General features: G+C 36.1%; 1 protein-coding gene across 2 annotated transcripts; it reads left to right on the top strand.

Moving 5' to 3' along the window:
- The first annotated feature begins 166,615 nt into the window (after positions 1-166,615).
- PGR (progesterone receptor) lies at positions 166,616-266,625 on the top strand. Of its 2 annotated transcripts, XM_004283346.1 has the most exons (8): positions 166,616-169,278; positions 170,525-170,676; positions 203,682-203,798; positions 237,706-238,011; positions 247,584-247,728; positions 249,216-249,346; positions 262,992-263,149; positions 265,799-266,625. In XM_004283346.1, the coding sequence occupies exons 1-8, from the start codon at positions 167,627-167,629 to the stop codon at positions 265,952-265,954; spliced, it is 2,817 nt and encodes a 938-aa protein (XP_004283394.1). In that variant the 5' UTR covers positions 166,616-167,626; the 3' UTR covers positions 265,955-266,625. The 2 variants fall into 2 exon arrangements, with proteins under 2 accessions (XP_004283394.1, XP_004283395.1); XM_004283347.2 differs by lacking the exon at positions 237,706-238,011 and having other exon boundaries at positions 167,627-169,278; positions 265,799-266,240.
- The last annotated feature ends 21,733 nt before the right edge of the window (positions 266,626-288,358 follow it).

Here is a 288,358-nt window from a genome sequence, read left to right as displayed (position 1 = left end):
AAATTAAGACTACAATAAGAAATCAGAACACACTCACAGAATGGCTAAAATTAAAAAGGCTAATAGCACCAAATGTTGATGAGCATGTAGAGAACTGGACTTTTCATACACATTGGTGGGAATGTAAAATAGTACTTTGTAAAAGGGTGTTGAATTCTTTGAAAAAATAAAACTATACTTACCTTGTAACCTAAGTATTTACCCAAGAGAAATAATAAAAACGTGTACAAAAAGAAAAAAAGACATGTACAAGATTGTCCATAGAAAACATTAATAATAGCTAAAATTTGTAAATAAGTTAGATGCCCATCAGTAGGAGAATGAATAACAAACTATTGTGTATTTATACTAAGGAATACTACTCAGCAATTTTAAAAAGCAATGAACTATTGATATATGTAACAGTATAGATGAATTTCATAAACATTGGCTGAGCTAAAGAAGCCTTACACAAAAATGTACATATTGTATGATTCCACTTATATAAAGTTCTTCCACTTATATAAAGAGAAGGTAGATGTATATAGTGGTTGCCTCAAGGAGTTGAAGACTGAGAAAAGAGCATGAGGGATCTTTCTGAGATAATGGTAATGTTCCATATCTAAATAGCTATTTGTATTTTAAAGGTGTATGCAATTGTCAAAATTCAGTTTATCTTCACTTAAGACTTGTGCTTTTAATTGGATATAAATATTACTTCAAAAGAAAAAACTGTAGAGAAATGTCGTACTAGGTGTTAGGGGTAAGTCTCCTGATGGCAGTTTTCTTTGAAATGCATCCAAAAATAAGATGCATGAATGGTTAGAGGAATGGAGAGATGAGTAAATAAGTTATAGGGCAAATATAATAGTATTGATGGTAGAATTGGTGTGGTGGGTATACGGGTGTTCACTATGATTTTTTTTCAAATTTTCTGTTTATTAGCACATTTCCATAGTAAAATGTCAAGAAAGAAATTATATATCCATACACCTATAAGGTATGCATTTCACTGTATATTGACCTCAAAAAAAGAGAACTGTAAAAAAGTGAGACTCCACGCCACTTATTCCTTGCACATTTGACTCTGTATCTTTGTACTCTTTTCTATGCCTTCTTCGTCCTCTTCCTTTCCTCCTTTCTTCTCTTCTCCTTCCCATGCTTTCTTCTCTCCCTCTCCCTTCCCTTTCTCACCACTCTTTCTCCTTTATGCCACACCACCACACCACCCTCTCTCTCTTCAACACCCCACCCACTTATATTCTCAAGTCAGAAATGGAAGTGGTGGTGGTGGGGTGGGGGGTGATACACAAATACATTTTTTTTTTCACAAATACATTTTTAAAGTATCTTCATTGTACTGAAAACCATTGCAAATTAATGGCCATTCTTTTTAATAAATATACAATCTTATTGCTAAACCATAAAGATGTATCATTAATTTTAAATGAATAAAGCCATCAGCTAGTTCACAGACCACATTTCGAGTTCCACTGGTCTAGAGGGCAGAAACTGTTGAGATTTTTTTCTTCATTTCTTAACTGATATGTCCTAGGTGGCTACAACAGGGCCCAACACATTATAAAGAAGTATTAAGTAAGTATTTATTGAACTGCATGTGTCACGATACACCTAAGTGTGTGTGTGTGTGTGTGTGTGTGTGTATACACATGCATACTGTTAAATTACTTAAACAAGATGACCATTAGACTGAGGGGGCTCTAATGCTGTGGCAGCCCATGTAAGCAAACTAAAATCCACGCCTATAAATGCCTCAAGGTTACAAAATCATTAAGGACAACCAGTCACAAACAGCCAAAACATCCAACTAGGCTTTAACCAGTAGCCAGGTAAATAATTTCTTTCTTTGCTTCTACACTTTCTCTAGATTTCTTTCCCCTGTCTTCCAAGTGCTCTAACCACTTCCAGTTTGGTGCTCTCTGATTGAAATTGATTTTTGCTCAAACTCTTAAAATTTTTAATATGTCTCAGTTTATCTTTTAACAGGGGGAGGATGAAGAGAGGGATGGAGGGAGGGAGAGAGAGGGACTGGAGGCCCCTCAGATAATTTTCTTCATGGTTTTGCCACAAGTCAGCTCTATCATTAACAACAAAACCATGTTGGAAAAGATAAAAATCATTCTACATATAGTGATGAGCATAAGGCCAAGCCTGCAATTATTGGGGGCTCTGCTCAGCCCAATGGTTCTATATCCTCTCCTGCTACTTTAAAAGATTCACTCCCTGTAAATGGGGTTGTGTTATGACTTTTGTGGGCCAAGGGCATCTTTGCCTTTGTGGACCCTTCCTCCATGAAACATGTTAAAATTATATTTTATGACAATGTTGTTATGAAAACAAATATATTCCTGACTAGATTTATTATTATATACTTATTATTTTCATTTTTCTTCAAATTTAAATGATATGAAAACCTTTTTATTTTCATGGACCATTATAAGTATCCTAGGGCCCAGGCACTGTTCCTTCTGTGCTCAGTGGACAAGTTGGCCCTGATTGTTAGGGTTCCTTAATGAATAATTATTTTTTGATAGTTTTCTAAAAAATTTTCCTTTCTTCAGCAGGCAACCATTTAATTTCTCTTTCTGAGAGTAGAGAAGTCAGCCTGTTATACATTTATCTTCTTCTCAAGCAGAGTCTGGCTTGATCAGAGAGCTTCTATTGAATTGAGACAGTACAGTTTAATATGCCCTGGGCTTTTGAATGAGAGCAGGGCTCCTTGTCCTGCTACCTAATACACATGAAAAGCCTACTCTTTCTCCTGCAGTCCTGAAATGAATTTAAAAATAAATATGAGTAGTAATCTTTTCTTACATTAAAAAAGACACATCAGGGAGTCCAGTAATTTTTGAAAATATTAACTTGTATTACCTTTTTCTAGTAAGACCAAAGAACATGGAAGCTGATCATTATTCCAGGATAAGCATAGATGAAAACCATTCAGTCCAACATACCTATTTTGAGAACCTATATATTCTGCCTTGCATCCTAGGCACTGACGTTATATGAAACATGAGTAAAGCAATATTTATGCCCTTAAGGAATGTGAAATCTACACAAGGAAATAAATAGAGCAAAAAATACTATCAATAAAATGTGTTATATTCTATGATAGGAAATACATAGGGAACAAGTGTCATGGAAGCAAAGAAAGCTTCAGAGACCATCCCCAACTATCCTTCCACTTCATATGAGCATTATCTATATCCACATCCACATCAATGTCACTTGGGGTACATATCTGTAGGTAGAGTATATTTTTCCATTCCATTATCAGGCTTGGCCTGGGTCAATGGAGTATTAACAGAAGTGATATTGTGCCAATCACAAGCAGAATCTTTAAAATGAACTGCTCATTTTGGCTTGGTCTATCGAAGTTCTTCCCTTTGCCTCAAAAATAGCATGTCTTGTGACTTCCCTGGTGGCGCAGTGGTTGAGAGTCTGCCTGCCGATGCAGGGGACACGGGTTCGTGTCCCGGTCCGGGAGGATCCCACATACCGCGGAGCAGCTGGGCCTGTGAGCCATGGCCGCTGGGCCTGCGTGTCCAGAGCCTGTGCTCCGCAACGGGAGAGGCCACAACAGTGAGAGGCCCGCGTACCGCAAAAAAAAAAAAAAAAAAAAAAAGGCATGTCCTAGATAGGAACTATTCCTTCTTCCTGGATCTTAGAAGGAGAATATATGTGCACCCAAATAGAGCATAATCAGGCTGAGCTGCACAAAAACCACTCCACATATCATGAGCAAAAAACAAATGCTTGTGTTTGTAAGCTACTGAGAACTTTTTAAAATTATTACAGCAAAGGCTGAAAATGCATATATGTTTAGTCATCATAGTTTATCACAGATTTTCTATGACCATCCGTATATCTGAATCTTAGAAGCAGAAAATATACTACTTAACTGGCATCGATACAATTACTTGGAAAATGAACCCCCAAACCATCATGGCTTACCATAGTTCTTTAAAAAGATCCAGAAGATCATACCACAAAAAATATATGGATAAAAATCTGATTTTATGAACTTCTTGTGAAATTTGTATACTCATTCTTTCCTGATGGCACTGTAATTGGTCCCACGTCTTGGGGAAAGTAATTACGTGAACTGTACAAACGTTTCTATTTTGTTCCAATTATACCATTCTTGGAAATACGTTTTAAGGACTTTTTTTTAATGGGAAGAAAACATTTCATTGAAGGATGTTTCTCCCAAAATTATCCATGATGGTAGAAAATTATAAAATTATTACTAACTATACAGATTTATATGGACATATTAGGGAAATTATGGCAAACCAGTTTTATAGAATGTTATGAAATGTTCAAGTGGTACTTATGAACCCCATATAGCAGTAGAGCAAAGGTTTATGAAGTAATGTTAATTGAAAAGAACAGAATAAGTTGGAATACACACTATAACTATGTAAAATATGTAAGCATAAGGACTAGAATAAAAATTAGAAGTATTTAATATCCTATCACCCTAATTCAACTAACTTTAATACTTTATTTGATGTGTCTGATATGGAACTGGAAAAAACAAAATCAAACGATTATGGCAAAGAGGCAACACTCTCAAACCAGCATCCCTCTTATACTCAAGTTCAGTCACTCACTACTAAAAATTCTCTAAAGTTTTGGTTGCAAATCTGTGTCTAGTCTACAAAATTGTCTTTGCTTATTCTAATCAGAATCTTAGTTCAGAGTATTTTTAAACAACTGGAATATATATTTTAAAAGATGAAAAACCAGAATAGAAAATATGATGTATTAGACACAATTAAAACAATTAAGAATATTTAGATTGGAGAAGAGGAGATTTAAGGAGGTGGAAGATTTTTCTACCAGTACATGAAGATTTTAATTATTCTATGGGGAAGAATAGGCAAAAGTGTGAACAATGGGTCAAAATTAGAAAAAAAAAAAACTATCAAAGTCATGAAAGGAAAAGGCCAAGGAATAGTTCCACATTGAAGTAAAATAAAGGGAAATGCAATGTGTTATCCTGGATGGGATCCTGGACCATAGGAAAAAGCCTATTGATACAGGTAGAACATTTTCAGTGGGGTCTGTGGATTAGATGGCATTGTTGCATTAATGCTTATATTTCTTTTTTGGACAGTTGTATGATGGTAATGTTGGGAAGGGTCCTTGGGAAATATTCATTGGAGGATGTATGAGTGATGGCACAATATGTCTGAAGCTTGTTCAAATGGTTCTGAAAAAGATTAATAATTAGATAGATAGATAGCTAAAGAGAGGATAAATGTGGCAAAATATTCAGAATTCAGAAATCTTGGTAAAAGACAGAGAGGTGTGGCAAGTTGTATAGGATCTTGAAATTATTTTAACATAAGTTATATCAAAAATTAAACTGCAGAAAGAATCAAGAAAAATTCAATATGAGAAGTTAAATTTAAGTTGTCCCAGTTTGATAATTTCCCCTTGCCACTGGCAGAAATAAATCAAACCCTCTCTAGATAAAATAATCTTCATCCAGATTTCTCAAGATTCCCAAAGATCAGGTTCAACTAATTATGATCTCACAATTAAAATTTACCAAATACATGAATATATAATTCACCAAGAGTCAGAAGAAATAACATAAAACAAATTTAGAACTCTCAAGAATTTAGATATTGAGATTTTCAAATGAAGAATATAAAATGACTATACTTAATACATTTAAAGAAATAAAAATCTAGACTCAAAAAAGAATGAGCAAGAAATAATGCATTATCAAAATGGCATAAATGACAATGTACCAAAAGATCCTCCAGAAACAAAAATATAATTATTGAATTTGTTTGTAGGATAACTAATGGAAAAATTATTTAACTGGAAAATAGATCTAAAAGTTTGTTACTCAGAATGCAGCCCAAAGATACGAAAAGATAAAAGAACATGGGGCTTCCCTGGTGGCACAGTGGTTAAGAATCCACCTTCCAATGCAGGGGACGTGGGTTCGAGCCCTGGTCTGGGAAGATCCCACATGAAGTGAGTCAACTAAGCCCGTGTGCCACAACTACTGAGCCTTCGCTCTAGAGCCCACGAGGCACAACTACTGAGCCCATGTGCCACAACTACTGAAGCCCGCACACCTAGAGCCTGTGATCCGCAACAAGAGAAGCCACCTTAATGAGAGGCCTGCATACCGCAATGAAGAGTAGCCTCTGCTCACTGCAACTGAAAAGAAAGCCTGAGCACAGCAACTAAGACCTAATGAAGCCAAAAATAAATAAATTTAAAAAAAAAGATAAAAGAACATGAAAAAGCAGTAAGCAACCTAAAAAAATAAAGTCTAACATATATCCAATTGCAATTCCAGGAAAGACAACAACAAAGAATGAGAGAAAGGCAATATTGGAAAAGATAATGGCTGAGAATAAATCCACTGGCACAAAATTTATCAAGAAAGATAAATATAAATAAAACCATACTTAGACACACCAAAATTAAATTTCAGGGCAATTAAGACAAAGAAAATATCATGGTTATAAACTGACCAATTTTTTTTCTGAGCACATCTTTCTTATAATAATTTACCAAAGACATACATAGAAGCCAACACACCACAAAAAAAATTTATTTTCTGATCCCCTCCTCTGTAACAAGAAGTTTATTAAGTATAAAATTTTTGGCCCCTAAAACTAAAGGGGCTAATTTCACTGAATGTTTTGCCACTGCACAAAATGGATTGTCATCTTTCCAGCCTCTAATAGCAACTTTCTCACCATACATACTCTGATTATTAAGCCAATGCCAATTGCTTTTATATATTTTAGGTTGCTGTTAGGCATCCTAGTTTGAATAACAATTTCTGTACAGGTCAAGATGGTTTAGGTAATAAATGATTCCCGAAATTTGAGGGTCTTAAAACAATAAAGATTTATTTTTCACTCTGCCAGTTGGTTAGAGGCTCTGTTTCATGTCCTACTAACTTAGTGATTCAGGAAGAGAAAGAATCCACCATTGGGAATGTCACTTTTGGTGCGTAGAAACAAAAATGCACTACCTAGAAGCTTCTTGGAAGAAGTACTTTCTGCCCAGCTGCAGAGAATAGAGTCATCAGACAGCTGCCCAGCTGTCAGGGCCAGATTTAGATTGAGTTAAAACAGGTAAATGAGGCACTTGACTCAGGTGCTAAATTTAAGGGACACCAAAATAACTCAGCAATCAAGATGTCATGTTTTAATAAAACATTTTGAAAATCAAAAGTAATGAAAAAATCCACAATAAAAATGTCAAAATTTAAATAAAGACTGGCTATCATCTCCTTTAGGGTCAGTCTCAGCTACCAAAATCCCCTTTGCCCAAGGTCACAATCTTCCTGGGGCAGCCAGTGACTGGTGACTGAGTGAGGTTGGAGTACAAAGGAATAGGCACTGAATCCTAAACTATAATGTTGAGTGAAAAAAGCAAGTTGCAGAAAGACACAAACAGAATGATACCAACTATATTTAAATTTTTAAATAAATAAATAACAATAGGTATACAAACATATATACTAATATTATAACAAAATTTAAAATAGTGATTAGCTTTCAGGGTTAGAAAAAGGACACAGGAAATTTCTCTGGGTCTCTGTCCCCACAGGCGTGAAGATTTGGAAGCAACTCCAGGGCAAGGGCTTTCAAACCACCACCCACCTCCTGATCCCTCTGGAAGGAAAAGCTGGCCCAGCTGAGGCTGGGGAGTCAAGGAAAAGCCTCTGGACTTGCATGCATCACATTCTTGGCTTTAGATTTTAAGAACATGGGAGAGAATGAACTGTGTCTCAAGATAATCCATTGCACAATGTTTCAGGATGTAGAACACTTACATGTGAACTATCCCAAATGAAGTTGGAGCATCCACATTGAAATTCTTTTGTGTTGTGGCAACGAGGACCTTCAATATGGCAGAGGAGTAAGATGTGGATATCACCTTCCTCCACACAAATACATGAATAACACACCTACATATTGAACAACTCTTACATAACACCTACTGAATGCTGGAAGAAGACCTCAAACTTCCCAAAAGCTGTGCAGCTGACAGGGTCTTGGTGCACTGGTCAGGTGTCAGGCCTGACCCTCCAAGGTGGGAGAGCTGAGTTCAGAACATAGGACCCCCAGAAACACCCCAGGCCCACATAATATCAAGCAGTGAGAGCTCTCCCAGATATCCATCTCAATGCTAAGACCCAATTCCACTCAACGACCAGCAAGCTCCGGTGCTGGACACTCATGCCAAACACTAGGACGAAAGGAGCACAACCCCACGCATTAGAAGAGAGGCTGCCTAAAATCATAATAAGTTCACAGACACCCCCAAACACACCACTGGACATGGTTCTACCCACGAGAAAGACAAGGTCCAACCATATCCACCAGAACACAGGCACCAGTCTGCTCCACCAGGAAACCTACACAACCCACTGAACCAACCTTACCCACTGGGGGCAGACACCAAAAACAATGGGAACTATGAACCTGCAGCCTGTGAAAAGGAGACTCCAAACACAGTAAGGAAAGCAAAATGAGAAGACAGAGAAATATGCAACAGATGAAGGAGAAAGGTAAAAAGCTAACAGACCAAACAAATGAAGAAGACATAGGCAATCTACCTGAAAAATAATTCAGAGTAATGATGCTAAACATGATTCAAAATCTTGGAAAGAGAATGGAGAAAATACAAGAAACGTTAAGCAAGGACCCAGAAGAACTAAAGAGCAACAAAACAATGATGAACAACACAATAAATGAAATTAAAAATTTTCAAGAAGGAATCAATTGCAGAATAACTGAGACAGAAGAACGGATAAGTGACCTGGAAGATAAAATAATGGAAATAACTACTGCAGAGCAGAATAAAGAAAGAAGAATGAAAAGAATTGAGGACAGTCTCATAGACCTCTGGGACAACATTAAAGGCACCAACATTCGAATTATAGGGGTCCCAGAAGGAGAAGAGAATAAAAAATGGACTGAGAAAATATTTGAGATTATACTTGAAAACTTCCCTAGTAGGGGAAAGGAAATAGTCAATTAAGTCCAAGAAGCATAGAGAGTCCCATGCAGGACAAATCCAAGGAGAAACATGCCAAAATACGTATTAATCAAACTATCAGAAATTAAATAAAAAAGAAAAATGTTAAAAGCAGCAAGGGAAAAGTAACAAATAACATACAAGGGAATCCCCAAGAGGTTAACTGCTGATCTTTCTGAAGAAACTCTGCAAGCAAGAAGTGAGTGGCAGGACATATTTAAGGTGATGAAAGGGAAAAACCTACAACCAAGATTACTCTACCCAACAAGGATCTCATTCAGATCGATGGAGAAATTAAAATGCTTACAGACAAGAAAAAGCTATAAGAATTCAGCACCACCAAACCAGCTTTACAAAAAATGCTAATGAAACTTCTCTAGTCAGGAAACACAAGAGAAGGAAAAGATCTACAATAACAAATCCAAAACAGTTAAGAAAATGGGAATAGGAACATACATATCACTAATTACCTTAAATGTGAAAGGATTAAATGCTCCAACCAAAAGACATAGACTGGCTGAATGGATACAAAAAAAAAAAAAAGATCCAAATATATGCTGTATGAGAGACCCACTTCAAAACTAGGGACACATACAGACTGAAAGTGAGGGGATGGAAAAAGATATTCCATACAAATGGAAATCTAAAGAAAGCTGCAGTAGCAATTCTCATAACAGACAAAATAGACTTTAAAATAAAGACTATTACAAGAGAAAAAGAAGAACACTACATAATGATCAAGGGATCAATCCAAGAAGAAGGTATAACAATTGTAAGTATTTATGCACCCTATATAGGAGCACATCAATACATAAGGCAAATGCTAACAGCCATAAAAGGGGAAATCAACAGTTACACAATCATAGTAGGAGAATTTAACACCCCACTTTCACCAAGGGACAGATCAATGAAAATGAAAATAAGTAAGGAAACACAAGCTTTAAATGACACATTAAACAAAATGGACTTAATTGATATTTATAGGACATTCCATCCAAAAACAACAGAATACACTTTCTTCCCAAGTGCCCATGGAACATTCTCTAGGATAGATCACATCTTGGGTCACAAATCAAGTCTCTGTAAATTTAAGAAAATTGAAATCGTATCAAGTATCTTTTCTGACTACAATGCTATGAGACTAGATATCAATTACAGGAAAAAAATTGTAAAGAAAACAAACACATGGAGACTAAAATATACACTACTAAACAACGAAGAGATCACTGAAGAAATCAAAGAGGAAATAAAAAAATACCTAGAAACAAATGACAATGAATATATGACCCAAAACCTACAGGATGCAGCAAAAGCAGTTCTAAGAGGGAAGTTTATAGCAATACAATCCTACCTCAAGAAACAAGACAAATCTCGAATAAACAACCTAACCTTACACCTAAAGCAATTAGAGAAAGAAGAACAAAAAAAAACCCAAAGTTAGCAGAAGGAAAGGAATCATAAAGATCAGATCAGAAAGAAATGAAAAAAAAAAATGAAGGAAATGATAGCAAAGATCAATAAAACTAAAAGCTGGTTCTTTGAGAAGATAAACAAAATTGATAAACCATTTGCCAGACTCATCAGGAGAAAAAGGGAGAAGACTCAAATCAACAGAATTAGAAATGAAAAAGGAGAAGTAACAACTGACACGGCAGAAAAACAAAGGATCAAACAGACTACTACAAGCAACTCTATGCCAATAAAATGGACAACCTGGAAGAAATGGACAAATTCTTAGAAAAGTACAACCTTCCAAGACTGAACCAGTAAGAAATAGATAATATGAAAAGACCAATCAGAGGCACTGAAATTGAAACTGATAAAAAATCTTCCAACAAACAAAAGCACAGGAACAGATGGCTTCATAGGCAGATTCTATCAAACATTTAGAGAAGAGCTAACACCTATCCTGTGCAAACTCTTCCAAAGTAAAGCAGAGGGAGGAACACTCCCAAACTCATTCTACAAGGCAAGCATCATCCTGATACCAAAACCAGACAAAGATGTCACAAGAAAAGAAAACTACAGACCAATATCACTGATGAACATAGATGAAAAAATCCCCAAGAAAATACTAGCAAACAGAATCCAGCACATTAAAAGGATCAGAAACCATGATTAAGTGCATCCAAGAACGCAAGGATTCTTCAATATGTGCAAATCAATCACTGTGATATACCATATTAACAAATTGAAGGATAAAAACCATATGGCACTCTCAGTAGATGCAGACAAAGCTTTTGAAAAGTTTCAATGCCCATTTATGATAAAAACTCTACAGAAAGTAGGCATAGAGGTAACTTTCCTCAACAAAATAAAGGCAGATATGACAAACTCACAGCCAACATCATCCTCAATGGTGAAAACCTGAAACCATTTCCACTAAGATCAGGACCAAGACAAGGTTGCTCACTCTGACCACTATTATTCAACATAGTTTTAGAAGTTTTAGCCACAGCAATCAGAAAAGAAAAAGAAATAAAAGGAATCCAAATTGGAAAAGAAGAAGCAAAACTGTCACTGTTCAAAGATAACATGATACTATACATAGAGAATCCTAAAGATGCTCCCAGAAAACTCTAGAGCTAGTCAATGAATTTGTTAAAGTAGCAGAAAAACAAAATTAATTCACAGAAGTCACTTGCATTTCTATACACTAATGATGAAAAATCTGAAAGACAAATTAAGGAAACCCTTCCATTTACCATTGCAACAAAAAGAATAAAATACCTAGTAATAAACCTACCTAAGGAAACAAAAGACCTGTATGTTGAAAACTATAAGACACTGAGGAAAGAAATTAAGGATGATACCAACAGATGGAGAGATATACCATGTTCTTGGATAGGAAGAATCAACACAGTGAAAATGACTATACTACCCAAAGCAATCTACAGATTCAATGCAATCCCTATCAAACTACCAATGGCATTTTTCACAGAGCTAGAACAAAAAATTTCACAATTTGCATGGAACACAAAGACCCCGAATAGCGAAAGCAATCTTGAGAAAGAAAAAATCGGAGCTGGAGGAATCAGCCTCCCTGACTTTATACTACAAAGCTATAGTAATCAAGACAGTGTGGTACTGGGACAAAAACAGAAATATAGGTCAATGCAACAGGAGAGAAAGCCCAGAGATAAACCCATGCACATATGGTCAACTTATCTTTGGTAAAGTTGGCAAGAATATACAATGGAGAAAAGACAGCCTCATCAATAAGTGGTGCTGGGAAAACTGGACAGCTACATGTAAAAGAATGAAATTGGAACACTCCCTAACACCATACACAAAAAGAAACTTAAAATGGATTCAACACCTTAATGTAAGGCCAGAAACTATAAACCTCTTAGAGGAAAACATAGGCAGAACAGTTTATGACATAAATCACAGCAAGATGCTTTTTGACCCACTTCCTAGAGAAATGGAAATAAAGACAAAACTAAACAAATGGTACCTAATGAAACGTAAAAGTTTTTGCACAGCAAAGGAAACCATAAACAAGACAAAATGTCAGCCCTCAGAATGGGAGAAAATATTTGCAAACAAAGCAACTGACAAAGGATTAATCTCCAAAATATACAAGCAGCTCATGCAGCTCAATATCAGAAAAACAAACAACCCAATCCAAAATTGGAAGAAGACCTAAATAGACATTTCTCCAAAGAAGATATACAAATTGCCAACAAACACATGAAAGGATTCTCAACTTCACTACTCATTAGAGAAATGCAAATCAAAAGTACAGTGAGGTATCACCTCACACTGGTCAGAATGGCCATCATCAAAAAATCTACAAACAATAAATCCTGGAGAAGTGTGGAGAAAAGGGAACCCTCTTTCACTGTTGGTGGGAATGTAAATTGGTACAGACACTATGGAGAACAGTATGGAGGTTCCTTAAAAAACTAAAAATAAAACTACCATACGACCCAGCAATCCCACTACTGGGCATATACCCTGAGAAAACCATAATTCAAAAAGAGTCATGTACCGCAGTATTCACTGCAACACTATTTACAATAGCCAGGACATGGAAGCAACCTAAGTGTCCATTGACAGATGAATGGATAAAGAAGGTGTGGCACATATATACAATGGAATATTACTCAGCCATAAAAAGAAACAAAATTGAACTCTTTGTAGTGAGTTGGATAGACCTAGAGTCTCTCATACACAGTGAAGTAAAGCCAGAAAGAGAAAAACAAATACCATATGCTAACACATATATGTGGAATCTAAAAAAAAAAAAAGTTCTGAAGAACCTAGGGGCAGGACAGCAATAAATACACAGATGTAGATAGTGGACTTGAGGACACAGGGAGGGGGAAGGATAAGCTGGGTTGAAGTGAGGCAATAGCATTGACATATACACTACCAAATGTAAAATAGATAGCTAGTGGGAAGCAGCCACATAGCACAGGGAGATCAGCTTGATGCTTTGTGACCACCTAAAGAGATGGGATATGGAGTGTGGGAGTGAGACGCAAGACGGAGGGGATATGGGGATATATGTATACATATAGCTGATTCACTTTGTTATACAGCAGAAACTAACAGAAAAATGTAAACAAATATACTCTAATAAAGATGTTAAAAAAAAAAGGAAAAGGACACAATATGGGGTGGTAAACCCTTAGGAGGCTTAAAAGTTATTGATGATTCTTGACCTCTTGATTTAGGTAGTTTGTTTGTCTTAGGGCTTTTTTTTAACATATATATTAAACTAACATAGATGATAGATAGATAAGCATTATGAATGACTTCATAACTAAACATCTAGAAATATATGCATGATTTAATCCTATTTAGATTGAAATATTTTAAATATATAATACAAAAAAATGCATGCATATACAAATATACATAGAAAACATTTTTCCTTGTTCTTTGAGTCTTTTAAGGCATCTGGCTCCCCACTTTTTAAATTAATGTCCCAAAATTTTAATGATTATTGTTTTTAATAATCACTAATATAATGGTATATTTTTACAATTCTATTATCTAAAGGTATACTTCCACTGGTTAGACATAACTTGAGAAATATTAAACCAAAACCTTAAGTCCATACAGAAACTGCAGAAAAACACATTCCCTTTGTTTCCCCGGGCTTGAAGATAAAGGACAAAAACTTAACATTGTCAAATTGTTTATGTGCTTCAAATAGATGAGTAAAAAACTCAAACATCACTCCTTTCTCTCCAACCAGTTAGATGTGCTCTTGGCATAATAAGCTTTTGATATCTATGGCATACAAGACAGTTGATTAGATATTTCTCAGGTTATTCCGGCTTTTTTATTCACTCCCATTTATACATTTTGACCTGATGTGAGGTAACAAAAGTGGGTCTTGACAATCTATTCTCCAAATCAAACATGAGTGAGTGAATTTAAAAAGAAAACATTCTTTAGGAATTTCTATTACATCAGATTGCCGTACTCCTCTCATTGTACTTAAACTGTATTCAGGGTTACAGAGGCAAGACAACGTTCCAGACCAACCTGATGTACAGGCTTCTTTGAAATTCTCTGGGAAGAAGAGGTGCGTTGGAGTGGGCCAGGTGTCATTTTTGTAGTCAAATACCATAATTCCTAAGTAGGTATTATGAGGGCTGCTCATGTGACATTGAAGCAACAGGTCAGGCTAGTCAATTCTGAGAAAAGTCTGTTCACAGGGTAATGTCATTATGACCCAGTCAGTACCTGAATCAGGTAAATGCAACAATACTGTAGGAAAGGCCAACACAGTGAAAGCTCTGCAACAGCCACAACTTTGTTTAATGGTCCTCTAACATCTTCCTGCATCTGTTTTCCACCTGGTGTTGTCTCTCTGTCACAGCTATATCTTAGTGTCATTATGCTCTCCCTCTCCTCTTCCCACTATCCAAACCTTTTTTCAGACAGTTGTCCTTTTGGAAAGAATCAGAAAAGTAAAATCACACTGATATATATAACTGAAATAATGTATTAACTATTTCTAATAAAAGAATCTAACACAACCTCTATCACATGGCATAAGAACTTATCTAGAGTTTTTTGTTTATTTTCTGTTTCACTCCAGTGAGTATAAGCTTCATGAGATCAGAGACTTTATTTTTCTAATTAATTGTGGAATCTCCAGGGAGCCTAAGACATAACACTATGTAACTCCCTCAACAAAAATGCTCAACAATCACATCTGATGTTGATGGAGGTGAAGCTATCGGTGCACTTTAGTAAAGCCAGCCTAAAGAGGTACCTGTCATCCAGGCAAATGAAAAGCCACCTTCCATTGTCTGCACACCCACCATCCTGTGATTTCTTCTCTCCTAAATGTCCATATCTCTTCTCTCCAGGATTTGATTAGCTAAAGAGCATCATCTCTTCTTGTCTGAACTAATAAAACAGAGCTGAAATTTTCCAGCTTGTGATCTCACATATTTTGTTATATTTGTAACTCTGATTTAATTAATTTCTCATAGGTGTGGGTAGAGTTCCTTTATCTAGGGAATATATCAGTGTAGTACATAAGGATATATTGAGATTTAAAAATTGCCGAGGCAGAGCAGACTCAGAAGATAGGTTAAGGAATCTACTAATAATTGCTAGTAGTTTTCAAAATTCTTCAGAAAGTTAACACTATTGTACTAAGTTAGATTCTTTGGAACACTGGATCTACAAATTAATCTTAAGGAATGCATGTGATCTCTTGCCAAACTCTTGAAATAATAGATTAGTTGAAATTTTAAGCATCATTTTGAGAATGTTTCTATTGATTAAAAATATATGCAGTTTCTCTTTTTTCTTTCATTTTGAATGCAAACTCTATTCTAAGGTCTTTCATCAACTGTGTTATCTTTTGAAAAACTCTTCTTTATTATTTTCTTCCAGTTTTATTGAGATATAATTGACATACAGCACTGTATAAGCTTAAGGTGTAGAGCATAATGATTTGACTTACATAGATCATGAAATGATTATCACAACAAGTTTAGTAAATATCCATCATCTCATATAGATACAAAATTAAAGCAAGAGAAAAAATTTCCTTGATTTGAAAATACTTAGGATTTGCTTGTTTAAAAACTTTCATGTATAACGTAAAGCAGTATTAATTATATTTATCATGTTGTGCATTACATCGCTAGTACTTATTTATCCTATAACTGGAAGTTTGTAAATTTTGACTACCTTCTTCTAATTTCCGCCTCCCGACCCCACCCTTGTCTCTGGTACTAACAATCTGATCTATTCTTCTATGAGTTGGATTGTTTTTGAAGTATAATTGATCTACAACTATGTTAGTTCTTCATAACATAGCATCGTGAGTTGCTATTTCCATACATTTTAAAATGGTAATCATAATACATCTAGTTACTATCTGTTACCAAATAAAGATATTACATAATTATTGAGTATATTTCCCACACTGTACCTTTCATACCTGTGACTCATTTATTTTGTAATTGAAAGTTTTGCCTCTTATTCTCCTTCACCTACTTACCTCCTTCCTCCAAATCCCTCCCCTTTGGCAACTATCTGTTTAGTCTCTGTAGCAATGACTCTGCTTATTTTTAGTTATATACATTCATTAGTTCTGTTTTTTTAGATTCCACGTATGAGTGAAATCATACAGTATGTGTCTCTCTCTGTCTGACTTATGTCAGCTATCATAATACTGGTCCATCCAGTATTGTGTCAGCTAGCATAATACTGGTCCATCCAGTTCTAGGTCCATCCATGTTGCCACAAATGGCAAGATAACATATTTTATGGCTGAGAAATATTTAATTTTATATATATATATATATATGCATATATATACCAAATCTTCATTATCTATTTATCTATCCATAGACACTTAGGTTGCTTCCACATCTTGACTATTGTAAAACAAAAAATGCTGCAGTGAACATAGGAGCGCATATATCTTTTTTTTGTTTGTTTTGTTTTTCGCATATATCTTTTTGAACTAGTGTTTTCACTTTCTTCAGATAAATACCCAGGAGTGGAATTGCCGGATCCTATGGTAGTTCTATTTTTAATTTTTTTGAGGAATCTCCATAATGTTTTCCATAGTGGCTGCACCAATTTACATTCCCACCAACAGGGCACAAGTGTTCCCTTTTCTCCATATCCTCGCCAGCACTTGTTATTAGTTGTTGTTTTAATAATAGACATTCTTACAGGTGTAAGGTGATATCTCACTATGGTTTTGATTTGCATTTCCCTAATGATTAGTGATTTTGAGTATTTTTCCATGTGTCTGATGGTCATTTGTATGTCTTCTTAAGAAAAAAGTCTCTTGAGGTCTTCTGCCCATTTAGTAATCAGGTTATTTGTTTATTTGATGTTGAGTTGTATGAGCTCTTTTTTTTAAGATATTAATCCCTTCTCTGATACATCATTTGTAAATATATTCTCCCATTAAGTAAGTGGCCTTTTCATTTTGTTGATAGTTTCTTCTGCTGTGCAAAAGCTTTTTAGTTTGATGCAGTCCTATTTGTTTATTTTTGCTTTTGTTTCCTTTGCCTGAGGAGACATACCCAAAAAAATATTGCTAAGACCACGGTCAAAGAGCCCACTACCTAAGTTTTCTTCTAGCAGTTTTATAATTTTAGGTCTTATCAGTCTTCAATCAATTAAAGACCTAATTAAAAAATTAAGTCTTTAATCAATTTGGACTTTATTTTTGTATATGGTGTGGGCAATACTCCAGTTTGATTCTTTTGCATGTAGCTGTCCACTTTTCCCAACATCATTTATTGCAGAGGCTGTTTGTTCTCCATTTTATATCCTTTCCTCCACTGTAGATTAACTGCCCATATGAGTGTGGGTTCATTTATGTAGATTGCAAAAGTTGTATTCTGCAACTTTACCAAATTCATTGATGAGTTCTAGTAGTTTTTGGTGGCATATTTATGATTTCTATGTACAGTGTCATGTCATCTGTAAATGGTGACAATTTTACTTCTTTCTTTCTAATTTGGATTCTTTTTCTTTCTTTTTTTGTCCAACTGCTGTGGTTAGCACTTCCAATACTATGTTGAATAAAAGTGATGAAAGTAGGCACACTTATTCCTGTTCTTAGAGGAAATGATTTCAGCTATTTATCATTGAGTAAGACATTAGCTGTGGGCTTGTCATATATTGTCTTTATTATGTAGAGGTAAGTTTTCTCTACACCCACTTTGTGGAGAGTTTTTATCATACATGGATATTAAATTTTATCAAAAGCTTTTGTGCATCTATTGAGATGATCATATGATTTTTATTCTTCAATTTGTTCATGTAGTGTATCACACTGATTTGTGGATAATGAACCATTCTTGCACCCTGTCATAAATCCCTCTTAATCATGGTGCATAATCTTCCTAAAGTATTGTTGAATTCAGCTTGCTAAGATTTCATTGAGGATTTTAGCATCTATTTTTATTAAAGATATTGGCCGGTACTTTTGTTTGTTTGTTTGTTTGTTTGTTTGTTTTGTTTTGTTTTGTTTTGCGATATGCGGGCCTCTCACTCTCCCGTTGTGGAGCACAGGCTCCGGATGCGCAGGCTCCAGATGCGCAGGCTCCATGGCCATGCCTCATGGGCCCAGCCACTCCATGGCATGTGGGATCTTCCAGGACCAGGGCACGAACCCATGTCCCCTCATTGGCAGGCAGACTCTCAACCACTGCATCACCAGGGAAGACCTTGGTCGGTACTTTTAATTTTTGGTGGTATCTTTGTCTTTTCTTGGTATCAGGGTGACATTGTCCTTGTAAAATGAGTTTGGAAGTATTCCTTTCTCTTCAACTTTTTGGAATAGTTTGAGAAGACTAGGAGTTAACTTCTCAAATGTTTTGTAGAATTCAACTGTGAAGTTATCTGGGTGGACTTTTGTTAGTTGGAGCTTTTTTTATTACTCTTTCTATTTCATTACTGGTAATTGGTCTGTTCATAGTGTTTATTTCTTCCTGATTCAGTCTTGGGAGATTGAACATTTCTAGGAATTTGTCCATATCTTCTATGTTGTCCATTTTATTGGAGTATAGTTGTTTGTAGTAAACTCTTATGATCCGTTGTACTTCTGTGGTATTGGTTTTAAATTCTCCTTTTTCATTTCTGATGTTATTGATGTGGACACTTTTTCTTCTTGTTTGAAAGTTAAAGTTTTATGAACTTTGTCTATCTTTTCAAAGAATCAGCTCTTAATTTCATTGATTTGTTTCTATTTTTTTAGTGTCTATCTCATTTATTTCTGCTCTGATTTTTATGATTTCTTTCCTTCTACTAACTTTGGGTTTTGCTTGTTCTTCTTTCTCTAGTTGCTTTATGTGTAAAGTTAGGTTGTTTATTGAAATTTTCCTTGTTTCCTGAGGTAGGCTTGTATTGGTTAAACTTCCCTTTGATAATTACTTTTTCCATGTCCTATAGATTTTAGATTGTTGTATTTTCATTTTTATTTATCTCCAGATATTATTGGATTTCCTCTTTGATTTCTTCAGTACCCATTGGTGTTAGTAGCATATTTTTTAGCTTAATGTGTTTGTGTTTTTTCCCAGTTTTTTTCTTGTAGTTGATTTCTAGTCTCATAGTGTTGTAGTTGGAAAAGATGCTTGACATAATCTATACTAGTAAATTTATTGAGACTTGTTTTGTGGCCTAGCATGTGATGTATTCTGGAGACTATTCCATGAGCACTTTAGAAGAATGTGTATTCTGCCGCTTTGGTATGGAATGTTCTATATATACATATTAAGTCCATCTGTTCTAACATGTCTTTTAAGTCCAGTGTTTCCTTACTGATTTTCTGTCTGGATGATCTGTTCATTAATGTAAATGGGGTGTTAAATTTCCCACTATTATTGTGTCATTGTCAATTTCTCCCTTTATGTCTGTTAATATTTGCTCTATGCATTTAGTTTTTCCTTTACTGGGTATGTATATATTTACAATTGTTATATCTATTTCTTGGGTTGATCCCTTTATCATTATGTAAAATCCTTCTTTGTTTCTTGTTACGTCTTTGTTTTAAGGTCTATTTTTTTCTAAGTATTGCTACCTTGGCTTTCTTTCCATTTGCACTGAATACCTTTTTCCTTCTCCTCATGTTCAGTCAGTATTTGTCTTTAGATCTGAAGTGAGTTTATTTTAGGCTATATATATATATATATATACACACACACACACACACACACACACATATATATATATGACATTATTTTGTAAATATTCAGCCACTCTATGTCTTTTGTTTGGAGCATTTAATCCACTCACATTTAAGTAATTATTGACAGGTAGGTACTTATTGCCATTTTGTTAATTGTCTTTGGGTTCTTTTTGTAATTCTTTTTGTTCTTTTCTTCTACTTTTGCTCTCTTCCCTTGTGATTTGATGACTATCTTTAGGTATGTTTGAATTTCTTTCTCTTTTGTGTGTGTATTTATTATAGATTTTTGGTTTGTAGTTACCATGAGGTTTATATGTAGCAATATAAATTTTATATATAATATAATTATTTAAAGTTGATGATCTCTTATGTTAGAAAACATTTTAACATACTGAATTTTTACTCCACGCCTCTTTATGTTTACTGTATTTAACATCATATTTTACATTTTTTTGTTTTGTGTATCCTTTAACTGCTTATTTTGGATATAGTTGATTTTACATCTTTAACCTTTCTACTAGCATTATAAGTGGTTTATCCACTACATTTACTATATATTTATCTTAACCACTGAGATTTTTCCTTTCATAATTTTCATATTTCTAGTTGTTGCCTTTATTTATCTGCTTAAAGAAGTTCCTTTAGCATTTGTTGTAAAGCTTGCTTAATGGTGCTGAACTCTTTAGTTTTTGCTGGTCTGTAAAATTTTTTGATCTCTCTTTCAAGTTTGAATGGTAGCCTTGCCAGGTAGAGTATTCTTGGTTATAAGTTTTAACTTTTATCACTTAAAATATATTGTGCCACTCCTCTGTCCTACAGAGGTTCTACTGAAAACTTAGATGATAGCTTTATAAAGTTACCTTATGCATAACTTATTGCTTTATCATTGCTACTTTTAATATTCCCTCTTTATCTTTAATTTTTACCATTTTAATTACAATGTGTCTTGGTGTGGTCCTCTTTGGGTTGATCCTTTTTGGGACTCTGTGATTCCTGGACCTGGATGTCTATTTTCTTTTCAACATTAGAAAAGTTTTCAGCTATATGTCTTCAAATCTGTTCTCTGCTCCTTCTCCTCCTCTGCTCCTCTGGGACCCTAATAATGCAAATGTTAGTATGCTTGATTTTGTCCCAGAGTTCTCTTAATCTGTCCTCATTTCTTTTATTCTTTTTTCTATTCTACTTCAGAAATTCCACTACTCTGTCTTCCAGCTCACTGATCTATTCCCTTGTACCATCTAATCTACTGTTGATTCCTTCTAGTGTATTTTTAATTTCATCTATTGTATTCTTCAGCTTTGTTGGTTCTTTACATTTTCTAATTATTTGTTAAGAACTACTAACTTCTTACTCTGTTTGTCTTTTCTTCTCCTGAGTTCTTTGTGCATCTTTATGATTATTACTTTAAAATCTTTATCACTTAGTTTTTCTGGTGTTTTATTTTGCTCCTTCACTCTGTCACCTCATTTTGCCTGATTTGCTATTTCTATATATTTGGTAGGTTGATTACATTTCCCGATCTTAGAGAAGTGGTCTTTTGTGGGAGAAGTCCTATGCATCCCAACATTGCACTCTACTTTGCTCACTAGAGCTATATGTTTTAGGGTTTCCCTCTATGTAGACTGTGTTGGTCAATCTGTTGTGGCATGCTGACTATGGTGGCCACCTTGGTAGGCATGCTGGCCCCCAGTCCAGATGGTTGACAGGCTCACCTTGTGCTGAAGCTGCTGGCCCATTGGTGGGTGGAGCCAGATGATAAGGCTGCTGACTATAGATTCCCAGGGAATCCTGGATCTAATGCTGTTCCTCTGCTTGACAGAGTGGGTCTTAGGGTAGCTGGCTGTAGTTCCAAGAGTCCCAGAGCTTTTGTCAGCCACCTGGTGGACGAGGCTGTGGCCCAAGTGGGGTCCTGGGGTTGATGTTAGCCTGCTGGTGCATAGGGCCAGCTTTTGACATGGCTGGCTGAGGGGCCCAAGACATCCCAGGTCTGGTGTTGGCCTGCTGGTGGGCTGGGCAAGGCCTTGGGGGACGTGGAGCTGTTGTCAGCATGCTGGTGGATGCGGCTGGGTCTCAGAATAATCTAGGGCTTGTGCCCATCCACTAGAGGATGGACTGAGTCCTGGGGCTAGTACCAGCACACTAATGGATGGATCCATGTTCCAGACTGCAGGGCCCTGGGGGTTCCAGGGCTGGTGTTGGCTTGTAGGTGCACTGGGCCAGAGCTCAGGTGGTCCTAGGGCTGGTGCACACCCGCTGGATGTAGCTGTTTCCAGGTCTAGTGCCAGCTCACTGGTGGGTGAAGCCAGGTCCTCGGGGGTCTACGGTTATACATATCAGGGGTCCTGCACCTGGTGTTGGCCCACTGATGGGCTGGGCTGGATACTAAGCCCTTTGGTGGGCTTAGAGTGCAGGGTGGCTTGGGGTTCATGGGTACCTAGGGTAGCTGGTCTCTTGTGGGCTGGGTCCTGGCCCAGCCAGTCACTTGGCCTGTGGCATACCAGGACTGGTGCTTTCACGATGGTAGGTGAACTCAGGTCCAGGTGCTAATAAGCTAGAGGGAGGATTCTAAAATGGTGCTTGCCAGCACCATTATCCTCACAATAGAACATTCTCCCCCAAATCGCTGCCAACAATGTCTACGTTCCCAGAGTGAGTTCTGGTTGCTTTCTGCCTCTCCAGGAGACTCTCTTACCCAGGCCGCTTTCAGATTACTATCTGCTCTCAGTCTCAGAATGTGTGAGATTGTGTGTGTACCCTTAAAGAGTAGTCTCTATTTCCCACAGCCCTCTGACTCTCCCCCAAATAAGCCCCACTGGTTTTCAAAGTCAAACATTCTGGAGGTTCATCTGGTACAGGAGCCCTGGACTGGGGAACCTGATGCAGGGCTCACACCCCTTCTTTTTGAGGGGACCTCTGCGTTTGTAATTATCCTCCCATTTGAGGGTCACCTATGCAGGGGTATAGTGCTTGACTATTCCAGGGTATCAAGATAAAGTATTATATTATAATTTTTCCTGCATAAGCTATTATAGTTTTGAAATTTAAATTATCCCCTGTGTAATGCTGTCTCTCAAATTTTAAGACCTGACCTTCCTACAATCTCAAGGTCTCCATCTGCATTTGGAACACTATATCACTGAATATTTCCACTTGGTTTTCTACCTCCTCTTCAAAGCAAAAATGCTAACTAAAAATGTAATAGTAATCTCTACAGAGGACAGAGAGCCCTGGAGCAAGATTTGGAAATGGGAAGTAGATGTTTTCCTGGGGTTCCTTTCTTAATTTACATTCTCAGGAGATGTTTTACAGAGACTGCTGGAAAAATTGGCACTGCATGGTACCTTGAGCTTGATCCATATCTGAAACTTGGTCCTAATTTCATAGTGAGATTAGAAGTCACAAAGCAAGCAAGCAAGCAACCAAACAACAATAACAACAAAAACTTTAGAGGAGATCAAGATGGCAGAGTACGACAATGCTGAGCTCACCTCCACACAGGAACACAGCAAAAATACATCTACATGTGGAATAATTCTCACAGAAATCAAACTGGAGACTGGCAAAAAGATTCTTCCACAACCAAGGCTGTAAAGAAGACCACACAGATCTGAGCAGAAAGGAAGGAGACGTGATCAGGTTGGGACCCATGGCCCAGGGAAAGGACATGGAAGAGGAGGTGGATATCATGGGCTCAGAGTATCTCCCTGGGGAGTGAGGGGTTCTAGCCACATACTGGGCATGCAGCCTCAGGGTCTGACACTGGGAAGATGAGTTCCCTTATCTGGTATAAAATCTGATGGAACTTACAGGAGGGCTGTAAGAAACTGAGACTCGCCTTCTGAAGAAAATGTGCACACACTTGCTTACTATAAGAAAGAGTCAAAGGAAGCAGGTTGAAACTTGGACTCTAGTTGGTTTCCCACAACCACCCCAGCATGCACCCCAGCCCATAGCAAATGCCTGCTCTGGTTCCTCTAGCTCCAGGCACTAGGGTAAAGGCTGCCATTTACAAGAAGAGTATGCACTTTGGGAGGAAGGAGCCAGCATGGACCTGGCACTACTTCTGTAAGATGAGGACAGCCATTGCCAGTACTTGTGGAGGTGGCAGATTGGGAGCTGCTGGAGCTCTGACTGTCATGCTAAGAACATCCCAACAGATGCCTCAGCTTGTGCTGAGCACCCGCTCTATCCACTCTAGCTCCAGCACAGCTCACCAATAAGGTTAAGGCTGCCATTGCCAAGGAGAGTGCACACTTGAAGGGGACAGAGCCAGGTCAGACCTGTTATTGCATCTAAATATGGCAAAGGCCACATTGCTGGCACTCATGGAGGTGGTGGATCAGGAGCTGTCTGGAGCTCTAAATTGCATGCAGGGACTGTCCCACTGCATGTTCCAGCCTACACTTGCTCCAGTCCTGCTTCCCTCTGGGGCAAAGTTGCCATTGCCAGGAGTGGGAGAGAGATACTTAGAGGGGAAAAAAAACTAGCTCAGACCCAAATCTCAGGTCTTCGCTCCAGCACCATGGGACTTAATCCTACTACTGAGAAGGTGATGATAGCCACTGAGCATAGGAGAAGCTCCAGCTCACACCTGGCTCTGGATCTAAATCTCCATCTCCAGCTCTACTTCACACCAAGGTGATAGCTTCCAGCACACCTTAGTGGAACACATGACCCATGCTCATTTCAAATCTAGCTCCCCTACAAAAGCCACTGGGCACAAGCATACTGCATAGAAACACTCCCACACAAGGACACTCTTCAAGACCAGGATAGGTAGCTGTTTCACCTAATTTTATAGAGACAGAGAAAGTTAAGCAAGATGAGAAGGCAGAGGGATTTGTTTCAAATGAAGAACAAGGAAAAAACAGCTAATGAAATAGAGATAAATAATTTATCAGATACAGAGTTCAAAGCATTAGTAATAAAAATGCTAATTGGACTTGGGAAAAGAATAGATGCACACAGTGAGATTTTAACAATGAACTAGAAAATACTTTTTTAAAAAAAGTCAGAGCAGAAGACTACAATAACTGAAATTAAAAATACACTAGAAGGAATTAACAGCTGATTAGTCAATATAGAAGAATTCATATGTGATCTGGAAGATAGAATAATGGAAATCACCCAATCAGAACAGCAAAAGGAAAAACAAATTTTAAAAATGAAGACATTTAAACCTGCTGTATAAAAAATAAAATTCAAAAAAAAAATGAAGACATTTAAGGGACCTCTGGGACAACATTTAGCATATTAATATTCACATTATAGGGGATCTCAGAAGGAGAAGAGAGTGAAGGAAAAAGGTTGAAATGTATTTGATGAATTATGGATGAAAAGTTCCTATACCTGAAAAAGAAAACAGATACCCATGTACAGGAAGCACAGAGAGTTACAAACAAGATGAACACAGTCTCACATCAAAATATATAATTAAAATGACAAAATTTGAAGAAAAAGAGATAATTCTAAAGGCAGCAAGAGAAAAACAAAGAGTCACATACCAGGGAACCCCCAAAAGGCTATCAGCTGATTTTTCAGGGGAAACTTTGCATACCAGAAGGGAGTAACATGATATATTTAAAGTCCTCAAAGGCAAAAACCTAAAACCTAGGATCCTCTACCCAGAAAGGTTATCATTAGAACTGAAAGAGAGATAAAGAACTTCTCAGATAAGCAAAAACTAAAATGGTCCATCAATACTAAACCAACCCTAAGGGTCTTTTCTAGGTGGAAAAAAAATGGCTACAACAAGAATTAAAAAATTATAGGGGAAGACAAATCTCACTAGTAAAAGCAAATACATAGTAAAAGCCATGGATCAAACACTTAAATAAGCAAGTATGAATATTAAGAGACAAAAAATTGTAAAAGCAACTGTAACTACAATAAACATTTAAGGGATGAACATGAAGGTGCAAAATATAACATCAAAAACACAAAACATGGGGGAGGGGAGTAAAACATGTAGGTCTTTTAGAATGTGTTTGAACTTAAATGACTATCAGTTTAAAAGAAGTAGATATAGTTATAGGTCAATGTATTTGAAACCCATGGTAACCACAAATCAAAAACTTTGAGAGAAATACTAGAGAGAAATAAAAATATATACTAGAGAGAAATAAAAATATAAGCATACCAGTAAAGAAAATCATCTAACCACAAAGGAAGAAATGAAAAGAAGAACAGAACAGAGAACTACAAAAACAACAAGAAAACAAGTAACAAAAGGGCAATAAATCATACTTATCAATACTTACTTTAAATGACAGTGGACTAAATGTTCTAATTAAAAGACATATGTGGTTGATTAGAACAAAAAACAAGACCCATCTACATGCTGCTTACAAGAGAATCACTTCAGAGCTAAAGACACACACAGACTGAAAGCAAGGGGGGTGAAAAAAGATGTTTTATGCAAATGTAAATGACAAAAAAGTTGGGGTAGCAATACTCATATCAGATAAAGCAGATTTTGAAACAAACTGTATAAAAAAAGACAAAGAAGGGCATTATATAATGATAAAGGGATCAATAAAAGAATATATGTTAGGAATCATATATGCATCTAATATAGGAGCACCTAAATATATAAACAAATATTAACAGACATAAAGGGAGAAATTGATGATAATACAATAATAGTAGGAAACTTTAACATCCCATTATATCATTATATCATTGGACAGATCATCCAGACAGAAAATCAGTAAGGAAACAGTGGCACAGTGGCCTTAAATGACATATTAGACCACTTGGACTTAATAAGTATCCATAGGACATTCCATCCAAAAGCAGCAGAAAAAAAATTCTCAACAAGTACACATGAAACATTCCCCAGGATAGATCACATGGTAGGCCACAAAAAAAGTCTCAACAAAATTGAGTATAGAAATTATATCAAGCGTTTTTTTTTTTTTTTTTTTTTTCTGAGCACAAGGGTATAAAACTAGAAATCAATTACAGGAAGAAAAACAGGAAAAACATGAACAAACAAGTGGATAATAAACAACATGCTACTAAAAAAAACAATGGGTCAATGAAGAAATTAAAGAGGAAATCAGAAAATACCTTGAAACAAATGAAAATAAAAACAAACTTTCCAAAATCAAAAGGAGGCCTAGGAGGGAAGTTCATAGTGATACAGACCTACCTCAAGAAACAAGAAAAATCTCAAACTAGAACTAGAAAAGGAGAACAAGCAAAGCCCAAAGTCAGCAGTAGGAAGGAAATAATAAAGATCAGAGAGGAAATAAATAAAATAGAGACCAAAAAGCAATAGAAAAGATCACTGAAACCAAGAGCTGTTTTTTTTAAAGATAAATAAAACTGATAAACCTTTAGCCAGAATCATTAAGAAAAAAAGAGAGAGGACACAGAAAAACAGAATAAGAAATGAAAAAGGAGAAATAACAACTGATATTTCAGAGATACAAAGTAATCATAAGAGAATACTATGAACAGTTATATGCCAACATATTGAACAGCATAGAAGTAATGGATAAATTTTTAGAAACATGTAATCATAAAGACTGAATCAGGAAGAAATAGATAATCTGAACAGACTGATCACTGGTAGTGAAATTGAATTAGTAATCAAAAAATTAGCAGCAAACAGAAGTCCAGGAGTGGACAGCTTCACAGGGAAATTCTACAAACAAATAAAGAGCTTATACCTATCCTCCTCAAATTATCCAAAAAATTGAGGAGGGGGGAAAAATTTCATTCTATGAGGCCACTGTTAACCTGATTCTTAAACTAAAGACACTACAAAAAAATTGTAGACCAATATCTCTGATGAATATAGATGTAAAAATCCTCAACAAAATTTTAGCAAACTGAATTCAAGAATATATGAAAAGGATCATACACCATGATCAGTGAGATTTATTCTAGGGATGTGAGTGATTCAATACCCACAAATCAATCAATGTGATATACCACATTAACAAAAGGAATGGGAATATCATATGATCATCTGAATAGGTGCAGAAAAAGCATTTAAAAAAATTTAATATTCATTTATGATAAAAACTCTCACCAAAGTTGGTATGGAGAGAACATATCTCAACAGAATAAAGGACACTTATGGATAATCTATAGCTAACATTTTACTGAATGGTGAAAATCTGAAAACTTGTCTTCTAAAATCAGGAACAAGACAAAGACACTTACTCTTGCCACTTCTCTTTAACGTGGTATTGGAAGTCTTAGACACAAAAATCAGAAAAGATATAGAAATAAAAGTCATCAAAATTGGCAGGGAAGAGGTAAAACTGTTTTTATATTGCAGATGACATGATACTCTACATAGCAAACCCTAAATTCGCAACTGAAAAACTATTAGAACCAATAAATCAATTCAGCAAGGAATCTGTTATGTTTCTATACACTAACAGTGAAATATCAGAATGAGAAAGTTTAAAAAAATCCTGTTCAAAATTGCATCAAAATAAATAAAACGCCTAGGAATAAACTCAGCCAAAGAGGTGAAACCTATACTCTGAAAACTATAATACATTGATGAAGGAAATTGAAGATGATACACAGAAATGGAAAGATATACCATGAGTTATATCTTGGGTTGGAAGAATTAATATTGTTAAAATATTCACATTACCAAAGCAATATACAGATTTAATATTATCCCTATCAAAATATCATTACATTTTTTACAGAACTAGAACAAATAATCCTAAAATTTATATGGAACCACAAAAGACCCCAAATAGCCAAAGCAATCTTGAGAAAAAAAAAAAAAGCTAGCAATATCATACTCCCTAATTTCAGACTATACAACAATGGTACAGTAATAAAAACAGCATGATACTGACACGAAAACAGACACATAGATCAATGGAACAGTCTAGAGAGCCTATAAATAAACCCATGGACTTATGGTCAATTAATTTACAACAAAGGAGGTAAGAATATACAATGGGAAACATAATGTCTCTTCAATAAGAAGTAATGGGAAAACTGGACAGATACACATAAAAGAATGAAATTAGACCAGTTTTTCCACACCATACACAAAAATAAACTAAAAAGGGATTTAAGATCTAATTTTAAGACTGGAAACCATAAAATTCCTGGAGGAAAACATAGGCAGAACACTTGTTGACATAAATTGTAACAATATTTTTTTGGATCTGCCTCCTAAAACAAAGGAAACAAACACAAAAATGAACAAATAGGATCTAATTAAACTTAAAAGTTTTTGCACAGTAGAGGAAACCATCAATGAAACCAAACCTAGAGGAAACCATCAACGAAACAAAACTTATGGAGTGGGAGAAAATGTTTGCAAATGATATGACTGACAAGGGTTTATATCCAAAATATATAAAGAGCTCATACAACTCAATATCAAAAAAGCAAGCAACCAAATCTAAACATGGGCAGAAGACCTGAATAGACATTTTTTAAAGAGGTCATACATATGGCTAACAGGCACACAAAGAATGCTCATCATCATTAATTATCAGAGAAATTCAAATCAAAACAATGAGATATCACCTCATATCTGTCATAATGACTATCATCAAAAAGTCTAAAATAGGAGATGTTGGTGAGGATGTGGAAAAAAGGGAACCCTAGAACACTGTTAGTGGGAATGTAAATTGGTACAGCTGCTGTGGAAAACAGTATGGAGATTCCTTAAAAAATGAAAAACAGAACTACAGTATGATGCAGCAACTCCACTCCTGGGTATATATCTGAGAAAAGTGAAAAGACTAATTCAAAAGATACATGCAACCCAATGTTCATAGTAGTGCTATATACAATAGCTAAGATATGGAAGCAACCCAAGTGCTCATCAAGAAATGAATGCATATATATATATATATATATATATATATATATATACACTACCAAGCGTAAAGTGGATAGCTAGCGGGAAGCAGCCGCGTAGCACAGGGAGATAAGCTAGGTGGTTTGTGACCGCCTAGAGGGGTGCGATAGGGAGGGTGGGAGGGAGGGAGACACAGGAGGGAAGAGATATGGGAACACGTGTATATGTATAACTGATTCACTTTGTTATAAAGCAGAAACTAACACACCATTGTTAAGCAATTATACTCCAATAAAGATGTTAAAAAAAAGTAATGAATGCATAAAGATGCTAGAGTATATATATATATATATATATATATATATACACACACACACACACAATGGAATATTACTTAGCCATAAAATGGATGAAAATTTGCCTTTTGCAACAGTATGGATGGACCTGGAGTGTATTACGCATAGTGACATGTCTGACAGAAGAAGACAAATATATTGTGTATCACTTATATGTGGAATATAAAAAATAAAACAAAAAAATGAATGAATATAACAAAATAGAAACAGACTCACTTATATGGAGAACAAATTAGTGGTTACCAGTGTGGAAAGGAAAAGGAGGAGGGGCAAGATAAGGATAGGGGTTTAAGATGTACAAACTACTATGTATAAGATAAATAAGCTACAGGATACATTGTACAGCAGAGAGAAAATAGCCAATATTTTATAATAACTTTAAATGGAGTATAATCTATAAAATATTTGAATCACTCTTTTCTATACCTGAAACTAAATCATAATATATATCAACTATTCTTCAATTTAAAAAAATATAGAAAACTGCCTTTCAAATATGCTTATGAAGAATATTTTTATAACTGAAGACTTGGCTCACCCATGGAGCCGATTAACTTTTTGTTCTTACAAAGCTATCTGAATGGTCTAATTAGTTATGAAAATATAAAGCAGAGACTTGTGGATCCATGAAACTAGCTACTTTCTATGAAAATGTAAAAGTTTGGAGAAAGTTATATGCAAGTAGGACACTCACAGCAACATAAAAAGGAAAACAAATGAATTGATAATTAATTAGTGTGACTGAGCAAACTAATGCATGCATAGGAATAATTCCATGCCAGCATTGAAAATAATTACCTACAGAAGCAAGAAGAACTACAATCCTGCAGCCTGTGGAACAAAAACTACATTCACAGGAAGATAGATGAGATGAAAAGGCAGAGGCCTATGTATCAGATGAAGGAACAGATAAAACCCTAGAAAAACAACTAAATGAAATGGAGATAGGCAACCTTCCAGAAAAAGAATTTAGAATAATTATAGTGAAAATGATCCAGGACCTCGGAAAAAGAATGGAGGCCAAGATCGAGAAGATGCAAGAAATGTTTAACAAAGATCTAGAAGAATTAAAGAACAAACAAACAGAGATGAACAACACAATAACTGAAAGGAAAAATACACTAGAAGGAATCAATAGCAGAATAACTGAGGCAGAAGAACAGATAAATGACCTGGAAGAGAGAATGTTGGAATTCACTTGTGGGGAACAGAATAAAGAATGAAAAGAAATGAAGACTAAGAGACTTCTGGGACAACATTAAACACAACAACAACCACATTATACTGGTCGAAGAAGGAGAAGAGAGAGAGAGAAAGGACCTGAGAAAATATTTGAAGAGATTATAGTCAAAAACTTCCCTAACATGGGAAAGAAAATAGCCACTCAAATCCAGGTAGCGCAGAGTCCAATACAGGACAAACCCAAGGAGAAACACGCCAAGACAGATGGTAATCAAATTGGCAAAAGTTAAAGCAAAGAAAAATTATTGAAAGCAGCAAGGGAAAAATGACAAGTAACATACAAGGGAACTCCCATAAAGTTAACAGCTGATTTCTCAGCAGAAACTCTACAAGCCAGAAGGGAGTGACATGAAACACTTAAAGTGATGAAAAGGAAGAACCTACAACCAACATTACTCTACCCGGCAAGGATCTCATTCAGATTCAATGGAGATATCAAAAGCTTTACAGACAAGCAAAAGCTAAGAGAATTCAGCACCACCAAACCAGCTCTACAACAAATGCTAAAGGAACTTCTCTAAGTGGGAAACACAAGTGAAGAAAAGGACCTACAAAAAAAACCCCAAAACAATTAAGAAAATGGTAATAGGAACAAACATATCGATAATTACCTTAAACGTGAATGGATTAAATGTTCCAACCAAAGACACAGGCTTGCTGAATGGATACAAAAACAAGACCCGTATATATGCTGTCTACAACAGACCCACTTCAGACCTAGGGACACATACAGCCTAAAAATGAGGGGAGGGGAAAAAATATTCCATGAAAATGGAAATCAAAAGAAACCTGGAGTAGCAATTCTCATATCAGATAAAGTAGACTTTAAAATAAAGAATGTTACAAGAGACAAGGAAGGACACTACATAATGATCAAGGAATCAATCCAAGAAGATATAACAATTATAAACATATATGCACTGAACATAGGAGCACCTCAATACATAAGACAACTGCTAACAGCTATAAAAGTGGAAATCGACAGTAACACAGTAATAGTGGGGGATATTAACACCTCACTTACACCAATGGACAAATCATCCAAACAGAAAATTAATAAGGAAACACAAGCTTTAAATGACACAATATACCAGATAGACTTAATTGATATTTATAGGACATTCCATCCCAAAACAGCCGAATACACTTCTCACATGCACATGGAATATTCTCCAGGATTCATCACATCTTGAGTCACAAATCAAGCCTCAGTAAAATTAAGAAAATTGAAATCATATCAAGCATCTTTTCTGACCACAACACTATGAGAATAGAAATTAATTACCGGGAAAAGAAAACGTAAAAAGCACAAACACATGGAGACTAAACAATACGTTACTAAGTAACCAAGAGATCACTGAAGAAATCAAAGAGGAAATAAAAAATACCTAGAGACAAATGACAATGACAACACGGTGATCCAAAACCTATGGGACACAGCAAAAGCAGTTGTAAGAGGTAAGTTTATAGCTATACGAGCCTACCTCAACAAAGAGGAAAAATCTCAAATAAACAATCTAACGTTACACCTAAAGGAACTAGAGAAAGAAAAACAAATAAAACCCAAAGTTAGCATAAGGAAAAAAATCATAAAGATCAGAGCAGAAATAAATAAAATAGAAACAAAAAAAATAATAGCAAAGATCAATAACACTAAAAGCTGTTTTTTTGAGAAGATAAACAAAATTGATAAACCATTAGCCAAACTCATCAAGAAAAAGAGGAAAAAGACTCAATTCAATAAAATTAGACGTGAAAAAGAGGAAATCACAAATGACACTGCAGAAACTCAGAGGGTTAAAAGAGATTACTACAAACAGCTATATGCCAATAAAATCGACAACCTGGAAGAAATGGACAAATTCTTACACAGGTATAACCTTCCAAGACTGAACCAGGAAAAAATAGAAATTATGAACAGACCAATCACAAGTAATGAAATTGAAACTGTGATTAAAAATCTTCCAACAAACAAAAGTCCAGGACCAGATGGCATCACAGGTGAATTCTATCAAACATTTAGAGAAGGGCTAACACCCATCCTTCTCAAACTCTTCCAAAAAAAAACTGCAGGGGAAGGAAAACTCCCACACTCATTCCATGAGGCCACCATCACCCTGATACAAAAACCAGACAAAGATACTACAAAAAAAGAAAATTACAGACAAATACCACTGATAAATATAGATGCAAACATCCTCAACAAAATACTAGCAAACAGAATACAACAACATATTAAAAGGATAATACACCATGATCAAATGAGCTTTATCCCAGGTATGCAAGGATTCTTCAATATACACAAATCAATCAATGTGATACACCATATTAACAAATTGAGGAAGAAAAACCATATGATCACCTCAATAGATCCAGAAAAACTTTTGACAAAATTCAACACGCACTTATGATAAAAACTCTCCAGAAAGTGGGCATACAGGAAACCTACCTCAACATAATAAAGGCCATATATGACAAACTCACAGCAAACATCATTCTCAGTGGTGAAAAACTGAATGCATTTCCTCTAGGATCAGGAACAAGACAAGGATGTCCATTCTCACCACTATTATTCAACATAATTTTGGAAGTCCTAGCCACTGCTGTGGCTAGAAAAGATAAGAAAAAGAAATGAAAGGAATACAAATTGGAAAAGAAGAAGTAAAATTGTAACTGTTTGTAGATGACATGATCACATACATACAGAATCCTAAAGATGCCACCAGAAAACTACTAGAGCTAATCAAAGAATTTGGTAAAGTTGCAGGATACAAAATTAATGGATACAAATCTCTCTCTTGCATTGCTTTAAACTAATGATGAAAAATCTGAAAGAGAAATTAAGGAAACACTCTCATTTACCATTGCAAAAAAAGAATAAATTACCTAGGGGTAAAACTACCTAGGGAGACAAAAGACCTGTATGCAGAAAATGATAAACCAATGATGAAAGAAATTAAAGATGATACCAACAGATGGAGAGATATAATATGTTCTTAGACTGGAAGAATCAATCTTGTGAAAATGACTATACTACGCAAAGCAATCTACAGATTCAATGAAATCCCTATCAAACTAACAATGGCATTTTTTATAGAACTAGAACAAAAAATCTTAAAATTTGTATGGATACACAAAAGACCCCGAATAGCCAAAGCAGACTTTTTTTTTTTTTTCCTGGTGATACGTTATTTTGGTTTTATTTTTTTAACATCTTTATTGGAGTATAATTGCTTTACAATGGTGTGTTAGTTTCTGCTTTATAAGAAAGTGAATCAGTTATACATATACATATGTTCCCATATCTCTTCCCTCTTGCATCTCCCTTCCTCCCCCCCTCCCTATCCCACCCCTCTAGGTGGTCACAAAGCACCGAGCTGATCTCCCTCTGCTATTTGGCTGTTTCCCACTAGCTAGCTATTTTACTTTTGGTAGTGTATGTATGTCCATGCCACTCTCTCACTTTGTCCCAGCTTACTCTTCCTCCTCACCGTATCCTCAAGTCCATCTCTAGGAGGTCTGTGTCTTTGTTCCCATCTTGCCCCTAGGTTCTTCATGACCATTTTATTTATTTTAGATTCCCTGTATATGTGTTAGCAGATGGTATTTGTTTTCTCTTTCTGACTTACTTCACTCTGTATGACAGACTCTAGGTCCAACCACCTCACTACAAATAACTCAATTTCCTTTCTTTTTATGGTTGAGTAATATTCTATTGCATATATGGGCCACATCTTCTTTATCCATTCATCTGCTGATGGACACTTAGGTTTCTTCCATATCCTGGCTATTGTAAAGAGAGGTGCAAGGAACATTTTGGTACATAACTTTTTTTGAATTATGGTTTTCTCAGGGTATATGTCCAGTAGTGGGATTGCTGGGTCATATGATAGTTCTATTTTTAGTTTTTTAAGGAACTTCTATACTGCTCTCCATAGTGGCTGTATCAATTTACATTCCCACCAACAGTGCAAGAGGGTTCCCTTTTCTCCACACCCTCTCCAGCAATTACTGTTTGTAGATTTTTTGATGTTGGCCATTCTGACCGGTGTGAGATGATATCTCATTGTAGTTCTGATTTTCATTTCTCTAATTATTAATGATGTTGAACATTCTTTCATTTGTTTGTTGGCAATCTGTATATCTTCTTTGGAGAAATGTCTATTTAGGTCTTCTGCCCATTTTTGGATTGGGTTTGATTTTTTGATATTGAGCTGCATGAGCTGCTTGTAAATTTTGGAGATTAATCCTTTGTCAGTTGCTTCATTTGCAAATATTTTCTCCCATTCTCAGGGTTGTCTTTTCATCTTGTTTATGGTTTCCTTGGCTGTGTAAAAGCTTTTAAGTTCTATTAGGTCCAATTTGTTTATTTTTTGTTTTTATTTCCATTTCTCTAGGAGGCAGGTCAAAAAGGATCTTGCTGTGATTTATGCCATAGAGTGTTCTGTCTATGTTTTCCTCTAAGAGTTTGATAGTGTCTGGCCTTACATTTTGGTCTTTAATCCATTTCGAGTTTATTTTTCTGTATGGTGTTAGGGAGTGTTCTAATTTCATTCTTTTACATGTAGCTGTCCAGTTTTCCCAGCACCAATTATTGAAGAGGCTGTCTTTTCACCACTGTACATTCTTGTTTCCTTTATCAAAGATTAGGTGACCATATGTGCTTTGGTTTATCTCTGGGCTTTCTATCCTGTTCGATTGACCTCTATTTCTGTTTTTGTGCCGCTAACATACCGTCTTTACTAATGTCATTTTGTACTATACTCTGAAGTCAGGGAGACTGATTCCTCCAGCTCTGTTTTTCTTTCTCAAGATTGCTTTGGCTGTTCGGGGTCTCTTGTGTTTCCATACAAATTGTGAATTTTTTTGTTCTAATTCTGTGAAAAATGCCAGTGGTAGTTTGATAGGGATTGCATTGAATCTGTAGATTGCTTTGGGTAGTAGAGTCATTTTCACAATGTTGATTCTTCCAATCCAAGAACATGGTATATCTCTCCATCTATTTGTATCATCTTTAATTTCTTTCATCAGTGTCTTATAATTTTCTGCATACAGGTCTTTTGTCTCCTTACGTAGGTTTATTCCTAGCTATTTTATTCTTTTTGTTGCAATGGTAAATGGGAGTGTTTTCTTAATTTCACTTTCAGATTTTTTCCTCATTAATGTATAGGAATGCAAGAGATTTCTGTGCATTAATTTTGTATCCTGCTTCTTTACCAAATTCATTGATTAGCTCTAGTAGTTTTCTGGTAGCATCTTTAGGATTCTCTATGTGTAGTATCATGTCATCTCCAAACAGTGACAGCTTTATTAATGCTTTTCCTGTTTGGATTTCTCTTATTTCTTTTTCTTCTCTGATTGCTGTGGCTAAAACTTCCAAAACGATGTTGAATAATAGTTGTGACAATGGGCAACCTTGTCTTGTTCCTGATCTTAGTGGAAAGGGTTTCAGTTTTTCACCATTGAGGAGATGTTGGCCCTGGGCTTGTCATATATGGCCTTTATTATTTTGAGGAAAGTTCCTTCTATGCCTACTTTCTGGAGGGTTTTTATCATAAATGGATGTTGAATTTTGTTGAAAGCTTTCTCTGCATCTATTGAGATGATCCTATGGTTTTTCTCCTTCAGTTTGTTAATATGGTGTATCACATTGATTGATTTGCGTATATTGAAGAATCCTTGCATTCCTGGAATAAACCCCACTTGATCATGTTGTATGATCCTTTTAATGTGCTGTTGGCTTCTGTTTGCTAGTATTTTGTTGAGGTTTTTTGTATCTATGTTCATCAGTGATACTGGCCTGCAGTTTTCTTTCTTTGTGACATCCTTGCCTGATTTTGGTATCAGGGTGATGGTGGCCCCGTAGAATGAGTTTGGGAGTGTTCTTCCCTCTGCTATATTTTGGAAGAGTTTGAGAAGGACAGATGTTAGCTCTTCTCTAATTGTTTGATAGAATACACCTGTGAAGCCATCTGGTACTGGGCTTTTGTTTGCTGGAAGATTTTTTTTTTTTTAACATCTTTATTGGGGTATAATTGCTTTACAATGGTGTGTTAGTTTCTGCTTTATAACAAAGTGAATCAGTCATACATAAACATATGTTCCCATATGTCTTCCCTGTTCACTTTCAATTTCAGTGCTTGTGATTGGTCTATTCATATTTTCTACTTCTTTGTGGTTCTGTCTCAGAAGGTTGTGCATTTCTAAGAATTTGTACATTTCTTCCAGGTTGTCCATTTTATTGGCATATATATCCTTGTAGTAATCTCTCATGATTCTTTGTATTTCTGCAGTGTCAGTTGTTACTCCTCCTTTTTGATTTCTAATTCTATTGATTTGAGTCTTCTCCCTTTTTTTCTTGATGAGTCTGGCCAATGGTTTATCAATTTTGTTTATCTTCTCAAAGAATGAGCTTTTAGTTTTATTGATCTTTGCTATCATTTCCTTAATTTCTTTTTCATTTATTTCTGATCTGATCTTTATGATTTCTTTCCTTCTGATAACTTTGGGGATTTTTGTTCTTCTTTCTCTAATTCCTTTAGGTGTAAGATTAAGTTGTTTATTTGAGATGTTTCTTGTTTCTTAAGGGAGGATTGTATTGCTATAAACTTCTTTCTTAGAACTGCTTCGGTGCATCCCATAGGTTTTAGGTCATCGCGTTTTCATTATCATTTGTTTCCTCTTTGATTTCTTCAGTGATCTCTTGGTTATTAAGTAGTGTATTGTTTAGCCTCCATGTGTTTGTATTTTTTACAGATTATTTCCTGTAATTGATATCTAGTCTCATAGCGTTGTGGTTGGAAAAGATACTTGATACAATTTCAATTTTCTTAAATTTACCGAGGCTTGATTTGTGACCCAAGATATGATCTATCCTGGAGAACTTCCATGAGCACTTGAGAAAAATATGTATTTTGTTGTTTTTGGATGGAGTGTCCTATAAATATCAATTAAGCCCATCTTGTTTAAGGTATCATTTAAAGCTTGTGTTTCCTTATTTATTTTCATTTTGGATGATCTGTCCATTGGTGAAAGTGGGGTGTTAAAGTCCCCTACTATGATTGTGTTACTGTCGACTTCCCCTTTTATGGCTGTTAGTATTCACCTTATTTATTGAGGTGCTCCTATGTTTGGTGCATAAATATTTACAATTGTTATATCTTCTTCTTGGATTGATCCCTTGATCATTATGTAGCATCCTTCTTTGTCTCTTGTAATAGTCTTTGTTTTAAGGTCTATTTTTTCTGATATGAGAATTGCTACTCCAGCTTTCTTTTGATTTCCATTTGCATGGAATATCTTTTGCCATCCCCTCACTTTCAGTCTGTATGAGTCCCTAGGTCTGAGGTTCGTCTCTTGTAGACAGCATATATACAGGTTTTGTTTTTTTATCCATTCAACCAGTCTATGTCTTTTGGTTGGAACATTTATTCCATTTACATTTAAGGTAATTATTGATATGTATGTTCCTATTACCATTTTCTTAATTGTTTTGGGTTTGTTATTGTAGATTTTTTCCTTCTCTTGTGTTTCCTGCCTAGAGAAGTTCTTTTAGCATTTGTTGTACAGCTGGTTTGGTGGTGCTGAATTCTCGTAGCTTTTGTTTGTCTGTAAAGTTTTTAATTTCTCTGTCAAATCTGAATGACATCCTTGCTGGGTAGAGTAATCTTGGTTGCAGGTTTTTCTCCTTCGTCACTTTAAATATGTCCTGCCACTCCCTTCTGGCTTGCAGAGTTTATGCTGAGAGATCAGCTGTTAACCTTACGGGGATTCCCTTGTGTGTTATTTGTTGTTTTTCCCTTTCTGCTTTTAATATTTTTTCTTTTTATTTAATTTTTGATAGTTTGATTAATATTTGTCTTGGTGTGTTTCTCCTTGGATTTATCCTGTATGGGACTCTGTGCTTCCTGGACTTGATTAACTATTTCCTTTCCCATGTTAGGGAAGTTTTCAATTATAATCTCTTCAAATATTTTCCCAGTCCCTTTCTTTTTCTCTTCTTCTTCTGGGAACCCTATAATTCAAATGTTTGTGCATTTAATGTTGTCCCAGAGGTCTCTGAGACTGTCCTCAGTTATTTTCATTCTTTTTTCTTTCTTCTGCTCTGCAGTTATTATTTCCACTATTTTATCTTCCAAGTCACTGATCCGTTTTTCTGCCTCAGTTATTCTGTTATTGATCCCTTCTAGAGAATTTCTAATTTTTTTTTTTTGTGGTTCGCGGGCCTCTCACTGTTGTGGCCTCTCCTGTTGTGAAGCACAGGCTCTGGACACGCAGGCTTAGCAGCCATGGCTCGCGGGCCTAGCCACTCCACGGCATGTGGGATCTTCCCGGACCAGTCCATGAACCCGTGTTCCCTGCATCAGCAGGCAGACTCTCAACCACTGTGCCACCAGGGAAGCCCCAGAGAATTTCTAATTTTATTTATTGTGTTGTTCATCACTGTTTGTTTGCTTTTTAGTTCCTCTAGGTCCTTGTTAAATGTTTCTTGTATTTTCTCCATTCTATTTCCAAGATTTTGGATAATCTTTACTATCATTATTCTGAATTCTTTTTCAGGTAGACCGCCTGTTTCCTCTTCATTTGTTAGGTCTGGTGGGGTTTTGCCTTGCTCCTTCATCTTCTGTGTGTTTCTCTGTCTTCTCATTGTGCTTACCTTACTGTGTTTGGGGTTTCCTTCTCGCAGGCTGCAGGTTCGTAGTTCCCGTTGTTTTTGGTGTCTGTACCCAGTGGCTAAGGTTGGTTCAGTGGGCTGTGTAGGCTTCCTGCTGGAGGGGACTAGTGCCTGTGTTCTGGTGGATGAGGCTGTATCTTTTCTTTCTGGTGGGCAGGTCCACGTCTGGCGATGTGTTTTGGGGTGTCTGTGGCCTTATTATTGGTTTAGGCAGCCTCTGTGCTAATTGTGTTCCTGTCTTGCTAGTTGTTTGGCATATGGTGTCCAGCACTGTATCTTGCTGGTTGTTGAGTGGAGCTGGGTCCTGGCATTGAGATGGAGATCTCTGGGAGATTTTCGTCATTTGACATTACGTGGAGCTGAGAGGTTTCTTGTGGACCAGTGTCCTGAACTTGGCTCTCCCACCTCAGAAGCACAGCCCTGATGCCTTGCTGGAGCACCAAGAGCCTGTCATCCACATGGCTCAGAGTAAAAGGTAGAAAAGAAAGAAAGAAAGAAAGAAAGAAAGAAAGAAAGAAAGAAAGAAAGAAAGAAAGAAAGAAAGAAAGAAAGAAAGAAAGAAAAAAGAAAGAAAGAAAGAAAGAAAGGAAGGAAGGAAGGAAGGAAGGAAGGAAGATAAAATAAAGTAAAATAAAGATATTAAAATAAAAATAATTATTAAAATTTTTTAAAGTTAAAAAAAGGACAAACAGAACCCTCAGACAAATGGTCAAAGCAAATCTATACAGACAAAATCACACACAGAAGCATACACATACACACTCACAAAAAGAGAAAAAGGGAAAAAAATATATATATCGTTGCTCCCAAAGTCTACCTCCTCAATTTGGGATGATTTGTTTTCTCTTTAGGTATTCTACAGATGCAAGGTACATCAAGTTGATTGCAGAGATTTAATCCACTGCTCCTGAAGCTTCTGGGAGAAATTTCCTTTTCTATTCTTTGTTCACACAACTCCTGGGGTTTAGCTTTGGATTTGGACCCGCCTCTGTGTGTAGGTCTCCTGAGGGCGTCTGTCCTTCACTCAGACAGGACGGGGTTAAAGGAGCAGCTGATTCGGAGGCTCTGGCTCACTCAGGCCGGGGAGACAGAGGGGTATGGAGTGCGGGGCGAGCCTGCGGCCGCAGAGGCCAACATGACGTTGCACCAGCCTGAAGTGCGCTGTGTTTTCTCCCGGGGAAGTTGTCCTTGGATCATGGGACTCTGGCAGTGGCAGGCTGCACAGGCTCCAGGATGGGAGGTGTGGATAGTGACCTCTGCTTGCACACAGACTTCTTGGTGGCTGCAGCAGCAACCTTAGTGTCTCATGCCCATCTCTGGGGTCCGCCCTGATAGCCACGGCTTGCACCCGTCTCTGGAGCTCCTTTAAACAGCGCTCTTAATCCCTTCTCACACACCAGGAAACAAAGAGTCAAGAAAAAGTCTCTTGCCTCTTCGGCAGCTCCAGACCTTTTCCCGGACTCCCTCCCAGCTAGCCATGGTGCACTAGCCCCCTTCAGGCTGTGTTCATGCAGCCAACCCCAGTCCTTTCCCTGCGATCTGACCTCCGAAGCCCGAGCCTCAGCTCCCAGCCCCGACCCGTCTCAGCGGGTGAGAAGTCAAGCCTCTCGGGCTGGTGAGTGCTGGCAGGCAACGATCCTCTGTGTGGGAATCTCTCCGCTTTGCCCTCCGCACCCCTGTTGCTGCGCTCTCTTCCGTGGATCCGAAGCTTCCCCCCTCCGCCACCCGCAATCTCCGCCCATGAAGGGCCTTCCTAGTGTGTGGAAACTTCTCCTCCTTCACAGCTCCCTCCCACTGGTGCAGGTCCTATCCCTATTCTTTTGTCTCTGTTTTTTTTTTTTTTTGTCCTACCGAGGTACATAGGGAGTTTCTTGCCTTTTGGGAGGTCTGAGGTCTTCTACCAGCGTTCAGTAGGTATTCTGTAGGAGTTGTTCCACATGTAGATGTATTTTTGATGTATTTGTGGGGAGGAAGGTGATCTTCACGTCTTACTCTTCCATCATCTTGAAGCCCCCCTTACCAAAGCAGTCTTGAGGGAAAAAAACGGAGCTGGAGGAATCAGACTCCCTGACTTCAGACTATACTACAAAGCTACAGTAATCAAGACAATATGGTACTGGTACAAAAACAGAAATATAGATCAATGGAACAGGATAGAAAGCCCAGAGGTAAACCCATGCACCTATGGTCAATTAATCTATGACAAAGGAGGCAAGGATATACAATCTAGAAAAGACATCTCTTCAATAAGTGGTGCTTGGAAAACTGGACAGCTACATGTAAAGGAATGAAATGAGAACACTCCCTAACACCATACACAAAAATAAACTCAAAATGGATTAGAGACCTAAATGTAAGACCAGACACTATAAAACTCTTAGAGGAAATCATGAAGAACACTCTTTGACATAAATCACAGCAAGATCTTTTTTCATCCACCTCTTAGAGTAATTTAAATAAAAACAAAAATAAACAAATGGGACCTAATGAAATTTAAAAGCTTTTGCAAAACAAAGGAAACTACAAACAAGACGAAAAGATAACCGTCAGAATGGGAAAAAATATTTACAAACAAATCAACGGACAAAGGATTAATATCCAAAATATTTAAACAGCTCATGCAGTTCAATATTAAAAAAAACAAACAACCCAGTCAAAAAATGAGCAGAAGACCTAAATAGATATTTCTCCAAAGAGGACATACAGATGGCCAGGAAGCACATGAAAAGCTGCTCAACATCACTAATTATTAGAGAAATGCAAATCAAAACTACAATGAGGTATCACCTCACACCAGTTAGAATGGGCATCATCAGAAAAATCTACAAACAACAAATGGTGGAGAGGGTGTGGAGAAAACGGAACCCTCTTGCACTATTGGTGGGTATGTAAATGGGTACAGCCACTATGGAGAACAGTATGGAGGTTCCTTAAAAAACTAAAAATAGAATTACCATATGACCCATCAATCCCACTACTGGGCATATACCCAGAGAAAACCATAGTTCAAAAAGACACATGCACCCCAATGTTCATTGCTGTGGTATTTACAATAGCCAGGTCATGGAAGCAACCTAAATGCCCATCAACTGATGAATGGATAAAGAGGATGTGGTGCATATATACAACGGAGTATTAGCCATAAAAATCAACTAAGTTGGGTCATTTGTAGAGACGTGGATGAATCTAGAGACTGTCATACAGAGTGATGTAAGTCAGAAAGAAAAAACAAATATTGTATACTAATGCATATATGTGGAACCTAGAAAAATGGTACAGATTAACCAGTTTGCAGGTCAGAAATAGAGACACAGATGTAGAGAATAAACGTATGACACCAAGGGTGAAAGCAGCGGGGGGTGGTGGTGGTGGTGTGAGAATTGGGAGATTGGGATTGACATGTATACACTGATGTGTATAAAATGGATGACTAATAAGAAAGTGCTGTATAAAAAAAATAAATAAAATGAAATTCAATAAAAGAAAAGAAAAGAATGACTTAGATGTAAAATTACTAATCTGGAAAGATATTCCTAAAATATAAAATTACCAAATGCAAATATTAGATTTAAATAATATTTCAACTCCATCAAAGGAAAAAAAATCTGTGTATAAATAAAGAGAAAAGTAAGAAATGATATGCAGCCAGTAGTTAATACAAGTTATCACTGAGGAGGGAGACTGGCAGGAACAGAGGAGGTGAGTGACTTTCTCTTTAGGTGGTTCAAGGGGTAGAATTATGGGTGATTTTTATTTCTTGTATGTTTGTGTTTATCTATATTGAAAAAATAAGATAAATAAAAACAAGCAACATCACTTCATTTTTATTCACTGATTTGTGAGTTTGGCAACATTGTATTTACAAAAAATTAATCATTTAAAACAAAACGAAAAGATACAGGTTAACATGGTGAGTAAGTAGACAGTGTTTCGCTTAAGATTCTCTTTAAAATAGTCAAAGAGATACAAAAGTACCAAATCTAGTAGAATTCTCTTGCTTGATAAATATCTACTAACTGTCAGGTTTATGAGGATGGATTGAGAAGTACATTTTGGAGGTAAGTTTTATGTGTCCTACAGCTCTTGGTCACCATTTCAGAAATTAGAGGGAGATGCATGGTAGTTCACTGCATCCTGAAGTGATTGGTTGACAATGGAAAAGAAAATTGTAAACAGGACCTGAAACAAGGTGGCCTTCATCAGTTATTTATTTAGCATCTACCATATGCCAAAACCCTATCCTCCACAGAGGTGATAAATCAGTGAACAATACAATGGCCAAGGACCTGGTCAGGTTTCTTTACTATTATGTTCCTAGCACCTAAATTAGCAGCTGCCATATGGTAAACACTGTATTTCTGGCAGGCAGGGAGGGAGGGAGGAGGGAGGAATGGACAGAGGGAGTAAGAGAGAAAAGGAACCTAGAACCTAATCAGATATACAAGCATTAAAAATAAACAGAAGCAAATCACCTTTCATCATGGCAGAATGAGGACCTCAGCGAACTACCCTACTCTAAAACAAGGAAAATACAACAAAACAACTTAAATGAACCACTTTAGAACTCTGGAAATTAACTCAACCTACAGAATGAACTGAAAATTGTCTATCCAAGAATCTACTAAACCTTGGTAAGACAGTAGCCTTTGTGACATTTTAACTTGGAGCTATTCCTATCTATCTTTCCTCCCCAGTTCAGTGGCATAGTAGCCAAAAGCTGACAGCACTGAAGAATATGGAAACAGCTCTGACTGTTTATGGAGGTCCATGAAAATTACTATTCTCAGAGCACAGTCAGTATTTTGTCCAAATTTTCACCTCTCTGAAAAATCTCTATTCAGAGAGTAGTGGCTATTTGATTTGACTCAGATCTCAGCTCATGGTTGGAGGGATGGGGTGTCCCTCAGGCAATTACAGAAACAATAGGAAACTGCTGGCAACATCCAAGGACCCAAGGTTGTAAATTCAGATGGGGCAAACCAGTAGCTGGACAGGAATCCTGGAGAACTAGATTACTACAGGGAACTTTGAAAAGTCCAGTATATTCATGGAGATCTAGAAGCCTGTGTACATAAGCAACTGCCCCCAAAAGCTACAAAAATAAATATAAGTGTAATGAATATTAATAAAAGACAAGAACCGATGCCAAAGGAGAACATTAAAAATGGCCCTAATCTAGAATGGTGGAAGTGAGTGCAGTGAGAAGGGCTTGTCAGAAAAAACATTCCCAAGCACATAAACTATATAAGAAGATTTGTAGGATAAGAGGTAGTTAGTCATCTAGGTGAAATGGAGAAGGCAGGGCAAGAGGTGAAGATTGTGTAATTTCAGTGGGTAAGTATATTTTAAGATCTGAGGACAAAATACAGAACATGGTACATTCTATATAGAGCAGCAAGACTGAAGGGGAGACTGGTTTGAAAGGAGGCAAGAGGCAAATAGGGGTAGGACACACAGTCTCATAAGCCAATTTAAAAACCTTAAACATGATCCCAGGGGAAATTGAGAAGTCACTGAAGCATTTTAAGCAGGAAAGTTACATGATCAAGTTCGCACTTTAGGAAGATCATTCTGGCTTCCGAGTGGAACACAGATGCAGATAGGCATGAATGACCAAAAGGGGATCACCTATGAGGTCATTGCAGTAGTCAAGATAAAGAGAAGAAAATGATGAAGACAGGTTGTGTGGATATAAATGCATAGATTTAAAAGATATTTTAAAGGTAAAGTTTGTCAGAATTTGGTGGTGCTTACCAAGATTCTGGCTTGAGCTTTCAGGTACATGGTGGTTTTATTTACTGAAATAGGAAACACTGAAGAGAAGGAGGGTAGGTGAATCAAGAGTTCAATTTGGGGCAGGTTGAGCTGGCCTTCCTTTGTAATTCAGGAGTAAAGTGTGAGAAGATAGAAGGGCCTAGGGAAGACTGCTGGGGGGAATCTATGTGCTTAAGGGATGACCAGAGAAAGTGGAGAGAAAAAGTAGAACTGAGAAGGAATACTCAGGAAGTAGGGAGGAATACTAGGAGCATGGGTGTCATAGAAATTTGGAGGAAATTTTCAAAAAGGAGCAAATGATCGATAGTGTCAAATGCAGTTGAGGTCAAGTGAGATAAAAACAAAAATAGTATTATTTCAATTAGCACAAGGAAGTTGTTACAAACCTGGGAGAGAAATTCCCGCAAAGACGTGGGATGTGGTAAAATTGGAGTAGATTAATGAGAAGGGAGTGGGAAAGAAAGCAAGTAGGCAAATAGAAACAGCATAGTTCATGTTCAAAACCCTTTCAAGATTTCAACGCATCGAGGGGAAAAGGGGAGTTCAGAGCAGAAGTTTCTTTGTTTATTGAAGTAAGAGTGACTGATGCATGTTTAAACATTGATGCAAAAGATCAGTATAGAGAGAAGCTGACTTGACAAAGAAAATACTCCGTAGTGAAATTTCCTTGAGAGGGCAAGAAGACAGATATTAAAGAGCAAAGGTAAAGTAATAGGTCTTACATAAGAGACATTGATATTCCTCCTTCCTGTTAGGTTGGAAATGAAGAGGATATGGATGGCGTCTGTATAGACTTGATGGTGTAAAACTGAGGGACTTTCTGAATGAAAGTTTCTCTTTTATCTGAAAGATGAAAGGTGGCGTCTTTTATGGAAAATGAAAAGTATTGGTGAGGAGTGTCATAGGTCTGACAAAAATGAAAAATGTTTGAGATAGTCATTCTTAAATGAAAGAATGAGGTACTTGAATAAACTACTGGCAGCCTTGAGGGCTCAGTTGGGACTAGACAGCTATGTCTGATAATGTGGCATTGGTTGCCCTGTTGCCGTGATTTTTCACAGTAGTGTCCAGCTAGCTGCCCAAGTGCTCGCACAGAGAAAGACAGTTGGCTGATTAGAGATTGTGAGTTTGTGACATGGATATAATAGAAGCACTGTATGGCAAATAAGTGATTACATTAATGTGTGAAGAATTCAAAGCTTGATAGGGAGGAAAGTAGAAACAGGAAAAGGCTGATGGATAACAGAAAATTGAATGATCAAAAGACTGTAGGTCCTGTAAATTCAAAGAGCAGACATACTGTGAATAAGTGAGAGTGGGATATTTTAATTAATAATCTCAGTGGTAGAGAGGGCAAGAAGAGTTGAATTTTGGCTTGTGTAAAAAGAAGACAAAAGTTATTGTTTCATTCATTTTTTTGACATCAAGATCATAAGATTAAATAAAACTACACTCAGATGCCATTTTTCACCTCAGACTGGCAGAGATGAAAATATTTGATAATACACTGTCAGCAACAGAGTACAGACTACAACAGAGAAACAGGCATTCTAATATACATTGCTAGTAACTGTAGATTGATATGATCTCTATGAAGGGCAATTCCACAAATTCAACCAAAATTTCAAGTATGTATGTCCCATGATGCAGCAGTTCCATTTGTAAGGATTTTACCTAAAATTAGTTTGCTTATGTGAGAAATGTCAGATGTACAAAGTTGCTTATTGAAACATAGTTTGTACTGTATAAGGACAAGGTTGGAATCAACCTGAATGTCCTTAAATTGGCAAATAGTTAAATAAACTATGATCTATCTGTACAATAGAATTCAGAGAATTCACAGAAAATGATTCAAGGATAATCTTTTACGTTAATACGTAACAAATTCTAACATATTGTTAAATAAAGCAGTATGTGATTATTTGTATAAAAGGAGGGAAAAAAGAAAAAGCAATATATATAATTGAAATATATAATGTAAAAACTATAAAATATATATAATTAAAAATACATAAAATAATATATTGAATGATACATAAGAAAACTGAAAAATTAGTTGCCTTTATAAAGAGGAATTAAGTGGCCAGGAAAAAAGGATAGAAATTTTATCACTCTATCTCTTTCTATGCATTTTAAATTTAGACCCACATTATTAAATTTCTAATTCAGTTAATTAATTAAATACATTCATTTTATTGTGTGTTTTAGTACATTATAAATTATGTATGTTTTACATGTAAACATGTAAAACATGTAGGCTTAACTCAGAATTTGTTCCTATAAATCACTATATGTGTGTATATTAAACAAAAGACAGAAAAACAGATATCAAAAAATATTTTTAAAGGTATAAAATATACGACAAAAATAAAGGAAAATATATCAATTAAGAGTAAGGGGGTTAATATTTCTTATAATTAATAAAAACAACAACCATAACAAGAGATTAAATGCGTTGATCTCACAAATATTTAAATATACTATTTTGTTTAATTCTCTAATCCTATGAAGAAAGTACTTTTATTATGCTTACTAAAAGAGATGAAGAAAATGAGAGTGAATAGGATTAATTAATTTGCAAAAGAACAAATAGCTAGAAATGAAGAATTATGTCTCCCTCCAAAATCAGCAGAGTATTATGATATTAAATATAAAATTATAAACCTCTTAAAGAAAAATACGGCCATACCGGCTTAAAGAATAACAATCCATATGCTACTTACAACTGCAAAAACAAAATCACAAATATGTTAAAAATAAAATAAATTATATACATGTCAGATAAATATAAACAATAACAGAAGAAGTGACTGAGAATAGTAGGTGCTAAATCAAAATTTTTCAAAAATAGGAAAAAAGTAAAAAGGAAGGGTTGGAGGAAAACAGAAATGGAGGGAGGGAGGGAGGGAGAAAAAGAAGGATTTGTAATAGAGCAGTAGGATTTTAACTTATGCTAAAGGTGGTCTCGGCAATTTGAGCCAACCATCTCACTGAGGGCAACTAAACAAAGAAAAAGAAAAAGATATCTTAAAGTATCAATGCCCTAATGATAAAGTAAGGAATAATTTTGCCCAAATCTTGAAGCTCAAAAGAGGAAGCCTAGTTTACTAAGCTACTTTTTCCTTGAGGGCATTTGCAAAATGAGTTTTGATGGATTTGCAGGGAAGGAGTACAGAAGCCAAAGTTAGCCCAAGATAATTAATCCCCTTCAAACTAGCCAAGGTCTGATATAACTTCCAAAGTGTTCCATCTTCAGAGTGAATTGAAAGTAAAGTACCTCTCATGTAGATTTGTGGCCTGCATACATATCACCAGAATGGCCCAGAGGGCAGCACATAAGGACCAAGAACCAGCAGATAATAAAAGATCTCTAAAACCAACTCACAAAAACTTGAGATAGTGGAGTTATCAAAATTTATAGTTATAAAATAACTAGGCTTACTATCTTTAAGAGGAGAGAAAACATGCTTGGAAATATCTTCAAGGAGGGAAAAAAAACAAAAAAAAAGAGCAAATTAAGCAAGAGGCCATAAAACTAGAAATAAGAACTCACATTAAAACAAATACCCATAAACAAGGTTTAAAATACTCTGTTTAGGGCTTCCCTGGTGGTGCAGTGGTTGAGAGTCCGTCTGCCGATGCAGGGGATGAGGGTTCGTGGCCCGGTCCGGGAGGACCCCACATGCCGCGGAGCGGCTGGGCCCGTGGGCCAGGGCCACTGGACCTGCGCGTCCGGAGCCTGTGCTCCGCGGCGGGAGAGACCGCAGCAGTGAGAGGCCTGCGTATAACACAAAAAATAAATAAATAATAAAATAAAATAAAATATTCTGTTTAGATCAAAAAATGAAATTAAAACCTAAGAAATTATGAAATATTGGTTTAAAACAGCATCTGACTGGCATCTCTTAATGCAGCTTGTTCAAATTTTCCCATAATATAGCTTTTGAAGTGTCAGAAAAAGACAGGATAAAAGAGAAAAGTTAGACTGATAATGGTAATGCCAGAATCTGTAGGGAATATCCACAAAACTATTCGGCTGATAGAACTAGAAAAAAATCCACTTAGGCTTTTCCTCACTTACATCTAAGAGTTGCCACATAAAACAGACACAACTTTAAAAGAGATATTAAGAAAATATTTCATATCTTCATCATTGCCTTCTGATCCGAGCATCCAATGAGAAGACACTTATAATCTGTATATATAGCCTTTCTCTTCTTCCTTGCAAACAACCTTCAATTTTGCTTTTGGAAGCAACTAGTCCAGCTAAAAATGTCACTTTCCAGCTGAACTTGCAATTAGGACTGGCCTTGTAACTTCATTCTAGCGAATTAATGTAAGAAGGGATTAAATGGGTAGAATTTTCAGGAAAAAGCATTTTAAGTGGCAGATTCTCATTGCACATGTTTATACCCATTTTATTTGCTCTTTTTCCTGCTTGTATGGCAATATGGCTGCTATCTTGTCACCCCAAGGACAAAAGCCTCATGGTAAGGATGGTGGAACAGTGAGACACAGCCAAGTCCTGGTGGCATCATTGTATCTTCATACCAGCCCTGGCTGCCTGTGCCTCCTTGTGGCCTTTTTGTTACATGAAAAACAAGCAAGCAAAAACACATGCCTATATGTATAAAACCACTGTCAGTTGTTTTTCTGATACTTAATGGTGAACTCTTTTTGTAATTTATATATTTGGGGTTTAGAACTCACAGATAACTGAAGAGTTACCTTCTACCATTGAAGGCTGCTTTCTGAGTGGTTAGAGGGCCTCTGTTCCTCCACGCTCCTGCCACTCAGAATACATTTCAACTCCTCAGGCTACATTCAAAGCTCTGTAGTCAGACATACTCCACCTATTCAATCATTTGGCTGGATGTTCCTCATCATTAGTCCAACATGTTTCTGTCAAGAAAACTGCAAAGCCAAAGACAGTTCTGACCTCCAGTCTTTGTAAGTCACTCCTGTAAGATTTCCCAGACTGTCTTGTTCTCATCGATTTCTCCCTTCTATGAACTCTCTTTGTACTTACTAGCTATATCACTTTGTCACTTAATAATACACCCTTCTATGATGTTATTTATGTCACATGTATATATCCTGTATTTTCAACCAGATTGTTTTTAGATACATCTCCCTCAACACTTAGTACAGTGCAATAGGTAGGACATATCTAACATCTTTGAATAAATCATGAAAAAATGATGAATAAATAAATCTTTTCACATTCTTGATTATAGTGATGATGATGCAAGTTTCTTTTCTAAAGGCTTATCTTTCCCATTTCTACTTACTCCAAAAGAATATGAGGCATAACATGATAATACATCCTAGTGAATCACCTAGGCAACTCCATAATGGCATCCTTCAGAATACTGGACACCTGTTGTTTCTTATCCTCTCATATGAAACATCCTGTAATAATAAAGAAAAATGCATTACTGTGTGGCATCATTCTTTGTTTTCATCCATGTGAATTTTGTAATATTAAAATGGTTCTAGAAATTCGGATATTATAAAATATTTTTAAATTGGTGTTTGTTACATACTGAAGTGCAATAAAATAATTTGCTTCATTTTTCAAATAGAATAGAAAGTACTGTAATTCTTATTTCAATTTTAGATTTTTTTAAAGTAATGTATAATTATACTCTTTTACTAATGGGAACTAACATTTGCGAGGCATTTGTATTTATAAGGTGCTTTCACATCTATATCCTCATTTATACCTCTCAGCAAGATGGCAATTATTTCCATTCATATATGAAGAAACTCAAATATGTAAAGTGACCTACAGTAAGTGTCCAAACTGGAAAGTGTTCACAGGTCTTTTCATTCCAAATCCAAAGTGCATTTCAATATTCCCTTTGGGCTTCAAAGGAAGAGCTTCCATTGAATGTTAAATTTAAGATCGGGAATAATAAGGTCTTTCTATGGGTTTAAAGTTTACCCCCTTTCTACTTTTTTTTTGTGAAAGAAGGAATCATTACTATCTGACATGGTATTTAATAGCATAATACCTAGAGGCAGAATACCTGGGTTTGCAGTCTTATTAGCTATAGGATGTCGGGAAAATTATTTAACTTCTCTTGTGCTTCCAATTCCTAATCTGTGAAATCAATGCAATAATAGCACTTAGCTCATGGAATTTATGTGAATTATAAAGTGCTCACCACAGTATCTATCATCATACAGTCAATTTTCAAAATGTTATTATCACTATTATTTCTTAAAGATGACTAGCACTTAATTCTGAATAATATTTATTATCTATATACTATGCCCTGCACGTGGCACATTATCTTTGTGTCTTATTTAATTTTCCAAGTATTCAATCCTGCAAGGCAAATGTGGTTATTCTCATTTTACAAATAAAGATACTGAAGTTGACAGTGCATGGCTAGGTAGCAAGTCCAAGGCTTCACCCACAGGTATTCTGCCTACGTTCATCTAATCTCAACCCTTGTTCTTTTCATCTCTGTCTGCTGCCTCTTTGATTGGGCAAATGGACTGAATTTCATGTGTGCCTTAGTTTGGTAAACTCTTAGAGATGGTGTGTACAGTGTTCCCAGAGGACAGAATGCTGTTCTCCCCCAGCATGGGATCAGAGAGTCTTTGTGCTCAGCCAACGCACTGACTGAATCAGGACTGCCTGTGCTGCCCAAGTATAGTCCCAGGAGGAAGGTTGCTGTTTTCCCCAGGTTCTCTGATCATTTTATGCAACTCCAATAGCCACTGCTTTCAACAATGATTCTCTTACTCTAGCTGAAACGAAGATCAGACTGGGAGATAGATTTATGCTGAGAATACTGAGCTTAATCTTTCCCTCTCACCACCACCTCCATCCAATATAGACAACTCTAAGAAATCTAATGGATTTGAAATAATAATATACTTAAATTAATTTAGGTACCTTATCTTTTGTTTACTAATAAAAATCTTCACCATACAATTTACTTGTGAAGAGTTGTGAAGTAGTTAAGAGAAATGTAATTTACAGAACTGTAGAAATAATGTAAAAAATTTTCAGGATATGGGAACAGACTGGAAGCAGCAGGAGGTCTCTAAAGTGGGACCTTGGTTTAGGAGGTAGCTGGATTGGTTTAGGAATTAAGATTATAGTGGGTATAAATCCTGGTCTCTAAATGCAAGTTTGCAAGATAGGGTCCATTATTTTCTTTCAGTCAAATTAAATCTGATTTTCTCACATCACTCATTTGTCAAGAAACTCCATTCCAGTCTTAACTGTATCTCCCAAGACAGTACAAGTCAAAGAAGTGCCTGGTCCATGGTGCTTGGATGGAAGAGGAAGGACCTCTAGCCTCTTGTCCATTATGGCCACCATGGTCACCCTCATTTTCAAAACCTACAGTGTCTAAAAGACCAGAGGGTCTTTGCTCTGGACTATATGTTTGAAACAGGAATATTTCCCAAGGTCAAGAATGGTAAAGCATACGGTTCAGCATCCCTAAGTAAATTATATGGCTGTCCCTTTTCATGTCTTTCCTCCTCAAGGCACCATCGCTAACTGGCAGGACATTGTTTCCTCTATTCCAATCCTTACCTATTTTCCAGTTTCTTTTATCATCTTAAAATATCTTTCCCTCTCCCTTCTAATAACTCGTATTCCTTTCAAAGTTACTTCCTTCTCCTCAAAAGCAATAATCACAACTTCTTCAATAAATTTTTTAAAAATTTGAAAACAAAGAATATTTAACAGCTAATTTTTCACCATCTGAGGTTAAGTGAAAACCTGCATGGCACAAAACTGTAGATGTCAGGTGAAAATATTCATTTAGTATTTGTGTACAAATTCATATATAGAAAACAAAAAACTAGAAAAAATACATCAAAATGCAGACTGAGAAAACATATCAAAATGCTAACAATAGTTATTTTTATCTTTATACAGATTTTTTTTTTCCATATTTGCTGGAGTCTCACTGGGGGTATAGTAAGAGGAAGCTGGAAGGTACAACAGGAGACCAGAAGAAGAAGCATATAACTCTACCTGAGGAGGTTATGAAATGACCTAGTTGTGGTCTCCCCAGCATCCTCAGTCAATGGCTAGAAGTACCCCTGGGGAGAATGTGACTCAGTTTTAACACTGCAGAATACTCAAAGTTGTGTCGGATGGAGACTGCCACCCAACAACCGTCTTTGCTGTAGACTCTCCTAGAGATCTAAGCAATGAACCTTCACTGGCTTGCATAGTCTACCCACTTGCACTGCAATGATCCACGAATCTATACTTGTTCAGGAGAAGCTCCTTTATGGTTCTTGTGGACATCTCCACCTGAGGGGAAATTTAGAAGTGGAAGTTAGTAGAATGAACTTCAGAACTATAGCACCCATTTGTTCAGCTGGTGTCAGGGCCACACAGGTACTCAACTTCCCCCTCCTCCACTATCCATTCTAAATTCCTCTTTCAATTATCACTGTTGCAGGACTTCGGGATATACCAGGTGATGTGACTCAAACCTTCATTCTTAAGTGGTCTGGGCTCTTGGTAATATTATCCTTCTTAAGCCAGGGTTGCTGCATGTGTTACAATTACAAATAGCATGGCACTTATAATTGACATGGGTAGTTGCAATTGGTGTGGGAGAACCAAGAGATGTCCAGTTGGATTATCTAGGCCCCACGTGTATTATTCCTTACCTCCATTAAGTATAAGCAACCCTACTTCCTCCTGTTTATCAGAAGCAATCATTTCTTATACACAAAGAATCCAAAGTGCAATCATATCTTGTATTTCAATGAGATATTTGTTGTGTTCCCTGGCAAGAGTATGCTCCCTTCACAGATCGGGATCACTAAACCTGCATAGCCTAGAGCTGTCAGAACAGGAAACATAAATTCCTCCTGTGAGGTTGGGGTCGGGGGCTGGGGGGATGGGCACAATTTCATTTTATTCTTATGATGGACTAATGCTGTGCCAAACTGAATCATATGACTTAATTTCAGCAAAACTCTACTAATAGCAGTTCTGGACAGAGAGTCACATAGTACTCTAAGGCTAAGTATTCTGTTTCAGTAGGGCCCAGTGACATCCCAGAAGCTATTATTAGAAAGGTATATAACTCTTTGCAGCAGGTAGCATGGTTCTGCTCTAGAAGCAGAGCCTGCATTGTGGTTCTCCCACTGGGGCTTACCATTAATTCTACCCTGAGTCTTATTCTACCCCTGAAAACTTAACAACAATAGGTCTGCTGGATTGCATTTGCAGTTAAGCCTGCTACAGAGCCTTTACCTGTTTTGGCCCCATTCAACAGTGCCAGTAGGTATATGGATCATACAAGTATTCCCAGGTTTGGAATGTATTGCCTTCACCACTCAAAGAGGCCTAGTGAGTGCTATGCTTACTTATTTATAACATGAAATGCAAGATGCAGTGATAGGTCTTTTATTTCAGAGGTGATATGCTAGCATGCCCCTGATAATGCCCCTAAATCTTTACTGAAGTAGCTAGCTCCTGAATTTCCACAGGGTTATTTATCACCCTTAGGGGTACATGTCTCTTACAAAGGTCTCCACCATGCTAACCAGCTCTTGCTCATTTTGCCTAGTCAGTCTGTGGTCATGGATTTAATAAATCAATATCATATACTGCAGAATGTCCAACTGGCCCAGATTCTTCAGACTATATTATGGCCAAGCATGAGGGAGTTAACATAGCCCCAGGGCAAAACTGAATGAAAATATGAAGTGTTTTCAGAAAAAGAAAACTGCATTTGCTAAATCAAAAGCCACGTACCAAACATCTGAGACCTTCTTAATCTGTTATAGTAATGATTCTGTATTCATCAAGTAAGCTGCAATTTGGGCTACTACTTTTTTGAGCTTGAAGTAGTCTACAGTCTTCTTCAACACATCTGGTCTGTATAGGGGTTTGACCAGTGAATTAAATGGAGATATGATAGATATCACCGCCCTGCAGCCTTTAGGTCTTTACTGGTGACACTAATCTCAGCCAACTCCTGTGATAAATTGTTGTTTTTGATTTTCTACATTGGCCAGGAAGGCAGGAGGAGCCAGTTTCAGTGACTTCCACTTGCCTTCCCCACTATGACAATTATTACCCCATAGGCCAAGGACCTAATATGGTGGTTACTTAAGTTGCCAAGAATTTTAATCCTTGTTATCAATTTTGGGACTAGGAAATGCCCACCAACCCAATGTAAACCAGACTTTATCCAAGATTTCATTTATCACCTGTCTCCTGTAAGCATGTTTCCAGTTCATAGTCATCTAAGTAAATGGCTATAGACAGTGATGTACTGATAAATACTTTAACAATTAGCCCTCTGGGGATGGGTAGTGGGGAGAGGGAGAACAACCTCTTCCATAATGTTTTCTGATTTCCAGGGTGTAAATACTCCCACCATGGCCAGTTTCAGGCTTCCATCAAAGATCTACAAAGAGATGCACATTTCAACTCTTTGGACCTGGTAAGAGTCAGCTCCAGCACACTACTGGCTGTAGGTCCTTTTAGGGTAGAATTGCCACAGTATTATAGAATCTTACCCCTGACAACCCAGCCATGTGTTTATTCAGTGGATTCCAGATCTGAAAATTGACTCAGGTTCAGGAAGTGAGCCTAGCCCTCAACTTCCTGTTTCTCCATTCCTGCCTTCTTCTGATTGTAGATATTACGTAGCATCCTTGTTGATTGTCCATCTGTTTTGCCCCTTGGGATACCATGTTCTTTTAAGCACCTCCACAACTCTGTGGTCAAACCCCCTTGACATTACCAGTTGTGATGGTAATTGTAGCTGACTGGCTTCTGGTGAATAAGCACTGCCAATTGTCCTCTATTATTTTGGGGCTCTATCATCCTTATAGCCATAAAGGAATCCAGCTCTGTGACTGCTTTTCCTATCATTATACCTAGTCTTTAGGGAAAAGTAACCATTTAACTTATTAGTGAAGCTTGTGCCTTTACACCAGCACATCCCTGACAGCCTTGGTGAATGTCGTATCCTCTGGACATATGCATAATTCTTTGATGAGTCCTCTGGCCTCACAAAATATATCCATATCAGAATGTTCACTCCCTGAGCCTTTCCATTTCTTCCTCTACCACTTGCCAAGACAATTCAGGCATTTCTATTTCACTCCTTGTGGACCATCGCTTTCTCTAAGTTCTAAGAGCCACCCTAGGAGTAAATTTTCCCTATCTCCTAGCATAACTTGTCAAGAAGTTAAATTCTGTGTCCTGAGAAAGTGCTTCCAAGTTAGTGAATTCTTGCTTATTCAATATTATTTATGGACCCCTTAATCAAGCACACTTAAAATCCAATCCCAGACATAATTCTTTATCTCCTGCTATAAGCGTGCTAGCTTATTCTTGCGGGTTCTTTGGGGGTATAATCTTCCCTTCCTTATTAGGCTCAGCCCATCTCCACCTGGGTTATGCTGAGATTCAATCTTAAGAATTGGCCTGAAAGCCAGGAAAAGAGATGGGGGTAATGCTGTTGACTTGCAGGGGAGAGAAATCTATATTGTGTTCCCATATTGGAGAAGTTCTAGCTCTTATTAGGAAGAGGTTGGCTACTTCATCAAGCTCTGGGTTCTAAGTCAAATTTCTTAGGGTGGCAGCCCCCAGATAACCCTATCATGTATTTCAGTAGTCCTAGGTTTTCCCAAACAGGGCCCTGACCTTAACATAACAGATCTCTCCGGACTGAGCATTTAAAATTCTGTGGAGCTCTTATATTAAGGTTTGATCTTACTCCTCAGTTGTGCCCACTCTTCTACTACATGAAATAAGGGCCAAGAGCCCTGTGGCTCTCATACATAATCTTTTTAATTATTCTCATTTTTTCAATATACCTCTGTTAAGCATCAATACAACTTACTAATAACCAGCCAACTGCCCTGTTCCTCTAGATATTGTTCCAGTCACACTTTTGAAATTCCTGAATCATCTCACTGTCGAGGTCTTTACACCAGACTTTTTACTAGGACTTTTTTACCAGATCAGTATTGGTAAAAGGTTCAGCCATTGGCCTATCACCTTGTGACAGGCTTTTCCATGCCTGACATCTACATGAGATGTAGTTCCTCTTGACATCTAGGCAGTGAGTGAGCCAGTCCTCAAACTCCATCTTACATACAACCTGGTTTCTTAGGCCATTGCTGGTATCATTGATACAGTTCTCCAGGAAAAAAGATGCCAATGTGGATTCAGACATGCAAGACATTTACTGGGGGTAAAATTTCTGTGAAAAATAAAGGAGAGAAGAAGGTAGCAGAAGGAGTAGGCATTGAAAGAAATGATAAACTCATACTGGAGTAGGCATTGTGAGGACCCCTGCCCTGACGGTAGAGGAAGTTCTTCAATTAAACCTCAGTTCTGCTTTCTTGGAAAAACTTCCTCACCCATTTATTTTTCATGGACATTGACTTGATTCTCTGACAGGAATAGGGTTTTTGACTATTACCTCCTATGTCATATCCATAATGACTACTAGGGACTATGCCTTCCCTGAGGGATAGTCGGGCAAGTTTGGAAGCCCAAAGTTTATGACTTGAATAGTCACAAAGTTTATTAGACTAGGCTCATGGTTTCTTTTGCAAAATAATCTCCTCAAAAATTTAGAAATCTCCAGATATATTTGTTTCCTATCAACTTCATGTGCCAACAGCTCTACCCATAAGTTCTTCTCTAAGCATAGCACATAAGCTAACATTGTTTCCTTGCTCTCTTTCTCCCATGCCTCCATTTTACCTTAATTTGCATCCATTGAGACCATTTGAGTATAGGCTTGACTGAGAAGTCCATACCTCAATCTTCTCTTTTGCAGGAGGGCTAGGTCCCTTTGCTTGAAAATCTTCATGAGAGACGTTTGAGCAACAAAAGTCCTCTCTCTTGACATATGAGGTACAAAAGTTTTTCTAAACCTGCAAGGTCCCAAAAGAAATTTCACTTCCTTTTAATCTCTGCTGGCAAATGTACCGATTCTTGACTAAGTTCATTTTCTTCCCTGCTATACCTTGTTAAAAGTGTCATGGAGCAGACAACACAGAAAATTTTGCCTCTTTACAAACACTTCCCTTAAAGTTTTAGGCCTAGTAAGCATTCATCCTGCCTTCAAATTTATTACAGGCAATTGACTTACCAAACACTTTACCACAACATCCAAGGATGGCAGATGTCAAGCTTAACTGCTAAAACAATGCCACATAGTTTGGATTTTTCTTATGGTCAGAATATGGCTTGAAGTTACAAATTCTAGATAATAGAAAAGGTGATCTAACAGAAGAATCAAAAAATTCAGTGGCTTAAGAACTATACAAGTTTATATCTTTCTCATGAGATATTCTAGAGAGGGTGTTTCATAGGATTAGCAATTGATAGTAGCCCTACCATCTTCAACATTGTGGCTCTGATCATCATCTTTTCAAGCCTACAGAGCATGGAGGCACACATATAGAAGTCTAAAAGGGCATAAATTACTTCTGCTCACATAATATTTGGGGGAATTTATTCACGTGAGATCATTCCAAGGGGCTTGAGGAATGTATTGTTACAATTCTAGCTATAATTCTATCAGTATGAAAGAAGATAATAATGTATTCTCATTGACAGCTTACACTAAGCTTTCTGAACAGTGTCAGGTATTTCAAATTATTTTCTCAAATTCAACATGTCCAGAACATAACTCATTATTTTCCCACATATTCAACTCTTCATCCTGCTTTTTCTACATCTGTTAATGGCATCACCATTCATCTAGTTATCCCTTCTCAACATATTGGAGTGATGGTTGGCTCTTTCCTCTCTTTCATTACCCATATCCAACTGGATGCCAATAAATTACTTGTTCTTCTTGGTTGGTGCCCTCCACATCATTCTCTTTTTTCTGTTTCCAGCTCGCCAATTTAGGCTAGTCCTCATTACTACTTACCTCAATTGTTGTGATGACTTTCTGAGTTTTCTGCACAGCTCCAAATGTTTCCCAGTTTTCCATATAACCTGATGAAGTAGTCTTTCCAAAGCATATCTCTGAAATATTACCTTTATGTTCAGTAGTTCCTCAGGGCCTATACAAAATTATATACAAATTAACCTGCTATCCAATCTGAATAGTCTTGTATTCTATGTCTTTGGTTTGTAATCCAAAAAGGATTAGCTGCCAATGCCCAAATAAATGCATGTGTTTTTCTACTTCCAAGCTTTTGCTAATCTTATTCTGCATTTGAAATTCACTTTTCCCCTATTTTTAGAGAAAGCATAGGCTCTGGCAACCTGATTTCTAATCTTAGCCCCATCACTAGCTTGTTGACCTTGACAGGTCATGTAATATCTCTGAGCCTCTCTTTCATCACTTCTAAAATGAGAATAAAAAACCCACTTCACAGGGTTGTTTTTAGGAATAAATACAATTAACTTCAATAAAGTGCCTATAGATAAGTATTCAATTAAAGTCAATTTGCTTTCTCTCTATTGAAATTGTGCCTATTTCTATTATTACTTGCTCCATTAAGTCTATTGTATTAGTTACACTATTGCTAGTCTTGACACAGATAAATTCCCAAATATCATTGCGCTTGCGTAGTTGGGTTTGCTTTCTTAAACCTCTGCTATTGTCACAAGATAAGCTTGTCCTGTGTAGTCCACTGGTCTAAGGTGAATAAGAGATATACAGAATAGATCTCAACACAATGTGTAGCTTAAAAGAAGTACAGCTAAGACCTTAGTCTAGCCAAATCCTAGTCAACTCATAAATGTGGGTAAGAGAATAAATGATTCATTGTCTTAGGCCACTGAGTTTGGAGTGGCTTGCTATGAAGCATTACTGTAACAAAACTGATAGATACATGTTGTAATACTAAACATAGTACACTCAACAGACACTCAGTAAATTGTACAAAGTTGATTTAAGTAAAAAACAACTGTAATCACAATACTGATAATTGTGCTCCCTTAAAGGAAAAAAATATTAGCAAAAAATAATGTTATAAGACCCTCAGCTTTTTCATTGTCAGAAACAGGTGATTCAAAAACCAGCACCTTGGAGGAGGGTGGGACAAGATGGTGGAGTAGGGAGATCCTGGGCTTGCCTCTTCCCATGAACATAAACCATAATTACTACTTCATATAGAGAAACTACCTCTGAGAATAACATGAATACTAACAGAAAAGTTTTTCCAGAACTAAAGGAAAAGCCACACTGAGATGGCAAGGAGGGGCAGAGACATGGTCTGGCCAAGACTCATACTTGCAGTGCTGCAGTCCATCAGTGGGAGGGACATCACAGCCTTGGAGGTTCTCCCTGAAGACCAAAGGTTCTGAATCCCATATTGGGCTCCCCAGCTCAGGGGACTTGCAAAGATGAGTCCCATAGTATCTGGCTTTGAAAACCAGAGGGTCTTACCTCCAGTGAGTCAGAGGAATATAGGAAACCAAGACTCTGCTCTTAAAGCATGCATGCAAAACCTGACTTGCTCCTAGTCCCAGCACAGAGGCAGCAGTCTGAAAAATGACATGATGGAGACTCACTGACTAAGTCTAAGTGCATGTGCCCAAGGGGCATGGGTCTGTTGAAACTTTCTTTGGGGATGGAGCACCTGGTGGGCACCAGTTTGTGTGTGTGTGGCTCATCCTCTATGTAGATGGCCTGGTACTGAAAGGAACCATTTCTGAATCTCCCCAACTAACCTGTGAGCATTCACCTCACCCCAGGCTCACCTGTGGACCCAACAGGATCGGCACCCCTCTAAAGTGTCTCCCATTCTGCCAGACCCAGCTGCTATCCTCAGTTGGCAGTGGAGCCCCTCCAAAGCGGCCCCCTTGCCCTGACAGACCTGATGTGCACCCTCGGCTGGCAGCAAAGCTCCTCCAAAGTGGACCCACACCCTGCCAGTCCTTGCAGGTGCTCTTAGATGGCAATAGAGCCTCTCCAAAGTGGCCGTACACCACACCAATTCTGGCTGGCACTAAAGCCTCTTCAAAGTGGCCCAGTGCCTTGCTAGTCCCACAGGAGCTCCTCCAAAGTGAATACTGCCCCTAGGGCTGGCACTGCACACTAGAGTAAATACAATAGTTGCACCCAAGCCTTACAGCCACGCAGACCAGGAGCCAGCTCTGCACACTAGTGCAACCACAAGAAGCGTGGCCCAGACAACAGGAGAACACATGCAGTAGAACACAGGGGACACATCTGGAGCACCTAGCTCTGGTGACCAGAGGGGAATGTGCTACTGAGCCACACAGGACACCTTCTACACAAAGCCACCCCTTAAAGACAGGGAGATGTAGCTAATTTACCTAATACATAGAAACAAACACAGAGTTAGGAAAAATTGGGAGACAAAGGGATGTGTTTCAAACAAAAGAATAAGACAAAAACTCAGAAAAATAACTAAACAAAACAGAAATAAGCAATCTTCCATATAAGGAGTTCAAAGTAATGATCATTAAGATACTCATGGAACTCAGAAAAATGGAGGAAAACAATGAGAACTTCAACAAAGAAAAAATATTAAAAAAGTAATCAGAGCTGAAGAATACAATAACAGAAATAAAAAATAAACTAGAGGGAACCAGCAGCAGATTATATGATGCAGGAGAAAAAATAAGCAATCTGGAAAACAGGCTAGTAGAATTCACCCAATCAAAACAGCAAAAAGAAAAAAATTATCAAAAAACTGAGGATGGGGCTTCCCTGGTGGTGCAGTGGTTGAGAATCTGCCTGCTAATGCAGGGGACACAGGTTCGAGCCCTGGTCTGGGAGGATCCCACATGCCGTGGAGCAAATAGGCCTGTGAGCCACAACTACTGAGCCTACGTATCTGGAGCCTGTGCTCCACAACAAGAGAGGCCGCGATAGTGAGAGGCCCGCGCACTGTGATGAAGAGTGGCCCCCGCTTTCCACAACTAGAGAAAGCCCTCACACAGAAACAAAGACCCAACACAGCAAAAATAAATAAATTAATTAATTAAAAAAAAAACTGAGGATGGTCTAAGGAACATTATAATAACATCAAGCATACTAAAATTCACATTATAGGTCTCCCAGGAGGAGAAGAGAGAAAGAAAGGGACAGAAAACCTATTTGGACAAATAATGGCTAAAAATTTTAGGGAACTTCACTTTTCCTAACCTGGGGAAGGAAATAGACCCCCATGTCCAGGAAGCACAGAGTCCTATGTAAGATGAAATCAAAGAGATCCAGTCGAAGACACATTATAATTAAAATGTCAAAATTTAAAAGGAGAGTCTTCAAAGCAGCAAGAGAAAAACAATTTGTTACAAACAAGGGAGCCCCACAAGACTATCAGCTGACTTTCCTGCAAAAACTTTACATGCCAGAGAGAATGCCATGACATATGCAAAGTACTTAATGAAAAAAAAAAAACAAAAAACTTACAGCCAAAATACTCTATCTGGCAAGGTTATTAGGAATTGAAGGAGAAACAAAGAGTTCCCCAGACAAGCAAATATTGAAGGATTTCACAGCCACTAAAACAAACTCACAAAATAATGTCAAAGGGAACTTTTTTAAACAGAAAAAAAAAGACTGTACTAGAAATATAAAAATTATGAAAGCAAAAATATCCTTGGTAATGGCAAAAATAGAGTAAAGGTAGTGACTCAACCACCTATATATAGTATGAAGGTTAAAAGACAAAGCTAGTAAAATCTTATATATCAACAATGATTAGTTAAGGAATACACAAAATAATTGCTTTACAATGTTGTGTTAGTTTCTCATATAAAAAGGTGTTAAAGATGACATCAAAAACATAAAATGTTGGGGGTAAGGAGTAAAAATGTAGTGCTTTTAGAACATGCTCAAACTTAAGCAACCATCAACTTAAAATTGACTGCTATATACATAGGTTGTTATATAGGAACCTCATGGTAACCAAAAACCAAAACCAAATAATAATTATACAAAAAATAAGGATAAAAGAATGTAAACATAATGCTAAAGAAAGTCATCAAATCACAAGGGAAGAGAGCAAGAGAAAAAGAAAGTAACAAATAAGAACAACAAAAATAACAAGAAAACAATTAACATAATGGTAATAAGTACAAACTTATCAATAATTACTTTAAATGTAAGTGGACTAAATGCTCAATCAAAAGACATATGGTGGGGCTTCCCTGGTGGCACAGTGGTTGAGAGTCCTCCTGCCGATGCAGGGGACACGGGTTCGTGCCCCGGTCCGGGAAGATCCCACATGCCGCGGAGCGGCTGGGCCCGTGAGCCATGGCTGCTGAGCCTGCGCGTCCTGAGCCTGTTGCTCCGCAACAGGAGAGGCCACAACAGTGAGAGGCCCACGTACCGCAAAAAAAAAAAAAAAAAAAAAGACATATGGTGACAATGTATATATTAAAAAGACACATATATATATATGCTGTTTACAAGAGAATTACTTCAGAGCCAAAGACACACACAGACTGAAATTGAGGGGATGAAAAAATGGTATTCTATGCAAATGGAAACAAAAAGAAATCCAGGGTAGCAACACTTATATCAGAAAAAATGGACTTTAAAACAAAGACTGAAGCAAGAGACAAAGAAGGACGTAACATAACGATATAGGAATCAATCCAAGAACATATAACATATGTAAGTATGTATACACCCAACACCTAAATACATAAGCAAATATTAACAAACATAAAGGGAGATATTGCCAGTAATACAATAGTAGAGGACTTCAAAAACCCACTTACATCAATGATTAGATCATTTAGACAGAAAATCAATAAGGGAACATTGGCATTAAATGACACCTTAGACCAGATGGCCTTAATAGATATATACAGGACATTCACTCAGAAACAGCAGAATACACATTCTTGTCAAATGAACAGGGAACATTCTCCAGGATAGATCACACATTAGGCAACAAAAGCGTCTCAATAAATTTAAGAAGATCGAAATCATATCAAGCACCTTTTCTGACCATAACTGTATGAGTCTAGAAATCAACTCCAAGAAAAAACCTGTAAAAAAAAATATGTAGAGTCTAAACAACATGTTACTAAACAACCAATGGCTCATTGAAGAAATCAAAGAGGACTGAAAATGTCTGGAGACAAAAATGGAAACACAACATTCCAAAAATCAATGGGTCAGAGCAAAGGCAATTCTAAGAGGGAAGTTTATAGCAAAACAAGCCTACCTCAGGAAATAAGAAAAATCTCAATTATGCAATCTAATCTTATACTTAAAAAAAAAACTAGAGAAAGAAAAAACAAGGCCCAAAGTTAGTAGAAGGAAGAAAATAATAAATCAGATTGCACATAAATGAAATAGAGTTTAAAAAATTAGAAAAGATGAATGAATCAAAGAGTTGGTTCTTTGAAAAGATAAACAAAATTGATAAACCTTTAGCAAGACTCATTTAAGAAATAAAGAGAGAAGGCCCAACTACATAAAATCAGAAATGAATGAGAAGTTACAACCAACATTATGAAATACAAAATATTGTAAGAGGTGACTATAAAAAATTATATGCCAACAAATTGGACAACCTAGAAGAAATGGATAGATCCCTAGAAACATATAATCTTCCAAGACTGAATCAGGAAGAAATAGAAAATATGAACAAACCGTTGCTACTACTGAAATTAAATCAGTAATCAAAAAACTCCCAACAAACAAAATTTCAGGACCAGATGATTTCACAAGTGAATCCTACAAAACATTTAAATAAGACTTACTACTTATCTTTCTCAAAGTTGCCCAAAGGTATTAAAGAGAAAGGAATGCTTCAGAACTCATTCTACAAGGCCAGCATCACCCTGATGCCAAAACTAGACAAAAACACCACACGCACACACACACAAAAATTACAGGCTAATATCACTGATGGGTATAGATGCAAAAATTCTCTACAAAATGCATTCAACAATACATTTAAAAGGTCATACACCATGATCAAGTAGGATTTATTGCAGGGATACAAGAATGGTTTAATATCCAAAATCAATTAACATGACACCCCATATTAACAAACTGAAGTATGAAAACCATATGATCATCTCAAAAGATACATAAAAAGATTTTTACAAAATTCAACATGTATTTACAATAAAACCTCTCTACCAAGTTCGTAGAGTGGGAACATATCTCAACATAATAAAGGCCACAACCCATAGCCAACATCACACTCAATGGTGTTAAGCTTAAAGAGCCCTAAGATCAGGAACCAGACAAGGATGTCCACTTTCACTACTTTTATTCAACATAGCATTGGAATTCCTATTAACAGCAATGAGACAAGGAAAAGCAATAAAATGTATCCAAATTGGAATGGAAAAAGAAAAACTGTCACTGTCTGCACATAATGTGATACTATACATAGAAAATCCTAAAGGTGCCACCAAAAAACTCTTAGGAATCATCAATGAATTCAGTAAAGTTGCAGGATACAATATTAATATATAAATTTGTTGAATTTCTATACATTAACAACAAACTATCAGAGATAGAAATTAAGAAAATAATCCCATTTATAATTGCATCAAAAAGAATAAAATACCTAGGAATAAATCTTAGGTAAAAGAGGGTAAAAGACCTGTACTTGGAAAACTATATGACAATGATGAAAGAAATTGAAGAAGACACAAACAGTTGGAAAAATATACCTTATTCATTATTGGAAGAATCAATATTGTTAAAATGACCATACTACCCAAGGAGACCTACAGATTCAATGCAATCTATATCAAAATACCAATGACATTTTTCACAGAGCTAAAACAAATAATTCTAAAATTTGTATGGAGCAACAAAAGACTCTGATAGCCAAAGCAATCTTGAGAATAAAGAACAAAGTTGGAGGCGTCATGTTCTTTGTACTCAAACTATCTACAAAGCTATAGTTATCAAAACAGTATAGTACTGGCATAAAAACAGATACATTGATCAATGGAACAGGATAGAGAACCCAGAAATGAACCCACACTTATATGGGTAATTAATCTATGGCAGACGAGGCAAGAATATACAGTAGGGAAAAGACAGCCTCTTCAATAAATGATGTTGGGAAAACTAGACAGCTACATGTATAAGAATCAAACTGGACCATTTTCTTACAACATATATAAAAATATATTCAAAATGGATTAAAGATTAAATGTAAGACTGGAAACCACAAAACTGGTAGAAGAAAACAGGCAGTATGCTCTTTAACATAAGTCTTAGCAATTTTGGGAGGGTCTATCACCTTTTGCAAGGGACACAAAAGCAAAAAATAAGCAAATGGGACTACATGAAACTAAAAACTTTGCTTTTATTGAGAGCAAGGGAACTGCCAACACAATGAAAGGCAACCTACTGAATGGGAGAAAATATTTGCAAATCATATATTCTACGACTTCCCTGGCGGTCCAGTGGTTAAGACTCTGCAGTTCCAGTGCAGGGGGCGCAGGTTCAATCCCTGATCGGGGAACTAAGATCCCACATGCCACGTGGCATGGCTAAAAACTTTTTTAAAAAGTCATATATTCTATAAGGGGTTAATATTAAAATTATATAAAGAAATGACACAATTCAATATCAAAACAACAAACAATTCCAATTAAGAAATGGGCAGTTTTCCAAAGGAGACATACAGGTAGCCAACAGAGACATGAAAAGATGCTGAACATCACTAATCCTCAAAAAATGCAAATCAAACCCACAATGATATACCACCTCACTCCTGTCAGAATGGCTTTCACTTAAAAGACAACAAATAAGTGTTGGGGAGGATGTGGAAAAAAAGGAACCACTGTGCACTGTTGGTGGGAATGTAAATTGGTGTGGTCACTATGGGAAATATTGCTCAGCCATTAAAAAATGAAATCATGCCATTTATGACAACAGGGATGAACCTAGAGGGTATTATACTAAGTCAAATAAGTCAGACAGAGAATTACAGATACCCTAATGAGTGGAATTTAAAAAACAAAAGAACCAGCAAACAACACAAAATAGAAACAGACTTACACATACAGAGAGCAAGCTGGTGGTTGCCATAGGGAAGAGGAGTGGACAGTTAGGGAAAATAGGTGAAGAGGATTAAGAGATACAAAGTTCTAGTTATAAAATAAGCCACAAGGATGTAATATACAGCATTATACACAGGAATATAGTCAATAATACTGTAATAATTTCATTTGGTGACAGATAGTTACTGCTCTTGTCCTGGTGATCAATTTGTAATGTATCTGATGGATCACTATGTTGTGCACCTGAAACTAACATAACATTATACGCCGACTACACTTTAATTAAAAACAAAAACAAAAACATCACCTCAGTGCAGTTGTTCAATGTCAATGTCAGTCATCCTGAAAATGGCAATAATTAGTGAATGGTATTGCAGAGCACAGGGGTATATGTAGTATACTTCTCCTTTAAAATGACTCATGTGGAATAAAGTGAGGATTCAATTTTAACTGCACTTTGAAGTTTTATGAAATCCTCATAACAATATAAGTTATTGTTTATTTACCACCTTGTATACTATATACCAAATGCAACGATAGGTACTTGTAACACACTATCATATTTAAATTCAAATTATAAATTAGCCCCACGAAATATGTATTATTTTCTCCACAGAGTTTAAATTACCCTCCCTAGGTCACACACTTGCTATGCAGGTCAGAGCTGGGATGCAAACACAGATAAGCCTGACTTCAAAAACATCCTTTTCCACTGTGCCACACACTGAGAAAAAATTGAATTTACTTAGACTTAGGCAAAAGGGTGCCAAAACTAACTTCACTTATAACTTTTTAAAAGTAAATTGTATTAATTATTCATATTTAACTTTGGTTAACTTCAATTGAATACATACAGCACATTTGCTTAACTAGAGGTCACTTTTTCAGCAATCTCTGGATTCTTACAAATTCATTCATCTATTCATTTATTAAATAGAAGGTCATTGATCTTAAGCATGTTCCACATGTTGTTTTGGAAACTTGGGAGATAACAAAGAGCCCACAGTCCCTACCTGCAGGGTACTTACAGTCTAACTGGGAGACAGATACGCAAACAAATAACTCAAACTCGATAGTAATTAGAAAAATGTTAGTTAAACAATATTTACACCCATCGGACGGGCAAAAATTAAAATTCTGTATAATGCTGAGTGTTGGTAGGGATATGAAAACTCTGAATGTGGGAATCATGATACAGTACTACTCAGCATTGTCTAATGATGTTTTTTGTTTTAGATATGTCAAATTCGAAATGTCTGTGTGAAACCCAAGTGAGGGTATCAGATTAGAAGTTGATTATTAACAAGTTTAGAGTTAGAAGAGTGCTCTCCAAAAAAAGTATAACTCTATGAGTTTTCCATGGCTAAAGCCATGGAAGCCAGAACAAAAACAAACAACTAAATTAAAAGGCCCCTGAGCAGAGGAGATTCAACATCACTAAATGTCATGCCTGTAGTGAAGACTGGGTGAGACTTGTTTATCATGAGTTTTTACTATGCCAACCCAAAGAAGGGAATGTGGTTGAATGAGGCAACATGTTGGATGGGAATCTGCTAATGAGAGACGGAACTTTGAGTCAGCTGACCCAGGTCCATAGGCAGTCCTTAGACTGTGCAGGTTTTCTTTTCTTTGTATTATGAACTCCTCTGAAAATTTCATGAAAGTATAAATCCTTCCCCAGAGCAAAGCAGAAACACATTTCAGCGTGTCATTTCAGAGAGTTATGTATCCTCTGATTGATCCCAGGTTAAAAATACCTGGAAAGATTAATTATTATTATGACTGTTTTCCCTTTCCATTTTTTTTTTCCTTTTCACCTAATCAGGTTTTCCCATAATCTATCAACTAGTGTCAATGGCATTCACTGAAGATGGTAGGAAAGGTGATCTTGGCATTAAGGCTAATTCCACTGTGGCATAAGCTCACCACTATGCTAGACTGTCTCATTAGGTTTGGAGTAAAAAGGATCCAACTGATACTGTTCTTGTTCCTGGAAATTGATATAAAAGAAACCTAAACTCCCTTTTTTCATGTTCTTGTCTTTGTGTCTATATGATATGTTAAGCTGCTATTTATAAAGCTAAGATATCTTCTGGACTCCATTGCAGAGGCCAAGTGGCATATTAATAGTGACAAAGAAACTGAACTTTTGTCTCCTGGATAAGGAAATTAAATGCCTAGTGATTTAATCTCATGACTGGGTGTCTGCCCTTCCAAGTAATGAGACAAGAACAACAACAAACAATAACAAAAACTAAAGCCTTGGTAATGAATGGTGAAAATCTAGATAGAAATCCTTTCCTCCTTCATAAAATTACATAAATTAATAATAGGAAAGAATGTTTAATCAAACAAACTTGTCGGCCTTTTACTATTATTTATACTATGTTATTTTCCAGTTCGGTTTTAAGTCTAGAATAATGGATTTTCCACTTTTTTTCCCTTGGAGTTCAGGGCATTTACTTCAGACAGTATCTTTTTTAATATCTAGCACATATTTTACTTTCATCCATCTATGAAAAAAGTGGCAAAATAGAGAGGAAATAGCACTAGATGGAAATCAAAATATCTGGAATCAAATCCTACACCAGATAACAGCTTTGTATCTTGGAGCAAGTCCCTATATCTCTCTGATTTTCTGATTTGTAAACTAAGGCAATACTCCTCCTGCATATGTGATAAGGTTGTTGCAAGGATCAAATGGGGTATTCAAAGCATTTTTTTCAAGTTTGGTTCAAATTTTAAATGAAGAAACTACTGCTCAGACAAGTTGTTTTGAGTAAATACATAGCTTTGTTACAGAGCTAAGACCCACAACTTTGACTCAAAATTTGCTATGGAGGATTATCTGAGCCTCTTTGGTGATGAGCACTTGGATAAACTGCTTAAAGGGTGTGTGTGCAAGGGTGGAATGTGAGATACTGCCTACATCCCCAAGAGACCAGTTGGATTAAGTTTAGATGGTTGTTGAACCACTTTATAAAAAGGGAGGACCCTAATAATTACAGGGCTTTTTGTTTTGCAAAGCATTGTTTACAAATTTGAGGCCAGAGCTTGGTTGTTTGACAACAGCAGAGATATAAAAGGCAGGAATCTAAAAAAACAAAACAAAAAATGGTCATGAAGAACTTAGGGGCAAGATGGGAATAAAGACGCAGACCTACTAGAGAATGGACTTGAGGACGCGGGAAGGGGGAAGGGTAAGCTGGGACAAAGTGAGAGAGTGGTAGTGTATATATGACATATAAACAGTACCAAATGTAAAATAGATAGCTAGTGGGAAGCAGTCGCATAGCACCAGGAGATCAGCTCAGTGCTTTGTGACCAGCTAGAAGGGTGGGATAGGGAGGGTGGGAGGGAGAGAGATGCAAGAGGGAAGAGATATGGGGATATATGTATATGTATAACTGATTCACTTTGTTATAAAGCAGAAACTAACACACCATTGTAAAGCAATTATACTCCAATATAAACGTTAAAAAATATAAAAAATAAATTCTTTTTCACAAAAACAAAACAAAACAAACAAAAAAAGGCAGGGAGAAGGAGAGAGAGAAACCTTAATGTTTGGTCATTAAATAAGGTACTTGGATGAAAACAAAAATTTTAAATGGGGAATTGTATTAAATTGTTTGCTCTGCTCTGTGGTGTGAGATGTAAACTTTTTTATCAGTCCCACGTGAAATCTTTATTACAATCTCTCTAGCTCAGTGTTTCATGGAGGAGGTTTGCACTGCGGAGAGATGCTACAAAGCCCTGAGTTCTACATCAAGGCTGAGGCAGAACCAAACCAGAGGCTGCCCCCTGAAGGGCAGCCAGATAAGAGTTACATGGGGATTAACAGAGATAAAAAAATGAACACAGAGGTCCATAAATATGACTAATTATTTTATTGTTATGACCAGCCAGCTCCCGAGTCTGACAGAGAACTAACAATTTAGTATCCCAGAGAAGGGAGGAGTGGCTGTGTTATAATCTGTGGTCTTTCAACTCCTCACCATAGTTACAATGACTGTTTAGCTCTTTAAAGCTACATGGGGCAAAAAAAAAAAAGATGCATTCAATGTGTTCCATTTCCATCATTAAACTTAATTTTCCTCCATATCCTCTTTCTACCAAAATATATCTCAGCCATACCTTAGAATTAACCTCATAGAAACCTTTCCCTCTCCTCACCATAATTAGTTATTCATTCCAACACACCACAGCAGTAAGCATCTTTCTTTGATAAGAAAAAGCAGCATGAATCTATGGAGTCAGTTTAAGATAAACAACTACATAGGCATGTGAAAGACTCATATATCAAAGTTTTTGAAATATTGTGAATTTTATTTGAAAGTAAATTTGAATTGATTTTTGATTATTCACTGCTTTATTCACAGAATATCCAGCTTTATCACCATAAATTCAGAGTTGATGCTTGTCTTTACCTCTGTATGCCTAATAAAAATCTTTAGCTAGATGTATCAACTGGTTCATGAAGCATCTTGCACGTATGCTAAAGAGCATAGTTATTGAAATAATGTAACATTTCCTTTTTATTATGCCTACAAGCCAGAAATGCAAGTTGGTGAACTTTTGGATTTTTATAGAGACTGAGGCACTACTGGATTTAGAGGATAAGAGCTGGGAGAGACTAAACATACTGCAATGTGAGGGACAGTATGCACAATGAGGAATTGTCACCTCCTAATGCCAAGATACCCTCATTGAGAAACACTCCTATATTTTACTGAGATGGCAGAGGCTCACAGATACATTAAAAGAGAATTCCCGACTTCTTGATCTTTGACACACCTATATGAAGAATTCCAAAGATTAAACTACTATGGTTGTTATGCAACATTGCTTCACTCTACAGGTGATAAGTAGGGAGTGAGGTAGGACAGTATACAATCTATCACAGTCAGTCATACCATCATGAGCTTATGATGCTGGTTCACTTATCAGGGCAACCAAATATGCCAAGACCTATACCTACTATTACTACCAAATGAATCAGAAACTGGGGCTTATTAACCGGTTGTTTTTAAAAAGTTGATTGAGTTTCTACTTTCTATTATTAAACCATTCAATAACAGGTAAAATAAAACAATCATTTTATGTTTAAAGATTAAAGACACTTAAAGACAACACTGTAGATCTCTTGACTGCTAATGAAAGAATACTAAATGCAAGTAGATTTTGACAAAGATCTCTGGTGCTATCCAGGGTCAGCAGGAGAGAGTTCTTTGATAATTATCAATGACCAGTATATAGGATATAGGAGGGGCACTCACACTGCATATTTGCCATTGGAGATATTTAAAAAGTTCTTAAATTTCTTACAATATGCATTATAATTGTAACTATAGTGAATCAATAAATATGAGAGCTATATTACTATCAGATATTATTGTATACTATGTGGATAATAGGTGATGAATCCATTATTAAAGCAATTTTAATTGCTTATTTAAATATATGCCTTGATAGTGAAAATATAACTATATAGGATTAACTAATATTCAAAGAGAGAGAGAGATTTATATTCTGGATCAATTGAATTATTGTGGTTCAGGGAGCACAACGCCCCAGAAACAAAGAGCATTATTCTTAATCTATGATGCATGACTTCTCTTTAGGAAAAAAATTCTTTGTCCACAATATATATTTTCATTGATTCTTATCGTCCCACTATTGTTGCTGAGGCTTTAAAAGTAATCACTTTAATGTCTTTAAATCCTGGTCAAAAAATCCAGGATGAGTTGAAGATTTTTCGTTCACTAAATTATTTCTAAATTTGTAAGGGATCTGGAAATCTGATATTTCTGATTTTACCAGAAATATTTATCAGACTCTTCAAAGCCTTAAGTTACGCTAACTTGTCTTAAAGTTTAAGTAAATGCCTAATTAGATCCAAGATCTTGATATTAAATACCACAAAGTTTTTCAATGGACTTCTCTGATACCCAGTGAATTTATTAGTTCTACCGATGCTATAATAGATAGTGAGGCTATACATCCAAACGCTAACAAACAATGCATATGGGCAGTTATACTATGAAAATATGGAATCGGTTAGCAGTTCTACTGTGAGATCTAGAAATAGATTAGATAGCTGGAGTTAAAAGATGAATATTCTAAAATTAAATTAAATATTTTTGCCATTGCAAAACTCAGCATTGTGGTTAGGCTTACTATGCCTTATTTAGGAGTAGTTGCTATTCATTGTGAGACTGTTGAATCAAGAACATCAATTACCCAGCTACTGAGATGAAAACGTCATTACTCTTATTTATTATCATTTGAATGTTGGCCACATACTTACCATACCTCTGAACCACTTCTGATTTATTTTCTCCCCTTTATAAGCTGTTTTAGCCAATCCAATTCCATTTATCTAAGATAAGAACACTGGATCTTCAAGAGACAAAAGGAGATTTTATTAAATGATTAGCACATCATGAATAAGAAGTCAGAGTCTTACTAAAAATATCTAGGAATGATAAATTTTTTGAAAAGTTTTTGAAAAAAATATGTAATATATCTTAAGAATTATTTTAGAGTATGAAAAGAAAATTTAACAAGGTTTCCAGAGATTTCTTTTATAATTTTAAAAATTATAAAAATTCAAGGATCACATTAGGAGTGGATTTTTAACTGGAAGGATATAGAATATGCAATTTGAAAAATTCTAATCATGAACAAAAATTCAGAACATACTACACTAATTTGCCAACCCCAAGTTCAACCCTTGCTTATATGGATCTGTAAAATTAATTAGAGAATATTAGGGAAAAGAAAAGTATAGCAATTAAAATGTTAGTGAGATGAACCAAATTCAAATTATGGGTGTTTATCAGAATATTCTTTAAATCAAATGACTATCACATTTAATCCTGGCCCCTTCAAGATATTGTTTAGAATGTAGTTGGACACACTCGATTGGGCTGGTTATAATACATATTTTCCAGTATTCAATCACTTATGCCTTTGCTAAGTAGAAATACTATTACTAAGATTTTTATAATGTCTTCCAATTTACAAAATACTTACTCTTACCCTCCCTTACTTATTCCTAAAAATATCCCTGTGAGATTGTACAGCTGATATCTCATTTTTATGCACTTGGAAATCAAGAATCCAAGTTGTTAAGTGATTGGACCAAAACTGCAAAGGTACTATGGGGCAGTAGATGGAGATCAATGATAGGTAACCTGCCCCTGGTTCCCATATTCTCCCCACCTCATCTCTCTCATCTTTGCTGCCTCCCATTAGCTGAGGAAGCCCTGATGAAAATATTGCAGTTTTTCAGCATAATGAAATGAAGCACTGAATGGGAAGCATTCTAATGCTTAGATTCCTATATATGTGTGTATTCATCCATTCAGCACCTATTTAATGAGTGCCTACTATTTGCCTGGTACTGTTCTCGACATTGAGGGCACAGTATCAGCAGTGAACAAAATAGATGCAAATCTCAGCCCTCATTTTAGTATGGAAAAATATATACACAATAAAAAAAGTACAAAGATGTATTAAGTTAAAAAGTAGTAAATTACATAGAGGAAAAAAATTAAAAGCAAAGAAGGGAAGTAGGGAGTACCAGGAAGGTGGGAAGTTGGCAGAAGTGTGAACAACAGAGGTAAAAGCTTTGATGACAACTTGAGAATGGAATTCAAAGCAAAGAAAACAGAAAGTGCAAAGACTCCAAGGCAAGAATGTTCAGGGAGGGGTTGAGCTAGGACCAGAAAAAAACCCAGCATGATAAGAAATAAAAGTCATAGCAACAATGGGGGACCAGATGGAATGGGGCACTGTGGATTATTTTAAGAACTTTGACATTTATTCTAAATGGAGAGCATCAGATGGAAAAAAGTCCATTTCCAATCAGTGGTTAGATAGACATATATTTAGTATTGGTTCAAAACGTTAAGATAATATTTTATTCTTCTACATTTCCTAAACTTTAAATAGGAAGGATGGACAAGACATTACAAACATAACCACGGAGAAATGCTGAGTTATAATTTAGTAGTGGTTCTAAATATGGTAATTTAGCAACTGTAAGTTGTAAAATAAAACAGCTGCTTTTACAGCTAAGTTTTTATCCTTTAAAAATGATCAGATGCCCAGTAACCAAGATGAATTACACACTGTGGGAAGCAATACGTAGAATGGATTCACTGAGATCTAGGTTAAATGTTCATATGTTATCAAAGAGTACTAAAAATGAAATCAAATAATATGGTTTGAGTCAAATTCAGGCGTATATGTGACTCTGAGACAATCACAAAACTTTTCTGAATCTCAGTTTCTTCTATCGGTCTTGTCTACCTCCAAAAAGCATCATGAAAATCAAATGAGGCTCTGAGGATGTGTGTCTGTGTGTGTGCCTGTGTGTGTATAAGCACTATAAATCATTACTATAAAATAAATTATTATAAATAGCAGTAATTATATAATTTAGAAATCCTCAAATCACTAGAAATGGGATTTAAATTAATTGGAACTATTAATTCTGGAGGGCTCCTTCTGCCCTTTTGGTAAATGAGGATGTTACCCAGAATCCCATCTGGAACTTCATGCAGTCTTGCTCTCCTCTGCTTTTACTCAGGCTACATATTTCCCCTGAACTCCAGTCCCATATTTCCAGGAGATTATTGAGTATATCCACAAGTATGTAACCTTTAAATTAACATTTACTAAACTAACTTCACTATCTTTCTCCTTCGCCACCTCTCTCCACATAGTCTCTCTCTCAGTGAATGGAACTGCCATCTACCCAATTCCCCAAGTTACAAACCTGACAGTCTTTATGTACCGCTCCCTATCCCTCACATCTTCCATCATTTGAGAACACTGGTTCTAGAATCAGTGATTAATAGCTTGATTTAGACTTGGTACTGCCAAGCATTGAGACCTCAGCAAAAAAACGTTTAACCCCTGTGTACTTCAGTTTTTTAAATTTATAAAATGAATGGTTTTTTTCACATCTTTATTGGAGTATAATTGCTTTACAATGTTGTGTTAGTTTCTTCTGTACAACAAAGTGAATCAGCTATATGTATACATATATGCCCATATCCCCTCCCTCTTGAGCCTCCCTTCCACCCTCCCTATCCTACTGCTTTAGGTCATCACAAAGCATCGAGTTGATCTCCCTGTGTTATGCAGTAGCTTCACACTAGCCATCCATTTTACATTTGGTAGTGTATATAGGTCAATGCTACTCACTTTGTCCCAGCTTCCCCTCCCCCACCATGTTCTCAAGTCCGTTCTCTACATCTGCATCTTTATTCCTGCCCTGTCTCTAGGTTCATCAGTACCATCTTTTTATATTCCATATATATGAGTTTGTGTACGATATTTGTTTTTCTCTTTCTGATTTACTTCACTCTGTATGACAGACTCTAGGTCCATCCAGCTCACTACAAATAACTCAATTTCTTTCCTTTTTATGGCTGAGTAATATACCATTGTATATATATATGCCACATCTTTTTTATCCATTCATCTGTCGATGGATATTTAGGTTGCTTCTGTGTCCTGGCTATTGTAAATAGTGCTGCAATGAATATTGTGGTACATGTCTCTTTTTGAATTATGGTTTTCTCAGGGTATATGCCCAGTAGTGGGATTGCTGGGTCATATGGTAGTTCTATTTTTAGTTTTTAAGGAACCCCCGTACTGTTCTCCATAGTGACTGTATCAATTTACATTCCCACCAACAGTGCAGGAGGGTTCCCTTTTCTCTACATCCTCTCCAACATTTATTGTTTCTAGATTTTTTAATGATGGCCATTCTGACTGGTGTGAGGTGATACCTCATTGTGGTTTTGATGTGCATTTCTCTAATAATTAGTGATGTTGAGCATCTTTTCTTATGTTTGTTGGCAATCTATATGTCTTCTTTGGAGAAATTTTATTTAGGTCTTCTGCCCATTTTTGGATTGGGTTTTTGTTTCTTTTTATTGAGCTGCATAAGCTGCTTGTATATTTTGGAGATTAATCCTTTGTCAGTTGTTTTATTTGCAAATATTTTCCCCCATTCTGAGGGTTGTCTTTTCATCTTGTTTATGGTTTCCTTTGCTGTGCAAAAGATTATAAGTTTCATTAGGTCCCATTTCTTCCCATCACTCTAGGGGGTGCATCAAAAAGGATCTTGCTGTGATTTATGTCATAGAGTGTTCTGCCTATTTTTTCTTCTAAGAGTTTTATAGTGTCTGGCCTTACATTTAGGTCTTTAATCCATTTTGAGTTTATTTTTCTGTATAGTGTTAGGAAGTGTTCTAATTTCATTATTGTACATATAGCTGTCCAGTTTTCACAGCACCACTTATTGAAGAGGCTGTCTTTTCTCCACTGTATATTCTTGCCTCCTTTGTCAAAGATAAGGTTACCATATGTGTGTGGGTTTATCTCTGGGCTTTCTATCCTGTTCCATTGATCTATATGTCTATCTTTGTGCCAGTACCATACTGACTTGATTACTGTAGGTTTGCAGTCTAGTCTGAAGTCAGGGAACCTGATTCCTCTAGCTCCGTTTTGCTTTCTCAAGATTGCTTTGGCTATTCGGGGTCTTTTGTGTTTCCATACAAATGGTAAAATTTCTTGTTCTAGTTCTGTAAAAAATGCCATTGGTAATTTGATAGGGATTGCATTGAATCTGTTGATTGCTTTGGGTAGTATAGTCATTTTCACAATGTTGATTCTTCCAATCCAAGAACATGGTATGTCTTTCCATCAGTTTGTATCGTCTTTGATTTCTTTCATCAGTGTCTTAGAGTTTTCTGCATACTGGTCTTTTGTCTCCTTAAGTAAGTTTATTCCTAGGTATTTTATTCTTTTTGTTGCACTGGTAAGTGGGAATGTTTCCTTAATTTCTCTTTCTGATTTTTCATTGTTAGTGTATAGGAATGCCAGAGATTTCTATGCATTAATTTTGTATCCTGCTACTTTACCAAATTCATTGATTAGCTCTAATAGTTTTCTGGTGGCATCTTTAGGATTTTCTCTGTATAGTATCACGTCACCTGCAAACAGTGACAGTTTTACTTCTTCTTTTCCAATTTGGATTCCTTTTATTTCTTTTTCTTCTCTGATTGCCATGGCTAAAACTTCCAAAACTATGTTAAATAATAGTGGTGAGAGTGGGCACCCTTGTCTTGTTCCTGATCTTAGAGGAAATGCTTTCAAATTTTCACCATTGAAAATGATGTTGGCTATGTGTTTCTCATATATGGATTTTATTATGTTGAGGTAGGTTCCCTCTATGCCCACTTTCTGGAGAGTTTTTATCATAAATGGGTGTTGAATTTTGTCAAAATCTTTTTCTACATCTATTGAGATGATCATATGGTTTTTATCCTTCAATTTGTTAATATGGTGTAAATGTGCTACTCCCCAGGGTGCATATGAGGATTAAACATACACACATACACATACACACATCCCACACATATCATAGGATAGTTGTATACTAGGTGCAACGTAACTGTTTTCTATTATGGGTGTTAATTTTATTAAACCATACAGGTTCTACCTTAGGATGATCCACTGGCTCTAATTTTATCCTCTTCTCCCATTAACAGAACCTTACTGCAAGTTTTCCTCATCTCCTACTTAAATGCACATGTCTTATCTTTTTCATGCTTTACCACAGCATAATGATGGATCAACTTATCTGCTTCCCCTTCTAGACAATGAGCACTGGGAATAAGAAGCTATCTTTCACTCATTTTCATATCCTCAAAGCCTAGTATTGGGTTTAGCACATGGTGTCTACTCAATAAATATTTACTGAAAGGAAGGAAGAAGCGAGGAAAGAAGGGTGGAAAGGGAAAAAAAGAGAAAGAAGGGAAGGAAAAAGAAAGGAAAGGGAAGGAATGGAGGGAGGGAGAGAATTAAAAAGTAGATGGAAGGAAGAGGAAAGAAAGGAAAGTGAAAAAGTGAGAGATGAAGAAGAAGCATGAGCTGGGTTTCTTTTCAACAGCTTTTCTCTCTTGATTCCCCCTTTCACACCACTAGGAGAGTTACCATCTTAAAGCAAAATGTTCAAGTTAAAACATATGCTAAGAAACTTGATTGACTCCCTATTAGGATAAAGGACAAATTCATAGCATGGAATTTCTGTTTTCTAATTATCTTTCCAAATTCAAGTTCTACTACCACATCCTTACCCATTTATCCCATTCTCTAGCCACCCTATTATTCTTGCCATTCCCTAAACCAATCAGAAACTTCCACCACTCATTTCTATTGCCTTTCCCTGGATGGTTCATCCTCTTCTTTGCCTGGCAAACTTGTACTTATCATCCTCTACATCCTAGATCAAATATTTTCTCTGCTGTGAGGCTTTTTTAGATTCCCTAAATTTACATTTCTTTCCACAGAATTTTGTCCATCCCTCTACTGTAACACTTATCTGGTCAAATAGTTTGTTTTTTAATATATTGACACATATAGTCTGCTGCTTCTTGAGATCAAGGATTGTGTCTTGCTCATTTCCCCAACTTCTGACACATAGTGAGCTCTACATGGCTGATTTCTTGAATGAACAAATGAATGATGAATGAAGGCATTGACTTTTTCCATTTTGTTTCTATGTAGAGAAGTGGTTCCCAAATCTGTTTATGGACAAATGTGATGCTGAATCCAAAGGAATCACTGGATAAGTGAATTAAAGGTTTTAATCATCAGAGATTCTGAATCAATAGGTCTCGTGTATAGCCCAGTAATCTCTATTTTAACAAGCTCCACCGGTAAGACTGCTTGTGCACCTTTTTCCCTGCACAGATATGTCCAGCTAAAGGGGTGGCAGCTGAAATCTAGCTCAGGCTCCTTTCTGGAAGCCAATTTTGTGTGCACTAGGAAAAAGGAGCACAGCTTTGAAGATACAATAAAGCATTGTGAACACTAGTTTGTCCTTCTCAGAGGATACTAAGAGGATACTGAACTTAATTAGAAATAATTAAGAGGATACTGAACTTAATTAGAAGTAAAGAGGAATTTATTGATAACCTAAGATACTAACCTCTAAGAGTATACAAAGGCGAGTTGTGGAGATTTAAAAAAGATAACTAAGCAGTCATCATTTGAGGATGTTTTAAAACAACTGCTTGAAGATAGGGTTTAAAAAAGATATCCTTATACATTCTAGCTTCTAATATACAGCTGAATATTAATTACAAGAAATAATTATATACGATCTTTTACTTAACAAATTCAGATAAAATACAGTTGTATTAGAACCCTAGAACTCGAATTATTATAATGATTTTGAGTTTCAAAATGAAGGTAATATGAGAATCTGTTTAAACATTAACAAAGATAAATTAATCTTCTAGGCTTCGAGTCAATTTCTCAAATGGTGTTTTCCTCTATACTTAGTTTAAATGGTTAATCAAATTACTACTCAGGATTTATAACATAGAATCCAAGAAATGCTTTTAAAAGCTTCATGTATTTGGATACTTTTTGAATATGTGAATACATTAGGTACTTTCATACGCCAATGTTTTATATGTGTTACTCCCTTCACCTGGCCAGCCCATCCGTTCTCTCTTCACCTTATAACACTTCAGACATCCTTCAAACCCAGCTTAAATATGCAGTTATATTTTAAAATATGTGTGTGATCGGCTCATTGCTATTATTTAATGAGATAAAAGCAAATCTGTGAGAGGAAGGAAGCAGGGAGAGAGAGAGAGAGAGAGAGATTCTAAAGTTTAAGATCCTAAATGCCCAGATCAATGACTTTTACCACGCTGACATACATTTTGCTAAAAAGGAAATAAAGAGTCATAGAAATGAACACATAGCTGGACTGAACAGTGCAGTTGCAAGTTCAAATACGCTATGGTGGGAAGCCAGGCTTTGTAGCCAGACCTTCTATAGTAATAGAATCTAGGGTCTGACTTTTATTGTGAGAACTCAAGCAACTCACATAATATCTCTCTGTTTTAGTTTCTTTAAAATGAAAATAGTATTAATATGAACCTCATTTTATGTTGTCAGAGCATTACATTAGACAATAAATATGAAGGAATAGCCTATATCATACTGGATACAAATGGTTAAGAAATAGTCACTGGGAGATATAGAATGATGTTGATCAGGAAGTGTCATGGTATCCAGCCTTTTCCTAAATTAGGGGCAATCTATTTTCAGCTCAGACTTCAATAATGAAGTTAATATTCCCACCAAAAAAGCAATATCCCAAGGCAAGGTATAATGCAGACTGCTTATCAAGTAGAATACACAGAGCACTCATGTCAGACGGTTCTATGTGGAACAAGCAGAAAAAGGCCATTTCTGAATAATTAATGCCAGATACACAGAGAAGGATAAGGAAAGCAAATTTTTCTCTACGATAAAATGAATAAAGTTTCTAAAATGAACTTTGAGGAAAGACAGAAGCTAAGACTTAGAGCTTTTTGGTAAACAAGTTTTATAACAAAACATGACTATCCCAGTATATGTGGCCAACAATTATTCAACCTCCATTTGCTGAACTCCAATTGGTGCAAGATTCTGCTATAGTAATGAGAAAGATACCCAAGAAGCTTGTGGTTGAGACCAGCCCAGGATACATAGCAAAGGATTGGCATAACTTGAATAACAAGAGCAAAATAAAAATATGAACAAGACTGAATAAAGTCTATCTTCTTAATATAAACAAATACAACCACTTCAGTGAGGCATAGCTTGTCTTGTGATGTAAGGGAACCCGAAATTAACATTGGGACAGTTCCTTATGTATAGTTTGCTTTTTGATTGTCTGGTTATGATCTCACTAGTGTTGGTACAGTCCTTCTCAATTCTTTTTTTCTTTCCTTTTTCAAAAAAATCAAAGCATAAAAGTCTCTCTAATTATTGCTATATATTGCTTTCTGGACTAAATGTTTACTACTTATCCATTGCAGTAACATTTCTGATGTCCGGAATAGGCATACCAGCTAAGGAATGTACAATTAGAGAATATAGTTTGGGAAAGGAATTTCACAGTAGCACATCTGTAAAGGTCTTTAAGGCAATTTGAGGAATAATTTAAATTACCAAGGAATATTAATTAGGCTCATTCATTCACATCCTTCTATTCTTCTATTGTTGTAGATCATATATATTGCCCAAATTCTCAAGTTCCTTAGGATGAGATAAAAAAATGCTTTGACACTTAGTTTTTATAATAGGGCTGTATAAAATTGACTAAAGATTGAAAATGCTCCTGCTAGAATCTAGGTACAAAAAAAGTGGGAAAGAAAACAATTTGGAAGTTGCCTGTAGCATGCCTAAACTCATTCTAGAACACCATGACCCAGGGCATTGAAATACAGAAATTTTTTAGGCAATTTCTGCTTTAAAAAAATCACCAGCCTGTTTGGTTTGAAGTAGTTGCTACTCCAACTTTACTTCATACAAATAAATAGCACAGAAAAACTGAAGATTGCAAAGTAGATTAGAAGAAGACTCAAATGACTTTTAATGGAATATTATGTGCCCAAAACACAAGGGTTTAAATTAGTAGCTTAAAATGTTCCATTTACCACATACCACAGGAAGTAAGAGTCTTTTTTTGGTTCCTCTTCAACTACATTCCTCCAAATCCTTGACCAGCTGAACTATTTGTTCCAGGTCATCAAACCCCTTAATAACTTAAATTCCCAAATTTAGATTTAGAAAGGATATGGTTGGCTACATTTTTGCTGTCAGTTCATTTAGCAGAAAAAATAATGCTGCACATACACATTTGCATGTACACACAAACATACACACCAATCATGCACATGCACAATTCCTTCAGAAGCTTAGAGTGAATCTGTAGTGTCACAAGGGTAAGTATAAAGTGAATTTTAATTGTAAACCAACATCTGGCAACTATGCCAAAGTCTGATTTAACTTTCAAAGTTTAAATTCTTTACAGTCTCTCCCATGTGATGCCAACTTGTCTCAGTTCCCCTCATATCTCTGGCTGACATGTGGCCCTACACCTCTACTGGCTTTAGGTAAAATTACATAGGCCAGCCTTACTCAATGCAATCTCTAAAGAAAAATCAGTTATATAAGATGTGAATTGTCACATGGGGAAAAAGAGCCTCATGGTCAGACTGGGCAATGTTCACTTAAATAAAGCTAAATGGGTTTTCTTTTTTTACTTGCTAATTGGTGGGGTTTCTCACAAATGTTAAATGTTCATAAAATGTTAATGTGCATTGTGAATTTGGAAATGGGTGAAGAGTCAACGCTAAATGTAGTATATAGCATTTTCCAAAGTTATTTGAACAACTTCAATTAAAGGAGTGGTGTTATAAGGCAGATGTGGTTGGAAATGCTAAATTCTTTGCATTCAGGACCCCCCATCTTTCCTTTTCAGCGTTCTTTAACCCACCCCTTCATACCCAATCATCATTCCTCCCACAGCTCCAACAGGTCCCCTGCACCCTCACGTTACTTTTAACCCTCCTGTTAGTAAAGGCTAATTTTCCTACAAGTGTTGGCAATTATTTAATTTATTCCTCTGGAGATTTTTCTTTATTTATAACAGCAAAACCTATAATTTTTTGTTGTTTTGCCGTGTTAGGTAAGGGATATGCCCCATATATTTTTAAATTAAAATTTTTCATAGTATAATATCTGATTACAAGGGAATATATCGTATATATGTTAAACATATTGATAAAAGAATGTCCATTAATCTACCACACAAACTAAGAAAAATAGCATAATAAACATATTAACACTTACCTAAGTGTTCCACTCCTCTCTAATCCTCATGCCACCAGAGGTAACCACTACACAAATTTTTGGATGCATTTTCTCTTGATTTTAAAATTGCTAATAGTTTTTCAAATATGTATCTAACCCTTAATAATGTACTTATTAAATAAGTACATTAAATAATGAACATTTTTAAAATGTAATAATCCTTTACTTTTGCTTGTTATTGACATATATAAAAATAGATTTATACCACATGAAATCTTCAATGACTTGAATTTTTCACTAAAGATACAGCCATGCTGTGTGTGGTAGGAATTCATTCTTTTTCACTGCTACTTAATATTCCATTGGATGAATATATCACAATTTATCTATTTTCCTGTCAATGAATATTTTGGATGTTTCTAGTATTTTGTTAGTACAAACAATAACAATACTATGAATATTCTTGCACATTTACAAGGTTTTCTTTAGGGTATATAATTAACCTTATTAATTCACATGAATATAATAAGTCATATTATATGAGACTGTTAAACTTTAAGTATAAAGCCATGTTGCTCACCAAAGTGGATTGTACAAATTTATATCCCCACTAACAATATACATTAGAGTTCTTATTATTCATACTCATCTATAATGATTGAAGCTATTTTATTAAGTGGATATAAGTTTAGAATTATTATAAATTCTAGTAAATTAAACCTATTATCATTACATATTGACCTTCTCTATGCCAAAGAATAATTTTTGTCAGAGATGCATTTTTCTGATATTAATATAGATATCCTTACTTTTTTTTTTAAGATATCATTCTTTTTTGGTTAACATGCCTGGCATATATTTTTCCAGTCTTTTTTTTTCCCCCCCCTTTTGTCCTTGCACATTTTGGGGGTTGACTTCTGTTTGGGTTCTATGAGGCTGAGAATAGTTTTTGTTTGTTTGTTTGTTTTTTAGAAAATGTTGGGGGTAGAAGTTTATTTATTTATTTATTTTGCTGCGTTGGGTCTTCGTTTCTGTGTGAGGCTTTCTCTAGTTGTGGCAAGCGGGGGCCACTCTTCATCGTGGTGCACAGGCCTCTCACTATCGCGGCCTCTCTTGTTGCAGTGCACAGGCTCCAGACGCGCAGGCTCAGTAGTTGTGGCTCACGGACCCAGTTGCTCCACGGCATGTGGGATCCTCCCAGACCAGGGCTCGAACCCGTGTCCCCTGCACTAGCAGACAGACTCTCAACCACTGTGCCACCAGGGAAGCCCTCCAGTCTTACTTTTGGTACATACATTTCTAGGTCTTCAAAAATAACATAAAATATTTCTATTGTTTATTTGTCAAGCTTATTCCATTTACATTTACCGTGATCATTGATATATTTGGTGTTATATTTGGATGTCTTATTATATTCATATGCTTCTATTACTCCTCTATTTTATTTTTATTGAATGATTTTTGCTGTTACACACTTTTTCTTCTATGGTTACCCTAAAAATTATATGATGTATACTTACATTTAAAAATGCTAAAGTTACTCAGTATCTTAATCTCTCAAATAATAGAGGGCTAGAACTCTAGAATCTTGCTACCTAAAGTGTTGTCTATGGACCATCACCACTGGCCTTATTTGGGAGCTTGTTTGAAATGCCCATTCTCATATCCCACCCTAGAACTACTACTGTAGCTATTCTGCAGAAAAAGGATGGACCACCTAAAATTTGGTTCAGATGTCAAGTATGATAACATCATACATACACACACACACAAAGAAGTGTGTTTATAAATGTTTATTTTTTTCTTAAGTTTTAAAAAGTTTAAAAAAACTTAAAAATGCTTATTACTCATATAATGAGGCTTGCTGGGGACAGTAGGGTGTGTCTCAAGCAGGGCTGAAATGGTGAAAAAGAGACAAGAAAGGAGACTTTTGCAGAGTGAGATGGTTATCTAGACTACAACTACAACCACTGGGATTGTTTCTTCTCTTGTTTTGGCTTATTAAATGGATCTGCTTCCTGCAGGTGAGCTTTTACTTTGACCTGTGCCATTTTGTCCTATGTTTACTGAGTCCAGCAGGTCTCTGTTACAGACTTAATCAATCTAATTCCAAAGTCATAATTAACACATAGGGGGTGTGGCCAAAGTGACAGAGTAGGAAGACCTTGAGCTCACCTCCTCCCACAGGCACACCAAAATTACAACTACTTGAAGAGCAACTATTTATGAGAAAGACCAGAAGACCAGCAGAAAAGATCTCCTACAACTAAAGATATAAAGAAGGAACTACAACGAGACAGGTAGGTGGGGTAGAAATGCGGTATAGTCAAGACCATTCACTCAGGTAGGTGACCCAGAAATGGGAGAAATATTACTTTTTCAGAGGTTCTCCCAAGGAGCAAGGGGTCTAAGCCCCACATCGGGCTCCTCAGTCTGGAGGGCAGTGTCCTGCACCAGGAGGATGAACCCACAAAACATTTGGCTTTGAAGGCCAATGGAGTTTACTTTTGGAAGAGGCAGAGGGCTGTGAGAAATAGAGATTCCACTCTTAAAGGGTGCACACAAAAATCTCAAATGCTCTGGGACCCAGGGCAGAAGCAGTAATTTGAAAGGAGCCTGGGTCAGACCTACCTGCTGATCTTGGAGAGCCTTTAAGAGAGGCAGAAGGCAACTGGTGTTCTTCCTTCAGACATAGACACTGGTGGCAGCCATTTTTGGGAGCTTATTCTACCACAAGGACACTGGTACTGACAAGCACCATTTTAGAATCCTCCCAGTAGCTCATTAGCCCTGGGACCTGGCCCCACCCACCAGCCTGTCAGCATCAGTACTGGGATGCCTCAGTCCAAGTAACTAGCCAGCAGGGACAGAGCCCCACCCACCAGTAGGTCAACTGTCTTAAGACCTCCTTAGGCCACAGCCACCCCATGAAGTGGTCTTGTCTACCAGAACCCGGCCACACATACCAGTGTATCAGCACTAGCTGTGGGACCACCAGAGTCCTGCAGCCAGAGATCCTGGGACCTAGCTCCACCCACAAGCAGGATGATGCCACCCCCAGGGACACCCCTGCCCCCCTCCATGAGCAGGCCAACATCAGCCTCAGGACAACTTGAACCCCACAGCCAGCCACCCCAATATCCAGCCCCACCCACCACTGCAATAGTACCAGCATTGGAAAAACCTGGACCCAGCAGCCAGCAATGTCAAGAATTGGCCCCACCCAGCAGTAGGCAAACACTAAATCTGGGACCTCCAGCCCCACAACCACTCACGTCAGAACCAAGCTCTGCCTACCAGTGAGCCAGCACCAGCTCCAGGACTGCACGGCACACCCCAGAACTCTGCATCCAGCTGTCTCATGATCCAGTCCTGCTAACAAGCAGCCAACATCCTCTGCACATGGCAGGGCCTGGCAACCAATTGGACCAGGGGCCAGCCGCGGCTATCAGACCACCCACAGTAGTCAGCCTGCCATAAAAAAAGGACCCATGCAGCTCCCATAGGGGGTACCCTGAGAGTATATTGCTCTGGTGGCCAAAGGGGAGCACACTGCTGGGATGCACAGGATGTCTTTTACAAAAGACCACTTCTCCAAGGTCAGGAAAGGTAACCAATGTACAAAATACATAGAATAAAAACAGCAAATCAGGCAAAATGAGGCAACAGAGCACTATGTTCCAAACAAAGGAACAAGATAAAACCACTAAAGAAGAAATAAGTGAAGTGGACATAAGCAACCTACCTAATAAGGACTTCAAGGTAATGATGGTAAAGATGTTCAAAGAACTTGGGAGAAGATCGGATAAACAGAGTAAGAAGTTAGAAGTTTTGAACAAAGAATTAGAAAATATAAAGAATAACCAAATAGAAGTGAATAATACAGTAACTGAAATTTTAAAAATACACTAGAAGGAATCAACAGCAGACTAGATGATACAGAGGAACAGATCAGCAAGCTGGAGGACAGAGTAGTAGACATCACTAAAGCTGAACAGAAAAAAGGATAGAAAGAAATTGAGGACAGTTTTGTTTTGTTTTGGTTTTGGGTTTTTTTGGCCATAAATGCATGAGTTTATTTCTGGAAACTCAATTCCATTCCATTGATCTATATTTCTCTCATTATGCCAGTACCATACTGGGTTTTTTTGTTTGTTTTTTTAATAGATCTTTATTGGAGTATAATTGCTTCACAATACTGTGTTAGTTTCTGTTGTACAACAAAGCAAATCAGTCTTATGCATACATATGTCCCCATATCCCTTCCCTCTTGAGCCTCCCTCCCATCCTCCCTATCCCACCCCTCTAGGTCATCACAAAGCACCAAGCTGATCTCCCTGTGCTATGCTGCAACTTCCCACTAGCCATCCATTTTACATTTGGTAGTGTATATATGTCAATTCACAGGTGAATTCTACCAAATGTTAGAGAAGAGTTATCACCTAACTATTCCAAAAATTGTGGAAGAAGGAACTCATTCTATGAGGTCAGCATCACCCTCATACCAAAAGATAAAGACACCACATTAAAAGAAAACTACAGGCAAATATCTATGATAAACACAGATGCAAAAATCCTCAACAAAATATTAGTAAACAAAATTCAATACATTAAAAGGATCATACCCTATGATCAAGTGGGATTTACTCCAGGGATGCAAGGATGGTACAATATCTGCAAATCATATATTGTGACACATCACATTAACAAATTGGAGAATAAAAACCATATGATCATCTCAATAGATGCACAGAAAGCTTTTGACAAAATGCAACATTCATTTATGATAAAAACTGTCAACAAAGTGGGTATAGAGGGAACATACCTCAACATAATAAAGGCCATATATGACAAGCCCACAGCTAACATCATACTTATGGTGAAAACCTGAAAGCATTTCCTCTAAGATCAGGAATAAGACAATGATGTCTGCTCTCCCCAATTTTGTTCAACATAGTATTGGAAATACTTGCCACAGCAATCAGACAAGAAAAATAAATCAAAAGAATTCAAATTGGAGATAAAGAAGTAAAACTGTCATTGTTTGCAGATGACATGACACCATATAGGACATACTAAAGATGCCATTAACAACTGCTAGAACTCAACAATGAATTTGGTAAGGTTGCAGGATGCAAAATTAATATAGAGAAATCTGTTGCATTTCTATATGCTAACAACAAGCTATCTGAAAGAGAAATTAAGAAAGAATCCCACCAAAAAGAATAAAATACCCAGGAATAAATCTAACTAATAAAGTAAAAAAAAACTACACTTGGAAAACTATAAGAAACTGATTAAATAAGTTGGATGTGACACAAACAGGTGGAAAGATATATTGTGTTCATAAATTGGAGGAATTAGTATTGTTAAAATGAGCATACTACACAAGGCAATCTACAGTTTAATGTAATTCCTATCAAAATACCAATGGCATTTTTCATAGTATGAGAAAAAGCAATTCTAATGTTTGTATGGAAACAAAAAACACCCCAGACAGTTAAAACAATCTTATGAAAAAAAGAACAAAGCTGGAGGTATCACACTCCCTGATTCAAAACTATACTACAAGACTACAGTAATCAAAACAGTATGTTACTGGCATAAAAACAGACACATAGATCAATGAAACAGAACAGAGAGTCCAGAAATGAATGCACACTTATATGGGCAATCAATCTATGACAAAGGATATACAAAGAATACACAATAGGGAAAAAGGCAGCCTCTTCAATAAATGGTATTGGGAAAACTGGACAGCTACTTACAAAAGAATCAAACTGGACTACTCTCTCACACCATGCACAGAGATAAATTCAAAATGTATTAAAGACTTAAATGAAAGACCTGAAACCATAAACTTCTGGAAGAAATCAGAGGTAATAAGCTCTTTGACATCAGTCCTAGTAATATTTATTTGGATATGTCTCTTCATGCAAGGGAAACAGAAGCAACAATAAACAAATTAAAAAGCATTTGCACAGTGAAGAAAACTATCAACAAAGCAAAAATCCAGCTAATGAATGGGAGAAGATATTTGCAAACAATATATTTAATAAGGGATTATATCCAATATATACACAGAATTCATACAACTCAACATCAAAAAAAACCCCATACAATTAAAAAATGAGCAGAGGATCTGAAGAGACATTTTTTCCAAAGAAGACATACAGATAGCCAACAGGCATATGCAAAGTTGCTCAACATCATTAATTATCAGGGAAATGCAAATCACAACCACAATAAGATATCACCTGCCACCTGTCAGGATGGCTGTTATCAAAAAGAGAACAAATAACAGATGTTGGAGAGGATGAGAAGAAAGGGACCCTTGTGCATTGTTAGTAGAAATGTAAATGGGTGTAGCCACTATGGAAAACAATATGGAGGTTCCTGAAAAAATTAAAAGCACAACCACCATATGATCCACCAATCCCACTTCTGGGTATTTATCTGAAGAAAATGAAAACACTAATTCAAGAAGATATATGCACTCCTATGTTCACTGCATTTCACTTGGCTATTGGCTTTTCACAATAGCCAAGCTATGGAAACAACCTAAGTGCCCACTGATAGATGAATGAATAAAGAAGATTTTATACATATATACATATATATATATATATATATGCCATAAAAAGGAATGAAATCTTGCCATTTGCAACAACAAGGATGGACCAAGATTTTATATGGAGTCCAAAAAAGGAAACAAATAACAAACATAACTAAACAAAAATAGAGTCAGAGATACAGAGAACAAACAGGAGGTTACTGGGGGTCGGGGGGAGAAAGAAATAGATGAGGGAGATTAAGACGTGCAAACTTCCAGTTGCAAAATAAATTTGTCAGGGATATGAAATGTACAGATGTACAGTGGGGGGAATATAGTGAGTAACTATGTAGTATTTTTGTATGGTGACATATCGTAACTTATTGGGGCGATCAGTTTGAAATGTATAGAAACATTCAATCACTCTGTTGTACAGCAGGAACTAACATAGTGTTGCAGGTCAATTATACTTTAAAAACATATAAACTCATAGAAAAAGTAATCAGATTTGTAGTTACCAGAGATGGAGGCTGGGGGGAATGGGAATTGAATGAAGGCAGTCAGAAGGTACAAACTTCCAGTGATGAGATTAATAAGTACTAGGGATGTAATGTACAACATGATAAATGTAACACTGATGTATGTTATATATGAAGGCTGTTAAAGAAGTAATCCTAAGAGTTCTCATCACAAGGAAGAATTTTTTTCTATTTCTTTTATTTTGTATCTATATGAGTTGGTGGATATTCACTAAACTTATCATGATAATCATTTCATGATGTATATAAGCCAAATCATTATGCTGTATGCCTTTTAAATTTATACAGCATTATATGTCAATTATATCTCAATAAAACTGGAAGAAAAAAATTAAAATTATAATTGGCATTTAGAGCCAGGCATATGGTATTGAGGCCCTCATTAAAGTGGTTCTGGCTCCTGTTTTGTGACTCAGACCTACCTGTGTTTCTCAAATTGAATCATTTGTCTTGATGCCAGCATAAGCCAAGGACTCTTACCCTCGGACCATTGGCTGTATGCCTCAACCAGGTGGTACCTCCATTCTATAGAGCACTCAGGGGAATCACTGATACCTTGGGCAATATACTGGTCCATTGTGTGGTTTCATGAGTAGAAGAGCAATTACTATGTGGCATGCTGATGCCACTATGACCCTACAAAAATGCGTTTGCCTATGCCTCTGTTTCCTAAAATGATCCAGACCATGGCACTCCTGGTGCACAGTAAAGGGCTAATTCAATCATTGCCATGAGAAAGCCCTTTAACTCTGATGGCATAAACTTGTTAATATAAGCAGGGTAGGGAGAACCTCAACCTCTAAAATAATCCAATAACTACTCAGAAGGAAGTAAAGAAGAAAGCATGAAAGAAAGAGAAATAAATGGAGGGAGGGAGGGAGGGAGGGAGGGAGGGAGAGAGAGAAAGAGAGAAGAAAGAAAGAAAGAAAGAAAGAAAGAAAGAAAGAAAGAAAGAAAGAAAGAAAGAAAGAAAGAAAGAAGGAAGGAAGGAAGGAAGGAAGGAAGGAAAGAAAGAAAGAGAAAGAGAGAGAGAGAGGAAGGAAGGAAGGAAGGAAAGAGAGGGAGAGAGGGAGGGAGGAAAGGAGAAAAAGAAAGAAGGAAACCTGGATATAGGAGGAAAACAACAAAAAGTGAAACACATCCACAATTTGACCCAATTGGAAACCCAAAATTTACTAAAAGAATTTATGCAACAAAAAGATAAAAGAGCACTGATTGGCTCTTGCACTTCTACAACATAGGTTCTGAATTAAATTTATTATCTGCTGATGTGCACCAATTGGCAAACTTTCATGGCCTTAATCGATACTGTGGTCTGAATTAAACTTATATCTGGGGTTCACACTAAATTTAAACACGAAATCCCCTATAACAGAGGTCCCCAACCCCAGGGGACCCCTGTTAGGAAACCCTGTTAGGAAACAGGCTGCACAACAGGAAGTGAGCGGTGCTGCATCTGCTGCTACCCATCGCTCCCCATCGCTTGCATTACCACCTGAACCATCCCTCCCCACCATACCGTCTGTCCGTGGAAAGACTGTCTTCCACGAAACTAGTCCCTGGTTCCAAAAAGGTTGGGGACCATTGACCTATAATCTTAAGAGAACACAAAATAGAGGACAACCATCTTGATCTTTGAACCTATTGCCGTGTCTAAACTTCCAATGGTCATATCAGCCATTGACTTAAAATATCCCATGGAAGGCTTGAATTCTTTAACCCAGTGAGCAATAAAAATTAAATATTTCGCCCTTACAATTGGATTGACAAAATGGGACCCCATGAACCACCCCTCCCTAGTTAAAATTGTTAATAGTGCCTAATTAAATTAAAACAGGACCGTCAAGAATTAAAATCAATTTTTTAAGATCTATTTGGAAAGGGATGATTACATCCATTGCTTCTCCATTTAACAGCCTTATTTAACTTTTCTTAAACTTGGAAACAATTAATCATGCTTCAGCATTTTACCACAACCATAATGTTGTGGTCCCACCCATTTAGGTCCTCATAACCAATATTATTGAAATTACTGACTCCATCTAATCAGCAACTGGTAAATATTTTACTACTATAGATTTGAATACTATGTTCTGTTCAGTGTCTGTTTCAACAGTCTCTCACCGCAGTTTGCCTTCACCTTCAAAGAAACAATACACTTACAGGCTGAATTGTGTCCCCCCCCCCCAAATTCATATGGTGAAGTCTTAACGCCCAATACTTAGAATTTGACTGTATTTAGAAGTTGAGCCTTCAAAGAGGTAATTAAGGTAAAATGAAGTCATAATTGTAGCCCTAATCCAATATAACTGGTGTCCTTATAAGAAGAGGAGGTTAGGACACAGAAAACACACAGATGGAGGGGCAACCAGGTGAGAACACAGTGAAGAGGCAGTCACCTGTAAGCCAAGGAGAGAGGCCTCAGAAGAAAACAAACCTGCTGACACCTTGACCTTGGATTTCTAACGTCCAGACCTGTAAGAAAACACATTGTGTTGTCTAAGCCACCCAGTCTGTGGTATTTTGTTATGACAGTCCTAGCAGATTCACACAACACTTTTCACTCAATGATTCAACAGTCTTGCCATAGCACACGACCTGTGCAGGTGAGATCTTAGCGACATCCAACTTTCTCTTGGGGCACAAATATGAAATCATACTGATGACATCCTCCTCTAAAGATATTTACTTGACACAAACATTAAGGACATATAAATACTTACAAAGAAACTCGCAAAAAGGGGGGATGGGCCATTGTCCCACACATAGTGCAACGTTCTGCCATCATGCTTAAATCCCTGAAAATTACTTGGTAAACTGAGAGCAGCTCCATCCCTGACACTGTTAAGAAATAACTACTCTCTTAGCAACCACATTAAACAAGCCCAGCCTCTTTTAGGCCTTTTAGGGTTTTGAAGGCAACATATTCTTTATTTATAAAATTTTACTTAAGTTGCAAACTGACCCACCTTGAATGGGACACCCTCTAGCAAAAGGCTCTAGAATTTGTTCAGATTGCAATACAACTTCCAGAAGTACTCTCAAGAAACTCTTTCATTGTAGAGGCTTAACCTCCTCTCATGCCTCCTGGAGTCTCTGGCCATTCACGATGGCTTTAAGTTGCCTATGGGCTTCTGATACAAGAAACTACTCTCCTCGGTTCCATCCCATATGTTATTAGAGTGGTGACTACTGGCCACATACTGGGCTTTCTTGGAAATAGAGGCTCTCACAGGCCCTGGGCTCATGACCCTCCTCATACCCAGTTTCCTGGGTTAAGAAAGCAATATGCTGCAATCTCTGCTTGGCCACTGAGGCTGCCTTGCTACAGGACGGAACCAAACGTGGGTCCCCTGGCATATCTACCTGCAGGAAGGGGTGGCCTCCCCTATCTTTAGTCTCTTGCCACAGGCCATGGTGCTAGAGGAAGTCAATCCTCTCACAGATCTCTTGGCTACCTAGTCAGCCCCTTGATAGCAAGTGAAGAGCAAACAGAGTCTATCTACCATATACATAACACATATGAAGTTCAATGGAGAGTTACTGCTTCTTATCCCTTAACCAGATGTCAGCAAAATTGGCCAAACTTCAGACACTCATCTTGTTTATGGATGACCCAGTGAAAAGTCAGGTCCAGCTGCATATTTTACAGACTCTTGTGCCATTGCCAATGGTCTGACTGTGTGGACCAACCAATGGCAAAAACAACAATTCCTCGTACAAGGTTGCACCCTTCTGGGTAAGAATCCTTGGAATCTCTTGCTTCATAAATGCCAAAAATATAAATCAACATTACATCTACCTCTGCACATACTAAAGCAAGACACCCCTGATCCTCTGCAGAGTTCTAGATTTCATTGATAGTGACCAAGGCACTCATTTCACTTCTCAGAAGGAACAACGTTGGGCTCTTGAATAAGGCTTTCAATGGAACTTTCACTTCCCTTACTGGCCTCACAGAGCACCATAATGGCTTACTTAAGTTCAAAATCAATTAAATGAAACAGAGCATATTTCAGTCATCAGTCACATGATGACTGGGGTGAACTGTAATAGGGTCCGCCTCCATTTTTTCTTGTATGTTGAACTGCTGACAACTTTTAAGCCTCACGCCTCACTCTTCCCCTTCTGCCACACATCTGAACAAGCTGAATAAGAAAGCCCAGGTGCTCCTTCCTTTGCCACCTGTGAGAAGTTCAAAGCCACTCATAAGAACCCTCATCCAGCCCACCACTAACTAACATAAAAACTCTAAGCTAGTTTCCTCTTCTGGTTCACTCAAGTCAATTTTGGAATGCTTGGCAGCTATGCTGTTCTTTCCAGCAAGCCTCATTATATGAGTAATAAACCTTTACAACTCCTCTTGGGATATGTGTGTGTGTGTGTGTGATCATTAATCTCGACATCTGAACCAAATTTTTCCTATTTCGTCAGAGTGGATACAACATCTGCTAAATGAGAATTCACTTTTTAAAAAAACTATTCCCAAGTGAATAAAATATTAAGCACTGCTCTAGACCACTTTAACATCACTCTCTCCTCCCAACAAACATCTTGTTTTTCTTTAGCTGTGTTCCTTTTTTAACCTATAAATAAGATAGTACTATTTTTATTATTTCACACAATGTTTATCTACATGTTTACCAACATATTTGAGAACCATTTCTTCTTCAATGTCCTACCTCCTGTCTGTGGTCATTTTATTTCCTTCTTTCTTTTAGAAGTTCCTTTATCTTATACCTTCCATTGTTGTCATTCTTTGTAGATGATCCACCTTGCCTCCTTGGCTGCTTTTAAAAGCTCCTCTTTGGTTTTGTGTTGTTTCATCACAAAGTGTGAAAGTGTAAACCTTTTTCTAATTTATCCTGCTTTGTATTTACTTTGCTTCCCTTACGTACAGATTCATGCTTTTCATGAAATTATTTTCAGCCATTATCTCTGCAAATATTGCCTCTTTTCTATTTTCTTTATTCTCATTTTCTGGCAATTCCTTCAACTTACATTATACCTTATTCTTTCCTTCATATTTCTAAAAAATTATTTTATATTTCCATTTTGTCTTCTTCTGTACTATATTCTGAATGATTTATTTCAGTTCACTAATTCCTCCTTCAGCTATGTCTGATCTGCTGTTTAACTTATACATTGTTTTTTTTTTTAATTTTAACAATTATATTTATACCTAAAATTTATATTTCATTTCCTTTTAAAATCTTCCCAGTCATTTTTTGAAGTCTCTCTTTGCTTTTGCATTTTTATTCTTTTAAAAACTATATCTTGGGCTTCGCTGGTGGCTCAGTGGTTGAGAGTCCGCCTGCCGTTGCAGGGGACATGGGTTCGTGCCCCGATCCGGGAAGATCCCACATGCCATGGAGCGGCTAGGCCCGTGAGCCATGGCCGCTAAGCCTGTGTGTCCAGAGCCTGTGCTCCGCAGCGGGAGAGGCCACAACAGTGAGAGGCCCGCATATCGCAAAAAAAAAAAAAAAAATATATATATATATATATTTATATATCTTTAACTATTTCATTCATAGTTATATTGTATTCCCTGATAATTTCAATATCTGAAGAAGTCCTTGAGGAAATCTGTTAGTTTTGCTAAATATCAGTCATGAAGGCTTCTTTTTTAATAATTTTGTTGATCTTGATTTTGAGATAAATTTGCTCGAGGTTAATCTGTGAAAATCCTGCAGCCTAAATAGAATTTTCCATCTTCCAAAGAGGACTTACATTGGCTTCTGCTAAAAGCCAGAGGTTGTTGTCAACCTGGAATCACTTGGGCTTACATTAAAGATTCTAATGAGTAAATATTAGATTTCCCATCTTGCAACGAACAGAGAATTTAGTCTCTTAATGCTCCACTAATATTACCATTTTCTTTTGGGGCAACTTCACTTTTCCAGTTTGTTTTCCAATTACTGCTCACTGCTCCTACTCCATCCTAAACTCATAAATTTATCTGAATATTTGTTATTTTATTTAGTAAATTATTCTTGTAGATTTTCCTTAACTTCCTTGGCTCTAGCAATGCCTGTGAAAACAATGTTTTATTTAGGATCTAGTTGATTTGTAGCAGAAGAACCTTCAGAATTTACTTTACTTTTAGAAGCAGAAGTTTAATGATTAGAATATGAGCCCTTTGCACTGGAGAGATATTTAGGCACAAAGGTAAGGTGTGCCTCTTAACTCACAGCCCAGAGCTTCCTTAACCTACCATCATAGGGGCAGTCCTTCTATGACATTTAAGCAGAAATAAGAGACTCATTATTATGTAAGTCTTCCAGATTTCATTTTTTGCATTGTCTGGAATTATATTTTAATTAAAAATATTTTTATGTGATTGGTTATCTCTTTGGTTGTTATATTTTATTTTGTTTTTTGTTTCATTTTTAGGGCATTTAGTATTACTTTTCAAAATGCCCCATATGCTGGTAATAATTACTAAAGAGATACTCTTCCTAAATTGTTTGTGTTCTCATTCTGCTAAACTAAAAAAACATTTTAAACTCTTTGGTCTTATCGATTTGATTTATACCTTGAATAAAAAGGTTAGTTTTTACTCAGATTTTAGTAATTACTAAATTTTCATTTGACAGCCCATCTTTCCTGAGCTTCAGTTTCCAACTGGTATAATTGTTGTACAGAATTTGGAATAGCTGTTTGCCAACTTGGTTGTTTAGCATATAACTAATAGGTTACAATTATAACAGCAAAAACAGTTTAGAAAAGCAAATTAGTTTAGTAGCAATTAAATTCAGAGAGTCATTCCAAAGAAAGATAATAACTTTAATTGAGTTGTATGTAAAATGGAAAAATTTCAAAACATTATGTTTCTAAACATCTTGTAGAAAAGTGACATTCTACCTATGATTGTCTTGTTTCATCATTTTTTAGCTACAGAGATAAAAATTATATATTAAAATTTTACATGAAAATATTTTGAAATGCTAAACAGCTCACAAAAATGCCAAGGTGACCTTTATATGTTAGTAAACTTTCAAAATATAGTTTTTCATATCTCTTAAGGGGGAAAAATTAGTTTCCCCATTTTATTTATTGCTACTTTTCAGGAGTGAAACAAGATTTTAAAAGTTTTTATGTGATTAAAATTACCAAGAAGTCATTCTTGCAATCTCCTATAATAATTAAAAGGACTCCAAGGTATAATCATTTTCCTGCCCAGCAGGGGATTTCTATCTTTGAATTTTACTGTCATCAAAGTAAAAAAAATGTTTTATATTTGTCCTCTTGTCATAATGGACCTACTGATAGTGAACTAACCTTCCTGCCATACAAAACTACAAAAACGTTCAGGATTGTGATTTGTGAGAAAAGGAGCACCACATTTGCCCAGGCATTCTCCATGTAGGCACATTAAGATTATAGCACTTAGAGGTTAAATCAAGAAGAACAGAGTGATCTTTCTGAGCTGAGAAGTAAGAAATTGGAGTTCACAGTAATGAAGCAGATGGAATTTACAGGGTATATCACTTTGCTCAAGAATCTGTAATCTTGGCAGGACTTATTAGGGACATCTAATTTCTGCCTACTCAATCATATGGGATAGCTTGAAAGCTGTAGGCTGGAATCATCTGAAGGTTTTTGTTCACTCACATGTCTGGTGGTTGACATTGGAAAGACCCAAACTGTTGTAGGCTGGAAAAGCTGGAGCTCCTTGGGTATCTCCATCTCTTTGAGGTCTCTATGTGTTCTACTAGCCAGGAATTTTATGGCAGAGCCCCCAGAACATGTATCTCAAGAGAGGGAAACAGGCAGAAGCTGAATTGCCTTTTATAACCTAGCCTTAGAAGTCATTCTTATTTTACTGATATGGGCTCTCTCCCTTTTTTTCTTGATGTGTCTAGTTAAAGGTTTATCAATTTTGTTTACCCAAGGGCAAGCTTTTTGTTTCATTGATCTTTTCTATTATTTTTTTAGAATATTCATCACATCATTGTTTATAATAGCAAAAAAAAAAAAATGGAAGGCACTCAAATACCCAGTAATAGAGAAATAGTTAATTACAATACTTCCACACAATAGACTATTTTGCAGCCAATAAAATCAGGATTTCTTTTTTTTTTTTTGACATAGTTATAAGTCGGATAGCAGCAAAAAAAAATTTTATTTATTTCTTCCCTGAACTTCATGATTTCTTTCCTTCTACTAACTTTGGGTTTTGTTTGTTCTTTCTCTAGTTTCTTTAGGTGTAAGTTTAGGATGCTTATTTGATATTTTTCTTGTTTCCTGGGATAAGCTTGTATCACTATAAACTTCCCTCTTAGAACTGTTTTTGCTTCATCCCATAGGTTTTGGATTGTTGTGTTTTCATTTTCATTTATCTCTAGGTATTATTTATTTCCTCTTTGATTTCTTCAGGGATTCATTGGTTGTTTAGTGGCATATTGTTTAGCCTCCAAGTGTTTGTGTTTCTTACAGCTTTTTTTTTCTTGTAATTTATTTCTAGTCACATAGCATTGTGGTTGGAAAGTGTTCTTGATATGATTTCAATATTCTTAAAGAATATTCTTAAAAAAAAGACAGCCTCTTCAATAAGAGGTGCTGGGAAAACTAGACAGCTACATGTAAAAGAATGAAATTAGAACATTCTCTAACACCATACACAAAAATAAACTTGAAATGGATTAAGGACCTAAATGTAAGACTGGATACTATAAAACTCCTAGAGGAAAACATAGGCAGAACACTCTATGACATAAATTGCAGCAACATCATTTTCTGGGGATCCCACTCCTATAGTAAAGGAAATAAAAGCAAAAATAAACAAATGGAACCTAACTAAACTTAAAAGCTTTTGCACAGCAAAGGAAGCCATTAGCAAAATGAAAAGACAACTTACTGAATGGGAGAAAATATTTGCAAATGATTTGACTGATAAGGAATTAATATGCAGCATATATAAACAGCTCATACAACTCAACATCAGGAAAACAAACAACCTGATTAAAAATTGAGCAGAAGAAATTTTTCCAAAGAGGAAATGCAGGTGGCCAACAGGCACAAGAAAAGTTGCTCAACATTGCTAAGCATCATGGAAATGCAAATCAAAATCACAATGAGATATTACTTCACACCTGTCAGAATGGCTATCATCAAAAGGAACACAAATAAAAAATGTTGGCAAGCATGTGGAGAAACGGGAACACTTGTACACTGTTCGTGGCAATGTAAATTTGTGCAGCCACTGTGGAAAACTATATGGAGGCTTCTCAAAAAACTAAAAATAGAACTACCATATGACCCAGCAATTCCACTCCTGGGTATATATCCCCAAAACACAAAACTCTAATTCAAAAAGATACCTGCACCCAAATGTTCATAGCAGCATTATTTACAATTTCCAAGGTATGGAAGCAACCTAAGTGTCCATCAACAGATGAATGGATAAAAATGATGTGGTATATATATATATATATATATATATATATATATATATATATATATACACACACACACACACACACACACACACACACACAATGGAATACTACTCAGTCATAAAAAAGAATGAAATTTTGCCATTTGCAGCAACATGGATGGACTTGGAGGCTATGATGCTAAGTGAAATAAGTCAGAGAGAGAAAGCCAAATACTGCAAGATATTGCATATGTGGAATCTAGAAAGTACAACAAACTAGTGCATAAAACAAAAACATAGCAGACCCACTGATATAGAGAACAAACTAGTGGTTACCAGTGGGGAGGGGGAGGGGCAATATAAGGGTGGAGGAGTGGGATGTACAAACTACTGGGTGTAGTATAGGCTACAGGCATGTATTTTATAACATGGGGAATATAACCAATATTTTGTAATAACTGTAAATGGAGTGTAACTTTTAAATATTGTATACAAAATAAATAAAATAAAAAATAATAATTAAAAAAACAAAAAAAAGTAGCAATTTAAAAAAAGAGACTGGGAACAAAAATAAAAGAAGTCATTCTGTGACTCGACATACCAGTAGGCTACCCAAATTCAAGGGGAGGAGAAATTAGACTCCATCTTTTATGGGAGGGATGTCAAAATATTTGCAGATGTGTGTTAAAACCACCTCAAGATCTAGAAGTACAAGTAGATTAGCTTTAGATGGAGACAGAAATTGTCATGCAGAAGAAGTAAATTGATAGATTGAGGTGGGGAGAGGAAGCAGGAAGACATGGTGGTTCTCAGAAATACATAATCACTGGATTATAAAAGTATACAGAATGCAAAATGTAGACCAAATTTCATACTGCCACCTTTGAAGAAGGGCCGATTTACCCAAAACTTCTTGAAAAGCATTATCTTTGGGCTGTGTGGAAAAAGAGGGAGAATATTAAGGAAGAATTAGAAAGATGAATAAGAACATCAAATTGGGCCTAGTTTAGTTGGAGTGGTTGGTGTGGAGAGGGCAGAGCAGTAGCCAGGCTGTAGTGAGAATTTAAAGCTCATAGGTAAAGTATAGAAACAGTGAGGTAAAGGCAAATTTTGAGAATAGAAACATCTGATCTTGGGTGATATTGTTCTAGAAGAACAGTCTGAATAATGACAGTAAATTTGTGTGATATATTTTTTAATTTAAAGGAAATCTTGGGCTTCCCTGGTGGCTCAGTGGTTGAAAGTCCGCCTGCCAATGCAGGGAACACAGGTTCGAGCCCTGGTCCAGGAAGATCCCACATGCCGCGGAGCAACTAGGCCCGTGCACCACAACTACTGAGCCTCCGCTCTAGAGCCCATGAGCCACAACTACTGAGCCTGTGTGCCACAACTACTGAAGCCCACGTGCCTATAGCCTGTGCTCCACAACAAGAGAAGCCACCGCAATGAGAAGCCTGCGCACCACAGCGAAGAGTGGCCCCCGCTCACCGCAACTAGAGAAAACCTGCGCGCAGCGATGAAGACCCAATGCAGCCAAAAATAAATAAATAAATATTTTAAAAAAAGGAAATCTTTAAGGAAAATAATGCAGTGTCAAACAGAGAAAGTAGATAAATACAAAAGTTCTTATAAAAAGTCTGTTTTGGTATGGAAACAAAAAAGAACAAGATGAAAAATTAAGCATGAAGGTCCCCAAGAAAGCGATATAGGAGGCAACAATGACAAAGACAGGAAAAAGAAAACAATTATGAATGAAGTATGAGCCTCAACACCAGTAAAAATAGTGAATCCTCAGGGAAAACGAAGGAGAGATTTTATTACCAAAATATTCTATCTAAAGAAGTATAAAAGGAATTAGAGTTAGCCAATGTTTTTTTAATAAGCAAGGTTTTAAAGTTATCTAAAAAATCCATTAAATATATAAAAAGTATATATATATATACATATAAAACATAAATATATAAAAAAGGAATTCTATCAGAAATTCCTTGTTACTTGTGGGAAGTACAAGGTCTTTTTCTAGTATACAATAACAATATTCCATTACATGATAATATGCCAGGATTTCACCATAGCTATTGGCCAAGAAGATTTGTCAACATTTTTTTTTAATTACACTATAATCACATAAGCAATGGATTTTAAACCTAGGTTCAAGAGACCATAAGCAGGCATACAAGAGATTATGGGGTGAATAGATATCTGAAAGCACATTTTGAAGTAAGCCTTAAACATTTTTACTATATGTTTATTATATATCTAATAATCTCAAGAGAATTGATTAATGAATTCAGTGAAAAGATGTTTGCTATTGTATGTAGAATATGATTTTTTTCAATTACTTGTTCTGACATTCAGGCACTGTACAAAGCAATTTACATCCACTACTTCTAGCCCATACAATAACCTTTCAAGTAGGTTTAAAACTATCCCTACTTTCTTGTGACAATACAGTCTCATGGAGATTGACTACCAAGATTGCACAGTTTGTAAGTGTAAGAGCCAAGATTCGAACTCTGGCTTCTAAGGATGTACTTCATCCTACTAAGGATCCAAGCAAAATACGAAGTTCAGGATAAATTTAAAACCACACCTAATTAATTGCTCTAATCATACACACATGTACTCACACACACGTGTGCACACATACATGCATGCACACGCATATACACAAAAGCATCCTAGCACCCAAGAGGCTCAATGTTTAATGTTGGGGTCAGGAAGACACTCATTTAGGGAAATAAATTGACAATGATAGAGTACATATATAAAACAAGGTTTTGTAAATGCAAGATGAACTGATTTTTTGTTTGTACTTTATTTTTTGTTCATTCTCAAAAATTCTTCCAAATGGTAATGTTGGCCAATATAAAACCTAAGTTTACAATCTAGGCTATTACAATATATTTCTATTTCTTTCTCATAATGCTGTATCTATGTACAAGTGTTTATATCATATGTACATATATATATATATATATATATATATCTCCTTATGTGTCTATCTATCATCTATCTACCTATCTAGATAGCCAGCTATAGATCATCTCTCTAGATAGATAATTGATAAACAAATAGGTACATAAATATGTAATAGAGAGATAGAGTGTCAGAGGGCTACAAGTCATAAATATTTAACATTAGGCATGAGAAAATATTCATCAGCCTCATATTACCTTTAGAGACATCTATTAAAAAAATTGGTTTGTTCCATAACAGTCATTTATTATTTCAAAATTGTTATACTGATTGAAGGGAACTGGTATATTTATAGTCCCACAACTGTGTTTGTCTTAGGTTTACATTAAACTCAATTACTATAATTAATTTAATTTTACACTTTATAATACATTTTCAAAATGAGGTAGTAAATATGCAACTGATATCTGAGCTCATGGTGAGCTACAACATTGGCATGCAATTTGTTATATTTCACACACCAGGAAAGGGCTATTCTCTGATGTCCCAAGAACCCATATAGTCCAGGAAGCCAGAAGTTGTAATTGTTTGTGAATATGCACACTGGGTGAGTTTATGACTGGGACAAATGAGATCCTATTTTAGGACTATGACTTTCTAATTCTTCTTCTTCCAACCCCTGCCATCATGATACAGCTGTGAAAAAAGCAAAGCAGTGGTTTCCCCTTTTACTCCCATTCTTTCAAAGGAGAGTAAACTATGGAAATTGTAATGTGATTTTTCACATTAAGTGAGAGCTAGCAATGCTCACTGAATGGCCCTTATCTTAAAGATTAAGTAAATTATGTTTTTCAGAAGTAGAAGCTTATATTTTAAGTTGACAGTGGTGTTTTGGAGATGAGAAAGCTGTCTTGTAGACAGCTACACAGATTCTTGCTCATTAGACATACATATTTCTGATAATTATGAAACCAAATTCATAATGCTGCCCTCTGGTGTAACAATAGAGTATAGAAATCAATATGAAGTTTGGAGTCTGATCAGAAAAATGGATCACCAGAAGAATCATATTGGTATGGTTATCAATGGTGCTACTAAATCTCTCCAAAGCTCAACTCAGGAAAGTTTGTGACATGTCTGTGATAGTGTTAGGTCAGTCCTTATAATTCCATGTCACAGTAAAACTCTGAAGTTCTTTGAATTTGTAATCGTTAATTCTTCTATGTACCATAAAATTACATATGTTGAACCTAAGCAGGATTACAACTTTATAATGTCAAAAAATTTGAAAAGGAAAAAATATAAAATTGTTTTGTTACTCTAATATACATACTATAAGGGAAATAAGGGTTGAAGTGGAAACAAAACAGCCTTTGTAGTGAAGCAGATGGACTTCAAGTCCCATGCTTGTCAATTAATAGCTATGAGACCTTGGTTATTGTCTCTGAGGTTTTAATCTGTAAAATGGAATAATATATAGTTCATAGGACTATTGGGAGGATCAGTAATAACTCAGGTGAAGTTTCTAAGATATAATAGGTCTGCTTATTTAAGAGAAGTGTAGTTATTTAAATTAGAAATTGGGCTTTTAGTTGAATTTACATTTTAAAACAGAACTTAATATATACACACATATATAATCTCCAAATGATTACAGAATTTTAGGATTACATGTGATTTATATATCATTCCCCTACCTAATGTAAAATCTGATATACAACCTTCCTGAAATGAATTCATTCAACTTTGTTTGAACCTTTCCAATGACCGAACCTCAAAAGGCTGCACTTGTTTTCAAAGCAGAGACAACTGTGAGTTAAGCACATCTGCTTCCTGGTGGCTTTTCTACTGGTCCTATCACTTTTCTCCTTCCTTGGTTAATATTTGAAGTCATTTTTGATGCATTACTTTGCTATCTGCCTTCCAATAGAGCTGTTCAAGCTCATCAGTCCTGCTCTAAAACTAGCTCCCAAGACTAAACACAACAATAGTCATGTGGGTTGGGCCACATCACAGTTCAAGAAAATTATTAGTCCTCTACTTTTTTGCAAATCTATTACTTTTTAATTTTTTTTATGAAACCTTAGGGGGCATTAGCATTTTGAGAGACTGTTGGTTCATGTTAAGTTCCATCCACTACAATTCTTAATTCTTACTTAATGGGTTCTTGACTTGAATATCTGATCATCGCTAGGTAGCAGAGAAGAGAATCATAACAGTAATTTGAGATTCCTCAACCTCATAATGCTTGGTATTCCTGATGCAATTCCTATTAATTTCACCTCCTTGAAAACAAAACTATAAAACTCTCCAGGCACAATTTGTAACAGAATGTAGTTAAGTCTGCACCATAAATTTACTCTTTATGTCAGTGTTATTTACTCACATTGCCTCTATTAATTCAATCTTAAGGCCATTAAAATCTCAAAGATGATTCAAATGTTTTTTTTGGTATAATTCATTATTCATTTTTGTTTTTAAAGATGAAGACAGTTATGCTATCTTCAAATGAAATTAGTGCATTCAATAAGCAATACAATATTAAACATCTAAAGTTTTGCCATTATGGCAAGGTCAAATGTGGTATGTTTTACTCTACTGATTCACATTCATGACCCAAATGAGGTTACTACTTATGCACAGAGTACAATTAAATCAAGGTTAGACAAGAAGACTTCTCTAGTACAAGATAGAGCACTAAGAAATCATATAGTACTGTTAAATTTTGGATTAGTGTCATTCTTAATGACATATTATCTAGTTTTCCCAAATATTAACAAAGTGGATCTTTATCCCTACTACTGAGTTTAACTTTCTAAATGATACATACCGATAATGTGATATCTTTTCAGTTATACTTAACTGTAGCTATGTAATGATTCACTTATTAAAATGGAAAAAATGTTCTTCTATAGTACATTACAATCAAATATATAAAAAATAGGCCTCATGAGAAAATTTCCAAATTTTCCTCTTAAAGGTAGCCAAGCCATAATTCTGTTTAAGAATATACTCTCACATTAAAGTTCTCATATCTCAAATTATTTAAATAAGTACATACTAAGTAATACCACTAAAATTTGCTTTAAAAATTAAACTATTTAAAGTATATTCATAGAATATAATCAGAATATATCTTAATATTTATGTTAAGTTATAATAAAGTACAAAAAATATATCAAGCAAGGTAATTTGGAAACTGTGTCACAGTAAATCAAGGTTTTTTTTAATAGTCTGACATTTGTGTGTATATTAAGAAATAATTTTGCCTGTTGTTTCCCCCATTATTTTGAAGCATAAGTACAAAAAGTACACAGCTAGATTTGATGTTTAATGAGTAAGAGTAGTTGACATTCCTGAATCTATATTTTGTGTTACAGTGAGATAAGTATATTGAAGTGAGTTAATCTAATTACACTTACATTGACCTCATTTATAAAAAAACAGCCACGGAAGCATATCACACACATGCAACAATTTCATTATTGTTTCCAAATCCTGGTTTTTCTGGACAGATATGTGTCAGTAGAACTGCTATGATGCATGGTGCATGCAACTGCTTATCTTAATGTCAGCTTTCACATGAAAAACTATTACATAAATTCTACCGTAATCAGAAGGACTCTGTGTGTCAATTCAAACACCAGGGAAATGATTCTGCTACAGATTTTGAAATGGTAAGGAGAATTTTCTTCAAGATATATCTTCTTTTAATTCTCTTTACCCTCAGAAAATTTGCCAGCCTCTATAGAAATGATTCTCTAGTCTACATGACCACCATTAATCCCCACCGAGGGACTTTTGCTTAGATATTGCCACTCTGATGTCCAGTGCCAAACCAAATTCAATTTATTAGAAATATAAAATAATACTTCTATGAAATTTCATCTTCTTTCAATCCCTCCTCTTTCTTTACAAAGTTAAAACCATTCTCCTAAATCTTCAGGTTCAAAAGTAACCATTGCTTTCCCATATTTCTAAAATCCACTTACTCCACAAGCATTGTCAAAGCTACCTCTCCAGTGTATCACTTCCTCTCCATTTTCATTGCCACTTCCCTTGTCAAGGTGTTCATTGATTCATGTGTAGTGGTAAACATTAAGTTCCATGGAAAAAATCCAAATCTTATTCTAAAAATTAGATCCTATTCCTGTTCAAGTTCTCACTCACAGTCCAAAAATCTTAATCAACTTTTAAGCTCAAGTATATAATGAATGGTCCTTCAAAATCATAGCTCAAATAAAAGGATATAGTGAAAATTGTCAAACAGATGAACACAAATTAACATTTTTCCAAAGATAATATTAGTTGATCTTTCCACCTGGCTTATTTGTGTTAAAATGTCAAACAAGCCAAACAACTGGGGAGAAAAGAATAATATGGAAACTAGATGGCAAAATATAAGCATTTTCAATTCGTTCTGGAAGAAGATACAGTAAAATTGGAAGAATGGAGAAGGAAATTAGGTATAACTAATTTTTTGACATATTTATATACACTACATATAGTATTATAGTACATGTGTGTAATATATATGTATATGTATTTTTTCCAATTAATCTTGCACATGAATGCATGATGAATTTTCCAAAACAATGCCCTGCACATATCATTCTAGTGCTCAGCATCCTTCATTGGTTCCTCATTGCCTACAAAATAAAATACACAAACCTTGATTTGAAATTTAAGGCTCTCATAAACATATCCTTAAGCCAACTTGCTTCTTAAATTGGTCCTGAACTGAATTAATCTTCTGGCTCCACTAACCCTTCTCTCTGTAATCATTCTTCCAATCACAAAGCTTAATACTTTTGTGTTTTTTGACTCCTCCATCTCCATGGGTTAGGTATCCAATAGTCACACAGTTCACTTGAATCTATTTTCTTATCTCTATTTACATGGAAACAACATGCATTATTTCCTCTCCCTGACCCATATCATCTTAATGTTCACTTTCCTATAGTGTTATAAGATTGATTTTCCGCTCTTGCTTAGACTTTTGTCTGAGCCTGCGAACATCTTCCTCTATTTATCTACCTTAAGTTTTAAGACTCCGTGCTAGCTCAAATTTTCAGAACTAAGAGTCTCTTATCTGTGTATAAGAAACTCAAGTTGCCTTGGCTATTTTTTTAGATTTAATCTTTTGCTTTTCTAAGCCTATGTCATTGCCTTGCTTCTCTTCATTTATAGAAACCTCACTGGATGGTATACTTGGTTCACTTAACCCACAGTACACAACAGATTCTCTCCAGAACCACTCTCCTGGTTTTATTTCTTCAAGTCTTCCCATGTTATTCCTTCTAGAGCCCCAGCATGAACATATGAAACAGATCCATGCTCTAAGACATTAAAAGCATCTATAAACATAATAGCTCATTGATATCAATGAAAACCTTATAACCATTAGTGGATTTCATTGGACTGGATAGCTCTCAGCTAAATCCAACTACAAATATCATAAGCTTTTCCAACAAACTGAATTTGTTGGCAACTCTTCTTTCAATTTCAGTGTAAGAATGTTGAAACTTTTCTGGGTCAAGTAGATTTTACTTCATCCTAACTAATTATAAAAGAATGAAAAAATACTACTTTGAAGGATTTGGAATTCAAAGAAAATACTAACAAAGTTTTGTTAGTTTATAATGGCAGGTACCTGGGCCTGATGAGTGCTTTTGACATGTAAAGCAAGTAAACTGAACACCTTTATTAAAATCTAAGCATTACAATGTGTATATTCCAATAAACGTACATCCCCAAAAGGGTTAAAGTAAGGGTGATGGTAGCGGTAGTTGTTCTAATGACAGAATGTTGTTTTTCCTGTAATTTTAGTTTTCCCTCATTTTCCAAGCCATAATCTTATTATTTTCTAACCAAGTACAATTTTTTTACTGATTTTTTTATACTATATACTCCTAGTTGTGACTGAATTTTTCATATCTTTCTTTCTCTTGGTTAAGGTAACATTTGGTAAACTTAGTAACCAGGCTCTGGATTTGATTCTCCAGTTTCTGGACCTCATTTTTTTCTCTGACATCCAGTAAACAATTACTTTGTCTTTTTATCTACGTTTGGCTTCTGATCCTTACCTGAGAACATGTATAGGGTCTGTTACATCTTTCTTTCCCATGTTTACATCTCCCTCTTACTGCTGGTTTCTCCCTAACAAAATATAGATCACCCATACTTGTAATTTTATTTATGAAGTGTTGTGGTTATATATGCTTAATTTCACCATGAAGAAAATGGACACAAAGTGTTAAAAGATTTGGCATATTTCCCAGATGAATAAATTTTTAAAATAAAAATATTGAAATAAAATTATAATTCAGCAAGTACTGAATAGGAATTGAAATACAGAAAGATTTTAATAAAGACTTCTTTTTAGATATTGCAAATATGGAATTGAAACAATATGATAAAGTGATCATATCAGATCTGAAAGAAAATACTTCCAGAAGAGCAGCAAATATACTATTTGGATATGTTCTTGGTATTCATAAAACAGCTAGTCAATTTAAAATCTATAGTGAATGAGTTTAGCCACATAGGAGAGCTTTAAACTTTATCTGTATTGTTTACATAGATGACATCTCAGTTTATCCAAAAGCTCCTTGATTAATCAAAATCAGGAATTTTCAGGGCTGTTTTTTGTTTCTCGATCTACTTTGAAACTTTCAGCACTGAACCACAATATCTTGAACACATGTATCCAGCAGAACTTCTAAGGCAGTAAAAGAGGTTGTTAAGGATGTTTTAAGCCTCTTACAGTGCTATATTATTGCTTTAAGGGCATAGTAAACGTCAATCCTATCTAAAGAAGAACTCCTGTGATGATACTGACATGATACATGACATGAATTTAAAACACTTTTAAGATTTTTATTTTTTTAATAAGATTTTATTATTACAATAACTCCTAAACTGATCTCTTGTGACTCATCTATATGATGGTATCATTGGTAAAGAGTTAAAAGTATCCGTTATTCTTACCATATCTACCAAGGAAGTGAATTGTTATCCGTTCTTTATTGAATTAGCACAACATTCACATAGATAAGAGGTTAAAGATTCATGTCTGGAATTTCTGGTTTTATCTCTTAAGTCCAATTAAGCTTTTAGTTCTTAGACTTTGAAGGGTAACACAGTCATTACTGTGTCTATATTCCATGAGATCAGGGCGCATGCCTCATTTACTCACCTCTATACGTTTAGTGCGTAACACAGTGCTTGACATGTAAAAGGAACTTAATGAATAATTATTGGATAAGTAAATGACTGAAAGCTCATACAGCCAGCCACAATGACCTAACGAAACAGAGACTTCATGAAGCATCTGGCTTATACTTCTATAAAGTATAGGCAATAAATTTGCTAGATTTGAAAAATTGTAACTAAGAATATAAAAGGGACACTTTTTCTCTAAGGCTTTGCCTTCTTTCCCACTAAATCTTACTAATCTTTCAAGACCTATCAATCAATGTGTCTTCCTTTCCAGGGATCTCCTGACTCTTCAGGCTAGGCTAAGAGCTCATCTGCTATATAAATATAACTCATGATGTATATGGGGAATTAAAATCAGATCAGTATTATTTGAAAATGAGTGAGAGAGTGACATGAGCTGAAGCTGAAGAGTTAGGAGGAGGCCAGGCACAGAAGGCCTTGTCCCAGTGCTAATGGGCTTAAAGATCACCCTGTGGGTGCTATAAAGCCATTGAAGGGATTTAGAGAGTAGTGGCACTGACATATTTTAATTCAAGATGAATCATTTTGAAAAAATGGTGTAGGTCAGGGTGGGGAACAAGTTTGATACAGAGATTATTTCAAGAGTCTAGGTAAAAGATGACAAGAGCCTGAACAGAACAGGGGTGAGGAGAGAAAGCAGATTAAATAACTACCTAGAGGGTAAAATCAAAAGGACTTGATAATGGTTTAAATATAGGGAGGAGAGATGGGTCATCTTATTCATTAATTGAAGTATTTATTGACTATCTCCTGTTTCTAGGTACTGTATTTAGGTAAGGGAGATAGGATGGTAAACAGGCACTTCTCCTGCTCTCAAGGGGGTTATAGTCTAGTGAAAGGGATCCTAGTGTTGAGCTGAGCAAGAGAGTGGCTCTTGATGACTTCTAAGTTCCTGGCTTGGACTACTGAATGGATGGATTATAGTACGATTAACTGTAAAAGAAAATACAGGAGAAGCAAGGAGGAAAACAAGATATGAAATAGTAAGAAATCAATTACAAGGCAACACATAAGTAACATAATATAAACTACTAATGAGATGATAGAATCTCATTTCCTTAAAACTAGTATTTAAGACTAAATGATCTCCTAAAATTAAACTTTTATTATTCTATACCCTTTATTTGTAGGAAAACTCACAACTAAAACTTTAAATTAACAGAAAAAAGTAATTTTTTTTTAATCTTTAAAAGGACCCTTTTAATTTCTTGAATAGAATAATTTCTAGGAAAGTTATTTTAAACACTGAGCTCCCTCTAGCGAATTCAAATTGTGATTTGTCTTGCCAATTTTAGAGCTTCACAAATATTTTCAGAAATTCAATTCTCCCTTAGCTACTGCTAAATATTGAGGGAGCACAAAGCAAGGAAGTGATTAAGATGGAATGCATTGAACATGACTGAGAATATGGAAAAGTGGGAACAAGTTCAGAAATTTAAATCAAGAGCACATGGGCAACAACAAACAATAAAATAGAATGGTCTTGAGGAGGCCTATTGTTGGAGGGCTCTGAAGTGCAGACTGAGAAATTCAGATTTGGTTTAATATGAAAGAAGGCATTTCCATAGTGGAGTTATCAGGAGAATGACCTAAACATAATGTTTGAAAAAATTATCAAGGCAGTTGTATAGAGCATGGAGTAGAATTAGGAAGAGTAGAGGCAGGGACACCAAGGCTGTGATATGGGCAATTAGATGACAGGATCATGAGGTGACTAGCAGAGACAGGTTCAGTGACCCATCCCATACAGAAATATCAGCTAGATAAAAATGGGTAACTTGTTCCAGAAGAGTGTTTGCATTTTATGTAAGGGCTCCTGTGAGGTTATTCGAGAAATGTCACACTTTAGAGATGCATAGGAGGAACTTGGGATGTTGCAATTAACATGAACAGCTTCAGCGATTTCAGCCCTAGGAAGCAGCATACTTGTAGAAGGAAGAACAAGTGATAAACCTTAGATCTGAAAGTACTGAGAGTATAAAAGACTTAGTAAGAGCATCTGTAATGATGTCACATTAGCTGCACAAGTGTTGAGGATTCATCAGAAAACTATGATTACATTATTGACTCAGTCATTTATTGCATCAAGAAATGCTAGGTTTTCCAGATTACTAACAAAGGAAACGGGAACAAAGCACAAAACATGCCCTATAAATGATAATATACTTCAATGGCAAAATGTCAAGACACTGAAGTTTATGAGGTTAAGTCAAGGCAAGTTTCTCATTTAATTCTACTTTGCTTGTTGAAAAAGAAATGGTGTTCTGGAACAAAGCATTTAAAAAAATGTGTAAAGTCAACTTAAATATGATTTGGGTGCTCAATGTTAAAAATACTGTAGTCTGAAAAACTTCCTTTTAAAAATGTCAACACTTTCTTAATGGCACAGAAGAAAGTGTAGATGATTTACAAGGTATCTCCATGGATTCTGGTTAGCGTTTTTAGAATAAGAGCAAATAAAGCCATGTTGACATTAGCTGTGTTGTTAATAATACAAACAGGGCAGAAGTAAAACAGTTCTGTTGGCCTCAGCCCAGACATTCTCTGTTAGCCAAATTTATAAAGTGTGCAACAGATGGCAAGATAAAAATGCTTTTTGTATTTTCTAAAATAGTAATATGATCAAATAAAAAAATATGTTGTACAAACAAGTAGAAAAATACCTGCTCCATGTATATGTTTGTATAGATTTCATTTAGTATTCAAAGTATGATGTGCAGAGATTTTAAAATGAAAGGATTCCAAGTAAATTCAAGATGTAAAATAGAAAAATACTCTCTTGTAACTATGAAGAAAAATGTAATAATCACCCTTCTTGGTGTCTGGCATTATATCAAAAAGTTCTGATACAGATAATTATCTTAAGATTATTTAATGAAGATATAACAAATATATTACATCAATACAATATAAAATATAATAACTATAAGCACATATTGGTGGAAGTGTTGTATCAAACAGTGCTGGTAGACTAGAGCAGTGTCTCCTAAATGTCAAGGCTGGGCTGACTGCATAGGTATGTGGGAAACATTTTAGAAGTTCAGATTCCTTGGCCTTATCCTGGATTCAGTAGGTCTGAAAAGGCGCATGGAAATATGTGATTTTTAAAACCTCTCTTTATTTTATGTTCAGTCATGCCTGCAAGTCACAGGACTAGGGAACCGACTGAGTAAATCAATAAAGGCTTATTAGAAGAGGTGGGCCTTCACTCACACAATAGTTTACCAAACATCATTTACTGAATAGTAACTATTTGCCAGGTACTAGGAATACAAAACTAAAAGTAAACCAACTATTAGGGAAGTTGTGATAATTCATGTAAAAGAGCTATATACAAGATGCCAGGGAGCTCATGAAGGAAACATTTATATCAAGAAGGATGCTCAGAATCAATTCCTGAAGGAAGTAAGGCTGCAGTTAAAACTTGCAAGACAGAGAAGAGAAAAGGATTTAGAGAAAAGAGGTAAGGGCAATAGAACAGCAAGTGTGAGGAGAGGAATAGCAAAAAGAAAACTTAGTGGTAAAGACATTTATTAAAATTAATAGTTTCTAAATGTTCAAAAGTTTAAATATACAAATAATTTAACAGTTATTCAGGTACATTTCCCAAATGAATACACATCCATTTTCATAATGGAGTAGTCCCCAGAATATGTTAATGCCATTTTTGTCTTTCCTATTTTTTTGAAAATATGGGGAATGAAAAATACAGTATCAAGATCTGAATCTTAGCTTCACCATTTAGTAAATATACATCCTTGAGAAAAATATTTACCCTTTCCAAGACTCAATTTCTGCTTTTTAAAAAAATATTATTTCATAAGTTTTTTATTAGGATTTAGGTGAAAACTGCATTGATTATTTTCCTCTCCACTGCCACCTCTGTTCCCAGCCTCAGCCAACGGTAGTACCAATAATCCAACTGTCCAAACCAGAAAATTTGGCATTATTGTTGACTGTTCCCCAGGGCCACCAACCCCACATGGCACATTTGTGAAATTTAGGAACGTTTCCTCCTTCCTCCTGGCGGACACAGGCCATGCCAGAGCACACACTCAGGGGAGCTGTGCTCAAATTAGCTTTCAGCATCCACTCATTTCCTGGGCAGTCACCCCGTGCAAGGCAACACCTGCAGAACTGAGCACAGCATTCCTGTTTTCCTTTGCCTCAATGTCACATCCCACCACTCCCCCAAGTACTATTATTATTGTTTTTCAAACATGCTTTGAGCCTGTACACTTCCTGCTACCCCAAAAGCTCCTCTTCTTTGAACTACTAACCCCTATAACATGGATGATTTTTAACAGCTTCCTCACTACCTTTGGTCTAACTTCCTCTATAACCTACCATGCAGCCAGAATGAAACTTTCAAAAGACAAATATCAATCACCTATGTCTCTACTAAAAACCTGGCAATGGCTTCCCATTGCCCTAGAAAAAAGTAGAGGGTACTTCCTGGGTGCCACTTCACAGAAATACAAGGTCCTTCATGAGTGATTAGTTCTCTGCTTAGTTCTCTGGGTTCCTTTATCAGCACTCCCCACTGATTGCACTGCTTTTCAGCTTCATGAAAATTGTTCTGATTCCTCTGCTTCTCTGTGCACGCTGTTCCTTTTCTGAAACCTTCAATCTCTTCCTTTTAAAAAAAAGTTTATCAAAATATAGTTGACATACAATATTATTTTAGTTTCAGGTATACTACATAGTGATCTGACATTTACATACATAATGAAATGATCAGCACAATAAGTCTAGTAATCATCCATCCTCATATAAAGTTATTATAATGTTATTGACTATATTCCTTATGCTGTATATTACATCCCATGGCTTATTTATTTTATAACTGGAGGTTTGTAACCCTTACTCTACTTTATGTATTTTGCTCACCCCCACCACTCTCCCTCTGGCAACCACTACTCTTTATCTATGAGTCTGTTTTCATTTTGTTTTGTTTGTTTGCTTTGTTTTTTTTATATTCCACATATAAGTGAGATCATGCAGTATTTGTTTGTCACAGTCTGACTTATTTCACTTAGCATAATACCCACTAGATTCATCCATGTTATTGCAAATGGCAAGATTTCATTTATTTTTAATGTCTGAGTACTAGTCAATATACATGTTTATATATGTATAGAGAATACATATATATATACATATATATATGTAACGAAAATATATATATTCTTTTTATTCATTCATCTGTTGATAGACATTTAGCTTGCTTCCATATCTTGATAATTGTAAATAATGCTGTAATGAACATTGATGGGCGTATACATTTTTGAATTAGTGTTTTTGTTTTCTTCAGGTAAATACCCAGAAGTAAATTTGCTGGATCCTATAGGATCCAGCAATTTACAGTCCCAATTTTACAATCCCATCAATAGTGCACAAGGGTTACCTTTTCATCTTCATCAACAAGTGTTTGTTTTTTTGATGATAGCCATTCTGACAGGTGTGAAATTGTTTCTCATTGTGGTCTAGATTTGCATTTCCTTGATGATTGGTAATTTTTAGCATCTTTTCATGTGTTGAGTGGCCATCTGTATGTCTCCTTTGGAGAAATGTCTATTCAGGTTCTCTTCCCATTTTCTAATCAGATTTTTTTTGATGTTCAGTTGTATGGGTTCTTTGTATATATTACATATTAACCCCTTATCAGATATATCTTTTGCAAATATCTTCTCCCACTCATTAGGTGGCCTTTTCATTTTGCTGACAGTTTCCTTTGCTGTGCGAAAGCTTTTTAGTTTGATGTTATCCCATTTGTTTATTTTTGCTTTAGTTTCCTATGCCTGAGGAAACTGATTAAAAAAAATAGATTGCTAAGACCAATGTCAAAAGTGTAATGCCTATGTTTTCTTCTGGGAGTTTCAGATCTCATATTTAGTCTTTAACCATTTTGAGTTTGTTTTTGGATATAGTGTAAGAAAGTATTCTGGTTTGATTCTTTTGCATTTAGCTGTCCAGTTTTTCCAACATCATTTATTGAAAAAGCTGTCTTCTCTCCATGGTATATTCTTGCCTCTTCTGTTGTAAATTAATCGACCATATAAGTGTGGGTTTATTTCTCAGTTTTCTATTCTGTTCCACTGATCTATGTGTCTGTTTTTGTGTCAGTACCATACTGTTTTGATTTCTGTAGTTTGTGTACTATAGTTTGAAAGCAGGGAGCATGATTCCTCCAGCTTTGTTCTTTCTCAAGATTGCTGTGGCTAACTGGGGTCTTTTGTGGTTCCATACAAATTTTAGGATTGTTTATTCTAGTCTGAAAAATACCTTTGGTATTTTGATAGGAATTACATTGAGTCTATATATTGCTTTGAGTAGTATGGTCATTCTAACAATATTAATTCTTCCAAAGCATGAGCAGAGTGCATCTTTCCATTTGTTTGTATAATCTTCAATTTTTTTTCATCAGTGTCTTATAGTTTTCATAATATCACTCTTTTACCTGCTTGGTTAGATTTATTCCTAGGTATTTTATTCTTTTTAATGCAATTGTAAATGGGATTGTTCTCTTAATTTCTCTTTCTGATAGATTGTTATTAGTATACAGAATTGCAACAGATTTCTGTACATGAGTCTTGTATTATGTAATTTTACTGAATTGATGTATTAATTTTAAGTTTTTTGGTAGCATCTTTAGGATTTTTTATTTATAGTATCATGTCCTTTGCAAATAGTGACAATTTTATTTCTTCCTTTCCAAATTGGATTTCTTTTATTGGGTTTTCATGTTTGATGCTGTGGCTAGAACTTCCAATACTACGCTGAATAAAGTAATGAGAACAAAAAGCAGGCTATGGACTGGGAGAAAATATTTGCAAATAAGACCAACAAGGTTTTAATTTCCAAACTATACAAACAGCTCATAAAACTCAACAACAAAAGAAGAAACAACCCAACTGGTCATAGTAATCTCCTATGATCTTTTGAATTTCTGTGGTGTTGCTTGTAACTTCTCTTTCCTTTCTGATTTTATTTATTTAGGTCTTTCTGGTTTTTTCCTGGATGAGTCTGGCTTAAGGTTTCTCAATTTTTTTTTTTGTCTTTCAAAGAAACTGCTCTTAGTTCCATTTATTTTTTTTCCTATCTTTTTAAATTCAATTTAACTTATTTCCAATCTGATTTATTATTTTCTGCTTTCTACTAACTTTGGCCTTTGTTTGTTCTTCCTTTTCTAGTTTTTTTATGTGTAAGGTTAAATAGCTTATTTCAGATTTTTCTTGTTTCCTTAGGAAGACTTGTATTTCTATGAATGTCCCTCTTAGAACTGCCTTTTCTGCATCCCATAGATTTTACAAAGTAATGTTTCCTTTTTCATTTATCTCAAGGTATGTTTTTTATTTCCTCTGATTGCTTTAGTGACCCATTGGTTGTTTACTAGCATGTTGTTTAGACTCCATGTGTTTGTGCATTTTAGTTTTTTTCTTGGAACTGATTTTAAGATTCACACATTTGTGGTCAGAAATGATTCTTGATATGATTTCAATCTTCTAAAATTTATTGAGACATGTTTTGTGACCTAGCATGTAACTATCCTGGAAAATGTTCTATGTGCCCTTGAAAGGAATGTGTATTCTGGTGTTTTTGGATGGAATGTCCGTAGATATCTCTTAAGTCCAACTGGTCTAATGTGTCATTTAAGGTCACTGTTTCCTTATTGATTTTCTGTCTGTATGATCTGTGCATTGATGTAAGTGATGTGTTAAGGTCCCCTACTATTATTGTATTATTATCAATTTCTCCTTTTATGTTTGTTAATATTTACCTTATATATTTAGGGGCTTTTTTATTAGATGTATATATGTCAACTAATGTTATATTCTTCTTGTATTCATTCTTTTAACATTATATAATGCCTTTCTTTTTCTTTTTTATAGACTTTGCTTTAAAGTCTACTTTCTCAGATTTGAGTATTGTTACCCCAGTTTTTTTGCTTCCATTTGCATGAAATAACTTTTTCCAACCCCTCACTTTTGGTCTGTGTGTGTCTTTAGCTCTGAACTAAGTTTCTTGTAAGCATCATATAGATCGATCTTGTTTTTTTGTTCTGTTTTGTTTAATCCAATCAGCCATCCTATGTCTTTTGTTTTGAGCACATAGTCCATAGACATTTAAAGTGATTATTTATACTATGTACTTATTGCTATTTTCTTACTTATTTCCTGTTTGTTTTTATAGTTATTCTCTGTTCTTTTCTTTTTATCTTAGTTTCTTCCCTTGTGGTTTGATGATTTTATTTAGTGGTATGATTCTCTTCCTTTCTCATATTTTTTGTGTATCTATTGTATGTTTTTGATTTGTGGTTACAATGGGATTACCACATGTATGCCATATATGTTGACCTATAACTATATCTACTTGTTTTAAACTGATAGACATTTAATTTCAAACACATTCTAAAAGGCATACATTTTTTCACTCCCCTTACCCCATTTTATGTTTTTGATGTCATATTTTATATCTTCATGTTTATCCCTTAACTGTTTATTGTAGTTATAGTTGATTTTTACAATTTCTCTCTTTTAATCTTTGTACTAGCTTATTTAAGTGGTTGATCCATAGCCTTTACATATATATTTCCCTTTACTAGTTGGAGTTTTGTTTTTCTATAAATTCTTCTTGTTGTACTTTTTCTTTTCCACTTAGAGAAGACCCTTTAACACTTCTCTTAGGGTTGCTTTAGTTTTGATGAACTCTCTTAGTTTTTGTTTGTCTTAGAAGTTCTTTATTGCTTCTTCAATTATGAATGATAACCTTGCTGGGTAGTGTCCTAGGTTGCAAATTTTTCGCTTTCAGCACTTTACTTTTTTAAAATTCTTGTGCAACTCACTTTTTAAAAAAATTATTTTATTGAAGTATAGTTAATTACAATGTGTTAATTTCAGCTGTACAGCAAAGTGATTAAGTTTTATATATATATATATATATATATATATATATATATATATATATATACATATTATATCTTTTTCTTATTCTTTTCCATTGTGGTTTATCACAGGATACTGAATGTAGTTCCCTGTGCTATACAGCAGGACCTTGTTGTTTATCCATCCTATATATAAGAGTTTGTGTCTGCTAATCTCAAACTCCCAACCCTTCCCTCCCTCCCTCCTCTCCCTTGGAAACCACAAGTCTGTTTTCTATGACTGTTGGTCTGTTTCTGTCTTATAGATATGTTCATTTGTGTAGTACTTTAGATTCCACATATAAATGATATCAGATGGTATGTGTCTTTCTCTTTCTGACTTACTTCATTTGATATGATAATCTCTAGGCCCATCCATGTTGCTGCAAATGGCATTATTTCATTCTTTTTTTGGCTGAGTAATATTCCATTGTGTTTGTTTGTGTGTGTGTGTGTGTGTGTATATATATATATATATATATATATATATATATATTCCCACATCTTCTTTATCCATTTATCTGTTGATGGACATTTAGGCTGTTTCCATTTCTTGGCTATTGTGAATTATACTGCTATGAACATAGGGGTGCATGTATGTTTTTGTATTAATTTTGTCTGAATATATGCCCAGGAATGGGACTTCTGAATCATATGGCAACTCTATTTTTAGTTTTTTGAGGAACCTCCATATTGTTTTCCATAGTGGTTGCACCAATTTACATTCCTACCAACAATATAGGAGGGTTCCCTTTTCTCCACACCCTCTCCAGCATTTGTTATTTGCAGATTTTTTAATGGTGGCCATTTAGACCAGTGTGAAGTGGTACATCATTATAGTTTTGATTTGCATTTCTCTAAGCAATGATGAGCATCTTTTCATGTGCCTATTGGACATCTGTATATCTTCTTTGGATAAATGTCTATTTAGGTCTTCTGCCCATTTTTCAATTGGGCTGTTTGTTTATTTGTTACTGAATTGTATGAGCTGTTTGTACATTTTGGAAATTAAGCCCTTGTTGGTCACATCATTCGCAAATATTTTCTCCCAGTCCCTGTTCATTTTGTTTATGATTTCCTTTGCTGTGCAAAAGCTTACAAGTTTGACTAGGTCAATTTGTTTATTTTTGCTTTTATTTCTTCTCCTTGGGAGAATCACCTAAGAAAACATTGCTACAATTTATGTTAGAGAATATTTTGCATATGTTCTCTTCTAGGAGTTTTATGTTGTCTTGTCTTATATTTAAGTCTTTAAGCCATTTTGAGTTTATTTTTTGTATATGGTGTGAGGGTGTGTTCTAACTTCATTGATTTGCATACGATTGTCCAACTTTCCTAACACCACTTGCTAAAGAGACTGTCTTTTCTCCATTGTATATTCTTGTCAAAGATTAACTGACCATAAGTGTGTGGGTTTATTTCTGGGTTCTCTATTCTGTTCCATTGATCCATATATCTGTTTTTGTGCCAATACCATGCTGTTTTGATTACTGTAGCTTTGAAGTATTGTCAGAAGTCTGGGAGGGTTATGCCTCCTGCTTTGTTCTTTTTTCTCAGGATTGCTTTGGCATGTTTGGATTTTTTATGGTTCCATATAAATTTTAGGATTATTTGTTCTAGCTCTGTGAAAAAAGTCATGGGTAATTGGATAGGGATCACAATAAATCTGTAGATTGCTTTGGTTAGTATGGTCATTTTAGCAATATTAATACTTCTGATCTAAGATCATGGGATATCTTTCCATTTTTTGAATCATCTTTAATTTCCTTTATTAATATTTTGTATTTCTCAGCATATGTCTTTCACCTCCTTGGTGAGGTTTATTCCTAAGTATTTTTTGATGCAATTTTGAAGGGGATTGTTTGTTTACATTCCCTTTCTGATATTTCATTGTTAGTGTAAAGAAGTGCAACAGATTTCTGTATGTTAATCTTGTATCCTGCTACCTTGCTGAATTTGTTTATCAGTTCTAGTAATTCTTTCATGGAGTCTTTAGGGTTTTCTATATATAGTATATGTCATTTGCATATAATGACAATTTTACCTCTATCTTACCAATTTGAAGAAATTTTATTTCTTTTTCTTGTCTGATTGCTGTGGCTAGGACTTCCAATACTGTGTTGAATAGAAATGGTGAGAGTCTTGTTCCAGATTTTAGCAGGAAGGCTTTCAGCTTTTCACCTTCGAGTATGATATTGGCTGTGGGTTTGTCATAAATAGTTTTTATTATGTTGAGATATGTTCCCTATATACCCACATTCATAGGGTCTTTTTTTAACATGAATGGATGTTGAATTTTATCAAATGTTTTTTCTGCATCTATTGAGATGATCATATGGTTTTTGTTTTTTCTTTTGTTGATATGGTGTTTCACATTGATTGATTTGCATATGTTGAACCATCCCTGTGACCCTGGGATGAATCCAACTTGGTTGTGGTGTATGATCTTTTTTACATGTTGTTGGATTCAGTTTGCTAGTATTTTATTGAGAATTTTTGCATCTATATTCATCAAAGATATTGGCCCATAATTTTCTTTTTTTGTAGTGTCTTTAGTGTTAGTGTCAGGGTGATGGTGGCTTCATAAAATGTCTTTGGGAGTATTGCCTCCTATGCAATCTTTTGGAAGAGTTTGAGAAGTAGTATAAGTTCTTCTTTGTATGTTTGGTATTCACCTGTGAAGCTGCCTGGTCCTGGACTTTCATTTGAAGGGAGTTTCTTTTTTTTATTACAGATTCTATTTCACTTCTAGTGCTCAGCCTGTTCAAATTATCTATTTCTTCTTGATTCAATTTTAGTGGGCTATATGTTTCTAGAAACTTGTCCATTTCTTCTAGGTTGTCAAATTTGTTGGCATATAGTTGTTCATAGTATTCTCTTATGGTTTGTTTTATTCTGCAATATCTGTTGTTATTTCTCCTTTTTTCATTTTTTTTTGGGGGGGGTACCGTCTCTTTTCTTCTTGGTGAGCCTGGTCAGAGGTTTGTAAATTTTGTTCATCCTTTCAAAGCACCAGCCCCCAGTTTTGTTGGGGTTTTTTTCTATTGCTTTTTTAATCTCTATTTTATTTATTTCATCTCATCTTCATTTTTCCTTCCTTTTGCTGAATTTAGATTTTATTTGTTTTTCTTTTTCTAATTCTTTTAGGTTGTAGGTTAAGTTGTTTATTTGAAGTTTTTCTTGTTTTTTGAGGAAAGCCTGTATTGCTATTAACTTCCCTCTAAGAACTGTTTTTGCTGCATCCCATAGATTTTGTATTATTTTCTTTCCATTGTCATTTGTCTCAAGCTATTTTCTAATTTCCTCTTTGACTTCATCATTGACTCATTGTTTTTTGACTCATGTTGTTTTTTTGCGGTATGTGGGCCTCTCACTGTTGTGGCATCTCCCGTTGCGGAGCACAGGCTCCGGACGCGCAGGCTCAGCGGCCATGGCTCACGGGCCCAGCTGCTCCATGGCATGTGGGATCTTCCCGGACCGGGGCACAAACCCATGTCCCCTGCATCGGCAGGCAGACTCTCAACCACTGCGCCACCAGGGAAGCCCAACTCACTGGTTTTTTAGTAGCATGTGGTGTAGTCTCCATGTAATTATTTTCTTCTCATTTCTTTTTCTGTGGTTGATTTTCAGTTTCATGCATTTGTGGTCAGAAAAGATGCTTGAAATAATTTCTATACTCTGAAATTTGCTGAGGCTTGCTTTATGCCCTAGTATGTGGTCAATCCTAGAAAATGTCCCATGTGCACTTGAAAAGAATGTATATTCTGGTTTGTTTGTTTGTTTGGTGTAATGTCTTAAAAATATCAATTAAGTGTAACTGTTCTATTGTATCCTTTAGGGTCTCTGTTGCCTTACTGATTTCTGTCTAGAAGAACTGTCCATTGATGTGAGTGGGATGTTAAAATCTCCTACTATTACTGTATTCCTGTCAATTTCTTTCTTTATGTCTGTTAGTATTTGTTTTATGTATTTGGGTGCTCCTGTATTGGGTGCATATATACTGAGGAGTGCAGTATCCTCTTTCAGCACTTTAAATATATCATGCCACTCCCTTCTGGCCTGCAGTTTCTGCAGAAAAATCAACTAACAGCCTTATGGGTTTCCCTTGTATGTGACTCTTTGTTTTTCTCTTGCTGCCTTTAGAATTCTTTTTTAACTTTTGCCTTTTTAATTATGATATATCTTGGTGTTGATCTCTTTGGGTTTACCTTGTTTGGGACTCTGTGATTCCTGTACCTGGATATCTGTTTCCTTCCTTAGGTTCAGGAAGTTTTCAACATAAATTCATCAAAAATATTTTCAACCTATTTCTCTCTTCTCCTTCTGGGACCTGTATACTGTGAATGTTAGTATGTTTGATGCTGTACCAGAGGTCCCATAAACTGTCTTCATGTTTAAAATTTGTTTTTCTTTTTGCAGTTCTGGTTGGGTAATTTCCATTATTCTGTCTTCCAGATCATTTATGTGTTCTTCTGTATCATCTAGTGGGCTGGTAATTCCTTCTAGTGTGTTTTTAATTTCACATATTGTATTCTTCAGCTTTGACTGGTTCTTCTTTACATTTTCTAGTTCCTTGTTAAAATTCTCATTGGGTTTATATATTCTTTTCCTAAGTTCAGTTAACATTCTTATTACTATTGCTTTGAACACTTTATCGGATAAATTATTTAGCTCCTGTTTCGTTGGTTATTTTTTCAGGTTTTTTTTTTTTTCTTGTTCTTGTTTTGAAGCAAATTCCATTTTGTTTAACTCTCTGTCTCTATGAAATTAGGTGAAACAGTTACTTATCCCAGTCTTGAAGGGATATCCTTATGTGGGAGCATCCCTATGCAGTCTGCATGTGCCTTTGGTGGCAGAGGTGGATCTGAAGTGAGCATGGGTCACATCTTCCCCTAAGCTATCATCTTGGTGGGAGGTGGGGCTGGAGATGGAGGGGCTTCAGCCTGAGCCATGTGTGATTTGGGGTTTCTCCTGTGCTCAATGGCCATCCCTGCCCTATTAGGGGCACAGTGGAGTCCCAAGGTGCTGGAGCAGAAGCCCTGAGAGTTAAGTGTGTGCTCTCTCCACTCCCATCAAGGCACCTTCACCCTAGTGGTGAGCAGTGCTGAAGGAACTGTGGCCAGAGCAGGCACCCAGTGTGGGCCAAGGCATACAATGGGACAGTTCCAGCATGGCAGTCAGAGCTCAAGAAAGCTCACAATCCACCACCTCGATAAGTGCCTGCAATGGCTGCCCTCACCCCACTCATTACATTGCTGGGTCTGAGCCAGCTCCAACCCCCCAGGTGTGCACTCTCCTTGGAATGGCAGTCTTTTCCCTAGAGAGGAGTGGTGCTGGAACTAGAGGGGCTGGAGGGGATGCTTGGCCCCTGCTGAGACTCACACTGGGGTGGTCATGGTTAACCAGCCAGAGTCCTGGCAATTTCAATCTCTTTCCTCCATCCTGTTCCCAGGAGGAACCAAGCATATGCATTCATTTCACAAGCAGAATCTAGATTTCTTACAGCCCTCCTGTAAGTCCCATTGGTTTTCAAACCAGCCAAGAGGACTTGTCTTCCCATTGTCAAACCCCAGGTTTAGGTGCCCAATATGTTATTTAAACCCCTCACTCCTCAGGGAGGTACTCTAGGCCATGATATTCCCCTCCTCTTCTGTGTCCTCTCCTATAGGTGCATGTCCTAACTGGATCACTTCCCTTCCTACCCATTTACATGTGAATCTTTCTTTACAGCCTTGGTTGTAGAAGAGTCTTTCTGCCAACCTCCAGTTTGCTTTCAGTGAGAACTGCTCCACAGGTAGATGTATTTTTGATGTGTCCATGGAGGGAGGTGAGCTCAGCATCCCCCTACTCCTCCATCTTGATCTCTTCTGTGTTCTTTTATTTTCTGCATAGAGAAGTCCCTTTAGTATTACTTGTAAAGCCAATTTAGTGGTGCTGAACTTTTAAAGGTTTTGCTTTTCTGTGAAACTCTTTATCTCTCCTTCAATTCTAAATAATAAACTTGCCAGGTAGAATATTCTTGGTTGTAGGTTTTCCCCTTTCATCACTTTAAATATATCGTGCCATTCCCTTCTGGCCTCCAAAGTTTCTGCTTAAAAGTCAGGTTAGCACCTTATAGAAGTTCCCTTATATGTAGCTAGTTGCTTTTTCTTGCTGCTTTTAAGGTTCTCTCTTTGTCTTTAATCTTTGCTATTTTAATTGTCATGTGTCTTGGCATGGATTCATCTTGCTTGGGACTCTCTGTGATTCCTGGACCTGGATGTCTGCTTCTTTCTCAAGTTTGGAACGTTTCAGCTATTATTTCTTAAAATAAATTATCTGCCCCTTTCTTTCTCTCTTCTTCTGGGACCCCTATAATGCAAATGTTAGTATGCTTGATGTGGAGGTCTCTTAAACTATCAACATTTTTTAAAAATTCTTTTTTCTTTATTCTGTTCAGCATGGGTGATTTTCACTACTGGGTCTTCCAGATTGTTGATCTGTTTGTATCATATAATCTACTGTTTACTCCTTCTTGTGTATTGTTTATTTCAAATATTTTATTTTTCAGTTATGTTTGGTGCTTTATATTTTCTACTCTTTGTTGAAATTTTCAGTGTGCATTCATCCTTCACCTGAATTCACTGAGCATCTTTATGATCATTATCATTTTTATCATCATTACAAGCATCTTTATTGAATATACTGCTTATCTCCATTTTAGTTCTTTTCTGAGGTTCTGTCCTGTTCCTTCATTTGGAACATATTCCTCTGTCTCCTCATTTTGTCTAATTCTATATGTTTATTTTGATGTGTTAGGTAGGTTGGTTATATTTCTCAATATTAGAGAAGAGGTCTTATGTAGGAGATGTTCTGTGGGGCTCAGCAGCACACTCCCTTCTGGTCACCAAAGCTATATGTTCTAGGGCTGTTACCTATGTGAGCTGTATGCGCTCTTCTGTTGCAGTGGGACCAACTACTATGAGCACGCTGGTAGGCAGGCTGGCCCAGGCTCAGTTGGCTACAAGGCTGTGCCTCATGTGGTGCCTGCAGGTCCACTGGAGAGCAGGGTAGGATCCTTCATGGTTTATGTGGGGTTGCTGCAGGCCCATAGCTGAGCTGGTCCAGGTCCCTGCACAGCTGTCTGTGCAGATGTGGGGATGAGGGCTGGGCATGGGACTGGTGCTATCCTGTTGGAGGGTGAAGTTAAATCTCTTAACTTAGCCAACTCCTGCTTATATTTCATATCTCAGCTTAGATATCACTTTTTCTCGTAAACTTTCCCTGATTAAATAGTTTGGGTCTCTCATCTATGTTCTTCTTTACCCAACACTATCATTTTCTTTCTATAATATAGCATATTTAACTGCCTATCTTCCCAAATAGGCAATAGTTCTGTGTTATACACACATACTAAGCTGATCCATCTGTGAACTCAACTCAGGCATTTTTCTCTTCCATCAACTCATAGGTGTGAGTTGATAAAGAGGGGCTGATGCAAGTGGTGGATTACATAGGGGATCTGGACTATTTGTTCATATAGCTTACTTGTGTTCTCTGATCCTGTTCATTTTCAGTCTTGGATGAACCATTTCCATCCTATGATGGGGCTGTTCCTGGCCCAACCTTATGACTTGCTGGGTCTGACAAAACCAAGATCATGATGAGTAGTTCTGAGTGCCTCAGTGCCCCACAATCAGATATCCCCTCTACCGGAGACTGGTAGCATGCTAGAAGTTGTTCTCCAAAAGGCAATCATTCTCCAGTGCAGATGATATGGCCTTGTTCATGAATACCAAGGGTCTGTGTTGTTTTCCCACTGCAACTTGCCATAAATACAGCAGGGAACTTATACCTCAAACATTATAAGGTTTTCAAGGTGTTTCAAGTCCTCAGAAACAGGGCTGCTTACACTGTAGCCTATACCTGCTACAAAGCCCTTTCCTATTTGGGGCCTGTTAAAGTGTAGCCTTTCTCATTCTCTAGTATATGGACCAGAAAAATATTCTCATATGTGAAATATGCTACATCTAGAACCTGAAAAGGCTACCAAGACTGTCATTTTCTTTGTATTGGGAGATAAAATATGAAATGATTTGTCCTTTACTTTCTTTTTTTTCCTTTCTTTTTTATTTAAATTTTATTGGAGTATTGTTGATTTACAATGTTGTGTTAGTTTCAGGTGTACAGCAAAGTGAATCAGTTATATATATACATATATCCACTCTTTTTTAGATTCTTTTCCCATATAGGCCATTACAGAGTATTGAGTGGCCTTTACTTTGGATGGATGTCCCGGTATGCCTCTGACAACTCGATCCAAAGAATTTCTCTGATGTAGTGAGATCCTGAATCTTCATAGAGTTTGTCTCCTGCCCTCTCAAGCACATGAATCTCACATAGACTTCCAATGTGGGATGCACTTCTTGCTTACCTGGCCTAATTAACTTGACATTATCAAGATAACAGTTCACGTCTTCAGACTATATTTTGACAGAAAGTGAGGCAAAACTGTTAAATGCAGATTCTTGTACTTTCCGTAAATAAAAACTGTTTCTGATTCTCTTTTCTGATACAGAGAGAAGATAGTAAATTTGCCAAATCAATGGCTGCGTACTATGTGCCTGAGGGCATGAAATCTGCTGAGCAAAGATCACATGTGGAACGGCGGCTACAGGTTGGACTGCTACTTGGTTACATGTATGATGGTGAACTGTCATCCTCCAGATTCCATCTAATTTCTTCAGGGTCCACACAGGGAATTAGATGGATATATAACTGGGAGCATTACTCCAGCATCATTTAGATTTTTAAGGATGGCATTAGTTTCTGCTATCGCCCTTACTTTGGAATATTATATATATATAAAATTATATAATTCATATATATATGAATTTATATATATATATATTTTTTTAATTCACTAATTTGGCCAGGAATGAAAGGCGGACCATTGCGAAATGTTGCATCTGGCCTTCTCCCACTATGATAGCTCTACCTATCATAGAGGTCAAAGATTCAATGCAGTGCTTGCACCAACTATCAAATATGCCTATTCAAATTATAACTTCAGTGACCAGGGAAATGACAACCAAGTGAGTTCGAGGATCTCAAGGACTTGCTTTGAGGTGGAACTTGGTCAGGACTCCTTTTATTCCCTGGATCTCATAAGCATCCATGTGGGTCAGGGATGGAATTTGACACTTTGAGTCTCTGGATATTGATATCAACTCAGACCTTACGTCTAACAAGCCTCAAAATATTTTTGTATTACTCATTCCCTGTATGCGTTTAACCTAGAACACGACTGTTTCTCTCTTTGGAGAACGATCTTCTCCTTGGAGAAGCTTACTATTGCTGTGAAATCACCAGGTCCTTCATCCTTAGAATCCATGCTCTTCTTCAATCATTGGGCTCCAGGTCCAAACACTGGCTCCAGTCCAAAAACTTGGCCAGTGATTATGTACTGACTTTTTGTTGGGGAAACTGCACTCAGTCTCCCTTACCATCCATCCTTGATTTCTTCTGAGAATATAAGTTGAGCAGTACCCTTGTTGGCTGTCCACTTGTTTTTCCCCTAGCATACTGATTCTATTTAGAATCTCCATAATGGTCTGTGAATCATACCCCCTTGGCTGCAACTCTAGCCTTTCTGGTCTGTTTTTTTTAAATATGTATTTATTCATTTATTTATTTGGCTGTGCCGGGTCTTAGTTGTGGCATGCAGGATCTAGTTCCCTGACCAGGGACTGAACCCAGGCCCCCTGCATTGGGAGCGTGGAACTGGACCACCAGGGAAGTCCCTGACCTTGCTGGTCTTTATGACAATTATACTCAATTGGCTTCTTAAAGTTAAGTGCTGCCATTTGGCCTCAATTGTTTTGGTTCCTATCATCCCCATTGCTGTCGATGAGCCTCGTTCTACAATGGTCTCTCCTACCATCAGCCCTGGTCTACAAGGAGAATCACCTCTCAAATTTTTAGTGATGTTGGTGCCCCTCCCGTAAGTACATTCCTTATAGCCTTACTAAATGGTATATCCTCTGTCCCTTCCTCCTTGGAGGAATCCATCTTCTTTTAAGCTTCAAATAATTTTCATAAATAGTTTTCCAAGCAAAATGAATGATTACAGGAGTTTATAACACCATAAGAAATAAGGCATCATGAGCAAGAACCTGCAGAAATAGAAAAAAATTCAGCAAGACTTTAGATATTGGAAATTACCAGATGTGAAGTATAAAACAAGCATCCTATTACGTTTAAGAAAATGAATGATGAATTTGAAAATACAGAATGAGAAACTGTAAAGAATGAGTTATATATTTGAAAAAGAAACAACTAAAACTTATGGGAATGAAAAAATTCAAGAATTAGAAAAAAACCAATAAAACCTAATTATAAGGATAAAATACTAGGTTTAAATAATACGACCTAATCTAATGAGTTTTCCAGGCTTACATAGTCTATCCACTCTACATGCCCACTTCCTTGATCTTTAAATCCCTTATTCCACCACAGGAAACCTGGCATTTCAACCTCACTTAGCATGAACCACTGCTTTCCCCATGCTTCTAGAAGTCACTCTAATAGCAATTCCTCATCATCTCCTAGGGTCCTGGCTAGGGTATAAACTTTGCATATTGGAGTGTCCTCCCAAATCATTAAACTCTCCTTTCTTCATTCTTATGTGCCTGTCCTTTTGCTCAAACACCCTCAGAATCCAGTCTCACATGTACTCCTCTGGCTCCTGCCTTTCCAGGCTAGTGAGGCTATGCAGCTCTTTTGGGTATAGTCCCTTTCCTCCCTTTTCAGGCTCAGTACTTCCCAGCTGGATTATGCTATTATGTCATTCTAATTAATTATATTTGTAGTGGTGAGGGGGGCATGTCTTCAATCAAAGGTGTGTGGGTACAGAGAAAGGTGGCCAGTTCTGCAGGCTCAGCGGTTTCAGGGAAATCTAGGAATTTAAGATTTCTGGGGCAACAAGCCAGATGTTCTCACTACATATATCAGGTTCCTATTCCTCCACAGCAGACTTGCATTGCTGGGAGTTTAACCTTCACTGAAGTTCAGCTACTCTGATGTTTATGTTTATGTACGTTACAAAGGAGGCCTACTGGCTTGCACACTGGCTTTCAATTGGCTATTAATTGGTCTTAGTCATTTGTAGTCTTTTTTTTTTAGTGTGTCAAGTGAAATTAGTAATAGCCATCTGATTTCGCTGTCCTTATAATTACTTTTCTCTCATACTTTTTGAATGCTTGATATATAGATCCAGCTAGTTCATTTTCTTCCACCAATTTACCAACCCAACTTAATGCCAGCATAAGTTTTAACTACTTGGACCATCACCATATGCCCAGGACTGTCTGTGCTCTACCTATTTCCAGTGATGGAGTTGACATTGCCAGCCAGGCATCAACTGATTTCACTCCAAAACCTAATCACCTGCTTTCTCAGAGCATTCTAGGGACCAATTGTCACAGAGTGAGTTCTCTGGGAATCAGAATCTGATATGAGGTTTCTTATGCAGAATGTTTATTAGGGAATATCCTAATATCAGTATCTGTGGGAGAGAGGGGGAGGATATCAGAAGTGAGCAGAGGGAGAAGTTCATCTGTAATGCAGGTTCAACAACAGACTTCACGAGAAAATGCTGGAGCAGAAATGCCTCATGAGAGCTGTCCTGCACTGAGCAAAAATGGTCAGGCCTTTATGCCACTGTCATAATCAGTAAGTCGATGTGGGCCAACATGGGAAGAGTGTGAACTTGGGCAGGGGGCCTCTCTGCAACTTTGCCAATCCAGAAGGGTTGGTAGCTTAATGCTGTTTGCTAACAGCACTCCCAGCAGTTAAAGCAACAGGTCCTTTATTGAATGGAGATCTGGAAGCATGCCAAGGAGTCCATCACAAAGGAGAGCCAGTTTTCAAATCAAGACAGTCTGATTCAAGGGTTTTTACTCTTAATCTCTATACCATACTCTCTGTCTACAAGGTGCTAGGCATTTCTAACACTTAGGCATACAAGAAAATTAAAGCACAGCAGAGTCATGCTACTCACCTAATATAATCTGAAATTGAACCTTAATTTTCTTAAAACCAAAAGTTTATGGATCATTTAATTTCTCCTATATCATCCAAATATCATTTATCCTACTGTGAAATTTTAAAACAGTGCTCATGGAGTAATTTCCATAATTTTAAGTGAAAATCTCTGGATTTTTATGTAATCAATCACTTCGCTCTAATGCCAAATGTTAGATAACATCAATAAAAATAAAACGGCTAATTGATAGTTTCATGCTACAACATTCTTTTCAAACTAAAAATAAGCACAGCTCAGCATAATTTTCATGTAAGTCATGAACAATGTGATTCTGAAACACTCCATAAAAAATAGAAATTTGGTTTCTGAACATGGCTTATCTGGCATAGTAGCAACATAAGCAAGCATTCATTAAGTATACTTACAAAGATGAAGAATGGCAAATCAAACAGTATTTGCAATTTGAATTTTAACTCCTCTTTCTGTCATTTATAGTCCACAGGAAGATGGCTTAAATCAACCTTTCTAAACCCTAATCTTCTATTATATTGTTTCTTTTATCATACCCATGCTTGGCCCAATGTGAACTACATTCACCAATTCCCTGAAGATGCCCCACAATTTCCTGCTTTTCCTGTGTTTTTTGATCATCTTATTCCCTTTGCTCTACTTTGTACCTCTACCCATTTTGCCAGTTAAACATATTTTGTCCTATATCAACTTGAAATGTCATTTATCTTTCAACACCTATCTCAAACTCCACATTTTCCATGAAGTCTTTCCTTGACCCCATCAATCAAATCACAGATACCATACATTCACTGCCTCCAATGTGACAAGTATTTTATGTATAATCCTTAGATCAACCTCACACGATTGGTTTTATTTTCAATTTATTTATGGGGATATAGTTCTCACCTACTTTGCCCAAAGTCACACAGCTTAGAATGACCAACCGTCTTGGTTGGGATTCCAGGAATTGAGGTGTGGACCTTTAGTGGTAAAACTGGACTGAGAAACTTCTTCAGATATTGAACTTTCAGTGCTAAAACTAACAAGACTGAGTGGTTTCTCGGAATGTAAAACCTTCAGTGTTAAAGTTAGTATTGCCTCCTCTAAGAATTTCTGTTTTTAATTCCTATGATATCTTTTGAAAATTCTTTCGTGACAGTTGTTATATCTAGCACTGTGTCATAATTATCTGTTTACTTGTTAAATTTCCCCCAACAAGCTCCTTAAAGAATGGGGCTATGGATCTCAGATCACAATTATTATAGGATTGTATACTTGGTCCCAATACTTTTCTGGTCTCATCACCTATTTCTTTACCTTCTCAGAGGCCTATCCTGACCACCTTATTTAAATCTGCAACCTACCTTCTCACCCCACTCTCCCAACCCCCTTAGGCTGCTCCACTTTTCCCTTCTGACATAGCACTATGACTTCCTAACATTCATGTCATGCACTTATTATTAGCATTTATTGTCTGGTTCTTCTTGCTATGACATAAACTCCACAAGGGCAAAATCTTTTGTTCACTGTGGTATTCCAAGAACCTAAATCAGTGCCAGTAATATAGAATATTTTCTGTAAATATTGGTAAATGAATGAATGAATTAGGTTATTTTATTATATGCATAAATGCACAAGAACTGAATTGGCCAGGAATGTATCAGAGTCATGAATAATGCAAGAAATTCATAGAGAATATGTCAGGATGGGGATTTCCTCTTAACTAGAATTTAGCGCATTTATAGATGATGCTTTCTGCCTCCTCAGCCTGTAAAGACAGGTGCTCCCATCCATCTCTAGAACTGCACTGTTCAATACTGCAGCCACTACCTATGGAACACTTGAAATGTGGCTAGCCTGAATTGAGATGTGATGTATGCGTAAAATACACACCAGATCTCAAACTCTGAGTATGAATAAAAGTAAAATATCTTATTAATATTTTCATATTGATTACATATTGAAATGGTGATTTTTGATATGTTAGGTTGTCTTAGTCTATTTGGACTTCTATAACAAATTACATAGACATGGTGAATTTTAAACAACAGAAATTTATTACTCACAGTTCTGGAGGCCAGAAAGTCCAAGATACATATATCAACAGATTTGATGTCTCGTGAAAGCCTGCATCCTGGCACATAGACAGCCATATTCTCCCTGTGTCCTCACATGGAGGAAAGGGACAAGAGTTTGCTGAGATCTTGTAAATAGAGCTGCAATGAACATTGTGGTACATGACTTTTTTTTTTTGCAGTATGTGGGCCTCTTACTGTTGTGGCCTCTCCCGTTGCGGAGCACTGGCTCCGGCCGCGCAGGCTCAGCGGCCATGGCTCACGGGCCCAGCTGCTCCGCAGTATGTGGGATCTTCCTGGACCGGGGAACGAACCCATGTCCCCTGCATCGGCAGGCGGATTCTCAACCACTGCGCCACCAGGGAAGCCTTCCATGACTCTTTTTGAATTATGGTTTTCTCAGGGTATATGCCCAGTAGTGGGATTGCTGGGTCATATGGTAGGTCTATTTTTAGTTTTTTAAGGAACGTCCATACTATTCTCCATAGTGGCTGTATCAATTTACATTCCCACCAACAGTACAAGAGGGTTCCCTTTTCTCCACACCCTCTCCAGCATTTATTGTTTGTAGATTTTTTGATGATGGCCATTCTGACTGGTGTGAGGTGATACCTCATTGTAGTTTTGATTTGCATTTCTCTAATGATTAGCATCTTTTCTTGTGTTTGTTGGCAATCTGTATATCTTCTTTGGAGAAATGTCTATTTAGGTCTTCTGCCCATTTTTGGGTTGGGCTGTTTGTTTTTTTGATATTGAGCTGCATGAGCTGTTTATATATTTTGGAGATTAATCCTTTGTCAATTTCTTCATTTGCAAATATTTTCTCCCGTTCTGAGGGTTGTCTTTTCATCTTGTTTATGGTTTCCTTTGCTGTGCAAAAGCTTTTGAGTTTCATTAGGTCCCATTTGTTTATTTTTGGTTTTATTTCCATTACTCCAGGAGGTGCATCAAAAAGGATCTTGCTGTGATTTATGTCACAGAGTGTTCTGCCTAAGTTTTCCTCTAAGAGTTTTATAGTGTCTGGCTTTACATTTAGGTCTTTAATCCGTTTTGAGTTTATTTTTGTGTATGGTGTTAGGGAGTGTTCTAATTTCATTATTGTACATATAGCTGTCCAGTTTTCCCAGCACCACTTATTGAAGAGGCTGTCTTTTCTCCATTTTATATTCTTGCCTCCTTTATCAAAAATAAGGTGACCATATGTGCATGGGTTTATTTCTGGGCTTTCTATCCTGTTCCATTGATCTATATTTCTGTTTTTGTGCCAGTAGCATACTGTCTTGATTACGGTAGCTTTGTAGTATAGTCTGAAGTCAGAGAGCCTGATTCCTCCAGCTCGGTTTTTCTTTCTCAAGATTTGGCTATTCGGGGTCTTTTGTGTTTCCATATAAATTGTGAATTTTTTTGTTCTAGTTCTGTGAAAAATGCCACTGGTAGTTTGATAGGGATTGCATTGAATCTGTAGATTTTTTTGGGTAGTAGAGTCATTTTCACAATGTTGATTCTTCCAATCCAAGCACATGGTATATCTCTCCATCTGTTTGTATCTTTTCTTTTGACGTGGCCCTTACAAACTTTAAAATTATATGTGTCCAAGGGCAGTACTGTTTGAAACAGCTCCATGACTAATGATGCAAAAATCCTATGAGGGAGATACCATTAATATTACCATTTGATCTCTGAAAAAACTAGAGTTCACCATAGTTATATAATGTTCATGGCCAATGAGCCAGCAAATTGTGAAGTCAAACTCAGTTCACTCTGATTCCTGAGTCTAAGCTCTTACCCAACATGCTATAAAGCAGAGTTAAAGGCATGTGCTAGAACACAATAAGCAATGAGGCAAATACATTAGCCACTGGAAGGTTGGAGTAAGGCCTGACTATGAAGGATGCAAAGTGAGGAGTCCAACTATAAACTCCCACCAGAGGAAGATCAACAGCTAAAATGACTTTAATCAATAACAAAACTATATTGTCTCCATTTCTTTATCTCCTTCTACCCCCGCCAATACAAGGCCTGCTTTCATTAAGGTCACCAGCGACCTCCAGGTTTCTGAATGCAATGAACCCCTTTCAGTTTCCATCTTACTTGACCTCACAGCACCATTAAATCGTATCATGTGTACCTCATATAAGTGGGATTATGCAGTATTTGTCTTTTTGTTACTGGTTTATTTCACTTAGCATAATGTCCTCAAGGTTCATCCTTATTGTCACATAAAGCAAAATTTCCTTCTTTTTTAAGGTTGAATAGTATCTCATTGTATGCATATACTGCATTTTCTTTAGGCATTTATCTGTCAATGAACATTTTAGTTTGTTTCCACATGTTGGCCATTGTGAATAGTACTGCAATAAACGTAGGAGTGCTAATATGTGTTGTACATATTTAATGTATTAAAAATTTGTTAAGAGGGTAGATCTCATGTTAAGTGTTCTTATCAAAATAAAAATTAAAAAAAAATACAAGGCATATTATACCATTCTCCTTGAAACATTTGCTTCCTGTGGCTCAAAAGACTCAATTCTCACTTTCCATTGCCCTTAAGATAAAGTCTAAAACCATAACATAAACTTCAAGGGCCTGCATGATCTTAGCTCTGCATACCATGCAGTCTTATCGCAAACCACCCTCCTTATATGAACAAGATGTCTTGCCCACTGCGACATTCCCATCACCTAGTGCAGGGCCTGGCACATTCAATACCCATTGAATGAAATGAAAGAATCCATGCATCACACCCTATCAGGCCTCAGTGACTGCTCTCAGGCCCTCTGCCTAGAACACTCTTTCACTCTTCCTTCCCAGGTCACATGCTGATCATTCTTCAGCTTTCAACTTTAAATCTTATTCAGGAAGGTTACATCCCTTCGTAATAAGAGTTAAGAGAAATCTTTACTTTGCTAACTTAGCACTTAAAATGATTTCACTTATGTCAATTTCAAATCTACCCCCAACACTACAAACTCTATACGCAGAGTTTGGATTTTGCTGTTGCTGTTTTAAGTGCTTTAATCACAAGATCTGGCATCTAGTAAAGACTTAATATCTATCTGATGAATAAATAAATAAATAAATAATGAGTAAATAAATACATAAATAATAAGATGGGTCATTACAAGTCTTTTTACCTATAGTTAAAAAGTAAAACATGATTAACATCATAAAGTAAATATTTTTCATCAATTAGAATAAAATCCATTATAATCCAACTGGAATAAAACCCAAAGTCACAGGTGATCATATCACAGAATTAAAAAATCTTTGATCCAGAAGGTGCATTAAAGCCTTCTGGTCTATCTTCTCTATTTTCTTCATTCATTCATTCTTTCTTTCTTTTTTCATTCATCTGTGTGGCAATTACTTATAGAGTTATTGTGGTGTAGAAATTAGGAGCATGGGCTCTGAAATCAGACTGCCTGAGTTTGGGTACTGAGTTTGCCACTTGTTAGGTGTGTGACATTGGATACATTACTTAATCTCTGTGCCTCAGTTTCCCCACCTTAAAATGGGGATTAAAAATAATATCAATTTTATAAAGTTGTACATGTAAAATGTTTAAATATTACCTGGTACATAGTAATACATAAAAATATTAGCTATAACTTTTATTACTGTTCTTCAAGCACTGTAATAAATACCAGGAATACATAAGTAAGACTGGAGCCCTAACTTCAAGTGCTCATAGCCTAATAGAAGAAGTTTAAAATCTAAGAATCTCATGTCTAGAGAGATTTTACATACTACTGTCTTCTAATGAGAGCATCTCTTTCCTAACATATGGGGAAAATAAGTTTTATTTATATAAATGAAGTCATGTTATTATTAGCAGTAACTGTTAAGATTATCAATGCACCTGTGTTGTGCAAAATTTACTTATAAATAAAATATATTCACATATTCTTTTCTAGATGGGCATGTCAAATAGAATCTACTAGACATATTTAAATTAACCACATAATACTAGACAATACATTCCCCACAAGTGTGATGTAACCTTATTATTCATATTCCCTTAACTACTCCCAAGCTTTGTGTCCTTTTTATAACGTAAAAGGAATAATATATTTAATTTAAAATGCATAAAAGAACCAGGAGTAGTAATCTGGCTAAGAATACATAATATGAATCTAATTATGAAAAAAAATATCAAACTCCAAATAAGAAATGTTCTATTAAAAACAAACCAAAAAAGGACTGTATTTTTCAAAATGTCAGTGCAATTATAGACTAAGTCTGTGGATATATTCCAATTTAAAGAAGGCTAGAGAGACATGACAAATAAATGCAATACCTGATAGTAGACTCTCTGGTACTGAGCGGGAGAGAGAAATGCTCTAAAGGACACTTTTGGTCAACTGGAAAAATTGAATATGCATGGTATATTAGCTGAAACTATTACATATATTTTAAATTTATTGAAGTTAGTAACCATACTGTGGTCATGTAAGAGAATATCCTTGTTTTTAAGAAATATTCATTTAGGTATTTAAGAATAAAGTCATAATATATGCAAGTTACTCTCCAATGGTTGAGGAAAAAAACACATAGAGTATAAGTGATAAAGCAAGTGGGGTAAAATACTAACAACCATATAATATAAGTTTATTAATAAGCATAGGCAACTAGGTACAAACATTTAGGACAATGGCACTAGAAATTTTTCCAGGAATGTAGTATTCACCCTCATCATAAAAAGGTTTGAAAATATGTATTTTCAGAGATACTTAAACACCCCCAACAACAACAACAACAAAAACTTCTCTAAATAGGTATAGCTTTTTCATGTTGCTAAGGTCAACAAGTACCTATTTATAATAATCATTATTAATAATCAAATAACAATCTACAAAGACTAAGCTATTCAGATTACTTTAAGAAAGAGACATAGATGTAGAGAACAAACTTATGGATACCAAAGGGGGATGGTGGGGGTGGGATGAATTGGGAGATTGGGATTGACATATATACAGTACTATGTATAAAACAGATAACTAATGAGAACCTACTGTATAGCACAGTGAACTCTACTCAGTGCTCTGTGGTGACCTAAATGGGAGGGAAATCTAAAAAAGAGGGGATATATGTATATGTATAACTGGTTCACTTTGCTGTACAGCAGAAACTAACACAACATTGTAAAGCAACTATACACCAATAAATTTTTTTAAAAAAGAAAGAGTATAAAAAGGCCTCTAAGAAGCTAATATGATCTTACAAAGCTTATAAATTTTACTCATAGAAGCACTTTTCAAATTCCTTTTTACAAAGTGTTTTAAATACAATTCTAGCAAGCCTGATTATCTTGTTCTGAAATTCATTGTATCCTAGAAGTGTAAAATTAAAATGTATAAGGGTAGATACACAGACAATCACTAGAAGTGATATAATAAAAGGCAAAAAGACATTTAAAATAACCACAAAAGGGGGCTTCCCTGGTGGCGCAGTGGCTGAGAGTCCGCCTGCCGATGCAGGAGACACGGGTTCGTGCCCCGGTCCGGGAAGATCCCACATGCCACGGAGCGGCTGGGCACGTGAGCCATGGCCGCTGAGCCTGCACGTCCGGAGCCAGTGCTCCGCAACGGGAGAGGCCACAACAGTGAGAGGCCCGCGTACCGCAATAAATAATAATAATAACAAAAAAAATAACCACAAGAATTCATAGTGTACAGGAACTAGCATATTTATGACCTGTTTATATAGGTCATTTATTAGCTGCCAAATACATTGGAATCCAACTATACTTCATGGGTGAATGCATAAGCAAACTGTAGGATATCCAGAAAATGAAATACTACTCAGAAGTTAAACAAAAAGAATTATTGATACATGCAACAACTTGAGTGACTCTTAAAGGCATTATGGTGAGTGAAAGAAGCCTCTCTCAGAAAGTTATATACTGTATTATTCCATTTATATGATATTCTAGAAAAAAAATGATATGACAGAGAACAGATCAGTGGTTGCCAAGGGTAGGGTTAGGGGGGTGGGAGTGAAAACAAAGGGGTAGTACAAGGAGATTTGGGTGTTACAATTTTACCCTGATTGTGGACTGATTACATGATCCATTTATGTGCTAAAATTCATATAATTCTATGGCAAAAAGTCAACTTTATTGTATGCTAATTTAAAAAAATACATAGGAGAGAAATTGCCAGATCATAGGGTAGGTGTATGTTTAGTTTTATTTTAAAAGAATTCCAGACTTTTCTCTAAAGTGGTTAAATGTTGCATTTTATATTTTTACCAACAATAAATGAGAGTTTACATTGTTCCACATTCTAATCAAAATTTAGTATTACTAGTCTCTTTAATGTTAGTCATTCTAATGGGCATGGAATGATATCTTATTGTGGTCTCTATATGAATTTTTAATAGCTGCATATTCCATAATTTGTCAGTCTCATAATTAATTCAAACCACTTTCAAGGGGGTTCTTGACTCTCCCTTCCTATATATGCTCTCTTTTCCCTAGATTTCATTGCCTATAGACATCTAGATTTTTCCAGTCAACATATGTGGACTTATTTTAATATTGTCATTCCAGAAAGCAGTTGACAGAGAAAGTAGGGCTGAAAACATGTGCTTACACAACCTTCTCCCATTTATTCAATTCTTAAGCATCATAAAGTTATACAGTTTTGGAGATGTAAGGATCTCAGGAGATCACATTAACTAAACCTTTCATTTTACAAATGAATAAATGAAGGCCATAGAGATTGCATTGCTTTGCCTGGATCACATATCTAGCTAGTGTTATAATGTTTTAGATTTGAGAATCATACCTTCAATGACGTTTACTGAGAAGAAATTTTAATGAATCAAAATTACTTTTAGGGGAACGTTCCAGCAATGTATTCATTCATATGACAAATATTTATTGAGTGCCTCTCAATGCCAGGCATTATGCCAGGTTCTGAGAATGTGAAAAGATACAGCAAGCATTCCCCAGAAACATAGAATCGAGTTGAAATACAAGTGTTTCTCATTCTGTTCTAAATGCCATGTGCTGTGCACAAAACACAGCACAGTGTGGAAAGTGCTCCAGTAGGAAAATAAACTTCTCTAATTGCACTGGGAAAGTCAAGGAAGGCTTCACAGAGGAAGTGATATTTGATTAAGTCTTTGAGTAAAAGGAATGGTGCTTCTATTTAAGATGAGATACCAATGGAATTATAGAGAATTTCTAATGTTTAAATTAAAATTACATATAAAAACAGAAAATATATGCAACCATTTCAAACACAGACACACTTCGAAATCTCTTGAGAAGTAGTTAGCATAAAAGGGAAGAATAGGACTTCCCTGGTGGCACAGTGGTTAAGAATCTGTCTGCCAATGCAGGGGACATGGGTTCGATCCCTAGTCCGGGAAGATCCCACATGCTGCAGAGCAACTAAGACCATGCACTACAACTACTGAGCCTGTGTGCCACAACTACTGAAGCCAGTACATCCTAGAGCCTGCAAGCCACAACTACTGAGCCCGCATGATGCAATCATTGAAGCCCACCCCTTAGAGCCCATGCTCTGCAACAAGAGAAGCCACAGCAATGAGAATCCCATCCACCTCATTGAAGAGTAGCCCCTGCTTACAGCAACTAGAGAAAGCCTGCATGCAGCGAAGATCCAACACAGCCAAAAATATAAATAAATAAATAAATAAAAATAAAAAGGGGAAGAATAACTGAAAACAAGCGAGTGACTTTGAAATGAGTTTGGTGAATGTTCTGGCAAAAAAAAAAAAAGATTGGAAGGCATCCCAGTGGGGAAGAAAATAATTTTCTTGGCTCAGGTATCCAAATCATCATGAATTGTGGATTGTTTTTAAAATTCATAATAAAGGTAGGCACAGACATCTCATTTTGTTCTTAATTCTAAAAAGGCATATATCATAACTGGAGTTGAGCCAAGCAAGGTGACATAAACTGGTTAAATTTAGTACTATAATCAAATAAATAATGAAATTCATTGGACATTCCTAATTATTGCTTAATTTTTATATTTCTACATGGTAATTAGCCACAATTATTAAATAGTCATATTTGCAGTATTATTGTTACCCAATCAAACCAAGTGTTTGTAGATCCAGTTAACAAAAGGAAAAGGGGGACTGGCAGAGTGGAAAGTTTATAATATGCCTCCTAAAAATGTCATACTAACTCAAACCAGGTCTTCTACTCCTCTATCAGTAAGTATCCATAGACTTGGACTTCCAGGATTATCATCATTGTCATTATCTTCATCTATTATTGTTATTAAGCAGTTACAATCTAGTAAACCACATACCAGATATTATACCAATTTTAGTATCTCAATGTATACCTACATGAACCTTAATAGATATTATCTAACCTACTTTAAAGGTGAGACAACAGCAGTACAAAGAATTTAAATAACTGGTCTAAAGTCATATGACAAGTAAAACAGAGGAAATATTATAAAATAGGTTTCAACTTCCAGTAAAAACTTGATGGCAGCTTAGTTATGAATAATTCTACTTCTCCAAAAGGCCATAAGGAAACAAGGACAATAAGAAAAATGAAAATTTCATTTTCAACAAAGGCAGAAGGCAAAAAACACCTCCAAACTACAAATTTTGTGTATATATGCTGCCCACCTCAGAACTGGTAACAGAGCATTGCAGAAAACTATGATGGGGTATTATAAAAGTCAAGGGGAGGAGTAGGAAAAACATTGGGAAAACAGACTAGCAGACCTGAGGAAGGACCCATTCTGAATGGGAACTACTATGAGCAGGGTTGAGAACAATGGGAGGCGGATGAAGGGCTTAGAGGCTACAGAGGAATAGGAGATCATAAAATAATCAAAAACAAATCTTCCAAATTTAGGGAATCCCCAAAAGGCAGGTGCTGTCCCTTCATGGCAACAGCAGAGTAGAACCTGTAGAAGTTTAGGTATGGTAATAGAAACCTCCTTGAATTAAGTCAGGTTCAAGAAGTAGAGGAGGACTTCCGGGAAGATGGCGGAAGAGTAAGACGCGGAGATCACCTTCCTCCCCACAGATACACCAGAAATACATCTACGCGTGGAACAACTCCTACGGAGCACCTACTGAACGCTGGCAGAAGACCTCAGACCTCCCAAAAGGCAAGGAACCCCCCACGTACCTGGTTAGGGCAAAAGAAAAAACTAAACAGAGACAAAAGGATAGGGACGGGTCCTGCACCAGCGGGAGAGAGCTGTGAAGGAGGAAAAGTGTCCACACACTAGGAAGCCCCTTCGCGGGTGGAGACTTCGGGAGGCGGAGTGGGGGAGCTTGGGAGCCGCGGAGGAGAGCACAGCAACAGGGGTGCGGAGGGCAAAGCGGACAGATTCCAGCGCAGAGGATCGGGCCGACCGGAACTCACCAGCCGAGAGGCTTTTCTGCTCGCCCGCCGGGGCGGGCGGGACTGGGAGCTGAGGCTCCGGCTTTTGTCGGAGCGCCGGGAGCGCCGGGAGAGGACTGAGGTTGGCGGCGTGAACACAGCCTGCAGGGCGTTAGTGCACCGCGGCTAGCCGGGAGAGAGTCCGGGGAAAAGTCTGGACCTGCCGAAGAGGCAAGAGACTTTTACGTCCCTCTTTGTTTCCTGGTGCACGAGGAGAGGGGATTAAGAACGCTGCTTGAGAGAGCTCCAGGGACGGGCGCGAGCCGCGGCTAAAAGTGCGGAGCCCAGAGACAGACATGAGACGCTAAGGCCGCTGCTGCCACACCAGGAGGCCTGTGTGCGAACACAGGTCACTAGCCACACGCCCTTCCGGGGAGTCTGTGCAGCCCGCCACTGCCAGGGTCCCGGGATCCAGGGACAACTCGCCCGGGAGATCGCACGGCGCGCCTCAGGCTGCAACATCACGCCGGCCTCTGCCGCTGCAGGCCCGCCCCACACTCCGTGACCCTCCCTACCCCCCGGCCTGAGTGAGCCAGAGCCTCCGAATCAGCGGCTCCTTTAACCCCGTCCTGTCTGAGCAAAGAACAGACGCCCTCCGGCGACCTACACGCACAGGCGGGGCCAAATCCAAAGCTGAGCCCCTGGGAGCTGTGAGAACAAAGAAGAGAAAGGGAAATCTCTCCCAGCAGCCTCAGAAGCAGCGGATTAAAGCTCCACAATCAACTTGATATACCCTGCATCTGTGGAATACCTGAATAGTCAACGAATCATCCCAAATTAAGGAGCCCTGTGGATGAAAGGCTCTTGGTGCTGCAGCCAGGAGTCAGTGCTGTGCCTCTGAGGTGGGAGAGCCAACTTCAGGACACTGGTCCACAAGAGGCCTCCCAGCTGCACATAATATCAAACAGCAAAAATCTCCGAGAGATCTCCATCTCAACGCCAGCACCCAGCTTCACTCAACGACCAGCAAGCTACAGTGCTGGACATCCTATGCCAAACAACTAGCAAGACAGGAACACAACCCCACCCATTAGCAGAGAGGCTGCCCAAAATCATAATAAGTCTACAGACACCCCAAAACACACCACCAGACGTGGACCTGCCCACCAGAAAGACAAGATCCAGCCTCATCCACCAGAACACAGGCACTAGTACCCTCCACCAGGAAGCCGACACAACCCACTGAACCAACCTTAGCCACTGGGGACAGACACAAAAAACAACAGGAACTACGAACCTTCAGCCTGCAAAAAAGGAGACCACAAACACAGTAAGATAAGCAAAATGAAAAGACAGAAAAACACACAGCAGATGAAGGAGCAAGATAAAAACCCACCAGACCTAACAAATGAAGAGGAAATAGGCAGTCTACCGGAAAAAGAATTCAGAATAATGATAGTAAGGTTGATCCGAAATCTTGGAGATAGAATGGACAATAGAATGGACAAAATGCAAGAATCAGTTAACAAGGACCTAGAAGAACTAAAGATGAAACAAGCAACGATGAACAACACAATAAATGAAATTAAAAGTACTCTAGATGGGATCAATAGCAGAATAACTGAGGCAGAAGAACGGATAAGTGACCTGGAAGATAAAATAGTGGAAATAACTACTGCAGAGCAGAATAAAGAAAAAAGAATGAAAAGAACTGAGGACAGTCTCAGAGACCTCTGGGACAACATTAAACGCACCAACATTCGAATTATAGGGGTTCCAGAAGAAGAAGAGAAAAAGAAAGGGACTGAGAAAATATTTGAAGAGATTATAGTTGAAAACTTCCCTAATATGGGAAAGGAAATAGTTAATCAAGTCCAGGAAGCACAGAGAGTCCCATACAGGATAAATCCAAGGAGAAATACGCCAAGACACATATTAATCAAACTGTCAAAAATTAAATACAAAGAAAACATATTAAAAGCAGCAAGGGAAAAACAACAAATAACACACAAGGGAATCCCCATAAGGTTAACAGCTGATCTTTCAGCAGAAACTCTGCAAGCCAGAAGGGAGTGGCAGGACATATTGAAAGTGTTGAAGGAGAAAAACCTGCAACCAAGATTACTCTACCCAGCAAGGATCTCATTCAGATTTGATGGAGAAATTAAAACCTTTACAGACAAGCAAAAGCTGAGAGAGTTCAGCACCACCAAACCAGCTCTACAACAACTGCTAAAGGAACTTCTCTAGGCAAGAAACACAAAAGAAGGAAAAGACCTACAATAACAAACCCCAAACAATTAAGAAAATGGGAATGGGAACACACATATCGATAATTACCTTAAATGTAAATGGACTAAATGCTCCCACCAAAAGACACAGATTGGCTGAATGGATACAAAAACAAGACCCATATATTTGCTGTCTACAAGAGACCCACTTCAGACCTAGAGACACATACAGACTGAAAGTAAGGGGATGGAAAAAGGTATTTCATGCAAATGGAAACCAAAAGAAAGCTGGAGTAGCAATTCTCATATAAGTTTTATATATATATATATATATATATATATATATATATATATATGTAGTTTGCTTGAGTGCAGTGTTTTTTGTTTTCTGTACTGAATTCATTAGCATGGGTCGGTATAAAATTTAGCATAGGTCAATATGTAATTTGTAAACTAATAAGGTCTTAAAAGTGAGGAATTAAGTCTTTTAAATTTAATTATTTATTGTAAAGAGCAGAATAGCATACATAAACAGGTGCCTAAGGAAAACTTGTATTCTAATATGGAACTCTCATGAACACCTTTTTTTTTTTTTTCTTCTAACGGTATGATAGTAGGCCATTTGATTATTTTTATGGCTTTAACTTTACAACAATGAAATATTCGTGAATTTTAAAAAGTATTTTTCTTTATTTGATGCGGGTGGGATACTGGAGAAATGAAAGGTCAAACATTTATTGAGGAATCCATACTTGTCTATATATTGTGTACTTTTATTTCAAGAACTGATTTAAAATTCCTAAAAGGATGCTATAATAAGTTATTATGCCATTTTACAGACTGAATTAAGTAAATTTCAGGGAGGTATGAAACTTGCCTAAGGCTATCCAGCTACCAAGCGGTAGAAGTGAGAATTAAATCCAGGTATACCTATTAAAAAAAAAAAAAAAAAAAAAAAAGAAAGCGAGGGCAGCACCAGGGTATGGGGTTGTTAGTTTTATAGGGGTGAGTAATTTCATACGCTGATGAGTGGGAGGAGTATTCCAGCTATTTTGGGGAAGGGGTGGGGATTTCTAGGAATTGAGCCACCGCCCACTTTTTGACCTTTATGGTCATCCTTGGAACTGTCGTGGCACCTGTGGGTGTGTCGCTTAGCTTGCTGATGTGTTACAATGAGTGTATACTGAGGCTCAAGGTCTAGTGGAAGTAGACTCGTCCGCCATCTTGGACCTATTTTGTTCTAATCAGTTTATGTTGTGTCCTCGGGCTATGTAATTCTTTTAAAGGTTGTGCCCTGCCCCCTTTCCTCCTGTTTCATATTGAATATATAATATTTACCAGAGTATGTTTTAATAATTAATACATGATATATTGTATAATTAATTTATATATCATATATATAATGATATCTATAGGTATTTGTTCCAATAAGTCATTAAAAATAAATGAATATTCAAAAAAAAAATTATGATAGAGGAGTCAATTCAACAAGAAGATACAACATTTATAAATATTTATACACCCAACATAGGAGCACCTAAATATATAAAGCAAATATTAACAGACCTAAAGGAAGAAATAGACAGCAATACAATAATACTGCGGAATTTTAATGCCCCACTTTCATCAATGGATAGATCATCAAGACAGACAATCAATAAGGAAACAGCAACCTTAACACTTTAGACCAGATAAATTTAACAGATATATACAGAACACTTCATTCAAAAATTTATAAAATATATTCTTCTCAAATACACATGGAACATCCTCCAGGACAGATCATATGTTAGGCCACAAAACAAGTCTCAGTAAACTTAAGAAGACTGAAATCGTATCAAGAATCTTTTCTGACCACAAAGGTATGAAACTAGAAATAACTTACAAGAAGAAAACTGGAAAATTCACAAATATGTGGAGATTAAACAACATGCTACTGAACAACCAATGGATCAAAGAAGAAATCAAAAGAGAAATCAAAAATACCTTGAGACAGGGACTTCCCTGGTGGCGCAGTGGTTAAGAATCCACCTGCCAATGCAGGGGACATGGGTTCAAGCCCTGGTTCAGGAAGATCCCACATGCTGCGGAGCAACTAAGCCCTAGTGCTACAACTACTGAGCCCGTATGCCAAACTACTGAAGCCCGCATGCCTAGAGCCCATGCTCCACACACCCACAATGAAGATTAGCCCCTGCTCACCACAACTAGAGAAAGACCTCACGCAGCAATGAAGACCTCGTGCAGCCAAAAATGAATACATTTATTTTAAAAAAATACCTTGAGACAAATGAAAATAGAAATACAACATATCCAAACTTATGAGATGCAGCAAAAGCAATTCTAAGAGGGCAGTTCATAAATGATAAATACCTACATCAAGAAACAAGAAAAATCTCAAACAACCCAACTTTACGCCTCATGGAAATAAAAGAGAACAAATGAAACCCAAAGGTGGTAGAGGAAGGAAATAAAGATCAGAGTGGAAATAGCGACTAAAAAGACATTAGAAATAACAATGAAATGAACAGTGGGTTCTTTGAAAAGAAACAAAATTGACAAACCTTTAGCTGGACACACCAAGAAAAAGAGAGGTCTCAAATAAAACCAAAATAACAGAGGAGACATTACAATTGATATCACAGAAACACAAAGAATCATAAGAGACTACTATGAACAATTATATGGCAACAAATTTAACGACCTAGAAGAAATGGATAAAATCCTAGAAACATACAACCTACAAGATTGAATCATGAAGAAATAGAAAATCTGAGCAGACTGACTACTAGCAGTGAGTTTGAATCAGTAATCAAAAATCTCCCAACAGTTGGGAGTGTTGGTTGTTTCGCTAGGAAGCGTAGTAGTAAGTGCTAATATCATTCTTCCTAATGAACATACAACCTGGTACATATTTCATCATGAAATGGATTGTGAAGTGGCACTACTATCACTTACACTACTACTTTCTGGGTGCAGCATCAGAATGCGTCCAGTTTGGGATCAAGTCAGACATAGACCCACTTAGACAAATATCTTGACCTACTAGTTCAGAAGAGTTGATTTACAAGGGTGGATTCTAGCATGTAAAGAACATACAGCAACTTGCTTTGGACCAGTCTTACATAAAGGGATTTGTGGTTGAATGAAAAGAGCTACTAAACCACTCCTCCAAAAAGTGAACCTCACAGATGTTTCTGCTGGTTTCAGCTGAGAGAAACTACGTGGTTTATGAACAAACTCATAGACGTGTTGTTTCACAAGCTTTTGATTTTTTCTGGTAAAAGCACCTCTTCAGGGTACCATGTTACCTTTTATCTTCCAGTTCCAAATGGCTTGTCGAGTTTATATCCCTTGTATTGTAGCCGACCCCATGTGTATACAGAGCATACACCTCATCCCATGTGTATCACAAGCAGTGAAGGCACTTGACCCTGAAGCTGGATTCCCACGCAGGACCCAACATTGTCCCGTTGGTTCCCAATTCCTGCACTTGCGGCTTTATTCAATGTTTTTTTGTTTGTTTTTTCATTTGTCTTGTTTTTTGGCTGCACTGAGCAGCTTATGGGATCTTATTTCCCAACCGGGGATTGAGTCTGGTCCCCAGCAGTGAAAGCGCCAGGTCCTAACGCTGGACCACCAGGGAATTCCCTATTCGATGTCTGTTAAATGGCCTGGTCTTTAATTATAAACAACCACTCAAAAATACAAATGCTTCTGGAGGGGCTGAGAGGCTAGTCGGTTGTATGTAACTGAATGTCTTTAATCCTTTCTTTCTCTGTTCATGGTGAAACAGCTCCATTAAAGGGTCAGGAGGGTGGGGTATGGGAGTAATGAAGTAATAAATAATTGAACTACTAAAAAAAAAAATCTCCCAACAAAAGAAAGTCCAGAAGCTTCACTGGTGAATTCTACCAAACATTCAAAGATGAATTAATACCAATCCTTCTCAAACTCTTCCAAAAAATAGAAGAGGAGGGGGCTTCCCTGGTGGCGCAGTGATTGAGAGTCTGCCTGACCATGCAGGGGACACGGGTTCATGTCCCGGTCCGGGAAGATCCCGCATGATGCGGAGCAACTGGGCCCATGAGCCACAACTACTGAGCCTGTGCGTCTGAAGCCTGTGCTCCACAACAAGAGAGGCCGCGACAGTGAGAGGCCCGCGCACCACGATGAAGAGTGGCCCCCGCAAAAAAAAAAAAAAAAAAAGAAGTAGAGGAGACAGTCTTTCTTTTTCCCCAACATGTGCTTCTTGTAAAAAGATGGCCCCAGAAAATAAAATTTAATCAAGTGTGAGAAACAGAAAAGAAATAGACACCACATGCACACCACAATACCATGTTTTAAAAATGTGAAAAAAGCAATAAAACTTTCTTATAGAAAAAAATCCTTCAGAAAATATTATCAATAATCAGATGAAAATTGGAAACCAAAACTTCTTGGAGAAATAATGAAGCAATCACTATTCTGAAGGAAGATCACAAATCAGAAATACAAAAACTCAGGGAAGAAATGGCCAGAAAACAGTAGGTAATGATGTGACAACAGGAGGAGATGAATCAAGAACTTGAAAAACTGGGGTGAAAAAATAGAAGAAAAAAGGCCAAAAAATTTCTGAAATAAGACTAAATTTGAAGGAAAATAGAGACTGAAAAAGCCTCTGACAAAATTCAAACTCATTCTCATTAAACACTTTCGAGAAAATAAGAATAATGATAGAACATTGTTTGAATAAATTACAGTTTACGTGCACACAATGGATTACTAGGCAGTTGTAACTACTAATTACAAAGATCTGTATGAACTTATATAGAGTGATTTCCAGGAAATATTATTAAGTGAAGAGAGATACCTTTCATATAGTAAATAAAGAGAAATAAAAACTCTAAATTATCTCTTTATGTTTACAGAAAGAAACACAGGAAGATAAACCTGGAGACAATAAAGTTGGTTACCTACAGGGGAGTATGATGAAGGTGAAAGGGACAAAAGAGGGCATGACATTTCTCTGAGGAAGTATAACTTTTTTGTAATTATGACTTCTGGAAGCATGTTAATATTCTACATATTCTAGAAATAAAAATAAATCACCAAGGGGCTTCCCTGGTGGCGCAGCAGTTGGGAGTCCGCCTGCCAATGCAGGGGACACGGGTTTGTGTCGCGGTCCGGGAGGATCCCACATGCCGCGGAGCGGCTGGGCTCGTGAGCCATGGCCGCTGAGCCTGCGCATCCGGAGCCTGTGCTCCGCAACGGGAGAGGCCACAGCAGTGAGAGGCCTGCGTACCGCAAAAAAAAAAAAAAAAAAAAAAAAAAAATCACCAAGGGATGGAGGAACAAAAAATTAAAACTAAAAGCAAACTGAAACCAAGGTATACAACTATATTTCAAATGAATTACAATAATGCTAAAAAGAAAATAAAGGAACAAATCCAAACACATTTTAAACATGGTATTTAACTATATCTCTTCAGTTGGAGGAAGGAGGGGCGAGATGGGAAGGAACACCAAAAAACCCTGAATTTTTTGTAGGTAGTTTTATAGTGGTATCACTGCAGAGGAAGGGAGATACAAATGTAGAATGGAGGGCAGGCAAGGAAAACTCAACGGAGATGGATTGGATTTGGAGGTTTCAGTAAGAACAAATGATTTCTGATATCTTCATAGATAGATGATTAGATTATATAGTACATTATACATATATATTATATAGATCATGTATGTATAATAGATTACATATGCATATATGCACACACACATTTCTTAACTCTTGTCTGTTGAAAAGGCCTAGAAGCAAAGATGATACTCCAGTAGCAATCGGCACATTGAAGACCTAGGTATTGGTTTCTAATTGCATTTTCCACTAAAATGAACCAAGTTTCCGCTGAGAAATGGATGATTCAATGGCTGGAACAGGGTATGCAAAGTGATCCTAGAACATATTAAGCCATAAAGTAAGAAAATGTTAAAAGTAAATTATTGGGGCATGTTAAAAGGACAAAGGAGCTGGTGTACAGGAACTCCCACTGGCCAAATCTGGTACAATATGAGTACTCATATAAATACAGTATTGAAAAATAACAGTTTTAAATTTAAAAACTAGGAATTTTTGAATTCATTTTGATAATGAATAGGTTGGGCAGGTAGATGAATGAATGAATGAGGGAGAACTTTTCTGACTGATAAAGGTGGAGGGAAAATTGGAGTAGTAAAATAAAAATATTTCAACTGTAATAATAAGGATTGCAAGAGGAAAAGAGAAAATACATGGTGGATAAACTAAACAATACCTTGACCAAATGATCAAAATCAGTACGGCAAATGAGGGGCAGATAAGCCATGAGTACCACCCAAAAGTGATGTTCTCAAGACACGATATCATTTCTGTAGTCCTCCAATTAGGGATGCTTTACTTGAATATAATCATAAGGAATCATCAGAATAACCAAAATGAGGAATATTCTCTTTTTTAAAAAGTACCTGCATATTCAAAAGTCATGAAAGAGTAAGAAAAGCTGAGGAGCTAGTCAAGGTTAAAGGAAACTAAAGATATTTGACAACTAAAGGTAACATATAAGCCTGAACTAGAGAAAAAAATGTTATACAGAATATTATTTGATCAGTTGACAAAATTAGGAGTATGATGGTAGATTAAAGTGTTGTGTCAATGGTGAATTTCCTGAAGATGATAATCATATCACGTAAGAGAACGTCCTTGTTCTTAGGAAATACGCACAGTAGTATTTAGGAGTAAAGATATATGATTTGTGCAACTTAGTCTCAAATGGTTCCGAAAAAAATGTGTATCTATATCAATAGATATACAAATAGATATAATGCCGCAGATTAGATAGATGGGTTAGATTAGATTAGGCTAAGTGAACAATGAAGCAAACAGCACAAAATGTTGGGGAATCTGGGTGAAGGGTATATGGGAATTTTCTGTACCCTTATTGAAAGTTTTCTCTACATTTAAAATTATTTCCAAGTAAAAAGATCTTTTTTTTTTTTAACTGAAGGAAAACAAAGAACATAGACACTATGTGCAGTGGGTCGAATTGTCTTCTGCCCAAAAGACATGTTCAGATTCTAACCTCTGGTATCCGTGAATGTGACCTTATTTAGAAATAATATCTTTGAAAAATAATGAGTTAAAGATCTTGAAATGAAATCACACTGGATTAGGGTGGGCCCTAAATCTCATGCCTCGTATACTTATAAGAAAAGGAGAGGACATAGAGAGACAAAGAGAACGGCCATGTGAAAAGAGAAACAGGGATGAGAGTGATACAGATAAAAGCCAAAAACTGCCAAGAATTTCTGGGTGACACCAGAAGCTAGGAAGAGGCAAGGAAGGATTCTTTCCTAGAAACGTCAGATGAAGCATGACCCTGCTATCACCTTGATTTCAGGCTTCTGGCCTCCAGAACTGTAAGTGAATAAATTTCTGTTGTTTTGAGATGCCAAAGTTGTGGTAATTTGTTATAGCAACCCTAGGAAATTAATACACCATGAAAAATACAATAAGGGCTATAGATGGTAAATATCAAAAAGAAAGACAAGAAAAGAATAGAAAATAAATATATAAATCAGGCAAAAGAGACCCAATATTTGCATAAGTGGAATCTCCAAAGAAGAAGATAACAATGAAACAGAATATTTTAAATTATAATTAAAAACAGAAAATAATTGAATCTACATATTGAAACAGCACACCATACAGCACAAAATCTGATACAGAATCGTCAACATGATATTTATCTTGGGAAGTTTATTAGATTTCAGTGATAAAGGTAGGTTCTTTCCGCAACCAGACAAAAACTTACAATGGAAAGAAAAAGACACAGGGGCATCAGACTTCTCTACTGTTAGGGAGCAGCACCTACAAGATACACAAGAAAAATAAGTTCCCAGGATTTTGTATTCAGCCAAGCACTCCTTCAGGCATAAAAAAAGAAGACCAACAATTTTGAACATGTAAGAATTTAGTGGAGATGTTCACCTATTGGAAACTACTTAAAGAAACCAGGATATGGCTGTAGAATCTTCAGCAATGAGCATTAGATATTTTTAACCAATGAAAATCTAAAATGAAAACAAACACTGAGATAAGGGTTATGGGATAGAATGTTATATTTATGAATGATATAAATTAAAAGAGAATGGGGATGAAAGGTAAAAAATAGAAAATGCTCTTTGACTGATCTATTTATATAAGGAAGAGCCCAAGAATAAAGCTGAAAATCAAATATAAGTAAAAACATATTAAATAATACAATAAGAAACACTAGGAAAGGTAACACTATTGATTGAAGCTGAGTTGTAGAAGACAGAAAAGGAAGAAGGAAGAAGATACAACCATCTCTAACTGATATGTTATTTGAATTCTAATATTAAAATTAGGGGGTTTCTTGGTTTGTTTTGTTTGTTTGTTTTGCCGAGCTGCATGCCTTGTGGGATCTTGGTTCTCCAACCAGGGATCGAACTGGTGCCCCCTGCAGTGGAAGCCTGGAGCCCTACACTGGACTGCAAGGGAATTCCCAAAATTAGTGTCCTTTATAAGTATTCACCATCATTTTCTCATAAATCCTAAAAATATGACTTAAAGAGAAAATCTGTGGCTATTTCCATGGTTTACATTAAGCATTTTTAATTCTTTAAAGTTTTTTATTATAAAAAATTTACTTCAAAGCCTATCTCACATCAAACATTTTTTATAAGTACAGTATTTACTAATAAACTTTCTCTCATTTCTTCATGAATAAGGATGAAGACTTTGGGAAGAGAGATGAGAAGAATATGTGATAGAATGAAAACTGGCAGAGGAACAAAATCCATTGAAAATAACTATCTAGGAGAGTAGAGTTCTTGCCTTAAATGCAGGAACCAGACTGAGAAGCAGCACAGAGAAAAAGAAAGTATCAATAATAAAAAAGCGAGGGAGGTAGGATTCCTTATAGCAATAAAACATAAATGACCATCCTAGTTTGAGATCCTGTCTTCTCTTTTATTTCTGCTATAAATAAATAAAATTATTTATTTATGATGAGGAATACTATTGTGTTTTCTATTTTCTAAATTTAGCTACGCTGCTTATATTGTGCTTTCACAATAATTGGTGTTCTAAAAAGATAACGGTTTTTTAAGCCTAGATTTCCTCATTTTCAATGAATTGGTTAGTTTTTTTAAAAGTCAAAATAATGGATAAATGAAGTTTTTCTTTGGGAGGAATGAGTTTGGCTCACAACTGAAAAAATGCCTACAGTTCTGGAACTGGTCAGGCATCAAGTAGGAATTTTTTACTGTTGCACCTGACCTTGCACTTTATATTTCATTTACTGTATATTTTGCAAGTTATATGGATTATATGGAAATACACTTTTTGGGGGTAGAGTGGAGGGATCCACTCCAACGTCCTTCTCAATGTTAATAATACTTATATGTAGTAGAGCTGCAAAACTAATAGAGAAAACCTTTTAATGTTTCACATATTATAGCTTTAAACTTAAAATTACCATAGTTCTTTATTTTTTTATTATTATTTATTTTTATTTTATTTTTGGCTGTGTTGTGTCTTTGTTGCTGCGCGTGGGCTTTCTCTAGTTGCAGCAAGCAGGGGCTACTCTCCGCTGTGGTGCACGGGCTTCTCATTGCGCTGGCTTCTCTTGTTGCGAAGCATGGGCTCTAGGCGCGCGGGCTTCAGTAGTTGTGGCACGCGGGCTCTAGAGCGCAGGCTCAGTAGTTGTGGCTCACGGGCTTAGTTGCTCTGCGGCATGTGGGATCTTCCCGGACCAGGGCTCGAACCCACTTCCCCTGCATTGGCAGGCAGATTCTTAACCACTACGCCACTAGTGAAGCCCCTGGAAGCCCCATAGCTCCTTATTTTAACATCAACTATACAATTACTATTAATCTTCTGATCAACCTCACAAGGAAAGTATTATTTCTGGTGTTTAATGTAGGAAAGACAGCTATTTTATACAGCATTTGTTGTTGTTTATTTTAGCAAAGTTACCCAGAGCAGTACTATATTCCTTTCCCCCTTTTTAGATAAATTTGAAGTTTATAAAATTAATAAAAATTTTAACAAATGACATATTAAACAGTATCAACTATAGGTTAACTATGATAGAACTTTAGTACCTGTATCTGCCAACCATTTCTCATCCTATATCATTCCATATAAATATAGATTTTTAGTGGTAATTTGGATTCCTAAAAATCATTACATTAAAGAGAGAAAACTAGACTGTAAAATTAAAAATTAAATATTTCAGAACTGTAATATAAGTGATGTATGTAAGTGCATATAGTTCCAAGGACAGAAAAATGTAACAAATGTACCTATGTGTGAACTCTGGACAACTATAGGCTAAACTGTAGAACAAAAAAAATGAGTGCCAAAGGCAGTAATTAGTGCATAAAGTTCAAGAATAGGGGCTTCCCTGGTGGTGCAGTGGTTGAGAATCTGCCTGCTAATGCAGGGGAGCAGGGGACACAGGTTCGAGCCCTGGTCTGGGAGGATCCCGCATGCCGCGGAGCAACTAGGCCCGTGGGCCACAACTACTGAGCCTGCGTGTCTGGAGCATGTGCTCCGCAATGGGAGAGGCTGCGATAGTGAGAGGCCTGCGCACCGCGATGAAGAGTGGCCCCGGCTTGCCACAACTAGAGAAAGCCCTCGCACAGAAACGAAGACCCAACACGGCAAAAATAAATAAATAAATTAAAAAAAAAAAAAAAGTTGAAGAATAATTCAAGGTACACAAAAGGATATATGGAGTTGATCATCATTTAAAAATATTATATTAGAATTACAAGTGTGTATAAATGTATGCATGAAAAATAATTATTGTTAAGATAAATTGTGAAGTTGTATTTACTATAAGTAGTTATATTTATTGTATATAGGTATATATTTATACTTATATACAATAAGAAGTTATATTTACAATAATTACAATAAGTAATTATTTTACAATATTAAAATAAGTAGGCTATTAAATTCATTCATAACTGAGTGTGAATTTCTTTCTCAGTTTAGATTAAGTATCATTTAGGATTCTGAGCAAAATGAGACTTTGAATAATGTCAGATGTTATTTGTTGAATTCACATCCCAACTTTTGCTCCTTTCTAACATAACCCCAATTTTGGTAGCAAAGTACTCAGAACAGTGGACTCAGTTGCAGGAGATGAATCACAATTAATCTAATCAAATTTTCCTTTGAGTAATTGGTCAGTGTTGCACAGATAACCCAGTTCTAGCCAATAAGTCTTGATAGGATGTCTATGGGGTCAGCTTCTGGATAAGGTTTTCTTCCTTGATTTAAAGAAAAAACATGCCAGGAGAAACTTTCCTTATTCCTAATTTTGGATGCAGTTATGTGAGACTCTGATGCCATTTTGGGGCACTAGGGGACAAGAAAGAGATAAAACCCAAGCCTCTGATGCCAGGTGACTGGAAAGATGGAGAATTTGGAACCCTGAGGACATTACTGAGCCACGATTAACCAACCCTAGAACTACTATCCTCCAGACTTCCTGGCATGTAAGATAATAAATAACTGTTATATAAGTCACTTTTTATTGAGTATCCTGTTACTTGGAGCCAAAATATATCCTACCTGACATGGGTATAAAAAGCAGGTATTATCTAGTGGATGGTCAGTACATCTGTGGAGGGACCTGAATAACCCAAGAGTTGTATGGAGCACTGGGTTCAGAACTGAGGGGAATGTGTCAAGCAGGTTACAGAAGTGACCTTTATGTACTCACTTCAAGGACCAACATTCACCTACAATCATCCCTTTGTAAATACAGATGAATTCTAGCTCTCAAAGTTGTATAAACAATAAAAATTTCCAAACTAACCAAATCATAGGTCTAAGTGGCCTGATATGCATTTCTGAATGTGTTCATATTTCTGAGGCCTCAGATCAAGCAAACATTTCTACACTATTCCATGAACCCTGTCAACTACCAACACTATAAACTGTAAATAAATAGAGGAACACAATATGTAAAGTGAAAAGAGCACTAGATTTGAAATTAAAAGCCATAGTAGTGAGTTCTGACTCTATTAATTACTAGGTCTAAGACGCCAGGCTTCAATTTTCTCATCTGAGAAATTGAGATAATAATACTTATATCATGAAGTTTTCTGAGCATTGTATGTGATAGTGTAGAAAATGTGTGTGTGTGTATATATATACACACATATGTATATATATATGTAAATATATAGTAAAATAACATACAAAGCAAACTGTTTAATGATATTCTGAAGGCAGACATCTGTAAAATGAATGAATGATTCCTTTGTTCACTATAAAAACTGGATTAAGCTTGTAAAAAGTTAATCATCTTTTCAAGTTTAAAAAAGCTTCATGGCTCTCTTTGCATGTTATATCCACTGCCATAGTGGAGAGACAACACAAAAGAACAGCTGATACCAAAATACATGTATTTGTGGAGACAATAAATTTTATTGTACTTTTAATTTTATTTTATAAATATGAAAATATGCCATTTATTTCTTGGAATTCATGATACAAAAACCAAAGTCATTATAAGAGAAGACAGCAGACCAATATTGCTCATAAATGAAGACTTAACAATTCTACCAAGCTTTTAACAAATCAAATGTGATATATAAAAATTACATCATGACTAAGTAAGATTTATCCTAGGAATACAAGGTTGGCTTAACATTACAAACTCAATTAATGTAATTCACCATATTAACAAATTAATAAAGAAAAGACATAAGATCATCTCAACAGAAAGATCATTTGACAAAAAAGCACATCTAGGGCTTCCCTAGTGGCGCAGTGTTTGAGAGTCCGCCTGCCGATGCAGGACACATGGGTTCGTGCCCCAGTCCGGGAAGATCTCACATGCCACAGAGTGGCTGGGCCCGTGAGCCATGGTCACTGAGCCTGCGCATCCAGAGCCTGTGCTCCACAATGGGAGAGACCACAACAGTGAGAGGCCCACATACCACCAAAAAAAAAAAAAAGCACATCTACTCCTAATAAACCTCTCAGCAAAGAGAGGTACTTAGGAATAGGGTACTTCCTATTCTGGGTACTTCCTCAATCTGATAAGGGGAAATCTATGAAAAAATCTGCAGCTAACATCATATTTAATGATGAAAGACTGAATGCTTCCCCCCATAAAATCAGAAAACCACCAAGGACATCCACCGTCCATCATTCCAATTAAAAAATCAATTGTATTTCTAAATACTAGACATGTACAATATAAAACAAAAATTAGGCATAATTATAAAATGGTCTCCAAAATTCTCTCCCCACAGTGTACATGATTTGTATAATTTCCTCCCCTTGAATGTGAATGAGGTGGTCAAAATGATGGATTTCACTCCCATGATTATGTTACATTTCTGGCAAAAGGATATTTGCTGATGTATTATAATTAAGATCCCACGTTGGTTTATTTTGAGTTAATCAAAATGGAGGTTATCTGGTGAGTCTGACTTAATCAGGCAGAAGCCCTTAAAAATCATGAATAACTATCTTCTGCCAACCTTGAAGAAGATGGAAGCCAGCATGAGTTTGAAAGCTGCAAGGAACTGAACTCTGCCGCTACCTGAATGAACCTGGAAGAACAGGCTGAGCCCCAGATGATAATGCAATCTTGGCTGATGCACTGACACAGCCATGTGAGCCCTGAGCAGTGGATCCAACTAACCCATGCCCAGATTGCTGACCCATGGAAACTGTGAGATAATGACTGGGTGATGTTTAAACCATTAAGTTTGTGGTAATTTATTTCTCAGCATTAGAAAACGTATATAGATACCATTTACAATAACATAAAAAATACGAAATAATTGGAAATAAATCTGACCAAAAATCTGAAAGATCTCTACGGTAAAAGCTTCAAAACATTGCTGAGAGAAATTAGGCCTAAAGAAATGGAGATATATACCATCTTCATGGGAAGATGGAAGATTTAATGTTGATGAGACAGCAATTCCTCTCTAAAACGATCTATTTCAATTCAATCCCAATCAATATTGCAGCAGACTTGTTTGTAGAAATTAATTCTAAAATTTATATGAAAATGCAAAGGGCCTAGAATAAGCAAAATAATTTTGAAAATGTAGAATAAAGTTAGTACTTGAAGTACTAACACTTCAAGTATCCAAGACCTATCACACAGTGACAGCAATCAAGACAGTGTGTTATTGACATAAAGACTCTCAGACAGAACAACAAAACAAAATTGAGAATCTGGAGAGACCCCCAAATATATGAATAACTGATTTACTACAAGGGTGTAAAGGCAATTAAGTGGGGAAAGAATACTGTTTTAAGCAAATGATGCTGGAACAACTGAATATCCATATGCAAAAAAAAAGAATAGAACTTTGATCTATACCTCACACCACATTAAAAAAGTAACTTAAAATGATTCACAGATGTAAATGTAAAACTAAAAACTATAAAAACAGGAGAAAACACAGGAGTAAATTTTTGTGACCTTGAGTTTGGCAAAGAATTTTAATTACGACACTGACACCAAAAGCAAAATTCACAAAAGTATAAATGGACAAATTAGACTTTATCAATAATAAAAACATCTGCTCTTTAAAGGATACTCTTAAGAGAAAGATAAGGCACAGGTTAGGAGAAAATATTTTCAAATCACATATATAACAGGGGACTTGCATCAGAATTCATAAAGAACTCTCAAAATTCAATAATAAAATAACTCAACTTTTAAAAAGCAAACAAAATACTTTAAAAGACATACCAAATGGCAAATAAGCACATTAAAAGATGATAAACATCATTAGTCATTAGAGAAACGCAATTAAAATCACACCGAGATACCACTACGTTATCTACTAGAATTGTTAAAATTAAAACTACTGACCATACCAATTGTTGTCTGGGATATGGAAGAATTAGAACTGTAATATACTGCTGGTGGGAATGTAAAATGGTACAACTACTTTGGAAATTGTCTGGTAGTTAAATGTACACCTACTAATTTATCCAGCCATTTCATTTCTGGGTATTTATTCATGAGAAAGAAAAACATATGTCCATACAAAGACTTATACACACATTTTTGTAGTAGCTTTACTTGTGATATTAAAAAACTGGGAGAAATTCAAATGTTTATCAACACATAAACGAACTATGGTATATCCATACAATAGATTACTACTCAGCAATAAAAAAAGAGCTAATGAGACATACTACAATATAGATCTTAAAATAATTATGCTGAGTGAAAGAAGCTAGATGAAAAAAGCATACACTACACTGTACAAAATTCTAAGAAATAAAAGTAAATGTAGAACACATTTAGCACTCAGATATTCATTTCTAATATCATTTTCCAATACATGGCTGATTCTAGGACTGGGGCAGTAAATAGACAAGATGAGTCTAGGGCATCTTGTAATGCCAGAAATTAAGAAAATGCTCAAACACACACATGAACACACACACACACACACACACAAGTTCCCAATGCTCAAGGCTGGAACAATTTGAGCAAAAAAATAAAATAGATTATAACTCAAAGTATAAAATAAATATCCATGAGTCCATACTGATATAAATAAAAGACTGAATAAGTTAGTAAATGGGGGAGAAGAAGTAAATCTCCCATGCAGAAGAATTCCAAATTAATTATGTAGATACTCTACCCTAAAGGAGGGAACCAGTAACTCCTTACACGCCCACACTCTCTTAAGTGTGGGCTGTTCATAGTAACTTCCTTCCAAAGAGCACAATACGGTAAGAGGGGAAAAAGAGTTAACTATGCAGAGGAGAAAACTGACAAATACTACTTCATCCAGGTGATCAAGGTCAACGTCAACAGTGATGATAAGTCATGTTGACAGTGTATACCTTTGATATGTTGTGATGAATATGGCACTTTACCACAGTAATTTGCCTCCCCCAAATCCATAACCCCAGTCTAATCATGAGGTAAACATGAAATTCCAATAGAGGGGCATCCCACAATATGCCTCAGGACTGCAAAGTCATCAAAAACAAGGAAAGTCTGAGAAACTGTCATAGCCAAGAGGAGCCTAAGGAGACATAACAATGATGTAATATGGTATCCTGGATGAGATTGTGGAAAGAAAAAGAACATTAGGTAAAAGCTAAGGAGATCTGAATAAATTATGTATATTAGTTATTAATAATGTATCAATATTGGTTCATTAATTGTAACAAATATACCATATTAACATAAGATGGTAATAAGAAAAACTATGCAGAGGATATAGGGGAACTCTGTACTATCTGCTTAGTTTCTCTGTAAATCTAAAACTATTCTAAAAAGTAAAGTCTATTAATTAAAAAATTAAAGCACAGTCCTAAAAATCTATCTGTATATAATTTAATACATTTAATAAATCAGATATAAAGTTAAAAAAAAAACTAATGTATAGTGACAAAAAGTAGATTAGTGGTTGCCCAGCAATCCATAAGGAATGACAGGGATAGGAGAGGATAGAAAAAGGAAGGGATTAAAAAGTGACATGAGGAAACTTCTAGAGGAAAAGGGTATACTTATCTTTTTTTGTGGTGATGGCTTCACAGGTATATACTTATGTCAAAACTTAACAAAGTGTACATTTTAAATATAAGCAGCTTACTGTATGACAATTATAATTTAATAAGCCTTTTTCTAGTATAAACAAACAAAAAAAACCTTCCAAATTTGAACTATCTTCTTAAAAAATAGTCTGTAGAAACATTTGGAGTTAGCCCTATCACACCTGAATTTAACCAGTGAGTTTTTTTTCTTCGAGTTTTATTGAGATATAATTGATATACAGCACTGTATTAAGTTTAAGGTGTACAGCATAATGCTTTGATTTACATATTTCATGAAATGATTAGCACAATAAGTTTAATGAACATCCACATCTTATATAGATAAAACATTAAAGAAATAGAAAAAAATATTTTTCCTTGTAATGAGAACTCAGGATTTATTCGCTTAACAACTTTCATACATAAGCAGTGTTAATTATATTTATCATGTTGTACATTATTTAGCACTTATTTATCTTATAACTGGGAGTTTGTACCTTTTGACTGCTTTCATCCAATTCCACATCCCCTGCCTCTGGTACCCACAAATCTGATCTCTTTTTTTTTCGTTTTTTTTTTTTTTTTTGCGGTACGCGGGCCTCTCACTGTTGTGGCCTCTCCCGTTGCGGAGCACAGGCTCCGGACACGCAGGCTCAGCGGCCATGGCTCACGGGGCCCAGCCGCTCTGCGGCATGTGGGATCTTCCCGGACCGGGGCACGAACCCGTGTCCCCTGCATCGGCAGGCGGACTCTCAACCACTGCGCCACCAGGGAAGCCCCTGATCTCTTTTTATATGAGTTTGTTTGTTTGTTGGTTTATTTTTGAAGTGTAATTGACCTACAACACTATGTTAGTTCTTATTACACAACATAGTGATTCAATGTTTCTATACATTTCGAAATGATCACCATGATAAGTCTAGTTACAATACGTCACCATACAAAAATATTACATAGTTACTACATTCCCCACACTGTGCATATCATATCCCTGACTCATTTATTTTGCAACTGGAAGTGTGTACCACTTAATCTCCCTCACCTATTTCTTTCATACCCCGTCACCATCATCCCCTTCCCTCTGGCAACCACCTGTTTTTTCTCTGTGTCTATAACTGTTTGTTTTATTATGTTTGTTCATTTGTTTTCTTCTTTTAGATTCTACATATAAGTGAAATCATACAGTATTTGTCTCTCTCTGTCTGACTTATTTCACTTAACATAATGCCCTCACGGTTCATTCATGTTGTTGCAAATGGAAAGATTCTGTTCTATGGCTGAGTAATATTCTATTATTTATATATACATATATATATATATATATATATATCATACCTTCATCTTTATCCATTCAGCTATTAATGGTCACTTAGGTTGCTTCCATATCTTAGCTATTGTAAGTAATGTTGAAATGAACATAGGGGTACATATATCTTTTCTAATTAGTGTCTGTGTTTTCTTCGGATAAATATCCAAGAGTGAAATTACTGGATCATATGGTAATTCTATTTTTAACCAGTATATTTAACTAGTGACTTTGTTTCACTCAAAGATTCATATTTTTAGGAATTCTTGTGCCAACAATGCTAATCACCCAGCATCAAATTTCATGGCATAATGGTGATTTAGGATATGCTGAGCGTCTTTACTATTGTTTCCTTACTTCAAGACTTTCAGTCTTATGGAAATATCCTAGTCAGACTTGTCTGGTTTGAGGGAATTTTTATAGTCAATCAAAATTAAGCCAAATAGGACTTCCCTGGTGGCGCAGTGGTTGAGAGTCCGCCTGCCGATGCAGGGGACGCGGGTTCGTGCCCCGGTCCGGGAAGATCCCACATGCCGCAGAGCGGCTAGGCCCGTGAGCCATGGCCGCTGAGCCTGCGCGTCCGGAGCCTGTGCTCCGCGACGGGAGAGGCCACAACAGTGAGAGGCCCGCGTACCGCAAAAAAAAAAAAAAAAAAATTAAGCCCAATATAGTGTGTCATTTAAAATGAGACTTAGTGCCAATTTTATGCCTGCAGCAACCTGGAACCCACATTCTGAGCCATTTGCTATTTAAAAATCATACTCCTAAGAAGTCTGGTATTTGAGGCATTTGATTGCCTGGGATCAAATATGGCTATGCTACTTATTAACTTAATAATAATGGGAAACTCTGAGCTTCAGTATTCTCAACTATGAAATGCAGATAACAGTACTTACTTCATGGGACTGTTGAAGGATTAAATAAGTTAACACATGTAAAAGTCGTAGAAGACTACCTGGCAGTGCTATCCAGATTCTACAAAATCTACAGATTCTATGGCACTAATCATCAGGGAAGTGTAAATCAAAACCAAAGTGAAATACTACTTCACTCACACACACTATGAGGGCTATAATAAAAAGACAGTAACAGGTATTTCTGAGGATGTGGAGAAATTGGAACCTTCCTACACTGCAGGTGTAAACATAATATGTCCAGTCACTTTGGAAAACAGTCTGCAGTTCCTCAAAAGGTTAAACCTAGAGTTACCATATGACCCAGCAGTTCTAATCCTAGGTATATATGCCAGAGAAATGAAAGTATATGTTCACACGAAAACTTGTACATGAATGTTAATAGCAACATTATTCATAATAGCCTACAAGTAGAAACAGCCCTAATGTCCAACAACTGCTAAATGGACAATCAAACATAGTATATCCATACAATAAAATATTATTTAGCAATAAAAAGGAGTGAAGTACTGATACATGCTACCATGTGGCTGCACCTTGAAAACATTATGCTAAGGGAAAGAAGCCAGCAAAAAAGAACACATATGGTATGATTCTATTTATATGAAATGTCCAGAATAGGCAAATGCAGAGAGAAGGAAAGTAGACTCAGAGGCTGTTGAAAGGTTTTAAGGGAAAATGAGGAGTGACTATTAATGGGTGTGGGGTTTCTTTTGGGGGTAATGTAAATGTTCTAAAATTAATAGTGGTGATAGTAATACAACTGTGCATATGTTAAAAACCATTGAATTGTAACTTTAAAACAGGTGAACTCTATGGTACATGAGTTATATCCAGTAAAGCATGTTAAGTGGTTTAAAATAGATTGGAAAAGGGAAAGCCCCAAAGCAACAATAACAGTATTAATAATAATAAATTAGTTCATCTCTCTAGCCTTATCCTCTTCCATTCCCACATTTACTCTATGCTCTATCCATAATGGCCTCCTTGCAGTCCCCATGTTATGTCTTCCTATTTGATGTCCTGTGAACATACTATATCTGCTTCCTGGAGTTCTCTTCACCCCTCCTCTACCCGCCTAACTCCTTTATATTTAAAATTAGTCGGTCAGAGTAAGCTAATGGTTGGAAAAATGGATTCCAAAATCCAATGGTCTAACATGATAAAATTTATTTCTCACTCACGTAGACCCTCCCCAGGTGATTCAGGGATCCAGGATCCTTACCTCTAGTAGCTCTGCCCTTCCTGGAGTCTTGGAGTCTTCCAGTGTATTCTCTAAACCTGGCTGAGAGAATCTGTGGGGCATCAGCACAGACAGAATTTTGAGGAATTTTCCAAATGATTAATTCACTTTTGAACATGGTATATTTAAGATGATGTCAGGATACCCAAAGGTCTTGGGTTCAGCACAGAGATAGTTAGTTTATAACTCTGCATCTCAAATATATTGCACTACTCCCCGCTGTCTCTACCATATCCTCAGGAGGCAAGAGGTGATCTGCTTAAAAAACTCAAAGATTATTTTAAAGAATAAGAATGCCGAGGGGATAAAAATACAATTTAACATCTCTATTGAGGAATTTACGATGTAGCACAGGATATAAGCTGGAGCTAAAGAAAACTTTCCTTAAAGTGCTATTTGTTAAAAGTTGGAATGCATTCCTTAGGACAAATCAAAGTGTGACACACAACATCCAAACTTCCTGTACATGTAGGTAAGTGTTATCAACTATCTCCCACTCCCAAATTTCTCTGCCACATTGAGGACTGTTCACGAGGAGCAGGACATGTTGGTTGTAGCAATTTGAAAATACTCACTTTTATGGAAGTCATAAGAGAGAAAATCTTTCATGTTATTTAGGATCATCCTTGATACGTTTATTCTAAAAAATAATACACATAGCCAAATATTTTCCTCTATGTAAAATCTTTACAAAACTGAAATCCTGAGAATTCAGCTTCTGATAGAATCCATTCGCTTTTCCAGTTAGATTGGGCATAATTCTTAACTGGTCGTACAAAATCTAATATGCTTACGAAGTTCCATCCCACAGTACCTGTTATTCAGACTAGCGGCTGGAAATACCAACTCCACAATTTCAGATCTGGTCCATAATTGGGGCAGGGAGGGACTTTGGGCGGGGCCTCCAGATAGGGAGGAGGCGTTGTTAGAAAGCGGTGGGGCTAGTCTACTGGCTGTCACTACTCCAGTTAAGCCTAGTAATATTTGAGTGAGCGAGGGTCTGGTGTGTGAGCAGCATTCTCAGTGAGAACTAGTTTCCCTTGGCATTTGAGTGGAATCTGCAACTATAGGCGTTTCGTCCCCCCGACTGCCGAGAAATGTGAGAGCTGCAGAGATGGTTGTCGCCAGCTATAGGGAGCCGGCAGAAACAAGGCTGCTCCTGAGGATGGGCTGTGCCGAGAGGCCAAAGTAGCCCCAGGGTTTTAGTGAGAAGGGAAGTGGAATGCAGTCGGGGATTGGGAGCAACACGGCACTGAAGCTGGAGAAACAGTGTAGAGAGAGAGCCGCTTTGCATCGCTTTCGAAGCCGCCGCCACTCGAGTGCCGACTTGTGAGTACTCTGCGTCTCTGTCCGCAGACTGAAGTCGGGGAACTCTCTTGGAGAACTCTCCCAGTTAGGAAGTGAGATCCCTACAACTGCCTTCGCCTGCTCTCCCCACCTGCCTCAAGGACGGAGCAACTGCCACCCCTCCCCTGCCTACCGGACCGAGGGCAAGGGCAGTAGCTGATCGGTGCCGCCCCCTTCCGACCCAGGAGGTGGAGATTTCACCCCCCTCTCCACCGTCCGGTCCAGCCAAATTCAACACCTATTTCCTCCCCCCGCTGCTCTTGTATTCCTGACACCCCCTCGTCCTTCCCCTATCCCTCCTCCCCAGAGACAGGGGAGGAGAAAAGGGGAGTCCGGGTCGTCATGACTGAGCGGAAGGCAAAGGATCCCCGGGCTCCCCACGTGGCGGGCAGAGCGCCCTCCCCAACCCAGGTCGGATCCCCTCTGCTGGGACGCCGGGACACAGGCCCCTTTCAGGCGAGCGAGATCTCGGACGCGTCACCTACTGCCTCGGTCATACCCCTCTCCCTGGACGGGCTGCTCTTCCCTCGGCCCTGCCAGGGTCAGGACCCAGACGGAAAGACTCAGGACCAGCAGTCGCTGTCAGACGTGGAGGGGGCGTATTCCAGAGTTGAAGCCACAGAGGGTGCTGGAGGTGGCACCTCTAGACCCCCAGAAAAGGACAGCGGACTGCTGGACAGTGTCTTGGACACGCTACTGGCGCCCTCGGGTCCTGGGCAGAGCCACGCCAGCCCGCCCGTCTGCGAGGCCACCAGCCCTTGGTGCCTCTTTAGCCCTGAGCTTCCCCAAGACGCCCGGGCTGCCCCTGTCACCCAGGGGGTATTGCCCCCGCTCATGAGCCGACCAGAAGGCAAGTCTGGTGACAGCTCCGGGACGGCAGCTGCCCAGAAAGTGCTGCCCAGGGGCCTGGCACCGTCCCGGCAGCTGCTGCCCCCGACGGCCGGGAGCCATCACTGGCCCGGGGCCGCAGTGAAGCCCTCTCCGCAGCCCCCTGTGGTGGAGGTGGAGGAGGAGGATGGGTCCGAGTCCGAGGGCTCCGTGGGTCCACCTCTGAAGGGCAAACCCCGGCCTGCGGGAGGCCCAGCGGCCGGAGGAGGAGCCGCGACCGCTGCTCCAGGGTCGGCCGCAGGAGGCGTCGCCCTGGTCCCCAAGGAAGATTCCCGCTTCACGGCGCCCAGGGTCGCCCTGGCGGAGCACGACGCGCCAGCGGCGCCCGGGCGCTCCCCGCTGGCCACTACGGTGATGGATTTTATCCACGTGCCCATCCTGCCGCTCAACTCAGCCTTCCTGGCCGCCCGCACCCGGCAGCTGCTAGAGGGGGATAACTATGACGGCGGGGCCGCGGCAGTCAGCGCCTTTGCCCCGCCGCGGGGCCCGCCCTCGGCCTCGTCCGCCCAGGTCGCGGCCGGCGACTTCCCCGACTGCGCGTACCAGCCCGACGCCGAGCCCAAGGACGACGCATTCCCGCTCTATGGAGAATTCCAGCCGCCCGCCCTGAAGATCAAGGAGGAAGAGGAAGGCGCCGAGGCCGCCGCGCGCTCCCCGCGGCCGTACCTGGTGGCGGGTGCCAACCCCGCCGTCTTCCCGGATTTCCCGCTGGCGCCACCCGCGCTGCCTACGCGAGCGCCGTCGTCAAGACCCGGGGAAGGGGCGGCCGCCGCCGCACCTGTCGGTGCGTCTGTCTCGTCCGCGTCCTCGTCGGGCTCGACCCTGGAGTGCATCCTGTACAAGGCGGAGAGCGCGCCGCCCCAGCAGGGCGCGTTCGCCCCGCCACCCTGCAAGGGGCCGGGCGCGGGCGCCTGCCTGCTGCCGCGGGACGGCCTGCCGTCCACCTCGGCCTCGGCCGCCGCCGCCGCCGCCGCCGCCGCCGCCGGGGCGGCCCCAGCGCTCTACCCGCCGCTCGGCCTCAACGGGCTCCCGCAGCTCGGCTACCAGGCCGCGGTGCTCAAGGAGGGCCTGCCGCAGGTCTACCAGCCCTATCTCAACTACCTGAGGTGAGGGCCCGGGGCGGGGCGCGCCCGGCGCGTCGCGAGAGTAGCGGTGCGGCCGCTGGCCGCCGCCAGCTCCCGGCCCTCAGCGCCCGGCTCCGGCTCCGGCTCCGGCTCCCCCGAGTGGCCGCGAGGGGTGGGTGGCCGGGGCGGGGCACAGCACAGGTTGGCTTCCTTTTCCTTACCTCTTCTCCTCATTTTTTGGGGGGACACCAAGGGGGCGCAGAATATGCTGTTTCTGGAGCGTACCTCCCCGAAAATATGTTTCTACACTTTTCAGATCTGCGCAATCCCAAGACAAGACCAGCCGTGATTTCTAAAAGTGCAGCGTCACTCTAGGTCCGCTGTAGCCCCGCGGAGCGGAAGGCGTGCGGCGAGTCGGGGGCCTTATAAAATGCTTTTCTTCGTAGAAGGACAATTACTGGGAATGTCTGTCTTGGAGAGGAGACATTAACGCCCCGTTCTCCCGGGAGGGGTGGCACTGGATGTTGGGTAGCGGGCCAGAACCCAAAGCAGAACCGTCTCAGGGGTCTGGACACTCAACCGCTTCATTTTCATACGAATCTCAAGATTTAAATTAATTTATGTGTAATATGTTTACATTACGGATTGAAACATCAATCACTTCAGTACCTTGTATTCTAATATTGTGTCGAGTTCGCTGCAACTTTTTTTCACACAGATTTTAAAAAACATTTTAATTTACCTACGGGAGTAATGGAATTTTAAAGAAAAAAGAAAAAAATGCTCTCGGTTTGAAATCATGTGTTGTGAATAGTCAAAACAGTGGCAGTATACTGAACAATACTTTAAAATGACAAACACATGTTCTTGTTTAATTACAGAGTTGAGTTTTAAAAACTCAGTAGCATCACTAAGTATGATTGTACTCTTAAAGCAAAACCACATTTATCGTTACCCAGCGTACAAGGTCATAACATTTGATTTGTCAGAGACTGAATTGATTCTCTATAAGAAGTTTTGTAGAAAGATTTTTTTCTGGATATAAAATTATATATTAATTATTTATTATTCTTTCGTGTTGGTGCTCCTGATGAAAGACTAATAACTTTGCCAGTCTGATGAATCCAGTAACAGGTAGTACATCAAGTTTAGTTTGCATGTCTTTCAAGTGTATTCGGTTCTATTTTCTAAAAACCCTTTCACTCTGTCAATTCTGGGTTAAGAAAACTTTAGTATTAGATAGTGGTGCACCTAAAAATAAATGGAGTACTTTGTTTTGCATTTCAAGGCCGGATTCAGAAGCCAGCCAGAGCCCACAGTACAGCTTCGAGTCATTACCTCAGAAGATTTGTTTAATCTGTGGGGATGAAGCATCAGGCTGTCATTATGGTGTCCTTACCTGTGGGAGCTGTAAGGTCTTCTTTAAAAGGGCAATGGAAGGTAGGCTCCTTTCCCCGATCCTTTCTTGTTGGTTTAATTGTAAATGGAGACCATCTAATATTTTATAGATTTTAATCAGCCCTTGCTTCCTCTAAGAAATGATGATATATTCGTATAACCTATATGACGATGTTTTAACAATATATTTTTATTTATAATACTCCGTATTGAATGGGGTTGGATATTATAATTGCATACTATTTGAATAATGCTTTTAATATTAGACACAAGTCACACTAATCTTGGGAACAATGCGAACATTGTTCATTAACTACTTAACTTTAAAGAAACAGATTTGTTCTGATTGTATTTTTACATTTCTATCATATATATTTTATATAATATATACCAAATTAAAATTTTCTTCCAAAAGAAAAATGGTAAAAGTTGTCAAAAGTCTATATGTACATATATATGATGCAGTTACAAATTTTCTACATGATTTTGTCTTTTTCCTTCATGCATGTTTATTTAATAATTATATAATGGTAATTCTAAACAAAGTTTAAAAGTTCCCTTTTTGTTTAGTATATTTTTGTAAGTGTATAGGAAATAGGTGTAAACAGTTTAAAGCAAAAGAAAAATTTAGACATCACAGTTATATAATTTCTGAAGAAGTATTTTGCTTTAAGTAAGGCTTTCATGTTTTTAAAATCATCTAAATTACATATTTACCTAATGATTTTGGATTGACTTGCATAGTGTATTTCAGACTTGAACTTTCATAGAATATATGTTTTAATTTCTCTTTCTATCTACACTAAACTCTAAGCAGCCAAACACATTTATATCTGAAGACAGAAATACATTTAAACATCATTTCACATTTGAATTCTAGCAATAAGTGTATTTCATAACAAGCTGACGTGAGTTTAGGGTTCTCTCTGGAGTTCTGATATCACACCTACACAAGGAACCAAAGATCTGAATGTCTGCTTTTTTGTTTCCTGTTTGTGAGTTCTCTAATTTCAAGAGCCTTCTACTTATGAGCAGGAAAGTAGGGAGTGGGAATTTTTACCTTAAGGGAGAGTTCAAAGGAGTTGACATGCATATTTAATACACATTTACACCAAAAGAATATTAACCCAAAAGACATTTAACAAAAAAATTCACTATCCCTGTAGATAGCTAACATATAATTCTTTACAACTGCTATGCCCTTTTGATGAAAATGATTCCCAACTATTTATTAATGGTATGTGTACCTCTCCTACTGAAATTAATTCTTCATAAAAAATAATCACTTTGTGTATTTCTAGAATATGATTGTTTTCCCCAAAGGATGAATGTATTTAACTGATGTTGAACATATGTATTCAGCTTCAGGGGGTTTTAATTGCATTTTAAATTAGTTGAGGTACTGTGACAAGAGGTTATGTGAGAAAATGGGACAACTGACAGTAGCCTTAACTTTCCAACTGACTATGACTATCATTTAGTCATAGTTACAGTTTGAAGTCCTTTGTGTGGAAGAGTCAATTCTCCAGTGCATAATTGGAATTACTGTTCCCATCTGACTTTGGTTCTGGTTTCTTGAACATTCCCCCCCTGCATTAATATGATTTTCTTTATGCTTACAGTCTCCTTAGTCTAATTCTTAAGTGAATGACCCCCTTGGAGTCCTCTAAAAGCCAGTTTATTCTAGCGCAGCTCCCTCATTTTACAGATACACAAGTCCCAAAGGCATAATGAGTTTCTAAAGAGCATACAGCTAGTCGGTATCTGATTGTTAGTCAACACAGGTTAGATTTTCTTTAATTGCAATGCTTATAAATCAGAGATGGTATGCAAAAGTAGATATATGACAAATGCTACTTCATTCTTGAAAGTTACTTCAAAAGTGCATATAGCACCAAGAACACTCTAATTAAAATACAAATGCTTTCACATCATTATTATCAGAATAGCATCCTAAACATAAAGGAAGTCTTCCCAAATTTACTCTTAGAAAGCATTTGTTGGACCACTACTGTTGGCGTGGTTCTGTTTTAGTTTTGAGTAATAGAAACGAAGTACCTTTATTCAGCAATATTTACAAAGAGGAGCTCAAGATAGATGTTGATAAATCACTCATTTGGCTATTAAAGGACAAGTAAGATTATTGATCTCTGGACATTGAGGAGAGCTTGTAAGTGTATATGTTCAAGGAAGAGTGAAGAGATTAAGATTAGACTGACTAAGACTCGAAGATTCATATTAGAAAATTATTAGAGTTAAAGAATAGGAAGTTTGATTGCCAGTGCTTGCTTGAATCAGTGATTTAAGCCAAGAAAATAGAATGTTCTGGGAGTTTTCAAGAGTGAGAAAGATGAGGAGAAGAATTTTTCTAATTGGAGAAAAATACCAGGTTTGAAATCTTAAAGTAGGGCTGTGTGATAAGCTGCTTCAAGGTAGAACTATGTGTGGATGCCAATATGTCCAGAAATTGAAAGTCAGTAGTCAAAAATATGGATATTAATGTTACCAAGGATAATGATAATACTGGCATTCGGGAGTGCTTTCTATGTGCCAGTGACTAAGTGTTTTATGGGTCTTAACTCATTTAAGCCTTATAATGTAGGCATTATTATTACTTTCAATTTACAAATGAGGAAACTGAGGTTCAGAGATGTTAAATTTCCTTAATCACAGTTAAGAAGTGGTGGAGTAGGATTCAAATCCAAGGGGTGTGACTCCAGAATCTGTGCCCTCCACCTCTATACTTCCTTTCTCATAATAGGAAATTCAGTTTAAATTCCAAAAAGAAACAATAGAGGGTTGGAAGAAAAAATGTGAGCCAAGTGATAAAACATCTAGGAAGGTAAAAATGAATCCTAATGGAGTATTCAAGATCAAGGGTGATTAGAAGTGTGTGACGTAAGTGGATGGGTGATACTAACTCCACATTTAAGGCAGCAATGAGAAGACACATTTAGGGGCCAAGAGGCAGTTTCCCCACCTCTCCTCCAAGTTAGAAGTGGGAGACAATAGCGCCTATGAAGAAGTCTCCCAGGAAAACTGGATTTCCCTTGATATGAGACAGAAAAGAGAAGAGGCAGAGAAAAAAGTTCCCACTGAGGAAGTAGGGGTATGGGATGGGGAGAAATGACCTCTCTTAAGCTGAGAAAAAAAAAAAAAATGAATTAGCCAAAAAGTAATTTGTTGAATAGCCCGTTGCATTCCTTAACTAATACTAGGACTGAACCAGGAAGTGGTCAGAAATTGCCTTAATACCTTTCAAGGAGAAGTCATAATGACCTGCCAGTCCTATAAATGCAGGCTACTGGCCTTGTATTAAGAAGGAAAAGATCATTTCTCATGATGGAATATGGTTGGGAAATATTGTAATACAGTTGAAACATTCTATTTAGAAGATACTAGGCTAAGTAGGTATTGATGGATTTTTAATTATATTACATTGTTAGCCTCATTTTTTCTATCTTTATTGAGGTATAACTGACAAAATTGTAAGATATTTAAAGTGTACAATGTGATGATTTGGTGTATATGTGCCTGGTAAAAGAATTCCCCCCCCATCAAGTTAATTAATGTATCTATCACCTCACTTATTTGACTTTCTTTTTGGCAAGAACGTTTAAGTTCTACTCTCCTAGCAAATTTCAATTATACAGTACTGTACAATGTTATCTATTATAGTCACGATATTATACATTAGATTCTCAGACCTTATTCACCTTATACCTGAAAGTTAGTATCCTTTTACCAACCTCTCCCTATTTCCCCATCCTCCAGCCCCTGGTAACCACTTCTCTACTCTCTGTTTCTATGAATTCAACTTATTTTTTTGATTCCACATGTAACTGATACCATGTGGAATTTGTCTTTCTCTGTCAGGCTTATTTCACTTAGCATAATTTACTCTAAGTTCACCTAATTTTTTGTTCATGTATTAATTAACCAAATATTTATTGAGCACCTGCTGTATGCCAGACACTACGCTAGGTGCTAGTTGAACAGCAGTAAAACAGGACAGACCTAACTGGCTGCAGCACTAGTGGAGTTTTTAGTGTAGTGGAGGGAAGGGACATTGTATCAATTAGCATGCAGGTATCAAGTTACAGATGTGCTAAATGAATGGGTTATGCCTGGAAAGCTAGAGAATTGACCCTTCTGACAGAAGCTGGGGATGGTGGGAAAAGTCTTTTGGAATTAGAAAGACACCATCATAAGTAGACCACAGAAGAAACTGAACAGAAATGAAGTATTTTTAAGAAAAACATATTTCTTTCTGAAGTTGAGTAGAGTTGGTGTCATAGTCTAAAAACGAAAACTGACTTGGTAGCATCGTTCTCCCTTGTATGACTTCCAAAACAGAAACAATGAACATTCAAATTTTTAAAGGTTTTACTATTTTTTAGAGCAATTTTAGGTTTACAGCAAAATTGAGAGGAAGGTACGGAGATTTGCCATGTACCTCCTGCCATGACACATACATAGCTTCCCCTGTTATCACAGTCCTCCACCAGAGTGGTACAACTGATGAACCTACATCGACACATCATAATCACCAAAAGTCCATAGTTTACAGTAGGGTTCATTCTTGGATTTGTAACATTAATTGGGTTTGGACAAATGTATAATGACATGTATCCATGGTTAGAGTATCATACAGAGTATTTTTGCTGCCCTTCCAAGTCCTCTGTGCTCTGCCTATTTGTCCCTTCCTACTCCCCAACTCCTGTCAACCACTAATATTTATATTGTCACCATAGTATTTTGCCTTTTCCAGAATGTCATATAGTTGGAATCATACAGTAGGAAGCCTTTTCAGATTAGGTTTTTCCCTTAGCAATATGCATTTAACCTTCTTCCATGTGAAAAGCTCATTTCTTTTTAGTGCTGTATAACATTCCATTGTCTGGATATTCCACAATTTATTTATCCATTCACCTACTAAAGGACATCTCGGTTGCTTCCAGGTTTTGGCAATTACGAATAAAGCTGCTATAAAGACCTGTCTGCAGGTATTTGTGTGCACATCAATTTTCAACTCCTTAGGGCAAATAGCAAGGAGTGCAATTGCTTGGTAAGAGTATGTTTAGTTTTGTAAGAAACCACCAAATTGTCTTCCAAAGTGGCTGTACCATTTTACAGTCCCACTCTCAATAAATGAGAGTTCCTCTTGTTTCACGTCCTTGCCAGCATTTGTGTTTCTCAGTGCTTTAGATTTTGGCCATTCTAATAGGTGTGTAGTGGTAGCTCATTATTGTTTTGACTTAAATTTCCCTGATGACATATTATGTGAAGTATGTTTTCATTTGCTTATTTGACATCTGTATATCTTCTTTGGTGAAGTGTTTGTTAAGGTCTTTGGCCTATTTTTTGTTTTCTTTCTGTTGAGTTTTAAGAGGGTTTTTTGGTTTTTTTGGTTTTTTTGTATATTTTGGATAACAGGCTTTATCAGATATGTATTTTGCAAATATTTTGTCCCACTCTGTCTCTTTATTCTCTTGGCAGTGTCTTTCACATAGCAGAAAATTTTACTTTTAATGAAATCTGGTTTCTCAGTTCTTTCTTTCCTGGATTATGACTTTGGTATTATATCTAAAAATTTATCACCAAACTCAAGGTCATCTGGATTTGCTCCTATGTTATCTTTCTTTTAGGAGTTTTATTGTTTTGCATTTTACATTTAGTTCTGTGATACATTTTGAGTGGATATTTGTAAAGGGTATAATGTCTGTGTCTAGATTCACTTTTTTGCATAGAGGTGTCCAGTTATTCTAACACTACTTGTTGAAGAAACTGTCCTTTCTCCATTGTATTGCCTTTACTCCTTTGTTAAAGATAAGTTGACTATATTTATGTGGTTCTATTTTTAGGCTTTCTATTCTGTTCCATCCATCTATTAGTCTGTTTTTTCACCAATACCACAATGTCTTGATTATTGTAGCTTTATCATAAATCTTAAAGTCAGGTAGTGTCAGTCCTCCAACTTCAGTATTGTGTTTCCTATCTTGGGTCTTTTGCCTCTCCATATAAACTTTAGAACCTTTTGTTAATATCCATAAAATGGCCTTCTGGGATTTTGATTGGGCTTATATCTGTAGATCGTTTTGGGAAGAACTGACATCTTGACAATATTGAATCTTCCTATCCATGAACATGGAATATCTCCCCATTTATTTAGTTCTTTTAGCCCATTTATTAGAGTTTTATGGTTTTCCCCATATAAACCTTATACATATTTTGTTACATTTATACCTAAGTACTTCATTTTTGGGGTTGCTAATGTAAATGTATTGTGTTTTTAATTTAAAATTTCACTTATTCATTTCTGGTACATAGGAAAGCAACTGACTTTTGTATATTAGTCTTGTATCCTGTGACCTTGCTATAATTGCTTATTTCTTCCAGGAGTTGTTCTGTCAATTCTTTTTGGATTTTCTACATAGAAGAACATACCATCTGCAAACAAAGACAGTTTTATCTCTTTCTTCCCAATGAGTATATCTCTTATATTCTTTTCTTGTCCTATTGCATTTGTAGGACTCCCACTACAGTGTTGAAAATGAGCGATGACAGGAGATATCTTTGGCTTGTTCCTAATCTAATGGACAGTCTTCTAGCTTCTCACCATTAAGTGTGACATTAGCTGTAGGTTTTTTTGTAGATATTTTTATCAAGTTGAGAAAGTTCCTCTCTATTTCTAGTTCACTAATAGATTTTTCATGAGCGATTGTTGGCTTTTGTCGAATGCTTTTTCTACATCTGTTGATATGACCAAGTGATTTTTCTTTTTTAGCTTGTTAATGTGATGGAACACATTAATTTTCAAATGTTGAACCAGTCTTGCATACTTGGGTTGAATCCCATTTGGTCATGATGTACAATTCATTTTTATACTTTTTTGGATTTAATTTGCTAAGATTTTGTTGAGGTTTTCTGTGTCTTTATTCATGCAAGATCTTGATCTATAGTTTTCTTTTCTTGTAATGTCTTTGTCTAGTTTTGTATTAGTATAATGCTGGCCTTATAGAATGAGTTAGGAAGCATTCTCTCTGTTTTCATCTCTGAAAGAGAATGTAGAGAATTGGTATAATTTCTTCCTTAAATGTTTGGTAGAATTCATCATTGAACCCATCTGGGCATGGTGCTTTCTGTTTTGGAAAGTTATTATTGATTCAAATTCCTTAATAGCTAAAGGCCTATTCAGATTGTCTGTTTTTTCTCATGTGAGTTTTGGCAGATTGTGACTCTCAAAGCCTTGGTCCATTTCATCTAGGTTATCAAGTTTGTAAGCATAGAGTTGTTCATGGTATTCTTTAATGTTCATTTAATGTCCATAGAATCTATAGTGATGTCTCCTCTTTCATTTCTGATATTAGTAATTTGTGTCCTCTCTCTTTTTTTGTTAGTTATCCTCTCTAGAGGCTTATTGATTTTATTGATCTTTTCAGAGAGCCAGCTTTTGGTTTTGTTTATTTTCTTTATTCATTTCCTCTTTTCAATTTCATTGATTTCTGATCTAATTTATTATTTCTTTTCTTCTACTCATTTGGCTTAATTTACTCTTTTTTTCTAGTTTCCTAAGGTGAAAGTTTAGAAGATAGACCTTAGATCTTTTTTCTTCCCTAATATAATATTTAATGCAAAATATTTTCTTTTATAATATATTTAATGCTAAAAATTTCCCTCTAAGCACTGCTTTTGATGTATACCACAGATTTTGATATTTGTGTTTTCATTTTCATTTAGTTCAAAATACTTTTAAATTTCTCTTGAGATTTCTTCTTTGAATCGTGTGTTATTTAAAGTGTGTTGTTAAATCCCCATGTACTTTGAAATTTTCCAGTTGTCTTTCTGTTATTGATTTCTAGTTTAGTTTCTTTGTGGTATAAGAACAGACATTGAATGATTTCTGTTCTCTAAAGTTGTTAAGGTATGTTTTATGGCCTAGTGTTATGGTGTGTTTTATGTGGCTTATCTTGATGAATATTTCACGTGAGCTTGAGAAGAAGGTGTATTCTGCTGTGTTGGATGAAGTAGTCTATAGATGTCAATTATGTCTAGTTGATTGTTGATGTTGTTGAGTTCAACTATGTCCTTACTGATTTTGTGCTTGCTGGATCTATTTCCGATAGAGAGGTGTTGAAGTGCCTAACAGTAATAGTGGACTCATCTATTTCTCCTTGTAGTTCTATCACTTTTACCTCACAAAATTTTGATGATATGTTGTTAGATGCATACACATTAAGAAATGTTATGTCGTCTTGGAAAATTGGCCCCTTTATCATTATGTAATGCCCCTCTTTATTCCTAATAACTTCCCTTGCTTTGAAGTCTCCTTTGTTTGTTAAATTTTTTTTTGGACAAACTCATGAATTATTTTTGCTGTCTTTAGAGCTCTGTAGTGCTTTCTCCATCTTTTTTAGTCCACAACATTATCCAACAATCCCTTCCACCATAATTTCTTTGATTTGTATTTGGGCTCTTGAGAAGACAATTTGCCAATAATCTTATTTAATTTAATTTTCTCTCTATAGAGTCAACCCTATGGCAGTTTTCCTGTTACCCTAAAAATAAACATGTATTAATTCACTGGACTTCACTTCTAAACTCTATAAATACTATTATTAATAGATAATAAATTGGATAATTTATTCTCAAGCTGCAGGTCTCTCAGTTTAATATTTAGCCTGAGTAGTAAGCTGGTTTTAAGCACAATTTTGCATTGTAATCCATTGATATAAGCCTCCACTTTACTGAAAAAGAAATGGTGAGAAAGATGGCTTTTGGTATCATCAGCTCAATATTTGGTTATGTAGGGTTCTTAATCCTACTGCAAGAACATGAAGGGGAAGTATTGGTATGAAGACATCCATGCCAGTGCTAAGAGATAGTGCCCTTTTCCAGCCTTTAAGTTGTTGTACTTTAAGTACTCAAGTAATGCAACAATACATTCTCCTTAAAAAAAATCAAAACATCACCAATGAGACTTAAATTCTCTTTATCAATATCTCTAATCTGTTCCCTTCCCTACCGTTCTTCTATACCTCTATCTCAGGTTTTAACAATTTTGTGTATATGTGTGTAATATGTTGTTTTAGATATGTTGATACATAAATGGTATCGTATATCACAATTTGTTTATCACTCCTCAATTTTTTCATGAAACAATGACTTGAAGCCCTGAATGTTGATATATATTCCTAGCTTGTTCTTTTAACTATTACATAATACTTTATAAGATGAAAATCTTCTTAGCATTGCCATTACTTGAGTAAGCACTTTTTGTTCTTGTCTCCTTGGATACATGCCTTGCTCCTCTTTCTAGAATATAATTACGTATTTTGATACTCTAAAATAAATCTAAATTAATTAAATGATTAGCTTGCTTCATGCTGCTAAAATGAGTTAATTCATTAATTTATTCACTCTACCTACATGTATTGATGCTTACTGCATTTAAAAGTTACTTGTGCTGGGAATACAAAGATGAATGTGTATGCAGTCCATGTCTTTGACATGTACAAAACCAAGAAGAAAACAAAAACAAAAATCCTGTCAATCAATTATTGAACATGAGAATACATTGATATGAGTTATGCCAAAGCCATGCATGATCCACCCTAGGGTTCAGTTAGAGAAATCTAGAAGGATTGGAGTTTTTTCTACTATTATATCCTAACGTTGTGTGAGAAGCTTATTCATTTAACAAACACTATACTTACACTTGATTATGACCAGGCACTGTTCTGAGTGCTTTACTATATTAAGTCATTTAATTCCTCCAAAAGTCCCATAAGGTGGAGGTACTCTCATTATTTGTACTTCACCAGTGAGTATACAGAAAGGTCACTACACAGTGTAGGGACCAAGATTCAAACACAGGGCATCTGACTCCAACTTCTGTGTTTTGTGTGCTTCTACACTGTCTCTCCAGATTGTTTTGTACTTGAACAAAACAATTAATTAGTTTATAATTTTTCAAACAAAAACATGATATTTTATGGGGGACTGGTTTTCGAGTTTTGCTCCTTAACTCAGTCCCATTCATTCTTAGCCCAGAAGAGCTCCACTTTTGTCTGTTTACTTGGTTGACTCTTCCACTTAAGATTTTATTTGAACAAAGAATTCTCTGCCAACATTTTTGTTAAATACCACTGCATTATGACAGGAAACCCTCAGGCCGCAGTCAAGTGTTTATTCTGGTACTTGAGCCAATCCTACACAGTTGCTTGACTCTATTTGCTAAAAACTTTTTGACATCTGTGCAAAGAGAGGATGAACATTCGGTCAAGATTTCAAATCTAACTCTTCAGTATTCTAACAGAATATCAACATTGTCACATGAAAATCACATCTGAGTTATAGAGCTCTATCTTTTGTCAGCAAAACAAAGTAAGTGCAGGAAATCTTTCAGCAATAACTTCTTTAAAGGACTGATTGAAATAATTGATACTTAAGACAGAGACTCCAAAACAGGCACACAAATTTTTTACTTGCCTGGATTTTTAAGTTTTATCCTCATTTACAACATTAGAAAATCACATATTCTGTCATCTTCCATACCTACCTAATTTGTGGAAGGGTAGATGAACACAATCTCCTTCTTGTTGCTAGATAACCTTCATGTAATAAACTACATAATGCCTACTTCACCAAATTTATCAGCCTATTGTGTTTTCCTTTTTACTTTGACTTCTACAAAGCAAAGAAGTAAATTTTCATGCTCAATTTTTTTTTAATGTAATTAACGTAGGTTTCTGGTTTCGTTCACAACCGCTACTACAGCCTTTGGTGTTATGTACTTTATACAACATTTTAAGAAATTGTATAATCTTTTTTGAAACACAGTACTCAATCATTATTTCTTAAGGGAAAAAATACTTCCTGTGTTATTTTTCTCTTGTATGACTCAGTGAGTTATTTATGAAATTGAATAAAAAAGTAGTGAGTATGGACAATGAGCTCAATATTTTGGTGTAATATTTGTAGGAGACATAAACATTAAAGTGTGAAAATAATGGTTATTATTTATTAAATGTTTACTAAATTTAGGCACTCTCCTAGTTTTTTTTATATGTACTAACTTATTTAACCCTCAGAACAATCCTCTCAGGCAGGTTCTATTTTCCTCATTTTACAGATAAGGTTCATTGAGTTAGTGAAAAGTAGGGCAGAACTCAGTTCCTGGAGCTCATGCTCTTACTCTTTCCTGAGTCCTTGTGGCCTGTACAGTAGAAGGTACAGTCCTTGATTTCAAGGAGCTTGTGGGCAACCTACAGTTTAGTGTCTGATTAAATTCTTTGATGCAGACTTGGAATGCTGAAGTGCATCGGGGAAGAAGATACCAATATCTGTCATTACTGACGGCCTGTGTAATAGAAATCATGCTAAATGCTGTATATTCATTATCTCTCTTCTTATCCCCACTTTTTAGGTATCTGAGCAGAGACTCAGGAGTTAAGTAACTTACCAAAACTAGTAGGTAATGCTGTAGGAGCTTATTTATTTTGTCCTGTAATAGTTAGAAAAGGTGATTTATTGGAAATACTAGGATATTGATATTCACAACCTTTAAAAAATAGATAAAGGTTAGGAGTTAAGAAGCTTTCATTTTCAGATGGGTTACTCAATAAATGGTCTTGGAACTACTGGCTTATTATACAAAAGAAAAATTTCAGGTGGGTCAACAATTTAAGTGTTTTTTTTTTTAAGGAAAAAGATTCAAAAGCGTGGAAATAAAAGATGGAGGTATGTATTTATAATATTGGAATGGCAAAACTTTCTAATATTGACATGAAGTCCAGAATTCAAAATCAAATTTGGTCCATTTTGCTACATAAGGCAAACTTTTTCTATAAGGCAAAAAGCAAAGTCAAGGGACAAATTGTAAAACTATTTGTAACACATGTATAAATCAAAAGAATGTTATTGCTAAAATGCAGAATGTTCTTACAAACCTTTGTTCTTACAAAAAAAAAAAGAACAGCCAAAAAAAAAATGAACAAAAGATATGAAGACAATTCACAAAACATAGTCTATAGAGGGATGAAAAATGTTCAATGTGCTAATAATTATTACTGATCAAAATAATAGTGGGCATGCCAACAATCATATTGATAAAACAATGAATAATGGCCATTTGAAAGTTGGAGGGCAATTTGATATTATCTATTAAAAGTATTCATCACTTTGGCCCAACAATTCTACTTCTAGAAACTGGTCCTTAAAAGAACTCTAGAAATGTGTAGAAATACCTCTAGGTAGATTTTGAGTACCACATTATTTGCAATACTGAAAAAATGAAAACAGTTCAAATGTCTGCTAATAGGTTAAGAAATTATGATATACCCTTGTAATAAAATACACTGTGACATTAAAAAGAATGAGCTAGCTGTCTATATTTCAGATTGAAAAGGCATCTTAAATATATGATTTTGTGAAAAAGCAAGTAACAATATCATTTGGAGTAAAAATAATTTCACCCTTTTGATATTACTATATATAGGAAACTATATGAAAAAAAAAATACAGCAAACTGCTTACTGTTGGGATATGATATGGTGATATGTTTTGTTCTTTAAGCAAGAATTTCCTGAAGAGGCCACTCTTGCACATCTACCTAGTGCCTGACTTCTCTCCACACTAGCTCTACCTAGCATGAGCTGGGCTCTGCTCCCCTAGTGCTATCTAGTGGCAGTGATGCACCACTTTTCACCTTCAGGCACCCAAGAAAGTTGAAAGAGACCAGCAAAAGGTGACACTTAAGGCAGAAATATTCAGGAGGAAAGCCTGAGGTCTCCCTGCATCATGAATTAAGGAATTCAACCTGACTATATGGAGCCAAGAACTGACAGAGGCCCACAGTTCCTCATCATGATCTCAGTATCCAAAAAGACCTGCAAACAAAAGTTTTGTTTTAGTCCCTTGTCAGTAATTACCTGATCTGACCTGACCTGAATTCATTCGGCAGCAGAACCTGACCCAAATTCATATTTTATGGGCTGTGTGAATATTCATACATTTTTCTGCATAAGTATTAATATTTTTTATTATGAAGTTTTGCTCAACTATCTAAAATCTAAACAATTTTGAATTCTGAAACATATCCTCAAAAGGATTTAGCGAGGAGATTTGGACATGTACTAAGAAATAAATTCATAGATGTTTTGAACACAGTTCTGCTGGAGTTTTGCAATGTAGCAGCCCTGAAAATTACAATAAACATTTACTAAACAATTATTGATATTTATTCTTCCTATACTTTTACTACCATGCTGGGTCCTGCAGAAGGCTGCAACAGATAAATAAACTATAATACCTAACCTCATAGAATTTTTAATTCCATCAGGGAGATAAGACAACCTCATAAGTGTAACATAGGTAACATAAACTGAATGTGGTTTGGATTTCGAGGGGAAAAAAGATCATAATTAATTAGGGAGACCAAAATGTGTTTTGTGGGGAAGATAGCACATTAGATGGACTGCTGAGAATGCATGAGTTTGATAGCAAGAGTTGTAATAATGGCTGTTACAAACAAAAAGTATGAGCAGAAGCACAATTTGGCTAAAGCATGGAGCATGGTCAGGTATCCAAGAATCTTTTGTCATTATATATAACATTTTGATGGTTTTATCCCTGGGGTGATAGCTTTCATGAGATTTTCAAAGGGAGATTTTCAGAGGGATCAGTGACACTCTCCAAAAAAGTTAGGTACCACTGCAATAGAGGAATGGTGAGAATTATTATTAAACAGAAAGCTGAAAAAATGTGGAATGACAAAATGTGGTGTTCGGCAGTTAACTGAGTAGAGAATGAGATACCCGTAAAAATTTTTGAGCACTGTAGTGACATATTCCAATATGTAGCTTAGGAAATTTAATATGTCAACAGTGTATAGGAAGGATTGATGTGGGGAAGCTATAAACCCATGAGAACAGTCTGGAGATGATGCATTAAGGAACTGAGCCAGGATGGTGGCCCAGAAAAATGGCTTCAGTGGGTAGATGGGAGCCAAGATCAGCCAAAGCTTCACAGAAGAATTTTTTGGGAAAAAATGTAGATAGAGGAACTCAGACCTAAAGAAAGAGGAAGCACATGATTATTTTATGAAGTAAAGGAGTGATGTTGAAAGTAGTGTTGAGAGAGGATTATCCTCAGAGCACCATGCAAAATGGATTTGAACAGAGGTTATATGCCTTTGAGTCAGAGGGAACACCTGTGGAGCTGATAAATAGATTATGAGATGTAGTTTAATTTCAAATTGTATATATTATATGCTACATAATGTACTTGCCAGGATCTTGAAATAATATAATCTTTTGTGCACAGCATAACTTCTGAGAATTGAGACATTATAGTCTATAAATTCACTTACTTGTTCATTTATTCATTTATAAACAAAAACATGTATTCAGTGACTTCTTTGCGCCAGGATTTGTAGTAGATATTGAAACTCAGAAATGAAAAAGTTTGTAACCTAGGGAGAAAGAAATAGAAATTCATTATTAAATACAGTCCAGTAATATTTAGGGGAGGTATGAACTACGAATTGTAGAAGCATAGGGTAGTGGGCAGCTAACTCTGGTGTCTAGTGACTGGGGACAGAGGGGAGCAATATGAATCTTGTGTAAGCATTGGCTGAAAATATTCAATTTTTTAAATCTTCATAATTTCAAAGCTTGTGGCAGCTTTTGAGTTGTTAACAGTAGAGACCATGATGGTTGATCTTTCATTAAGCAGAGCACTTTAGCGAATGTTTCTTTATGCAAAGGTCAGTCCAGAGCAAACTTGGGGTTGGGGGAGATGAACATGTGAAGAACTGAACCTCTCTGTGTACAAGGATAATATTAAGAGGGTTGTCAGCTGGCAGCTGGTGCAAGAGGTAGGGAATAGAGAGAGGGCCTAACGACAGAGTAAAGGGCTAGGGTACAAAGAGAAATAAATGCCTGTGAGAAATTCCCTGTTATAGGGGATGTTTGATAAATCCCTAGGAATGGTAATGTCTGGCAGCAAATTTGGCATTATTTACTGACTTGTGTTTTCATTACCTCCAGCTACCCTGAAACCTTAAGCGAACTTTCACTTTACTTAATCACTCTGTCTTCCTGTTGCTTTGGGGAAATGAAAGAAGGTGGTGATGTCCAGTATGTGTGGCAAGGAGCCCAGAAAGAAAGTACTGCAGAAAGAGCCACGAGCATTTATTAGGTCTGGAGTGAGCCATTTTTCCCCAAATATACTAGACCGCCAATATATTTCTAATATGATGCACCCACCCCAGGGGCTGTGCATTGAGATGTGTGAAGGAAATGTTATTTATTATTATTTGAAAATAAGAAATGAATCATTGATATCAATGGTATCTGTCCTGGCGTGCTCTTTCAAAGCATACATCAGAGGCTTTTGGAGTGCAAGGCCTCCTAATAGGTGCCCAAGTTCCATGGTGCAGAGGTGTTGACGAGTGCAAATCCCCCCTTAATTCATGCTTCGGGTATGGCAAAGTACTGCAGCTTACCTGGATCTGCAAATAAACCACAGATTAAAGATAATACCAATTAATAAAGCACAGTGAACAAGAAAAGTGGCGGGGCTGGAATTCCCCTAACTCCAGTAATAGTTCCTTAGATGTAGAGCTCTAGACAATGTAGTCAGGCCTGTCACGAAATTGAAAAAATTAGAATTTATCAAGACAACAATTTGAAATATGGATTTATATACATTATCATAAAAAATGAACCTTGCTCTAAGAATATGTTTTGCTAGAGATCTTGGCTAATAACTGTATGAAGCCATTATTGAAAACTAGGCCTTAAAAATTTAGTGTTCAGAACCTGAGGACAACCTGTACAATTTTTTAGCAATGTTTAAGGTCATGTAATACTCAATTTAGTCATTCACAAATTGCATGTAACCTAATGAAAAATGTTTAGAAGCCTCCTTTGAGGGTTTCTAAGGAAAAACCCACATACACAGGTTTTTGCTGTTCTTCCTACTATAGAATAAATGACTGAAATAGTACATCTAAAACAAAACAAATAATACATGTAAAATAACTGGGTGGCCAGATAAAATGCATTCAGCAAATACTTTTGGAAAATATATAGAAAACATTGCTCAAGATTAAAAAAATAAATATTAGAAAAATTATGGTGTGGGAGGTTTATTAGACAAAAGAAAGAACACAGAGTTTCACAGGTCTTGGTTGGTATTACAATGAGTTGCTGCCAAAAGGTAATCACCAAAAAATTCAATTTAGTAAACTTTGATGTTGTGTTACTCGAGGCTAATGAAATGATTGGATCTCAAGCAGTCCACTGTGCAGTCCAAATGTATCTAGTCTCAATTGTTATTTTTACACCATGCTTAAACCAATGGTTTAAAACTAGTGCCTTTACACCAATGGAAAAGATTCTGGATCTCATAGGCAGAGAGTCCAGGAAATCTGGTTGGTTAGTACCCATTTTGTTGGTCTACCTAGTGCAACTAGCACATATCAAGGTTGAGGCAGTTGCCTGCCTTTTCTCTGCCCAGGCTCACTCTCCTCTTGATTTTTAAGAATAGGAGATGGCTGGAGGACAGGAGCTGTTTGAGAGTTAATCTGAGTTAACATTATCTCATTATCACTAGCTGCCTTATGATGGGATTTTACTGGTTGCTAGGTTTTATTTCAAGAATGAAATATACAGAAAAAGTGTTTTTGATGAGTCTGTAAAGCAAAGATGTAGTCTCAATAGTAACTGCCTTCTTTTCTAAATGAATGTTTTATGGAAAGGCTGCATAAACCACTGATAGGACTTTTGCTGTGATATTAAAAAAAAGGTTCAAGTTAAGGTTACAGGTAGCATCATTTATGAAATTCATTTACTGCTTCCTTCATTGGTAAGATATATGTTGCAGCAAATAAGTGGGAATTTTAAGTGAACAAAGCTCTGAAAGATGTCATTACTGTGGCAGATTTTTAACACAAGGCCCTTAAGATACAGTAGAATCATAACAATACTTTGCAACATAGTGAAGCGTGACAATGAAAACCTTTTACCACACAATGGTTTTCTCATTGCACAGTACTTTAAAAGAGTTGTCAGGTTTAAAGATAAGCTACATATTTTCCTTTATAAAAGTATATGTGTTCCAAATTGCTGACATTTCCTATGATAACAAGTTGTTTCAATAGTATGCTACTTAGCAGAAGGGACACTTCATCTGCCCCTTCAAGTTAAAGACAATGTTTTGGTTAGAAAAACAGAAGTGACTGCCTTTTGCAAGACAGCTTTGTGATGTAGAGAGCATTTTGAAAATCAGGTGTCTGTAGATGATCCTGTTATTTGATTTTGTTTTGAAGGCATCATGAGTACATTATAGATAAAAAGTTTCATAAGTACATACACTTGGAAATAGAATTTTCTAACTTCTTAAAAAATATCTTCCAGGGTGTCAATGGTTATTATATTTAGTAGTAATAGTGGCATTTATATAACACTTATTACATACCAGGAACTTGGCTAAATGTATTACATGAAGCACAAGGTGGTTCACTCACTTGGACAGGCAAATAGTGAATAAATGGCAAAGCTGAGATTGGAACCCAGAGAACTTTCTCTCTTATACATTATGTTTCTTCTTATCCATTATTTAGTGCCTCTTTGTCCTAATTATTTGTAACAAAAACTAATTTACATTAGGGAGGGTAAAAATTTGCTAGCTGAATTTCAGGGGAAAAGAAATTTTGCATAATTGGTAGGTAGGATTGAAAAATGAATATTTGACTAAATAACCTGTCCTGCAAACGGTCCATTCATGGTTTCTGGATGACTGTCTTCCACCTTCTCCTTCTTCTCAGCCTTCCAACACTCTCCCATCCTCACTTTCAGCTGATGACCTGGCTTCCTAACTTTCTAACAAAACTTCCAGAAACTGCTACCATCCCATGTACTCCTGGTGGCATCTAACCCATAATTGACTTTTCCTTCTGTTACTAGGGATCTGCACTCCTCCCCAAGGCCAGCCTTCTGCCCTTGTGCATTAGGTCCAGTCTTCTCCTGTTGACTCAAGGGCAGGCTCTAGCAATTTTTCTCCTCCCTGAACCAATTTTTCCCCTCTCTCATTGATCATTCTCATCAGCATGTAAACATGCTATTATTTCTCCCATCTTAGAATAAAATAAAACCAAAATACTTCTGTTGATTTTCTCATCCTTCAGCTACCAACCATTTCTCTACTCCTTTTGCAGCCAAACTCCTCCAAAAAATTTTTGCTCCCGTTCTCTCTTAAGCCTAATCCAATCAGTCTTTTGTCTCTTACACTTACTTCACCAAGACTTCCCTTGTCAAGATTACCACATTGCAAAATCTGGCGGGCAATTCTTAGTCCCATCCTACTTGATCTATTGGTGGCATTTGACAGTTGATTGCTCCACCTTCTTGGAAATGCTTTCTTCACTTGGCTTTCAGGACACGACGCTCTTGATTTTCCTCACTTGTTCCTGTTCAGTCTCCTCTTCTCCTTTAGCTTTTAACATTGGAGGGCCCAGTGCTCAGTATTTGGACCCCTGTTTTTATACTTACTTCCTCAGAGAGCTAATCTAGTCTCATGACTTTAGATAAATCATCCATATCCTGATCACACCCAAATTTTTATCTCTAGTCCAGACTTTTCTGCTGAACTCTAGACTCATATATCTGGCTGTCAACTTGATATCTTCACAGATGACTACTGAACATCTTGAACTATTCTGTCCAAAAGTTATCTCCTAATTTACTTTGGATTTTGTTTGGTAAGCCAATGTTCCTCCCATTTTGGTCTTCAAACCTTTCTGTCTGGGAACCAGTACCTGGAGTACTGGTTTAAAATGCAGATTTCTGAGCCTCAACCCAGATATGCTGAATCAAAATGTCTAGGAAAAGAACTCAGAAATCTGCATTTCAGTGACCTGTTCAGCTTCTTCTTATGCATAGTAAAGTCCTGCTTTACTCAGAGGGGCAGCCAGAGTCTTTAATCTGGGAGGTAGCAAGATCAGCTTCGTTTTTGAGAAGGTAACTATAGAAGCAATGGTGAAGATGGGCAAAAAGTTATGCCAGGAGGGCAGTTCTAAGATGATTTAAAATACTATTTGATCTAGATCAGGGCCTTTACCTTTGGTGAGAAGATACTTTTCATTCCCTGAAGCAGTGAAGTCAAGGAAGATGGGCAGTTGCCCCTACCAAAAATACTCCCTTCTCCAGGAAGAATTCTAAAAAATGTGAGAGGAAAAGGAGGAAGTGTTACCAAGTCCAGGCTCGATCTGCTCACTGCACAACAGGTCAGTAAATTGGGAGATGAGGTATTGAGGCAAGGAATAGTGACTTTATTTGGTAAGCAGGGTGTCTGAGAAGATGTTGGACTAGCGTCGTAGAGTACCATCTTATTGGGGTCACCATGCTAGTTTCTTTTATAGAACAGAGAGGGGGAGGATTGAGGAATTAAAGTTAAAAAGGCCCCAAGTCTTGCAAAATATCTCCTGGTTTTGGCCAGCCTTGGGGGGGCATGTGTTAATTTCTTATTTTCTGCAGCCATTCACAGGTGGGCAGGGTCAGGGTGTTTCCCTGTGAGCTGAACAAAGGCACTTTAGTTTAACATTCAGGCAGAGGGGCAGGGTTCCCTGAGGCAGGCCATTATGTATGCCTATAGCTATAGACAGAACAAAAGCAATGGAAAACAAAGGTCAAAGTAAAAGAAACAGATCCAACATGGAGTCAGACCTTGTTCTTCCATATTATAGAAGGGTGGAGACTCTTTTTGTGTCTTTATTCTATACCAGAAACAATAGTAGAAACATGGTACTGTTTTCATTATCTCCTTTAATTCTCAGGAGTTGTTTGAAGAGTTACTATTACCATCCTCACTCTGTCAATATGAGAATTGAGACAGGGAGGGAAGGTAACTTGCTAAGGTCACCCAGCCAGTGGTAGAGCTGGTTCTGCCAGACTCCAAAAACTAACCACACCATTCAGCACTATTTGAAGTAAGACACGATTAAGAGATTTATCATAAAACTCTTAACAATCTGGTAGTAGTACAGTCATATATTTGGGGGCCTAGACCTAAAAAACGAGTAGGAAAATGCTAATTAATTGTCCGTATAATTCTAGTTTTTTACAAAGCCAATTTCAGGTGAGACTGGGGTGACTCCAGAGAATTATAACAGAATCTTAAGTCACTTGATATGCCTAAACAGAAATTTGAACAAAATAATGAAGTTGAACAATGATAAATTCAGGATTACTATACTCAAGAGAAAAAATAAACTATAAAAATATGAGGGAAAGAAGCATTTACATGTGTGTAAAGAGTCATAATCTTGCATCAGAGTGGTACGGTGATTTAAACAACCTTGTTGACATAGAGTTTTGTGATTTTTTCATTTTTTTATTGATATATAGGTGTCTTAAACACCTCCTTTCTCAGTAGTATGTGAAATTTTCTTAAGGTCAAATAATTGTGTGGCTTTTAAAAATTTTGTATGTAATCCCTTACCGCCCCTAAATGCCTACAGGTTTTCTAAATAGATAAGTAAAAGTACCAGGTGTAACTAATTGGATGCTGCATACAATTTAGTGTTTTACAACTTTAAAGATAAGTGGATAATTAGGAGAGAGTTCAGAACAGATCTGGAGGCATCATTTTGTTTATAAAGAGAGCAGTAGAACTAGCCTCAGGAAGAACGGATGAAAAGCTGATACATAGTCAGAAAGAATTTAAATTTAAAGTGATGAAGAGAAGAAAGAAGAGGAAACAATTTTGAATAGTAGCATTGAGGCCTTTAAAAAATTAAATATTGGAATGTCACCTGGTAAGATTCTATAAACTATTTAGTTCCTTTTTCAGATTATATCCGGAATCTGATCTCTTATCACCACCTCAAGCCACAATTATTCTCCTTTGGATTTATTTCAACAGCCTCTTAACTGGTCTCGTTTCTACTCTTGTCCTTGTAGAGTCTATATTCAACCTAGAAGCCAAAGTGATACTGTTAAAATTTAAGCCAGATCATGTAAGTCCTCTACTCAAAACTCTGCAATGGCACTATATTTCTTTCAGAGAAAAAACAAAGTTCTTACAGTGGTCTCCAAGGCTCTACAGGATCTGAGTCCCGTTGCACTCTGACCTTCCTCTCCACTACGATTCTCGCTGACTGGGGCAGCTCTAACCTTACCAGTTTCCTCAGACAATCCAAGCCAACTCTCAGGATGTTGGCAATTGGTTCTTTCCATTCTAATTTCATGTCTTGACACTCTGCACTCATCCAACTCATTCTAACTTCCAGCTTCAGTGAACGTCCTGGAACAAACTTTGGTGACTTCCACTCTCTCATTTAACAGTCACATTCCTCCACTAGAGTGTTTCAAGTTGTTTAACACCTCTATCAGTAATACATAGATTTAATTTTAGGAAAAAGCTTATTTAAAATTGATCTGCTAAAAGAAACAGAAGAAAAATTTGGGTAATAATCTGCTTTCAGTTATTAAGACAAAAGATGACAGTGTCTGCAAAACAAGAATGAATTTCATAGGAAAGAACTAGATGAGATGAAAATGTAGCTGGATGAGATAAGAAAATGCCACAGTAAGATCCAAAAATGTAATAGCAGATTTAAACTCTGTATCGGAATCCATAAAGAGCAGAAAATAAAATCAGTTATGTAGAGTTCATATTTAAAGAATTATTTCACAATGAAGGAAAAACGGCAAATTGGTGAAAATTTCAACCTGTGATTTATTGTTTTGACTATGTAGTACTCTGTGTGCTATTTTATCTAATTTAGCTCATTTGATCCATATAACAGCCTTTTATAGTGTTTATTTCCATTTTATAGGTGGGAAAACTAAGATAATTTCCTCAAGATGTAGCTAGTGATGGAACTAGAATTTGAGTGGAAGTCTATTTGACTATAAGGCATATGGTCTTATCACTGTGTTGTTGAATAACAGATATTATGAATAGAGAGCAGATATCCAACCTATAAATAATCAGTGTTTCTGAAAAATAAACTAAAAAACAAGTTAAACAAAATTATTAACTGATTATGAAAAGTAGTCTCCTGGGATCTTATCATCATCACCTAGAATAATGCCAAGACATGGAAGATATTCAATAAGTATTTGTCTACTGAACTATCATAATTACTACCTATTAAGCATTTATTCTAATTTGTCATAGTGGTACGTGTTAACACGTTATTTTATTCAACTCTCAGATAGCTTTTTAACTATTATATTATAGATGTGGAAAATGAAGCACCAAGAAGTTAAATGATTTATTCAAGGATTTATAGTTAATAGGTGACGGAACTTGGATGACAGAAGTAGATTAAATAGTTAAATAAAAATTTTATTCTGTACATCAAAATAGCTCACTCTGCCCCAAACAGATATAATGTAAAAAGCTCTACCTTTGCATATATTAAACAAGTTTTTCATTTTACATAGAAAAAATACAGGCTCCATGAGTTTAAACAAGAAAAAAAATAACTGGTTAACTACCAGGAAATAAAAATTGGGCTGACGTTAGACTTCCTGTTTGAAGCACTAAATTCTGGGATATTGCCATCAAGCTGAGTTGCTATTCTTGGGTGAAGGCAACATACATTCTCACATATATGAAATTGGATTCCTGGGGTGCCCTCTGGTTCAGGATGAAGCTTAGCAACACTCTTGTTTCAGAGATAGGAGGTGCCTTTCTCTGGCCCTTGCTACATGCCAGGGTGATGTAACTCTCCAGAGCAGCCCTTGCAAGTGCCACGCTCATGTCTGGTGCCCAGTACAGGTGTCTCTGTTCTCAAATTACATATTCTGTGCCCTCTTTGTTCCCAGCCTGAGCATCGTATATCTACTCTATCTTTTTATCGTATTTCCATGTATCTTACTAGCCATTTCCCCTTGGGAAAATTAAATACCTGTGTCATGTCTATTTTATGTATAAGGATTACATGAAATAAACCAGTTAAGTTCCTAGTATACTTACCCATAGTGTGGGTCGATAAAATTTTGTCTCAGGTTTACCTGGTGGCGCAGTGGTTGAGAGTCCGCCTGCTGATTCAGGGGATACAGGTTCGTGCCCCGGTCCAGGAAGATCCCACATACCACGGACCGGCTAGGCCTGTGAGCCATGGCCGCTGAGCCTGCGCGTCCAGAGCCACAACAGCGGCCTCCGCAATGGGAGAGGCCACAACAGTGAGAGGCCCGCATATAGCAAAAGAAAAAAAAAAATTTGTCTCCTTCCTTCTCCCCTTCCCCCCACACCTTTTTTCTTCACTTTACTCAAGAACCCTTGAATCTTACATTAAGATACTTTAAAACTTACTGGTTCATGATCATCCAGCTTTTTTCACACTCTGCCAGATATTCATTCTCCCCCCCCTTCACTCTGGTTTTATATGACCAGCCCCTGTTTGGCTAATTGGAAAAACTAGTCCAAACCTTTATCTCATTCTGTATGGGTATTCAGAATACTTCGCTTCTAGAAAATTCGAAAGAATACTGGTAAATGAATATCTGTACTCAACTATTTGCAAGTAAGTTGCAGCCGTAGTATTTCACCTCTCAAGATTTCAAAAATGTGTTCCCAAGGACAATAACATTAAAACCACAATATTATTATCACACCACAAAGTTTAACATTGGTATAATAATTTTATCTAATATATAGCTAGTATTCAAATTTTCCCAATTGTTCCGAAAATGTCCCATATAGATTGTTTTTTCATGCAGGATCCAATCAAAAACTATGTATTTCATTAAGTCTTTAATCTAAAAAGATCTTCCACCTTTTTTTTTCTTTTTCAGGACTTTAACATTTTTAAGGAGTCCAGGCCAGCTGTTGTAGAAATTCTCACAGTCTGGATTTGTCTGATTTTTTTTCCACATGATTAGATTCAGATTAAATATTTTGAGAAGAATCATACATAGGCCAGTGGTTCTCAAGCACTCTGGTCTCATAATCTTTTTACATGCTTAAAAATTATGGAGACCCCAAAGAGCTTTTGTTATGTGGATTATATCTATCAATATTTGTCATATTAGAATTAAAACTGATAATTTTAAAAACATTTTTTATTAACTCACTTAAAAAATAGCAAACCCATGAGATGTTAATTTTCCAAACCAAAAAAATTTAATGACAACAGTGACATTGTTTTACATTTTTAAAAGTCATTTTAATGTCTGCCTTAATAGAATGCAGCTGTGTCTCATACCGTTGTCTACATTTAATCTGTTGCAATATGTTGTTTTGGTTGAAGCATATAAAGAAAACATGGCATCACACAGATATGTAGTGGGAAAATAGAGGAGTTTTTTAACGGGCTTGTCATACTTCACAGGTGGTGGTCATTTCCTTAGAGATTGCAAAAGGGTTATATTCTACTTCTATTATTTCTTCTAATTTTATGAGCTATAAAATCTTTTTATTATTTCTCTCTTCCAAAAGGCAATTTAGTAATATTAAAATTTATACTGGAAGACGTATTAGTTGCTTAATTATTTCTTTTTAATTATCAATTTTCAAAGTAATGAGTTTATGCCCTAGCAACCTCCAGTAGTTTCCAGTGAGTTCATTTTGTACTCATGGCTTTTTATATAGTCAATGTGCTTTAATCACTTAAACTATATATAGTCAATGTATTTTAATCACTTAAACTATATTCTTTTTGATGTAGAAATTGTCTTATCTTTGGTCAATGTGGCTTTGACACATTTCATTAACTCTCAATAATGTGAAACTCTGTCACAACAAAGTATCCCAGTCCTGCATCAGCCACTTCTCCAAGGAGCCCTGGTTGCTTTCAGATGAAAATGATATTAGACTTGATGATCAGTCTGGATCCTAGTGTTTATTGCGGCTATGGTTGTTTTTGCTTCTGGGCATTTTCAGTGGACAGACCTAGAAAATACGTCTTTTTGAAAAAGCAGGGCAATCATGAGTTAACACCAAGATATCTCAAGCTTGGCACTGTTACTATTTTGGGCCAGTTAATTCTTTATTGTGGGGATTGTCCTGTGCATTGTAGGATGTTTAGCAACATCCCTGGCCTCTCCTCAGTAGCACCTAACCCCTCAGTTGTGTAAAACAAAAGTGTCCCCAGGCATTGTGAAATGTCCCAGAGTGGAGGTGGGGAATGGAGGCAAAATTGCCTCTGGTTGAGAACCACTGGTTTACACTCACATTTCTAGTAACATTAAAATAGTTCCCTGATTGTTTTATACACACACACACATATATATTTTTTTCAAAGTACCAGTATTAGTATGACCTTTATTCTTCCATCCTCTGCATGAAATCTTAGTCCAATCATATAGTTTTTAATCAGAACAATCTTATCTCAGGATCAAAATGTGCAGGCCAGCAATGCAGTAAAAATTACAAACTCTCATCTAATTTAGGATTTCTCCTTTGCCCCAGCTCAGCACTGCTTGGGGCCTGGGGCCTGAAGCCTTCAGGGAAGAAAGAACAAGATCACCTCCTTCTCACCCTGCTCACACTCATTAAAACTGATTAGCAGCTGATTTTGACCTTTTCAGGGCTAAGGCATGGGAAGAGGGGTTGAAGGGAAAGGCACAGTTGTACACGGCAGGTACATACATGACTGTCACTGGAGTTCTCTGTTTGGTAGAAGATTGTAGTTGACTCTTTCTCTGGCAAGATACTTTGGTAGGATTCTTGGGGATATTTCACTGGGAGGCTCCAACTGTAATCCTGCAATGCAGGTGACGCCTCTCTTCTTTTCTGGACTCCTTAGCCTCTGGACTTCCAGTGGTTAGCCCTATACAGACTCCCTCTGTTGGATCACAATGCCTTCTAGGCTATCCTCATAGGTGGAACCATTTTAAAAAAGAAAGAAGGAAATTTTTTATTGACATAAATAGCTTCAGAAGAGTGCTCAAATTAAAGGTGTAGATCTTAATGAATTATCACTAAGCAAACCATGGAAACCTTGTTACCATAACCCAGGTCAAAAAATCTTTTAAATCATTAGCTTTCCAAATGTCCCCTTGCACCCCTTCTAATCACTCCCTAAAAGTAACTGGCTTCTAACATCATAGATAGTTTTAACTGTTTTGGAACTTTATATTAATGGAGTCGTACATTTTCCTGCGTCTAGTTCTTTCATGTAACATTATACTCATGGAGTCCATTCACATTTTTGCATGGGCTAGACATTCATTCTCATTACTGTATGATGCATTGAATGAACAAAATAGAGTTTGTTTATGCTTTATGCTGTAGATGATCATTTGGGTTGTTTTCAATTTGGGACTATTTATGAACACTGTTTCTATAAAGTTTCTTGTACAATTTTTTTTTCATATGTGCGTACCTATCCTTACAAGGTAAGTTTTGTATGTGCCTCTCTGAGGATCCTGGGGATTTCACTGGTCCTGGACCAGTATTTGTTCCGTGGCGCAGGTTTATACACCGTGTGGTAGTGAAAATCATCTACTGTAAAGTCCAAGACTTTTGTTTGTTGTTTTTAGTCGTGGATAATAACTCCTATCCCAACTCAAAGTTTTGGACAGATTCCTGGCTTCGATGAAATATTCTTTAAAAATATTTTAAAAATATTCTTGGTAGTGTTTTTGATCACTATTTTCATGAATAAGACAGCCTTTAGAGAGTCTCCATTTTGTGCAAACTTCAGTTCCTGCCCCTTTCTCCCATTAAGCCTGATGTCACATATCCCAAACCCTCGTGGGCTTCAAACCCCAGCTCTTGGCTCCTAGATCCTATATCTGCATCTGAAATGTTTTTGCATTACTGCAAAATTCACTCAAGTTTACCCCTCTGGCTTTCATATCTTTCTTTTTTTCTGACTTATTAAATTCCCTTCCTTCCTTCCTTCCTTCCTCCCTCCCTCCCTCCCTCCCTCCCTTCCTTCCTTTGCTCTTCCTTGACTGTAATTTGACAACATGCTTCTACCATAGTTTATCCACTATTTGTGCATTTGTGGTGGAAAGAGTGTTCCCGTTTGCACTAGCTTATATTACCTCAAGCCCAAATTTTGGTGGGTTATATCATACATTTTCTTATTTGCTCCTTTATCTGTTGAACATATACTCATTTCTCCTGTCATTTTGCTACATATTTCCCTCTCCTTTTCATAAAAAGCCATGAAAAATTGTGACTTCTCTCAAACTAAATTGAAATGTGTTCATTTGTGTTCGGAGAGGCAACACAAATACTATAGATTTCTTATTTTAAAGGTAAATCTCTTTCTAGCTTATAATAAAGAGATTCATTTCAATTAAAATGGAATTTTATTTGTCCTGTACCTAAAATTTTTGTACATCACTATACAAATAAAATGATCATATTTTAATAGTGCTAATCATATTTTAATAGTGCTTTTATTTTCACAGAATATGATTTTTTAAATAATGGTAACACGGAGTTATATTAAAATGTTAAATATAGAGACCAATTAGAAACAGTATATAAATATAACCATTCAATAATCCCTATTTTACATTGTTAAACATATGTTTTTCAGAGATAGTTTAAAATATTTATGTTTTTGAAAAGTTAGATATTAAAAATAAGCTTGTTAAAGGCTCTACATGTAACTTATCATTTACTGGTATAAAAAGGCAAGGAATTTACTGAAATAAAAGGCACTCTGTAATAAAAATAAATGTTGAAAGGTGGTAAATAAAAATCTGGAGCAAGTGATTTTTATGACAATAAATGAAATATTATTATAGATCTTATATTGTTGATTAGAAATATATTTATGACTGTTGGAGAAATAATGCATATAATTAGGTTTACATGTATTCAACAAACATTTACCAATCTCTTATTAGACACAAGGATCTAAAGACCTAGTTTCTACTCTTACAGAGTGTAGGGGAAACAGGCACACAGCATTTATAAGAGGAAGATATGGAAGGTGCAGTTGCACAACAGAAGAAAATCCACACCTTTCTAGGATCAGTCAGTTAAGACCAGAATTGAAAGATGAGTAAGAGTTTGCCAAGCAGATAAATTTGGAAAAGCGGCGAGAGTCATAGAGACATTAGAGAGTTTGGGGAAATACAATGATGTTGTACAGTGTAGTACAACTGGAGCATAAAGAAAATAAGAGAGTAAGTAATTAAAAAGAAAAGACAGAGTAGTTAGTACTCACCTTTCACTTTTCCCACCATAAAGGAGGTAAGAGGTTTTCCAAGGAGAAAGAAAAAATGGTGCTCTATTAGAGACTTCAGGTAATAATTCTCTGGTTTTCAACAGGAGCAAATGCTGTATATATTAAGAGGGAGATGTAGACAGTATCTCTTATTTGGATAAACTCTCCTATTGTTGATCATTATGCCCCTCTTTCTGTTTGTGGTGACCCATAGCTTATAAATACTCCTGAATGTCTTGTAACTCCTGAGGGTGACGGTGTAGGTAGACTGCAGGGACATTGGAAAGTAGAATGCATAGAGTGGTTTAATACAGTAACTTTTTATAGACTCATTGTATAGTGACAATGTTATGTTGGACTCCGGAGCAGTAGCAATATGCAATTTGAACCATCAATCTGTGACTTAACGAGAAATCAGCAAGTGGATCTGGACGTGGATGTGTTTTTCGAAGCCAGGATATAAATTTGGGACTACTGTCTGAAGAAAAGTGGTAGCAACAGACATTATGTTGGATTTGCACCCACCAGAGTTTAGTATTTTACAGACTTCCCAGATAATTTTGTAACAGAGCCAGTGCTTTTAGGTGTGAACTTTCTTCATCTGCATATACAGCCAGGTACTTGGTGGATTGACACATGTAATGGAGTGGTCCTTTCTATATCCCTTGCCTTCTTGGTGGCTCTGAGTCCAGGCCAAGTGTTGTGGTAGGAGGCAAGCCTGGGCCCCATGCCAGCTTATTTTAGTCATCTCTAGTTGGGATTGGCTGGCTGCAACATTTCTTAAGCCAAAAGATCTCTTAGAGAAGATTAACCTCTAACTATACCCCCTATATTTGCTTGCATGATGCTGTAGCTGCGTTGCAGTTTTGACAGCCCAAAATTAGTGTTAAAACGTAACCATAGCCTAGAGTGGACTGAGCTTCCAGATTTCGTTGTCATTCCATTCTTTATATGAATCTATGTTGATATGAGTCATGCCAATTCCTCAAGGTAGTGACTTCATGCCGGTAGCTTTAATTACCAGAGATATTCCTTCCCATCAAACATGCAGTCTTGAAATGCTTATCGGTTTTGCCCCCAAGAGTTATAAGGATTGCATTCTATTTGGTAACTATAATTTCTTTATTTATACTTAAATATATATTTCAACTTATTTAGAACTTGTTATCAATCCTTTCACACCAGACTTCTTCTCTCATGCAATCTCTATTGTAACTGATCTATTGTTGGCGAGGTTACATCTTTAGGAATCTCTTTAGGAAGAGTAGTATATCAGGGCCTTATTTCCTGATTTTACACATATTTGAGAATGTCTTTCAATTGCCTTTAAAAGTGAAAAACGTGGCTAGGTACAAAATTCTTGGGTCATATCTAGAACAGATCTACCTGTATTTGGCATTTAGGGATGTGATAATAATCATAATTGTAGTAGACAGTCATTAAGTACTTGCTATATACCAGACTATCCTAAGCTCTTACATGAGTTCATTTAGTCCTTAAATGTGGCCCAATGTATTAACATTATCTTCCTTTTACTTGCCATAGGTCACCCAGCTAATAAGTAGTGAGGTTGAATTTCGAACTTAAGCAGTATTACTCCAAAGTTCTTAACTTCCTATACAACCTCTTGGGTTAATTAAGCTAAAATGTCTAGTTATGTGACCTTAAGCATGTTACTTAACTTACCTGTGCCTCAGTTAATTTTATAAAATGGGAGTAATAATACCTCCCAAGGTTGCTGTGATGATTAAATGAGTTAATATATGCACATAGCTTGTAACAGTGCCTAGCACATAGTAAGTGCTTAGTAATTGTCTGTTGTTATTATTATTATTATCCTACAGATTGTAGGTTTCAGATATGAGCTTTTTGCGGTACGCGGGCCTCTCACTGCTGTGGCCTCTCCCGTCGCGGAGCACAGGCTCCAGACACGCAGGCCCAGCAATCATGGCTCACGGGCCCAGCCACTCCGCGGCACGTGGGATCCTCCCGGACCGGGGCACGAACCCGCGCTCCTTGCATCGCAGGCGCACTCCCAACCACTGCGCCACCAGGGAAGCCCCAGATATGAGCTTTGAACAAGCAATCAGACTTCAGTAACTGCTCTTCAGCACTGCAGTATACGCAGTTAAGATGGCGTTTCAATTAAGTGGGGAAAAGGGATTATTCAAAAAACAGCGTTGGGACATACTCAGTAAACACTCAATAAATATTTGTTGAATTAATGAGGATTTTGTAAAAGTGCATATATATTTACTTAACAAATATTAACAAATAGATGTTAAATACCTTCTAGGTGTGTATAGACAGACTGGAAGAAAACACGAAAATGAAAATAGTTGCATGATAATGAGATTGTAGATGATTTTCTGTTTTGAATTTCCTTAATTTGTTACAGAATTTCTCTGATGATACAATTTATGAAATAAACAATTTGACCAGATAATCACTAAATTCTTGTTCATATATTTTAAGTTTGAGGTACCTACAGAGAGGTAGTTGGAAGGTCCGAGCTCAGGATGAGATTTTGGAGCCATGCAGAGATGATGAGACTACCCACCTAGTGTGTACAGTGGAATACAACATATAAGGAATAGGCAAAGGAAGAGGCATCAGCAGTGGGAACTTAAACTGAACTGTTGTAAAGAAGATGAAAAGTCAGAAAAGACATGCTTCAAATAAAATGGGGGACAGGTGTGGAGAGAAATCACCCACGGCAAACTGTACAGAAAGTCAAGGAAGAATTCACTGTATTTAGGAATGAAGAAATCTTTGACGACGTTACTCCACTTTATAAGAACAGTGAATGTATAAGCCAAATTACAGTATGCTGAGGAGTAAAGGAAATTGAATAAAGACTGTAAATATAGATGACTTTTTCAACAACTTAGATGACAAAGAAAGGGATGAAGTCAAGGAGACTTTAGAGTGAGACAGTTTTTTTTTCCTTGATGCTGGAATTTTTGAAATGGAAAAACTTGAGGAGAAAGGAGGACATCGTTGGAGGGGCAGAGAATAAAGATTTTAGGAGAGAAAGGGGGAAATGGATGGTGAAGATTTGAAAGCAGGTAGGAAGGAATGGTTTCAGGAACAGACTGAGTGCCCTCTAATGGGGACTCTGAAACACTGAAAGGGGTACTGTTGTAAATCATTTAAGAAACAGAAATGAGAAAACTCAGCAGCATTGCAGCTGCTGATGGTTCAGGATTTGTTTCTGGATATTCATGACAGAGGAGTAGAGAGTAGAACAGCCTCCCTTCAAACAACAATTACATCTCTGACACTGTTTGTTTAAGTTTGTTCTCTGGATAACATGGAAAATCTTGCTTTCTATTGTCTGTTCTCTCGTGAGAAATCAGTGTAGAGTCTAGATAAATGACGATAGATCAATAGATAAATAGATAGATAAACTTACACACACTTTTACTTCCACACTCACTCCTGCAGCCTGCCAATAAAACTTGTGGAAAAAAATTAAACCATAGTTAGATTAGAAAGTAGCACGCAGTACATTCTGCTCATCTAGTGGGCATGGATGTGAAGCTTCATAACTGCCCTTTATTAGGAGGAAAGCTCCATGCCCCGGACTCCTAAACAAGAGAATGAATACTAGTATGTGAGAGTGCATGAATATAAGTTTGTGGAGGAATACATTTTTAAGAAAAGACTATCTGTTCTTATCCAAAAATACCCCAGGTCAAGAACCATTTTGTTATTAGCTATCCCATAGACATGGCCTTTTTGCCATTCGCCATTGGAGCATAACCTTTTCCCTGCTCAGTTAAGCACACATTTAAGGTACCTCTGTGTTCCTGTATTACAAACTTTGGCCAAAAGAGTGGATCTGATTTTAATGTAGACTAATATAAAATACTATAGGAAAATTCCATAATTTTTAAAATTTTTTTTTTATGTTTAAGTATGCTGATGATATTAAAAGTCTCACAGTCTGTTTCATAGGAATTTTTTGGAAAAGAAGAAGTGCCAAAGCAGTAAATTTTCTAGTTAATAAATATTTACATGTTTAAGCTGAAAATTTTTTTTTCATTTTTGTTTAATCTAAGTAAGTTAGATTGCTCCATGCCTTATTAAATATAACATATTTTTGGTTTAAATAATCATCATCGTTGAATATTAAGTTCTTATTCCAGACTTTTGGAAGGGTATAAGTGGTTTCCCCTACACAAAATGACCCCAGGATCACGTTTTACCCTTATTTTTTTATAATTCTTCTGTCCTCTTCTTAATTGAATTCTTCTCATTGTTTTAAATTTTTCTCCCTTTGTCATTATTTCTATTATCCTGTTTTTTAATTTATAGCCAAAATAAACCAGACAATAAAGTCAGTACAGTTAATGACATTTTTTTTACATGCTCTTCAAATTCATGAGATCCTTTAAGAGTGAGCTAGCTCCAGGATTTTAAGAATTAAACACATAGGTTTTATAAAAAGCCTATTACAGAGACTTCTTTAATTGTCTGTATCTGTTTTCTTGAAGGTTTATATGTCAAAAAGAAAAGGTTTTACTAGAACTTGCCTATCTTAACACACTAATGCTTATCAGCCACGTATAGCTAATCTTCAAATAACAATGATCTAAGAGCATTCTGATGCTGACGCCATTAGTAAGATGCACAGAAATTTTTTACAAAATATTTTTAAAGGAGTCCTAGAATTGGTTTCTAAGCTGTATTTCCCCTCATGCTCCTGAAGGCATGGGTAAAGTATTAAGCAAGTTTGGGGCATTACCAGCATTCAGCTATGCAAGCAAGAGGCTGGCTGAGACAGTCATGCACTTGCTAATGTGCACCTCTCCTCTTTTTCAGTTGTCACTGCATAAACTTTCCGGTGGTCTTTAGATATTATAAAAATAATTTTTACTTTTTTGTTTTTTAGGGCAGCATAACTACTTATGTGCTGGAAGAAACGACTGCATTGTTGATAAAATCCGCAGAAAAAACTGCCCAGCATGTCGCCTTAGAAAGTGCTGTCAGGCTGGCATGGTTCTTGGAGGTAATGATGATGTTTTCATCAATAACGTACTGTCTGATATTTACATTATAAGACGGTGGGTCAGAAAATCCTAGTTTTCTTATTTCTGTCTTGATTATTGGTGTCTGGATGAAGCAATCAATACCATCTCATTAATGCTGTGGATTTCCAGCATGTTGAAGTTTGTTATAGAGAAGTAGTAAACCTCCATTTGTCTGTATTGCCTATAAGAAGATGTTATGGGATGTTCACCAACCTCTCATTAAGTGACATGGTTGGAGTTTAGGCTCTGCTACTCACTGCCTATGCAGTCTTGAGTAAGTCACCAACCCTTTCTGAGCATCAGTCTCTTTGTCTATAAAATGAGAATAATGAAGTCCCTTCCAGCTCAAAAACTGACTCCATGAATTGGTTAAGTACATTAATCTCCATCCCTTCCTCTCTCTCTCAACCCCTCCCTTTCTATTTCCCTCCCCCATTCTCTTTAAGTAACTAGACATTGCACACTCACACTTACTGGGTACTATTTTAAGTTCTGGCAATGTTAGCAGCAAACAAAATGGACCGAATCCCTGTCTTCATGGAGCTTACACTCTGGGGGGAGGAGCAATAAATATATATGTCAAATGATGATAAGTGCTGTGGAATGTATTAAGCAGGGTCAGTTAATGGGGAGTATCAGGGAGGAGAATCACTCCTGAACCTTTACTCTGATTAATATTTTCATTTTCTTTAGTCATTTCCTAAAGCAATAATGTCTCTGAAATCCTGAGTTGGATGTTATAGTTATAATTTTCCTAACACAGGTTTAAAAAATTCATAACTATTTAAATATATATTCAGTATACCACCTAACACAGATCATGTACCGTAAATGGTATGTGTTACCTTCTGAGAAGGAGTGTATGAGACCAATATGTTTTGAATGCCCACTGTGTTAAGCACCCTGCTTAGTTCTGTCTTTGCTGCCTGTGAACATGATACAGTCTAATCAGTAATAAAATAATTATCAAACAGAAGAGTAGGTGATTTAAGAGAAGTTCCAAACATTACTATGCAAGTAGAGCAAAAGAATGAATTAATTCTATCTGAGGGAGCTGGCAAAAGCTTCAGAGAGGAGGCTTTCCAAGAGTGAATAGAAACTTTATAAGTGGAAAAGGAGAAAGGTATTTACACTGAAAAACGATGCATTCAGTGACGATTTTTCTGGAAAGTCAACTGTTTACTGGGAACAGCAAAAAATGAAGCTTGAAAGCTATCTTGGGCCAGCTGGGATCTGGAGTTTGAACTCTATTCTGTATGCAGTGGAACCAGTGATCTTTCTAATAAACCATCTGTGGACCATCCGTGGGATAAAGCCCAGATTTCTAAATGCAGCACATGGGCCCTTTCATCACCTAGCAACTGCTCTCTCTTTTTCTAAGCCCTACTCCCACCAATCCTTGGGGAACCTGACACTCCAGTCACCAACTTTCACTGGTCTTTGCACACATTTGACTTTTTCCTGCACCATTCTCCTTTCACTCCTTGTGAACTGTTACATATCCTTCATATTAAGTTCAAGTGTCACGATTTTTGTGAAATCTTCCCATCACCCCAGTCAGTGCAGGGGCAGGGGTTTTGTGGGGACACAGTTCAAAGTAGTGCTTTTCATATCTGGGGAGGTTGAAAGCCCTTGAGCCAGCCTGGATTGGACCTTGCCCTGATTGTACTTACTTCAGCATTCCTACGCTTGAAATGCAAGGTTGACCAAAGTGGAAGTCATGAGACCCAGCCACCCTACCCCAGCCCACATGAGGCACCAAGAATTCACTCTCTTCCCATAGCTTCTTGTATACCCTCGTTATAGTACTCACCTCAATGCTTTATAACTGTTTACTGGTATCCCATTCAAGGATTTTCTCCTAATCCAAGATTGAACTGTTTGCAAGCAGGAATTTCATTTTGGTGTTTTACCACCAAAGTACTTGTTTAAGAAGTGCTCACTAAAGATTTGTGACTATTATTTTGAAGTCATTTGAAGTACAGGTCTCTATACATTCTTGAACATGAAGTCCAACTGTAGTCATTTCCAGGACACAAGAAAGAGTGTTTGGAGGAGGCAAAGGGGATATGGTCTAATGTAGTGTTTTTCACTTTGAGGAAGGGTGCTAGCCCTTGAAGCAGTCTTCCATTCCATGATTGCATTTATTTTAATGGTCTTACTATTATAATGGAAAAGTGATTTAAGATGGACCAAAGTAAAAATGATGAGGCACCCAGCCACTGAGAAACTTGGGTTTGTTCAGAAGAGAAACTTGGGTTCCAGCCATCAACAAGACAGATGCTCAGTAAGAAATAGAGTAACAAGGAGAAGAGAACTTCAGAGAAGACTCAGAACTGGGATGAAAGGGGAGGATGTCCATTCCAGGGACATAATCTAAAGTAGCATCAGAGCAGGGTCAGCAGCAAGACCACAGAGCTGTTGTAATTGACTTCAGCCCCAGCCTCAGAGATTAGAAAGAGAAATAGGCAGAAATATGAGCATATAGTCCTTAATTTTCTTGTGTTCCCATCACGTTCGCAACGTTCTCTGTTACCATCCTGTGTCTCAGTTCTCCTGAAATCTTATGGATTTTTCTCCCCTTGCATAATTTATTTCAATCAGTAAACTACCTTTTATTGCTGGTGACCATAAAATTTATCATTCAAATCAGGATACAGCTGAGAATAAAATGGAGCATAGGAATAATTAAACTAGTATAACAGATGTAAACTGACACTGTCCCAGGCTATCTGGACCACAGGGCAAGTCCCCCGTCTTTCCAATTAGAAGGTGCAGATGTGTCCTGACCAAAATGAATACGTAAACTTCTGGGAATGTAGCTGAAATAATCAAGTGTTTACTTATATAATATTTAATTTATTATTTTAGTTAAACACAAATATTTTAATTACATACAAAAATCTATTGATTTTCTACTCTCACATTTTATAAACAATTTTATTCCAACTAATTTCACAAACCTTTGGCAGCAGGACCTTTCCTCCAGTAGAGCCATTTTTTACGTCAGCTAATCATTTCCCAGAGTTCATCAGCATTTTATCTAAAATGTTTGATATGTAGCACTTCTTGAATTCATATACAGTAATAATAATATAATTGAAAATCTATCCTAAGACAAAAATACCTATTTATATAAGTTTTAATGATTGTCCTATAAGAGGTTTTTTTGGTGATTTCCCCATAAAATAAACACTTGCTGTATTATTTAACTGTGGAATATATCAAGCCTACCAAAATATTGAATGAATAAACACCTATGTGTCCATCACTCAATTTTTAATATCAGATCATTTTTCATATTTTCTTCATTTTTGTTGTATTTTATAAGGAATAAGACATTACAGGCAATTTGAAACTTCTGATTTGTCCTTCCCTAAACCCATTAAGTTCATTTCTTATTCACAAATAACCAATATGCTGAATTATTGCTCAACATATTCATACTCATAATTCTTGTATATGAATTCTTGAGTAATGCAGTACAGTATTGAATATTTCTAAACTTTATATACATGGCATTACACTGTACATGTACTTCTTCAATTTGCTTTTTTACTCCATGTTGTGTTTTTGAGATTCGTTTATATTTGTACATGTAGCTAGGGTTACATTTTAACTTCTCTATGATACTTCATTTTACAAACATTCCATCGTGCTTTTCACTTTCTTCTATTAATGGATATTTATTTCTAATTTTTCATAATTATAAAATATGCAGCAATAAACATTCTTGTACCTGTATCTTTATGCATATATTTGAGAAGTTCTCTAGGTTGTATATCTAGAAAGGAATTAAGTCTGGTTCACTAAGATATTATGTACCTTCAAACTTACTAAATGTTAGCTAATCACCAAATTACCCTCTGGAGTCTTTGCTTCCACCCGTGTTTGAGAGTTCTTGTTATTATGCATCCTTACCTGTATTTGGTATTTTCAGACTTTAAAATTTTTCTAATTTGATGGTCATAAAATTGGTATCCAATTTCAGTTTAATTTTTGTGTCCTGGATTAGTGGTGAAGGCAAATATTGCTATCTTTATTGGACATTTATATTTCCTGTTCCATTAATTAGCTGTTCATATTTATTGGCCATTTTTCAACTGGATTGTTTGTCTTTTTTCTTATTGATCCATACAACTTACCTCTATACTCTCTCCTAGTCCTTTGCAATCTATGTCTTAAATTTTTACCTTATTTATGATGTCTTTTTTCTAATTTTTATATAATCACATGTCAGTATTCTCCCTTTATATCTCTTAACCCTGAAATCATACAGATAATCTACTAAAAATCATCTAAAATCTTATAAGTCTCTTTTTCACACTCATGTCCTTAACCTACCTACAAGCATCTTCTTAGGTAGGGAGGCAAGAATAAAACCTTATTTTCTATATGGATAACCAGTTGCCAGAGCACATTTATTGACACATGGTCTTCAATATGTTTTTGATAGTGCACTCCTGTAGAAGTAAAAATGTTCTCAGCCTCCACCCCCAACTCAGGTCTATTTATAAGCAAATTATACATATGTGCTACTATCAAATTATATTATATATTAGTGATGCTTAATTTCTTTTTATTTCCTTACTAAAAATATAAAAAGTAATTGTAATATTTTTCTGACAGTACTCCAATTACAAATTCCACTGGAATTTGTAATCCATTTCTGTTATATATCTAATTTCCGTATGTGTTTGCTTTTCTTCCTGGCTTCTCTGTTCTGTTCCATTGTATATACCTGCACCACTACCACACACTCTGAAATATTACAGGTATCAAGCTACATATTGATACCTGGTAGAATAACTCATCTTAAGTTACACTTCTTCCAAATTGTTGGCTTTTGTTGGCCCTCTAAATTGTTCTTTTAAAGTGATGCTTAAAAGGTTTATTCATAATGGTATCTAACACTTAAAACCATGAGTTCTTACCCTGGGAATTAGCTATATATCAAAATTATTTGCCTCTTTTTTTTTCCATCAGATAACCTTTACAATCCGTGGTCAGCATCACACACTGAGAAATAGCATAGTGGTGCATTTAATTATTTCATAAGTAGGTTTGCACAGAGGTTTGTTAGAAAGAAGCTGGCAGCACACCCTGATATGTTGCAGTCCTGATGTTGTTCTTCCTGGGATAGTCAGTGGTAAGAGTCTGGAGGTCAGTAACCTAACTCACGGAAACCAGGAAGAAGGTAGTCAATTTATTGGATTAGATTCTAATTGCTAGTCCTGTAATAAATTTCTGGAGTAAGGGGGAGTGTACTTGTGGTCTACTGAGAATTACAACTTATTTTAAAAGATGATAAGAGTTGCTTAAGGTTCAATTCTTCAATAATTAGAAGAGTTTCACCGAAGTAATAATTGCCTATACACTACTGAAAGTAGAGCCCATGTTCTCTTCCTCCCTTGTTTCCTTCCATCTTTCCTTCTTTTTTCTTTCCTTCTTCATGTTTGTCACTTTTCTTAGGTTTCTCATTTCTAATAGAGTCCATTTGAATAACAAAAGATGAAACAGAAGAGAACATTGACTATTGTAAATAATGCTGCAATGAGCATAGGAGTGCATATATCTTTTCGAGTAAGTATTTTTATTTTCTTCAGGTAAATACCCAGAAGTGGCATTGTTGGATAATATGGTAGTTCTATTTTAGTGTATTTGAACACCTTCATACTGTTTTCCACAGTGGCTGCACCAATTTATATTCCCACCAACAGTGCATGAAGGTTCCCTTTTCTCCATATCCTTACCAACACTTGTTATTTCTTGTCTTTTTGATGATAGCCATCCTGACAGGTGCGAGGAGATATCTCATTGTGGTTTTGATTTTCATTTCTCTGATATTAGTGATGTTGAGCACCTTTTCGTGGCCATCTGTATGTCTTCTTTGGAAAAATACCTATTCAGATCCTCTACCTATTTTTTAATTGGATACATGATTTGCAAATATTTTCTCCCATTCAGGTAGTTGCCTTTTCATTGCAACATTATTTACAATAGCTACAACATGGAAACAACCTAAAGTGTCCACTGTTGGGTGAATGGATAAAGAATATGTGATGTATATTATATATATACAATGGAACATTATTCAACAATAAAAAAGTGGAATCTTACCATTTTTGGCAACATGGATGGGATGGAACTTAAGGGCATTATTCTAAGTGAAATAAGTCAGACAGAGAAAGACAAATACTGTATAATCTCACTTATATGTAGACCCTAAAAGAAAATGAGCTCAAAGATACAGAGGACAAATTGTTTGATGACAGAGGCAGGGGATGGGGGAGGGTGAAATGAATGAAAATGGCCCAAAGGTACAAACTTACAGTTATGAAATAAATAAGTTATGGATATGTAATGTACAGCTTGGTGACTATAGCTAATAATACTGTATTGTATATTTGAAAGATTCTAAGAGAGTAGATCTTAAAAGTTCTCATCACAAAAAAAAATAGTTCTACAAATAATGAATCATCATGTGGTATGTCTAAAACTAATCTGATGTTATAAGTCTATTTTATCTCATTAAAAAAAGAGAGTGAACATTGAAAAACTTTTAAAAGAGTTAATAATCTTATGGTAGAATATCAGAGATCAGAAATATTAATGTTTTTGACATGTCATGACATAGATTTACAGATCGTTCTTATTTGCTTCAGCAGCTATGTTCTGATTATGAGAATTATGTTTGAGTTATTTGGTCTCTTAGTTGTGTATGATTCTTGTTTTTAATGACTCACTTCCCTTACCTTCACCAGGTCACAGTGAACTTTTGCATTTTGTTCATTGCTGTACAGTACTGAGTAGGAAAGATAGTTCACTCTAAAGGATGGTAATATACCTTCTAATTTAGGTGTTCTGCTTCTAACTTATTTCCTTTAGAAAACATTTTGTGTAATGACTCAGAAAAATGTTTTTCTGAAATGAATACAGCTCTTTATTTTGCATTTGTGGTAAAAATGCTGAACTACTATAAAATAATTCGCTCTTTCAAAAATAAGTAGCTTTCTACATAAAGGAGTGATTAAATGCATAGTTATATTTGCTGATGTTTTTTAAAGCTGGAGACTATTTTTATTGGTTTGTTTTTGTTTTGTTTTGTTTTGTTGGTAGAGAGCCTTATCCTCAAATTTTAAAAGGTTATGTTAGAAAGCGGTTTCTCTCTTACCTCCTCCTACACCTAGATTGACCTCATTCTCTGGGCAAAGATAATAACTTTCTGGGCTGCAGAGTACAGGTTGTGTGGTAAGGTCGGGTTTCTTTTCTTTTTCTTTTTCCTCCTCCTACACTTGAAGCCAACAAAGCCTCAATTTCTTTTCTGAAGAATTCCAAAATTCTTGAATTTGGGACACTTAACACCACCTTTTCTGGAAGTATAGTGCCTACTCTCTGCCTTTAATTACTATAAAAAATGAAATCTGCTCTCTCAAATGAAGGAATTGCTGTGGGTGATGCCTGCCACCTATCTCTTTAGAACTCTCCTGGTCTTCCTCTTATGAGCACCTCGTTTTCCACCCAACCCCTTGTGTTTGCATCAGCACCCGCCAGAGACAGTATCTCTCACACTGCTCCCCCACTTTACTGCATTGAAACCTGCAGCTAAATAATGTATTTTGGTCACTGTCTGATTGTTCACCCTAAACGCCATCCCATACGCACTCGATAAGGATATTCCTTAGAATATTTATTCTCACTTCTTTGCTTAAAGTTTTATGGGAGTTTTCAGGGACTGCTTTTATGGCTGCCATCCTGAACTTTTCAATTGTATCTATCAGTATCTACTATTCTCTAGACACAGAAAAAGTCAGGATTGAAGGGTACAAAGATTCCCTTCCATTTGCAGTCTGATTTGTTTGAAAGATGGAGGTGTTTACTCCTTTAAAAACAACTCTAATATACTTGTTGGCAAGTACCTATTTTAATTTTATAGCTCCTATTCTCTAGTATTTTTTGAAGTATTTTGATATGGGAACTAGAATTAGATTCTGAAAAAGGGAAAGCAAGCTAAATCAGTGCTGTAAGGGGTTGTGAGAGCATAGTCCCAGTGAACTGATCCCAGCAACATCATCCTTTTGCTAATCCAAAGTAACAACATGTATCTAGACATAACCTAATGTTGGGATAGTTGCCTGTAAATTCACCCTAACTACAGTGATGCTTATTATGATTCTCATAATGTCAAAGGATTTGCACTATTACTTAATTGTCTGCTGAGCTTTACCCTCTATTTCCCCATTTGATTCTCAGAAAGCTTTCTGGATGCCATAAAACTTACATTTCAGTATCCAACGTAATATTCTTCTTTTGCTTCTCTGCAACAGGTCCCGTATTATCTCATGAGCACTTTATGTCTCCATTCAATATAAAATATTTTTGCCAGAAATTTAAAAAAATAGCAGAAAGAGAGGCCATGGCAAAGTAAACAGCACTCATTTCATAACATGATCTAGAAATAATACTCATTATTATTTTATTCAGTCTAATACATTTACATACATGTTTAACTATTTGCCCAATTTTTTTCCTAACTCAGTGCTTCATTTCAGTTTCTTTATTTTAAAAATAAACTTCTTACATCTTCTGTGGGAATTAGTTAAAGTCATTTTTCCACAGAAAATATCTTTATTTCAGTTTTAATTTTGAATAATAATTTTGCTGGTTATAAAATTTGGGGTTGACTTTTTTTTCCCTCTACACCTTAACAATGTCAGTCTACTGTCTTCCAGCTTGTATCATTTTTCTGAGAATTCTCCTGTATATCTAATATTTGTTTCTTTGAGGTAATATTTTCTCTATATTTGTAGAAAATGTTTTTTATACTCGGTTCTTCAATTTCACTGTAACATAACTAGTTATAAATTTAGTTTTATTTGTTCTACTTGGGGATCATTGCGATTTTTAAATCTGAGAATTAATGTCTTTTATAAATTCCAGGAGCATCAAAACCATCCCAGTATTCTTCAAATATTGCTTCCCTCCTAATTGCCTCTTCCTCCCTCCAGACCAACTGTTAGGTGTATATTAGACTAGCGCATTTATCTTCCATATCTCTTTATCCTTTCTAACATTTCCTGTATCATTATCTTTCTATGCTATATTCTGTGTAATTTCATCAGTTCTGTCTTCCAGTTCACCATTCTTTCATTTTAGTGATGGTAGTTTTTTTAAACATTCTACTTGGTTCTTTTATAAATTTGTCTTTTTCTTTTTACTATCTTTTCCATTTCTTATGTTTTCATCCCTTATCATATATCTTTAATAATTATAAAATACCTATTGCAAATATTTGTATTTAATAATTTCAAGGTCTCATAACTCATAATCTGGTTATGCCATTCTGGTGTGGTGGTTTAAAAATATCCCTGATCATTTATAGGGTTTTCCAGTGATTCTGGTGTAAATACTCGCCTATAGTAAATTTCAGGCTGCCAATGGTTTAAACAACTGACTCTCAAAATTCCTGAACACTTAACAATAAGTTTTCACAAGCCAGTATGAGTCAAATCCAGAACACTATTCATTCTTTCTGCTACTTCTCACTCATTGTGTCCTTTGTGATTTTAATGTGGTTATAAACTCATGTTTGGCAGAGTTTAATTTTTTGTAAAAACCTGTGTGGCCTTAATTGAGGGAGTTTCTCTCCAGAGAGAATTTTCATTTTATTCTTCCAGTTACCGTAGGGATTTCATCAGCGAAGGACCACTTTTCATATTCACTTTTTGCCTCTAGGTTTCCCATACCTTGCAGGTAGAATAATTTCAAGCTTCATATCTGGGTGAGGGAGGCCTATGAATAAAAATGATCAAAGGAGAATTTTTCACATACTGAGCCAAGGATGAAACAGACATGCTTCCTTTTCATGTCCCTTTGTCAGTGGATAAAGATGTTCTTCATTTTGGATTCCTTGATGTTTTGCTGACTTTTTGAGGCGCTTAGATATACATTTAAAATAATGTTGGTTATGTTTTGTCCATCATTTTTAGGTGCTCTGGAGAATGTTTATGTTATTTAATTTTCTACATTTCCAATAAGAGAAGTTTATATAAAATTTTATGCCAATTCTAATCAAATATATTAACTCCACCTTAAAATTTTTAATTTTATCAACAGTTAGAAAAGGATTTGCAAAACACCTCTAAGAGATAGTATAGCATTGTAACAAAGAGTAAGAGTATAGAGTCAGAACAAGTGGGGTTTGATTTTAACTTCCCCACTAATAGCTGCTGGACCTCAGGCACAGACATCTTTTATACATCTTTATTTTCTTTTCTATTATGACCACATAATGAGAGTTATCATGAGGGTACATAAAATGATACATCTAAAGCATACAGCACAGTGGCTGGCATATAAAGATTTCTTAGTGGTAGCTTAAAATATCCTTTATTCATAACATCACTTAATACAAACTCTATCATTGGCAGACTAAAGGTGTAACTAATGCAAAACAGATTCATGGATCTTCTAAAAGTGTTTCATTATTTCTTTTCAAGAAGCATTGAAAAATCAGTGCGGGTATCTTGGAATTGAAATTAATTTACACAGTCATAGCTACTAGAGGTATTTAGTTAACATAATAGTTATTAAATAGTTATTGTATATACTTATGTTCTCAAACCATGTTTCCCATGTGAACATAATCTGAAAGAAATGGTATATGTTTTCACATGGGAGAAAAATTTTCTGAGTGATTAAAAATATTCATTAATTGAAGATTTTTTGTTTTGGTTTTTTTCCTTTAGAGGAGAATGTTCTATTTATTTTGATTTTTAGAAGTGTTTTGATAAGCTGCTTGGGATAGAGCTGTGACCCCAGGAGCATACTGGGTTACAAAAGATATTTGCTGATTTTAACCATCAAAGGCAAAGAGGAGAATTTGTGTGGCTTAAGATGAAGAGAAGGAGGTAGGAGAAGTGAGGTGAAAAAGGGAGGTGAAAGTGAGATGCTTACTGTGTGTACTACTTCCCTTGGCCTCATGAACATCCTATTAAAGCATGGGAAATGTGTATATGGCCCTTCTCCCTCAAATCTGTGTATAATGTCGTTGTCTTTTTTTTACTGAAGTGTAGTTGATTTACAATATCGTGTTAGTTTCAGGTGATATAGCAAAGTGATTCAGTTATATGTATTTTTTCAGATTATCTTCCATTATAGGTTATTACAAGATGATGAATATAGTTCCCTGTGCTACACAGTAACTCCTTGTTGCTTATTTATTTTATGTACAGTAGTTTGTGTCTGTTAATCTCATACTGCTAATTTATCCCTCTCTCCCTCCCTTTCCCCTTTGATAACCATACATTTATTTTCTGTGCCTGTAAGTCTGCTTCTGTTTTGTATTTAGATTCATTTGTATTATTTTTTAGATTCCACATTTAAATGATATCATATAATATTTGTCTTTCTCCGACTTACTTCAATTAGTATGATATTCTCTAGGTCCATCCACATTGCTGCAAACGGCAATATTTCATTCTTTTTAGGGCTGAGTAGTATTCCATTGTGTGTATATATATATATATATATATATATATACCACATCTTCTTTATCCATTCATCTGTTGAAGGACATTTAGTCTGCTTCCATGTTTTGGCTGTTGTAAATAGTGCTGGTATGAACATTGGGGTGCATGGATTGTTTTCAGATTAGGGTTTTTATCTTCTGACAAGAGCTTAATATCCAAAATATACAAGCAGCTCATATAACTCAATATCAAAAAAAACAATCCAATTGGAAAATGGGCCGAAGACCTAAATAGACATTTCTCCACGATAGCCAACAAGCACATAAAAAGATGCTCAACATTGCTAATTATTAGAGAAATGCACATCAGAGCCACAAAGAGATATCACCTCATACTGGTCAGAAGGCTATCATCAAAAAGTCTACAAATAATAAATGCTAGAGAGGGTGTGGAGGAAAGGGAACCCTCTTACTCTGTTGGCTGGAATGTAAATTGGTACAGTCACTATGGAAAACAGTATGGAGGTTTTTTAAAAAACTTAAAGCCACTAGGTGATCCATCAGTCCCATTCCTGGACATATAATGCCATTGTCTGTAGGCTTCTAATTTAACTGAAAATAAATCTGACATTCCAATTTATTGTCCTTTGTTGAAACCTGCTTCTTTTGCCTGAATGTGTTTCTTAATCCTTGATTTTCAGTAACTTCATCAAGATTTAGCCCTCGCTTAATCTATTAATTTTCTTGAAACAAAGTAAGCCCCTTTTGATCTGAAAATTCAAGTTTTCTTATATGTTAGCAAAGTATTCTCTTAATATTACTTTCAAATACTTTTTTCTGTTTCATGTCTTCTTTCTCTTTTTCATGGTCCCTAATAATAATCTGTATGTTGGCTCTCTGTTTTTTCTGTCGTCCACACCAATCTTCTTTTCTTTACTCACACTTTAATCCTTTTAAACTTCATTTGACAATTTTTCTCAAAATGTCAGTCCAAACTTCATGTCCATGGTTTAGTGTTTACACTGGCAGTTCTCCTTTCTTATTCTTCTGATAAGGTTTTAAAATCTACAATGACTTTATTTTTTTTAATTTTTTTGTAATCTAAGTATAGTTGATGTACCATACTATGTAAGTTACAGGTGTACAGTGTAGTTATTCACAATTTTTAAAGCTTATACTCCATTTACAGTTAATATAAAAATTGGCTATATTACCCATGTTGTGCAATATATCCTTATAGTTTTTTTTAATATCTTTATTGGAGTATAATAGTTTTACAATGTTGTGTTATTTTCTGCTGTACAACAAAGTGAATCAGCTATGTATACATATATCCCCATATACCCTCCCTCTTGAGCCTCCTTCCCACCCTCCCTATCCCACCCCTCTAGGTCATCATAAAGCATTGAGCTGATCTCCCTGTGCTATGCAGCAGCTTCACACTAGCCATCCATTTTACATCTGATAGTGTACATATGTCAATGCTACTCTCTCACTTCGTGCCAGCTTCCCCTTCCCCCACTGTGTCCTCAAATCCATTCTTGACGTCTGCATCTTTATTCCTGCCCTGCCACTAGGTTCATCTGTACTGTTTTTTATAAATTGCATATATGTGTGTTAGCATACAGTATTTGTTTTTCTCTTTCTGACTTACTTCACTCTGTATGACATAGTCTATGTCCATCCACCTCATTACAAATAACTCAGTTTTGTTTCTTTTTATGGCTGAGTAATACTCCATTGTATATATATGCCACAACTTCATTATCCATTAATCTGTCGATGGACATTTGGGTTGCTTCCATGTTCTGGCTATTGTAAATAGAGTTGCAATGAACATTGTGGTACATATCTCTTTTTGAATTGTGGTTTTCTCAGGGTGTATGCCTAGTAGTGGGATTGCTGGGTCATATGGTAGTTCTATTTTTATTTTTTTAAGGAACCTCCATAGTGTTCTCCATAGTGGCTGTATCAGTTTACATTCCCACCAACAGTGCAAGAGGGTTCCCTTTTCTCCACACCCTCTCCAGTATTTATTGTTTCTAGATTTTTTGATGATGGCCATTCTGACCAGTGTGAGGAGATACCTCATTGTGGTTTTGATTTGCATTTCTCTAATCATTAGTGATGTTGAGCATCTTTTCATGTGTTTGTTGGCAATCAGTATTTCTTCTTTGGAGAAATGTCTGTTTATGTCTTCCGCCCATTTTTGGATTGGGTTGGTTTTTTTTTTTCGATATTGAGCTGCATGAGCTGCTTGTATATTTTGGTGATTAATCCTTTGTCAGTTTCTTCATTTACAAATGTTTTCTACCATTCTGAGGGTTGTCTTTTTGTCTTGTTTATGGTTTCCTTTGCTGTGCAAAAACTTTTGAGTTTCATTAGGTCTCATTTGTTTATTTTTGTTTTTATTTCCATTACTCTAGGAGGTGCATCAAAAAGGATCTTGCTGTGATTTATGTCATAGAGTATTCTGCCTATGTTTTCCTCTAAGAGTTTTATAGTGTCTGGCCTTACATTTAGGTCTTTAATCCATTTTGAGTTTATTTTTGTGTATGGTGTTGGGAAGTGTTCTAATTTCATTCTTGTATATGTAGCTGTCTGGTTTTCCCATCACCAGTTATTGAAGAGGATGTCTTTTCTCCACTGTATATTCTTGCCTCCTTTATCAAAGATTAGGTCACCATATGTGCGTGGGTTTATCTCTGGGCTTTCTATCCTGTTCCATTAATCTATATTTCTGTTTTTGTGCCAGTACCATACTATCTTGATTACTGTAGCTTTGTAGTATAGTCTGAAGTCAGGGAGTCTGATTCCTCCAGCTCATTTTTCTTTCTCAATATTGCTTTGGCTATTCGGTTTTTTTGTGTTTCCATACAAATTGTAAAATTTTTTGTTCTACTTCTATGAAAAATGCCATTGGTAATTTGATAGGGATTGCATTGAATCTGTAGATTGCTTTGGGTAGTATAGTCATTTTCACAATGGTGATTCTTCCAATCCAAGAACATGGTATATCTCTCCATCTGTTTGTAGCATCTTTGATTTCTTTCATCAGTGTCTTACAGTTTTCTGCATACAAGTCATTTCCTCCTTATGTAGGTTTATTCCTAGGTATTTTATTCTTTTTGTTGCAGTGGTAAATGGGACTATCTCCTTAATTTCTCTTTCAGATTGTTCATTATTAGTGTGTAGGAATGCAAGAGATTTCTGTGCATTAATTTTGTATCCTGCTACTTTACAAAATTCATTGATTAACTCTAGTAGTTTTCTGATGGCATCCTTAGGATTTTCTATGTATAGTATTACGTCCTCTGCAAACAGTGACAGTTTTACTTCTTCTTTTCCAATTTGGATTCCTTTTATTTCTTTTACTGCTCTGATTGCCATAGCTAAAACTTCCAAAACTATGTTGAATGATAGTGGTGAGAGTAGGAACCCTTGTCTTGTTCCTGATCTTAGAGGAAATTGTTTCAGTTTTTCACCATTGAGAATGATGTTGGCTGTGGGTTTATCATATATGGATTTTATTATGTTGAGGTAGGTTCCCTCTATGCCCACTTTCTGTAGAGTTTTTATCATAAATGGGTGTTGAGTTTTGCCGAAAGATTTTTCTGCATCTCTTGAGATTATCATTTGGTTTTTATTCTTCAGTTTGATAATATGGTGTATCACATTGATTGATTTTTGTATATTGAAGAATCCTTGCATTCCTGTGATAAACTCCACTTGATCGTGGTGTATGATCCTTTTAATGTACTGTTGGATTCTGTTTGCTAGTATTTTGTTGAGGATTTTTGCATCTATGTTCATCAGTGATATTGGCCAGCAGTTTTCTTTGTGACAACTTTGTCTGGTTTTGGTATCAGGGTGATGGTGGCCTGGTGGAATGCATTTGGAGTATTCCTCCCTCTGCTATATTTTGGAAGCATTTGAGAAGGTAGGTGTTAGCTCTTATGTAAATGTTCAATAGAATTTCCCTGTGAAGCTATCTGGCCCTGGGCTTTTGTTTGTTGGAAGATTTTTTATCAGTTTCAATTTCGGTGCCTGTGATTGGTCTGTTCATATTATCTATTTCTTACTGGTTCAGTCTTGGAAGGTTGTACTTTTCTAAGAATTTGTCCATTTCTTCCAGGTTGTCCATTTTATTGGCATAGAGTTGCTTGTAGTAGTCTGTTTGATCCTTTGTTTTTCTGCCGTGTCAGTTGTTACTTCTCCTTTTTCATTTCTAATTCTGTTGATTTGAGTCTTCTCCCTTTTTCTCCTGATGAGTCTGGCTACAGTTTATCAATTTTGTTTATCTTCTCAAAGAACCAGCTTTTAGTTTTATTGATCTTTGCTATCATTTCCTTCATTTTTTTTTTTATTTCTTTCTGATCTGATCTTTATGATTTCTTTCCTTCTGCTAACTTTGGGGTTTTTTTGTTCTTCTTTTTCTAATTGCTTTAGGTGTAAGGTTAGGTTGTTTATTCAAGATTTTTCTTGTTTCTTGAGGTAGGATTGTATTGCTATAAACTTCCCTCTTAGAACTGCTTTTGCTGCATCCTGTAGGTTTTGGGTCATATATTCATTGTCATTTTTTTCTAGGTATTTTTTGATTTCCTCTTTGATTTCTTCAGTGATCTCTTGGTTGTTTAGTAATGTATATTTTAGCCTCCATGTGTTTGTTTTCTTTACAATTTTTTTTCCTGTAATCGATATCTAGTCTCATAGCATTGTAGTCAGAAAAGATGCATGATATGTTTTCAATTTTCTTAAATTTACTGAGGCTTGATTTGTGACCCAAGATGTGATCTATCCTGGAGAATGTTCCATGTGCATTTGATAAGAAAGTGTATTCTGTTGTTTTTGGATGGAATATCTTATAAATATCAGTTAGGTCCATCTGGTCTAATGTGTCATTTAAAATTTGTTTTCCTTATTTATTTTCTGTTTGGGGGATCTGTCCATTGGTGTAAGTGGGGTGTTAAAGTCTCCTCCTATTTTTGTGTTATTGTCAATTTCTCCTTTTATGGCTGTTAGTATTTGCCTTATGTATTGAGGTTCTCCTATGTTGGGTGCACAGATATTTACAATTGTTATACCTTCTTCTTGGATTGATCCCTTGATCATTATATAGTGTCCTTCCTTGTCTCTTGTAGTAGTCTTTATTCTAGTCTATTTTATCTGATATGAGTATTGTTCCTCCAGCTTTCTTTTGATTTCCATTTGTATGGAATATCTTTTTCCATCCCCTCACTTTCAGTCTGTATGTGTTCCTAGGTCTGAAGTGGGTCTCTTGTAGACAGCATATATACAGGTCTTGTTTTTTATGCATTCAGCCAGTCTATGTCTTTTGGTTGGGGCATTTAATCTGTCTACATTCAAGGTTATTATCGATATGTATGTTCCTATTACCATTTTCTTAATTGTTTTAGGTTTCTTTTTGTAGGTCTTTTCCTTCTCTTGTGTTTCCTGCCTAGAGAAGTTCCTTTAGCATTTGTTGTAAAGCTGGTTTGGTGGTGCTGAATTCTCTTAACTTTTGCTTGTCTCTAAAGCTTTTGATTTCTCTGTCAAATCTGAATGAGATCCTTGCTGGGTAGAGTAATCTTGGTTGTAGTTTTTTCCCTTTCATCACTTTAAATATATCTTACCACTCCCTTCTTGCCTATAGAGTTTCTGCTTAAAGATCAGCTGTTAACGTTATGGGGATTCCCTTGTATGTTATTTGTTTCTTTTCCCTTGCTGCTTTTAATATTTTTTTCTTTCTGTTTAATTTTTGTTAGTTTGACTAATATCTGTCTCAGCATGTTTCTCCTTGGGTTTATCCTGTATGGGGCTCTCTGCTCTTACTGGACTAGATTGACTTTTTCCTTTCCCATGTTGGGGAAGTTTTCAACTATAATCTCTTCAAATATTTTATCAGACCCTTTCTTTTTTTCTTCTTTTTCTGGCACCCCTGTAAGTTGAACGTTGGTGCACTTAATGTTGTCCCGGAGGTCTCTGAGACTGTCCTCCATTCTTTTCATCCTTTTTTCTTTATTCTGCTCTGCTGCAGTTATTTCCACCATTCTATCTTCCAGCTTACCTATCCGTTCTTCTGCCTCAGTTATTCTGCTATTGATTCCTTCTAGAATATTTTTCATTTCAGTTATTTTGTTGTTCATTACTGTTTGTTTGCTCTTTAGTTCTTCTCGGTCCTTGTTAAATGTTTCTAGTATTTATTCTATTATTGAGATTTTGGATCATGTTTACTATCATTACTCTGAATTCTTTTTCAGGTAGTTGGCCTATTTACTCTTCATTTATTTGATCTTGTGGGTTTTTATCTTGCTCCTTTGCCTGCAAGATATTTCTCTGTCTTCTCATTTTGACTAATTTACAGCACTTGAGGTCTCCTTTCTTTAGGCTGCAGGGTTGTAGTTCCTCTTGCTTCTGTTCTCTGCCCCTGGTGGTGAGGTTGGTTCAGTGGCTTGTGTAGGCTTTCTGATGGAAGAGACTGGTGCCTGCATTCTGGTGGGTGGAGCTGAGTTTGTGCCCTCTGATAAGCAGGGCTGTGTCAGGTGGTATGTTTTGGGGTGTCTGTGAGCTTAGTCTGACTTTAGGTAGTCTGTGTGCTATTGGATGGGTTTGTGTCCCTGTCTTGTTTGTTGTTTCATGTAAGGCATCCAGTGCTGGGAGCTGCTGGCAGTTGGGTGGAGCTCGGTCTTGGATTCAGATAGAGGCCTCTGTGAGAGCTTTTGGTGATTAATCTTCACTGGGGCTAGGAATTCTCTAGTGGCCCAGAGTCCTGGACTTGGTGCTCCCACCCCAGAACCTCAGGCCCAACTTCTGGTCGAGGAACCAAGACCCCAGAAGTCTCTCATCCCAGCAATAAAGGGGATTAAAAGGAAAGAAAAGACTAACAAAACCCCAGACAAATGGTAAAAAGTAAAATCAAGCAAACAAAAACAAGAGCAAGGAAATACACATGCACACAAAAGAAATGAAAACAGAACCAAATAAATAGAAAGGCAAGAGAACAACCAGACAAGCAAAAGAACCCAAGAATGAAATCAAGCAATTAAAAAGAAAACTGACAAAAACATAAAACCAAAAAACAAAAAACCAAAGCAGAGCGCCAAGTGGAGAATGAAGCAAAGAAAGCAAACCAACAAAAATGATAAGAAATATAAAGAAAAACAGAAAAGAGTAAGGGGAAGGAAGACAGAACAACAGAAAAGCAACATAGAAATAGAAATTAAAATAATACAATAGAAAATATATTAAAGAAAAAATGAATAAAACCCCAAAGAAATGGTAAAAACAAAATCAAATAAAAACAAAAATAAGGAAACACACACGTAAGAGAAACAAAAACCAAACCAAATAAAACAGAAAGCAAGAGAAGTAGAAGAACTCAAAAACCAAATCAAACAAAACTAACAAATCTAACAAAAACTAATTAAAACTAACAAAAACACATAACCTAAAAACAAACCAAAGCAAAGTGCCAACTGAAGAATAAAGCAAGGAAATAGAACAAGCCAATAAACATGATTAAAGAAAAAAAATAATAAAACAAATTAAAAAGGGAAAAAACACAGGACAACAGAAAAGCAAAGTAGAAATGGAAACATAAGAAAAATAAAAAATATATTAAAGAAAAAGAAGAAGAAAAAAATAAGGGAAAAGAACACAGAACAACAAAAAAGCAAAGTAAATATAGAAATATATCAAAAAAATTAAAAATATGGTACAAAACACGGAGGTCATAAAAGACTAAATAAAAAATACTAAAACAACAAACAAACAAATTTAAAAAAAAACAAAGAAAAAAATCTAGAACCAACAACAGAATGAATCAAAACATAATAAAATTAATAGTAATAATTATGTTTCCCTGGAGTCTCCACTGTAAGTGTCCTTGCACACATCGTGAGCCACAGCCGACCTCTGCCTCCCCAAGAGGCCCTCCTCTGCCTCTGGGCTGGTCTCTGGACCTGCTGTGGGCCCTGTGGGCATCACTTAGACTCTGATCTGGCCCAATTCCTGCGTGTGCTTGCCTCCAAAGTCCACAGCTGCCAGAGCTAGACCGTTTTCATTTGTGGGAACACTCATTGTCTGCTCAGATATTCCATAGACTCAGGGTCTATCTATCTGATCATGAGGATTTAATCTGAAGCTTGTATAGCTGATGGAAAGTTTTTCAATCTTCTTCCATAGTCGCCCCATCCCTGGAGCTCCGCTTTGGTTTTATTCCCACCTCTGCGTGTGGTCCACCCACAGGAGTCTGGTCCTGAGGCTGCCTTAGAGCTCTTGGGTCTGTCTCAGTGAGGACAGGGAGCAGATGTGGTTTGATGCTTGGATCACGGGAGCCCCTGAAGGACCAAATGTGCAGGGAAGCCGGTGGCCACAGGTGCAAGAGGTATCGCCCAAGTGAGGGCCTTTTCTGGTGCCCAGCATAGAGCACTTGAGGGCCAGCCCTGACCATGCTTTTTTTTTTTTATTGCCTTGCATCCGGCGCATGATGGCCAGCTATGTGGGGGCTTTTTTTATTGCTCAGCAGCTGGCGCCAGCGTGTGGGGGAGAGAGGTTACAATAGTCGTTCCTCCCTTTGCTTGTGACTCAGCAGTAGTGCCCTGCTTCCATGGCAGTCCAGTCTTCCTCCATAGACATTCCCTGATGCGGATTTCCTCCCTCCCATCCCCTCAGCCCATCTCCCCACAGCCAACAGTAGTTCTTGCTCCAGGCCTGTTCTCTAATACCCACACTCCAGCTCCCAGCCCCCTTGCACACCTGTGAACACACATCTCAGTCTGGGGCACATAGGGCCATGGTACGGACCATCTGTATATTTCTCACTCTGTCCCATCTGCCACAGATTGGCTGCTTCACCCTCTTCCAAAAGCCTCATATGCTTCCCTTCTGTCCCAATCGATTTCCCCTTCAGAGAGGGGGCTTCCCAGAATTCGGGAATCTCTTCTCTGCTTCAGTTCCCCTGGCCCTGGGTGCAAGTCCCATCCCGCTTCCTCTCCTCCTCCTTCTCCCTTCTTTTTTCCATCCTACCCAGTTATGCAGGGATCTTTATAGTCCTTTCTGGTGTCCAAGGTCTTCTGCTAGTGTTCAGCCGGTGTTCTGTGAGAACTGTTGCATCTATAGGTGTATTCTTGATGCATCCGTGGAGAGAGATGAACTCCATATCCTCCTCTCTTTCGCCATCTTGAATCTCTTATAGTTTATTTTATACATGCTAGTTTGTACCTCTTAATCTCCTACCCCTATGTTGCTCCTCCACCTTTTCCTCTCCCTACTGGTAACCACCAGTTTGTTCTCCATACCTGTGAGTCAGCTTCTTTTTTGTCATATTCACTAGTTTGTTGTATTTTTTAGATTCCACATATAAGTGATATCATACAGTATTTGTCTTTCTCTGACTTATTTCATTTAGCATGATACCCTCCAAGTCCATGCATGTTGCTGCAAATGGCAATATTTCATTTTTTATGGCTAAGTAATATTCCATTATATATATATACCACATCTTTTTTATCCATTCATTTGTTGATGGGCACTTAAGTTGCTTTCATATCTTGGCAATTATAAATAATGCTGCTATGAACATTGGGGTGCAAGTATCCTTTCAAATTAGTGTTTTGTTGGGGTTTTTTTCAGATATATACTCAGGAGTGGAATTGCTCGGTCATATGGTAGTTCTATTTTTAGTTATTTGAGAGAAGTTCATACTGTTTTCCACAGTGGCTGCGCCAATTTACATCCCCACCAACAGTGTACAAGGGTTCCCTTTTCTCCACATCCTTGCCAGAATTTGTTACTTGTGTTCTGTTTGTTGATAGCCATTCTGACAGATTTGAGATGATACCTCATTGTGGTTTTGATTTGTATTACTACAGTGATTAGTGATGTTGAGCATCTTTTTATGTGCCTATTGTACATTTGTGTTTCCTCTTTGGAAAAATGTCTATTCAGTTATTCTGCCCATTTTTTAATGGGGTTGTTTGTTTTTGATGATGAGTTGTATGAGCTGTTTATATATGTTGGATATTAACCCCTTATCAGTCAAATCATTTGCACATATTTTCTCCTATTCAGTTGGTCGTCTGTTCATTTTGTTTATGGTTTCCTTTGCCATGCAAAAGCTTTTAAGTTTAATTAGGTCCCATTTGTTTATTTTTGCTTTTATTTCCTTTGCTTTAGGAGACAGATCCAAAAAATATTGCTATGATTTTTGTTCAAGAGTGTTCTGCCTATGTTTTCTCATGAGTTTTAGGGTTTCTGGTCTAACATTTAGGTCTTTAATCCATTTTGAGTTTTTTTTTATATATGGTGTTAGAGAATGTTCTAATTTAATTCTTTTAGATGTAGGTGTCCAGTTTTCCCAGCACCACTTATTGAAGAGAGTGTCTTTTCTCCATTGTATATTCTTGCCTCCTTTGTCATAGATTAACTGACCAAAGTGCGTGGGTTTATTTCTGGGCTCTCTATTCTATTCCATTGATCTCTGTGTCTATTTTTGTGCCAGTACCATGCTGTTTTGATTATTGTAGATTTGTAGTATAGTCTAAACTCAGGGAGCATGATTCTTCCAGCTCTGTTCTTTCTCAAGATTGTTTTGGCTATTTGGGTTCTTTTGTGTTTCCATACAAATTTTTAAAATATCTTCTAGTTCTGTGAAAAATGCCATTGGCATTTTGATAGGAATTGCATTGAATCTGTAGAGTACCTTGAGTAGTATGGTCCTTTTAACAATATTAATGCTTCTAACCCAAGAACATGGTATATCTTTCCATCTGTTTGTGTCATCATCAATTTCATTCATCAGTGTTTTATAGTTTTCTGAGTACAGGTATTTTACTTCCTTAGGTAGGTTTATTCCTAGGTATTTTATTCTTTTTGATGCTATGGTAAATCGGATTGTTTCCTTAATTTCTGTTTCTGATAGTTTATTGTTAGTGTGTAGAAATGCAACATATTTTTGTATATTAATTTTCTTTATTTAAAATTTTTTTTCTCTGCCACCTCCCATTTTATCTTATTCTTTTTTGTAATTTATTTTATCTTTTATTTAATGTTGTGTTTCTCTTCTTTGATTTCTTGAAACTTAGATGCCACTTTATCTTTGAAATACAGTTAAAAGGATTGCTTCAGGCCATTTCCTACAACAATTCTTACTCTAATTTGTATTCGTCTGATTTTTAATTTTACATTCCCTTTTTATCATTTCTAAAAATATTTTTGCTTAAATTCTGTACAATATGCCTACTACTTACTACACATTTAAGTCTATATAATTCTATCTTGGCCTGCTATTGGACTTAGTAATTGTTAGCTGGTTCCCCTCAACTTCCTTCCTTGTTTGATTTTCCCTTTATAATTTGAGCTAGAAGACATGAAATCTCAGCTATTTGATTTGGTATGGAAAGAGGGAAACAGTGGTTGGGGACATAAATGTAACTTTGAAAGGTGTACACAGCTGGTTTGCAGGCATTTGTGACCCAGACATTCTACTATGAAATATACTAGACCTTCTGCACTGGATTATGTCTTTTACTGAAGGGAAATTCCACTTAGATTTATTCCTGTTATTCAAGAAGTGGAAGTAATATTGCAGAAAGCCAGATTATTGTTCAAGCCTTTGTGGCAAACAAGTTTTTTTGTTGCTGTGCAATTATTAACTTATTCAACAGAATGATTGAGTATTACTATATACAAGGGACTGTGCTGTCATCAAGGAGCTTACGTTTTTGTTGAGGACAGAGGTAATTACCAAAATAATTATATAACATAAAATACTGTAGCCTGATAGAAGATGATAAATGTAAAGAAGAAAAATAAAACAGGGAAGCAGGTTTGAAGATGTTATGGTAAGTGCACATTTGTCTCTGCTCAGTCAAATACAATCAGTAACTCCAAAATAATTCCCAGTTTTCCATTACTTCTCTCTCCTCTTCCTCTTGTCTGGTCTTCAAATTTAGAAGTCCAGGTCATGGGGTAAAAGTAGTTGGTGTGACCACATGGTCCTTATTCAGTTGGAATAAGGACTATGTGGTCCTTATTCCATGCAGTCCTTTTACCTTTCTATTATGAAAATGGACTTAAGGACTTATGTTCTATGCTTTCCCTGTAGCCTTCACGTGTGCCAAGTGAAGTGCCTCTCACCCACCACTTTTAACATACATTAAGGTGTACTACATGGATTTTGTAAATGTTTCTGAGTTCTGCATTCTATTCTGTTGATCCATATATCCATTCCAAGAAACTATTAATAATTCAATAGTTTGGTTTAATATCATGTTTTGGTTATGGTAGTATTATTATAAATTTTAATACATAGCATGGCATATATTAAAATCACAGTTGCTCTTTTAACAAAATTCTCTTGGCTACTCTAACACACATTTATTCTTCTCAATGAACAATAAAACTATCACTTCTAATTCCAAAAAACATTGGATTCTGATTGAAACAGTATAAAAATTATGCATTAATTTGAGCAGGATTGACACTTTAAGGTTTCCAATTCAGGAACATATGCTTTTCCTTAATTCAAATTTTTGTTTTGTGTTCTGTGACAGCATCTTACAGTTTTAATACAGGTCCCATGCTTTTCTTCAACATATTCTTGAGTATTTTATAACTTTCATATATGTTGTGGTAGAATATCTTCTATTTTTCAAGTGGTAATTATTAGAAGTGGTAAATCTAGTGATTTTTATAAACTTATGCTCTTTCTAGCCATGTAACTAAATTATCTTAATACGTTGATAGGTTATTAGTAATTCTTTGAGTTTTCTAGATATATAGTCATTTTATCTGAAAATAAAGTATTTCATTATTAATATAATATTTGCTGTTGGGTTTTGATAAATAGTCTTTATATGTTTATCTCTTTATTTTACTTTGAGGTTTGTTAAAGTAATGATGACTCCTAATGTGGCTTGCAGGATCTTAGTTCCCTGACCAGGGATAGAACCTGTGCCCCCTGCAGTGGAAGCAGGTATTCCTGACCACTGGACCGCCAGGGAATTCCTGACTGAGGAATTAACAAAAAGCCTTTACATTAGTTTCCTATTGCTGCTGTAACAAATTACACAAATTTAGTGGCTTAAAACAACACAAATTTATTATCTTACAATTCTGGAAGTCAAAAATCTGAAATGGGTCCCAATGGACTAAAATCAAGGTGTCAGCAGGACTGCATCCGTTTGGAGGCTCCAGGGGAAAATCCATATCCTGGCATTTTCCAGCTTTAGAGGCTGCCCAAATTCTTTGGTTGATAGTTCCCATCGATGTTCAAAGTGAACAACAGTCAAGTCTTTGTCAATATGCCATTTCTCTTAATCTGAATCTTCTGCTTCCCTCTTTCCACAAGTACCCTTGTGATTCCATTAGGCCCACCACGGTAATCCAGGATACTCTTATGTGTAATGTCAGCTGATTAGCAACTTTAATTCCATCTGCAAGTTTAACTTTCCTTTGATATCCAATGTAACATATTTACAGGTTCCTGAGATTATAACCTGGACATCTTTGAGGAGCTATTGTTCTGCCTTTCATAGCCTTTTTATCATCTACTGATAAAAATCATGTGATTTTTCCCCCTTTGATCTGATATGATGAATTATCGTGGTATATATTCAATGTTTAACCAACCTTTTCTTAGAACAAGCTCTATTGAGACATAGTATAGGGTTCTGTTTTTAATTCTGCAGAATTCAACTTGCTGATGGCTTATTTAGAATTTTTAGCTATATAATCATAATTCAGTTTAATCTTTATTTCTAATATGATGTCTTTAAGGTTAAGGTTGCTTCATAAAATCTACAGGGAAGGTTTTGAGTTTTTCCTCTACTTTAAGATGGTATCAGAAATTTTTTGTTGATAAAGAAGATAAGACTTGGGCTGTGAAACTGGTATCAGAGCCAATTTTGGTAATTTATATTCTACCATAAAACTCTCCATTACCTGAATTATCAAATTTATTTCAGGAGAGTTGCACTTAATATTTTTTTCTTATTCTTCTAATTATTTTAGTATATGTAATTATATCTCCTTTATGATACATCGTATGATACATTTTTCTCCTTTTATTTATGGTTTACTTGACCTTTTCTTTATTATTAATGTCTTAACTGAATGCTTATTTAGCTCATTTGCTTTCCGTCTTTTTCCACAACAAAATTATATACTCCTATGTGTATATTTTTTATATTTGACTGCATTCCATGTTTTTTTTAATATTTATTTATTTATTGGCTGTGTCATGTCTTAGTTACGGCATGCAGGATTTTTCACTGTGGCGCGCGGGCTCTTTGCTTCTTTGTGGTGCACGGGCTTCTCTCTAGTTGTGGCATGTGGGCTCCAGAGCACTTGGGCTCTGTAGTTGCAGCATGCAGGCTGTCTAGTTGTGGCATGTGGGCTTAGTTGCCCTGTGGCATGTGGCATTAGTTCCCCGACAAGGGATCGAATGCAGCGTCCCCTGCATGGCAAGACAGATTCTCAACCACTGGACCACCAGGGAAGTCCCCATGGGTTTTGATTTGAAGTGTTGTCTTCTTTTTGTTAATGTCTAGACAATTAATAACTTTTACATTAATTTCCTCTTTGATCAAGAACTTAATTAGAAAAGTGTGAAGTGCCAAGTTAATTAGTTAATTTTGATATTTTTAATGATAATATTTAATTTTTAATGATATTTAAGAATATAGTAAGCTTTCATTTTTTAACAACTTATTAAGGATTCCTTGTATATATTTTATTTTTAAATTCTCTATATCTGTGCTTATTAATTATCCTATTTACATACAAAATTTGAAAGAAATATATGGGTATTCCCACTTTGTGTTTTTATCAAGTTTTTCTTTTTTGAGGATTTTTCTGTTTTAATTATTTGACTAGTATATTGTTTGCTATTAAAGGCATATACTTATATCATCTTTGAGGGCAGAGTACCTTTTATCCTTTCTTAATATCCCTACTTTGTCTCATTTTAATATCTTTGGACTTGAATTCTGTTTTATCTGTTATTACATTTTTACTTCTGCTTGCCACATTTTGTATTTTCCTGCTTCACCTTTCTCATCTTTTAATTTTCAGCTTATTTTCCTATGTTTTTATTGTGTTTCTTGTAAAAACTACAAACAGAATTTTGCAACCCAAGCTGACCTTCTTTGATGTCAACAGGGAAATTTAGTCCATTAATATTTGTTGATATAATCAATATATAAAATTTTTATTTCTTCCAACACATGTTCTGTTCAGTGTGTGTGATACTTCCTCATTATTACCTCTTTTCCCTTTTCTTACTTTGCTGGCTTGGTCATATTTCTTTTCATTTCACTTTCCCCATTCAGTCCTCCTTGTTAAATTGGAAGTTTTACTCTGCTTTTCCATTTTGCTAGTGCTTACATTCCCATCCTGATGTCATAATTAAATCTATATTTCTCTTTTATTATATCAGAATTAAACAGTAACTATGACTGATCATTTCACCAATTATTTTATTAACACATACTAAAGAAGTTCAGAAACTGTTTTCCCTCTCCTCTCCAGTTTTTTGCTAAAATAAATTTTTATTATTAGGCTATATTTAAGCTGTCATTTCTAATATGTCTCTTCTCTCTCAAGAACCTTTCTTAACACTTGTCTGATAAATTCCTACTCATAGGAACATCATCCATTCAGATTCAGTCATATATACTGTAAGAATAATTATGCAATACTTTATCCTTTCTTTGCATGTTGTTTGAATGTCATATTCTTTCAGTTTTTCCAGGAAACTTCTAGCTTGAATTTAGGGTCCTCCATTCCCTTGTATAATTCTGTAGGTTTTCTGATTTTCTATGTGTCCCTTAACAATATTCTTGTTTGTTTCGACTTTGAAGGCTACTACATACAGTTTAGCTATAAACATTCTTGCACATGTCTCCTGGTGTTCATGTGCAAGAGCTTCTGTAGTTAAGGTATGCCCTGATTATAATATATGTTCATCTTGGCTTTACTGGATAATGCCAAATTGTTTTCAAAGTAGTTTTACCAGTTCACACCCCATATCAACTCTGTATGAAAGTTCCTTTTTGTGTGTCTTTGCCATTCTGGATAGGTTGTATTTCATGGTGGTCTTAATTTGCATTTCTCTGGTTACTAATGAGATCAATTGTATTTTTCTTGCCTATTTCTATTTTTCTACCTCTATAAAATGTCTGTTCATGTCTTTTCTTTCTGATTTATAGGAATTCTTTGTGTATTCTGAGTATATATGTTACAAATATCTAATTATAGGATGAGAAAGAACAGCCTATGTGATAAAGTGGTATTTGGGCATAAACTGAAGTGAAATGAAGAACAAATCTTGCAAATATTTAGGAAAAGATAATTTCAGGCAAGGGAAACAGGGTAAAGACCTGAGGTAGGAACATATTCAACAAGTTCCAAGAACATGGGCATCAGTATGGATGGAGCTGGGGAGACTGTAAGAGAGACTGTCTGTGCAAGATTATGTTGGGCCTTGTAGAGCTTGATAAAGAATTTGGACTTCATTCTAAGTAGGCTGGCTGGTCACTGAGAGTCTTGAGCCAGGAGTAAAATAATCTGTAGTTTTTAAAGTCTCACTCAGCTGGGTAGTGGATAGACTGTGGAAGTACAAGGAGGAAAGCTGGGAAATCAACCAGCACATGTAGCAATAATACAGCTCTGATGATGGTGGCTTAAATTATGGTGGAAGAGTGGAAATGGGGAGAAATGATTGGATTGGGGTTATAATTTCATGGCATCCACCAGGATTTGCTGATGAATTGGATATGAAGTGAGAGAATAAGTGAAGTATCAAGGATGACAGCAGAGTTTTTGTCCAGAGCAAGTGTGTAAATGGAGTTAAAAAATGGAAGCTGCAGTTCTGGGGCAAGTGTATCAAAGTTTTGTTTTAAACATATTAAGTTTTGGGGGTGTTATTAGACATACAAGTGGAGATACTGAATAGACAATTAGATAGTTAAGTCTAGAGTTCCCAGAAAAAGTTGAGGCAGGAGTTATAAATTTGTAATCATTCCATATCTATGTGACATTAAAGATATAAGAGTAGATGCTAACACCTATAAAGAGAGTGTAGCTATCTAAGAGAAGTCTGAGGACTGAGCTCTGGAACTCCAAGACTTAGAAGTCAAGAAGATGTAAAAAGCAAGCCTGAGAGACTAAAGGAGTGGCCACAAGAGTGAGTTATGTGGAAGCCAAGAGAATAGATGAAGGAAGTGATGAACTGTGTCAAGTACCACTGATGGTTTGATTAAGATAAGTACTGAGTATTGACCATTGTATTTTGACCAGTGGAAATCATTGGTGCCCTTGCCAAGAACAATTTTATTGGAGTAGGGAGTAGTAGAAAAACCTGACTGGAATGGGTTCAAGGGAGAATGGGAGGAGAGGAAGTAGAGAGAGTAATTTCTCTTCATGGGGTGGATTGTGCATAAGAGGGACTATCATGCAGACAAGAGGGCAGACAATTTCAGAGAAAAGTCATTGAGTAGGTGAGAAGGAATAAGATTTAGTGCTGAAATGGTAAGAGCATAGGCAGTTCATGCATTGTAACAGGAGGGAAGCAGAGTATAGGGGTACCAATATTATACATTGATTACAAAGAAAATGTTCTCCAGATGGATCTCCTCTTTTCCTAAGCCTCAAAAAATCAGTTCCTCTGCATCTGATTCCATCCTCAAAATGATGTCCATCAGATTGAATGAAAGACAACTATTAAGTCCTTCTCCCCATCTTCTTATACCCCCATGCCCATCCCTAGCATTTGAACCTGTCTTCCCTCCTTCCCACAAAACAATGAAAGCTTCTGAAGATGGATGCAGTGGGGTGGGAGAATAGTGGGTGGGAGGTGGTTACTGGGCCCACACACCTAGTTTCTACTTAGGTTACCAGACCACCAGGTACTGTTATTTTTCAGAAGTACATGAGTAACATTGCAATACAGAGTCATTCTAAATTTTTACTGAATTCTGAGTACTTTTTGCCATTATCTAGTTAATCAATCAACAATTATATAAAATTCTATAGATTTGTTTGTTATATTATTTAATAGTGATTTTTATACATGAAGACTAGGAATCATTTCTTTGAAAGACTACCTTATATAAAATCCAGCAAATCAAAAGAACAAATCACATTGCTGTTCACATTATCTTTTTAGTACTCTTCCTGTGATATTCCTTTTTCAAGATCTAGGTTAAGTCAAAATAATAACTTCAATAGCTGAACAAATATTTATTAGTAGTCCACTGTATGATAGATGGTTTGGAAAGCTTCAGATCTACATTGGTAAATAAAAGAGACCTGGCCCCTATCCTCATGGGTCAATTAGCCTAGCAGAGGAGGAGGCTGTGTGCTCTGAAGGAAACAAATGCAGCAATAGAGAATAACTACAGAAAGACATAATAATGTATTCTTTCATTCATTCAGCAGAGATTTATTGAGGCACTGCCGGACACTGGAGAGAATATACAAAGCTGACAAAGAGGTGGTATCTTCTCTGACGATCACTGTCAAGAACAGGGGAACTTTTTCATTAACCCTCTTCTTCTCTTAACATTATCTTCCCTTGGGGACTCTGATTTGTATCTACAAATGTGTATGTGGTTACAAAAATTATATATCTAAATTTTAATCTAATTTCATCCTCTTTGGGGCTCTGGACCTTAACTTAAAGTTGCCAGTTGTGATAGAATTAAAGGAAAACAATACTTTTTATATTTTACTCTATGATGAAACAAAGGCAATTTAAAATTAAGATTGGTGCAGATATACATGTGTCTTTACAGTTCCTATTTTATATAATGTCAAGAGGAGCTAAGGTTAACTGTATTTTTAATAACAGCTAGTTATTTTATTTAACTTGCTAAGAGAAAAATCAGTGACTGCATTGCTTGACAATGGAACTAATGAGGTCCAAATCATAGGCTTGATCTCAAATGCAAACCTCATAGAGAAAAATATTCTAAAGTAGTGTTTTCCAAACTGTTAATCTCATGAGATACTAGCAGGTTTTTCATCAAGTGAAAAAGACAGATATACTTGGGAAACACTATATATTCATATTATTCTCTTAGAGATCCATAATCCATACAACGTATTGAAGGTTCTGAGATACAGTACTAAGTAAGGTAAGGATATCACTTTAACTTTTCTAATACAGCATTGCTTAAACATATTTGACCATAGAAGGCTTTGTCGTTTGTTTGTTTGCTTGGGTTTTGGAGGGAGGATAAAAGAGGTGATTAGGAACACTTTTTAATATCAGAAAATGCAAACTAAATGAAGTTACAGTTTCCCTTCCTCTCTCAATTCTTTCTGAAGTCACAGCTAACATTAGTGAGTGTCTGCTATATGCCAAGCACCACATACTTTTACACATTATTTTACCTAGGCTAATGGTGATATTGTGAGGTAAATGCCCTGTTTAATAGGTGAGTAAACTGATACTTGGATAAATAAAATAATCCACCCCAGATATAATGCTTCTAAATGATAGGATTCATACCCAGATATGACCAACCCAAAGTTCATTTTTCCCACATGCCACATGTTCATAAGCTGTAGATAAATGGAAGAGTTATTACATCTCTTAAGATTTATTTTGGGAAGACCAAACATATTCATTGTAGGGGGTGGAGGGTAGAGGTGGCAAGATTGTAACAATTTAGCACTTTAGGAAAACATCTCTTAATAATACTTTACATTTATTCAATTCTTTAAGTTAATTCTCCTGATGTGCAAAGTTCTCCCTTGACAAACACTGCTTGATTAGCTCCAGAAGAGTCATTAGCCTGCAGATTTAGAGAAATAAAACCTATGTGAAGGGGCAGCAGTGTGGTCTAGTGGAAAGACCATAGTCTTCCCCTAACCGTTCTATTTAATGTCCTGTTCCCTCAAGTCACTCTCTGTTACATTACACGTTTCACTCATAGTGCATACTATTGTGTGGTATTATCTTACTCTTTATTTGTTTGCGGGCCCTCTCTATCTTCCCACCAGAATATAAGTCCCATGAAAGCAGATACCTTGTTTGATTACTCAGAGCTGTAGTTTCAGGACCTTAAACGGTGCTTGGTACATGAAACCACTCAATCAGTGTTTTATGAGTAAGTAAAAGAAAGAATAAAATAAATTAACCCTTGATTAATATCTCTGCTTTGGCATTTATTATCTCTATAAACTTGGCCAATTACTTAGCTTCTATAAACCTATTCCTCATCTTTAAAATGGAAATGCTAGTGTTTATTTCAAACCCTTGAGCTGCAAGTTAAATTACATAAGATAGATATGTAAATGATCTAGTTCAATTGTAATTCATCCTTCAACTTTGCTTTTATCACATGTTCCCCTTTTTTTCACTGGGACTCATGAAAAGACTGGATCACAAGCAGAAATGTGAACATTTCTATATTAATTCAAACTGCATTATATATAATCAGCATGTTAGGAAATTGGAATTTATTTTTGGTGTAAGACTTTTTACACTGAACAAAATGTAAAACATTTGCTTTAGTTTTCAGTAAGAATCCATGGTTTCATAGTGTAATCAAATCCTGATAAAACCAGAACTGAAAGGGCATAAAAAAGAGAAAAGGGGTTAAAGTAAATGAAAAAGAAAACCATTTTGGAGTTATTATTGGGGAGGGAAGGGGCTGATAGGATGTATGTCTTATTTTCTGCTAACCACAGTATTTTAGGATTGGAAGGAATCAACCTTTGTGCTCTTTCCCACAATCTCTTGCCTAGACCTCTTTTCCAGAATCCCACCAAATGACCATGAAGTCTCTGCCTGAAATGCCAGAGAGATTGTGTGAGAAAAAGTTTGGACTTCAGAGTCCACATAACCCAAGCTCTATCACTCTAACATTGGGCATGCCATCTTCTTGACTCTTCATTTTCCCAAATTACAAATGGAATTAATAATACCTACTTGTTGTGAGGCATAAATGATACATATATAAAATTCCTGGCATATAGTAGATACTCCACAAATATTACTTCCCTTCCCTCTGGTAACTCATTCCTTCCCCAGGAAACTTGTTTGAAACATCTCCTTAAACATTTCTGGATGCTTTCTATATATTGACCCCATGGCATTTGTTTCTCTGTCACCTATCCATTCTAACACAACTTTGGAGGGGGGTGGTTTATAGAACAAGTGTAATCCTTTTTCTTTATGACAATACTTGAGCTCAGAAATCGCAAAGGCAAATGCTTGCAGAGACCAGGCAGGTAACTTAATTGGGCAGAGTGACCTGATTTAAGAAAATTGACCAATGGCCTACTACCAGTTTGTGGTAGGAACCGGGACGTGTTGGAGTGTCTGTGCCCCATTCAAAAGCAGAAGCTGTAGCTTGGCTCTAACAGATTGTCGCCACCCAGCTAATTCAGAGATGCTTTCATAACTCTGGAAAGAATTGTGTGAGCCAAACAAAACATGCCTATGAGCCAGAACAAGGATTAGATACAGCAAACTGCAGCCTCTGCTCAGATGATTGCAAACCATTATCAAGCCTTCCTTAGCCTTTTTTCCTGGCTTAAACAGCACAGACACTTGATACTGTTAACTAGCCCTTGCCTGTCATAGAGCAGGTGGGAGCTGTAGTCCAGCCTGCCTTCTGATCACCCCAAGGCACCTGGGAACCAGCAGTGACCCAGTTTTACATCTTGGTCTCCTTCAACCAGTCCTCATGAGGCAGATTTCTACTCATCTCCCGGTGTCAGACTGTTTTTCTTCCTAACACACGACAATTCAGCAAAATAGAAATTCTAGAAATTGTCCAGAAATACCAATGTGGCCTGACCAGCACAAGATGTAGACTCTCTCCTCCCTTAATTTAGAAATTAGATTCTTAACTTTGGGTCCTTATATCTCATAATAGTCCATGTATTGATTTCAAGGAATTTCAAATGATCATGAGTCCGCTGAAATTGTGCACAAGATTTTGTGGGGTTTGCATATGTATATGCATATCTTTTAACAGATTCTTAAAAGAATAAAACTCAAAAGGAGATTCAGCATCTACTAAACACTATGTTTTAATTATGTAGTCTGTAGCATTAACTTTGGGAAGGCAGTCCTGTCAGAATATTGACCAACACTGAGCTTGGTTTCTGCTAAAAGCCATTTGTCTTTTCTACATGTTACTGCGAAGCTCCATAACCTTGCATGGGATACTGGTGTAATTACCCACACCCATCAGCCCAGTGAACGCTGGTGTAATTAATTCTTTAATCCAAGTCTGAGACCTAACATTTTTACTTATTGTATCTCATTTTATCAGGTAGATGCCAAAGCCTATAATGCTATAATTTTAAGAAAAATCATTCTCTGCTGGAATATTTAGTTTCTATGTATTTATATTACCTTCCTTTCTTTTTTTTTTTTTTTTCCTTCTCTGTAGGTCGAAAGTTTAAAAAGTTCAATAAAGTTAGAGTTATGAGAGCACTAGATGCCGTTGCTCTCTCACAGCCGGTGGGCATTCCAAATGAAAGCCAAGCCCTAAGCCAGAGAATCACTTTTTCACCAAATCAAGACTTACAGTTGGTCCCCCCACTGATCAACTTGCTCATGAGCATTGAACCAGATGTGGTCTATGCAGGACACGACAACACCAAACCTGATACCTCCAGTTCTTTGCTGACAAGTCTGAATCAGCTAGGCGAGAGACAACTTCTTTCAGTAGTCAAGTGGTCTAAGTTACTGCCAGGTAATAATTATTTGTATATAATAGCATGTAATAAAAACTTTACTATGGCTTTTTACTAGTGGGTGGTTAAATAAAACAGTCTGTGCAATAAATTAAACATAGTGTAAACAGGGTGTTTTAGTATGTGTTTCAGCAGTTCAAAATATTTATCTAGGACTCTATATTATATGTTACTTGTCTAGGACCCTACTGTGTGCTATGGAAATACAAAAGACATAGATAACATTTTGAGTCTTGTTGATGAATCAAGACTTACATAATGAAATAGTTACGGATTAGCATAAATCAATATGTTAAACCATAGATAATATAGTAGTTCAGAAAAAAGACAAACTGACCATCTTCTTAGAAATGTCTAGTTCATTCCAAATCCTAATTTAACCAACCTCACATGGTTGAAAATAAAACTGAATGTACCTATTCATATAACAAATCAAAATAGTATTGAGTATAGCAGAGTATCTAAAGTCAATTAAGAAATAAAATTCCTAAACATAAACAAATAATTTGGACATAGAAAAACCTCCAGTCACTATTTTCTCGAATTTATACCTAGACAGTGAGAATTTGGCTTATATCATCATGAAAGGATTTCAGTCATTTTATTTATAAGCTACTTTTGCTCTCTCAGCACAGCTCCATAGGAGCCAAGCAGTTGAAAGAGTTTACAGGGGTGCAGTTCTCACCTGGCTAAATCTTAGAGTGCAAAGCCAAGAGAATACATGGGTAGTAATTACTTGTGGAGGCATTAATCCCATAATTAGAAATAGAACGTTTTTGATCTTTGTGTCCTTTTCCAAAGTTACTTTCTCTTCACACCAATAATATCCTTATACTCCTTTAGACCAGTTTATTTTTCCAATATCTGATCAAGAATTATACATAATAAGCCATTTTAGTCTCCAAGTAAATTTAATAGTCTTTTTAAAAAAGAATTCATTTCCCAATTTGCCTTAATATTATTTCTCAGTTATTATTCTACCTGAAAGGTTTGAAATACTATAGATGAATTGTTATTGAAAATTCAAGTTTACATGAGACAGAAAGAAAAATAGATTCCTGTTTGTTGAATCTTTTAAAAAACACATGTTGAGAAAAGTTAATTAGATTCACTATTCTGGTGAAGATAAAGTAAAATCAAAAATCACAGTGCCCAGGTCTTTATTAGCTTCATTCTTGCTGAAAAGCCTTGGACAGGTAATATTTTTTTCCACTAGAAAAGTTATGAATGTTTTTTTTTTTTTAAGTTACTGTAAAGTGGTTATCAAATTTGATAGACCTTTATTAAATTAAAATATTACAATAACATTGGCGAACATTTTCTATTTAAAAATATGAGTGTTTGGTTCTTCCCTGGTGGCGCAGTGGTTGAGAGTCCGCTGCCGATGCAGGGGACACGGGTTCGTGTCCCGGTCTGGGAAGATCCCACATGCCACGGAGCGGCTGGGCCCATGAGCCATGGCTGCTGAGCCTGCGTGTCTGGAGCCTGTGCTCTGCAACACGAGAGGTCACAACAGTGAGAGGCCCGTATACCGCAAAAAAAAAAATATATATATATATATATAGAGAGAGAGAGAGAGAGAGAGAGAGTGTTTATGTGTTTAAACTTTTCTGTTTTTCTATGATTTGGAAAAGGTTATTTCTTTGATGTTTGTTGATATAGTTCATATTTCTTTTGTTTGCATTTTGTACGTTCTCTATTGTTTAAAAAGATTCTACTGTCATTGGCAAAGTTAGAAAATAACCAGTCATAATTCCAACAATAATTTATTCATTTTGGGGAAAAGCTAAGTGAGCTTCTTAAATTGAAACACTATTATCCCTCTAGATATTTGATCCCCACACACCCTCAAAAAGAGTGAGAGAAAATTTTTACATTGTATTTGGTGGCAACATTTTTAATGTTACAAAATGTAATTTGTGTGTAAGTAAACAAGAATGATGGCATCACCAGTATTACATGTACTGTTTTCACTAACTGTATAATAAGGGAAACATTAGGATTATTAACGTATAGTGTGGCCCATGGTCTTTCAAACCATATTTTCATGGTCTGAATTCTGGGAATAACTCGAATGAATGATTAAAATAATCAGTGAACTAGTGACTATATCAACCTCTGTGAAAGGACTCTGAAGGACACATATATATATAAAGTAATCTGGTATACCATTAGCTACTCAAAAGCTGTCAGTTGACTTTAAATCAGAGTACAGTTTTTATTTACTTGATTCACTCAGTAAGTGTCTATTGCATACTTCCTGTGTGCAAGACTTAACAATTAAACAGTGGTGTTAGAAAGAGAAGCCAGAAGGCTGAGTGCATGGTGTGAATGCATTTTGGTGCAGCACATCCTAGCATCTGGTCATCAGTTTTGTACATAAGAGGAACTTATTTTATCCATTCACTCACATGTTACTGGTCTGTGAAAGATGGCCTTGGTTAAATGAAGCTTATTAGTAGTCAGTTTACTTATTTACAGTGAAAAAAAAAGATGCTGCTAGGAAAACATGTAGGTAGATCAGGTAATTCTTTCACAATCGGAAAGTGTAGTTGGGAAGTCAGCTTATGATCAGATTTCAGGCCCTCTGAGGCATAAAAGGAGAAAAATCTGCCTTGAAGATCTGGGTGAAAGGAATCATGGTCCTAAACTAAACAGGGACAACACTTCTTCACAGGATCATATGTTCTCTGGTTAAGCTCATTTGAATAGCAGACCTGTAGGGATTTGAAGTTAAAATACTGTATATAATAAGTGTTTGCTCAAGAAATAAAACTTGTAGATTATATGTGTTTATCCAAATAAACCAATGCCCTTTAACTTTGCCAAGAAAAAAGATAATATTAAAAATTTCTCAGGAGAAAAAAAGATCAGCTGCAGAATGATAATCATTACCAAGGTGACAGCATGCATGAGGGCCTCAAGGCATGTATCTGCAGGTCCCTGAGAGGATTTATGTTGCCTGGTCAGGGATTCTCATTTCATCTTTGTCTATGCTCTTCTTTTATCTTGGACCTGTTACAATAATTGCATTGTGTTTAACATTGTTCCCATAGTATTTCAGAGATATCTTTGTTTCTATTTAATGGAGACTTGCAAGATACTTTAGCCTCATGACAGTACATTTACAAGCGGTCTCTTAGGATACATTGCCTCTGACATATTGTACCTATACATGAATGATTTCACATTGACATTTAGCTATAATTTCAGTGGGTAATGTTTTCTTATTTGAAACTTGAAGCAACACAATATTTACAAAATTTAAAAAATGAACAAGACATATTCCCTCTGTTAAGGAACATTCAATCCAACGGAATATAAGACACCCAAACAACTATACAGTTGACCCTAGTACAATGTGGGAGCTAGGGACACTGATCCTCCGAGCAGTCAAAAGTCCACATGTAACTTCACAGTGAGCCCAGTTCTGCATCCACAGATTCAGCCAACTGCGGATCATGTAGTACTGTAGGATTGAAAAAAATCCTGGGTGAGTGGACCCAGTTCAAACCCATGTCGTTCAAAGGTCAACTATAGAAGTATGTGAAAGTGGCATAAGATACAGATTTTTTAAAATGGGAACAGAAGAACATTTTTGGCTTCAGGGACAAGAGAAGGATTCAGAGACAAGGTTTCAGTTAAAGTACACCATGAAGGAGAAATGAGACTCTGATAAATCGTGGTTAAGACAAGAAAGCATTCTGGATAGAAGGAATAGTGTGGCTGGTGGTGTAAAATAAGGAAGTCATGAGGTATGCTTGGCAAACAATGAATTAGACCAGCATAAGAATGGTTCTCAATCTTTTCAGGTGTGAAGGTCCCTTAGTAACATAAAAAAATGTCATCATACCTTCCCCCACGGCATAGTAATTAAAACTTTTAATAGCTGTTGATTGAGAAAAAATACATTTGTGCATATGGTTTCTCAAACACTACTGGCCTCCTGGGGGTTTCATCATCCAAGTATTAAGAAACCACTGACAATAAAGTTATATTGGGGAGAGTGGCAGAAAGTAAATTTAGAGGCATACATTATGGGCTGAGTCAGGGTAGGCTTTGGAAGTTAAATCATTAAGTACTCATTCCCAGTCCAATTTCATCTTTAAAAATTCTTCATCCTGTGTATTAATACATTGTAGCAGAATTGATGTGACAGAGAGGTTTGGGAGAAATATTTCCTTTTTATAAATGTTGTCTTGATTCTTCTATTTAGTTGGTGAAAAAAATCTATTCAGGTCAATGCTTTGACATTTTTAAACATACCTTACTTCTTGGTCTCAGCTAGCCAGACTACTTGCAATCATCAATATCAGAGGACTCGAACAGTCCTTTGTCTGGTTTTCTGCCTTTGAAGCATGCCAAAATATCTTTTGAGTCAGTGATAGCCATTGCATGTGTGACAAAAGATGTTTTCCTCTCGCCCCAAATCAAATGAATAAATTAAATTACTTTCCCCAACAAAGTGATAGAAAAGAAATGAGATTAGCCTTCTAAGAGTAAAGTCAGGCTTTGACAATACTTTTATGAAGACTTTAAACAATGATTTTTCTGATATCCTATTCCACTGACATTTCTATTGCCAATGTCACCAAAATGTTTTACTTATCAAATCAAATGAATACTTTCAGCCCTTAACATGTTTCACATGCCTCTGGGGCCATTGCCAAAGTAACCATGTCTTGCCGAACCTCTTCCTTTGGCGTTCGTCACTTGCCTTCCAGACAGATATGTTTCTCTCAATTTACATATCTCCTGTTTCCTTTGTGGATTTGTTCTGCCACTCACACTATGAATTTAGCATTTCCTGGTTCCATCTTATATTCCAGTAGTTTCTCAGTCTGCAAGGCTGGATGTGCTCACTCATGGCCTTATTTTCAACTACCACTATATTCTGATGACTCCTAATTACATGGTACCAACCCAAACCCTGTACGGAATTACTGGACCATATATTTCTACTGCTTATTACACATTACCACCTGAATGAACTTCCAAGCCAATATGACCTTCTGCTCCGTGAGCCTAAGGCCTTTTTCTGTATCTTGAAATGGCACTGCAGACAGAATCTTGATTATAATCCCTGGCTTACTTTTCTCCTTCACCTCCTGTCTAATTAGTTATCAAATTCTGTCACCTCTGCTTATTATAGATATGATTCATTATCCACGATATTTACACTGCTACTGCCTTGAGCTAGTTTAGGTCCTCGTCATTTTTTCCTAGATTTCGGTTGTAGACCCCTGACTGACACTATTACCACAGTTTCACCCTACCCCCAAACCATACTCAATTCTGCCACCAGAATCATCTTTCAAAAACAATTATAATCAATTATGTTATTCCCTTCCCTTTCCATAACAAAGCCAGAATTCTTAGCCTTAGTACCCCAGGCCCTTCTGTTATCTGCCTCCTGAGTTTGCACATTTTCTCTCACTCTCCCACTTCAAGCACCTTAAGCTTCAGTTCCCACAAAGCTCATTGCTCGATTTCCTGCCTTTCTTCGTCCATATTGTTTTCCCTACCTGGAGGCCCTTCTTTTCTCCTACATCTTCCCCGGCTAGTCCCTAACTAGCCTTCAGGATGCTAATCAACCTTCCCCTAGAAAGATTTTCCTGCGCCTTCCCAGACTGAAGCCAAAGGCCCCTTTTCTCTCCGAGCACTTCACCCTTGCCTTTGTCAACCACAACACTGTCACGCTTCAGTGGTAATTATGTTCTACTTATCTGTCTGTCTCACAGACTACAAGTCTTAAAGGCAGAAACGCATCTTTCTAGTCTTTATGCCGAGTTGCAAACATAATGCTTCATCCCAAACAGGTGCTTAAAGAATATTTATAGAAATTTAAATTTTGGAATTGGTATGAAAGAACTATGCTGCCTTAAATCATTACCCATCATGTCCTTATTCATAATGTCATCATACATATGTTGGTGATTACATTTATTGTGCTGAAGCTATTTTGTGTTCCTTAAAGTTCATGCTTTGTGTCATAAGGTGCTGAGGTAGTTAGTGCTCTGCCCTTGTTGTAGATTAACTATTTCAGTATGAGACAGTTTTTAGAGGAGCACAGCCTGTATATTTTATTGAAACTCTGGAATTAAGCCAGGAGAACCTAGGAGGTCATATAGGCCATGTGTTACTGTACACTTTCTTTTCAGTTTTTTCTTAGGCATTAAGGATTGGACAGCTTGTGACAGAAATTATCAGGTCAAGTCACTTTAAAGGAAAGGGCATTTTTCTTTACTACTTGTTGAACACAATTACGGGTCATCCATCACTTCTCTGTGTGAAGGTTTTCATTTTGATCCTCATCTCAAATGTACTGAGTTTACCTGATCATTATCATCAATGGGAATTTGATCTCAGTGTTCCCGTCTTTGTTTCAGTATAAAGTAATGAATGATATTACAGTTAATTGTAAAAAAAAAATTGCACTTCTGTACCAAGTATGTTCAAGTCAATTTAACATTGTACATTTATCTCAGATAAGCCCTCTAAAAGGGGGGGTAAATAAAGCTATTTTCTGAGTTGTTTTCCATTCTGTTAAATAGAAAGAATATACTTTCTGCTATAAATATTGGTAATTTCATAAGTTTTAAGTTATTTCAGCAAGATTTGCCTTTTATATTATAATATACTAAAAATAGACCAAGTCTATATGTGCCTCCCTTGAGGGGGTCTTGCTTTGCAAAAATTAGGAAAGTGTATTTATTTCTTATCAAATGATCCTAAACTTGGTGGAAGAACTAATTACTATTACTATAAAATATTCAGTTTACAAGTGGCATTTCTGTATTAGATCTATTGTATTGACTGACTCATAATTTTTTAAAAAAACAGAGAGGTAGAATATATAAACATGAACTTTAAGATGTATATATGGCATATGAAAATAAAAAGAGAATTATGAAAATTGCATGCCAAATTTTTCTTGGCTAGTTATTTAGGGAGTCTTTCTACACCTGAATAAATCAGGATGTAAGCAATAAACACCAACTCTATTAATTTAAAAAAACAAAAACAAAATGCCTCTGGCTATTAAAAACAAAACAAGGATGAATTGGGAGATTGGGATTGACATATATATATACTAATATGTATAAAATACTTAACTAATAAGAACCTGCTGTATAGCACACAGGGAACTCCACTTCGCTGTACAGTAGAAACTAACACAACATTGTAAAACAACTACAACCCCCCCACGAAAAAACAGTTGAGCTTCACAAAAAAAAAAAAAAAGAAAAGAAAAAAATAATTTTCTGAAAAGACATCAGGGATTCACTGAATAGAAGCTAGAGGACAAGTCTGGAAAGTAGGCAGAAACCAAGGCATCTCTGGAGGGCCAATAAACAAATCATAAATGTCCCCATTGGATCCCACTGTCATTAGGCACTACCACCATCACAAGTAAAGCCTAACCATATGTTAATCTTTGTTTTACTATTTTTTGCTTCAGAGTCCAGGTAGTAGGTGTTCCACAGATCAAACCTAGATCACAAGCCCAGGAGAAGAGGCCTTAGCCAACTTCCTTGATGGGAAAGTGGGGGACTTGTGCTCACTAAACTACAATCAATGGGGAACTCTATTTGCATAGAGGAAAAAAGGGAGGGAGAGAAGGAGGCAGGGGAGAAAGTGAAACACTGAAAAGTCACCCTCCCCCCAAAAAAGGGGCAAATATCTGCTATGGTACCACTATTTATGAATATGTGCTAGGGTTGTTTTGGGTTCATTTGAGACTAAGAATTTCTAGGAAGGGAATAGCAGTCTTCCTACTATTCGCATGAAGTCGGGACTATCTGGAACATATGGAGAGAAGATAGATAGGCTTTTCTGCTACCTGCCTTGAGATAGTTAACTGAATCAGGAAATAAATTTCTTTTGCCCTTGAGATCTAAGGAATTAAGTTTTGCTTTGGTTTTACTTTTGAAATAGGCCATTTGTAAGTGGACTTCAGTGAGACTTTTTGAAGGAATAGACACTATTTAAAAAGCTGTACAGAAAGTGGTTGAGGTTCCTACCAATACACTTGTTTTTCTTTATACCTTTAATGAAATATTTCATTCACTTTTATTGTTTCAGGTACACATAAATTAAATGTTATATCTTTTGCTCCGATAACTCCTCATACCTCTAATTCACATGTATGTGGATATTCCATCAGTCCCTCAAACAGGTCCAAAACTTACTATTTTTTCTCTAACCTGTTTCTCCTCCTTTATTTTGTCTCAGTAATGCTGTTATCATCACCCACCATTCAAGTAAAAAAACTGTAAGATCTATTTGACTCCCTCTTTCTCCTACCTATGTACTATCACTTGCCAGATTTCTTTGATTTTACTCTTTAAACATTTCTCTGATGCACTCTATCTTCTCTACTCCTACCTGTTGACTTATTTCAGGCTTTTATCATCTCTCACCTGGACTTTGGCCATAGCTCCCAATTTCTCTCCCTAACCTCGGACCCTTTCCCTTGAATCCATCCTCCACATGGCTACCAATGAGCTGTGCATAATATAAATCAGGCTATATCACTCCCATTGCTCCTTAATAGGAGTACAAGACCATCAACGATCTGACCCCAGCCCATGCCTCCAAGCACCCCTTTACCCCTCCCTCCTTTAAGCCCATCAGTGCTGAGCTGGTCATCTTCCCCCAAGCGGGCAAAAAGAGAATTAGAAAGAGATGGAGAGAAAACTTTGTGTAAGTGAAGATACACTTGCCTTTTCCCTGCCATCCTTCCTCTGCCACCAACACCAGAGAAAGGTCTAAAAGAGGGAGGTTGTGAAGGTGTGAAAGACCAGAGCATTCACACCACACACACACACACACACACACACACACAAACACACCCATACCCACAGACTCTAAACCTCTTAAGCCATATGGGAGTTTAAAATGAGACTGGATTAAGTTTCAGAAGCAAAAGTGACCAGAAAACTATGGAATCTACCCAAAATTTAATTAAGGATTGTTAAAGAAAAACTAGATGTAGCATAATTGAGAGCAGTGGTTTTACAAAATAAAACCAATTTATGTTTAAATCCCAAAGAATTAAGATTCCTCAACCAACTGGCTCTAATCTGTTCAGGCATTATTTCTGTTTGGGGGCAATTTTCCTGATCTTCCTATTGCCTGGTGTATTCCCTCTTACCTTCTCTATCGCAATACTTACGTGCTTATCTCTCCTGTTGAGTTGCAAGCTTCTTTTAAGGGCAACGGTTGTGTCTTACTCATCTTCATAACCGCAACATTTTACCACAGTGCCTGGCACACAATTGGCTCTCAATAAATGAGTGTTGCGTGAATGAATGATAGATGTTTGATTTAATTAGTGAATTCCCAGAAATGCTAAATCACAGTGACTAATTTTAATAAATTCCAGAGCCTCTTCTTTTTAGTGTTTCGGACTCTATTATTATTTCCTGCTTTTTTGTGTAAATATATTGAGATTGAAAACATTATATTACATTACCCTACTTACATCTATTTTCAAATTTTTATTTATTTTTAAGGTTTTTGACAAAGTGATTTTTGTGATCATTTTATATGTAAATTTATTTTGTAGGTTTTCGAAACTTACATATTGATGACCAGATAACTCTCATCCAGTATTCTTGGATGAGCTTAATGGTATTTGGACTAGGATGGAGATCTTATAAGCATGTCAGTGGACAGATGCTGTATTTTGCACCTGATCTAATACTAAATGAGTAAGTAGTAACTTGACATTTGTTGTTATTGTTATCAAAAGTATATACGTAGGATAATCTTGAAAATTACATTTCAACAGATGATCACACCATCTAGTGTCCTAAATAATAGAATTTTCCTGAAAGGTTTCTTAGAACTACCTCAGGATATAGCTTTAAATGACAACATTAATAAAATTGTATTATTTTATCAGTGATTTGACATTTGGAGCTTTTTTCTTTTACTTCAATAGTTGTCACAAATCAAAATTTTTTAAACTTCAAAAATGTATCAAGAAATATACTTAAAGACAAAAGTAAATATTTAGTTTATCCAATTAAAATTTTTACATTGGTAGTAATGAAGATAATGAATTAAATGAGGAATATTTTTGCATGAAAGTATTGACTTACCTTCAAAAAGTAAAAATATTATCTCTCTTCCTAGAGGAAAACTTAGACTGGTAATTTATTTAAAACATTGAAAAATAAATATTGAATTCAATTTGCTTCATTATATTGGAATTAATGTAATTAACTTTCTACATGTAACCTTAAACTGAGTAAGAATCTTTTCATGAAAATATTTATACTGTCCTAATGGTGCATGCTGACTCAGAATTATATAACATGATAATTTATATTTGGATAAGTCTTTACAGATTACAGGTAACTTTCATATATTTTATTCCATTTTTTCCTACAATCCCTTGAAGTTGGTAAGGAATCAGCACCCTTTATTTCACAGTCCAGGAAACTGAGGCAGAGGAGATTGCATAATTTGCCAAAGAATCTTAGCTCTTCTGAGTCAAAATCTAGTTTTTTTGTCCGCTATTCCTGTTCACTTTTTGACTAGCACAAATATTACAAAACAGTACAGAGTTGAGAAAATGCCTTAAGTAAATTTCCTCAACATTCAGAATTTGTGTTTGTCTTGTCAATTATTTAATGCTTGTTAATGTTGTCTTTTCTATATCACCATACATTTCCTCTAGAATAGTTCACAGTGTAACTATTTTATACTGGATACTCTAAACTGAGTGCACTGAACTATTCTATACTATTCAATTTCTGTGAATTGAATTCACTCTCCCATTGGATTGCACACAAAATTTTATTTGTGTTTTTCACAGGAAAAAAAATCAGTAAATAAAGTATTTCCTGAGTGTTCCTCAGCATCACAACTTTTTCTTTTCAACTCCCACAACTTTGCTCTCCTTTCTTGGTTTAGGTTTTTAAAATGTGATAATAAAAGTGAGAAACAGCATTAATCTCAGTTAATGTGTATTTAATATAATTTTCTAACTTCAAAAATCCAGTATTGTGACTAAATTTAGAAGACATTTAAAATTCCAAATATTGAGTTTGTTTATAAAAAGTCATTTTCAATAAGTCAGGTAATTACTAAATCTCATAATCTCTGATACATTACATAAACTGGCTAAGCTACTCTGTGTTTTTTTTCTTTTCCTGTTGCTTTTTCTTTTGTGTGTTGTGTGTGGTGCAAGACAGCGGATGAAGGAATCATCATTCTATTCATTATGCCTTACCATGTGGCAGATCCCACAGGAGTTTGTGAAGCTTCAAGTTAGCCAAGAAGAGTTCCTCTGTATGAAAGTATTGCTACTTCTTAATACAAGTGAGTGAGCATAAGTAACTTAATACAAGATATTTACTTTCTTAATTTTTAATTCATTAGGAAAGTTTCAAACAACAATATGATCATATGATTACACATGAGCTATGAATCTTAGATAATAACTGCAAAAGAGAAACATCCATAGACTATAATAACATTACTTCATATTTCTCAGGTTTTACCTATCACCTAATATTAAAATAGCCCATCAATTAAGCCAGTTTCTATCCTTTTTAGGTAAAACATAATTAATTGACTTTTTCATATCCATCCAATTAGATATTATAAACTAATTAATATTGCATAAACACAAACTACGCTTCCCTACATCCCCACCTCACAGAGGATTTACTCTATAAAACCCACAATTTTATTTGTAACTGTTCTCTTTATGTCAGGATAGGCTAACGGTTATAACACATAACTGCAAAGATCAGTACCATAGTACAATAGCAGTTTATTTATTACTCACGGTCAGTCCACTGGGTTGAAAAGAAAACCCAGGCTCCTTACATCCAGGGGCTCTACCCTTTTCATCACCTTGGAGTCCTCCATTGGATCTGACTAGAAGATGAGCACTGCATAAGAAAAGGTTTAGAGATGAGACCTTGAACTGTCTGCCACCCACATTCTATGGCTCACCTTAACTGCAGGAGAGGCTGGAAAATGCACCCTAGTTGCATACCCTGAAGAAAAAGGAAATGTACTATAGAACAGCATTGGTAACCAGAAGGATGGGTAGATATCCATTGATTCTTTAATACACAAAGAACACATGCACCTCTGCTTCAGTGGATCTCCAAGGGTCTGGGAGGGAAATTTTTTTTTAATTGCTTCTAACTTTTACCCTTTTCTGTGCCATTTCCATGCACAGGTAGACTCAGCCTTTGAATGCCTGAACTGGCCCTTCCTTCACTCATAGTGATTTGAAAGGAAACCGCAGAAAGCTAAGGCCTTAGGTAGAAAGTGAGCCAATAGTTTCTCATCAATGATTGTGCAGAGACTTCCTTCTAATGGCATAAATCTCGAATGGTGGGGCTGGGGAGTATATCAAGAGGAAAAGCAGAAAAGCTGAACCCTTAAGAAGAAAGTTTACCTCATGAAATCTATGCCCAGATACAGATTAATACAGGATCTAAGGATCCATAGCCTTATCCCCCACCCTTGGAAACCCTATCTGGAGCATAGACCTGCAAGCCTAATTTGATGAAAAAGCATAAAAGGGGTTAAGGGAATTGATATGGGACTGGCCAAGAGAGTCAACTGGAATAAATGTAATAATACAGCAGTTAATGCCTGTCATTCTTTTCTTGACAGTAATGAATCCAATAGCAGATATATCATAGATAGTTCTAGATCTCCCAAATTGGTTGATATCATTAACATAATTCTGTAATTATGGCTAGGCTACATTATACTGGGGACCAAACAACCCCAAATCTCAGTAGCTTATCAAAAAAAATTTAAGTATTTATTCTTCTTACTATATTTCCAATGCAGATCAACAGGGAGGCTCATTGTCATCACTCAGGTGTTCCAGGCAAATGGAGGCTACATCTTGACTCATGCTTCCATAATCACTAGAGCAGTGGTAAGGAAAGAGAGTGGTAAGGGAAGGAAGGGAGATACGTATGACTTCCACTCACATACCATAGAAGGCAAGGTTTTTGGCCACTTGCAACTTCAAGAAAAGGGAAAATCATATATTTAGTGAATAGTACTATACATAATATAGATATATATGTTATTATATATAATTGTGTGATAAAATTTGCACAAATTTTAATGAGATTTTTTAGGAGAGACTTGGCAAAGTTATTGAAAATTCATCCTTAAGTCTTAAAAAATAGATAAGTATTACAAAAATCTGGGGGCAGAGAGAGAATTAGAAAGCTAAAATAATAGAGTGTGGAAGAGAAATACATACACTGAATTAGTCAAGTCAGACTAGTATATACTAGAACTTAATATGCTGCAGTGGAAACATCACAGATCTTTGAGCATGGAACAAATAAATATTGTTGAGAAAAGTAGCTTTATATTTGGGGGAGACTTGTTTGGATATTTAGCTCAAATTGTACCCTAAAATAAATGGCACATATAAGCACCTTAATTGTTAAAAATTAGCTAAAAGGAATATAAATGATTTAGAAATCTCAAATAAGGAATACCTTTTAAAAAATGAATGCAATAGGAAAGTTGGCAAGGAAAAAGTTCAATTATTTGATAAGAATTTAAACCTCCCATTTGCCATTAAAAATTAAAATAGATATCCAGGAAAATATGGCAGTTTGAACACACACTTTTACCATCGTTCCTAATAAAACTACATAAAAATATTAGTCAAGGGATTTTTTTTAAGAAATAAAATAAAAGGGAAAGAAAATGAAAGAAAAATCAATAGCAATAAAACTCTGCAAGCCAGCAAGTAGAACTAATTTAGCATACCTGAGAAGGTGGATTCTAAGCCTGAAGTAAGAAAAGTCAAAAAGCACCTTGATTTGCATCACTGAACCTCTAACATGTTTTGCAATTAGTGACAACAATGATGTTGTTTTTTGAAATGAGAATGCAAGTAGAATTTAAAACACCAAATTCTGTTGAAAATTTGTTTCCAAATATCATCCAACCATGCAATTGCTCTTCTGCAACTAAGGCAGAGATTGTAGGTTTATTCCCTGAAGTGGATATAACAGAAGGCAGATGGATTGGTGAACTGCAGGCACTGATGAGGGTGAGGGCTTCGATAGTGTCAACAAATTAAGTACATACAAAATGTTGAGACACCATCCTCCAAACTCACCTATCTTCTGGAACACCGTCATCCAAGTTTATATTCTCCAGATAGGAAAATGAAAGATTCTTCTCTAAAGAATTTGTTTAGCTGGAAAGAAAAAGAACTAAATATGCTAATAGCAAGAGTTTCTCTTTGAAATAGCCAGATTGCCCTGCACTAAAGCTCACAGTCAATAAGCACTACCCATTCAAACAGAACTATCAATCAGCTTCTAAATTTTCCACTCTTGAATATAAATAAACAACCAAGGCATCTGGGGAAGGCGTTTGGTATCAAAGACAAAATTAAAAAAAAAAAACTTGGAGGAAACAGAAACCATGTAGGGAGATGAAAACTTCAAAATAATTTAAAAGCCATCCTTCTTTAGAAAGATAAAAGAGCATATTCCAACCATAAAACAATGACTGGATACATGAAAAAGGAATAACACAAAGAAAGAAAAGAGCTCTTGGAAATTTAAAAAAAAAAATATATATATATATATATATATATATATATATAAAATTTTTTTTTTTTTTTGCGTTATGCGGGCCTCTCACCGTTGTGGCCTCTCCCGCTGCGGAGCACAGGCTCCAGATGCGCAGGCTCAGCGGCCATGGCTCACAGGCCTAGCCGCTCCGCAGCATGTGGGATCCTCCTGGACCGGGGCACGAACACGTGTCCCCTGCATTGGCAGGCGGACTCCCAACCACTGCACCACCAGGAAGCCCATATATATATATATAGATAGATAGATAGATAGATATTTAATTTAAAAGTGAGTACTGCCATTGGCTGACAGAGTTGAAAAACCTCTCAAAAGTTGAGCAAAAAAAACAACAACAAAAAAAAAACAAACAAAAAAAAAGAAAAATCACAGTTCAGAAGGAAGCCCAACACCCAAATCTAGAAAGAGAATAGCAAAACATTAGAAAAAGAAATAAAGATGTAAACATTAAGGGAATAGTCAGTCTTTTCAGCAAATGGTATATGGAAAATTTCATTCAAAAAAAATTAAGTTGTTCCCTTACCTTAACACTATATACAAAAATTAACTTGTCATTTTGGAGAGAGGTGGCCAAGATAATGGAGTAGGAATACTGTGAAATCACCTCCTCCCACAGACACACCAAAATTACAGCTATTTTCAGAGCACCTATCTATGAGAACAACCTGAAGACTATCAGAAAAGATTTTCCATAACAAAAGAGATAAATAAGGAAGCTTAAATAAGGAAGCACAATGACTCAGGTTGGAGAAGTGGAAACATAGTACAGTCAGGACCCACATCCCTGGGTCAGCAACCCACAAATAGAAGAAATATCACAATTGTAGAGGTCCATTCCAAGAAGCAAGGAGTCTGAGTCCTATATCAGGCTCCCCAGCCCTGGGTCCTGCACCAAGAAGATGAGCCCCCAGAATATCTAGCTTTGAAAACCAGCGGGGCTTATATTTGAGAGAGCTGGAAAGCTATAAGAAACAGAGGTGCTGCTTTTAAAGAGCATATGCAAAATCTCACATACTCCCAAGTCCTAGCGTAATGCCAGTAGTCTGAAAGGAGCCTGGGTCGGACCCACTTGCTGATCTTGGAGAGCCCCCCAGGAAGGCAGAAGGCAACTGGGACTACCCCTAGGAGCAAAGATGCTGGTGGTAGCCATTTTGGGGAGCTCATTCTACCATGATAACACAGGTGCTGGCAAATATCATTTTGGAATCTTCTCTCTGGATTAGCACAGGGGGCTTACCTTCCCTCCAGAAAGCAGGTACCAACCCCAAGCCACCCTGGGCTGCCAGCTACACCCAGACCCAGTCCTGCCTGCCAGTGGGCCTGTAGCCACCACATGAGGCAGGGACTCACAGAGAACCAGCCCTCCCTACCAATGCACCCACAGTTGTCAGTCAGAAGGGCACACACCGTCCACATACTAGAGAATATAGCTCTGGTGGCCAGAGGGGAACATACTGCTGGGTCCCTAGAACGTCTCATTCATAAGGCCAGTTCTCAAAGATTGGGAAATGTAACCAACCTACATAACACATAGAAACAAACACAGAGAGTTGGGCAAAATGAGAATAAAGAGGAATATGTTCCAAACAGAAAAACAAAACAAAATCTCTGTAAAAGAACCAAATGTATTGGAGATAAGCAATCTACCCGCCCTCCCCCCCCAAAAAAAGAGTTCAAGGTAATGATTGTAAAGATGTTCATGAACACAGTGAGAATTCCAACAAAGAGTTAAAAAATACAAAGAACCAATCAGAGCTGAAGAATACTATAACTGAAATAAAAAATACACTAGAAAGAAAGAATACATTAGATGATACAGAGGAATGGATCAGTGATCTGGAAGATGAAGTAGTGTATATCCCCCAAGCTGAACAGAAAAAAGAAAAATGAACTTTAAAAAATGAGGATAGTTTAAGAGACCCCTGGGGCAATATCAAGCATACTAACATTTGTATTACACAGTCCCAGAAAGAGAGAAGAGAGAGAAAGGGGTCAAGACCTTAAGAAATAATAGCTGGAAATATTCGTTAACCTGAGGAAGGAAACAGACATCCAGATCCAAGAAGCACAAAAAACTATAAATAAGAAGGACCCAAAGAGGTCCACACCAAGACACATGATACTTAAAATGACAAAAATTAAAGATAAAGACAGAATCTTAAAAGCAGCAAGAAAAATAACCAGCTAGTTATGTACAAGGGAACTTCCTTAAGACCATCTGCTAACTTTTCAGCAGAAACTTTGCAAGCAAGAAGAGAGTGGCATGATACATTCAAAGTGATGAAAGGAAAAATCCTACAACCAAGAATACTCTACCTAGCAAGGATATCATTCAGATTTAAAGGAAAGAAAAAGAATTTCACAGACAAGCAAAAACTAGAAGGGTTCAGTACCACTAAACCAGCTTGACAAAAAATGTTAAAGAGACTCTGCTAAGCCGAAAGGAAAGGCCACAACTAGAAATATGAAACTATGAAAGGAAAATTCTTACCAGTAAAGACAGACATACAGTAAAGGTAGTAGATCACCACTTGTAAAGCTAGTAAACGGTTAAAAGACAAAAGTAATAAAATCATCTGTATGCAATAAGTAGTTAAGGGATACACACATTAAAAAGGTATAAAATACCACCTAAATACATGAAGCAAATAATAACAAACAAAAAGGGAGAAATTGATGGTAATACAATAATACTAGGGGATTTTAACACCCCACTTACATCAATGTACAGAAAATCCAGACAGAAAGTCAATAGGAAACATGGGCCTTAAATGAAACATTAGACTAGATGGACTTAATAGATATCTACAGAACATTCCATTAAAAAAACAGGAGAGTACACATACTTTTCAAGTCCACATGAAACATTGTCCAGGATAGATCGCATGCTAGGCCACAAAACAAGTCTCAATAAATTTAAGAAAAATGAAATCATATTAAGTGTCTATTCTGAACACAATGGTATGAGATTAGAAATCAACTACAAGGAAAAAAACTGGAAAAAATTACAGGGAGTCTAAACAATATGCTTCTAAACAACCAATGGTCACTGAAGAAATTGCAAAAAAATAAAAATATACCCTGAGACAAATGAAAATGGAAAAAAAATTGTTCCGGAATCTATGGGACACAGCCAAAGCAGTTCCAAGAGGGAAATTTATAGCAATACAGGCCTACCTCAAGAAACAACAACAACAAAAAAAAACAAATGAACAATCTAATCTACACCTAAAGGAACTAGAAAAAGAAGAGCAAACAAAACCCAAACTTAGTAGAAGAAAAGAAAGAAAGATCAGAACAGAAATAAATGAAACAGAGATGAAAAAACAGTAGAAAAGATCAATTAAGCTAAAAGCTGGTTCTTTAAAAAGATAAACAAAATTAATAAAGCTTTAGCCAGAATCACCAAGAAAAAAAGGAAGAGGGCCCATAAAAATAAAATCAGAATTGAAAAAGAAGTTACAGCTGTCACCACAGAAATACAAAGATTGTAAGAGGTTAGTGCAATATGTACCAATTAGTACAAATATGCCAATAAAATGGACAACCTAGAAGAAATGGATACATTGCTAGAAATGTGCAATCTCTGGGATTGACATATGTACACTATTGATACTATGTGTAAAATAGATAACTAATGAGAACCTACTGTATAGCACAGGCAACTCTACTCAGTGCTCTGTGGTGACCTAAATGAGAAGGAAATCCAAAAAGTGGGGATATATGTATACCTGCAGCTGATTCAGTTTGCTGTACAGTATAAACACACAATATTGTAAAGCAACTATTCTCCAATAAAAAAATAAAGATAAATTAAAAAAAAACTAAAAACAAAAAAGAAATGTACAGTCTCTAAGAGTGAATTAGGAAGAAATAGAAAATATGGACAGAATGATTACCGTTAATGAAATTGAATCAATAATCCAAAAACTCCCAACAAACAAAAGTCGAGGACCAGATGGCTTCACAGGCAAATTTTACCCATATCATTATCAAGTATTAAAAAAAATAAATAGGCCAGCATTCTATGAGGCCAGCATCACCCTGATACCAAAACCAGACAAAGATACCACAAAAAAAGAAAATTGCAGGCCAATGATGAACATAGATGCAAAAACTCTCAGCAAAATATTAGCAAACTGAATTCAATAATACATTAAAAGGATAATGCACCATGATGAGGTGGTATTTATCCCAGGGATGCAAGGAGGCTTCAGTATCTGAAAATCAATCAATATAATGAAGCAAATTAACAAATTGAAGAATAAAATCCATATGATCATCTCAATAGATGCAGAAAAAGCTTCTGACAAAATTCAACATCCATTTATGATAAAAACTCTTAACAAAATGGGTGTGGCGGGAACAGATCTCAACATAATAAAGGCCATATATGACAGACCCTCAGCCAATGTCATACTCAGTGGTGAAACCTGAAAGCATTTTCTCTGAGATCAGGAACAAGACAAAGATGCTGACTTTCATCACTTTTATTCAACATAGTATTGGAAGTTCTAGCCACAGTGTCAGAAAAGAAAAAGCAATAAATACCATCCATATTGAAAAAGAAGAAGTAAAACTGCTGCTGTTTGCAGATGACATGATACTATATGTAGAAAATCCTAAAGATGCTACCAAAAACTATTTAAACTAATAAATGATTTCAGTAAAGTTGTAGGAGAGAAAATTAATATACAGAAATATGTTGCACTTCCATACACTTATAATAAATTATCAGAAGGATAAATTAATAAACAATTCCATTTATAATTGCATCAAAAAGAATAAAATACCTAGGAATAAATCTAACCAAAGAGATAAAAGACGAGTAATCGAAAAACTGCAAGACATTGGTGAAATTGAAAATGACACAAACAAATGGAAAGATAGACCATGCTCATGGATTGGAAGAATTAATGTTGTTAAGATGATCATACTGCCCAAGGCTATCTGTAGATTCAATGCAAACCCTATCAAAATACTACAGACATTTTCCACAGAACTAGAAAAAATAATTGTAAAATTTGTATGGAAAAACATAAGACCCTGAATAGCCAAAGCAATCTTGAAAAAGAAGAATGAAGCTAGAGCTATCAAGAGCCCTGATTTCAAACTATACTACAAAGCTACAGTAATCAAAACACTATGCTACTGGCACAAAAACAGACACATAGATCAATGAAACACAATTGAGATCCTAGAAATAAACCCATACTTGTAAGATCAACTAATCTAAGACAAAGGAGGCAAGAATATACAATGAAGATACAGCCTCTTCAATAAATGGTGTTGAGAAAAGTGGACAGCTACATGCAAAAGAATTAAACTGGACTACTTTCTCACACCATGTACAAAAGTAAATTCCAAATAGCTTAAAGACTTAAATGTAAGAACTGACACCATAAAATTCCTACAGTATGTTTTATTGCCTATGTTTGGCAGTATGCTCTTTGACATTGGTCTTAGCAATATTCTTTGGATCTATCTCCTCAGGCAAGGCCAACAAAAGCAAAAATAAACAAATGGGACTACATCAAACTAAAGAGCTTTGCAAGGTGAAGGAAACTTTCAGCAAAATGAAAAAGTATCTTACTGAATGGGAGAAGATATTTGCAAATTCTATATTTGATAAGGAGTTAGTATCCAAAATGTACAAAGAACTCATACAACTCAATATCATAAAACAAACAACCTGATTTAAAAATGGGCAGAGGACCTGAAGAGACATTTTTCCAAAGAAGATACTCAGATGGCCAACAGATACATGAAAAGATGCTCAATGTCGCTAATCATCAAGGAAATACAAGTCAAAACCACAGTGAGATACTACTTCACACCTGTCAGAATGGCTTATCATTAAAAAAGCAACAAATAACAAATGTTGGCGAGAATGTGGAGAACAGGGAACCCTTGTGCACCATTGGTAGGATTTTAAGTTGGTACAGCCACTATGATAAATAGTATGTAAGTTCTTCAAAAAATTAAAAATAGAACTGTCATATGGTCCAGCAATTTCACTTCTGGGTATATACCTGAAGAAAACAAAAACACTAATTTGAAAAGATATATGCATACCACTGTTCATTGCAGCACTATTTATAATAGCTAAGATATGGAAGCAATCTAAGTGTCCATATATATATGTCCATAATTATATATATATATATATATATATATATATATATAGGGCAATATATAATGGAATATTACTTAGCCATAAAGAAGAAATCTTGCCATTTGCAGCAACATGGATGGATCTAGAGGGTATTGTGCTAAGTGAAATAATTCAGAGAAAGACAAATACTATGTGATCTCACATGTGGAATCTAAAAAACAAAACAAACAAAACAAAATGAAAACAGACTCATAGATACTGAGAACAAATAGGTGGTTGCCAGAGGGGAGGGGATAGGGAGCAAAATAGGTGAAGGGGATTAAGAGGTACAAACATCCAATTACAAAATAAATAAGCCAGGGCATGTAATATACAGCATAAGCAATATTGCCAGTAATATAATAACTTTGTAAGTAATAACTTTGTATGGGGACAAATGTTTTCTATACTGATTGTGGTGATCATTTCATAATGTATGCAAATGTCAAATCATTATGTAGTACACCTGAAATTAACATATTGTACATCAACTATATTTCCACAAAAATTTTAATTAACTTGAAATAAATCAAAGAACTAAATCTAAGAGCTAAAACTATGAAACCCTTAGAAGAAAACATAGAGGGAAAGTTTTGTGACATTGGATTTTGCAGTGATTTCTTGGATATAACACCCAAAACACAGGCAACAAAAGAAAAAGATAAATAGACTTTATCAAAATTTAAAACCTCTGTTTATCAAAGGACACAACACAAAGAAAAGGCAATCCATTGAATTGGTGAAAATATTGAAAATCATATATCTGCTAAGGTAAAAGTATTAATATGCAGATGAATAAAGAACCTCTACAATTCAACAATAAAAAAATAAACCAATTTAAAAATAAATAAAGGTCTTGATAGACATTTCTCAAAAGAAGGTTTACAAACAGCCATTAAAATGCTCAGCATCACTAGTCATTAGAGAAACACAAATAAAAAACACAATTAGATACCACTTCACACCCGTCAATATGGTTACTTACTCTCAGTAAAACAAAATATTATACTAGAAAAGAAAAGAAATCATAGTAAATGCTATATGACTTGACTGTAGTAGTATTTTGCATAGCTAAAGTAGTAAACACTGAATATTGATCTAACCAATATTAGGAAAATGATATTAGGAAGAGGAGGAATAAGAAGTTCTACATGTGTGAGTGTGTTTGTGGTGTGGGGGTAATAGTAGATCTGGAATATGGAAATAGAGCTACAGCCCCATTTTCCATACTGGAAAGTCAAAAGTTAAAAATAAAAACTCAAGGATCAGCTCTATAAGGATGTTATTTAAAGCTATGGAAGGAAAGATCAAAAGAAATAGTTGAAGTAATTGAAAGTGTTTGCCTGGAGCATGGCAAAATTTGGATTGCCTGGGCAGTACTCTTTGCCCTAATAAAGTTACAAAACTGATTAAATATTTTGAAACTGGGCTTTAAACCACAGACTGAGAAGAATATTTAAAATACAGCTTAGATCACTATAAACAAATACAAAACAGAAAAAAAGTCACTAAAAAGCTTAAGAAAATTGTTCAACCTCACTAATAATTAGAGAAGTGAAAATGAGATGGTATTTTATTTTTCTCTATAAAAAGCAAAGATTACCTAAAATGAAAATACTCAGTACAAAGCACACAACAGTTAACTAGTAAGAAGTAGTTTAGAAATGTATATTATCTGTGTTAAGACAGGTAATACCTTTTACTCTAATAATTCTACTTCTAAGAATATATCCATAAAAAATAAGACATTCATCATAAGTATTGTTTAGATTAGTAAAATATTCCAAATGTCAAATGATAAAACAATTAAATAAATTGTATGTCCTACACATTTTTGTGATATGAAATTTTATGTGTGAATTAAAATGTTCATTTTTGAAGAATTTTGAATGATATAAGTAAATGTTCTCAATATAATATTAGGAAATGTCCTGAAATATTGGATTGTAGGATCTCAGGTGACTTGTAATTTTCCATGTATTTTCTGTATTTTCTAAAATTTTTCCAATGAATACACATTATTTTTAAATTAGCTAAACCAAAAAAAAGTATTCTTTTTTTAAAGTATTCTTATCTAAAATAGCATCTGGCTAACTGCCCTTCACTCACTCTCTCCCACTTGCCGCTAATATATTTACAAGAAATCCTAAAAACCCACATGTGGAATCAATAAGAATCTGAGAGAAAATTCTCCAATCATGTAATGCTGGGTGTAATAATTAAGGAAATAATGAATTAATGTAAAGAGCTCAAAGGAAATAGAAATATTTTGGAGAGCTGGTTCATCATAGATCTGAAATCTAGGGAAGAGAGTAGGAGAGGAGGATAATTTTCAGAGATATCCCAGGAGCATAGGATGAGAGCCTAGTGATTAGATTATCATATCCTAGGAGCATGTTGTTAGTGTTGATACTAAAAGAATGAGGCAGTGTGGAATTAGGCCCGCTTCTCTTGTAAAGAGGATAATTGGTTCAAGTCTGGTCCTAAACATTTAGATGGATAGACTGAGGGCTTTGGGTTACTAGTTTTCCAACTCTTTAAAGACCAATGAAAAGACAGTACTTCAGTAATCAGAAGAAAAAATTATTTTACAGTCATGTTTAAGAGTGATAGAGATTTGAGGATTGGTTGGGAAGTGTAAAAAGAGTTATGGATGTTTAAAATAACTGCTATAGGGATTTCCCTGGTGGTCCAGTGGTTAAGACTCTGAGCTTCCAATGCAGGGGGCATGGAACTAAGATCCCACATGCCATATGGTGCAGCCAAAAAAAAAAAATTTTTTTTTAAGTAATAAAAGGTTAAAATGGTAAATTAAAAAAAAATAGCTGCCATATGAAGTAAAGGGACAAGATCATAGATACACATAGCATATACATACAAATGTATGTACAACAGTTAAGTTTTCAATTGGAGCAAAAATCTCATATTGCCAAGATTACCTTTCTAAATCCCTTTTATACTCAGGATGTGAGCTCTTGAAAACTCAAAACCAAAGAATTAACTTTTGGTTTCTATCAGTTTGTTATCTGCAGCCGTCTTTTTTCCAAGGGAAGTGGAAGCCAAGGTCTGATTCGGGTAGAGGGAATAAAGTAGGAGTTTTTGAAAAAGGATTATTTATTTCCCTTTGCTGGACACATATGGTTGGCTTTGCTCAAATGAAGTACACGTCTCTATAGAAATACTGCTAAGGGTCAAGATCATAAATCCAGAGATTATGTGATTTTTCTTTCAGCAATCTGGATGTAGTTGCAGAAAAAGTCAGAAACTTCACTTCAGTTTGAAGATTTGTTTGTAGGACAAGTGAGACCAAAGTAAAAGAAAACAAGGAAATTGGGAGTTCTGGTAATAGAGTTGCTAAAGAAATCAACCAGGACATCTCAGACAAGTGACAACAGAAGGACCGAAAAGATTTAGGAGAAAAGCAATAGGTAAATTGACTATGTAGTGAAAACAAGAGAACTAGTCATAAGAGTAGGAAGTTGTGCCCAACATTTTGATATATGAATTAAAGATTTCAGAGGTAGATATATAAATTACCAGTTAACATCATAATAGGAATGAGAGGCATTCTCAGTAAAATCAGCAACAAAACAGGGGTATTTACCATTACTATTATTTTTTAATATTGTTCTGGAAGTCTTAAACAATGCATTGAACCATGAAGCAGAAATGAGAGCTACAACTGTTGGAAAAGAGAAAATGAGCTATTATTTGAATATAGTATTGTCTTATACCGAAAAAAAAATCAAACAAAAGCTGTTAGATTTAAAAATATAAATAAATGAATAAATAAAATAGAGTAAACCAAGTGGCTGAATATAAGAGAAAATTCAAATATCAATGGCTTTCTCTCATATCAGCAGGAAGGAGACAAAGACAAAAAAGATCCAGCATACATGTAGTTGTAAACTAAATCAAACTAAGTATTTTAGACAGGAATGTAGAATAATGTCAGGTGCTCTTTTGAGCAAATGCTAATAGCTCTAAAATAGGTAAGCTGAAATGTTCTTTAACTTACCTAGTTGTTCTTATCATATTCTTCAAAAGAACTAGAAGTTTACATGTTCTAAAACTTTTCCTATTTAAGATGTTTGTATCTAGAGTTGCAAATCAAAATAAATCATTATACAGCTCAGAAATTTATATTATAAACTGCTAGTGTCATCTTTTTTAAACATAACTGCCACTTGTAATTATCTTCTTGAAGTTCCTTTGGAAGGACTAAGAAGTCAAAGCCAGTTTGAAGAGATGAGATCAAGCTACATTAGAGAGCTCATCAAGGCAATTGGTTTGAGGCAAAAAGGAGTTGTCCCTAGCTCACAGCGTTTCTACCAACTTACAAAACTTCTTGATAACTTGCATGATGTAAGTATTTTGTTTTCTAGAATATTAATGATTATTTTCTGAATTATATCTATAACTTCTTAAATGTGAAATATAAATTTTACTTCATGTGTTTTCTTCAAATTTATATTTGTACTTACATTTTAAAAACCTGCATCATACTGCTCAGAATTTATATTATGCTTTTTTCATTTTCAATGTAGATCACCCACATATCCTTTTACTAGTATTTGTATAATTTGAGAGTAATTTAATGGTTGATAGGAATTGTGATATATTTTTCTGAATATGCTCTCAAATGTTTTTGTCTTAAGCTAGAAAAGATTTTATGTATACAGGAAAAGCAAAGATATGGTTGTGGAGAATAAGACTCTCATACTATTTTGGTTGGAGTTATAAGTCAGTAACAATGCTAATGGACAATCTGGCAGCATGTAGCAGTAGTTAAAGTTTGTGTGCTTTTCAAATTCCCACTTTTTAGGACTTATCTTAAATAAATAATTAGATAAGTATTTAAGATATGTATGCATCATTCCCTATACAAGAGGAAAAAAACCCTAGAAATACCTGACACCAAAACTGGGTAAATAAAATAAGATATATGGGGTTAGTCGAGACATATTGCATACAAGCTTTTATCACTACTGTGTTCACAAACCACACTAAAATAACAACAAAGCATAAAAAAACCCTCTACTCACCAGGTCAAATTTGAGGCCTCACTGCTGAATATGAACTGACAGCCAAGATTATTAGCTATTTAGATAAAGCCTCTAAAATGTAAGGCAGAGAGCAAAATAAACAGGAAAAAATGTAACTTAAAGGAAAAAGCAAGAGTGCAGAAAATAGAAGAAAGCTTCAAAAAATTAAGATATTCAGAGAAATAAGAATGATGTTGCATCCATGAAACAAGAATAGAAAACATTTAAAAAGGAACATTTAGCAAGAAAACACTTTTGGATAATTAAAGAAGAGCAGAAATTAAAAATTCAATATAAATATAAAACTCAGGAAATATAAATCTCAGGAAAACCCAGAAAAATATAACAAAAAAGATAAAGATATGAAAAAGTAGAGAGATAGCAAATTTAGGGGATTAGTCCATGGGGTTCCATTCTCCAGTTAGTAGTAATTTCCAGAAGAAACAAGAGAGAAAATCAAGGCAAGGAAATTATGTAAGAAATCATAAAAGAAAAGTTGCTAGAACTGAAGGATATGAGTTTTCTGAGTGTAAGGGCCCAGTATACAGGCACAGCACAACTGAACCAAGGCACATTGTAAAATTTCAGCATACCTGGAATAAAGAGGGTATCATAAAATATACCAATGAAAAAACAAATAAGTCACATCAAATCATCAGGATTCAGAATGATGTTAGACTTCTCAATAGCAGTACTGGAACCCAGAAAACAATGGAGCAATACCTTAAGAATTTTCAAGGAAAGAAAAATCTTCAACAAGTTTTTTTACCAGCCAAACCATCAAACAAATATGATGGCATCATAAAAGTATTTTCAGACTTGCAAGATCTCATAGAGATTATCTCAAATACAAACTTTCTCAAGGGCACCTGCAGGATTTCTTACAACAAAACACTGGAGTAAGCCAAAGTAGAAGATTCAACCCAAGAGAGATGCAAAGGGGTGTCCCAGCACACTAACTAATGAAGAGGATTTCAGGACACTAATACCAAGAAAAAAATGGAACTGAGCTATTACCAATTGCATGAACATATTGAAGTGAGTCTTTACAATTCTGTCAGAAAATTTGCCTATGGCTTTGTAATATAGAAAAAACAAAGGAACAGAAACATAAGGTGATTAGCCCTAGCAAAATTAAAGTAAGTCATATAACAAAGAAAATGTAATCCAGTAGGAAACAAAAATCTTTGTAATATAAATGTTAGATATCGATTTAGCCAAAAATTGAGATATAACTATATAGAGAATTGAGAGAAGAGAAAGTGTGTGTAGTTGGGGAGGGGGGTATATAGTACAAGAGAGCTAAATACTCATTTAATAGAAACTTAATCAATAATGTAAACTTTGGAAAATAAAATTTATTAGAAATACACAGATAAATATCAAATGACACAGGCTAAAGAAGTTTAAAGTGGTTACATCTGTGTTGTTGCTGCTGTTGCTTTTGTTGGTATAGGTCTTCCAGTACTAGCTGACTTTCAAAATTATGTACATGAATTACTTTGACAAAATTAAAATTAGATTAAAATGGATTATGCTGGGTTGTTTGTACTGAAATAGAAGAGTCTATATATTGTCTATATGTTGTTATATGAAAAAGCTGGATTAAGAAATAGACTATAAAATAATTTCATTTATGGAAATATATATGCATGTGTGTGTATTATGTGTATACCTGAGTATGTATTAAAAAAAACCCTTGAAATATACCAAAATGTTCACACTGGTTATCCTGTGGGATTACAGAATACTTTCATTTCTTTAAATCTTTCTATATATTAGGATATTTTGTCATGAGTATGTAATATTTTACATATTATGCTAGAAAGTGGAGGGAGATGTTTTCAGTTCGGTAAGAAAAAAACATCTTAAGTATTTCTATTATTAAAAAAATAAGCTGCCATGCTTGTATAGTATATGAATATATTATTTTTCTTACATGTTTCTTATCCATTTGTTAAACCAACAGCTTGTCAAACAACTTCATCTGTACTGCTTGAATACATTTATCCAGTCCCGGGCACTGAGTGTTGAATTTCCAGAAATGATGTCTGAGGTTATTGCTGCACAATTACCCAAGATCTTGGCAGGGATGGTGAAACCTCTTCTCTTTCATAAAAAGTGAATGCCGTTTTTATCTTTAAAAAATTAAATTTTGTCTGTTTTTGTTTTGGTCAGGATTATGAGGTCTCGAGTTTTTACAATGTTCTTCTCAAAGCCTTACATTTATAACATATCGTACTGTGTAAATTTCAGATAAAAGTTGTGAGGTTTAATTGATTTCCTCTATAAAGCAGAATTTGAATTTGTAGTGTTTTCGTGTACCCATATTTTCTTTTAGAGTTTACAAGATTGAAAAAGTATTAGGTTGATTGTTAAAGTTAATCTTATTCATATCATTTCATACCATTTAGGTGAGATTTTTAACTTTCACATATAACAAATCTTCTACCGTAGAGAAAAAAAAAATCTTATACATAAAAATAAAAAGTTATTATATGTTCTTTCTATATAGCTCCCTTTGGTTCCCTAATTATATTTACAAAAATGAAACCTTAAAATGGTATGCAAAATTCTGTCTATATGTGTGTATATACATTTTCATGAGAAGGAAATTTATAACCTTAATCAGATTCTCCAAAGTGTTTTTAATGCAAAAAATATACAGAAAAAGAGTTTAAAATTCTTGAAATAGATTGATGCTACTCAAACTAGGATAACCAGCTTATATGTTAAGACTGTTTCCCAGATTGGAAACACAAATCTCTAAGAAAGTTATTAAGGAGAACCATAGCATTATGACAAGAGCATTATGGGTTTTGTAGTATTTCACTAATCTTTTTTGGGGAATTGTCCTGTAATAAGGTATTCTGTATCGAAATAGGAAGTTGGAAGTCAGAGAGTCTGTGGCCTAACTCCACTCCTTACATCTAGGGCGTGTGGAAAGTCACTTAACTTTACTGAGTCTCACCGTTAATATTGGTGTAATAATAACTTTCCAGTAGAATGTTCCTTTCGGTGAGAGCTTCTTATTCACTTCTCAAATCAAAGAAGAAAGGAAGGCAGGCAAGCAGGGAGGGAGGAAAGGTGGGAAGAAAAAAAAAGAAGGGAAGTAAAAAAAAAGAGAGAAATATTACTCTTTCTCCACTCAGTAGGACATATTGGACAAATCACAGTTAAAAAATTTTGAGTGTCTCTGATCCAATCTAAGAGATATTTCAGGAAACACTAGAAACTGGCTGAAAATAATACAGCCAATTACAATAACTAGAAAACCCACAATTCACTTTGTTATATGAGCTGAAAATAACCCTTTAGGAGACAAACAAGAGTTCTTTTCTGAGGTGTCACTGGAGATCCATTAAAAAAAATAAAATACACACACACATACATAAAACAGGAAGAACCACTGGTAAAAATCAAAACCTATAACTTTTTTTTCCTAGATAAAATAATTTATACCAATTTTAAGCATATATATATATATAATTTTTAACAGCTTGGAGAAACTAGTAGACAATTCTTTTTTGAAATTTCTTTAAAATTGGACGTTACCTTACAAATAAAATATTCTACCTTATGTAGATTAATAGTTGTTAATGAGAAAATCAAAGAAACTCTGAAAACAATATAGAAAACATTTACTGAAGAGTCTGATTTCTTAATGCATTTTTAAATTACCCATTCCCTTCAACTGATAAATACTTGCAGTTTACCAAGGGAAAGTAATATAGAATAATCTTAATGAATAGTAATATGACCCCCAAAACAAGATAAAGTGATTTCATCTGATCAAAAAAATTGGCATGATAATCTTACCATAACTGTTTCTTGCCAATAACTTCTTCAGTTTTCAAAATGAATTAACTATAGAGCATGTGTAAACAGTGAATCCTCATAAGGGATGTGAAATAGGGATTAAAACAAGTTCCAACCAAGGCCCTTGGCTTGGGTTCTTTAGGTCCATGTGGCAAATAGATAATATACAAATTTTATAATGCTTGGTTATAACTTTCAATAAGAGTTTAACCCAAGAATTCCCAATAGTCTTAACATTAGTATAAAAATGGTCTGTTCCTTAGTTCCTTAGTATGTCTATCTACATGCCTTTTTCTGTGACTACATATGTATTATAATAGACTGTGGACTGCTCTTTAGTCCTTCAAAGTCTTAAACACACAGACTCATTCTGTCTCCATTCTCCAGGCCAAAGTTATTTTCCTAAAAAGATCTAATTTTGCCATTACCTCACGTGAAAATGTTCACTGACTTCCAGTCACCTACTGCAGTGCTTCTCAACTATAGCTGCACATTACAGTCTCCAGGGGAGATTTTTAACAATACCCTTTCCTGGGCTCCATCCTCACAGATTATATTTTAATTGGTCCACTCTTCTTATTAATGCAGGCACATGATAGTCACTCTGAAATGGTGTTGAAGCATCAATTTCTGTAACTTTACTCTCTTATTTTCCTCTGTAATACATTCATCTTATGTTCCAGCCACACAAATCTTTTTACCACCAATCTTCTGCCTTAATTTCCCCCCTTTGATACCAGTCCTATCTCAACCTTCAAGACTCAGCCAAACATTACTTCTGTCGTGTGTTCCCTGCATCTTCCAGATAGTGACTTATTTCCTCCTAAGAATCTGCGTGTATTTTTTGCACACCTGGATCACTATAGTGGGTTATTCTGTATTGTTACTCTACTACTAGTCTGAGAGCCACTTTGAGATAGGACAATAGCGTTCCTCGGCTGGGAGTTGAATGACATGTTCTCTGGGTTTGGTATCGCCACGGATCTCTCTTTCTTTTGTTACATCGGGGCATATTTCTGTACACATGGCTTTATCATGTTCTCTTCCCATGCTCCCTAACTTCATCTCTTAAAATTTTCCAACTTTCCTTCCTACTTTGTGAGCTCTCTCCTTGTACTGACTATAACATAGGAGAATATAAGTACATTATTTATTTATTAAGAACACACTTTATGCTCCCTGTTCTAAATTTTAAAACAGAATGGCGTATTAGTTCCCTCCCTAAGAAAAATTCCACAAACACAATTGTTTCTTATATTTAAGTAGCCCTAAATTGTTTTGTATTATAAACCTCAGTATACAAAATTTTCTCATCTCTGATTTCATTCAATAAATATTTATTGAGTGCCTGCTGTTAGCACAAGAAAACCTAGATGTCTAAATACTAGGATTTAATATTTCAGGTTAAGGTTTAAAAAATGAAAGAAAGCTTTTGGAAAAGAACATGACATCACCAAATGGAAGATATCTAGCCTCTAAATCTTTTTCTCTACAAATTCCTGCCAACTAATGTCTCCATTGCTATGTAGTAGCCATAACCTTTATCTTAATTTTATAGGTCATGTTCTTTCTGGTGGCTCTAAAGTGAAATTAAATCATAAGAAGACAGGTTATATATCAGAAAATACTTGAAGGGTACTGAAATAGATTATTGAGTTAATAAAAATATTTCTCTTAAAAAGGTTTGAGAAGCCATTTGAGTCTGAAGCAATTATACCTCCAGTGTCAGTTGTTACGTAGCAATTGTGTTTTTATTTAAAAACATGGCAATTTTATATTGGGCAGTACTATTATTTTTCACATTTAACATTAAAATAATTTGTTGCAAACACAGATAATATGCAAATACAGTGGTCAATATGTTTTCTACAAAAACAATGCCTTTCAAATAGCCATACCAGGTCAACCTGTAACTTCTAAATTATCTACAGCTACAGTGATATATTTGAAAATGAATACCGTGTAGAGAGCTGAAACAGGCCTGCACTCCATTTCTCTGCCATTTAGTACCTGGATGAGCTTGAGCAAGTCATTAACCTCTCTGATTAAACCTGCCTTGCTAATTGTTTTGTGGTTAATGGAAATGAAAATGAAAAAGTGTACAGGTGTTCAGAAATAGTAACTGCTATTATTATGTTTTCATTAAGCCATACTTCTGGTTATGATTTTATCAAATCTGGTATATTCTATAGTGAAACCAAGGAATCTAGAAAATGAAGTTGCTTTATTGCTATCTGTATGTACATATGAATATTTAATATATTTGATTTGAAATTAGAGCTCAAAAGTCTTCAATTAATTTCTTCCTCTGAAAAAAATATAGTCTTTTGAGTGAGGCCTGCTTAAGCAAAAATCTAAAGAGCCTATCGCCCTTTGATTATAATATTAAGAGTAATAGTACTGATTTTGACCTTTTTAAAAAAGTATTTCTTTAAAATATAGAGAGCTTAACTAAAACACAGCCCTTCCAAAAATCTATGCTATATACTACATGGTTAGATTATTTTTACTATGGTACTAATTCTTCAAAAAGGAACAATGGGCCTAGAAATCATGATAAAGTCATCAACTCCCAAAATAACTTTCTATCCTTAAGACTATGGTATAAAATTCCCAGGAGAGATCTTTATGTCTGCCTTGATCTTGCATTCCTTTGGTGAGATAGCTATTAAATTTCTGGAGTTATTTCTGTGAATACCTGAGCAATTTCTCTCATGTACATTTACCCTTTACACACCAGATTTCAGGATAGAATATGAATCCTTTTAAGTATCTTTACAATCTCCAGAGCATTATGTATAAGCACGCAAATTTTTTTTAAAAAAATTTGTTTTTAAATTTAAAGATACCTCATTTTTATACTCAAGAATTCAACAACCATGTCTCTACTGATAAAGTTAAATGGACAAGCAGACAACCCAAGAAAGGGCATAACTATCTTTTCCTCAAAGTATGCCTTTTAAATACCCATTGGATAGGGGGAATTTTCACATCTCAAATTTTACAGGAAATACATAGCCAGAAAATCTCACAAGTTTGCCAAGTCCTAAATTGCTTATCCACACTAGACTAAATCATGTAATGATTTTAATGAAGAGAAAATTGCTTGATTTCTGTGGTTTCGCTGTATTTTTCTTACTCAATGTTTAGTGAAAAGACAGTCTCTGTCTCCATCTAGCATCCATTATCTATTTAATGTACCATTATTCCATACTCCCTGGTCCTTATCAAATCCAAAAATTGAATAAAAAGCAGTAAAATAAATGACTACTTACTTCATATTACGGAATCCAATCCAGCCTGGCTTGGTCTACATCCATAGTATGAATCAAGAATGTGAACTGGGCCAAGATAATTGCATTCAGGTTGGATCACATCCCCATATAAGTTCAGGAAAAGTCCCTACAGACCGTCAGTTACTTGGGGCCAATAAAACCTGTACCTCCAGAGTTAGGCATGAAACCGGGTGGCTTAAAAATTTGAAAAAAAAAAAAAGGCCAAGAGTAGTGTTCTTTAATTATTTTAATAATTTCTTTAATTAATTACTTTAATAATTATTAATTTTCTTTAATAATTCCTCCCTGTCATTAGAGAAGATTTGAGAATTTGGAGGACATTGATGATAAGTTAAATAGCAGCAGTTCATAGTAGCAGTGATTTAACATGTACATTACCTAAGTATCCTATAGCCAAAGCAAAGACAAATACAAAGGGATCTGCTCCTCTTCTTGGAGTTGATCACATTCCAAGGCATTGCTCCGGGGCACTTGCCTGGAGGCTGCGCCTAGGCTTGTCCACAGCCCTGTGCAGCTGTGGAGTTTGGAAGAGTATTACAGGACTTGCTGGATTAGTCCCAAAATGTCAACCTCATTTTCAGTTTACTGGCTCTTGTTGCTTTATGTCATGCTGACCTTACTGTTAAACACGTGTTTGTTTGCTTTCTTTCCACTCACGGAGAGAAGGGGAAAGGATTACTTTTAGCTGGTTGAAAGCTTTAACTGACAAAAGACTTTCAGAGAAATGTGAATTAAGCAGCTAAGAAAGCTTACCCTGTCCATTGCTTTAAAGAAAATTAAATTGTTAACTGCAGTGTGACATCAGTATAACGGTCAACATTTAGATATATTTGAGCAAAATATTTAAATGGTATTTTAAATAGTTGTTAAGGCAGGCATACACTGTAGCTTATTTTTATAATCTTTTGAAATTGCTCTTAATATATCAAATCCTAATATATCCAATTTAGCAAACATAACTTATTCTAAATGAAACCTACTTAAATGTTTTCCTCTTGTCAATTATATATAAAGCTTAACATCTCTTTTTCTATGAAATTTACTTACCTGTGAGAGGTTTTTGTTGTTGTTATAAAATATTTATCGAAAGGAGTGGTTTAAAACTTTTTGCCATTAGTCTTTTACTAACCCCCTCCCTCAGAAAAGCTTATATTTTAAAGTATCTCCCCACTAAACTGTACTCCTATTAAGAAATAGTTGCTTTGTTTTCTTCATGGTTTACTATTCAAAGACATATCAGGGTTGCTGAGTAGCGTATCAATTATGTGCACACTGATTTGATGGTTTTTGTGCAGCTTTAACTTGGTAAATTAAAAACTGATTTTTAAAATATATAGTAGCAAAATAATCAATGGACATCTATCATACTAAGGGCTTTAAAATTCATGAGAAACACCAAAAGTTTTATGTAGAGGTAATATAATCATACCATATTCTCGTCAAAACAGAGATAAGCAGCTCTGCTTGTTCTCTATAGGGTAAAAATAGTATCCAAAATTTACTTAAAATGGTTAAGTCCTATATTTAATATAATTGGGGGTAGAAAGAGATTTTCACATAGCAGTCTTTAGAACTCATCACTTTAACCAATAAAGTATCTTCTTATGACCTGAGTATTATGTGCACTTTAACTTTTTCTGAAACATGCATAACCACAAGAAAAGTCAGGGCAAAGAGTTTTAAAAAAAGCTTTTCATTGGAATTTGGGGGAAAAAAAAGAAAAAAATATAAAAGTTCCTCATATTTTCCAAGGAGTAAATATAACTTACAAAAGTGAAATGGAGAACTTCTCTAAACAGTAGCTTAAAATGTTTCCCTGGATTAGTGAGCGAAACAATAATGCTAATGATACAAAACACGGTGATTATCTACATTGATGACAATGCTAAATGTTAGAGAAATAATCACGCACTATCCAAGCATATAAAACATAAATTATGCTCACAGGCTTGTTTTTTGCTTTTAAGAAAGATGTCCATTTTCTAATTTGAGGCTACATAGTTTAGAAAAAAAATCACTGAGCTCTAAGTTTCTGTTTAGCTGTCAATCAATTAGGTGTCTTAACACTTAAAAAGCTGGGAGAGAAAGAGGAGAGGGGAGAATGAGAGGGAGAGAGAGACAAAAAGAGAAGGAAAGAGAAAAAGAGGGAAGGGAGGGAAGAACTAAAGAGGGAAGGAAGGAAGAAAGGAAAGAAGGAAGGAAGGAAGGGGGAAGGAAGGGAGGAAAAAGGTTAGGACCAAATTATCCATTTCAACTCTGAAACTACAAACTTTTTATTAATAGTTTACATCAACATAAAGTAGCTGACTCTCAGTTATCTATGTTAACAGAAGGAAAAAAAGCCCTGAAAACAACAACAAAAAATTGTGGGTTTTTTTGCAAAGTTGAAAACTCTTACTTTAGGAGTCATTTTTAAAATTTATTTATCTTTTTTATGAGTCATTTTATTCTTCAGCAACTAGTTACAAAGCATTATTGTGTGGTATGCCAGTCATTTAACCAGATTGTGAAGATAAGCAGTGAATACATTAGACAGCAATCCTACATTCTCTGAGTTTACAGTTGGATGGGAACTAGATACAGGTAGATAGAGAGTTACAATATTGTATGTCAAATGTCATGGTAGAGGAAGTACAGGGAGCCATTGGAGCACCTAACAGGGGCACCTAGCTTGAATTTAAGAGTGGACAAAGGCATCTTGGAAAGAGGTCTAAGCTATGATCTAAAAGTGGTTTAATAATTAGCTAAGCATGCGGAATCAGAAAATGCCAAGGGCAGGAAGAGAAGAGTATTCCAAACAGGAGGTAACAGCATATGCACAGACCTGATGGTGAGAGAGAGTATGGCGTGGGGGCTGACGATTTGGCTGAAGCAAACAAGGTCCACGTCATTAATGGTCTTGTACACCATGTTAAATTGTGTAATCTTGATTCTTGTTTAAGCAGGAGAGCAGCATAATTCAGATTGGTGTATAAGAAAACTCACGCTCCCTGCAATATGGAGAAAAGAGCTGGAGATGGATAATCCTGGAGGCAGAGAGAACATTTTTTAGGAAGTTGCAGTATTCTGGCAGAAAATGATGGTCATAAACATGAAGAGTTGGAGGGCATCATCACCTCCTCCCTAGTTTTCCAGAGGTTTTAAAAAAACATAACTTAGAAGTATTGACAGAATTTATGGAAATAGGTGAAATATGCCATATTAATTGTCAAACACAAGGTCAGATGCCTATTTATTCTGCTGCTGTGTTGAAATTTCAAAATTTTCATCAATAAAGACAATAAAAACTAAGAAACTTAGTTTACCAAGTTCTAGAATCCTATCTACTCAAACAATTTCTACCCCTCCACCAATATTCCCACCTTTGCATGTCTATTAAATCTCAATATCCTGGTTTCTGCACAAAGGTAAGACTAGAACAGCTTAAGAATCAGCAAATGGGAAAGAAAGGGAAACTGTGCTGTACTAAACTAAGAAAAAATAAATACATCCTTTGTATAGATCGTTCTTCAGATGCTGTTATCCAGTATAGCTACAAAATAATACACACAAAAAATGCTTAGTTCTCTGTAAGGAGTCTTGACTTCCTGATGATATCTTCTGCACAAAGACTTTTTCATGACTTCACAGAGTGTGGGGAGTTGAGGAAGGAAGGCTGGTGAGTGATAGAATGGGGAGCAAACTTGGCACATGAAAATAATATATCTACAGCTTTCAGTTTCAAAGAGCCTTATTTTGAATTACCTCATTCAGTTTCCATCAAGGGCTGTTCTTCCTTTTCACTTCCACTAATCAATGACAGATAGGAAGAGAAAGATGCTAATGTGCAGGCAGTGGCAGTGGGAAGGGGTCTTCTTTCTCCCGGTCCTCACTGGCCTTGCCAGTCCCTTGCCATCCTGGTCATAAGAACCCACTGCTATCACCTCATGTTTAAGTCACTGGCTCATAAACGCATCTGTTCTCTCTTCTCCAGTATTACAGGGTGCTGGGACTTGTCTGACTTTGTATCTTCCATTCCTTGCTGGCTCAGCCTATCCTTCTTAGGCCCAGCTGCTTTCCCAGTCTGGCTTCTGTGTGTGGTCACCTTGCCCCTTCAGGAGAGCCAGGGCTCACCACCTGCCTTCTAAGCCACCGTCCAGCTGGCACCATGCTGAATCCAAACTTCTCTGAGATGCTTGTAGACGTTACAGCATCATAAAAGCCACAGTTTTCTTGGACCTCTCCTTACTTGTTTGGATGTTCTGCTGCCCATCCCACTTCCTTCAAAACTGGGACACTGTCATCTGATTTTCCTACTCTTCCTCTTCCTTCTTCTGAATCACAGAAGCTTCTCACTTCCTCTTCCTGTCTGTTGGAGTCTTCCCCTGGGTCTTTGAGTTTCCTTCATCTATTCCTAGGAACTCTTTCTGTTTGAGTCCACCTCTTAAGGAGACCTTTGAGATTTAGAAGTCCATTTTTTTTTTCCTCTTGAGAAAGTCCCATTCTCCAGACTTGTGTTGCTCTAGATTTCAAAGACCAATTGTGAAAACACAAGCTAAACGTCAACTTCCTTTAAGCATTTCTGCTGTAACAATTTGAATTCTTCTTGGAGCAACATGGCTGCTTCTAACTGACTAGGAAAAGGGTCAAGTGTCAAAAAGAAAAACACAAAGACGAATATTTTTCAATAACTATATTCTTTGGATGAGCTTTGGGAATTCACACGAAGTTTTCTGTCAAGAGGATGAGACTCTCCCTTCCCCTGTGTATGCCTAACAGCTCTGGTACTGGCTGGTGACAAAGACATAGCTATAAAATTTATGGGATAATGGACTTGTAACAACATCACCACATACTTATTTTCAATCTAATGCTTTGTACTTTACCTGAAATATTTAGTACACTTATTTGCACATAGTAGATTTTTACATTTTGTTATATTGAAATTGATGAAATATTCAGTTATCCTCTTTACTCCTTGATAGTAAAACTAGTGTAATATTTGGCAAGAGATGCAGAGAATCATCATTTTCCTCTCTCAAGACCCACCCCCCTTTTGGTTCCCATTGCTTCTATCCTATTTTCAGTGCATAGTAGGGTCCTAAGTGAATACACTAGACTTACACCTTTAAAGATATTTAGCCCTTGTATACATCTTGAGTCCAGTTTCACACACCTAGCTCCTCATTTTTAAGTGGAGAAGACAATGTTTGAAATTTATCTGAGGTTTTTGCAGAGAGGGTGAGACTCTTCTTCTTTGTATGCCTGGCACTGGTTCCCTGGTGGTGGTAGGTGACAAATGCAAAGCCATAAAAATTAGGTGAAGTGGGCACCTAACAATATCGTTACATACTTATTTTCAATCTAATGTTCAAAATTCCATCTTTGTTTTTAAACTGAAAGTGGACTTCAGAAAAAATATTTCATGATTCACATGAAAAAACCGAGCCAGTCTGCTCCATTTGACAGGTGTCTGACATTAAATTGGCTGGCAGTTTGAAGTGAATCATCTTCAAATAATATGTTCTCTTAAGAACAATTTACCACTAATTCTTATTATTCTTATTACTACTCTGTTTGATAACAAAAAATAAACATTTCTATATATGTCTTTATTAATGAATTAGAGCATCCAAAACCTGAATACAATTATATATATGCAATTATATATTATAAAATATATAAGGTGCATAAGAATCATCAGTACATTCTTCTTTACCAGTCACTTTAAATTTATAATCAACATTTCAGCTTGTACAGTAATGTACGTGGCATATGGTGAGATCATATAGATAGTGTCCGTGACTGTGTGTACATTTTAATGAAGCAAGGACTGATTCTCAGACAATTAAATTCAATCCAACTAATTGTTTGTGAAGACAAAATACACTCAACTGTTTTCTAATAAGATTCAATAATGCAGTGTTTTGGTTACTCACAATGGTAAAGTAAAAGGTTTGATATTTATTATACAAATATTATCTATCTTCATACGAAATTTAATGCACTTAACATTAAAGTGAAAAAGAATGTAATCTGATTGTTAACAAAGTATTTCAGACAATTACTGTGCATTTGGCTTCATTACTATGAATATCATTTAATATAGCACTGGAAATATGCAAATATTCTCCTTTGGTAAATAAGTGCCTAGAGTATATAAGGAACTGTACTAAGCCTTTTGCAACACAAAGAGTAGAACAGATTTCTTGCTTTTAAGTTCCAAAAGTTAAGATGCCAGATGTTGTTTGAAAAATCGACATACTTCTTTCTTATTCAGTCACCTATATTTGGAGTAGACTTGGAGAAACAAAATAGTTTTATTGAATTATTTGTCCATGAACATGTTCCTATAACATAAAAAAAGATTTCATTTACTCTCTTTTAACACTGTATTTTCAGTTTTAAAATTAAACATATCCCCATATTCAGATTTACAAACTTAAATGATGTTGAGAAACTTCATATTTGTCTATAAAACCATATGCTATATTTTTATAAATATCTGATTTTTGTAGTTGAAGTTTTTCTAACTTACATTTAAGTTAACTATTTAACGAATAAAGAGAAAACATGGTAAATGGCCATGAGTGTAAATGCATGTGGCACTCTATTCTCTGGTGTCAGAGTCACTATAACAAGCTAAAGAGTATGTATATCACTCAACCTACTTTTTAAAAGCAACATTTTATTTAAATGGTAGAATATTATATTACCTGATCAGATGAGGTCAAATTTCGTCTTATAAATGATCTATTTCAAACAAATAGAATACTTTAACTTTATAAAATGCAGAGATCTGTCATCAGTTATTTGTGAGCAGTTTAGAATTCGTAAGTTTAAACAACTATGAAAAAACAAATTTTTTATTCTGGATTAAATCAACTGCCCATAATTATGCTGTGATATGAGAAGTAGTTTACCATAGTATTGAAGAGCACATGTTCCGGAGCCAGACACTCTCAGTCTGATTCCAGGCTGCACCATTTGCCAACTACTTCATGTCTCTGCTTCAGTTTCCTTATTGTAAGACGGGCACAGTATTGTATCTCTCTCATAGGATGTTATGAGGATTAAATGAGTTAGTATAAATAAAGTACTTGGAGTAGTGCCTGGCATGGTATGCACTGTCTAGGTGTTTTGTCCAACTTAAATGGCTTTTTCTTTAATAGATGATTAAGAGTACAGAGGACATTTAGAGTTTTATCTTACATAAACTCCTCAACAACAGTAATTTTTAAGGTCATATGAAATTCAGTAGTGTGGTACTCATCAAAGTAAATTTTTTCAGCAAATGAGATTAAGGATGGACTCTTACAAGTGAAATGTGATCAGATATAGATCAATAAAATTATCAGTCTAAGTAGCCACAATTCTTCAATTCTCGTACCTGAGACAGTTTCCCATATGAGGCAGATTGGACTAATCAAATCTATATTATTTTTGTAGAACCAGACTAACAGCTTCTTTTTCTCTCCCGAATAAATAATTTTCCCCAATATGTAGGAAAAGAAAAGAACTTCTGAATCTCTTATATATGCTTACTAAAACAATAATATTGGAAAATCTATTCATAAAATAGCTAAGTTTAGCTTTAACTTAAAATCTAAAATTTTATTCTTTCGGCATTAAAGGACTTCAGTATTGCTTACATCTCAAAAATTACTATGGAACAAAAAAGTAAGGTCCTTATTTTGTGTAGTCCTTGTTCTGTCACATGAAGAACATCCTCAAAATTTTAAATATTCCATTTTTTTCCAAATAACACTTGAGTCAGATTTGTGAATGAAATATGTTTAAAAGGGGAATAAAATAAAATCCAACATTAACCATTTTTTACCATTGTATGTAGTAAGGTAGGTAGTGTATTTTGTGACCTGCCTAGTGTATTTTATTTTTCTTCCTATGGGAGAAGCCCCCTATCATTTATTTTCGTTGATTTTTCACATTTTAAGATCATAAAACCAGGATGCATCTTATAATTCATGCTATCTTACAATGCCATTGGCCAAGTTGAAGTCATACACAGTTGTGTGAAAATCTTCCCTTGACACCTCCTCATAAAGTCAGAAAACATCCCTAGCATCAATGAAATACGGTATGAGTATATATTCAATTCTTCATTCATAGAATCCCACTGCTTCTACTTCTTTTAATCTGTGTTGATATCAGTTCCTATTTATTTAGACCAGTAATCAATATGCATTCAATAAAAGCAGTTTTTTTAGCTGCTACTTATTTGAGTAACTACTATGCACCAGGTCTTGCACTAGGGAGGAGCTTTACATATATTATCTCTAGCTCTTACTGTAATCTTTGCAAGCTAAATATTATGAGTTCCATTTTACAGAAGAGAAAACAGAGGTTCAGAGTAGTTCAGTAAATTTGAAAAACATTTCTTGCACTATTGCTCTTCCAAAAAGAAAAGGAGATTCTGTCACATTTTTCCAAATTAAGTAATTTTCCTGGCATACATATTAAATCTTTTGATTTAATTTGAGAAATTTGAGTTTTTATTTTAGAATTGAAGAAACTTTAAAAATCCTTATTAATAGATGTGCTGCTGTCTGTTTAAGCCTCATGAATGTGAATTGGCTTTGGCATTCTTAACAGAACTATAAAAAGTTTCTGGGGGAAAAGCATCAATTTTTCTGGGGAAACCAAAATAAAAATAGCACTAATTTCCCAACATTATAGCCCCTGCTAAGGAATTCATTAAATATCATAAGAAACACCACTCCTCCCCTACTAAATTTATGACTAAAGATTTGAATCTGATTTAATTACTGAAAAATTATGTATGTATGTGTGTGTGTGTGTGTGTATATATATATATATATATATATATATAGAGAGAGAGAGAGAGAGAGAGAGAGAGAGAGAGAGATTTGTTCAAGCAATTCACTGACATGGTCTGTGCAGTTCTAAAAATGGGTCTTTTTATTGACAGAAAATTACTTTGGATTAAACAGTTAACTGATAACTTCTAGGTCTATAAAAATTACCAGAATACAGTGCCTTTATATATATATATATGTATATATATATATATATATATATATATATCTTAAAGAAAATACACCTTAAAATCTTACTCAAAGTGAAATTAGGGAGTATTATATAAAGTATACATTCTTGAAAGTCAAAGTATCTCTGATTTGTAGTCTCAGGGTGGCTCCAAGTGCCTTGGCAAGGAGTGTTTTTTAATGGTTGGAATTTTGAGGATAAATTCACATTCTCAATATTTCCATTATTATATTTACTAAATGGTTCTGATAAAATCAATGCCTTAGTGCCTATCCTATTTCAAATATCTTTATGTTTTAATCCTTATGTACCAGAAAGTTTAGGTAAATAATCATCTACTCCTTATTTAAAAGTAAGATAGATATAGACACAAAATATTTCTGTTGAAAAATATTTAAAGTTGGACCATGTGCTAGGCAGAGGAAAAAATGTGGTAAATACAAAATTATTCATAGAATTCACATTTAAATTATGAAATTAATTCTTCCTTAATTTATTAAGACAGTTTTAGCAGAACTACACAATGGAATTGTTTCCTTTAAATAAGATTTAAATCAGACCAACCTGGATGATATAGAATAGATGAAAATGTTTTTACTTTTCAGATTTATTTTGATCTTCACAAATCTTACACATTTCCTAATAACAACAATGATTTAAAGATGTACTGTTGGGCTTCCCTGGTGGCGCAGTGGTTGAGAGTCCGCCTGCCGATGCAGGGGACGCGGGTTCGTTCCCCGGTCCGGGAAGATCCCACATGCTGCGGAGCGGCTGGGCCCGTGAGCCATGGCCGCTGAGCCTGCGCGTCTGGAGCCTGTGCTCCGCAACGGGAGAGGCCACAACAGTGACAGGCCCGCGTACCGCAAAAATAAATAAATAAAATAAAGAGGTACTGTTCTTGCTGAAACATTACAGAGTTATGAATAATTTATCAAAGGAAAGAATAATTTTAAGAATTTTGAGCGTCAAAAAACTGTTAGATTTTTGTGAAATTTTTTATAATTTACCAACAAACCATTATTACAGTTATTCAAGTTCCTAAATGGCATTTAAATTACTGAAATTATGCATATTTCTAAATATTTATCTAAACATATTATCTAAATTCCCACAACATGTGAGAAAATATAGAAAAGGGGGAAAATCTATAAATTATGCAACAAAATTTAAGCTGAGGGGAGAATGTGATATTCCCATTAATTGAGCCAGAGTATTTGCATCTAGCTTGGTCAAATTTCTGAATTCTGGTGGAAGTATATTTGTTTATTTGTTAAAGCATAATTACCACTAAGAATTTCTAAAAAATAAAAAAAACAATAATGACCTGATTGATAAAAGGTAAGCATGGAGGTAGAGTGAACCAGAACATGCATACCTGTGCATCTCATAGACAGAGATTGCCTAAGCACCAATTTCAAATAGTTGTTAATATCACCCAAATACATGTAGAAAAACAAACAGCAATACTGTACTTAGTTTTAGGACAGGTTTGTCACTTCTCTGAAATGTAATGCTTTGTGATCTTAGTAATCTTCTTCAATTCTCTGAACCTCAATGTCTTCAATTATCTAGCAGAGAATATTTCAACAAAGAGCTTTGCTTTTAAAGGAGATAATGCCTATGAAATTCCTTTGCACACTATAAAACGCTATACAGACATATTTTTCCTAAGAAATAGGTAAGTACGTGCTAAATATCCTTAATAGTTACAACATATATTCTACAATGTAGGTAGTTAACATTAATAAATTAATCTTGGTGACCAAATATGATTTTTAATAACCAAAAGATAGTAAACTCACTGATATAGCTCCTTATTTGTTGAAAAGCCACAAAAAAATGAATACCTGCAAATTAGAATGCTGTTCTGGCAAAGAAGTACATGAGAGAAGGCAGTTTGTGTGGAAGCCCATCTGGAGGCTGGGCTCCCCGAGTCCTCTCTGGACCTTCAGCCTGCTCCCTGTCTGCAGCAGGAGAGCTTGCTGTCCATGTAGACCACGTCCTGTGACGGGCAATCGTTGAGGGGCTGCTTCTTGAAGAAAACATGTCAAAAGTGGTCTTTTGCACATCCCCGTGAATTTTTCCTCCTTCCAAATAGAGAATCATGTTCATGACTACTATTTAAAAGACCTTCATTTTGAAGCATATTTTATGAAAATAAAATTATTCCATGTTTAAAGTTCATGTATACGTAAAAAAATCTTCTCTACAAGTAGCTTAGTTAATAGAGTGTTTTCTGAATAACAAATACGTTTTTGCAGTGAGGAAACTGGCCCAAGTAGAGGTGATCTGGGGACAGGAAGAGGTTATTGTTTGTTTCTAAATTATCTGATTTGGCTATCTGGATTCGTGTCTGGTGGTTTATTTTACTTTTGCTATGGAGCTACAAAATATATTTCTTCTGAAAACTAAGAAAATGCTGAACTTACATTCAGAGGCTATTCATACTTTACATCATTTTCATATTTTTAAAAACTTGCATAGAATTAAGTTACATATATCATATGGAGCTATAGTTCTTTAACTTACTGCAATCTCAAGTTATCTCTACTTAGGTAGGGCTTACATTGAAATTATTCTGGGATATGAAATGTCTCTTCTTAACTCTGCATGCATGCATGCATGAGTGCAAGCTCATGTACACAGCAATCTAGAGAAAGATGTAGCTAAGTCCCTTTTACAAGAGAACAAATGTTATCAGTGCAGGCTAAAATATAGGGGAAAGAGTTTGGAAGTTTGAATGAAAACACGTGGGTTCCAAACTGTACTCTAACATTTCTTTATTGAGCCAGTGTGAGTTACCTAACCTATGTGAATCTCATTTTTCCTTTCTGAAAAATGAGGGAACATGATATATAGGTATCTCAAAAAGTTTGGAACTTATAGTATTATTCACTTTATTTTAGACTCTTTAACTTTGCCTTGTCTTTATATTGAAATCTGGACAACAGTAGTTCAATCTAACTTTTAACAGATTTTTATTTAATTTAGACTATAAAGTCTTAGTGATTGTCTTTGTTTAACCTCATGCAATTTGAACTTGAGTGTTTCCATTTAATTTCTGAAAAATGAAAGGACCATTTACTCTCTTTTTATTTCCTACATATCTATCAATAATCTGAAAATTATGGTACTTACAAATATTCTCCAGAGTTATTTTACCCTCTCAGTTATGAAATTGGATAACTATAGTATATAACACTAATGAATCTTAAAATGTTGATTTGTGATAGTTTCAAACCTAATGTTATTTTACTGCATTAAAACTTATTTTTCTGTACTCTATTTTCAGTAAATTTTAATTATCTTTGAAACAGCAATTTTTGTTTTATATGCAAAAACAATTTTCCTTTTGTCTTTCTTTCCATCTCCTCTCTACACATTCCCTTTAATGACACCTTCATTCTGAAAAAAAATTATTTTTTCCATTATACTTTCTTGACGTTGAATTTAACATTATAATTTAAAGTGTTAATTTGCATTTTAATTCTTCCCAGTTATATTCATATAATCCTGTTGTTATAACGGCCCAAAATAATAAGCAAATAGCTTCAAACCATACCCCAAGGATAAATGGTTTAAACGGAAATACGGAAGTTGTTTTATTAAGTCAAAATTAATTGTGAAATAATTTCAACTGAAGATTAACAGTGTGCATGATAAATGTAAAAATTAGTTATTTAAAAATCATCTTCAAAATATGTATTTCAAATTAATAGTGTCTTCTGTATTAATTTGAAAGTCATTATGTTTTCATTGTTCTCTGAATCAGTATATTTTTCTATATGGAATTTTTGAATGACATGAAAAGAACATGTACCTCTAGAAGATGTATAAGTTAATTCATCTTATAATAAACAGCAATTTATCATTTAAAACATTACTGTTAAAATTCATTGTTAGTGCTGATATATTTTATTCACTTCTGCATATCGAATTCATTATTTTCACCACGTTCCAACATCACAATCTAGTATCTAAATTGATCCTCTTACCCAGATATAGGTTGCACTTGAATTATCTTTTTGCTTATAAATATGTTTCTTCCTTTGTTTTTTGTTTTTTTTTTTCTCTCTCATTATACTATTTAAGCTGATTTAAAGTAAAAATATGGGGCTTCCTTGGTGGCGCCGTGGTTGAGAGTCCGCCTGGCAATGCAGGGGACACGGGTTCGCGCCCTGGTCCGGGAAGATCCCACATGCCGTGGAGCGGCTAGGCCCGTGAGCCATGGCCGCTGAGCCTGCGCGTCCGGAGCCTGTGCTCTGCGACGGGAGAGGCCACAGCAGTGAGAGTACCGCAAAAAAAAAAATATATATATATATATATATATATATATATATGTTCAGAGAGTCATAGGATGTTAGAGTTACACCAGCCTTTAAAACTCCTCTGGTCCATTGGTTCTGTAACTGTGGTTCAAGGACTGGCTTTAAGGCCGCTTAAATCCCAATACAGTCTGTGTATAATATTAGTGTCTGTGTGTACATATGCTTTCCATTGCTTTCATTAACTTTTTAGAGGGCTCAACAACAACAACAAAAAAACTTGTTAGGAAACAAATCAATTCCACCACCTCACTTTACAAATAAAGAATCTGAGACTCCAGAGAGCGTGCAACTCATCCAAGGTCACAGAGATTGTGAACGTAAGAGTTGGAGCCATGTGCTGATTTGTAGGTTGACCACAGAACGCTATTGATCAGGTAGAACTCTCAACAGAAGTGGGTTTTCAGCTCACATAGAGGCTAGTAAATTGTGAGTTCCCCTTAATTTTGTTTGTATAGAATTGAAGTAGTGAATTTAACCTCCCATTTCAGTTAACACCACAATATTATTACACTAAAACTACAAGGTAATTATAATTTGTTATCCATATTTTATGCCTTAAAATATGGATTTATGGAAAAATTGAAATTAATTTCTCATATTTATGCAGATAAATGAAGTTGTTCTGGGATACAATAAACTTCTATCATTCTTTCTTCCCAATCAAAAGCAATGATAGAAGTAGGCATTTCTGCTCCACTGATTATGATCTTTTCTTTATTCATCAGTAAATGTGTGAAATCTTTTACTTATTTTTTCAGGCTAAAAGAGAGACAAAATAAAAACAAAGGTCAGGAAAAAGTTTAATAAAGAGTTTATTCTAGAAATTTGTATCTTATCTACATCTCTCATCACTAATTTGTACAAAACTCAGTGGAGTGATTCCAAATATAAAATGAATAGACAAATGATCTCTATAGTATAGCTTTTGTTTTGAGATATTTCAAATCATGGTTTAGTAGGCCTGGAAGCAGAGTGAAACTGCATTATCTTACAAAAGTGACCATGATCAAAAAACAAAAGATGTAGGTTATCATCTAAATGTTTGCTCCAGTGATCTTTAAAATAGAATCCAATTTTAATGAATGAAGACCTAAATGGGCTTAAAATGGTTAGGGGGAATGAAATAGAAAACATTTCTTCAGACCAACTAAGGACCTGAAAAATGACAAGAAGGAATGTCCCTCACTGTTCCCAAGGCATTAACCAACATACATCAAGGTTGTATCATGTGCCATTCAAGAACTTAGAGGGTTATCAAAGAAGAAGGCAATGTCCACCCACAATTAAATCATGGTCTTATTAGAGCTGAAGAATATTGCACACATGATAAAAATGCAAGGAAATTTAAGCCATATTATAAGTAAATCTTAAATCACAGGTTTCAATTCTAGTGTTATAGTTCAGAGAAGAGAGAGAGGCTAGTGTAGCCCAAAGGAAGCTAATCTGGAGCTGGGTCTATTGGGGCTGGATAGGTTGACAAAAAAGGAAATAGCAAGTCAAAGTTACAGCACGAAACTCTTCATAGTTGCAAACTTTCTTCAGACAAAGTCTTTGGAAACCAAGGGAGATGAAAAAGCCAATAAAAACAGAAAAAGTGCTTGAGTGTCTATTTGAGAACTTTATATTATAAAAACAACAATTTAGTGAATTTAGCAAGAAAGAGTGGTCTTAAGACATGTATCTTAAGTAGGAAAACTACCATGGTTTGACAGTGTCATTAAAAAGATGTTAAATACATAAGAAAAATAGAAAAGATTACTGAAAGAGAAAACTTAGAACTTGAAAAAACTTAAACGGTAATATCACATGAAAAATGCCACAATAAAAAATAAATAAATCTTGTCCCCACAGTCATCTGCAAGGGACTTTCATTTAGGAATTATTTAATAACTAATTCTTTCTCAAAACTCTGTTGCTGCTATTATGACTTATTTTTATGTTTCTTTTCCAAATAAAAATTTCAACATCTGAGGAATTCAAACTAAAGTATATCAACAGAGCAGCAACTCACTTTATGAGTGCAGCCTGCCCAAAGAGAGACAGAAAAAGAGAGTGAACACATGCTGGCGGGCTGGGGGAGGGGAGGGTGGGTTAGTCCCATAGCAGAATGTGGTCCCTTATATGGTCATATTTGATTCACTGCCAGGAACAGCAATTCAAAGAAAATGTAACAAATCAGCTTCTCAATTACATTAACAAAGGTTTCAGCTTCCTATGTACAGTACTTTTAAGGCTCCTCTGTGTTCTAGCTCTGAAGGTCAATGAGCATTCCCATGAATCTTTGTGTGTTTATATCAAAAGTACAATGTGAACTTTGGCAAAAGAGGTGGCTCTGGGTTAGCTGGGCTTTTTAGGTAGTTACTGTAAATACAATTGAAAGCTAGCTAATTTTACACTATTGCTAAAGAATTAAAGAACACATTTGTAAATGGCATCCAAAGACTCAGAAGTGATCCTGGAGAGAGTTGTGAAAGTAGAGATTTCTCTTTTGCACCCATAACTGCTCTTAGTTTTCTCCCATCTTCCTTGGGGCATCTTCCACATGTCTGCAGGGTCCTTGTGAACTCAGTCAGCCCCAGGCTACACTTGCCTCCCCCAGGCCAACTATTTGCTGCAGACCTGTACCTGTCCACACTCACTCCCTGCAAACCCACTTTCAGAGAACTGCCTCATTAGGAAGCAGCTGATCAATCAATAATCTAAGAAGCAAATAAATAAAAGAATACACCTTCCTGTGACATCTATTTCATAAAGGAAAACATGTCTTATCCATAGGAAGTGGTGTGATTTCTGTTATCAGGCACAGGCCTCTCAGGGAGAGGTTTTTTGGGCGGTGAGGTCTTGGAATTTAGGTTAATAAAAAGGTATTTTTGAAAGTATTAAATTTTTTGTAGATGAGGGTGACTATGGCTAGAAATAGTTCGAGAGTAATTAAGGTCTAATGTCTCTCCAATTACAGCTATGAGAGAAGATGCAAATATTTTCCAATGAGACGTAAACTGTTGCACAAGTGGGCCCTGATAACGCTTCTACATAAATGTGTATTTATTTCTTAGGGGTCTGTTTGAGATCTGGAGAGATAAGTAAGGCAGTAAATGTGTTAGAGTCCACAATTCATGTTTATTGTTGGAAGTGTCCAAACATTTTACAAATAACAGGCTTTAGGGCAGAAAAGGACTGGCACCATTCCTCTTTGCCCTTTGAGTAAAGAACTTAAAACTTTAAGAAGTTAAAGTTTAACGTCAAACCTTGTTTTTTCACCCTTGACAGATTTGTGGGTATTATGAGTTGGGTTTTGAAGGGACCAAGTATAGTTCAGAGTGAATCAGTACTCAGCTCAGAGTTCCATTGGCCTGGCCAGCACCTACCATCTGCTCTGTCTATCCCTGGAGGTTTTGGTGCGCTCTGATTTTTTTTCATTCTTCTTAGAAGGTGAAGAAGAGGTGCCTCAATTAGAAATATGCTTTTTAAGTTAATTCAAGGAACACTTGCATTCTGCTACATAAAAGAAAGTTTTAGCATATATCAATTGCCCATGTGACTAGGCAAATTGTACAACTAAGACACACTAAATTAGGTATAATTCTTAAGTTTAAAACAGGTAAAGAGAAATAAGAACAATGAAATCAATGGTAACAATCTCCTGTGAGTGTCAGAATACTTATGTTATCTACTCTTTGCCGTTGACATTTACTGTGTCCTTCTCTGCTTTGCTATTTGTCTTTTAAATCTTTTTTATCTTTTAAGGATTGAATGGAAATCTCCTTTCCTATGATGATTTCCCTAATCCTTTTGGGAAGAAACAATCTCACCTTCCTAGGAAGACCTTTTTTAATATGGCAGCCAAAGAAAGTTGACACAGAAGACTAAAGAACACTAGAGAGGCTTTGCTGAGAGCCAGAGGGCAAACGCTCCTTAGTTTTGATTCTAACCATCACTGACTCTGCTAAGATATCACATGAAATATCTATTAAGCTCTATGCAAAGGCCTTAGTAAACAAGATTCTTAGCTTGGGTAAGAATTTTATAAATTTAAAGAAATTTAAAATCCAAATATTTGAAGATGTTCCTTCCTACCTC

Source organism: Orcinus orca, chromosome 8 (genome assembly GCF_937001465.1).
Source record: "Orcinus orca chromosome 8, mOrcOrc1.1, whole genome shotgun sequence".
NCBI lineage: Eukaryota > Metazoa > Chordata > Mammalia > Artiodactyla > Delphinidae > Orcinus > Orcinus orca.
This window is presented reverse-complemented; position numbering and strand designations above follow the sequence as displayed.

Bases quoted from the DNA above. Each gene is read 5' to 3' on its own strand.
- PGR (XM_004283346.1), top strand. From the start codon at position 167,627: ATGACTGAGCGGAAGGCAAAGGATCCCCGGGCTCCCCACGTGGCGGGC. The intron at 170,677-203,681 runs GTAGGCTCCTTT...TTTGTTTTTTAG, and splicing joins CTTTAAAAGGGCAATGGAAG to GGCAGCATAACTACTTATGT. The intron at 203,799-237,705 runs GTAATGATGATG...CCTTCTCTGTAG, and splicing joins GGCTGGCATGGTTCTTGGAG to GTCGAAAGTTTAAAAAGTTC.